At 33.5% G+C, this 288358-nt stretch overlaps 3 protein-coding genes across 13 annotated transcripts in view; all 3 read right to left on the reverse strand.

The window, feature by feature from the left end:
- The window catches only part of LOC126882032 (uncharacterized), a 24524-nt gene extending 21862 nt beyond the window's left edge, over positions 1 to 2662 (reverse strand). Inside the window, exon 1 of the mRNA XM_050646807.1 lies at positions 2493 to 2662. Coding sequence (XP_050502764.1) covers positions 2493 to 2567 — 75 coding nt within the window. The 5' untranslated portion in view covers positions 2568 to 2662. The remainder of the gene's footprint in view (positions 1 to 2492) is intronic.
- A 19849-nt stretch (positions 2663 to 22511) lies between these two features.
- LOC126882035 (trehalase-like) lies at positions 22512 to 144756 on the reverse strand. 10 transcript variants are annotated; one of them, XM_050646820.1, is made up of 9 exons: positions 144590 to 144607; positions 80493 to 80553; positions 80361 to 80421; positions 79963 to 80157; positions 51584 to 51890; positions 41406 to 41699; positions 26853 to 27172; positions 26226 to 26586; positions 22512 to 22936 (listed from the first exon to the last, which is right to left on the reverse strand). In XM_050646820.1, the coding sequence occupies exons 5-9, from the start codon at positions 51855 to 51857 to the stop codon at positions 22542 to 22544; spliced, it is 1644 nt and encodes a 547-aa protein (XP_050502777.1). In that variant the 5' UTR covers positions 51858 to 51890; positions 79963 to 80157; positions 80361 to 80421; positions 80493 to 80553; positions 144590 to 144607; the 3' UTR covers positions 22512 to 22541. The 10 variants fall into 10 exon arrangements, with proteins under 10 accessions (XP_050502777.1, XP_050502773.1, XP_050502772.1 ...); XM_050646816.1 differs by having other exon boundaries at positions 79999 to 80157; positions 80361 to 80553; positions 144590 to 144642; XM_050646815.1 differs by having other exon boundaries at positions 80361 to 80553; positions 144590 to 144642.
- A 32231-nt stretch (positions 144757 to 176987) lies between these two features.
- On the reverse strand, positions 176988 to 256905 carry LOC126882034 (trehalase-like). Of its 2 annotated transcripts, none has more exons than XM_050646810.1 (4): positions 256672 to 256905; positions 211101 to 211716; positions 208700 to 208997; positions 176988 to 177884 (listed from the first exon to the last, which is right to left on the reverse strand). In XM_050646810.1, the coding sequence occupies exons 2-4, from the start codon at positions 211709 to 211711 to the stop codon at positions 177123 to 177125; spliced, it is 1671 nt and encodes a 556-aa protein (XP_050502767.1). In that variant the 5' UTR covers positions 211712 to 211716; positions 256672 to 256905; the 3' UTR covers positions 176988 to 177122. The 2 variants fall into 2 exon arrangements, with proteins under 2 accessions (XP_050502767.1, XP_050502768.1); XM_050646811.1 differs by lacking the exon at positions 256672 to 256905 and adding an exon at positions 230127 to 230218.
- Between the last annotated feature and the right edge of the window lie 31453 nt (positions 256906 to 288358).

Consider the following 288358-nt stretch of genomic DNA (forward strand, 5'->3'; position numbering starts at 1 on the left):
CAGAGATCTTGTGCAATTACTACTGAAAATTTATTTATAAACTAAAGCCACATCTCGATAAAAGGTGTCTTATGGGGAAAATACTAAGAGGCCAAAAAGTTTTAAGAACACTATATTTAACTAACGGTACCGTAATAATAGTTTAATTGGAACGTACATAAACATCTTAAGTGTTGGATGAGTCCTTTTCACCGTGTTTGAGTGGATGTGGTCCATTTTGCGCGGGGGGTGTGTGTGGCATATACATTTGGCGCGCCCTATACACAAACTGCGTAGCTTGCGCATCTCACCATTGACACACTCCTAAGTTAAAATACTCAAACTTTGACTGGAAGGTCGATAAACATTCCTGACGGAGGGCAGCAGCGACCGCCAGTATAAAGTTAAGGTGATACAGTAGCGATCAACAGGTAGCAAAAACGCGTTCCAAGATTGCGGCTGTAATTTTGAATATTTTTTCGAGATATTTGCCACACGTATTTGTAATATAATAAAGAATGGCGGTACAGAGCCCATTTTGAAAAATATATTAAAATGTGGAAATTACTCTGTAATTAAATACAATATGAAAAAAACGAGCCTGTACCGCCATTAAGAAGAACAAAAAAATACACTTTCTTCAAATAAACTTTTTTATCCGATGCCTAGATTTTGTGTCATTTTGGAACTACTAAAATTTTTTATTTCATTAGTAAGATTGGCGATCAGTAAGCTCAAATATAATAAAGCATCAGGTCCAGATATGGTAACAGTAGATATATGCTCAAAGCCCACTGAAGAAACTGGCGTAAAATTACTTCATCTACTCTGTAACCAAATATGGCATTCTAAACAATGGCCTGAAGACTAGACAAAATCTACAATAACGACAATTCATAAAAAGGCAGCTTCCATAAACGCGACCATTATAGAACTTTTCTCTTATATCACATGCCAGTAAAATAATGCTACATATAATCAATGAGAGACTAAAAAACATTCCTTCAAAGATAAATTCCACAAGAGCAAACTGGATTTACCAAAGGTAGAGGTACGCGAGAACACCTGTTGAATATAAGACAGATAATCGAAGGATCTAGGGAATTTAATATTCCACTGTACATACATATATGCCTTATAGATTATCGTAAGGCGTTGGACAGGGTCAAGTGGAGATACTTATGGCGAATACTAAGGAAGTAGGCGTACCACAACACCTATTTCGCTTATAACTGAACTATACGAACACACTACTGGATCAGTTAAAGTGCCTGACACACTTTCAAACGAATTTGATCCAGTACTGGGTGTCAGACAGGGATGTATACTATCTCCACAATTATTCAATATATATGGGGAGCATATTATGAGAAGAGCACTTGAAGGATGGAAAAAAGGCATCTCAATAAATGGTCATAAAATAAACAAACTACGTTTCGCAGATGACGCAAATAGTCAAGCAGAGCTGATTGATCTTATACGATTGGTTGAAAACGAAAGTCAAATATTTGATCTGAAGTTAAACATATAAAAAAAGATCATGATAGTAGATAGACTACATAACAATCATCCACACATAACCACAATTGATCGGTTTGAGGTTGTGAGCTGATACTTTTATCTGGGATCATTAATCACAAACGCAGGGTCACTACAGGAATAACTAAAACGTAGATGTGATCTAGCAAAAGTTGCCACAGCAAAAATGACCACAATATGGAAGGACTGTAAAATTTCAAGAGCGTTAAAGATGAGGTTACTCATCTCCTTAATATTTCCAATACTGACCTACGGATGTGAATCTTGGACCCTTAGAAAATAGGAAAGAAGAGAGATAGACGCCACTGAAATTTTCTGTTGGAAACTAATGCTACGAATTCCTTGGACCGACCATAGGACAAATAATTCAATTTTAAGAGAGCTAAAAGTTAGCCAACGACTCTCCAGTAAAGTCCATCTCCAACAATTAAAATACTTTGGACATGTTATGAGAGCAAACACAGAAAAATGGAAAGACTCATAATACACGGAAAGGTGGAAGGCCGAAGATCACGAGGAAGATCCCCAACAAGATGGATCGATCAAATTACAGGAATACGCAAAAGATTTATGCATGAGTTAAAAGTTATGACAATACACGGCATCACGTCGACCACTACACTCCCTCCGGGGGGGTCAGGATTGAAGAGAGAGATATACGGTACTGAATGTTAGGCATTCAAAAAGAAACAACAATAAATTATTAGGCGAGAGGAGTCGGTGGATTAAAGCTAAAGAAGATATATGATGACAAATGGTTAGACAGGATATAATATGTGGTAATATTCGTATCTATGCATCAAAATGAAAACATATGGAGAAGAATATAAAGTTTGATTAATTTGTATTAAGAGCGATATCCGAAGTGAAAATCGAAGCCTTAAAATAAACTTATTCTAAAGTAAAATTATGGCTTAATACCAGTAAAAATAGTAAATTGTATAAAGATAATGATTTACTAAAAATATCCTTACCACAAAATTGGCTGCACAGTTTCCATCAGACAATTTGTAAAAACAAATAATTAGGAAAAACATAGGTAAAATCATTTTAAACAATGACTAAGATTATTTAGTAACGATTCATTGTATTAAATTGTTATCCTTGATTACACGAATAGGCGTTGCTAAATATGTAATAAAACGCAAAAAAACTGAATAAATTACCTTCTTTTAAACAATAAAAATAATTAAAAATTATAATTAAACTCAGAATTATTTTCAGTAATTCGTAACAATTTTAAGAATTGACAATTTGTCATAATACAAGAGCGATGTTATTGTTCTAGAATAATAAAAATATTAAGTAGTTTTATAATCATATATCAATATTTTATGATCCTATAGGGTGATTGATTAGTGTGATAAAGCTCAGTAGATCCTCTGCAATAACATAAGTGGCAGAACAAAGTTATGTTTTTTAATGGAACACCCTGTATATAATTTTATTTTATTTATTACATATAGGGTATTTACACATTTATAATAAATTTGCTATGAAAATCCTAACAAGTTCAACTCCCTGTATAATATCTCAATCAATACCATATCTACCTCAATTTTTATTTAATAATATATAGTCCAGAAAGCCACTGCGCATCCGCTAGGAAAAATATTCTAATTCGGATTTTTTGCACAATCTTACTCAAAAAGGACTCCTTTTAACAAATTTGCATGTTGCCAGGACCAAAAGGTGGTCAAAAATTTTTTAAACGTTTTTTTTTTGTTTTTTTCGTAAAATTAATTTTTTTGCATGAAAAAAGTTTTTTTAGGTTTTTTGGATCATTCCAAATAGAAAAGGTCTTTAGTAACTTTTCTCTAAAAATGATAGTTTTCGACATATAAGCGATTAAAAATTGAAAAATTGCGAAATCGGCCATTTTTAACCCTCAAAAACTATGTGAAAAACTGAAAATTTGAATGTTACCAAGGTAGGTAGATATTCTTTAAACATCGATTGATGAAATCCCTAAGAGTTTTTTGCAATACAATATTCAAAACTCCTTTGCTTTTTAATTGCTAATCAAGCGTGCGCGACCCTATTTTCCACCGACAGTATGGTGCAAATGAAAGTAATAAATTCGTTATTTCGTAAACCGGCGACTTTAAGGTAAAATCCCGAAACAGGTCGATTTTTATTTTTAAGTTATGATATTGTGGCATATATGGAATACTAGTGACGTCATCCATCTGGAAGTGATGACGTAATCGATGATTTTTTTAAATGAGAATAGGGGTCGTGTGCTAGTTCATTTGAAAGGTTCTTCAATTCTCTATTCAGTAATATAAACATTTACATAATTATTTGTACAGGGTGTCCAAAAATGTTTTATTAAATTAAATTATTTGACAAAAAAGCAGTAGAAGGACACCTTGTATAAATAATTATGTTAATGTTTACATTACTGAATAGAGAATTGAAAAACCTTTCAAATGAGCTACCACACGACCCTTATTCTCATTTAAAAAAATCATCGATTACGTCATCACGCCCAGACGGATGACGTCACTAGTATACCGTATATGCCGCAATATCAAAACTTAAAAACAAATATCGACCTGTTTCGGGATTTTTCCTTAAAGTCGCCGGTTTACGAAATAAAACGAATTTATTCCTTTCATTTGCACCATACTGTCGGTGGAAAATTGTGTCGCGCACGCTTGATTAGCAATGAAAAAAAAAAAAGAAGTTTTGAATATTGTTTTGCAAAAAACTCTTCGGGATTTCATCAATCGATGTTTAAAGAATATCTATCTACCTTGGCAACATTCAAATTTTCAGTTTTTCACATAGTTTTTGAAGGTTAAAAATGGCCGATTTCGCAATTTTTCAATTTTTAATCGCTTATATGTCAAAAACTATCGTTTTTAGAGAAAAGTCACTAAAGACCTTTTCTTTTTGTAATGATCCAAAAAACTCTAAAAAACCTTTTTCCATGCACAAAAAATAATTTTAGGAAAAAACAAAAAAAAACGTTTAAAAAATTTTTGACCACCTTTTGGTCCTGGCAACATGCAAATTTGTTAAAAGGAGTCCTTTTTGAGTAAGATTGTACAAAAAATCCGAATTAGAATATTTTTCCTAGCGGATGCGCAGTGGCTTTCTGGACTAATAGGTATGTCTAAATTTATTAGTTTGTATTTATTAGATGTCTAAATTTTCACAAATTTTAAGTAAACCATTAAAAAAAAAAGACAAAATGCAGAGTGAAAGATAAAGTGAATAGAGCAAATAGAGCCGCAGGTTGCCTGAATGAAACAATCAGTCCTGTGATGGATGACCGAAATTATCTTTAACGTTTGAGTTAAAGCATTGCAATGGTTAAAGTTAAGATAACTCTCAGGAATAACTATGCACATAACTACTTATTTACGAAAATTCGGTGTGACGTATCCGTCACCGTTATGGGATAGTTACTTTTTAAACGTTAAACGAGAAATAACATTTGAGTAACAAAGTTTGAAGTAACAAAGAGAACCTTATGTAGAAATAGTACAAGTTGGAGTGAGTGCGAGAGATTGATCGGAACATGACAGAGTATGGGAAGATCACCATAAAAGAAGATGCCAAAGATGATCCTAAACGGGGCTCAATCACGAAAAGAAGGAAATGAAGACCCAGACAAAGATGGTTTTATAGCGTACAGGAAGACCTCAGAAATGAGGGAATTATTGGTTGGGAAGAAAGAGTAACAAACAGGGACGAATGGAGGAGAATAGTAAGTCAATCTAGTAGGCAATGAGCATGATTGGACAAGAAGCCACCTCTCTTTTGATGCAAGTTTTGTAATTATAGTCTTATATTAATTATATTTTTGCCCCTAGGCCTTCAAGGCCTGTTGAGCTTTTTAACACGTTAACGGACAACAACGTCTATAGACGTCTAACTTCCATTAATGTAGCTTATACGTTTGACGCAGTGTCCGTCAACGTGTTAAATAAATAAGTTCGCCTATCTCCAGATAGTATTATTTGTATATCCTATTGAGGTGTCGTAACTATAATTCTATCTTCTTCTTTTTCTTCCTCTTTATAGGCAATTCTGCTTGTTCATTGGCGGATTGATACCTCTATGGAAGGTTGTCACTCCATCTTTTGCGCGGTCGGCCGATACTTCTTCTACCGATTGGTGATGTATCTCGTGCTATTTTGACCACACGTGTCTCCCCAATTCTGGTTATGTGGTTGTTCCATTCTTTTTTTCTGTTTAGTGTCCATTCGTTTATACACTGTAAGTTACATTGTCTTCTAATATCTTCGCTCCTCTTTCGATCTCTCAGTGTATTTCCTGTAATTCTTCTCAGTACTCTCATCTCTGCCGTTTCCAGTAGTCTTTGTGTTGTGGCTGTATCGGGTCTTGTTTCTGATGCATATGTCATTATTGGCCTTACACTGGCTTTATAAATTCTTGACTTCATCTCAGTGTTAATATGTCGGTTTCGCCATATATGTAGTGTTATTAATTAAGGCATCCTGCCAATCTATTTGCTTTTATAATTCTATCGAAGGTAGAAATCATCGTTTTCTTCATGTTTCAGTTGGCGTGTGGACTGAAATAATCAATATATTGCAACATTGTAGGATTTACTTTCGCATGTCGTTGACTAGATACATGCAACTACATCTTACTTGTTTTGATAAAGTTAATTCTGACATCTGATTTTTTAAGAACATTCTAAAATACTAGACGTTCAATTAAAACATATCTTTGATCTATAAAAAATTATCGGTAAGCATATTTATAAATAGAAGGCTTGTGCTGGCAAATAAAGCCTATTTCGCGATGGGCCACATATTCAAATCGCGAGACGTACACCGGAAAACAAAACTCCGGGTATATAAAACAATAATCAGGCAGGCCCATAGTAAGTTATGGCTACGAAACATGGATGGTGACACAGAAATCTGCCAATGCATTAGATGTGTTTGAAAGAAAAGTATTACGTAGGATACTGGGCCCAATAAGTGGAAATAACAACTGGCGAATTAGGTATAATAGAGAAATATACGAGCAATATAGCGAACCAACTCTAGCACAACACACTAAACTGCAGAGATTACGGTGGGCAGGGCACGTGGTCCGCATCCATGAGAATAGAATCCCCAGAAAATTGCTGAATGCAAGAATGCAGGGAAGAAGACCTGTTGGAAGACCTAAAAAGAGATGGGAAGACGAAGTCGATGAGGATGCCAGGAACTTCCTGGGAAAGCGTTCATGGAAAAGAACAGCGGTAAATCGAAATGATTGGAGAAGCTTATTGAAGGAGGCCAAGGCTCGATTTGGGCTGTAGTGCCATTGGATGGATGGATATTTACAAATACTACTATATTTAAGGACAGATTCCATTGTTCCACCAAACGATGCACACCCTGTTTAAAGAATTTTTGTGGCTGTATGTCGAAGAATTCTTTAACGACAGTTTTAGTGGCCAAAGACAGTGCAAGTTTAACCTAACTTCGGGCCCTGGGCGCTGGAGGTTTAGGGGCCCCCTTCATTAATAACTATAAAGGTTTATTGTAAAATCCAAAAAATATTTTTTTAACAAGCAAGAAGCAAGTAAAAAAAATCCAAAAAATACATTTAAAAACATAAATAAAAAATAGGTTCCACAAAACAACACATGACAAGCAAAAAAAACATATTCTAAAAAATACATTAATACAAAAATTAGATCACTTTTTTTCTTGACTTGGCATTCGCAAACTGCCATATAATATTATTACAATTCGGTTTCTCCAGTTCTTCATTCTCTATATACAATAGTGATAATGTGTCTAGATTTTCTTGACCCAAATTTGACCATAAATATGTTTTTATTCTGTTTAAACCGAAAAAGACCGCTCGCCTGACGCATTAGAAATTGGTATCGTCAAATAAATTTGCAGTAAAGTTAAATTATTGGGAAAAGTTGCTTTTACATCCTGGAAGAATCAAATTTTTCGTAATCTGTATGATGTTTATTCAAATTTTGGCATATCGTTAGAAAATGGGTAATTTCATTATGCAAGTTCCCTTTGGTTTCATTAACATCGTTTTTATGTTTCTCGCATAAAGTATTAATTGACGTCTTGACTTCTTCTTTATCTCTAGATTAAAAAAGCATCTAAAAGCTGATGTTACATCCTTGTAGTATTCAATTCGCGATTCTGAAAACAGCGACTAATATTCTAGACTATAGATTTTCTGCGACAACGATTTTTTTATCGCTGCGACTACAAATCGCAAGTGGAGTGCTAGCCTTAGAAGCAACTGTATAATGCCAAGTTGCAGTTTTTGTATTCGCTTTACTTTTGAATGTTTGAAAGAGTGTGTACCTATTGTTTGGGTATTAGCATTTTCGAGAATAATCTATTCTTTATCTATAAATTAGATTTATGTATATCTATTTTTGTCTTTCGTTTAACTATTTTAAAAGGACTTATTTTGTTCTCATTTTAAAAGAACTTATTTTAAAGCCGAAAAGTGAGATACATTATTAGATATTATTCCCCAAAATTCAAAATGAAATTATTAGAAACAGTTTTTACCCAATACCTGGGTAGTTTTTAATCAATGACGTGGCGAAATCTGACAACTTTCTGTAGTTTTTGGAAAACGGCCCCGTCACAAACACTGACACGGCGCCCCTGTGGGGCTAGGCTACGGCTAAGGCCGATGCCACATTATGCGTTTTGACCGGATGCGGTGAAAACGCATCCGTTTCCAACGCAACCGGACCGACCTGTCACACTATGCGTTTAGTCTGGTGCAGTTTGTAAGCGCGTACCGATGACTCAAAACGCATCCGTTTCCAACGCAACCGGACCGATCTGTCACACTATGCGTTTTCACCGGATGCGTCGGAAACGCATACGGTTAAAACGCATAATCTGACATCGGCCTAAGTGTATGGGCGTGAAAAGATGTAACAATAGATCAAAGACATTTGCAGTGTATTGGCGTATCTGCGTATGAGATTTTTTTGGAGAATATGTAAATAATTTAGCGACTTTATTTTTTCTTATAATTAAAAGGAACGGGTCCCTGGGCGCCCGCCCCAAGCACCCAGTGAATAAACCGGCACTGGCCAAAGATGTGAAAATCGTAGAGCGATAAATCCGAACTCTAACTTTAATACTCTAATATTCCTTATTTCTTTCGTTGTAGATTTTTCACTTCTTCGGCGACATAAAGCAGAGCATTGTCGTGCAGAAGAATGACAAGCTTTTCTGGACGTTTTGGTCATATTTCTTGATAAATCTTGTTTTAAGTTTCCTATAAAGGTTTCGGTGCACTTTTTATACACTCTGGGTCCCGAAAACTCCATGAGCAAGGGTCATTCATGGTTAAAAAATCATGTTAACATCACCTTGCCCGCAGGGCCGGATTTACCACTAGGCCGACAAGGCACTGGCCTAGAGCGCCAAATTTGTTAGGGCGCGGAACGGGCGGATTTTGTTCGCATTGCCTAGCTCCGAGTACACTCTGGCACAGTTTACCACACATTAAAAGTTTAAAAAATATAAGAGCGATGATTTAACATACCACTTTTAAACATAACCGTGAGAATATATTATTTACTAATTCTGTTACTATCTTTACGTTGTACCTGTAGACTGTGTCACAGCGCAGGTAAGATGAATCCCGCTCGCTTTGCTATTTTTCGCCTATTATCTGTCTCATATTAGCCATCGCCCCTCCAACCCCTCCTGTTTATCGACATGTCACTGCCTACAGCTCAGGAAATCTGTTTAAAACTGATCGGGCAGTCTTGGTATTTATCTGTATCGTGTGTGTCAGTCGTGCTATAGCATCCGAGGTCGAGTTGTGTTTATTTCTCGAGTTTCTGTTGTTGCATTCTGAGAATAAGGGCGCTGTTATTTCTTTGATTTCGTTGTACAGTAAGAATTACATTTAGAAGACAAATATTAAATGAAGCTAAGGAAGCAAAATATGTTGTGACTGTTGTAGAGTAGACTCCACTCCAGGTATATCTCATATTAACCAGTTAACGTTGGTACTAAGGTATATAACTAGGGATGGCCTACCCGTAGAACGATTTGGAAACAGTCGATCTTTGGAACAGAAATAACGTGGATTACGACAACATTATTAATGACTGTTGCAAAAGTAGAAGAAAGCCCATAGTCTGATCTCTTACTTGATTTATAGCTACTATAGTTTAAGTAACAAACATTTTAAGGTAGCCATATTATTTATGTGTTTTTTAAAAAAACTGTAAGCACTCTCTGTGTATTATTTTAAGTCATATGATCACTATGAACTATTATTATCTATTAAAACCTTAGAAAACATTAATTACGGTAATTTTGTATTTGTTCTTTTCAACCCTTCTCTTTTATAACCGTATAATAGTGTTAATAGTATAAAAGAACACTAGGGTATAAGTTGTATAAGTAATCAACAGCGAAAGCCAAAAGTTGGTAATGGGGGGGGGGGATCAAGGCGTGGGGGGCTTGAAATATTAATGCCTAGTCGGGTTCAACGTAAATCCGGCCCTGCTTTCCCGCAGAAGGTTGAAATTGGTATGACCGCACGCTGATTATATTTGGACGGATTGTTAACAACACTCGCCATTTTGAAGTCACTAGGTATACTTAAAATAGTAGTCAAACACAAATGATAGGAACTGATCAGTGTAACGTGTACAAACATTAACTAGCATTTCAGAATGTCAGTTGAGTGATTACAATTATTGTTTCCAAAACGGTACCAACTGACCAAAGATATGTTTCAATTGAACAATCTTATAACTCATCGCAAGATATATTCATCATCATTCTCTTTGCCTTATCCCTATGCGGGGTCGGCTTCCCTAATTGCATTTCTCCACGAAAATTCTATCTTGGGTCATATCAATGTTAATCCCCTTTACCAACATGTCCTGCCTTATCGTCTCCCCCCATGTCTTCTTTGGTCTTCCTCTCCTACTCCTTCCAGGAATCTGCACTTCAGCTATTCTTCGTATTGGGTAATTAACGTCTCGACGTTGAACATGACCAAACCATCTTAACCTATGCTCTCTCATTTTAGCATCAATTGATGACACACCTAGACTTCCCCTAATATACTCATTTCTAATTTTATCCTTCTTTGTCACTCCACTCATCCATCTAAGCATTCTCATTTCCGCCACATGCATTCGTTGTTCCTCTTTCTTTTTCACTGTCCAACATTCAGTTCCGTACATCATAGCCGGTCTTACAGCTGTTTTATAGAATTTTCCCTTCAGCTTCATTGGAATTTTTCTGTCACACAACACACCACTCGCTTCTTTCCACTTCATCCATCCAGCCCTAATTCTACTTCATACATCTCCATCTATTTCTCCATTACTCTGTAATACCGATCCTAGGTACTTAAAACTATTGCTTTTCACAATCATTTCACCATCCAAAAATACCATTTTATTTGTAGTAGCTCCATCTTTAAATGAACATTCCAAATACTCTGTTTTTGTCCTACTAAGTTTTAAACCTTTTTCCTTCAGAGATTGTCTCCACTGTTCCAGTTGTTGTTCCAAGTCTCTTTCACTATTTCCTACTAACACGACATCATCAGCATACATTAAGCAGCATGAAATGTTACCCTGTAGTTTCGCTGTTATCTGGTCCAAAACTAATGAAAATAAATAAGGACTAAGCACAGAGCCTTGGTGCAATCCTACTTTCACATGAAATTTATCAGTCTCTCCCACACCTGTCCTAACACTAGTAGTTACTCCCTCATACATATATCTCACAATCTTTACATATTCACCAGGGACTCCTTTCTTATTGAGGGCCCACCACAGAATCTCTCGAGGAACTCTATCATATGCTTTGTCAAGATCAATGAATACCATATGAGCGTTTGTTTCTTTACTCCTGTATTTTTCCATCAACTGCCTTATAATGAAAATTGCATCTGTTGTTGATCTACCCTGCATAAAGCCAAATTTATTCTCGGATATTTCGGTCTCTTCACGTATCCGTCTATCAATTACTCTTTCCCATATTTTCATGGTGTGGCTAATCAGTTTTATAGCCCTGTAGTTTGTACATTGTTGTATATCTCCCTTGTTTTTGTAAACAGGTACCAGTATACTGCTTCTCCATTAATCTGGCATTTATCCAACTTCTATAATTCTATTAAATAGACCTGCTAGCTGTAGTATTATTGGGATAATATTTATTTAGTACTTTATTACAATTATATTTCAAAGCAACAATCCTTATCCTTAACCTAACTTCTACTGTCAATCCTGACATCCTCTCATTCTCTCGCCAGAGGTTCTGTCTCAAGTACCGACTACGTTTCTGAAGGAAACGTATAAGTGGTTGCATATTGAGCTGACTCTACATTCTCCTCTTTTTACATGAGGTAAGCTACAGAGCTCTCTATGAGAATTCCAGGACCCCAGCAAATATAGAATGAATACTAACATAACATAACATAATATACATAACTTAACAACTATAGTCGGACAAGTAAATCGGCTTTTTAATGTTCCTTTTAGGCCTCAATAACATATCAGGTTCCTGTACAGGTAAGTGTCCACTTTGGACATCACTTTTATTTGGTGAAGCATCGACTCCACAACTCTGACTCCCATGTATAGTCTCTAAAGTATCAGAGGAATTATTTATATTCTCATTCTCCTTTTCTTTGTGGGTCAAGAAGCCTGGAGTTGCTAAGTCGCTGCCGTCAACAAATTTCTTAGGAACTAATTGGTTACTGGTATCAGGAGTATGGTAAGGTGCCTGGACCAAATGCCATCTGTTACGTCTGAATTGACCACTATTAGTTTGAACAACATAAGAGCGTGGTTCTTCACAAATTTCAATTACCTATCCATATTGCCTAATATCAATAACCCAGACAGAATCGACCACATCTAAAGGTTGCATATCCTTGGCTCGGTGTCTGCTATTATAATTATCTGCTTGTTTTTCCTTATTTTCCCTTCCTCTTAACGACACTCCCCCCTTAACAACCGAATGTTCCAAATTTAATGACAACTGTGGTAGATTAGTTCTTAATTTTCTAGAGAAAAACAGCTCTGCTGGTGAAAGTCCACACCTTAAAGGTGTAGCCCTATAGGCTAAGAGCGCTAAAAATATATCTTCACTATTCTTTTTGATTAGTTCTTTAGCAGTCTTAACTGCCCGTTCAACTAATCTATTGCTCTGTGCAAAGTATGGGCTACTAGTTACATGAAAAAAATTATAATTTGAAGCAAATTTCTTAAATAATGTTAAAAATTGTGGTCCAAACCTTTCAAGTGATTTATAATAATAATTTCAGTCATGGAACTGAGCTCAAATATTTCAAAATATCTGGAGTAGTAGTCCACGACAATCAAGAACCATTTATCCAGTTTAAAAAGATCTAGCGCTATCTTTTCCCAAGGTCGTGTACATGGTTCTTCTTTGTAAAAAGTTTCTTTTATATTTTCACGAGTTTCCACACAATTGGGACAATTTCTAATCATATTTTCTATTTGAGAAGACAGCCCGATCCACCACACTGTAGATTTGGCCCTGTCCCTGCATTTGACTACCCCCAGATGACCTGTGTGAATATATTCTAGACATTTAAGTTGTAAAGCTGCTGGTATAATAATTCGAGAACTTTTTAATAACAAATTTTCACAAAATGAAATATCATATCTGAATTGAAAATATGGCAAAACATACACGGGAATTTTAGACTTTTCTGGCCATAAAGTCAACGTATATTGTTTTATTATTTGTAAAACAGGGTCAAGTGTTCCTCAATTATTTGCTTTATAAACCGATCTTTTATGGGTAAATTGCGAATTACAGATTTAACATACCCCTCGACTTCAATGCCTGTCAGCTCATCATTACTAGGTACAGAATTTTTTATGGGACTTCGACTTAGTGCGTCTGACACAACCAACTGTTTTCCTGGGATGTAAACTACTTTATAATTGTAACGCATTAATCTCATCCGAAACCGCTGCAACCTAGGAGTTAATTTATCCACATTTTTCGTCTGTAAAATTTTAACAAGGGGTTTTGAGTCTGTTTCAAAAATCAAATCTTTGACCCCTGTTATATAATCAGCAAACTTTTCAGCTGCCCACGTAATTGCCAGGGCTTCTTTTTCTATCTGTGCATATTGACCCTCTACTTGACTTAATAATCGAGATGAAAATGCCACTATTTCGCGAGACTTTTCTAGATTTTCCTGCATCAGACAAGTTCCTATACCAAAACAAGTAGAGTCTGAATTTACAACAATAGTTTTGTTCGCATCAAAATATGATAAATTTGGGGAACTTTCTAAACATTTTTTTAGAGTATTTAGAGCTTGAATTTGAGCAGGTCCCCATAAGAATACTGAGTCCGTTTTTAGAAGAGATGTTAAAGGTTCTAAAATTTCAGATTTGTTTTTAATATATTTACCAGCAAAATTAATCATACCTAATAATCTTAAAAGTTCTGTTTTATTTTCTGGTTCTGTAAATTCTCTAATTGCCCTGACCCGTTCCGGATCTATTTTTACCCCAGAAGTAGTGATGACATGCCCCAAGTACTTAACAGACTTAGCAGCAATGACACATTTGTTTTTATTAAGGGTTATACCTTCATTGTGTAATTTTATTAGAACTTGGTTTAAAATTTCGTCATGTTCTTTGACTGAACTAACATGGATTAAAATATCATTCATATAAAAGACTACCCCTTTCATACCTGAAAGAATCTTAGAAAACCTAAGTGCAAAATATTCTGGAGAACATGAAATTCCAAAGGGAAGACGTGTAAAAAAGTATCGCCCAAATGGTGTGATGAATGTAGTTAGCAATTGGCTTTCTGGTTTCAGTTTAATTTGGAAGTAACCACTAGTTGTGTCGAGCTTAGAAAATATTATTGAATTTTTCAGTTAAGCCAAAGTATGCTCTATTTTTGTAAGTGGGAAATAAGCTCTTAATACACTTTGGTTGAGCTTTGTGTAATCTCCGCACAACCTAACAGAGTCACCTTTTGGTACACAAACAATAGGACTTACCCACCTGGTATGTTCTTCAATTGGTTTTATTATACCCAACTGAAGTAGACGGTCTAACTCAACTTTTAACTTGGGCATGAGTGGTAATGGAACTACTCATGGTACTGATTGGGCAAATGGCTGAACATTAGATTTTAGCTCAAGTTTCATTTCTGTTTTAAATTCCCCAATATCATCAAATATTCCTTGAAATGACTCAGCTATTGTTTCTAATGAGTACTTGCTAGCACTGTAGCTCTCTGATTCTGCCCCAAATGTATTTATACTTTTAGATACTAAATTATTACTATAACGTGAACTATTTTTATTAATATTGAGCATTTTTAATTTTATAATTCCTGGTCGACCAAGAATAGGCACCTTTAGATTTTTTACAACATATAAAGATTCTGAACACATATTGTCATTATAAGTCAAATTAACATCAATTTTACCCTCAATTTCTAGTTTTTTATTATCAGGGCCCCCTATGGACTCCTGGCAAACATACATTTTATTTTTGTAAAAATCAGACAACATATTTCTAGAAACACAGCTTACATCAGCACCTGTATCAACAAGAAAAGGCATAACATATTTATTGTCAACTAAAACTTTTGCAAACCACTGATCTTTATCATTAGTGTAAATGTGTCTTAGATGAAAATCAAAGTTATTTACCTGTAAGTTTTCGATTTCATTTTCTATTCCTACCTCACTTTCAGCACAGTTTTGACCTTCAACTACTCTAAAGACCGCGTCCCACCATCAAATAATTTGATCAAACTGGTTTGAGCAAACTGAAAGTGACAGTTAGTGACGTCACATCCTCAGTGTTCATTGTGGATAATAATGAAAAATTTTAATTTTAAATAAAGTACAAACAAGTTAGACAACTCAATACAAAAAATTTGATCAAACTAGACTGATAGTGAGAGCACAGATTTTTAGAATTTCAAAAAAAAACTGCAATTGTGACGTCACTTTGACGTACTTCCTCAAGTACGTCAAGTTTGCTCAAACTGTTTGATCAAATTATTTGATGGTGAGACGCGGCCTTTACATTCCTGCCGGATCTACACCTAGCTTGCCAATGTCCTTTCTTTCCACATAATCGACAACGACTATCTTTTGCTGGACATCTTTCTCTCCTGTTGCAGCTTGGTACACTACAGTATGTACATTTGTAGTTTTTGTTGGATTTCCCCTGTGTGTTCTGTTGTCCATATTTATTTGGTTCTGCTTGTGACTGTGACCAGTAGTTACCTCTGTGTGCATTGACCGTAGCTACTTCTTGTACTCATTCTTGCCTAAGAATCTTGTTTTGAGAATTCTGTAGCTCGGCTTGACGTACTGTTAATACAGCTTCCCCTAATGTTAGGTTCTTTTGGAGTTGTAACCTCTCACTTACTTTTACATCTAAAACTCCTACTACTATGCGGTCTCTTATTAACTCATCTTTTGGAGCCCCATAACTACAATGCTCTGCAAGGCTATGAAGTGCAGTGATATATGCATCCACCGACTCCCCTGGCTGTTGACTACGTGTGTTGAACTTGAATCGTTCAAATATTACGTTCTTTTGGGGTATAAAATGAGCATCAAATTTCTCGATAATAATACTATATACTTGCTGTGCGGGTGTTAGATTAAATTGAGTTATAATTTCCTCCGCTTCTGTCCCCATTAGATACACTAGCATATCAATTTTTTCAGCTTCTGGTTTGTTTATAAAACCGCTAACGGACATATATCTTTGTAACCTCTTTTTCCACTGATTCCATGATCCTGGAAGGGAGAAATTAAACTCAGAAGGAGCTGATACTGTTGCCATGTTGGCAAGCACGTGGCTCTCTGCTTGATTCTCTGCCATTCCTGGATTTATTTAACTCTATTTCTGCTCTTCGAAGAAGGTTCTACTTGCCAAATATTCCTCGGAGTATTTGCAAGTTCGCTGCCACCATGTAGTATTATTGGGATAATCTTTATTTAGCACTTTATTACAATTATATTTCAAAGCAACAATCCTTATCCTTAACCTAACTTCTACTGTCAATCCCTTAGACAAGGAAAGAGAGAGGACGAGTAATCCTATAACCAAAAGTGAAGCCAAACCGACACCAGAGATTTTGATCATCGACGTATCTTTGGGGTATTGTTATGCATTGAGTATTTAAAATAAAAACATGAAATGTATTTAAAATGAAGAATTTGTGTACGGTAAATGTTTTATTAAGTTGCTCATATTACGTACATATGTTTCAATACATACATATGTTTTTATTACGAATTTTAGATGATGATTTACTTTATTTTTTATGAAATTTTAACCTTCAACGAACACCCACCACTGGCAACCCATTGTTATTTTTGACGTGACCGCCATGTTTTTGGTGACAAACAAACCAAAAACTGGCTTCACTTTTGGAACGTGTGTGTTAATAATGGGTGCGTTCGGACGACCATAGCGGCTGGCGGTCAGCAGAAATCGGCTGAGTGGTTGTATCCAGCCGTGATAGGGAAAGCTTAGTAAATCTCTCAGCGGCTGGCTTCCAGCGGTGACGTCTGACAGCTACTGCTGACTCAGCTGTCCAGCCGCTGTGGTCGTCCGAACGCACCCAATGAGTGTTACCCGTCCTCTCTTTTTTCCTTGTCTAAGGTCAATCCTGCCTGACATCCTCTCATTCTCTCGCCAGAGGTTCTGTCTCAAGTACCGACTACGTTTCTGAAGGAAACGTATAAGTGGTTGCATATTGAGCTGACTCTACACTAGCCACCTTGTTCCTGTCTCTCCCAATGCTCTCCATACTTCCCCAGGAATATCATCTAATCCTACCGCTTTTCCTTTCTTTATTTTTTGAAGCGCTTGAGCCACTTCCTCGTTGGTTATTTTGGTGACCATTGCTGCTACTGTCTCCGTTGACTCTACAGGCTGTCTGTCAAATTCTTCATTTAATAAGCTGTCAAAGTACTTTCTCCATCTCTTTTTGACATCCCTTTCGTGAACTAGTATTTTATTATTTTCATCTCGGATACATCTAATCTGATTAAAATCTTTTGCTTTCTTTGCTCTCTGTTTGGCTATTTTATATAGGTATCTTCGTTTCGCCTTCCCTGGTATCAAGTTGATCGTATAGGTTTGAATACGCTTCTGCTTTGGCTTTTGCTACTGCTACTTTCGCTTCCTTTTTCGCCACCATATAGTTTGGAAGATCTGTGTCGGATCTGGTTTCTTGCCACTTTTTATATAATTTTCTCTTCTCTTATTTTTCCTTGTACTTCGTTTGACCACCATTAAGTCTCTTTATCCTCAAACTTTTTTCCTGACGTTTTCCCAAGTATTTCAATAGCAGTCTCTCTAATACTACTGGCCATTTTTCTCCAAATTGTATTAGGGCTTCCTTTCATGTTCCAACATATGAAGACTACAGGGGAAAAACGCTGCAAGTTAATTTTTTTCGATTTTTTGATGAATACATTTTTCGATATTTGGATACACGTAGTACAATCCACAAATATCAAACAAAATAAAAGTGCAATAAGTCAAACGTTACAAACGAATAAAATAATGCTGTACAATGGAAGAGCGCTGCAAGTCAAGGTTAAACTAGGCAACAATGCTATAAGTCAGATTTAGGTGCTCAATGCGCCTGTCCGTAGGGACAATTTACAAGGGAAAATCGGAAAATCACAGTCACAGTCAGTGTTCAGCATTCATACAAGTTGTTTATTTTAGTATCATTATTATCATAATCACAGTTTGTTTTTTAACGTTTAGTAAGTTTGAACTATTGTTTATCAATATGGAAAGCGAGGACAGTGAAATTGAAGATGCTTTACGGTCAAAAACTACAAGAAAACGAAAAAGTTTTGGGCGAATACGTGATGTAGCTCTGATAGATTTGACTCTATTTTAGTGACTTTTCCTATAAGAGTTCACTCCTACATGGAGACGGATAAAGATTTTGGTATCGTTAACCAAAAAAGTACAGCAGAAACCCCAGAAGATTGGGAAGCAGTGTTACGATTGGCTCGTCAAAAACCTGCGCCTTATAAAGTAGAAGTGGTTGATAACTATTTGGTGCGTAGCTGGGACACTTTTCTTGCACCTATATGTATGCTACAAAAGCACCTTTTAAAACTAGACCAATAAGAAAATTAAGCATTTCAAAGCAACATCCCAGACTAATTTATTTCAGAGACACCTACAATGGAACAATGGTTTCTGCTGTCATTAACAAAAAAGTGACTGGTAGGGAACCACCGTATACTGGAAAAGAATTCGTTTTTTCTTCTCGATCCTATATACCGAGTCACTGCCCATTCCAATGGCAAAATACAAAGATCTCCAAGTTTTAAAAAAAATTTGTTCAGAAAAAGGAAATTTCCCATTAAAAGTAGTTGATTGTAAAAATGCCCCAAGGAAATAGCTTCAGAACAACATTCAGAAAAAGGAAGAATGTATTTTGATCAGCTAAAAAAAATTTATTTTTTATCTTAAGAATTTACAATGTTGATTCACTTAACAGATAATATTAATGTTTTTAGGTTTAGTTAAGTTAAACAAGTGTAGTTCTGTTTATTTTTTTCTTTCGTTGAATTAAAGTTATATTTTGTCAATTACAGCGTTTTTGCCTTTTTCCTCCAGACCTTTGGTTGTTTTTTTTTTTAATTTCTCTTGTTACCTACTGTACATGACAATTTCATACTCTGTATGTCCTAGTAGTTTTATAATATCATACTCTGTATATATGAGTTATCAAATACTCAATGCAACAGTGTTTTAGCATGTTTATTTATGAATTATGAAGTTTTGAATCTAAAAATCGCGTTTTCCAAAAATTTAAAAAATTGACTTGCACCGTTTTCCCCTGTAGTCTTCATATTTTTTCTACTATTCTTCTCCTGAATAGACCTTCTTTCTCATCTTTCAGCAGCCACCACTTGATTTTTTGTGGTCCTCTCCGATATTTTTGTTTAGTTTCGCTTTTTACTTCGATGTCCAGAACAAGCAGCTTATGTTGTTGGCTTACTGTCTCACTAACTACACTCAGATGCAAAAAAAACGCAACGAAGAAAATTTTGGTCAAATTCAAAGTATTTCAGTTTTTTTATTTTTAGCTCTATTTTGATGATTTTTTCAGCACACTATGTAAAAATTTATAAATTTTAATTTGGTATAGTGAGTTTTATAATAAAATTTTGTATTTGACTTATTATACGGGGTTAATCGAAAGGTGGTTTTTTGTCCTAACTTTGAAACATCCTGTGGAATAATTCCGTTGGCGGATTTTCGTAAAACCTTATTTTTCGGTTGCAAACATGTCTTTTTAAGTATTATGTTTTTTAATTCAAGTAAAAATATGGATCGGTTTATTTTTAGGAGCGAAATGACTTGCCACCCACAATTTACGGCTTTTCCTATTATTACCATTATCTTTTGTATTAATTTGTAATACGACGATGGCGACTTTGGTGACTGATATCGAAGGAATGTCATATCGACATCCCAGAAGCACTGTATTTAAATATTGATTAAAAACAACGACATGAACTTGGTTTTAATGAACAGTGATAGCAATAGCAAAACATAAAAAAGACAACTTAAATGTAACTTAACCTAAGTACGCAGATAACAAAGAGAAACTACTAAAAAATCACTTAATACTTTGTATTGCCTCCCCTAGCCTCTATAACTGCCTGTAAACGTCGGCTCATGCTTTCTATGAGCTTGCGAATATCATCTTGGTGAATGTTTTGTCACTCTTTTTCTAGAGCCAAGCGAAGTTCGTTAATTGAGGCTGGTGCGACCTCGCGACCTCTAATATTTCTACCAAGCATGTCCCAAACGTTCTCTATTGGGTTCAGATCTGGCGAACCCCTTTGGCCAGTTCATTTTATTCATACCAACTTCTTCTAAATATTGCGTGACACACATTGCAGAGTGGAGTCGCGCATCATCTTGCATTAATAGAAAATCATCGCCGATATATTGAGAAAAGGGTACTGATTCGCTAAAATTTCCTCAATATACCCGTGTGCAGCTTTACGCTTGTTTGTTCCGGTTCGTATAAAACGTTCCACTACCCTTTGGATGGTTAGAGCGATGAGTTTGTTGTACTCTAGCCACATATTCATAATTTAGCCCATCTTCAACCAGAGCAACGGCTTTCGCAGAATCTTCGACACTAAGAACCATGATCAATCGTAGGTAAACAAAATGTAAGTGTCAATATAACATAATGATAACAGTCACCAAAGCCACCTCGTCGTATTTCAAAGTAACTCCAAAATAAACATAACTAAAAAAGTCCTAAATTGTGGGTGGCAAATTCATTTGGCTCTAAAAAATGAACCAAGGAATATTTTGACATGAAACAAAAAACACAATGCTTAGGAGACATGGTTGCAACCGAAAAATATGGTTTTACAAAAATTCGCAAACGCAATTATTCTACAGGATGTTTCAAAATTAGGATAAAAAACCACCTTTCGATTAACCCCGTATACTAAGTCAAATACAAAATTTTATTAAAAAACTCACTATACCAAATTAAAATCTATAAATTTTTACACAGTGTGCTAAAAAAATCATCAAAATAGGGCTAAAAATAAAAAACTGCAATACTTTGAATTTGACCAAAATTTTTTCCGTTGCGTTTCTTTTGCATCTGAGTGTATTACCTTGCAGTCCTTGCATTCACGTATGTCTTCTTTCCTTATCATCAAGGACCGGATTAAATGCAATCTGCATTTTTTGCATATTTTTGCATTTTTTTTTGATAAATTAGAAAATGTTGCATTTTTTCAAACATTTTAAACATTTTGCATTTTTTCTTGATAAATTCAGAAAAGTTGCATTAACTCGATATTTTAAATCTCAAAGGTTCACTATCACTTCCAATTAAAAAACTATCAGTCGTAAATTCAATAACTGTGTATAATCCATTTCTTAAGAAAAATGTTTAAATCAGGTAATATTCTTATTCTATTATCTATTTTTGGGACTAATAAGGGTCGTTTAAACACAGCGATAAATCAAACAACTTATCAAGGTCAATCGAGTTGTTGCAACTTATCATTGTGTGTAAACGGTGCATCGCACAACTTATCAAAGTTGGAGTTGGGTTGAAGGTGGTATCGCATTGAATCGCAGCGTCTAAACAGCGTTTCAACTTGTCATCACAACTAGTTGCTGTGACTTATCGTTGTGTTTAAACGACGCTTAAGCCGACTAATCCCTAATATAACTTGGTCGGTAGGACAACAATTAGTTGACTGACATAGGTTGTAAAAACCTGTTTGCTCTTTGTAGGGGGATAAGCAGGTACAGAAATTTAGATTTTAATATTTGTTCATAAAAGCTGAAGTTCATTTCGTGTTTTGATTCGCAGTGCGTTGTTGCGTATTATTTTTGACATATAGTTTAAATTGAGTAACGAATAATTTTTTCGCCAAAATTCCGAAAGTGACAAGTATTAAACATTTGTGGATAAAGGCGCATCCAGAGCTTTCATGGGACGGAGGTAATTTATTTTGCTCAGCGTGCACAAGAATTGTAAGTACCTACCTATTACCTACCATTATACTAATTTAAATATTTATAATGCCTAATAGTCCAAAATATTATTAATGTTGCATTTTAATATTGCGTTTTTCATAAAGGCTCTTGCATATTTTTCACAAATCAATTGCATTAAAATGCGCATTTTTTTACATTTTTTTGGTGCATTTTTTCCGGTCCTTGCTTATCATGAAGTAGTCTATTTAGGATTGATATTGTCCACTTTTGTAGGTAATAAGTCGAGTTTCTCTCTTTTTAAAGAATGTGTTAACAATCGCCATATCCAATGCTGTTGCTAATTCAAGCATGTCATCTCCAGCTTCATTTCTAGTTCCAAAGCCTAATCCCCCATGTATTGTTTCATATCCTGTCTTGGTTTGGCCCACATGTGCCCACATCGCAAGATATATTATGAAGAAATAAAAAGCAAATACGTTGTGTATCATTTATCGTTACAAAAATACTATTTTTTATAAAAGGTATCAATAAGTGAAAGCGCTACTCCATTGGTCCATCCGAATCCAGTTTGCGGATTATATTCCCCGCCGCCGCCGCTTGCCCCCGGTGTAGTGGAGTCATATTTCTCGTACATCGATTGAGTTTTATCATATCCCAGTATACACGATTCTACATAATTCTTCGCCAACTGCTCTGCCATATCTAAAGCTATGGAATTGTTAGTGTTCTTAAGCCCTAAGATGACGATCTCTTGTAAAGGAGGCCAAGCATTCGGCAAGTCCCATTGCTCACCGCTGTCAAGCAGTGATGACGGAATACCACCTTTGAAATCGTCAATGTTATTATTCTTTAAGTACTGTACGACCTTTTCTCCAGTTTTAGGATTTTTATCGAAGACTCCTACAAATATATAAAATGGCAATAAAAAAATTGTATTAAATTGAAACTGTTAATAGTAAAAAATGTAATAGAAATATAAATACAGTGATTAGCGCGGTAATAACGGGCAGAATAACGCAAAAGATGGAAAATATATTAAGTTGTGAGATAAAAAGAAATTAAACTAGTGGAGGTGGGAAATTTAGTGATAAAAACCTATAAATTTACATTTTATTTATTGTTTTCCATCTTTGGACGTATCAGAGGAGTATTCCAACTAAAACTGTCACTGTCACAGTGGCAGTTGCCAAACTCGTCCGATACGTCTAAAGGTTGGAAACAATAAATATAATATAAATTTATAGGTTTTTATCGCTAAATTTCCCACCTCCAATAGTTTAATTTCTTTTTATCTCGCAACTTATATGGTTCTTGCGGGACCTTTCTTTTAATGGTACATTTCTTTCTAATAAGTATACTAGAAATCGACAAAAAAATTGTATGTTGTAACGACTGGCCTCCCTAGGTACACACTCAGATCGCCGGCAGGGTACCAAACGCGCATCGAAATCCACGCAGTCATACTAAGTTCCACCTCTAGCGATGGATGCCAGGAGATGGGCCGCCCAAAAGTGTATTTAATAGAGAGCGGAGCAACAGAAAATCAGTTCCACCCAGCGTACTGTCGTGAGAGGAACTCACCGGGCCATCAGCCGGTGGCCACCCAGTTCCCAATGAACCGAGTTATGAACAACCTCTGTGTTGCGACGTATTGAGTTTGAGCCTGCCACGGAGTGGTCCTGAATTGAAGGATTGTTTCGTTGGTGGTCGCACAGTGAGCGATCGCCCATCTCCAGTCGGGGATCGAGTCGTTACATGGGTATATATGTGTATGTGGTTGTTGATATTTTGATTCCGTGATTGCGAGACTGTGTGATTATTCCGTATTGAGGAATAACGTGGTTACGAGTCTGTGCGTAATTATTAACATGTTGATTCCGTATTGTAGAATAGCGTGATTGCTTATTGTATTATACTAACATTGTTATTGTATTTTTGATAGCAGTAAAAGCAGTTGTGTTTTTCTTTTACAGCTTTCCGCGAAGGGAACTTTCTTCGGAGCGGAACCAAGAGCAGAATATTGTTTGATTTTATCATTTTTGTTTTGAATCGAAAGAACAAGAATATATTTATTTATTTTAATTGAACCTGAGTTTTACTGAGTCTGTTGTCCGAAAAGAACTACCCGTTACAATGTCCGTGATTATTTGTCAAAGAAAAGTAACAGAATTTATCATTCACATATACCCCGACATTCAGAAAACATATTTACGTAGGGGAGAGTAGTACATAGTGAAACAAAAAAAAAGCTATTGAGTTCAAAAAATTTATTTTTGAATTAAAAGGAAAATTTCCAAAGCAGTATGTTACACTAACTCTTTCTTAACATTTCAAGAACGAAATTCGCATAATGAAAAAAAAATATCACTTTAAGAAAAAATACCGAAAATTGTTTCACTTTGTACCAGAATCGGTACATGGTGAAACATATTATATCTAGTGTCTTAAGAAAATGTTTTGACCACGTAAAGCTCTTATCGAACATCTAACGATCCAAAGTCAATATTATTAAATTTGTAATAACCGGATTATTGCATATTTTGAGCACATATCGTTGTTAAGTTACAAAACTAATATATCTCTCGGCTGCTCCACGTAGAGAATAATTTTCCTCTAATACCAACTTTGGGGCAGCAGCCATTACATGTGCAGACGTATTCCCTATTTTAATAGGCGTTTGCTTTCTAACCATCTGAAATACCAAAATATCAAATTGTTGGTAATAATTTATAATATTGCGGTAGACAATGAAACACGTATCACTGTGTACCACATAACACTGTTTCAGCGTGTACCAATAACCTAACCACACAATAAAGTTTAAAACTTTGCTATGCGAGTCGTCATCTTACAAATTGTGTTTTAGGTCATATTATTACATAGGTAAAATGCCATTTTAATAATAGGAATGCTTGAAATTGGCTGTTAATAAATAAAAAATACATGCCAACTACTCTTATTAAGTTAATACATTCCTTTACAAAACATAAAATCAAATTACTATTAGCAAAACTTATTCCAAGCACATGAACGCTCACAACAACATTCGACTCCACTGGGCAACTGCAGATTTCACAAATGCGCTTTACGAGGGCGCCAAATCTAAAAATAAATTTCGATGTTTCACTGTGAACCATGTATCACTGTGTACCACTTTCCCCTACAGCTCTTTAATTGGTTAGAATTCCTCAATCGTATGTCAGTCCCCAGCCAATCGTATGGGGTTCTGTGTGTCAATTATAGATTAACAGTCTATAGAACTAAGTGATGACACACTGTATACATAGTATACATACAAATAGTAAAGCTACGAAAGTATACTCTCCCATAGCTTATCGAAACAATATGATAGAAAGAGAGTGAACGAACTACAAACAATTATTGTATAAAATGTAATAACGTGGAAAATTGCAGAAAAAATCAGTTGTTCATATAGTTTACAATAAATAGTGTATGTATCAAAGAATAGGTATAATGTTTCTGTACCTATGTCAGTTATCTATTTTCTATGATATTAACATTCTTTAGAGATTCCCCAAGTGCATTCACTAATATGAAACAAATATTATGTAGTAGAGACCTCAGCCTAAATCTTAGAAAGCGAGTACTAAAATGTTATGTATTTTCTGTTCTTTTGTATGGTGTGGAGACATGGACTCTGAATAAACAATGTCTCAATAGATTAGAAGCATTTGAAATGTGGACATATCGAATAATGCTGAGAATCTCCTGGACAGACAGAATAACCAATGAGGAAGTACTAACAAGAATACAGAACAACAGGGAGATACTGGATTCCATCAAAATAAGAAAACTTTAATACTTGGGTCATATAACACGTGGTGACAGATATGAACTCAAATTAATTATGCAGGGAAACGTTCAAGGAAGGCGCAGCATAGGTAACATGAGAAAAATGTCCTGGCTAAGAAATCTCAGAGAATGGTTTGGATGCAGCTCAACTGAACTCTTTCGGGCTGTAGTGTCAAAAGTAAGAATAGCAATGATGATTGCCAACCTTCGTCGCGGAGATGGCACGTAAAGAAGAAGAAGAAGGAGATTCTACACAGTTCAAAAATTATTAAGCACACACTTCGTCATTATTTGTTCACTTCTGATTAAACGAGTATATGTTTTAGACATGTATCTATAATGGATGAAATATTTAAACAATTCAAATAAATCGTACCTGTCCATAAAGGAGTTAAGTTACTAGGATAAAAGCTTTTCCTAGATTGTCCAGATTTTATATCGAAATCATACCAAACACCGTCTTCCTCGGAATAAAGAAATTTTTGTATAGCCCTCTCTAGCTTGTCAGCTCTGCCGTTCCATTCTTGAGTTTTGTCAACATTGCCTAGTATTGAATAAAATCTAGATAGTTCTTTAAAGGCTTTACATAGAAAGGCGTTCAAATCAACAGGTATTACTCTGAAAGTGTCAATATCTGGCAAGTCCGATCCGGAAGTTCCGTCTTCTTTTAAGATCCAACGTGAGGAAAAGTCCCAACCACTTTCGGCTCCACCTTTTAGGTTCTTATAACACTGTTCCTAAAACATTTAGAATCATTATTTGTTAATGTATTGAACTCATCCCATAAATCAATTATTAATCACAACTTGACCAGATCAACCCAAGAAGGAACGTAAATATTTGGACTAATATATTTACTGGAAAATCACACACTGAAACAGCACTTGGTTTCATCAATCATCCAAATATGGCATCTCAAAAAAGAGAAAACAAATAGATATGAAGACAAAGAAACAACAGTGTAGAAGTAATCCAATTTATTAATAGTAGTAGTAATAGTTACCTTATCTTTGTCTTTAAAGGACTGGCAAGTGATAGTATCTTCATAGTAAGATTCAGGTCTCGGTGTGCCGCTAGGACCCGCATACCTCGCCATCTTGTGCCCATGAACAGATACCATACGATTTGTTAAAAACCACGTCAATTCCTTTTCGAGAATATTCACATTTGTTGCTAACCATTCTTTGTTGTTAGTAGCATCTATGTAAAGACCCACCATCAGAGACAATAAGGGTGGTTGAGATCGGTTTAAGTAATATACCCGGCTGCCATTCGGTATAAACCCATATCTGTCAACTAGGGAGAGAAAGTTTTCCAAGATACCTAAAAAAGTACAAAGAAACATTTTACCTAAGTATTGTTGTTGAAGAGAATAATCTAAAATTTATGAAATTAATTCCATATACCTAGTCCACAAAACTACTTGTCCACAGTACATCGTCCTTTTTCAAAAATGATTACAAAAGTCTTAAATATGGTTTTAATTGCTTCGTTTTAAAAGATTATGCATTAGAATAAAATATGCAAGTCAATAGAAGAAGAGTGGGGTCATACCCACCTTAAAGAAAGGAAAAGATCCGAGCCTGACTGATAGCTACCGGCCAATATCCCTCACAAGCTCCTTATGCAAAGTAGCCGAAAAAATGGTTCTGGACAGACTGAACCGAGCCATAACCCATCTTGCACTGATTGACGACGCCAGGAACACCATGGACCATGTAGTCGATTTCGCTCAAAAAGTCAAGGATGCTTTCCACCGTAAGATGTGAACAGTGGCAGTGCTAGTAGACCTCAAAGCTGCATACGACACAGTATGGAGAGGTTTGCTATTACACAAGAAAGCGAAGTCTGGAATTGACGGCAAACTATTCAATTGGATAAAATATTTTCTCGGGGAAAGGTATCAGAGAGTCAGATTTCACAACCATTGTTCCAAATTCAGACTGCAAAGACAAGAGCTGCCACAAGGAGCTGTCAATTGTTTAACTTAATGATAAACGAAGTGCTCGCAATGATCAGAAAGACACCTGGTGTGGAAGCCCTCCTGTATGCCGATGACCTCCTAATATGGGCATCAAGTAGCAGTCTGAAAGCGCTCGAGGGAGTAATGAAGCAGGCTCTGAAAAATCTAGAAAAATGGGCGGATAAAAACTGCCTAACTGTCAGTACAACCAAAACCGTATATCAAGTACTTACCCTTTCAACAAAACAGACTGCTGTCAAGCTGAGATACAAAGGAGTCGATCTGGAAAGACAGGATGTAACAAAATACCTGGGGTGTACATAGATAAGAAAATGACGTGGAAACCTCAAATCGACGACACTGCAGAGAAAGCCACAAAGAGATGTCGACTGCTCAAACGTCTCACAGCAACAAAGTGAGGCGCCACGCAAGATGTCTTGGTAGCAACATACAATACCTATGTCCGGCCGATATTAGAATATGGGAGTGAAGCTACAATAACTGCGAGTACAAACACCACCTCCAAGCTTAAAGTCGCCCAGAACACTGCCCTTCGCGTCATCACCGGTGCTCCAAAATCAACACCGATTACATCAAAGAAAGCCCAGACCAGTACTGAACCAATACAATGCCGCAGAGAGCAACACGCGTTAACATTCTGGGAAAGGCAAAGACGAATACTTCCACAAAAATGGGACGAATATAGACAAGCAGCCTCACGTCTTAAAACACAAACCACTCCGCTTACAGCAGCAAATCAAATCATGGAAAAATACCACATTGACCTGTCGGAAGAGCCGGCCCTTCCCAGCGCAAATTACACTGGCCTGATGTCTACCAAACACAGAATTACGTCTTGAAAACCATAACGACCCGAAGCACTTATCGTCAGACATTGTCCTAAGGAAAGCCGTGTTAGAGACTATACACACCAAGTACCCAGCGCATGAGTGGCTTCACATCTATTGCGATTGCGATGGCTCCTCGATGCCAGACTCGGGAAGAACAGGAGCAGGATATGTCTCAACGTTCTCCAAAGGCTCCATAGCTGTGGGTGCCCCTCTCACCAACTACGACGGAGAAATTGCTGCTATACACGAAGCTCCTAAAAATCTTGAGAATTTCGAACACCCCCAAAAAGTTGCCTTCTTCATAGACTGCCAAGTCGCAATCCTCGCCCTGTCGACAAATCGATATACCGACTGTGCCAAAACAATATCTTGCCACGCCCAGCTATCGAACTTGCTGGAAAATAGGTGGCTGATTACTTTACAATGGATCCCTAGTCATGTCGGTGTTGAAGAGAATGAAGCGGCGGATGAACTTGCAAAAGAAGGCACTACTCTTCCACAGCCCCCCCGCTTCCAATCGTACACATCAGCAAAGTCCACCATTAGAAGAAGAATCAAAGCGAAGATAAAAGAGCAGCAAATACAAGCCGGTGTTGGAAAATCTTGGGCCCACCTAATAGTCACCAATCCCTCGCAACTTGCCGAGACCCATTAGTGTAGCCGTGTTCAGAACAACTACGGGGCATGACTAACTGGCCTCCCATCTACATCGCATCGGCGCACATACGGGTATTTGAGCGATCTGGACGGACAAAACTTTTTTACTAACTAAACTATTTTCTAAATAGGTAGAAAAAAGCAAAACTTTTTTAATATCTTGCAAATAATCAAAATAAAATGCAAATATCAATTTTTGCGTTTATTGCCCTTATTATCCATTTGAAATAAGTAAAACCTTTTGTAGACAGCAATTATAAATCTTTTAAGCTTTATACAATGCTTTAATACTTAATTATACATTATAAAAATAAACTTTCAATATAATGAATTTTTACAAAATTTTATCAGCTGAACAGAAAAAAATTCTAGATAAATATTTCTAAAATAATATTGTTATTCAAATTAACTTTTTATGCACCAATTTTAGATAGATTTAAAAAACTAACTAGAAGAAGACCTTGGTTCTTCGTCTGATGAATATCCTGTCATCATCATCGTATCTGATGACGATTCATCGTCAGATACGGTGTCAACTTCAGCGGAAAGTAACAAAGCTATTGTTTCCTTCATGAAGGGTTTGGTTGTTTTTCTTCTAATTGGTCTCATTCCTGTAATTATTGGATCGGAACTAAGAAGTAGCCTGTTTAGAATATCCATATTGCAGGCTTCTCTACTGAATTTTCGCGCAAAATTCTGACGATACATTCGAATATATTTATTTCGTGCTTCCGCAGCTTCTTCCGACAACTGACCAATCGGTAACAGAGCTTTTTCTATTACTTCCGATCCATGCATTAGAATTTTATGTAAAGTTGGTGTCATTGGATGCCATGGGTAGAGTTTAACATACAGCTCTGCAGTTTCCTTAGCATAAATAGAAAATTTTTCTGAATTGATCTTATGTCCACTTGATAATACTTCTAAAATCACTTTTAGGCGGAATATAAAATTCACATCAATACCGGTAATTTCAGCAGATAATTCATGATCTGCAAAAAACCTTCGACTGGTGTTGCCATCATTTGTGTTTCCGAAATTCTGTTTTGGAACGTCTACAATCAGGCCCATCTTGATCCTGAATTCTTCCTGTATATCATGCTTCTTCTGTTTTACTGCTGCTTTGTCATTATCAGCTCTTAGTTGCCACTTTTTTACAGGTAGTTTATACGCGAGATGCAGAACAGATTCTAGAAAACGAATTCTAGCATGTAGAATGGACAATCCAAACTCAAGTGTCTCCGATTTAACCGTTCCCTTTTTTTCTAAACAATTAAAATCCTTGGATGTCAAACCACATATATAACATTTCATTGTAGATGTAGTGTTAGTGGCAGCGTTACACACCTTTCCATCTATCATGGTTAGCATCATAGAGTGCTTTACCGAATAAGTTTTTTCTTCCAACTTTACTTCAGTATTTTTCAAATTCTTTGCGGCATTTTTGACGTAGCTTATTTCTTCATTTGTTACATCTTTGGTTTCTTTGACAAATCGTAGTCTGATTGGGCGACAATAACGTGGTGAGGAAGGTGTTGGATTCTGCCATAGAATTTTATTATTAGTGGAGCAAATAAGCTGCAAAGGCACCAAAGAACTCTGAAATAAATTCGTATCGGAATTGGAATCGCATTCAAATTTTTGTTTATATTGAGCTTGTTGTGCTCCATCACAGCCCCACTTACATATTAACAGTAATGCGCCTCTTTCTTCTTCTTTCAGCAGCGTCGATAACAATATTTCTTCCACATACGTTAATAATCTTGTACTTGTATGGTCTATTAAACTCTGCAGGTTTATTTCGGCACTTGTTTCTGTTACTCGGTAAGATTCTTTGTCTGGGTAACACTCTTGTTTTGATTTCTGTAGTATGCTGTAGGAAGGATAAAATTTTTTATTAGTACTCCGTATTACTTCGTATTGTCTTCTAGACAAGTCAGCTTCCACAAACATAGACAAGGCTTGTACTGGAGACAATTGAGAAGTCGAAGGTTTTTCTTTTGTTAGGTTATATGCCTTTTTGTATTCTGTAGCACGTTTTGGTGTCGTATTAATTTCTTTTAACACTAATGCGGCATCTCTTTTTCCCTTTTCCCCTAGTTTTGATTGTGTAGCGAAAATGAGCACTTCTAACTCGGTGCTTTCGCGTAAATTTTTTGTTTTTCTTCTTTTACTTCTTTCACTTAAATCAGAAAAAGATCTAAGCGGTCGTCCTGTTGCCGTTGTAGCTTGCGGTAAAACAAGAAACGTCCCCTCTAGCCATGTTTTATTGTTTTTCATAAAACTATCTTGTATATAGTGAGCGTCAGTCCATCTTCTTTTTACTTCTGACTTAAAACGTGACAAATCGTGTTTAATTTTCTTCAGATCTTCGTTCGAAAGTGGGCCTAATTTTAGAACGTATTTTTCCAAATACTCTAATTTTTCATTAATATTGGTTAAATTTTCTTGCATCGTAACCTCAAACAAGTGTTTTCGAGCTATAACTCGAACTCCTGAGGGCCCTATAACAAAAAAATGAGAAAATGTAACAAAATATAAGACATTAAAAATGTTTATAGTTATGCTATAGTCATCTTCATTGTGCTATAGCGTCAAATATTGGAAAAAACTGGAACCAATTTTAGATATGTTGTTAAGACTAAAACACGGGCTATTCGAAAATGCTAAAATTAATGCCGGGAAATGTCGGGAAATATAACAAACTTACTGAAATATAAAAATTTGATTTAAAAAAAATGACTAGAAAACAACACTTATTGTAAAATGTATACAAAATAGATTCCAAACCTTTTATTACTTAAAAAATATAGAAAGCATACAAAATTACCTGCTTCATCACAATCCATAGCTTTCGCTTTAATCTGTTTGCACACTACTCGAAAAATAATTGTCAAATACGCGGTTACGCAGCGAACAACACAAACTATCACACATGCACTCAAATGAACGATCAAGTTTAGACTGGCGCCAGGCGGTCAAATTCAAAATAAGGTAGAATAAACTATATTACACGATTAATTGAACATTTAGCTACCTGAGAATATCTTTTTTTTTTTCCTGTGTTGAATTCTAGAAAATGGACTTTTGGCCGCTCAGAAGTGTACAATACCCCTATGTGCGGCGTCCGCGAAAATTACAGCTGTCCACTATGACTCGAGTCTAGATCCCGAGCCGAGGATTAGCGGCGTGTAATTTGTGTTGCCTATATAAACTTGAATCGCGAATGTTTATTATTCAAAAAATTACAACTGTACAAATCAATGACATTTTTGTGCATTTTTTTGGCATGAAAGTTTAAACTTGGCTTATGTCTAAATTTATAGACGTTGCCTTTAAGCACTTTTAAAGGGGCAATTGCATCCAATTTGTCGGGATGCGAACTTTTTACATGTCTTTTTAAATCATGTTTACGTTTATACACGTTTCCGCATTCCAAGCACTTATTAATTATTTCCACACCGAACATTTTCGTTGTCAAGAAAATGAAATACCTACTCAAAAGCAAACACAAACACAGAACTGTGAACAGTAGAAATGATTGAATCGGAAAATTGATCTAACAGCTTCACTGTTCAATTGATAATTATACAAAGAGTCTACATTCTACCACATCCAATACTATTTTAATATTAAATATCATGCAACCGCAGTAAATATCGGTTTTTGCCTGAAAGGAGGAAGACCTAACCCTTCGGTCCAAACCTAACTTACGGGTATTAGAGTGAGAGAACCGCAGGGCAGGAGGTATTTGACCGCTGCGCGCAATCACAACCCACCCTTTTTATTATCACTAAACGGTCTTTTCAGCGTTTTAAATAACACTCAAGGCCCATTTCGTTGATTCAAGTTTATATAAGCAACCCAAATTACACGCCGCTAATCCTCGGCTCGGGATTTAGACAGAATATCCACTATGCAATCAGCCCCAGATGGATGCTGCTCACCTCCCAGTGTGCCCAGCCCTGATAACAGACCCACCCGAGGAGGATGAAGATCGCTTACGAGAAACGGCTCGTCTATACTGGTCAGCGCACTACCAAATGGCTAACATGCCAAGGGTGGGCGTTGGCTAGTAAGTAAGAATAAAATGAATTATTTTTGTCGGACAAAAAAGAGTCGGACACCCGCAAGATGTCACTCTAGCGCGGTACAGTTTTGTTATTACAAAACTCTTAATTTTCAATTGAAAGTATTGATATAATTAATTACTAAAGATTGTCGATCTCTTGTCCGACAAATTTACAGCCTCGTTTCTTTAGTCGGATAACGCACATATGTTAATATTGAAGTCATGTCAGTGAATTCGTCTCCTGCTCTAACTTTGGTTACGTTGTTGTTATTTAGGTTATGGTCATGCTGGTCGGTGTTTTATTTTCTATTAATATATTAAGAATGTCTCCCAGGCGAACCCTGCCAAACGCCTTTGTCAGATCAATGAAGCAAATATACGCTGACATACCGAACTCTATAGCTCAGCGGTTTCCAACCTTTCTTAGCTTGAGGCACACTAACTTAAAAACTGGTTCAGCCACGGAACACTTGGGTAAATAATATCTATAATGATAGTGAGTAAAATCAAATTTCGCGGCACACCTACAGGGACTTCAGGGCACACCAGTGTGCCGCGGCACACTGGTTGGGAACCTCTGCATAGCTTTATCTTTTATTTGTTTTATTATAAATATTGCGTCTGTTATAGACCGCCCCTTTGTAAAACCTTGTTGTTCTTCGGCAAGTTAACAGCAGACGATCAGTTACTCCCTCGAATTACCGACCCTATCGATGTTGCATAGTTTTAATTATGCAGATCAAGTTCCTTTTAAAAACATTTCTTATTATCTAAATTTAAATCGATCCTACTTTTTTTTATTAAGCGCAACAGGCCTTGTAGGCCTATGGCTAAAATGTTTACATTTCTGATTACATAAATAATATAATAAATAACTTAATATAACTTACATAACTTATAAATTTTATTTAATTACACTTCAGTCTTTTTATACACTCCTTCACCACCTCTCTCCATCTCCTTCCGTCCAATGCTAGTTCTTTCCATCTCTCAATGTTACTTTTCTTCAAGTCTTCATACACACTGTCTTTCCATCTTTTCCTTGGCCTGCCTTTCCTCCTCTTTTGTATTGGTCATCGTGAAAGTACCATTTTTGGCATTCGTTTACTTCCCATTCTCTTGATGTGCCCCAAGTATCGTATTCTCTGTGCTTTGATCGTCGTCGTGATCGTTGGCTCTTGATATAGTTCTTTCAATTCTTTATTGGTTCTTCTTCTCCACTGACCTTCTATTTTCACACCTCCATATATTGCTCTTTGCATTTTTCTCTCCCATCTTTCTAAAAGGTCTGTTTCTGACTTTTTGAGCACCCATGTTTCGCATGCGTATGTTACTGTAGGTCTGATAACAGTCTTATAAATTCTTATTTTTGTTCTTCTTGATACGTACTTGGATTTCAATAATGTGCGTAATGCTCCATATTTTTTATTTCCTTTGGCTATTCTTGCCTTTATCTCCCCTTCTTCATGACCATTTTCATCTATTTTGGCTCCCAGGTAAATAATTTCTTTGTCTCTTTTGAACGAGTATGTTTTTTCTCCATCTATTTGTACTATGATGTTATTCTCTTTTTCTTTTTGGATCTCTCCCATATACTTTGTCTTCTCTTCATTTATTTTAAGTCCGAATTTTTTGGCTTCTGTTATTATGTTTTTCATTAACTTTGTAGTTCTTTTTTGCTTGTTGCTAATAGCGTCAAATCATCTGCAAATGCTATGCATTGGTGGCCGTTTTTAAATATCGTTTCTTGCATGTTTATTCTGCTTTTCCTGATTATTCCTTCCAATGTTAGATTGAATGCCGTTGTTGATAGTGGGTCTCCTTGTCGTAATCCTTCCTTGGTTTCAAACTTTTTGGATGTATACCCTTTCCAAGCATTTCGTTTGTTGTGTTTTCCATCGTCATCTTTACCATCCTGACAATTTTACTTGGTATCCCCAATTCTTTCATCAGTTCGTACATCTGCTATCTGTTTACTGTGTCGTAAGCTTGCTTAAAGTCTATGAACAAAGCATATAGTACTGTTTTATGTTCGTAACAGGTAGTCTGTATTTCTTTTAAGGCAAATATTTGGTCAGTCGTTGATCTGTTGTTTCTAAAACCTGCCTGGTATTCTCCCAGTATTTTTTCCGAATATTGACTTTGCCTTTTTCTTATACTTTGTGCCAAGATTTTGTAAACTATTTCTAATAGTGCGATGCCTCTGTAGTTTTCGCATAGCATTCTATCACCTTTTTTATGTATAGGGCATATCCTTGCTATGGTCCACTCTTCTGGCATTTTTTCTACTTCCCATATTCTTTTTATCAGGTCATATATCTCTTTCTGTAGTCTTTTCCCTGTTATTCTGTTATTCCTGGGCTTTTGTTATTTTTCAAGCTCCTTATTTCGTTCTTTATTTCTTGTTCTGTGGGTATTTCTATTTCTATCTGATCATCTTTAATTTCATGGTTTGTTTCATTTTGTACTTCGCTTTTATTTAGCAGTTCTGTGAAATAGTTTTGCCATCCTACTTTAACCCTATGTAAAAACAGTCTGGCAAGGTCGCCCAGATGTCTGGTGCAGATTATTTCCTTATCGCAAATTGTGGTTTAGCTGATAATAATTTAATTAGGTTTTCCACTAATCTTAGTTTATTTAATAGAGTTGAATGTTGTTTGTTGACACAATTGTTTATTTTATATATCTCTCCTGCGGAAGAATTTTAATCCTTAAGTTACATTTTTTGAGCTTTTATTAGCTAAAGACAAGGCTTTATCAAAATGAAAAGCTTATTTTGTAACAGTAGCATTAATATTAGCCTTGAGATAGGTATCGTTTTCTGTATTGCTATGTATGGTCAATACTTTTGTATGGAACGGGGGTCTGGACAGTCAACATAATGCTGATGAATAAGTTAGAAGCCTTTGAACTCTGGCTTTATAGAAGAATCTTGAAAATACCTTGGATAATTACTAGTTTCGATGGGAAATAAGCCACAATTTTACTAAAAAAATTATTTTATTAACGTTTCGACGTCCATTTTTGGAAATTTGGAATCTCTAACGCGAGAATTTTATTGTCACCGTTGCATGTGGTTGTCTTTTTAAAGACAGATCACATGTTATGATTTTTTTGTGACGGATATTCTTGAGTTGGGGTTGATTTCATGTAATCGAATGAACTATCTTTCAGTAACGTCGTCCCAGGAACGCAACTCATAAATATTGGCAATATCATTTTAAAGTCTTCTACTTTAAAATGTATAATATTATGTCTGAATTGCCGATATAAATGAGTCAGATTAAATAAATTATTATAAGAATTTTTTACTAAGCAACAACATTTTTGTTTAATTCATTAATATTTTTTGTATTTTGACAACGGCATCCGATTTGGACGTCGAAACGTTAATAAAATCATTTTTTTAGTAAAATTGATAATTGAAATACCTTGGATAACCCACACCACCAACGAAAATGTTCTGAGGAGAATAGGTACAGATAGGGGGCTGCTAAAAATCATCAAAGTTAGCTACCTGGGACACATAATGAGAAACGAAAAGTACTGCCTCGCGCAACTGATCATCCAGGGTAAGCTTTAAGGACAACAGGGTCCCGGTAGGAGCCAGATTTCATGGCTTAGAAATATCAGAGACTGAACCGGCCTTGATTCAACATCTTTGCTTAGAGCCGCATTGGACAGAGACAGAATTTCCAGTGTAGTCGCTAACCTCCACTAAATGAGACAGCACCACAAGAAGAAGAACAGTTAAAAATTAAAAAAGACCTTTTTAATTTTTCAACAATTTTTTGCCAACAACACATTGACTTCCAATAAAGTACAAGGATATTAAAGGACTTTTTATCGAACCCGGAGCTAAGGGTACGTTTTCATTACCTTAACGTAAAAGTGAGTGCTTTTTGATATATTAATACAGGCACTTATTATTCCTACAAAAATTTTACAGCCTTAAACATTACCACTAGTAGGTCTCTGGCTTCAAGTCAATACTGTAAATCTGTTTACATGTCTAAAATAAACAAACACATCCATTCACCATGCTAAAATATTATGTTCATAGATGAAATGAAAAAAAAGTTGCCATTATCAAAAATAGTATATTAAGTATGGAGAACGGTAAGGGTTTTATACCGATCGAAGACAATTGTTTGGAGGAGGAGCGGCGCGACGACTCCAATTATTGTCTGAGATCGGTTACCCTTAACGTTCGACATGCTTATAACGTTTTTTGCACGATTGATACCATTATAAATTATAAAATTAAACATTTTCGTCATATTGACTAGTTTCATTCATTTTATCAAGATAGATACTTTGGTTGTTAGGTAGTAACTAGGGTGCATAACAACAATGGAGAATTGAGGTTTTATTTAGTTGTCAATAATTTTAAGTACAATTTTGATTATTATAAATTAAAATATGAGCGAAAGTGAATTTGAAGAAATTGAACGGGCTTGGGAAGATAGTCCTGTCGCCAGGGGGGGTACAACGGCCTCCTGTATTCAGATGGACTTACCCAAGTTTTTTTTATGTATTTTGACCCGTAGAACACGAATTTTTTGGGTAACAGTTGATCCGGATGTCGATAAGATTGTTATAAACAAAGAAGTTGAGGAATTACATAACAGCGATTTCTCGCAAAACAAAACATGTTTTTGTATTTTTTGGGCCATTCTAACCAAAAAGTGTTCCTATAAATTTTTTCGTAGGATGCATAGTTTTTGCGATAAACGCGGTGGAACTTTCAAAAAATCGAAAAATTGCAATTTTTGTACCCGAATAACTTTTGATTAAAAAATAAAATAGCAATTCTGCTTACCGCATTTGAAAGTTCAAGTCAAAGTATATCGGTTTTAGTTATTTGCATTGCTAAAAAGTTATTATTTTATTGTTAAACAAAAGTATAAACACCTAGTGCTGGAGTGATGTTTTCAATGATTTCTCATTTAAAATCGAACGAGTAAGTAGAGTAGGTACAAGTGCAAGCGAGGCTATTTCTACGTAGCATGCATGTAAACGCATGTATTAGGCACGGGAAACACTATGTGTTTATAGCTTTTTTTAGCAATAAACACATAAATTTTTAGCAATGTATATATTCGAAACCGATAGAATTTGACTTGAACTTTCAAATACGGTAAGCAGAATTGCTATTTTATTTTTTAATCAAAAGTTATTCGGGTTCAAAAATTGCAATTTTTCGATTTTTTGAAAGTTCAACCGCGTTTATCTCGAAAACTATGCATCCTACGAAATAACTTGTAGGAACATTTTTTGGTTAGAATGGCCCAAAAAATACAAAAACATGTTTTGTTTTGCGAGAAATCGCTGTTATGTAATTCCTCAACTTCTTTGTTTATAACAATCTTATCGACATCCGGATCAACTGTTACCCAAAAAATTCGTGTTCTACGGGTCAAAATACATAAAAAAAACTTGGGTAAGTCCATCTGAATACAGGAGGCCGTTGTACCCCCCCTGGCGACAGGACTAAGAAGGGTGTTCCGCAATTATTCCCGAAAAATCCAAAATCCGTTATCTAAATACCTACCAAAGTTTTAAAAAATGGTGCGAAGGCAAGAATTTAAGAATCGAAGAAAAGACTCCATTGGCATATTTCGTTCAAAGACATATGCAGTGGAAAGCTCCTGGAAGCCTCTGGGTAGAATATTCAATGATTAAATCCACCGCTTTTCTTTATGATGGCATTGATATTTCCAAGTTTTCAACTTTGATCTCGTATTTGAAGAGAAAAAATGTTGGATACTACTAATGTATGCGATTCTGCATGAGTTTCTGTTAGAAGTGAAACCACAGCCCAAACAAGTGGGATTTCATTAAATAATTTAACAAATTGTACCATAAGTTTCAATATTAGTAAATAATTCGTTAGTTTTCTTTATTATTTCAAAAAATTAATTAAAATTAAGAGATTTTTTAACTCCACGGTTAGTGAATTACTTACCGTCGAGTTGGAGTACTTACCGTCGAGTTGGATTACTTACCGTCGAGTTGCTAGTAAATGTCACCTACTGACGTAAAATCTGTCACGGTAAACAGTCAAAAATGATCAATCGTGCAAAAATAGTATATTATTCAACGAGCATGTAATAGCCATTACATGCGAGTAGAATACTATACTTTTTCTACGACCTTTTTTTTATTTTAATTAGTAAAAAATTTAATTATCAACTACTCGAGATTTAAATTATAATAATTTACAAAAATACCTAAATGCTATTTACCCCTAGTACGTGGCTGAATAATCGGTTTCCTACTATTACTAAATTCTTATTTATTGTAAAAATACAACTAGAAATAGTCAATATAAGTTCTATTCGTTTCCAAAAAATTATAAGCTTAAATTTGTACCTACTGTCAATGAATCTAATAAACAGAAAATGGCTGTTGTCGGTGGACGTATTTCATATAATACAGGGTGTCCCGGAAAATAGTGCGTTCCTCTAAGGTATAGGTAGAAGGCACCATGTAGAACAAAAAATTCTTATATAATTTTTTTCTAAATGCAACCGTTTGACCAAAAAATTAAAATGTATTTTGGTAGGCAAATTTAAATCTGACAACTATGTGCGGTACGCAAATTTAAGCATAGACAGTCCCATGTAAATAAATAGATAGAAGATAGATAGTAAACAGATAGTTTTAAAGAATCCTGTTTAGTGTCAATGCCGAAAATGTTTTCGAATAGTGAGTGTATTACCTATTATGTTATTACCTATGAATGGTGTTTGTGAAAGGTTACTTGAAACGTCTATTCGGTATAATAATTATTTTCAGGTAAGTAGGTACAACTTAGTTATTTCAGTTCACAAGTAAACAAATTACTGAGACATTATCTGGTGTATTTAAGTTCCACTGTAAACTATTAAAACTATGTAATTCATTTAAAGCCCTCAGCAATACTCAGCATTCAACCCATTTAAACCTTACTAAATACATAATACTAGTTCAGTTAAAAGATGTGTTTTATGTTAAAAGATGTGTAATTCGTTTAAAATTATGCAATAGGCATTTCAATACATTTCAAAAGAAAATAATTTTAGTAAACAAATAGTAAATACATAAGTATTACCTACTATTAGGTTGGATTATTTTAAATACATACTGTTAATCATAATCACAAACGAGTTCTTATTATGTTATTATTCCGTAGTGCGTACGATGTTGCCAGTTTATTAAAATTTCCAAACATTAAAATACAGGTATATGAAAAACAATGTTAACTTTTTTTGGAAATGGTTAACTTTAGAAAAAAATGGTATAGGACTTTTTTGTTCCAAATTGTGTATTCTCTCCATACCTTAAAGGAACGCACTATTTTCCGGGACACCCTGTATATAGTTATAATGTATATTTACATTTAACTATATATAATATAATAATATAACTATACATAATATGTTATAACATATTTAACACAATATAACTTGAAAAACAAACACAATATTAGTTATAAATTCCAATTAACATAAACAAAAACCGCTAATGTCACTGTCACTAAATTAAATGATAAACGTCAAAATTTTTAGTAAACCAGATATAAACGTAAAAAATATACTGACATTGTTACAGTTAAAATTCCTTTATATATTTTTCGAAGTTAATTATTGGTATAAATAACAATAATTATTGTATTAAATAAACAAGTTTAAGTAATTTTATTTGCAGTTTATATACGATTAATATTAAAAGTGGCATGCGCCACTTGAATCTAACTTCAGCCCGTGAGTAATGACCCGTGAGGAACTTCAGCCCGTGAGTAATGAAATATTACTCACGGGTACAGTAATGGGTGCTATTATCTATGAAAAAATAGCGAATAATGAGCATGTTATTAAACGGTCGTAGAAAAAGTTTATTATGAAATACTAGCATTATTTTGTACGAACTTATAGGCCACTTCACGACGTTTTTCACATTAGGCCCGAGGCGCTCCTTATAAATTAATAATGAAATTAATAATTATAAAAATAAAACAAATATTATTACCTTTAACAGTTTCTGTCATTTCACTAAGCAATAAACCTTTAATAATCCAGTACGTGTCCCAATAATAAATTTCTTTAAACCTTCCTCCAGGAATAATAAATCCGTGTGGAAGATAAATTAAGGAATGCTGATCTTGGTGTTTGCTCACGGACTCATCTACTTTTCTAGCTAGATTTGGCCATATGTTTACAAGTATTTTTGCAAATTCTAAAACTATGGGATCTTTTATTCCATCGAGGAAACTGGGGTTATCGTTAAAATCTGGAGGTGTCCATTCTACTAATTCTTTGTTATCTATAAAATAATTAATCTGTCAGTTAATTTGAACACAAAAATGGATATATTAATGTTAATTTTAATAAAATCCCTACCCCTACGGAACGAGAAAAAAAATTATAAAAGGTATTTTTATACAGTGATGAGCGCGCTAATAACCGGCAGAATAACGCAAAAGATGGAAAACATAATACCTACATTGCGAAGTAAAGAGAGATGAAACTAGTAGAGGTGGAAATTATCGGTATCCGCTGTGAGCTGGTAGGTAGAGGGGTGGGTAGAGGGGATATTTAAAAGTTCGTGAGCGCCAGTAGTGACAAGTAAGTGAACGTTTACTAGAAATTTTACATAAATGTCAAAGTGATTAATTTAAAACATTGAAATTAAAAACATTAATAGGAAAAAATATTAGTTGGCCAAAGCTGTGGCATATATTTTTACCTTAAATATACTTACGTTTTAAATATTAAAATTTGGTTTTTTTACATTTAAATATAATTAATTTATTAATCTAAGCGCCATCTACACGATAATTGTCAAAGTATCAGAAGTAGGAAAGAAGGAAACTAATATTCGCCAGTCAATAAGTCAAAATAATAAGCAAAATCATGAAAAAAAAAATTAATAATAAAGAAAAAAAAAATCTAATTACTTCTTTACATTGTAAATATTACACAATAATAATTAAATAATAAGAGGAAATAATAATAGAGACTAATAAGTTTCGAAACCGGTAGGGGTGCTTGCAGCACTCTCTGATTGGACTAGAATATGGTTCGGCTGTGTTTTTTCGTTTTGCAACGAAATTGAAAATGGTTATTCATTTTTTATTTACATTTACTCTGTGTGGAGTATGAAGGGAACCATTCTCGTTGGAACTTTACCGCGCTGAGCAGATGGGACGTGAATTGTAAATTGTAGAATTCCCTCATCTTCCTTAGTCTCAGCATCCGTATGGCTTGCAAATTGTAGAAGCCTCGGAGGTGTAACCAGAAAAGGTTCCCATTGTTTTCATTCTGGTGGGATGTAGAATAGCATTATGTTGTTTTATATGCCATTAGAGTGAAAACTTAGTCTTTTTGCTAGCAGTTGCCGCTAGGGCATCTATGCCATTTCGTTCGTTGCAATCCGGGACTGCACGCTGTGGTCTGTTTTGGTTGGATCGGGGAGAACAGCATATGTGCCTCCTGATGAGAGACTAATAAGTTTCGAAACCGGTAGGGGTGCTTGCAGCACTCTCTGATTGGACTAGAATATGGTTCGGCTGTGTTTTTTCGTTTTGCAACGAAATTGAAAATGGTTATTCATTTTTTATAATTAAATAATAAATTTGAAAAAATTATTTGCTATTATTCGCAATAATTTTGGCGATACCAGCGAAGCTCATAAATATACGCTTCATATGCTTTTTCTCATGAGGATCTTTCAGTGCGTCACAGTTTTTCGATTTCTTTCTAACGCATTAAATTGCATGTGACATAAAAAAACGCACGTCGGTGATTACATTTCGTCGGTGACATTTATAACATTTATTCTCGTTGTCAATAGATGGCGCTATAATCGAAAAAAAATTATTTACCAATTATATAATATATCTACGAATATAATCTGTACAATTTATAAGACTATATACAAATCAAAGAAAATACCATTTTATAAGTGCAATAAACAATTGATTTGATTTTATGCCAAATAGCAAATAAAATGTGACAACTGTCAGATTTAACTAAAATGGCATGTCACTAAAATGTATATTATCACGGACTTACCTTTTTTTCTATCATTTGTGACACACTGAAAAATGCTCATGAAAAGAAGCATACCAGCGAATAAACATATACAGTGATGAGCGCGCTAATAAGCGGCAAAATAGCGCAAAAGATGGAAAACGTATTAAGTTGTGAGACAAAAAGAAATGAAACTAGTCGAGTCGCGAAATTTAGCGATATTAACCTATAAATTTACGTTATATTGATTTTTTCCCACCTTTAGACGTATCGCACGAGTTTGGTAACTACCACGGTAACTACCACTGTCACAGTGACAGTTTTAGCTGACATACTCCTCTGATATGTGTAAAGGTGGGAAACAATCAATATAATGTAAATTTATAGGTTAATATCGCTCAATTTCGCAACTCGACTAGTTTCATTTCTTTTTATCTCACAACTTAATACGTTTTCCATCTTTTGCGCTATTTTGCCGGTTATTAGTGCGCTCATCACTGTATATTAACATTGCATTACATAGTTTCCCACCTTTAGACTTCTGTGACGGGAGTATTTTATAAAATTCTACTGTCACAGTGACAGTCATCATATTCCTTCGATGCGTCTAAAGGTGGGAAACTATGTAATGTAATGTTAATTTATGCGTTTATATCGATAATTTCCACCTCTACTAGTTTCATCTCTCTTTACTTCGCAATGTATTATGTTTTCCATCTTTTGTCTTATTCTGCCGGTTATTAGCGCGCTCATCACTGTATATTATAAAAAAGACCCTTTTTTTTTTAATATCTAAGCCTACTTATTATTTAAATTTATAGGGTGTTATAATATATTAATGGATACATTTTTCAATTTTGTGTGATATTTTTACAATTTTTAATTTTATTATCTAAGCCTATTTAAAATTTAAATTTACAGGACGTTACATATTCGTAAAGACATTGTAACGTCTGCTTATTTTTTGGAAAAAGAATTTCGTTTAAATTGACAGGTAAAGGACAATTTAGATCAATTAACTTTTCATACAATACTTTAATATTTTGTCTGTACTGTCCACACTCCAATATGAGGTGCTGTAGATCTCCCATTCCACCACAGGCACAGGCGCAATATGGGTTATCACTGATACCTATGCTGTGTTTGTATGCTGGGGTTAGTGCGTGATTTGACCTCATTCTGTTTATTGTTTTTATCAATAGTCTATTTGATTCTTGTTTAAACCATCTCTCATTGGGAATTAGGTCTAAAATTTATTCCCGTTGTACTTTGGTTATACATATACACGTTGCCAATTTTGTTTGCAATGGTTTTTACTGATATTATCTATATCGGTTACTGGTAGAAGTATGTTGTTTATGTTTCGTTTGGTTAAAGCTGCAGATTTAGCTAATTTGTCGACTTCTTCATTTCCAAATATTCCAGAATGTCCTCTAACCCAATAAATAATAATTGAACTGCCCGAGGAAGTAATATAATATAGACTCTTAATTTCTATCTCAATGTGGTTTAGATTTTTTGTCGATTGGATAGAAGTGAGTTTGTCCACAATACTTCTACAATCGGTGAAAATGATATAATTGTCCATACCAACAGAGGCTATATATTTTAACGCAAGTAATAAAGCTGATAATTCGGCAGTATATATTGAAGCTTCATTAGGCAATCGGCATGATTCTTTGTATTCAGAATTCCAGTGATATATTGCACTTCCGGTTTTATTTTGAATTTTGGAGCCGTCAGTAAAAATATATTGAAATATATGAAAAAGACCCTTTGGGGTTACATCGCAGAACGTCTTCGGACTCATAATTATTTCACCATTTTCTTTACTGATATACAAATACAGGCTTTGAGCAACCAAAATATTTGGGTGAAACCCTTTAAAAGTTGTTATAAAGTTACATTTCTGTATAATATATCTGATGTTTAAACTTTTCTTTGATTTTACATATGTATGTGAGGTTCTAATCTCAGGACCATACACCCACAGTGTAGGGAAGTACTACGTTCTCTGATGTAAAATCAAGGAAAAGTTTAAACATCACATAAATATATCATTTTATACAAAAATGTAACTTTATAACCACTATAACATTTAAAGGGATTTCATCCAGATATTTTGGTGGCTCAAAGCTTGTTTACCTGTAAGGAGCACTGATGATGGAATTATTATTCCGAAAACGTGGAGGAGGAAACGTAGGAGGAAACTAACTAAGGAAAATACTTATATATAGTTCAAACCAAACCTTTCTTTCACTGCGTCATTAATTTTGACTTCATATAGAAATTTAAGAATGTCTCAAATCATTGCATGACATTTTACTTAAATATTAAATCTCAAGTACGCAAGCCAATAAAAAGAGAAAGAAGAAGATATTTATATAAATATAAATATTTATATACATATTTACCTGAATATTAATTTAAAATATTTTAATGAAAAAATAAATAAATATTTTTTTTATCATTTTATTATGTGCAAATTCACAATCTAGCCTAATGACAACACATAGTATTTAGCAAATAGTAGCAAACAGTTTTGAATCGTTGCATGCCTTGGGCACCATCCATCGATGGTTCTCCAAAAATAAATATAAAATAAAATATTCTCACTATTGCAAGATAGGAGGAATATTTATAATCAATGAAGATAGTGAGAATAAATTGAAAATAATGCGGCATTTTTTCGAAAACCTGTTGCCTAGCGATAAGACACGAGAGTCCGCAGGATTCGAGTGACTATTTAGACCGGACCGTATCGTCGCCCCCGCTAGCGAAATTATTCTGATTCGATTTTTTTGCACAAACTAACTCAAAAAGAGGTCCTTATAACATATCCACAGAGTGCCGGGCGGTGCCGTGGTCGAAAAATTGTTAAAACATTTTTTTAAACAAATTCACAAAAATAATTTTTTTATTTCGAACAATATCTTTTCAGATGATTTGGGTCATTCTGAGCAAAAGAGGTCTCTTGCCATTTTTCTCTAAAATTGATTGTTGTCGAGTTATATGCGATTAAAAATTTGAAAAATGCGACAATTGCCATTTTAAGGTCTTAATAACTCGATTAAAAATTATTATTATGAAATTCAAAAAGTGAGCAAATCAAGCTTCAATCCCCTTCTTCAAGGTCCTGAAGAGATTTTTGTCATTTTTTTTATTGCAAAGCTGCTATTTTTAATTATTATTAACAATAGCGCTATAGTCCAACTGTATCGTCGCCTTCGTTAGCGAGACTATTTCGATTAGATTTTTTTGCACAAACTTACTCAAAAAGAGGTCCTTATAACACATCCACAGGGTGCCGGGCGGTGTCGTGGTCGAAAAATTGTTTGAACAATTTTTTTAAAACAAATTCACAAAAATAATTTTTTCATTGCGAAATATTTCTTTTAGACAATTTGGATTATTCTGAGCAAAAAACGTCTCTTTTGATTTTTCTCTAAAATTGATTGTTGTCGAGTTATATGGTCATTTTCGCATTTTTCAAACTTTAAATCGCGTATAACTCGACAACAATCAATTTGAGAGAAAAATCACAAGAGACCTTTTTTGCTTAGAATGTCCCAAATTATCTTAAAACAATTGTTCGAAGTGAAATAATTATTTTTGTGAATTTGTTTAAAAAAATGTTTAACCAATTTTTCGACCACGGCACCGCCCGGCACCCTGTGGATATATTATAAGAACCTCTTTTTGAGTAAGTTTGTGCAAAAAAATCGAATCACAATAATTTCACTAACGGGGCGACGATACATCCTGGACTAGAGCGCTAATTGTTAATAATTAAAAATAACAGCTTTGTAATAAAATAATGACGAAAATCTCTTCAGGACCTTGAAGAAGGGGTTTGAAACTTGATCTGGTTACTTTTTGAATTTTATAATAATAATTTTTAATCGAGTTATTAAGCCAAGAAAATGGCCATTTTCGCATTTTTCAAATTTTTAATCGCATATAACTCGACAACAATCAATTTTAGAGAAAAATACAAGAGCTTTTTTTGCTCAGAAGGACCCAAATTATCTAAAAAAAAATTGTTCGAAATGAAAAAATGATTTTCGTGAATTTGTTTAAACAATTTTTTGACCACGGCACCGCCCGGCACCCTGTGGATATGTTACAAGGACCTCTTTTTGAGTAAGTTTGTGCAAAAAAATCGAATCGCAATAATTTCGCTAGCGGGGCGACGATACTGCCCGGTCTAATTGGCAAACTGGAGCATTATTATATTATTTTTATTCTTACTATCGTGGGATATTCAAAAATTATTTTTTAATACTCAGTACTTATAAAGTGTTTTATAATAAAAAATTCAAGTCTTTGTAAATAAACATTCCGTGACATTTATCACAATTAATTAATGTCAAAGTGAACACAATGAGAAGGTTTAGCAAATATTCAGACGAAATACAGTTTTATTCATAAAATAACCTTACCGAATTACAATTGAGCCTTTAAAATTACAGATTAGTATTGCCCTCGTGACAATTTGACATTAGATGTAGAACTAAAAGTTTATTTTGGTTAATTTTCTTAAATGTGACAGTTTTCAAATCTAGAAAACTCGTTGTCATTAAACAGAAACAAAATACTAAAATTTATTCTCAGTGTAATAATGTAAGTAGATTATTCCCAGTGTAATAATAATCTGAGTGAACAGAATTAAACACGTGATGAAAAATCTTACTACAAGATTGGAAATTAAAATCATTAAAAAATAATCACTATAATATCGAAATATACGGGTCTAGGACATTTCGCCGTCGCCGTTTCGCCGTCGCCATTTCGCCGTCGCCGTTTCGCCGTCGAGCCATTTCGCCGTCGCCGTTTCGCCGTCGAGCCACTTCGCCGTCGAGCCATTTCGCAGTCGCCATTTCGTTGTTAGAATTCGTACTTATAATTTCGGGATGATCATTACTTGTATATAAGTTTTGAATGGTTTTCGAACGATTATATACTATCACTTTTGCATAATTAAGTTTTTTATTTTTGATACAGTAAAAACAATTGAAATTGAAATCCCTTTTCTCAATATTGTTTATTTCCGGGAATCTGATAATAGTCATATTTATCTATTTAATGATTTGTTTTTGGTTTTACTAGCAACATCAGCATTTTATTTACACTGATATTTAGTATAAAAAAAGTTAGTATGTTATCACGTTCTTGCGACATTTAGTATAAAAAAGTTAGTATGTTATCACGTTCTTGTAAACTTAACCAATGCCCGGATGGCGACGGCGAAACGGCCCACGGCGAACTGGCTCGACGGCGAAACGGCCGACGGCGAAGTGGCTCGACGGCGAAACGGCGACGGCGAAATGGCGACGGCGAAACGGCGACGGCGAAACGTCCCAGTCCGAAATATACTAACCTAGAATGACAATTGTGTTACAATATACAACGTTAAAAGTAGATGTTACTATATAGTTGTACATATTATATGTAATGACAGTTTAGAAGTTGTAATGTAATGTCAAGAAGATAAGAAAATATAATGTCAGTTATGTTCAAGTAAAATGTTTTCCTATTGTCCTGTAATTGAGTGAATTATAATCGTTGTTGGTCATTTAGTCAGCTCACCTAACTCAATTTATAACAGGTTACGGGCCCAGCTCACGTGGGAACTGAACAGGTGAAAAAATATGGCGATCAGCAATAATGATTATAAAATTCAAGTCGACAAACTTGAGGCTTCTGAAGACTGGGCAAAATGGAAATGGCACGTTTCGATGTTATTACGAGTGTATGCACTTGAAGACATTGTGAAAGGTATGCGTAAGTGTCCCGAGGTTACTGAAAATTCAACTTCATTGGAAGTAGAGAAGCATCAACAATGGTTAAAAGACGATGCAAAAGCGGTAAGTTTGTTAGCAGGTACGCTAGGAAAAACTGTTGCCGAGCTCGTGTTGACATGTACTCACGCTAGTGAAATATGGGACAAATTACGTGCGCGATTTGAACGTAGTAGTACGCAACGGTTAAACATGTTAATTGAAGCCTTCTTTAGAGCCCAGCATGATAAAAAAGAAGACATTAGTACACATGTTGCGAAGTTGCAGAAACTGTTTGTAGATTTGAATGATGAATTGCAGAAGCATGATGAAAATGTTTTATCCGAAAGAATGTTAAATGGCCGGATCTTATCAACTTTGGGTAAGGACTTTGATAATTTCAAAGATTTGTGGGACACGATACCATTAAAGAATCAAACTTTGAACTTATTGATTGAGAAATTGTCTGCCAATGAATTACGTGACCAAAGTACCACAGAATCTTTTGCGTTTGTTGCACGCAATAGCCCGACAGAAAAATACAAACAGAGCCAAAGTACAACTACTACGAAGTCAAAGAGAAATGTACATCGTGCAAAAGAGAAATTTCCATGTCACAAATGCAAGAAATTACGCCACTGGGCGAGAGAGCGTCTATTAAAAAAATCTGCTGAGAATTTAGATGAGAATAAAAGTAATGATACTGCTTTTTTGTCCGTTTTTTAAGTGCCTCATCTAACAATTGTGTTGAAAACCCAAACTGAACCCGAAAAGATATCACTTGGTAAGAAGGGTGTATGTATGTTAGCCGAAGGACAAGGAACGGTGAAAATTCTGAAAGATGCTGAATTGAAGAATGTTTTTTATGTTCCTGAAGCAAGCGCTCATTTGTTTTCTGTGAAAGCTGCTGGGCAAAGGGGGTTCATTACAGTACTCGACGAAAAAGGTGTAAATCTACATGATAAAAATACTCTTGAATGTGTAATGACTGGGTCCTTCAGTAATGGGCTGTATGCACTTGATATACGTGTTATGAAACCGACCAATCCCATTCAAACGAACTTAGTAGAGTCAACAGATATGTTACAAGTGTATCATGAAAGATTTGGTCATCAGCATAAGCAACACGTAAAGAAGGTCTTGAAGAAAATGAATATAGACATTGATGGGTGCAAAGAAAGCTTTTGCGATGGATGTGCAATTGGAAAAATGCATAGATTGCCATTTAAAACTAGGATCAATCGGCCACAAGTCACTGGTGAGCAGATCCATGCAGATGTGAATGGACCCATGTCTATAGAATCACTAGGAAGAGCACGTTATGACGTATGTTTTAAAGATGACTTTAGTAAGTATCTGAAAGTTTTCTTTATGAAACACAAAAGTGAAGTATGTACCTTCTTAGAAAAATTTTTAAATGAAGCAAACACAAATGGCCATGTAGTAAAGCAACTGAGATGTGATGGAGGGAGAGAGTTTGACAACAGAAAGGTATCTGAACTTCTTGCGAGTAGAGGTATAGAGCATTGTATCACTCCACCCTAAACACCTCAGCAGAATGGTGTTGCTGAAAGGGAAAACCGTACCATTGTAAAGTGTGCTCGTTCCATGTTAAACCCATGCAAGTTGTCCAAAGAATTGTGGACAGAAGCATGCAATACTGCAGTGTATCTGCTGAATCGCACAGGAAAGTCATCAATTGAGAATAAAAGTCCCTATGAATTGTGGTATGGAAAGCCAGTTGGGAGTTTGAAACATTTAATATTTGGCACTGAATGTTATGTTCACGTAAACAAACATTTTCGCAGTAAATTTGATGACAAGGCGATACATGGTTATTTAGTTGGTTACGTGAATGACAGGGATGGTTTTAGAATATGGATTCCATCTGAAAGAAGAATCGGATCGAGCCACGACGTACGATTTAAACTTGAGGTTATATGCAATTTGCGAATTTTTGAAGTTAAAGCCGAATCAGTGAACCAGAATCAGTCGGAATGTTTTAGTGTACATGAAAACTCCGAAGAAGTGAAAACTGGTATGATTGAAATTTTACAATCTGAGAAGTAAAATGTTTTCCTATTGTCCTGTGATTGAGTGAATTATAATCGTTGTTGCATTTAGTCAGTTCACCTAACTCAATTTATAACAAATTGTAGTTTTACCCCTTGACATTGTGTAAGTATGCATCTACCCGTTAACGAATACATAATTTCCTGAGTTCTATGTATAATAATCACGGACATGCGTTTTTTTTTTGTCACTTGCAACTTAATGCGTTACAGAGAATTCGATAAACTATGACGCACTGAAAGGAGGGTTTGGTATGAACTTTATGAGGAAGCTAAGTAAGGAAAACACATGTTTACTGTCGCTTAAAGAAATCATAGCTTACCCTTAAAATTATCTTCCACAAACTTAATAACTTCATCTTTAGTCGGATTATCGTTATATTTTGCCATAAACTTTTTGAAATTTCCTAAAGTTTCATCCGGGGATTGTCGTTGGCTCAAATCCACGAACGTCTTTGAGTCACTGAAGATCCTTGCGGATTGCACTGTGTCCAACAGCTCCCCTTGACAATAAATTAAACTATCACATGATTGTACGGTCTCAGCGCTGATATAGCTGAATAATACTGCCGAAGCGTACACAATGTAGCACTTCATATCGACTAGAAATTGTCAAAAGACGTATATGAACTGAAAAAAAAAAGATGAAAATAATATCGATTTAAAAAAATTGTTTATACACTCATCGGTACAAAAAACGGGCACCCCAAAAAATGGGTAATTTTTAATGTCTTGTATTTCCTAAACCTGATGTCCGATTTAAGCAATTTTTTAATATGTTATAGCCTTATTCTTTAACAATATCGCTGTAATAATATTGTTGCTAGACAGGTACATTGTCATTGTATACAGGGTGTACGAATCAAACTGTGTTTTTTTCTCAAACTTTGGAACACCCTGTGGAATGTTCTAGCTTTTATAAAACACTGAAATTAAAACCCAACTATAGCGTCAGGTTTTCTTAACATTCTGTTTTTTTATTTATTCGCCTATGTTGGATAATAAAAAAGTTAGGCACTTTAACAACTACCCCTGTTTTTCGTGAATACAGGGTGTTTTTAAATAAGTACGGCAAACTTTAAGGGGTAATTCTGCATGATAAAATAATGACAGTTTGCTTTATATACGTATGCCCGCAAATGCTTCGTTTCCGAGATAGGGGGTGTTGAAATTGTTCTTACAAACTGAAGATTTATTTATTGCTCTAAAACGGTTTGTGATATGCAAATGAAATTTGGTATATTTTAAGAGGTAGTTATTTCCCATTTTTTGGCATAAAATTAAGAATTTTATATTCACCATTGGCGTGCATACGGGTACCCCGTTAAAATAGCCCCGTCAAAAAAGCTCCGACAAAATAGCCCCGACATAATATCCCGCACACAAAATAGCTCCGACAAAATAGCCTGCAGACAAAATAGCCGCGGAATAATAACCCGCCGACAAAATAGCCCCGAAAAAAAAGCTCCCTTCAGAATTCATCATGAAATAATTCCTTAAAAATACATTTTTCGGAAATGGTAATTATCCTCTATTCAGATGTTTATCTTAACCACATTAAATAAAAATTGTCTTTTCAGAGAACTCGAGTCCTGCCTTTCCTGCCTCTTGGAAGTTTGAACATTTAAGTTAAGCGAAAATCAATGTTAACTTATGATATAAACATTTTTTTCTGTTTTCGGGCAACAGTAAAATGCATTTTAAATTAAATAAATTAAATACATTCTTCCTTTTTGTCAAATAATTTAAATTAAAAAAAGTTTTTGGACACCTTGTATAAATAATTATGTAATTGTTTATAAGAGGCTGTTTTAGCCGGGGCTATTTTAGCCAGGGCTGTTTTGACCGGGGCTATTTTGTGTGCGATCTATTTTGTCGGGGCTATTTTGTTTGCGGGCTATTTTGTCGAGGCTATTTTGTGTTGGGGCTATTTTGACGGGGCTTTTTTGACGGGGCTGTTTTGACCGGGCTATTTTGACGGGTCACGGTGCATACGGGTATAAACATTTTAGATATATCCCGTATGCACGCCAATGGTGAATATAAAATTCCTAATTGTATGCCAAAAAATGCGAAGTAACTACCTCTTAAAATATACCAAATTTCATTTGCATATCACAAACTGTTTTAGAGCAATAAATAAATCGTCCGTTTGTAAAAACAATTTCAACACCCCCTATCTCGCAAACGAAGCATTTGCGGGCATACGTTTATAAAGCAAACTGTCATTATTTTATCATGCAGAATTACCCCTTAAAGTTTGCCGTACTTATTTAAAAACACCCTGTATTGACGAAAAACAGGGGTAGTTGTTAAAGTTCCTAACTTTTTCATTATCCAACATAAGCGAATGAATCAAAAAACAGAATGTTAAGAAAACCTGAGGCTATAGTTGGGTTTTAATTTCAGTATTTTATAAAAGCTAGAACATTCCACAGGGTGTTCCAAAATTTGAGAAAAAAACACAGTTTGATTCGTACACCCTGTATACAATGACAATGTACCTGTCTAGCAAAAATATTATTACAGCGATATTGTTAAAGAATAAGGCTATAACATATTAAAAAAATTACTTAAATCGGACATCAGGTTTAGGAAATATGTACAAGACATTACAAAAGACCCATTTTTTGGGGTGCCCGTTTTTTGTGCCGGTGAGTGTATGTACCCATCTTCAGACACAGTAAAATTATAGATTGTGTTTATAGAAATTGTAATAATTTTTAACTAATTATTGACATTGCTTTACCCTGAAATTCACCCTTAAAATATGATAAGGCGTTATTGCTAAGGCAACCCATATTCAAAATTCGAGGCTTATGTTCCCTAGAGAAGTTTTACTTGAGCAATTTTTCTTATTATCACATATTTGTGCAATATTAAAAAAAGAACGGTACTTATAACACATCCATTCTCGACCAAAGCGTAACGCAAACTGTCTTGTGGCGTTTTGCTAATGTTGAGAGAGCCAAAGGGACCGTTCAAGTATTACGTAACGCAGATTGGGGGAGGGGGTCAAAAATCTTCAAAAATTGCGTTACGCAATAGCTAAACTCGCATAAGAGTGCGTTACGTAGGGGGGGGTTAAAAATCTTCAAAAATCGCGTTACGTAATACTTGAACGCTCCCAAAACCGGAAATGGTAATAACGACAGAAGCGCACCATGCAGATTCTAAGATAACTAAATTATATGATATGACATTATTCCACGATGCAGGCAACGCCTAAGAGAACGTGTTAGGATAAAAAGCAGAGTTTCCATTTTTTTAGGGTTATGGCACTATTAAGTCGGGGTGCGATATTCAGAATAAGCCAAATAAAAACGGGACATACGCAGTCAATACAGTGTATCGGAACTATATTTTGAAATAGTCGACCAATATAAAAGTTCGACACACATAAATCATAGCAAAATTAAGATCGGCATCTCTTAAAATATCGTGCAACTACCTGTCTCCTTTTACGAGCGGGAAAAGCCGAGAGTAGCCGGTCGCGTGTCGCGTATTGTGGCTTACTCGTAAAAGGGGACAGGTAGTTGAACGATATTTTAATACATGCCGATCTTAACGTCTTAATGTTTTATGTGTGTCGAACTTTTATATTGGTCGACTATTTCAAACTGTAGTTCCGACACATTATATTAACTGCGTATGGACCCTTTTCTATTTGGCTTATAATGTAGGTATATATATTTATTTATATTTATTTATTTAATTATATATATTTATAATTTTATTTATTTATATAAACAATTCCTCTTATAATGTAAAATGCGACTGAATAGACGGCATTCAAATGTGACATAGATTAAAACACTGGCTTGTATGAATAAAAATGAGCATGTAGTTTATACTCCAAATATTGGAGTACATTCTCCACATGGTAAGTGAGAACAGTTTAAACAGAACTTATGTACAGTTTGTTGTGAGAATATACTCATTTTTAATATGAATAAAAATGAACATTTTCTCACTGTACATAAGAGTACACTGCAAACTGTACATAAGAGTATCTACTCAAGCCGAGTATCTACAGTGGAACCCCGATAAGTCGGCCCCCGATAACCCGGAAGTTCGGCTAACCCGGACCGATTTTCACCAGACAAACATTTCAACAATAAAAATGTACTATCCGTTGGAAGATAATTCGGAAGGAATTTCCCAGATTATTTTGTGCTTGATATCGACCCAGTGTCTTAATCTGGGGAATTCCATCCGAATTATCTTGCAAGGGATAGTATGTAATATAATATTTGAGAGATAATAGGTTTGTTCTAGCAAACAGTCAAACTAGTCAGAAGCCGTCAGCAAACAGTTGGTCAGTGAGAGAACATAATACAGTCACCAGTGCTATCCCGTCTACTCGCGCTGGTCCACTATTCGCTGATGGTTTCAAACCGTTCGAAACTGATGCTAGAACAAACCTATTGTGAATTTGTGTAATTTGAACTATGTATATGATAGTAAAAATGACTCGTGGCACACGGCGGCGGCAGAGCGACGGTCATTGTCTCGGTTTTATCGGAAACAACAGGGAACCGTTATTCCTTTATTTATCTCAAACTGTCTTAACTTTGTTTAAAAAGACTAAAAATTTAAAAAATTCTTTTTTAAACAATGGTCTTAGTTTTCACTGTTCATAACATCGTTCCGATTGTGACTGTATTGTGTGTAGTACAGCCTTGTATGGTTTGCTTAAGTTTGTGTTTGCGTGTTTTTAATAATTTAGATGTGTACTTCATGTTATTTCAATTATAACGGAGTTTATCTGTAAGTACATATACCGTATTTTATTAATTTTTACCATATTCTCCGGCTAACTCGGATTTTAGATAACCCAGATCGGCCGCGGTCCCGATTAATCCGAGTTATCGAGGTTCCACTGTACTGATTTTTATTTCTTACTACGTGGAGAATGTATTCCAACATTGAGTATAAACTACATGCTCATTTTTATTCATACGCGCCATTGTCTCCAAATTAGAGAACTGAGAAAATTCGTACCATCCAATGCTTTGTTTAATCAGTTCAATTCTGGCAAGAAACAATGAAATTACATATTGACGATCGTTTCTCTTTTAGAAGACTCACAGTTCTGTGGAGTGAGAAGCACACTTTAGAGCGAGTGAGACGCTAAGTTAGACACGTACTAGGAAGCTAGTGAAAAGCGTATGCCATGCGTCGAGAACAATAATTGTTTTCGATCACTTGCAGGTTTTCATCGACCCCTGGAGGTCGATATCGACCACTCTTTGGGAATAACTGGTGTAGATCGACGCCTTCCAAGTAAAAGAGAGGCGCCATTCCATTAGTGCGTTGCGTTGCGACAATAATAATAATATCGTACGGCATTTTTGCCGGGGAGATCCTTTCGGATTGTTCCGGCGCCAATTTCATCTTTAACCCTGTTTCAAGTTACTAGTGTCGATGTACACTAGCCCCGGGGACCGACAGCTTAACGTACTCTCCGAGGCACGGTGAACAGCTTCAAGTTACTAGTGTCGATGTACACTAGCCCCGGGGACCGACAGCTTAACGTACTCTCCGAGGCACGGTGAACAGCTTGTATCATTTTTAGAAATAAAAATGGATTTTATGTGCCGGGGCTCGAACCCGTGCGCTCTGGCTTATGACACCAGTATCATGCCGCTGCGTCACGGCTGTTCACATTGCGTTGCGACGTCGCAACGGAACAACGCATCGGGACGTGACCCCATTAGTGCGTTGCGCTGCGCTGCGTCGCGTTGATCAGTTGCGATATTTCAACGGATCGACGAACAAGGGTGTTCTTCGATGGCAGTGTCATCGCAAGGCAGGTGTGGCATACAATGCGTTGTTCCGTTGCGAGGTCGCAACGCAACGCACTAATGGGACCTCGCCCCTGCGTTGTTCCGTTACGACGTCGCAACACAACGCACTAATGGGCCTTCGTCCTAAGAATTGCATCGAGATATTACAAAAGGTTTTGTTACCCTCATTACTTGCTTTTCAGTCATAGCACCATCTAGTCAAAGAAATATAAGTAATCTCGTCAAAACAACTATCGTACGATCACGATCCTTATTTTCAGTCTTTTATTGTTAGAAACATAATTTACTACAAATAACATAAACATTTTTTTTTTTGTAGAGAACTCTTATTTCAACCTTGTATGATTGTAATTGTGTATCAAAAATAATAGTAGGATACAAGTAGCTGGTTATAACTCAAAATGTAATATTGATATTTCGAAAAGTATCTTGCTCATGAAAGAAAAAAGTTGGCAATTATCAAGTAAACAAAATTGGAATTAGTTATTTGCAAAAATGTCTCATTCTTTTTGGCAGTTTACCACAGTTTTATCGGTTAAGATAAAAAAGTAATGGATTACGACAAGACTCACCGTTTGGCTCAAAATCGCAAGAACCATATACGAGTACATATTTGCGACCTTTAATTTTGATGTATGAATAACTTTTTTTGTAGATGTGAGACTGATTGGACTTTTTTCACATTTCATTTTTAATGATGTCCCGAACATTCGTTACAATTTTTAGCTGTAGTGAATTTTTGTGAACTTGAATATCTATGTTGACCTGTCTACAAGTTACAGAAGTTACTTTTTTTTTCTTTTTTTAGCGTCGACATCCGACATCCGAATGCTATTATTTTGGTCACAACATAGACATGGACAAACAAGTTCAGATAAAAATCTGCTGTGTATAAAAAAACATGTATGTAAGTTTACGCAATTTGATTGCATATGTATGGGTCCTTTGGAGACCCGTTAAGTATGTATCGGAATTCATTTAAACACACATTAGGTGGTCTGATAACAAGGAACGACAAATAAATTAAATTACAACCAAGATAAGATTATTGTGACTAATGAGATAATTAATTTTTAAATGGAGCGCCTATAGTTATTAATTCTACATTAGAGTACGGCAATGATGACATTCTAAAAAATTGGTAAAAACTAAAAAATCCGAAATAGTTAATAATTTTTGTGCCTTAATCACAAACATACCTGGTATTATATTTCATCACTCAGTGATTTTTGTAATGATTTTTCCCGTACTGTTATCTTTACTATTTTTAAATACTTCTGAGAACCTTGGAAAAAGTGAATACAGTAATTATCTGGTAATTATCTTACTTTCACAATTGCATTATGTTTTACAACTCGTAATCATCCCGATTAATCAGTAAATGTGATTATGTGTTGAGCTTTTTTAAAATGTTAATTGTTAAAGCAAAAAGTAGATATCAACTTATCAACCTTTATTAGATTACAAGTACCGGAATGGGACGTTTCGATGCCGCCGGTTCATCGCCGGCCGTTTCGATGCCGCCGGTTCATCGCCAGTCCATTTCATCGCCGTCATATCTCGCATTTCCTAGAATTCCTAATTAATACTAAAAATAACTAATAATTGTAACTGTCGAAAATTCGGAAATATATCAAATAGGGATTAATTGACTGGCGATGAATCGGCCGGCATCGGCATCGAACTGGCGGCATCGAAACGGCGGCGATGAAACGTCCTAGACCCACAATTACCTACACTTGAACTTGATTATTCTTGACTGCAAGACAAGATAAAAACCTCCCCAAATTTTTGGGGGGTGTAAACGTGTTTCTCCCATTTTTAAATGTTCTAAAGGACTCAGTTACTTACATCAAATTATATGTAACCTGTAAAAGACTTTGATTTGATCTACATATTTTGAAGTCTATAAAATTGGGAAATCCTAAAATACCAGTATTTCGGGTTTTTGAAGGTAGCGCACTTCATGAAAAAATCTGGAAAAATTATAAATGTTTTTTGATAAAATACACAACACAAAAAAATTAGACCTACAGCCATCTCCAAAAAAAGTTAAACGCCTTTTTCTAAAATTTTGGAGATCATGTACACTCAACGGGTTTATAAAAAATAGACGTTAGCTATTATTTTTAGTCTGATTTTTGAATCACATAGAACGTAAAAAAGATGAAAAAATTGAATTCTGGGAGTGAGAGCATTTTGCCTATCTTTACGGGGGTACCCTTTATATTTACCAAAAACCAAATATGTGAAAAAAGTGGAGATGTTAAATCTTTTAAATCTGTTAATCCCATCTTGCTGAAAACTAGTAAATTGGCCCCCATATCAAACAAAATGTAGGAAGTTATTCCATGGATAACAATTAAATAGACTATTTCACTAGACTATTTTTAACTATTAAACGTCATAGCAACGCGAAGTTTCCTACTGATAAAACTCCTTCCTGCCCGTGATTTCTCAGCGAGAAAATGATGACAGATCCGTCACGAAGGTGTCTGGTAATTCTGTGGGTAATTCTATTGTTGTCAGATTGACAAACGTCATTCCAGTTGGATTCCAGTCACCACCAAAAGTTGATCGAAAATCTCAGAACAACAAACGAAGCTGGACCGTCGAGTTTCCAAATTCTACAGGTCAATAATACACAAAATCATGCTTTTGTAGAAAAGAATGGGCAAACTACTATAGCTTATTTATAGCTATAATATATCGTCGGCTTACTGCCAAAACCAACCAACTCCATTTTAAAAGTTTTGGGAAATCTTCCTTTTAAACTTTAATTTGAAAATCAACTCAATTTAAAAAAATTATTTAATAACTGAAAAATATTTTTGTCATATTTTTCAATTATTAAATCATTATTTAAATTTAGACGATTTTTCATTTCAAATTAAAGTTTAAAAGGTAGATTTCTCAAAACTTTTAAAAATGGAGTTGATTGGTTTTGGCAGTAAGCCGACGATATATAGCTATAATATTTAATATTTAATATTTAATATTTAATATTTAATATTTAATATTTAATATTTAATATTTAATATTTAATATTTAATATTTAATATTTAATATTTAATATTTAATATTTAATATTTAATATTTAATATTTAATATTTAATATTTAATATTTAATATTTAATATTTAATATTTAATATTTAATATTTAATATTTAATATTTAATATTTAATATTTAATATTTAATATTTAATATTTAATATTTAATATTTAATATTTAATATTTAATATTTAATATTTAATATTTAATATTTAATATTTAATATTTAATATTTAATATTTAATATTTAATATTTAATATTTAATATTTAATATTTAATATTTAATATTTAATATTTAATATTTAATATTTAATATTTAATATTTAATATTTAATATTTAATATTTAATATTTAATATTTAATATTTAATATTTAATATTTAATATTTAGTATTTAATATTTAATATTTAATATTTGATATTTAATATTTAATATTTTATATTTAATATTTAATATTTAATATCTAATATTTTTTAAGGATAGCTATGACACGATTTTGATAGGCACCCATGCAAGAAATATTTGTCTGTGTATGAAATTTAATACAAAAAATGTTTCATCCGGAAAGCAGATGAGTGCAGGTCGACCTATATTCGGATTTTAGACTCTATAAGAAACGTTTTATAGGCAAAATATTTTTTTTCATCATTAAGTTTATTAAAAAAGAACAAAGTAAAATCAGCTGTACGTAGTGTTGGAAAATTCTCGAGAATGAAAAATCGGAGAATATTCTCGAGAATATTCTCGATATGGAGAATTTTCTGAGAATGAACCCCATGACGCACTTAAGAATATTGTTGAAGATGAAAAATAGGAATTTAAAAATCATGATCTTATATACAAAATTATGAGACGAAACAACAGTGTTCTTTGTATATAAAAAAATACAAAAACAACAGAAAACACAAAATTTCTTTGACAAAAAAAAAATGAAATTTTCTTCTTAACAGCAAATAATCGATGTGGTATGATAAAAGATGAGACCTCACATTCAGAATCTATTTCTATTATTAGCTCATCCTAGTCACCTACAATCTGCATTTCAATGTACTGATGAGTTGTGGGATTTTGTTTTTCACGAGTGGCCAGCTCAGTAATTGATTGGTCTACGTCTAACAATTTTAAATTGTGAGCAATAAAAGTTACCTTACGAGCCCGTTCAGCAGTGAGCCGGTTTCTTTTAGAGGAGTGGATAAAAAACCATAAGTATTGAAACTTCTTTCAGTCGCACTGGATGAAGACATGATTGATATATCAATTACTACTTTAGTTAATTTTGTTCCGAAACATGTACCTTTTTACCATATGATTAAGTCTAGTTTTTCAATTGATTTTACAACGTATGGTTTTCCAAAAAATCCCTCCTTAGACCAGTGACGGATCCAGGGAGGGGCGATGGGGGCGATCGGCCCCCCTCTGAAACCAAGTGATTGAATTTTTTTAAATTATATATAAAGATTATAAAAACATTCATTTATTTTTATAGAAATTTAGCCAATCGGCCCCCCCCTCTTAACGATTCTGGATCCGCCACTGCCTTGGACCGATAAAGTGCTAAATCTGCCATTATTTCAGCCGACTCATTACCATATTTTAAAGTTGCTAAATTATCTACAAACTCAGTTTCCTCAACTTGTTCTCTGCTTAAATGAAAACCATTCTCAATATTTGCACGTTAATATTGCATCAAAACAAAAAATATTGACACTGTAAACACCCTTGCTAGTGGTTCATGGGATTGGCAAAAACAATATACCTACATATTTTTTAAATTATAATAATTTGACCCGTATCTATAGACCAGGGCGCATCTGTAAAAATATTAGTAGATTTGGACGTTGAGAGGTGACTCAAATTTTTTTGCAGAAATTGCTTGAAAATAAATCAAATAATAATATTTGAGTTATCCTCCCTCTCAAAAAGGTCCGGAACATTGTTTAAATAATCAAAATGTCAAAAAATTAAAGGAAAAATTCGATTTTTTTCTTGGTTTTTTGATTATAACTTTAAAAGTATTCATTTCCGAGAAAAGTTGTACTGAGATAAAAGTTGCGTAATTAAATTTCCTACAATATAGAATTGGTTAAAAATTAAGAAATAGTCACCCTTGTTGGAAAATAGCAAAAATTGTGAAAAAAACATACAAAAACAAGTATTCGCATTTTACGTTTTTGAACCATTTATGCTACACTTAGGACCTTCATATTTCACCCTGAAAAATTTTATGATACAGTAAAACAATATTGTAAATTTCATTAAGATCGGTTCGATAGATTTTGCAAAATAAATTTTGCAATCCAGCTTTCGTAAAAAAAATTCATTTTTTCAAAATGTTACAGGACTGAAAATAAAGCAGATAGCAAGTTAAAAAATTTTTTTGCATATAGAAGTGTACTGTACCTGTCATTTGCAATTTCGCAAAATTAAAATCGCTTAACACCACGGCGTCAGGAATTTTTTTAAATAAACATTAATTATTGGTGCTACGCGCAGGACAGCGGATAGATTGCTCTGATTGGGCATTCCAATGACCTTTGATAATATTTGATAAATTTTAATTTTTATGACATTTCGATATAAATAAATAAATTTGTTTATTGCAAAATAAAAATACATACTCTATCCTTTGAAATAACACTTTTATTAGCAAAAACTTTCTTTGTTCATATATTTTAATTTAAATAATTAACGTTTATTATTTTTAAACATATGCAATTGTTTAAACAATATTTCACAAACAATAATAAAATTAGTTTGATTTTTGTGGAATTAAAAAATTAAAATACAACAAAATATAGAGTAAGAAAATAATATATTAGATAAAGATTGGAAGACATTTTGGTGGAAATCAACCTGTGTGAATCGAACACCGCTGTCCTGCGCGTAGCACCAAAAATTATTGTTTATTTCAAAAATTTTCTGACGCCGTGGTAATTAATCGATTTTAATTTTGATAATTGCAAATGAAAGGTACAGTACACTTCTATAAGCAAAAAAAAATTCAACTTGCTATCTGCTTTATTTTCAGTCCTGTAACATTTTGAATAAATTAATTTTTTTTGCGAAAGCTGTATTGCAAAATTTATTTTGCAAAATCTATTGAACCGATCTTAATGAAATTTACAGTATTGTTTTACTGTATCATAAAGTTTTTCTGGGTGAAATATGAAGGTCCTAAGTGTAGCATAAATGGTTGAAAAACGTAAAATGCGACTACTTGTTTTTGTATGGTTTTTTCGCAATTATTGCTATTTTGCAACTAGGGTGATTTTTTTTAATTTTTAACCAATTTTATATTGTAGTAAATTTAATTACGCAACTTTTATGTTAGTACAACTTTCTCGGAAATGAATACTGTTAAAGTTATAATCAAAAAACGAAGAAAAAAATCGAATTTTTCCTTCAATTCTTGACATTTTGATTATTTAAACAATGTTCCGGACCTTTTTGAGAGGGAGGATAACTCAAATATTATTATTTGATTTATTTTCAAGCAATTTCTGCAAAAAAAATTTGAGTCACCTCTCAACGTCCATCTCAAAACAGATCCGCCCTGGACTACTAGTTTTTATTTTTGTTTCGGTTTTTGAAAATAAAGAAAATTTTTGCCGAGAATATTCTCGAGAGAATTTTCTGTCCGAGAATATTCTCGAGAATATTCTCTTGAAAATATTCTCTTCGAACATCACTAGCTGTACGTCTTCACGGATTTTTCATCAGTTATTCGGGTTATTCCTCATATAAATTTTGGAACCTTCAAATACTAATCTGTATAAGATTTTTACATGAAATCAATGTTTCATTTTTCACAGGACTGGTGTAAAATAGTGGTTTAATTTGATTTTCAATTATTTGGTTACCTGCATTGTCGCATTCTTGCCAAACAACTTTGACCTTGAAAGGACGCTAAAATATCACATGCAATCTGTTTTCAATGCAATTATTACGTGGGATACGTGACGCATTGCACGTGAGAACGCGAGAAGTAACATTGTATTTATTTTATTTTCTTTGGGGTTTTACGCTGCCTTCACTTATAATTTACTTTTTGCATCTGAATTTATGTTATACAGTGCGTCCATAAAGTAACGCATAAACTAATTATTTCGTAAACCGGCGACTTAAAGGAAAAATCCCGAAACAGATAAATTTTTATTTTTAAATTACAATTTTTTGGCGTATACATCATACTAGTGACGTCATCCATCTGGGCGTGATGACGTAATCGATAATTTTTTTTAATGAGAATAGGGGTCATGTAATAGCTCATTTGAAAGGGTATTTAATTCTCTATTCCCTAATATAAACAGTAATATAATTTTTATACAGGTCCAAAATTTTTTTTTTAAATAAATTAATTGACACAAAAAGATGAATGTACGTAATTTGTTTAATTCTAAATACATTTTACTGCTGTCAGAAAACATAAAAATATTTTATTTAAAAAATAAACGTCGATTGCCATGTGGGTAGCAGCTTTAATATTGAATTTAAGCGAAAAGCAATATTTTTGTCAAATAAACATGTTTTTCCTATTTTCTGACAACAGTAAAACGTATTTTAAATTAAATAAATTACATACATTCTTCTTTTTGTCTCAATTAATTTAATTAAAAAAAGTTTTTGAACACCCTGTATAAATAATTATGTTAATGTTTATATTGGTGAATACATAATTGAATACCCTTTCAAATGAGCTATCACATGCAGGGACGTATTTATGGGGGGGTTTAGGGGGTTCAAACCCCCTCCTTGCAGTCCATGCAAAACTATTACTTTTAATCCAATACCATTACATGTATAAAAAATAAAAATAAATTAATGAGTCAGCGCACGGATGCTGTCGGTCCGCAGTAGCAGCGTAGATACAGATAAACTAATACCTATTAGAATTAGAATGCTATTAGTAGTTATATCACCGTACACCTATTCCAAATAGTAGGTTCACTCTTTTGATCTCGGCTCTCGCCGAAAGATTTTTTGCCGGTAGTCATAAATTATATTGAACGCTCCGCAAATACACTGAACGGTGCCTGAACGATAGAAATTTTGAGAGGACTGACTGGTGAGAATTTGGTAGGTACGGGGCGTGAGACGACGGGGGCAGGTAAACCGGCGCTAAATCGAGAGTGACCCAACTTATTCTATCACTGAACGGTGGTTATATATGAGTCGCAGTCTAGTGCTGTCTAGTGCCAGTCTTGTTTGTCCGCCGGCCGGTGCATATGTGGATTTGTGTATTGTTTTCTTTATTTTGTTGCTATTGTACAAGTACAAATTCAGTAAACTGTTGTATTTGTGGTGTTTGTGTAAGTATCTACAGTGTCGTTACGTATATATAGATAATATAATAACTATTATTTGGATATTGCTTAATATTAATGTTTTAGTGAAAGAAGTATGAAACGAACTTTACAGCAGTCGCTTTTGGGATTTTTTCCAAACAAGGGGAAAACTAATGATGAACTGAACCCTCAAAACGATAAAATCCTAACTACGCCGAGTATGGATATTAGTACAGATGGGGATGCTCCAACTCCCTCCACCTCAGATAGAAACAGAGAAACAAGCCATGGTAAGTTACTTTAATTTTAATCTCTCACCATTTTAAAGCATTTTTTTAGCTGGTCTGGATTCTGGTATGGACTACGATTTTGGTAAATATTTATCAAATAATCCAAAAAATGACGAAGAAAAATTAACAGTTTTAAAAGAAACTTGGACCTCTCCAGAGACTTTTAAGTTCCCCGTCTGTGGTAAAAGAAAACTTTGTTTTCAACGTCATTGGACCCAAAAGAATCCATGGTTAGTATATTCAAATATGTTACAAGGATCATTATGCAAAATGTGCGTTTTATTTGGACAGACCGAAGGTGGTCGCGGTGATCAAAAACTTGGAAGTTTTGTCACAAAACCATTTAATAACTGGAAAAAAGCTCTGGAAAAAATGGAACATCATCGAAATACAAATTATCATAAATATGCTGTTTAACGGGCAAGAAATTTTGTAAGCGTTATGGAAGGTCAAACTCGTGATATTACAGAGTCGTTTAATGAAGAAAATAAAAAAATTGCCCGAGAAAATAGAGAGAGGCTATGTGCCATAGTGGACACAATCTTATTTTGCGAACGGCAGGAATTGCTTTGAGAGGAAATCAAGACTCTGGTGAAATCGGTATTATAGATCCTCTACATAATGACGGTAATTTTCGTGCACTACTTCGTTTTCGTGCGCAAGCTAGTGATGAAGTACTTAAAAATCACCTTATTTCTCAAAGCAATCATTCTCGGGCTATGTACAAATCCGTCATTCAAAATGAAATTATTGATTTGTGTGGAAATGCTATTCAGGAGCAAATAATAAATAGAGTGAAACAATCAGGTTTCTTTGCTGTACTTGCCGACGAAACTCAAGACATTTCGCGTCACCAACAACTCTCACTTTGCCTTCGGTATGTAGACTGCTCTTCTGGAAAGGCACTTATTCGAGAGGATTTCATTGAATTTATCCACGTTGATGAAGTAACAGGATCAGCTCTAGCTACGATAATCATCGATAAACTTTAGTCGTTTGGATTAGATTTGGAGAATTTAGTTGGCCAGGGCTATGATGGTGCGGCTGTGATGAGCGGACGATTTAAAGGAGTAAGAACAATAATCATGGACAAATATCCTCGAGCACTATTCGTACACTGTGTGGCGCACACATTAAACTTAGTTTTGGGTCATTCATGCGAGATCCCTGCAATACGAAACTGCATCGGAACTATTAAAAGTATAATTAACTTCTTTCGGCAATCTGCACTCCGGGATGGACTTTTAAAAAGAACTGCGGACGAGATTGGAGCACCTCATTCAACGCTTATCTCGCATTGTGAGACACGCTGGACAGAAAAACATACAGCCGTCGAAAGATTTGCTGAGATGTTTCCTGTAGTAAATTCCGTGCTTCAAGAGCTTCAAGAATCTGGAAGGGAAATTGCAACCCAAGCTTACCAGTTACAAGTCGCAATGGAAAACAGTCAATTTATAGTTTCACTAACTATTTTAAGGAAGGTTTTCTCCTATACGTCAAGCTTAAACCTAACCCTACAAAAAGTCAATGTAGATTTAACCGACTCTTGCAGTTACGTAAAAACAATAAAAACCACTTTACAGAACCTTCGTAACGAACGTGAATTCTCAAATCTTTTTGAGGAAGCAAAAAAATTAATTTCAGCAGATATAACTGTTCCAAGAGTACGTAGGAGACAATTAAACCGCAATAATATACCAGGGGACACTGCTGAAGTTTACTATCGGCGAAATATATTTTATCCATTTATAGAACATGTAGTAACCGAGCTTGATGCTCGCTTTAAACCTCACGAAGAAGCAATTTCAGGAATTCAGTTGCTTCTACCAGATCGCACCCAAAATACTGAGAGAGCAAAGAAATGTATAGCAGGAATCGGAGAAATATTTCTCAGGGAAGTTGAAATAAAACATTTAATAAGTGAGTATGAGCTTTGGCACAACCACTGGTGCAATCAAGAACAGCCGTCTACTGCACTAGAAGCTATGGACCGATGTGATGAAATTTTTTTTCCAACGCGTTCAACGGTTAGGAAACTTCTTCAAATTTTAGCAACACTTCCAGTATCTACTGCCACACCTGAACGTACTTTTTCATCACTTAAACGGTTAAAAACTTATCTTAGAAATAGAATGGGAGACGAGAGGCTTACAGGATTAGCTCTCATGAGTATTCATCGGAATGTGACAATAGGTCTAAATTCCTCAGAAATTGTAAATAAGTTAGCTGAAAGAAGGAAGAGAATGAATTTAATTTTGTAAAACGGTATTTTAAGTTTTAATAAATTTTTTAGAAATTTGTTTTTATTATTTTTTTCAAAGGTATTTCAAAACCAAGCCCCGGTTTTACTTAATTTGAAAATTAGGATCCCCCCCATTAAAAAACTATAAATACGTCCCTGATCACATGACATACATATTCTTATTTAAAAAAATCATCGATTACGTCATGAAGCTCAGATGGAAAACACAAATATTCTCATTTGAAAGCTGTATAATTATTTAAACAATCTTTATTTAAACAAATTATAAATTTTTGTTATAATAAATAAATTAATTTATTATAACAAGACAAAAGCAACTTTGACATTTAATAATGCGTTAAACGTATACCGATTTTGAACTTGGAGATTACATTTTCTCCAACCTAATTTTTGATTGGAATTTTGCTATTTTTGGCAATTTTCACTAGTAATATCGATAGTTTTTATTATAATATTGAGTATTTTAAAGATATGAAAATTGGTGTGGAGAAAGAGGACCGAAATAAAAAGATGATGGTTTAAAAATTATGATCCTATTGTTTACATCTTTGCCGTAAATGCTGGTCAACTTTGACAGGTTGTATCTCAGGAACCACTCATCACAATTAAAATTATTAATTAATTTATTTTAGCGACCGTAAGTTTTTAATTAACAATTCAATTGATGCTAAACTGTTCATTCAATTTGCATCGGCTTCTGGAATTATCTATACGAAAAGAGCATTTATGTTACCAACTTATTTAATTATTGATAAACAATTACTTATCTAAAATTTTAGTTGAAAATTAAAGATTTTGTTGGAAAAACCCGCATTTTCCGAGGAAAATTTTCGTCGAAGTAAATCGGGAAAGACACGTGTCTATGCAGAATTTAATTACGGTGAATTTTTATTTGAGTGTTTTTGGTGTAAAGTTATAATCTTTGGAGTTATATACCAAAAATTGAAAAAACACGATTTTTGGGCGCCATTTTGTTTATAAAAAAAGTAGCACACTATCTGTGGACTTTGCATACCTATATTATTAATAACAATCATAAGATTCGATTTCAGCAATAAAATTGCTGGTAAATAATTTTTCTCAAAAATGGCCTATTCTCCGATAATCTGCCCAGACGCGTACGCCCGTACTCACTAAGCATAAATGAACAAATACTCGCTTTTTATTTTTACAACAAATACTAGATTTGTTGTAAAAGGTATATTTTAAAATACCCTAAATAAGGGTAACATTAAAACAAACCGTATTCGGATTAATCAATCCATCATCAGTGTTTCTAAAAGCCAAATAAAGAATTGCATGCCTGAGCCTCCAAAATGTTTTGGTGGCTCAGGCAAAAACTAGTTGGCCATTGAAATCCAATATGAGAGGTTTTAATTCTCCAAAAAAATTCCAACCACGTGGGAAGAATCCTGTCTTACTCTGGGTAATATCCAGGTATATCTGCAACATCCTTAAACTATTATATTAACATGTAACATAACACAATTGTTCACATTTAATGAGTTTTTACCCAAAACATTTTGGTGACTCAGGCATGCAATTTTTTTGACTTTTGGAAACACTGATGATGGATTTCTTAATCCGAAAACGTTTTGTTTTAATCTGACCCTTATTTAGGGTATTTTAAGATATACCTTTTACAACAAATCTAGTATTTTTAAAAAATAAGTGTAAAATAAAAAATATCTCGACATGTTACTAAATGTCTAAAGAAAATCTTAACTAAATTTCAGATGGATCGGTTAAGTAGATTTTGAGTTACAATGTCCACCGCCTTTGAAAAAAGCAGTTTTGAGAAAAACGTGTTTAAACTTTTGACAACTTTTCTTTTCAATTTCTTCTTTGTCTGCCAAACCGTAAACTGTAAACTGATGCACACTGGAATATGTTTTTAAATCGCTGAGTAATTTACAAAAGAGATGGGGAACAGTTGAATTTTTTTACTGAGCTCAAGCGTACTGGCGCGAAGCTGCTGCAAAGCGAGTTGAAGCTAGGGATATTCAACATACTGTATTGTGTATTTCCGGTAATTTTGCTCGTATTAATATCTAAAAGAAGATTATTACGATTCTTGAAGTAATATACTTTCATTTAAAATAACAAAAAAATCGAAAATGTCGAAATTTTTTAACTATTACCTCGCCCCACCCCCCTTTAATTATTACCCTAATAATTCATCATTAGTTTAATACTTGTTATCCTATTAGTCTAGTAAAATACGATTACACTACATGTAAATCAAAATGTAAATTCGTACAGGTTGGAACAAATTTTATATCAAAGTTTAGGTGAGTACAAAAGATATTTTCAAGAAAGTATCCAAATCATATAAGGGGATCATTGTTTAAATAATTAAAAAGGGGTCATTTTTGCACGATATTTACTTTTTTAACTGCTGAGGTAATTTACATTTTAATGAAGGTCTTTAGGATTTTTTTCTACAAAGCTGAAGGATAAATCTTTTACCTAAGGCTTAGTAAATTAAATTTGATTTCCTATTTATTTAAATAATTATATATAAAATTTACAAATCAAATTTACAAAACAAGCCCTATAAATTATTTTATTTAATAGGAGAAATTGCGCTATATTACCAGTATTAAGCAAAAAAAAATTGGTTAAAAAATATTTAATATTTTATGAGATATTTCATTTGTTTATCGAATGTTACTATATTTCGAATTGCAAAAACGCGGTTGTTACCAAAAGAATATAAAACTATGTAAAACCTCGTTACTTTTATTTTTATGTATATTTTCGATAAATGTATTGATAAATTCAAATTTTAATTTAACTCCCCTCTAAAATGACATTTGAAAATTGTTCTAATTTGTTTATAAATTGTTTTTTAATAACGTCACGGGGATTAAACATTTTGAAATGCTGTTCCGATAATCGGGTTCCTGGGAATTTTTCACTAATTAACAAATTTTTGTTGTCGTTTTTTCTTCTTTTTTTCCCTTATAGTAAAAGATATAGTTTTGCTTATAGAGGGGGTTTCATTAAAAATGTCCAATCTCTGAGTTGTCGATTCTAGACCTCAAAATATTAAGATTTAACCAAAATCAGCCAGTATTTTAAAACTATTCGACATATCCTTTTCATACTTGGTAGAAAGTGTAGGTACTATACACCCTATGAAATTATGTTAAATACAGAGGCGTACAACAGGCGGACAGGGGAAAGCAAATGGTCGACCCTTCCCAAATTCTACGTCACTGGCGAAATTGCCATTTTAGCGCAATTTCTAGATTCTCCCATACTCTCAATGTAAATAACTTACTTTTAACTCGTAACGATAAAGTCATTAGTTTTCGAGATATTTGCAGTTAAACATGTAACGGCACAGTTATTTTATTTTGATTAAGGTTTTGTGCCGCTTAATTTTTAATTTCAAATATCTCGAAGGCTAATGATTTTATCGTTAAGACTGAAGAGTATATTCTTCATTCTTAACGATAAAATCATTAGTTTTTGAGATATTTGAAACTAAAAATTACTATATGTAACTCAATAAGGAGCCATATTTTATTGAAGTGATTTTGGTTAAATCTTAAAATTTTGAGGTCTAGAATCGACAACTCAGAGATTGGACATTCTTAATGAGCAAAATTCGATAAGGAAAACTATATTTTTTACTGTAAGAAAAAAAAAAAGAAGAATAAAAAACGACAAAAAAAATTTGTTAATTAGTGAAAAATTCCCAGGACCCGATTATTGGAACAGCATTTCAAAATGTTTAATCCCCGCGACGTTATTAAAAAAACAAATTATAAACAAATTAGAACAATTTTCAAATGTCATTTTAGAGGGGAGTTAAATTGAAATTTGAATTTATCAATACATTTATCGAAATCATACATATAGATAAAAGTAATGAGATTTTAAGCAGGTTTATATTCTTTTGGTAACAACCGCGTTTTTGCAATTGAAAATATAGTAACAATTGATAAACAAATTAAATATCTCATAAATTATTAAATATTTTTTAACCATTTTTTTTTTTGCTTAATACTGGTAACCTAGCGCAACTTCTATTAAATAAAATAAATTTAGAGTGCTTATTTAAAACGCAAAAAATATTTTTTTGCAAAGGACATCGCACACATCTTATGGAAAATATAATGTCACTCAAATTCAATAAAATTTATACGAATAGATTCGTTTTAAATTAACGGCCAAATCTTATCATTGCGCCAACTCTTAATTATGATTAATTACGGCGCAAATTGCAATTAAAGTTTATCGAAATCACATTTTTTGAGTCAGTAAAAGTGTCAGTTACCATCATTATTGCTCTGGGTGCTATTCAAAAGAGCTTAAACCCCCCGCTGGGCCTAAGCGAATTAGTGAAACTAATCCTCTGATTTATGGAGTACCGACAATTTGGGTGTTTTAAAATATTTTTTCTCTCTCTAACTTATGTACGTATCCATTTGATTTCAGATTTATTTATATCAATTTCTGCTCTTATTATTGAAAATATAGAGTTGGCGCAATGATAAGATTTGACCGTTAATTTAAAACGAATCTATTCGTATAAATTTTATTGATTTTGAGTGACATTATATTTTCCATATTATTTTTAAATTTTATATATTATTATTTAAATAAATAGGGTTCAAATTTAATTTATTAAGTCTTAGCTGAAAGATTTGTCCACCTTTGTAGAAAAAAATCCCTAAAGACCTTGATTAAAATGTAAATTACCTCAGCAATTAAAAAAGTAAATATTGTGCAAAAATTACCCCTTTTTAATTATTTTAACAATCATCCCCTCATATGATTTGGATACTTTTTTGAAAATATCTTTTGTATTCATCTAAACTTTGATATAAAATTTATTCCAACCTGTACGGAATTACATTTTGATTTGTTTTTATTTTATTAGGCTATATTCCCGACGATGACAAATACAGACACAAAAATTATAGATAGGTAATACAGTTGAGTCCGCGAATACTGAATATTTAAGTGACAGTAAGTGACTTACTGTTGCGTTTAGTAAATTTCAATTTCCGACTTATCATCGACTTATTTCGTATGCTTTAAATCAGCGGTTCTCAATCTGTGGTACATGTACCACTGGTGGTACATTTAATTTTTTGAGGTGGTACACAAAACGCAAAAACAGATAAAATCAGCACCACTATTATAGTTAATTAGATCACCTAGTTAGATATGTATTTCAGTTAGGTGGTACCAAAAATAATAAAAAGTATTTGGTGGTGCATGACACAAAAGGATTGAGAACCGCTGCTTTAAATGATGAGGCACGGGTAAAGATTCGCGTACTCAACTGTAAATATCGATACATTTTTGGCAAAGTAACGTAAGTGACATTTTTGGCGAAAATCATGTTTTTACATTAAACTAAATTTATTATTGTTTAGAAAATCGATATATTTACTAAAAACACCAATATATTTTTTTACACTTCATTTGCGCTGATACATACGTAACGGAAGATGTAGCAACTAACTTCAGACTGTCGGTGTGCGCGTACTTCATACTGTCGTTTGTATAAAAAATATCACTCTCAACATTTTTCACACTCGCGCCTAAACAAGTATAACTTCAAAACATATAGGTTTTCTTTATACAGTCTTATAATAACCATAAAAAAATATACAGGGTGTTTCATTAACAATTGTCCATATCGTAACTGGAGAAATCTTAGCACAAAATACGAAGATTTAACCTAAAACACTTAAATAAAATATTCTTCCTTACCGAGATACACAGTGTTTTATTACAAATGTTCTAAAATGATTTTAGCTCATGGTTAAAGCACCTTTTAATATTTTTTGTTCAAACTTGACACACAGTTTACACATGCTAGGGTACTTTAACTAGTCTTAAAATATAGTTTTCCGCTGTTACCAGAGGCCAGCTGTAGGAATATATACTTCCTTTTCGCTCCTTACAATCTACGCCACTGTCGTAAAAATCATTTCAGCATGTTTTTTGCTTCTTCGTTACTTTTTACGTAAATATCATCCGTTGTCTCAATGCGATAGAGTAAGTAGTTTTCAAGTTATTTGCGTTTTAGGTACTAGTACACTTTAGAAGACCAAAAATAATAATTTTTTTCTCAGAACCTTTATTAAAAATTAACATGTCGGTTCGCTAAACTCAGACGCAACTGGCTAGATATTTTAGTCGATATTTTTTTTGTTTTTTGCCAATTTTGCAAAAATTGGCAAAATTACTAACTATTTAGTGATTATTAACTATTTAGTAATTATTTTTTGCCAATTTTACTATAATTGGCAAAATTACCGACTAAAACATCTAGAAAGTTGCGTCTGAGTTTAGCGAACAGACTTATAAAACTTTTTACATATTAATATCTAACTCTTAGAAAGTACAAAAAATATATCTTTTTTCATTTATGCACGTACGCTAATATTGTAGAGGGCGCAAAAGTCGAGGCCTCGAAAAATGATGGCGGACAGTTAATCTCAGGATTGGGATATTTGAAACAAAAAAATCGTACTGCATGTGAAAGAGGAAGGTTTATTACGTGACAATTTACCACAAATTGACCAAAAAATAAAAAATAAATATTTTTAGTCATGAAAGACGAAGAAAAACGGGAAATTTTTTCACAAAATTTTTTCAAATTTCCGTAAAATCTTTTTTTTTGCGGAATTTTTCACTAAAGGTGGTAAATTGTCACGGAAGAAACCTTCCTTTTTCAAATGCCGTACGATTTTTTGCTTGCGAGATCCCAATCCTGAGATTAACTGTCCGCCATCGGAACTACTTTTTTTTTGAGGCCTCAACTTTGGCACCCTCTACAATATTAGTGTACGTACATAAATGAAAAGAAAGATATTTTTTGTATTCTCTAAGAGTTACATATTAATATGTAAAAAGTTTTATGTTCATTTTTAAGAAATGTCCTGAGAAAAAAATCTTGAAAAAATGCTTATTTTTGGTCTTCTGAAGTGTACTAGTACCTTATGTAATGGATTCAATAAGATTATGTATTTTAAACACATACTATAATCTTATTGAATGTAGTTTAAAGTACATAATAGTCTTATGGAATCCAAAATGAAGTATATATCCCTACAGCACGCCTCTGGTAACAGCGGAAAACTATCTTTTAAGACTAGTTAAAGTACCCTAGCGTGTGTAAACTGTGTGTCAAGTTTGAACAAAAAATATTAAAAGGTGCTTGAACAATGGTAAAATCATTTTAGAATATTTGTAATCAAATACTCTGTATCTCGGTAAGGAGGAATATTTTATTTAACTGTTTTGGGTTAAATCTTCGTATGTTGTGCTTAGGTTTCTCCAGTTCAGGGGCGGCCCGTCGGGGTAGGCAAGGTAGGCGCCGCCTACCCTCTTCAAATGTAGTACAATAATATAAATTATTAATATAAATTACTTATTTCAAAATTGTAATTTATAAATTTTGACACAATATCTACAATAAAATAGCAAAAATTATCCAAATTATTTTTAAAAATATCCAAAAAATTTTCTACGTAGTTATAATTATTGTACGCTCCTTGTAGTATCAGTAGTAGTGTATAGATTCTATATTCTCCTTGGTCAGGCACTCGGGAACGTAGCCTGAAATAGAACGACGCCAACACCGAATTGACGTGCGATCTCTCTCTGTTTACGCGAGCAGGCCTGCTGCAGGTCTGCTCGTAACGACCGTATTCTACGATTTTGAACGGGCGGATAGGCACAGAGTCTTATAGCCGGACCTACAAAATTTTATCAGTTGCTTCTCTTGTGTCTTGTGAAACTGTTTTAAAATAATTGTTTTTTGATTTTGGCTGTTATTAGTAGGTTAAGTATTGAATAAAACTAGGTAGGACAATTTAAATTTGTTTATGAAAACTGAATAATGTGTTATTAGATTATATAGATAATTAAAAATTTAAAGCGAGGTTAATTGTTAAACTTATCAATTTATTCAAATAGTAAATTATTATTTGATACATAAATAAAATAAGTAATATTTGACGTTGTTGAAACGTAGGTGTGTTAGTTTTATTGGTGGAAAAACTTTAGTCATCGAATATGAATATTTTAAACGATGTAATATGCAGTTTGATCGAGATGCCTTTTTCAAGGCGCCAAAATCAAGAAAGATTAGTAATTATTTCAATGGGCCGGCCTTTACAAAATTTAACAATTTTATCCACAGATAAGACAAAAGACAATCAACCATTTTCGAGATCGTTTAAAACAATATGGTATGAAAATCATAAATGGCTAAGCGGAAGTTATTTTAAAAATTCACTTTTCTGTTGGCCTTGTCTGTTGCTCTCAAATTTGAAGCAAAATGTTTGGGTGAGTCAGGGATAATCAGATTTGAAAAATTTATCAGCTAGTGTAAAAAAACATGAATCTTCGAAAGAACATTTAAACAATTGCTTAGATTTAAAACGGTTAGAAAAAAATAAACAAACTACTGACAGTGCTTTCGCTGGACATATTTCTCTATCTAATAAGATATATAATGAAGAAGTTGAAAAAGATTGAAGAAGTTGAAGAAATTGATGTTACAATTCTTTTAGCAAAACAAGAACTTACATTTCGCGGTCGTGATGAGAGCCATAATTCTTCAAACATGGGTAATTTTAAAGAAATTTTTAATTTAGTAGTTAAACGCGATCAGGAAATCCAGGATCATGTTAAAAAATAGAAGGGGTGTTCACGGGTTTGTCAAAAACAATACAAAATGATTTAATAGATTGTCTTGCCGATTACGTAAAAAATGAAATTTCAACAGAAATTAATGAAAGTCAATTTTTTTCTATACTAGCTGACGATACTACTGATATAACCGAAAAATCACAGTGTACTTTAACAATCCGTTTTGTTAACAAAGTTGGTCAGGTAACAGAAAGATTTTTAGGGTTTTTTGATGTTAGCGATAATAGATCTGCAGACGCTCTATATAGTTTAATTTCAAACGTGCTTGAGCCATATGATTACAAAAATAAATTAATTGCTCAATTTTACGATGGTGCAAGTGTAATGGCTGGCTCTTTAAACGGATTACAATCAAAAATTAAAGTAGATGCTCCAAAAGCAATTTTTACACATTGTTGCGCTCATAGATTACATTTAGTATTGCAAGACGGCTCAAAATGTATTACAAACTGTATGATATTTTTTGTCGCCTACCCGAAGTATATGTGTAGCCTACCCGCATACTGAGGTCACGAGCCGCCACTGCTCCAGTTATGATATGGACAATTGTTAATGAAACACCCTGTATAGATAAGATATAAAAATATTTTTTACTAAAATTTTCCAGTGTTACCTGTAGTAAGCAACAAGTTTTGCCTTTACATCAGCATTGCACATCGATATGCGACACTGAAGTCAAATATTAACAATACAATATTATACAATGTTAGGTGACCGAATGAACATTTTCTGTTATACAAGAATACTAAAAAACTAAAAACAATACTTACAACAGATATAACGATATTCCAGCTACTAATGTCTCTGGACTCGGGACTACGTAACTAAATTTTCAGGTATTACTTTCATGATCTGATGTTATTTATGGTAGAGTAGTAGCCACTGATACTCCACTGCAGTTTGTTTATTAATTTACTCTCGATACGTTTTCGCGAATGCGAATACGTTCGATTATGTTTTTTCGCGACGATTTATAACATGGTCAACAGACCACGTGGAGTCTTGGAGGCCGGCGGCGGCCAAAGTAAGTAAAAGTTATTAGTTTGGAACGCACGCAAATGTGCCCAACTACCGAATCGACAGCCGTGCCCCCCGATCTAGCACGATATCCGCCGAGTGGAAAATATAGAGGATAGAGGTGGGCACTATCGAATTGAAAGGAAAATGAACTCCGGATTCGTTAAAAAATAAAAGAGCATAAATTAGGTATTATCTGATATTTTTATTTTAATATAAGAAAGGCCCAAATAACAACAAATACTGTTGTTCTTCTCAAACTATCTCTTTGATAGCTCTTGGTTTTATTTCGCATGCTATTTTAGCGGCTCAGATGTTTGTAATATGATTTTTATGAGGTCTGGAAATTTCCGAGAAAGTATTTATATACGAAAAAAAAATGTACCGAGTATAACGTTCCAATTTATATGGCGTTTGTGGATTTTCAAAACGCATTCGAATCCTTCCACTGGCGGATCTAGAATCTAGACAATTGCCTTGGGAAGACATAAATAATAACTTTTATGCATTACGTTCTCTTAATTTCCCTAAATAGCGGGTTTGAATTTGTCTGTCTATATAAAATGTTTATGTTTTAACAATTGGCGGGTGTATGGGGAAAGGGATACATGTCAAAAAAGTATAATTTTGGGAAAACGGGTTTTTGTGATTTTTGTGGCGTAAATGCAATACTATTTAATTTTTCAATAAAATGTGTATTAGCTTCTGTGTATGACTTAATTCTGACGCAAGAACACGTTTTATATAGTAAATATGGATTTGGTATATCGAATATTTAAAAAAAAAATAGAATGAATGCGTCTTTTCACAAACATTTTTTATTAAAGCCTAGGTACAAACAAAACATATCTACTTATTATGCTTTTTCTCATGAGGATCTTTCAGTGCGTCACAGTTTTTCGATTTCTTTCTAACGCATTAAATTGTATGTGACAGAAAAAAACGCACGTCGGTGATTACATTTCGTCGGTGACATTTATAACATTTATTCTAGTTGTCAATAGATGGCCCCATAATCGAAAATAAAATAATTTGCGAATTATATAATATATTCTACGAATATAATCTGAACAATTTATAAGACTAAGGGCCGGTTGTTCGAACGCTAATCAACAATGATCACTATCAAATATTTAATTACTGTCACCAAAACTGTCAATGTCAACTTTTATTGGGTTGCTGAAAACATAATTGATTATAATTATGAGATTAGTTAATCAATTAACATAACAATTATTAACATAATTGATTAAGTAATTTCATAATTGTAATCAATTATGTTTTCAGCAACCCAAACAAAGTTGACATTGACAGTTGGTGACAGTAATTAAATATTTGATAATGATCATTGTTGATTAGCGTTCGAACAACCGGCCCTATACAAATCAAAGAAAATACCATTTTATAAATGCAATATACACAATTGATTTGTTTTTTTGCCAAATTGCAAATAAAATGTGACAACTGTCAGATTTAACTAAAATGTCATGTCACTAAAATGTATATTATCACGGACTTACCTTTTTTTCTATCATTTGTGACGCACTGAAAAATGCCCATGAAAAGAAGCATACTATTCTCCTTTTCATGTACATTTTTCAGTGCGTCACAAATTATAGAAAAAAAGGTAAGTCCGTGATAATACACATTTATGACATTTATTCTAACGTGACATTTTAGTTAAATCTGACAGTTGTCAAATTTTATTTTCAATTTGGAATAAAACCAAATCAATTGTGTCTATTGCATTTATAAAATGGTATTTTCTTTCATTTGTATAGTCTTATAAATTGTACAGATTATATTGATAATAGTATTATTTTATTTAATAAATAATTCTTTTTTGATTATGGCGCCATCTATCGACAACTAGAATAATCACCAAACTAGAATAATAGGGCTTTTCATTCACAGTCAATTGTTTCGAGCTCCTGTCAAAGGTCGTATAATCCGTGTATATTAATATTATACACAGATTATACAACATATGACAGAAGCTCGAAACAAATGACAATCGATGAAAAGCCCTATTACCAAAGTATTCACAGACGTGCCTTTTTTTCTGTCACATACAATTTAATGCGTTAGAGAGAAATCGAAAAACTGTGACACACTGAAAGATGATCATGAGAAAAAGAATAGTAATTTATTATTGTTAATTATCTTGTCATTAGCTGTTGTCATTAAATTATTGTTTAAAATTATGTTATATTTATGTTGACTTATATCTATTAACCCAAACGCAATTCAGAAAAAAATTGGAACGCTTTTGATCATATGTGAAGATATACATACCTCTATTCACAGAAAATTTCATTTATTTTGACGTACCTATAGGTAAGTATACATAAGCCCATATTACTTTAAAAATCTCATTTTGTTTTCACCCAATTTTGAAAAAATGTGAAAACTTTGAATTATCCACGTCCGTCTGTCCGTCTGTCTGTCTGTCGGTCTGTCTGTCTGTGATCACAACTCCTCCGTCAACAGCTAAAATGACAAATGAGGTGTCAAATGAAAGCTTATAATCCAAGGATGGTATTAAAGGTGAGAAATTTTGCATAGGCTATCTGACCGTCGGTCTGCCCGACCGCGAATATAACTCCCCCGTCCTTATACCAGCTAGAATGGCAAATGAGGTGTCAAATGAAAGCTTATAATCCAAGGATGGTACTAAAGGTGAGAAATTTTACCTAGGCTGTGTGTCCGTCGGTCTGTCCTACCGCGAATATAATTCCTCCGTCCTTATACCAGCTAGAATTACAATTGAGGTGTCAAATGAAAGCTTATAATCCAAGGATGGTACTAAAGGTGAGAAATTTTACCTAGGCTGTCTGTCCGTCGGTCTGTCCGACCGCAAATATAACTCCTTCGTCTTTATCCCAGCTAGAATGACAAATGAGGTGTCAAATGAAAGCTTATAATCCAAAGATGATAATAAACGTTAAACATTTTACCTGCGCTGTCTGTCCGTCTGACCGCGAATATAACTCCTTCGTCATTTTACCAAAGGTGAGAAATTTGACCTAGGCTGTCTGTCCGTCCGACCGCGAATATAAGTCCTCCACTATACCAGCCAGAATGACAAATTGAGGTGTCGAAAGAAAGCTTAGAATTCAAGGATGGTACTAAATATGAGAAACTTGACCTAGGACTTCCGGTTTTAGAAATGCGACCAAAAGTACTGTTTTAAAGTCACCGGAATAGTACAAGTGATATATTATTCGACGCGACTTCGAAGAGAACAAATATATACTTCCGGTTTCACGACTGTTTGTCCATCTGTCTTTCTCCTCTGTTATTAATAAAGATAGAATGAGACATGAGGTGTCGAATGAAAGCTTATAACCCAAGGATGGTATTAAAGATGAGAAGTTTGACATCGGACTTTCGGTTTTAGAGTTGCAACCGTAAGTACTGTTTTAAAGTCACCGATATAGTATAAGCGATATATCATTCGACGTGCCTTAGCAAGATGAGAACAAATGTAAAATTTTGGTTTTTATATCATTTCCAGTTAAAAAGTTCTAACCAGAATACCAGAAGTGCCGTTATAGTCGCAGAAATATCACATGTAACACATCAATCGAAACGTATTGAAAAGTTGAGTTTGAATCTTTAGTTTCGATTTTGAAGTCATTTCTGTTTAAACAATGATGACCCAAAGTTTAGTAAAAATGACTCAAAATTAGTAAAATCGTTTATCCATCCACTTTCGATTACTTTGGGTGAAATCCTAGGACTTATGAAGTCCAATTACTTGTTTAGTCAGTTATATCTTTTTACACATATCAAATCGCAAGTAAATTTGTGTAGAATGGAATGACATATTTCTTTTCCTCTAGGTGTAATATCCATTTTGAATGTATGGTGTACTTAGCTCATTTTGCGCATTTTTCGACATATTATATCCCTTTCCCCATACACCCGCCAATTTTTTCTTTAATTTTGGACCTTGTTGCCTTATACATCCAGGATCTTCTACAAGAATTAAATACAGCACAAATAGTACAGGGAGCTATAAACAGTCATTATAAAGGGATTATCAGGAAAGTATATTTGTGTGAAAGCTTCTTGCAGATTTTCTTCAGTAGCCACTATTAAATCCTTGTATAAAATGTATTAATGTCGAATAATTTGATAAATAATCATTCCATTGTTAGCATTATAGTCATACAATGATGAGCGCGCTAATAACCGGCAAAATAACGCAAAAGATGGAAAACATAATAAGTTGTGAGATAAAAAGAAATGAAACTAGTGAAAGTGGGAAATTTAGCGATAAGAACCAATAAATTTATATTCTATTTATCGTTTCCAACCTTTAGACGTATCAGAGGAGTATGTCAACTAAAACTGTCACTGTCACAGTGGCAGTTGCCAAACTCGTCCAATACGTCTAAAGGTGGGAAACAATAAATAGAATATAAATTTATAGGGTTTTATCGCTAAATTTGGCACCTCTACTAGTTCATTTCTTTTTATCTCACAACTTAATATGTTTTTCATTCTTAACGTTATTTTCCGGATATTACTGTATATACAGAGTCACAGAGATTGTCATAGATACACCCTCTGAAGATCTCTAATGAGAGTGAAACTAGTAAGGTCGTTTATGACGTTCTCTGAACGAACTGAAATATAGGACGTCTCTTGATTTTCAAGAGTGAATTCTTCTTTTGTTAATGTTTACCCATGTATTTTTGAATAAACACATCAGAGTGACGAAGTGTTATACGTCTTCAATTTGATAACATGTACACGCCATGAGAATTTTGTTCACTGCTCCAGTATTTTGCTTTTTGGACCACTGCAGTAAGTAATTGTTCATATTCTTTGTAATTGACGTCTCACGTCTCATACTTTGTTGAAATCAAGTTTAACTCTCCCCCGATAGCGAGTTCCAAAATTGCTTTTGGTAGGGGAGCCCAAGCGGGGATTTTTGCAGTTACTCGAGCGCGTCAGATTATCATATGGGGAGAAACCTGGTACCCTGCAGATGTACCTCTACCATATATTGGCTCTTAACACAGGGGAGTTCGTTAAGGGGGGCCCGAAAAAAAAATCTATCCTTAAAAAAATTCGAAATTGTCAGATTAAGATAAGGTAAGTTAAGTACATGCAAAATGGTAGGGGAGCAAAGTATGCTAAATGTGCAGTCACTCGAGCGCTTTGGAGACCCATTGGGTTGTGAAGAGTAGGTCCTAGAACCAAAAAAAGTTAAGTAACATTTTCCATTTTAGTGGGCGCTTGTCATTTTTTAATTTAGTTTTCCATTTCCAACAATCGTTTTTTCCGATTATAACGCCATCTATGCATAATTCGAAAAAATGTTTCGAATAAAAGTTACTTATTTTTTCGTAAGTAATCCAAATTCGATAGATTTTTAAAAAATATTGAGCACATATTTTTTAGTTTTTCGATCTGTCATTCATTTCGCGAAATATTCGCTTTTTTCTTGTGAAACTTTGGGACTCGCTCATTTTCTTACGCCCGGCTCAAATTGTCAGATTTTTAAAATATACACTCTTTTGCATGTACTTAACTTACCTTATTAAATTAAAAAATGGCAAGCGCCGACTAAAATGGGAAACGTTACTTAACTTTTTTTGGTTTTAGGACCTACTCTTCACAACCCAATAGGTCCCCAAAGCGCTCGAGTGACTGCATATTTAGCATACTTTGCTCCCCTAATATTGGAAAAGTTTCCAATATTTACAGGCATTATTACAAATGCGTTGTCCATTTAATTGAGAATAATGTATGGATAAATAATTTTTTGTAAATGAGTATAAGAATATAGAAATCTTTATGGCAGTCTATGCAAAAATCATGTGCTACTTTGAAAGGAATTATATTAATGATTGATCTTGCATAGTAATTTTTTACACGGAGTTCCATAAAGATCGAAATGCTACAGCAATTTAAATATTATAGGTTAATAAAAATTACAGTTTGAACCAACTCATCAGAGGCGGCTTTACCTATAGTGCAGGGTGTGCAGTGCACACGGGCGCCGGGAGGTTAGGGGCGCCTAACATCAAAGAGCGGGTCCTTTACTTTGTTTCAACATAAAATATGAATTTTTTTTTAAATAGGAGGCGGAAGATGAATCAGTAACTTACGCGAAAATATATTTTAAAGTAAACTTCTACTATTACGTATAAGATACCGCAACTACTAAATTTGACAAACGCTTCGAACTTTTAAAGCAAAATAATGACACTTTTTCGTTCCTTCAAAAATTAAAGCACTGCAGTAAGCGGAGCGCCGCATACTGCAAACTTTTTATCGGCCGATAGTTTAGTCGGGATGGCCTGTTAGTGCGCATACCGAGCCAACTAAACAGTCAGGTTGGTGAAGAGGGCGCACGCTATTAACAGCCGACCGACTATTCTCGAACGATTTAGTACTAAAGTTCTTATTTGACTGTTGAAGTTAGTAGTCGCACAATGAAAAAATTTTCCAGAAATGTTATTATCGCTCTCATATAATGGAGGAGGAAATCCAAGAAGAGATTCCGAGAGTATTGAGCGCATCCAATTTACAGTGAAAGAAATAAGACGACGCGACGGTTAAAAGTAACAGACGTAATCCAGAATATTGTCATGTTAAAATGGAACTGGCAGGACACATAAGAAGAATGGAAAATAACTATTGGACGAAGCAAATTCTTAAATGGCGACCAACGACTAGCAAAATAAGTAGAGGCAGACCTCAAACAAGATGGACTGATGACATCAAGTGAATGGCTGGTCACGAATGAATGCAAAAAACAAAAAACTAAAATGAATGGATACACCTAAGGAAGGCTTTCTTCTGGCAATGGATAGAATAGCTGTTGATAATGGTGATGATGCATTCTCAGTGACAGATTATTTAGTGAAAAATTCTACACAATGTATTCTAAATGACTTGATTACCCAAAAAAGTTTTTCGCCTTTTATCGGATGATCTTAGTCACCGTCAATGAACTAGTCATGCTTATTGGGCCATGCAGGTTTCTACAATTAACGATTGTGAATTAGACGATGCCATTTTCTCGCAAAATGTTACAAAAATATTCGGATTGGATACCAAACTAGGAGAGAATTGAACTATCGACCGATAAACAATCGTCGTGTGTGCGCAAGTCCTAGTTAGCTCACACTGATTAAACTGTCGGCCGATATTTGGTCGACAAATTAGTTTGAAGGCAAACTATCTGCCGATAAAAAGTCTGCAATCTGTCTCTCTTTTGGGTAGGTTGTTCTGACGCCGTGAATACCTATTGGGTCCCGACATTCCTATTCGACTATTCCATTTTGACTGCGCATCTACCAAAGGGCGCCAAAGCATCGACTGCACACGGGCGCTACATGGGCTAGAGCCGCCTCTGCAACTCATGTAATTTAACAAATTCACCATGGAACAAGAAAACAACTCATTTTCGTTTTTGAATATGCTAATCACAAAAGAAGAGACAAAATGTGCAACCAAAGTCTACAGAAAACCAACCCACACCAACAGCTATTTAAATTACCATTCTAACCAACAATCAACGTAAGCATCAAAAAAGGAATTTTCAAATCCCTATATGATAAAGCCCGAAGCTCCTGCTGAAAAAAACCTGCTAGCAAAGGTTTTGACTAAAAATGACTACCCATTGTCCTTCGTAAACAAGGAACTTCACAACATTAAAGAAAGGAAACAACAAAACACCACAAGCAATCTAGAAACATGTACAAAAAGGAACTTAAAAAGATAACAATACCAAATACCATATTATGTAAAGTGCTTATCAGAAAAATTTAAAAGGATAGGGAAAAAGTACATTACAATAACATTCAAAACAATCAATATACTGACATAATATCCTTTTTTAAATCAAACGCAACAACTACTCACAAGAAAAATGAAAAACTATGTAGGTACATCTATAAAATACCATGTGAATGCAACAACTAGTGTTGCCCAAAATCGGTCTTGGTCTTGCAGTCTTGGTCTTGTTCTTGCGTTTTAGCAAGACCAAGACCAAGACCAAGACCGCCTTATTTTAGCAAGACCAAGAACAAGACTGACCGCGCAAGACTTGAGCAAGAACAAGACCAAGCCTGCGAGACTCTTGCGTCTTGCAGTTTGAGTGTCGTTTTATGGAATAATACAGGGTGTAACAAAAATACAGGTCATAAATTTAATCACATATTTTGGGATCAAAAATAGTTCGATTGAACCTAACTTACCTTAGTACAAATGTGCACATAAAAAAAGTTACAGCCCTTTGAATTTACAAAATGAAAATCGATTTTTTCCAATATATCGAAAACTATTGGAGATTTTTTATTGAAAATGAACATGTGGCATTCTTAAGGCAGTAGTATCTTAAGAAAAAATTATAGTGAAATTTAGACACCCCATAAAAATTTTATGGGGTTTTGGTTCCTTTAAAGCCCCCCAAACTGTTGTGTACGTTTCAATTTGATTATAATTGTAGTACCATTAGTTAAACACAATGCTTTAAAAACTTCTTTGCCTCTTGGTACTTTTTCGAAAAGTCAGTATTTGTCGAAATATTTTGCATATTATTTGTCAAATCCACCACATATTTGTATATGGCCACATAATGTTATGTACATCTGTGATATGGCTAAGTACGATTATGGAGACTTGATAATAATAGGAAAATTTATTTATGATTTACATATTTAGGTATATTTTAAACCATATTAAAAAAGAAGTCACATCTCGATAAAATGTGCCTTATCGAAAAAATACACAGAAGCAAAAAAGTTTTAAAAACAATCTGTTTAACTAATGGTATCGCAGTAATAGTTTAATTGAAACGTACACAACCATTTGGGAGGTTTAAAGGAACAAAACCCCCATAAAATTTCTACGGGAACATACATATTAGAAAAGAAGCCGCAACTCGATAAAAACTGCCTTGTCGAAAAAATACTAAGAACCAAAAAAGTTTTAAAAACATTGAATTTAACTAATAGTATCACAATAATAATTTAATTGGAACGTACACAAAAGTTTGGGTGGGTTTAAGGGAATAAAACCCCCATAACATTTTTATGGGGTGCACAAATTTCACTATAATTTTTCTTTAAGATATTCCTGCCATAAAAATGCCACATGTCCATTTTCAATAAAAAATCTAGTTTTCGATATATTGGAAAAAATCGATTTTCATTTTGTAACTTTAAAGGGCTGTAACTTTTTTTATATGCATATTTGTACTAAGGTAAGTTAGGTTCATTAGAACTATTTTTGGTCCTAGAATAGGTGATTTAATTTATGACCTGTATTTTTGTTACACCCTGTATATTAGTTCGGGTATATGCTTAGAGACTATGAGATACAAAAAAATATGTAACAAAAATTTGGAAAAATGGATTTATCCGCATTATGAACAATACGATGAACATACATACCGAATTAAAAATATGAACACTTATTTATTGGATACGTACTCAGAGGTCATACTAAATTATTATACAATGTAAAAATAAAATATTTCATTCTTTCCTAATATCAGACGACGCCTTCGCTCCGAAATTAATTACAATTGAGCAATTGTCTAGATTTTGAGAATAGCAACCTTTCATAAAATAATCTTCTTGTGTTGTGTGTATAACAATATCGCATTGAAACTTTTAAAGAAGTATGTCGCCTATAAGGTGATAAAAATATAATACGAATACCATATTCACTGTTACAGACAACCAATCAATTGTTTTTCCTTATCCATATCGTAAAGACTAAACGTCCTACTTTTTGCAGGGTGTGCAATTAGATATTAGATCAATCGGCCAAACAAAATTTTTTGCTGAAAAAGCAGTAGATAAGATGATGCCTGACTACCATGTATAGTCCATTCGCGCACGGTAAAATGCTACAAAACCTTCAAATTTCAAAAAAAGAGATATTTATTATTATATAAAAAGAGATATTGGCCGATGTGTGATTTTGCCATTGTTTTTTTATTGTTAATGAAGAACTTATGAGAGGATGGGTGATCCCTAAGCATTAAAATCTAAAAAACAATGTTTTTTAAAATGAAATAAACAAATTACTTATCGACAACTGATAAATAAAGTTTAAACTTCAGTTTAGGCACTTCGAGATTTCGAAAATAATATTTTTTTCCGCCTACCTCTACCGAAAGTATACTTTTCCGGACCTGATTGTAGGGAGCAAAGTTGTACTTTTCCTCCCTAGGGAGGAAAAGTAAAAGTAACGTCATGGTATTTTATTCATGAAATATAACTTATTGACGCCCTTTATAATATCTATTTTCTATTACGTAAGTATCTATACATTTTAACATTTATTTATAAAACACTCTGTATTTTGCAGAATGGTAAAAAACAGTAAATTGTTATTTTGATTTAACAATGTTTACATTAATAATTTGACTTATATTTGACAGTTGATAGTTATATTGTACCTACTTGTTAGATTTAGTTCTAATAAATTTTATTGGTTAGTTACATAAAATAAATTAAGTAAAAATGAAAAAATGACTTGTTATTTGAGGAAGGTGGAAAAACCATATGTATAACATGGGAGTAAAGTGCCTTTTCCTCCCTTGAATGATTACTACCCTCCGCTACGCGTCGGGCAGTAAACTTCATTCTCGGGAGGAAAAGTAGCACTTTCCTCCCTTGTTATACAAATAGCTATTACTTGTGTTTTTGAGCCTTGAACATCGTCATTTTTCGATTTTTTTCAGTTTTAAATTGTTTATAACTCGGAAACGAATAACTTTAGACAAAAACTACAAAAGACCTTTTTTGTTCCATATGATTCAAAGAACCTAAAATAAGTCTGCCAGGGCTGAAACAATTGATTTTTATAATTTGTTTAATTATTTTTTTTTAAATAAATATAGAAATAACTCAGAAGTTACGGCATTTCGGTATAGGAAATATTACATGAAAATTAATTAGTAGTTATTATGGTTCAAAATGCAAAAATATACAGGGTGTTCTATTCGAAATACTAAAGTTCATTATATTTTCAAAAAAACGCAAGATCTGGTAACAATCTGTAATTACCACTATAATATCGGCCGCATTAGAAGACCTTTACTCACCAAATTCTATAAAAATCGTTTAAGTCGTTTCCGAGATATTTGAGGCATTCCATACATAAAACTCACTCTGTATAAATGTTATATAATTAAACTGCGTGTATTACTTTGTATTAATTCTTGTTAAAAAAAAGTCAATCTTAAAATTTTCACCTAATAGCAAACAAAAATTTTCAACTAATAATAGTGTCAAAGCTATTGCGTACTGTGCTGTAATTTAATTTGCATTTTTTTTATTTTTTATTTGAATAATTGGCAAATTGTAGAACTCTTTTATTCCATTTCATTTCATATACCTAATGTGAGAGTCCATCAATCCCTTTCTAGACAGATAATGTTCTTTAAAATACAGTCTAGATAAGTTTATGTCATTTGTTTGATTTTTTGTGTTTTCACCATGTTTTAGCACATGTCAGGTTATTAAATATGCAAACGTTTATTAAGAAACAGACTAACTCCCCAGAAGATAGCCCAGTTAGTTAGAGTATAGGCAGGGATAGTTTAGATCGTGGGTTCAAACCCACCTAATGTGAGTTGTTTATTAATAAATAGCAATATGCTAGTGGGTAACTGCGAGACTTGCAAGACTCTTGCTGCAAGACCAAGACCAAGACCAAGACTGGGAGTGCAATACCAAGACCAATACCAAGACCAGGTGTACTGGTGCAAGACCAAGACCAAGACTGTCCAAGTCTCGTCTCGGTCTTGCATTTGGGCAACACTAGCAACAACACAAAAAACTCATAAAACTGTCAAAAATCGATATGTAAAAAGTTAAAGACCACCCTCAAATTATTTTTAACAACACGCATGCTGTTGTCTGCAAGATCGAGGCCAAGTAGGCAGTGGTGTCATGGTGCGGGAACGCCGTTCCGGCACTGGTTAAGAAAAGAAAAAAATATATAGAGAATTTAGGTTTTGTAAACAAAAATTAGCAGTGCGTTCCGCCACTGCGTTCCGGCACTGCTAATTTTACCATGACACCACTGCAAGTAGGTTAATTTTGAAAAGACATAACCTAATAGCCACATTTTGGCAGCATTTTTTTTAAATAATCTTTTTTGAGAACGATTTCCGAAGTGAAACTCGAAACGTCAAACCTGTAAAAATGTAATTTTCATTAAAATCAATAACTGTGGCTTAACCCCTTAGGAAATTAGACATGCAACAAGAAAGTAGTTTCAGAACTATAGCTAGTATTTAAAATAATTTATAAAAAATAACAATTATAAGCTTCAAAACTAAAACTGTTTATTTCAATTTTTTCATATCTACTACCTATGTATAAACTTGATTTATACAAACTGGAAAGTGAATCAAATAAACCGTTACCTGGAGAGATGTTCATGAATACCTCAAATTCATTTATAAAAATCGCATCTCTAAACTGGTCTGATCCAACAAAATGACAAGGGGTAGGTCAGGCCACGTGCCTACGGCCAGAGCCGAATGGAGGGAGAACAATAATAGGTAAGCAGACAAAAGAAAGTAGAGCAATAAGCAGTACTGTAATCAACTATTATAAAAATGGGAAATAAACCACAATTTAACTAAAAAAATGATTTTATTAACGTTTCGACGTCCAAATCGGATGTCGTTTTCCAAATACAAAATATTAATAAATGAAACAAAAATGTTGTTGCTTAATAAAAAATTCTTCTAATAATTTATTTTGTTCTGAAGCTATTTCCTTGTGGCATTTTTATGATTAACTATTTAGATGGGAAATAAGCCACAAATAAATTGAAAAAATAATTTTATTAACGTTTCGACGCCCAAATCGGATGCCGTTGTCCAAGTACAAAATACTACTAAATTAAACAAAATTGTTGTTGCTAAGTAAAAAAATTCTTCTAATAATTTATTTAATCTGACTCATTTATATTGGCAATTCAGACGGGCTTTTATACATTTTAAAGTAGAAGACTTTAAAATGATATCGCCAATATTTATGAGTTGCGTTCCTGGGATGACTTTAGATACTAAAAAATAGTTCATTCGATTCCATGAAATCAGTCCCAACTCAAGAATATCCGTCACAAAAAAATCATAGCATGTGATCTGTCTTTAAAACGACAACAAATAAATGCAACGATGACGGTAAAATTCTCGCGTTAGAGATTTCATAGTACGTCACGCACGAGGGAAAACCAGGAAAAAACCTCGTGATACTATCCCGACATCGTAAGTATTTGGTCTTACATTTAATTTACTTTCAAAAACTAATACCAAATTCTGGCTTTAATATGTTTAAATTATAAATAATATTAATAATACATAGATATACAATAAGTAATACTAAAATATAAAATATGTACTAACTCGATATGTTATTGACTTACTAATCGTGGTATTTTCTTTCTATTGACTTCCTCTTTCAGTATGGGTAACCACATCCTACTGCATTCTACCGAAGAATTTGCGACACAATTGGTTTCATTTACCATCATTAGAGCCGCTTCTTTTTATAATTTTAAACATATTAAAGTCAGAATTTGGTATTAGTCTTTGAAAGTAAATTAAATGTAAGACCAAATACTTACGATGTCGGGATAGTATCACGAGGTTTTTTCCTGGTTTTCCCTCGTGACTTACTATGAAATCTCTAACGCGAGAATTTTACTTTCATCGTTGCATTTGGTTGTCTTTTTAAAGAGAGATCGCATGCTATGATTTTTTTGTGACGGATATTCCTGAGTTGGGATTGATTTCATGTAATCGAATGAACTATCTTTTAGTAAAGTCGTCCCAGGAACGCAACTCATAAATATTGGCGATATCATTTTAAAGTCTTCTACTTTAAAATGTATAATATACGTCTGAATTGCCAATATAAATGAGTCAGATTAAATAAATTATTAGAAGAACTTTTTTACTTAGCAACAACAATTTTGTTTAATTTAGTAGTATTTTGTATTTTGACAACGGCACCCGATTTGGGCGTCGAAATGTTAATAAAATTATTTTTTCAATTTATTTGTGGCTTATTTCCCATCTAAATAGTTAATAATAATTTATTTAATCTGACTCATTTATATCGGCAATTCAGACATAAGTAGAAGACTTTAAAATGACATTGCCAATATTTATGAGTTTCGTTCCTGGGACGACTTTACTGAAAGATAGTTCAATCCATTACATGAAATCAACCCCAACTCAAGAATAACCGATTTGGACGTCGAAACGTTAATAAAATCATTTTTTTAGTTAAATTATGGCATATTTAGAATAGTTGATTACAAAAATACCACAAGGAAATAGCTTCAAAACAACGTTCAGCAGTACTGTACTGAATAAATTGAAGCGAATTATTTATAACAACATTAATTATTATAATTACCTATTTTATTTATAACAACTTGATTTTGATAATTTTCGATTTTTTGTATACGCTAGATGTCCCATGAAATTCCTATTGAACTAAACACTTCTATAACGAGGCATATTTGGTTATAACGAGGAAAAATGAAATCGAAGAATATGTTTCTTTAGGTACCTGTTTTTAGCGAAGTAATGGCTATAAATAAATACCCCAACTGCCTGTATATAGAAATGCCCAACATCTGTGTTATTATCGAGGCCAGTGGTGTAATAAACTCCACCGCCTGCAATAAACTTCTTTCTGTTTATCTATCGACCGATATTGAATACATATTGCAAATTTACAAAAAAATTATGGTACATTTACGATGGTACGAAGTCTCATTGTTCAGGTCGACCATCGAAACCTAATAAACTACGTAACAGGTATCAAAACATTTTCATATTATTGTTGTCTGATATAACGAGATCCGCTTATAACGAGGTATAATCAACTATTTTTAATGGGAAATAAGCCACAATTTTACCAAAAAATGATTTTATTAACGTTTCTCAGTATTTTGTATTTTGACAACGAAACCCGATTTGGGCTTCGAAACGTTAATAAAATTATTTTTTTGGTAAAATTGTGGCTTATTTCCCATTAAAAATAGTTTATAAAAATGCCACAAGGAAATAGCTTTATAACGAGGTAATTAATGCGCCATTTCAGTTCTCGTTATACAGCGTGTCTACTTAAGTTGGAAACATATGGGAAACTTTTTAATTATTAATTTTAGGAAAAAAAGTTATTCTTTATAAAAAGTCCTGCATGTCCCAAAACCTAATACTCAATCATCAGATATCAAATTTTTTCAATATTATACGAGGTATGTCAAAAAATATGAATTTCGGTCAAGGGTAAAGTACCTTTATTTCTCTCAATATCGAAAATTCTTATGATAAAAAGTTATTTGGAATTAAAAACTAAGCTCAAATATGCAATTACATGCTTCTAATAAAAAAAATTTTCTCAAATTTATGGATATCCAACATCGTTTTTAATTATTACAAATATGATAACTCTTTTATTATTCATTTTACGAAAAAAAGTTATTCTTCATAAAAAGATCTGCATGGTCTAAAATCTAAGACACAACCATGATATATCAACTTTTATTAATTTTATACGAGGTGTGTCAAAAAATATGAAATTCGCTCAAGATTATAGTACCTTTATTATTTCACAATACTTCAATTAGAAGGATGTAATTGCATATTGAAACATAGTTTTTAATTCTATACAACTTTTTTTAATAACCATTTTCAATATTGTGAAAAATAAAGGTATGTACTTTACTCTTAAGTGAAATTCATATTTTTTGACATACCTCGTATAAAATTAATAAAATGTGATATCTGATAGTTGCATCTTTGGTCTTAGGACATACAGAGCTTTTTATAAAGAATACCTTTCTTTCGTAAAAGTAATAATAAAAGAGTTATCGTATGTGTAATAACTAAAAACGAAGTTAGTATCAATAAATTTGAGAAAAATTTGTAAAATATTTTTTTTCCAATTAGAAGCATGTAATTGCATATATGATCTTAGTTTTTATTTCCAAACAACTTTTCATAATAAGAATATTCGATATTGAGAGAAATAAAGGTACTTTACTCTTGAACGAAGTTCATATTTTTTGACATACCTCGTATAATATTGACAAAATTTGATATCTGATGATTGAATCTTAGGTTTTAGAGCATGCAGAACTTTTTATAAAGAATAACTTTTTTTCGTATAATGAATAACAAAAAAGTTTCCCATATGTTACCAACTTAAGTCGACACGCTGTAGAGGGAGTCTACTGTACTTTTTATGTGGGATGTGAAACAGCCAAATGCCAAATGAGTTCCAATAATATTGAATATTAAAAAAAAACGGGAGAACCGTCAATTTTATTTTTTATAATAATTACATCATATTGTGTAAGAATGTGGTCCCTAATTTGGCAGGTTACAATACCTAAATTTTTCAGCACCGAGCACCGGGACAGCACATAATATTATTTATAGTACAGTCCTAAAGTAAATCTATAAAGGGTGATATGGACGGAACAATTTGCGAAGTAGTGCCTTCCAGAAGAGGTTTGGCAATAAATAAAAATAATATAAAATACCTAATATTATGATCAAGAAAAATAGAGTTCTTCTTCTTCTTCTTCTTATAATAGGCCTCTTGGCCTGTTCTTACTGATTTTGAGCTTGTATTTGTAGCTGTGATGTTGACTGCCAACTATCTCGCCACCTTTTAAAGGGCCTTCTTATTGGTCTCTTGCCTGTTGGGTTAGAATCCCTGGCTATATGGACTATTCTCTCGCTGTCCATTGATTCCACTCTCGTCGTCTCTGTCTTCCCCACCGTACTATATCTTTTATGTTACAGAGATCTCTTATTATTCTGTCGTTCGGTATTCTGTCGTTCGTTATTCTGTCTCTCAGTGTTTTCCCAGTTATTGACCTCAGCGTTCTCATTTCTGATATTCTCAGTATTCTCTTGGTTTCTGCTGTGTCACATCTTGTTTCTATCGCGTACGTCATGATCGGTCTTACACATGATTTGTATGTGCGTACTTTCCCTTCCAGCCTCATATCTTTGTTTCTCCAGATGACATCCCTCAGACATCCTGACACGTAATTGGCTTTATTATTTGCTTGCTTTCGGACGCTCTCTTTAACATCTCCATAACTACATATTTCGATTCCCAGATATTGGAATCTCGAGACTTGTTCAATTAGTTCGTTGTTAATTACTAATTTGCATCTTATGGGTTCCCTTGACACCAGGGATTTTGTCTTGGCTGTTGATATTTTCATGTTGTAGTTCTTCGCTACTGTATTGAAAGTTTGTGCCATTCGCTGTAGGTTATCCTCGTTATCGGAGATTAAGATTGCGTCGTCAGCATAACAGAGGATTTTTATTCGTTTTTCCGCCATCTTTTTATCCTTTTCTAGTACCTTTAATGTTTTGTATGATTTTGTCCATGACTAAATTAAAAAGCAATGGGCTCAAGCTATCCCCTTGTCTGATTCCCGAGTTGATTTCTACTTCCGATGTTAGTTAATTCTCGACTTTTATTCTGGTTTTGTTCTTCGTATTAATGTCTTTAATTATCCTTATCATCTTGTTGGGCTGATTTTTCTCCTTTAGTAATCTTAGCACATCTTCCAATCTTACACAATCGAAGGCCTTAGTCAGATATATAAAGCACATAAATGCAGGTTTATTATATTCCAGTGCTTTCTCAGTAATTTGTCTGGCTGTGAATATGGCGTCTATTGTAGACCTATTTTTCGGAAAACCTTGTTGTTCCTCACTAATTGTGTATTCTTCATTTATTTTATTGGCAAGTATTTTTGTTAAGAGTTTAAGAGTTGTGCTCAGCAAGGTGATGGTACGGTAGTTGCTAGGGTCTTTGCTGTTTCCTCTCTTGTGTATAGGTATTGTTATACTCGTCCTCCACCGGTCTGGTACACGCTGGCTACATATTATTTCTTGAAAGAGGATCTCTATGTTTTCGATTAAGGTTTCTCCTCCGTACTTCAGGAGTTCATTTGGTATCCCATCGGGTCCTGGTGCTTTTCTGTTTTTTAATTTACGTATGTTATTCCTTATTTCTTCTTTTGCGATTTCTAGTTCTGTGTCTATGTTGGATTCGTCTTCATTTCCTGTTTCTTCCTCTTCTTCAGGTACTATAATATCTTCCTTATATAGTTCTTCTATATAGGCGGTCCACTGTTCTGCTTCTATTTTATTTAAACTTCTATATTCGTTAATGGGTTTTTTCCTATTTTTTAGTATTTTCCAAACTTTTCTTTGCGCCCCATACAAATCGTGTTCCATTTCTTTGGTAAAGCGTGTCCAATATTCACTTTTTATATTTCTTATCTTAGAATTGATGTAATTTCTTGTGTCTCTGTATTGTTGGTAATTGTTTGGTATTTTGTTAGTGCAGTATTGTAGGTATGCTTTCCTCTTCTCATACACTAGATCTCTTATTTCAGTATTGAACCAGGGCTTTGATATTTTTGTTGCATTCAGGTTAATTTTTCTGACCCCTATGCTTTCCTTTGCGGCTTTTAATATATTATATTCTATTTTTGCCCATGTCTTATTTACTCCTTCACCTGTTGTTACTGGGTTTATCTCAAATCTTTGTTCTAAACGTCTTTTATACAGCCATTTTGTGTTTTGGTTCTCTAGAGACTCAATGTTGAGTTTTTCGAAGTACTTGGTTTTTTCTTGTTTTGTGGTATTTTGAGCAAAAATTTTCCAAGCACCATTTTATGGTCTGATCCGATATTGGGCGATGTTAATGCTCTTACGTCTAGTATTTGTTTAGGTATGATTTCTCTATTTGTAATTATATAGTCTATTGTTGATTGTTGGTCTTGCGTGTTTTGCCACGTGTATTTGTGTTGGGGTTTGTGTGGAAAAAACGTGTTGTTTATTCTCAACAAATTTTGGGTACAGAATTCAACAAGGTATTCTCCATTTCGGTTCAATGTATCTTCGTTAAATCGTTGTTTGATATTATCTGTGCTGTCGTTTCCTATTCTTACATTGAGATCTCCAAGAATAATTATTTTTTCGTTCTTCTGTATCTTATCGATTACATCCTGTAGTTTATTATAGAAGTCTTCGCTCTCCCCCTCGGGTTTACTTATATCTGGTGCGTAGACTGATATGATGTGGAGTTTAGTGTTTTCCATATTCAAAGTCGTCATCAGGATTCTATGGTTGATAATATTCGATGTTTTCTATGCTCTTTTCAAATTTCGTGTGGATTATAAGGCCCACTCCGGAGCTAGCATAGTCCCCCTTGTCTTTTCCGCTGTATATGAGTAGGAAATCTTGGTATTTTGAAGTTCCCTTTCCTTCTGGTTTCGGAGAGCGCGCATAAATCTGTTTTGTGGGTGTTCATTTCTATTAGTATCTCTTGGTCTCTCTTTGTCCATGACTTAATGTTCCAGCATGCTATTCTTAATTCTTTATCCTTTTCCGTAGTCCTATTCTTTGCTAGAGTCGTCTTAAAAAAATGTTGCTGTCCGGTATCCAAGCCTTGGTGATCAGTTCTATGAGCATTTTCGTTTTTACCGTGGTAGGTCGCTAGCCTCACCCTCGAACCCTCCTCCTTTAATAGAGTTAATACGAGAAATTTAAATATTGAGGAGTATAAGTTTGAAGAGGTAGAACACGTTTTGACGATGTCTTGGGGTCTGAGTTAATGGAACTAATTATTATAGAAGCATAGTAATTAATGAAAGAATCTTGGCAGGAAAAGAACGTACTGGAAAAACAACAACTTCCTCAAGTATAAGAATTTTACTTAAAATACTAAACCGAAAATTTACAGAGCAGGAATTAAACCAGTAATCACATATATGTTGCTGAAGTAATGTGTTTGACACAGAAAGATGAAGAAATGTTGAGGATCCTAGAGAGAAAAATCATTCGGAGAATAGCAGGTCCATTAAACTTAGGTAATAATGAACTGATGAACTACGAAGTAAAAGAAATTTCGAAACTTTTCGAACTTTTAACGAAGTAAAAAAAATTGAAAGGAGAAGATATCGTCAGATTTATCAAGGCACAGAGACTCAGATCGATGGAACATATAGAAAAGAGAAATCCAGAAGCAGTTAACAAGAAAATCACCAAATGGAGACTAGTAAAAGACAGACCACGAGGAAGACCGAAAACGAGATGGGAGAACCAGATAATAACGAACTTAACAATTTTTTTAAAGCACTCATGGGAGTGCCGAGTGCCGACAGAAGTGAAAACTTCTTACAGTATATAAATTACGAGCTCAATGCTTTTTCCCATCCAAAAAGAAGTGCTATAGCTATATTATACACGCGTTGCGTATGTTCTATGTTACTTACAGTCGGAAAAATTAAAGATTACCCATGAGCGATCACATCAATCACTTATTTTGTATTTACTGTCTTTTCCTATAACAGACGTTTGTTATTTATAGACAAAGACAGCAAATACAAAATAAGTAATTGATGTGATCGTTCATGGGTAATCTTTCATTTTTCCGCATACACATAAAACATATACAGTAAAACCTGTCAGTAACGGCCACTAAAAATGAAAGAACTGTTGGCCGATATAGAAAGGTGGCCGCTATTGCCAGTTTTTGTAGTCTACATATAATTGATTTAGGAAATTTTTAAACTGGCCGTTAGGACAGGTGGCCGATGTTGGCAGGTAGCCGTTAACACAGGTTTTACTGTACACTTACGTACAAAATTTAGTTCGGCAAAGTGATGACAGTCAGGCCCGCAGGCAAGGGGGGTCAGGGAGGATCTGCCGACGCCTCTGGATAATTACAGCTTAAGATAAAACAAGCTTATTGATACATTTGGTCAAGATCGAAGGAGATTACAGTTTTTATTTACCGATTAATCTTTTTTTGTATTATATATGATTATTAAAATATAAATTTTTCTTTTTCTTTCATTAATTTCTAGAATAGAAAAGCGATTTAAAGATTTTGACCCTGCCTAAAGTTTTTTCTGGCGGTGGCCTGATGACGGTCGCATACTCAATACTTTTTCCCATCTAAAAAGTGCACAACGTCCCTAAAGAAGTTTTCACCTCAAAAATTTATTTCGACGAAGCAATGACGGTCGCTAATTTAATATTTTTTCCCCATTTAAAAAGTGCGCAACGACCCTAAAGAAGTTTTCACTTCAAAAATTTATTTCATCGAAGCAATGACGGCCGCGATGACGGTCGCTAATTCAATACTTCTTCCCCATCCAAAAACTGCACAACGTTCTTAAAGAAGTTTTCATTTCAAAAATTTATTTCGCCAAAGCGATGGCGGTCGCCAATTCAACACTTTTTCCCCATCTAAAAAGTTTATAACGCCCCTAAAAGAGTTTTCGCTTCAAAAATTTATTTCGTCGAAGCAAAGACGGTCACGATGACGGTCGCTAATTCAATACTTTTTCCCCATCTAAAAAGTGCACAACGTCCCTAAAGAAGTTTTCACTTAAAAAATTTATTTCGTCGAAGCAATGACGCTCGGGATGGCGGTCGCTAATTCAATACTTTTTCCCCATCTAAAAAGGGCACAACGTTTCTACAGAAGTTTTCACTTCAAAAATTTATTTTGTCGAAGCAATGACGGTCGCTAATTTAATACTTTTTCCCCATCTAAAAAGTGCACAACGTCCCTAAAAAAAACTTTTCACTTCAAAAATTTATTTCGCCAAGGCGATGACGATGGCTAATTCAATAATTTTTCCCCATCTAAAAAGTGCAAAACGTCGAAGCGATGACGGTAGCGAGGACGGTCGCAAAAGCAATCCTTTTTCCCCATCCCAAAATAGATTTTACATTTATTTTAAATTTAAATACTTCTCACAATTTATATATACATAGACATACACATAATAAATATACGTACAAAATTTATTTCACCGAAGAGATGACGGTCGCGAAATAAATCCTTTTTCCCCCATCCAAAAATAGGTTTTAAATTTATTTTAAATTTAAATACTTCTACGTAATTTATATATATGTACATACACATAATATGGATACGTACAAAATTTATTTCGCCGAAGAAATGACGGTCGGAAATAAATCCCTTTTCCCCATCCCAAAATAGGTTTTACATTCATTTTTTTAAATACTTCTACACAATTTATATATAAATACACATAATATACCTATATATAATATATTTACAAAATTTATTTCGCCGAAGCGATGACGGTCGCGATGATGGTCGCGAAATCAATCCTTTTTTCCCATCCTAAAATATATTTTACATTTATTTTAAATTTAAATACCTCTACACAATTTATATACAGGGTGTCCTAGACTAATTTACCCACGCTATATCTCTTAAACGAATAGAGATTTTCGAATGGGACAAAAGGTGATATATTCTACTTGTAATGCACTTTAATATGGCGTAAAGAAATCATCCCCTAAATAATCATCCCTTAGTTACAACCCCTAACTTTAATTTTTTTAATAGCACCCTCTATATTTTTTTATAGTTTTGGATGTGGTCTTTTATCGTCTATTCAATACATTTTTTGAAAATAAAATCGATTCGTAAATAACCTAGAAACTATCAGTTTATTTTTGTTAAATTGTGTGTCCCAGACTAATTTATCCAGGCTATATTTCTTAAACGATTAGAGATTTTCGAATGACACAAAAACTGATCTATTCCATTTGTAATACACTTTCATATGGCGTAGAAAAAATTCATCACCTAAATATTCATCCCTAACTTACAGGGTGCTATTTAAAAAAAAAATAAAGTTAGGGGTTGTAACTAAGGGATGAATATTTAGGCGATGAATTTTTTCTACGCCATATGAAAGTGTATTACAAATGGAATAGATCAGTTTTTGTCATATTCGAAAATCTCTATTCGTTTAAGAAATATAGCCTGGATAAATTAGTCTGGGACACATAATTAACAAAACTAAACTGATATTTTCTTGGTTATTTACGAACCGATTTTATTTTCAAAAAATGTGTTGAATAGATCATAGAAGACCACATCCAAAACTACAAAAAATATACAGGGTGCTATTAAAAAAATTAAAGTTAGGGATTGTAACTAAGGGATGAATATTTAGGGGATGATTTTTTTACGCCATATTAAAGTGTATTACAAGTAGAATAGAACACTTTTTGTCCCATTCGAAAATCTCTATTCGTTTAAGAGATATAGCGTGGATAAGTTAGTCTGGGACACCCTGTACAGTGATGAGCGCGCTAATAACCGGCAAAATAACTCAAAAGATGGAAAACGTATTAAGTTGTGAAATAAAAAGAAATGAAACTAGTCGAGCTGCGAAATTTAGCGATATTAACGTATAAATTTACATTATATTGATTGTTTCCCACCTTTAGACTTATCGCACGAGTTTGGCAACTACCACTGTCACAGTGACAGTTTTAGTTGGCATAGGTACTCCTCTGATACGTGTAAAGTTGGGAAACAATCAATATAATGTAAATTTATAGGTTAATATGGCTAAATGTCCCAGCTCGACTAGTTTCATTGCTTTTTGAAGTTATACTTCTTTAGGCGCGATTAGGAGTGAATTTTTATTATTCTGCGCGCATGCGCACACAGACAGTATGGAGTTGCTAAATCTTTCAAGTTATGTATAAATATATCAGTGCAAAAAGAAGGTGTGAAAAAAATATATTAGTGTTTTTAGTAAATATATTTATTATAATTTTTGTGTCTTTGGATTTTTCTTCCTCGGGAGTAAGATAAGTATTATTATTAAAACATTTATATTTATTATACTTCACTTCTTCGTCTCTTTGTTACCATGAATTGTCATTATGTCTGAGACAACACAGAGGGCTCGTAGCCTTATTGATATAGCATTCGGCTAGGGATCGAGAGGTCTTTGGTTCAAATCCGGACCATTCCTATTCTTATTTTTTATTTTTGGAAAGTGGTAAGCATTGAAATTAGTTTAATATTTAAATAAAATAAAAATAAACTGTTTAAAGTATATTTATTTCATTGAAATCATATAATAGAAGTATAACTTCTTACGTGCGTACAAAGTACACACACATTCTTTTTTATCTCACAACTTAATAGGTTTTCCATCTTTTGTGCTATTTTGCCGAGGTCCATGTCACCAGCCCCCCCTTTTTCGATTTGAGGGTCAAAAAAAAGCTCATTCGTTTGTATTGCGTTAGTACTGGATTGTATCACCCTTCATTCGTTTGTACTGCCCCCACCCTTTTAAATCTGCCTGGAGGGGCTGGTGACATGCCATCCCCCCCTTTTTCGATTTGAGGGTCAAAAAAAAGCTCATTCGTTTGTATTGCGTTAGTACTGGATTGTATCACCCTTCATTCGTTTGTACTGCCCCCACCCTTTTAAATCTTCCTGGAGGGGCTGGTGACATGCCATCCCCCCTTTTTCGATCTGGGGGTCCGGGATGGGTATGTTCGTTTGTACTGCGTTTGTATCGGATTGTATCGCCCTTATTTTGTTTGTACTGCCCCCACCCGTCTAGATTGGCCTGGGGGGGGGGCAGTGACATGCTACCCTCTACTCTGCACTTTTTGCCTTCTGAATGTCGAAAATAGGCTATTTCGTTTGTACTGCGTTAGTACTGGATTGTATCACCCTTCATTCGTTTGTACTGCCTCCACCCTTTTAAATCTGCCTGGAGGGGCTGGTGCGGGGGGTCCGGGATGGGTATGTTCGTTTGTACTACGTTAGTATCGGATTGTATCGCCCTTATTTTGTTTGTACCGCCCCCACCCGTCTAGATTGGCCTGGGGGGCCAGTGACATGCTACCCCTCTACTATGCAATATTTGCCATCTGAATGTCAAAAATAGGCTATTTCGTTTGTACTGCGTTTTTACTGGATTGTACCGCCCTTATTTTGTTTGTACTACCCCTACCCTTCTACATTTAAAACAGAGAAGGATTAGTGCTAGGAGTAAGGACACAAAATCAGCCAACCCTTGCACATAGTAACACCAGTAGCAATAAGGGATGAAAGGGGAAAGTTAGTGTAGTCTTTAAGGGTTTTCACCTTCTATTTTGTTAAACCTCCATCGATTTGCATGAAAATTGGTGAGTAGTTAGAGCATACCCCATGAAATAAAAATGATTTTGTGCCAACTTGCACTTTTACCCTGGGGTGGATACCACCCATTCTCGGGGGTGAAAACTATTTTATTAAAAAAAACCAACAAATCCATAGAGGGACAAATTATAAGTAAAATTTGTTATATCATGTTATTAAAATAAATCAATACTTTTTGAGTTATTAAAGATCAAAGATTTGTCTGTTTAAGAGCACATGCGTGAAGTTACGGATGATAAAAAGAACATATATTAATTAATTGTATGTTACTAAAATATTATTTTTATATTATTTCGATTATAAATTTATCAAAAGTGTATTCGAATATTCAAATGTACCCATTATTAATTGGACACACCCAGTTTCTGGACATATTCAGTTTATATTGATAGAAAAAATTCAATTAAATATCGAAATAATATAAAAAGAATATTTTTCTAATATACAATAATTAATTAATATGTTCTATTTATCATCCCTAACTTCACGCATATATGCTCTTAAATAGACAAGTCTTTGATCTTTAATAACTCAAAAAGTATTGATTTATTTTAATACCATGATAAAACAAATTTTACTTAAAATTTGTCCCTCTATCGATTTGTGGGGTTATTTTTAATAAAATTGTTTTCACCCGCCGGAAGGGGTGGTATTCACCACCAGGGTAAAAGTGCAAGTTGGCACCAAATCAGTTTTATTTCTTGAGGTATGCTCTAACTAGTCACCAATTTTCATGCAAATATATGGAGATTTAACAAAAAAGGAGGTGAAAACCTTTAATGACTGCACTAACTTTCCCCTTTCATCCCTTATTGCTACGTCCTGTATCCACTGAGGTGTCAGTCTGAAAGGGGTCATAATTATCAATATACAATAGACACATTTCACATGCCAAACCCCATATTACTTATGACGATGATTTTTCGGCTCTAGCTCTCCGTCTAGTATTTCATTTGTAAAATAGTGTCAAAAACTTGCTTATACATTTGACGCACTGTCCGTCAACGTGTTAATTGACTCTACACTACAGATTCAGTGCCAAAACGAGACATTTTTATAGAAAAATATTTGCAAGTATATTAAATGCCAAAGCCAAACTGACCTATTAAATAAACAATGACATTGCAATTTTCGATTTCTACTATGGAATTATCGCTGTATACTGTATAGACCAGGCGGATCTGTTTTGAGGTGGATGTGAGAGGTGGCATTCCGATTTTTGCAGATAAAATTAGGTGACAACTTCAGTAATTATAATTGACTTATGCTCCTTCTCAAATATGTTTGGAACATTATTAAAAAAATTTAAATATTTAAAAACTTCGAAAAACATCGATTTTTTTCAACTTTCATTTCTTGAAAAACGATTCATTTTGGAACAAAGTCATTGGTAAATAAAATAAAGATAATTGAATTTTGTATGATAACGATACGACTGGTATAAAATATAAAATATCTTAAATGATTATCCTTTCTGCAAAATAGCAATAAATACAAAATAAGAGGGCAAAATAAGCCTCTTCTTATTCAATGTTTTTCAACCACTTTGGTTGCACTTAAAACCTTCGTATTTTACTTAGAAAATTCTTACTACATACTCAATCCGTCCACCAAATTTCATTAAAATCGACATAATAGATTTTGCATAATATTTTTGCAATCTAAATTTTTTTAGAAAAAGTTCAAATTTTTTAAAAACTTTCTGAACAAAACGTAGACCTGTTAGATGTTTGCTAATTTTTTTACATATCGAGAGGTACTTTACCAATCCAATACACTTTACAAAATTAAAATCGGATTATTTAAGCGGCCTCAGCACTGTTTTAAGGATATAAACAATTTTTTTGCTTATAAACAAATATAGTGAGGCCGTTTGAGTTGGAATAAATTCATTTTCTCGAGAATGGGCAACTCTGGAGATAAATCCCTAAACATGTCGATTTTTATATTTAAATTATAATTTTTGGGATATCTATCATACTAGTAACGTCATTCATCTTGGTGTGATGACGTAATGGATGATTTTTTTAAATGAAAATATGGGTCGTGTGCTAGCTTATTTGAAAGATTATTCAATTCTCTATTTATTACATAATTTATTACATTATTTTTACATAATTATTTATACAGGGTGCCCAATTTTTTTTTTAATTAATTGAGACAAACAGAAGAAAGTATTTAATTTAGTTAGTTCGAGATACATTTTACTGTTGTCCTAAAACAGAAAAAAAAATGTTTATTTGATAAATAACAGAAAAATGAATTTATTCGTATTTATTAACTCAAACGTCCTCAGTGTATTTGTTTATAAGCCAAAAAATTGTGTATAACTTTAAAACATTGCTGAGGCCGATTAAATAAACCAACTTAAGTTCTGTAAAGTGTATTAGATAGGTAGGGCGTATATTTATATGTAAAAAAATTAGCAAACTTCTAAATAATGGTCTACTTTTTGTACAGAAAGTTTATAAAAAATTTTAACTTTTTTTAAAAAATTTAGATTGCAAAATTATTATGCAAAATCTATTAAGTGTATTTTATAGCCGTATCTCATAAAAAATTCAATTATCTTTACTTTATTTCCCTACGACTTTGTTCCAAAATGAATCGTTTAAAAACGATTGAAAAGTTGAAAGAAATCGATGTTTTTCGAAATTTTTAAATATTTGAATGTTTTTATTAATGTTCCGGACATATTTGAGAAGGAGCATAAGCCAATTATAATTACTGAAGTTGTCACCTAATTTTATCTGCAAAAATCGGAATGCCACCTCTCACATCCACTTCAAAACAGGCGATCCTGGTCTATACAGCGATAATTCCATAGTAAAAAAATCGAAAATTGCACTGTCATTGTTTATTTAATAGGTAAGTTTGGCATTTCATATATTTGCAAATATTTTTCTATAAAAATGTCTCGTTTTGGCACTGAATCTGTAGAGTCAATTAACACGTTGACGGACAGTGCGTCAAATGTATAAGCAAGTTTTGACACTATATTTATTTTGCAAATGGAATACGGAAATTCTGAATCTCATTGCAGTCATAAATGAACAATACAAACCTCTCTAGAAAACAAATTACCATAACATAGCAACGGCAATTATTGTTATCTGGTCTCTGGCATTAGATGGTAGGAAAGACATTGATTGTGGGAATTTTTCATTTAATGTTCCAAATACTTTTAATAATTTTCGATTCCAATGAATTCTGCCGTATGTATGTTTCAGTTAATCAGTTATCCAGAGAGGTTGAAATTGTACTACGAAGAGTGCATTTCGGAATGTGCCGCATGAGATCTTTGATTTTCATATCGATAGCGTGTAAAACTGTAAAATTTATTGAGGGGATGGATAAATTTCTTCCTAGTAGGAAAAGTTCCTCTGATTTCTGATCGAAAATGGTGTTCAAAATATCGCCAACAAATACATGTACCATTTTTCAAATCGGTAGCGTAGAACTGCTCCGAGATCCATCTGAGGGTGTAACTTTCCATTCCCCATGGAGAGTGGCTTGCAAGCCTGTTTTTCAGTTTCAAAATGTAATTCGTTACATTTTTGACGAATTTACCAAATTTTACACCCGCGGTGTTACTATAATAGTTTTGGCTAATTTTGTGTCCTTACTCCTAGCATTAATCCTCCCCTGTTTTAAATGTAGAAGGGTAGCATGTCACTGGCCCCCAGGCCAATCTAGACGGGTGGGGGCGGTACAAACAAAATAAGGGCGATACAATCCGATACTAACGCAGTACAAACGAACATACCCATCCCGGACCACCATATCGAGAAAGGGGGTTGGCATGTCACCAACCCCTCCAGGCAGATTTAAAAGGGTGGAGGCAGTACAAACGAATGAAGGGTGATACAATCCAGTACTAACGCAGTACAAACGAAATAGCCTATTTTCGACATTCAGAAGGCAAAAAGTGCAGAGTAGAGGGTAGCATGTCGCTGGCCCCCCCAGGCCAATCTAGACGGGTGGGGGCGGTACAAACAAAATAAGGGCGATACAATCCGATACTAACGCAGTACAAACGAACATACCCATCCCGGACCCCGAGATCGAAAAAGGGATCCCCCTCCAGTCAGATTTAAAAGTGTGGGGCAGTACAAACGGATGAAGGGTGATACAATCCAGTACTAACGCAGTACAAACGAAATAGCCTACTTTCGACGTCAGATGGCAAAAAGTGGAGATTAGAGGGGTAGCATGTCACTGCCCCCCCCCCGGCCAATCTAGACGGGTGAGGGCGGTACAAACAAAATAAGGGCGATACAATCCGATACTAACGCAGTACAAATGAACATACCAATCCCGGACCTTCAGATCGAAAAAGGGGGGGATGGCATGTCACCAGCCCCTCCAGGCAGATTTAAAAGGGTGGGGGCAGTACAAACGAATGAAGGGTGATACAATCCAGTACTAACGCAATACAAACGAATGAGCTTTTTTTTGACCCTCAAATCGAAAAAGGGGGGGATGGCATGTCACCAGCCCCTCCAGGCAGATTTAAAAGGGTGGAGGCAGTACAAAAGAATGAAGGGTGATACAATCCAGTACTAACGCAGTACAAACGAAATAGCCTATTTTCGACATTCAGAAGGCAAAAAGTGCAGAGTAGAGGGTAGCATGTCACTGGCCCCCCCAGGCCAATCTAGACGGGTGGGGGCAGTACAAACAAAATAAGGACGATACAATCCGATACTAACGCAGTACAAACGAACATACCCAACCCGGACCTTCAGATCGAAAAAGGGGGGGATGGCATGTCACCAGCCCCTCCAGGCAGATTTAAAAGGGTGGGGGCAGTACAAACGAATGAAGGGTGATACAATCCAGTACTAACGCAATACAAACGAATGAGCTTTTTTTTGACCCTCAAATCGAAAAAGGGGGGGATAGCATGTCACCAGCCCCTCCAGGCAGATTTAAAAGGGTGGGGGCAGTACAAACGAATGAAGGGTGATACAATCCAGTACTAACGCAATACAAACGAATGAGCTTTTTTTTGACCCTCAAATTGAAAAAGGGGGGGCTGGTGACATGGACCTATTTTGCCGGTTATTAGCGCGCTCATCACTGTATACATACACATAATATATGATGAGATGACGGTCGCGATTTCAATGCTTTTTACCCTATCCAAAAATCGCACAACGTCCCTAAAGAAGTTTTCACTTCAAAAATGGGAGATGGGAGAAGATAAGAAAAGAAAGGACAACCATAAGCAATAACAAGAACGAATAGAGAAATATTGTAGAAGAGCCAAGTCACACAACCATTTTTGTAAAACCAAAATATTAATGCGAACTGATTCCCCGCGACAAATGAATCGGAAGAGCCCAAAAGAGGACAGCAATCTCTCCTCAAGGAGTGAAGATGCCATAATGATCTCATGTAACGATATTATATTGATATCTAGTTAAAAAACAAATAATATTTTAAATGTTTAAAGAAATAAGTACACCACAGTTATAGTTTCGTTTTGATACAAGTAAAGATATTAATATCATTTTAAAATAATTGAATAGAATTTAAAGGGCATAAGCGCAAAATTTCGCGCCAATGTATTTTAAATGTATACTAGTAATATGAGTAATGAGAAAACTAATAAGTATTTTTGAAAAATTTAAATGCAGAATGAAAAATTGCATTATTACAGAGTGCCGAAAGTCTCTGAAAACTTCTATAAGTAATGTTTATTTTTATAAGTTACAGGGATGAAAAAAAAAGGGAAAATTTAGTGTGATTTTTTATTTCAAATATCTCTTTCAAAAAAAAACTTTTTGGTTATTCTAGAGGACTTCCGACCCTCGGTAATAATGTAATCTTTCATTCTGCGTTTAAATTTTTCAAAAATACTTATTAGTTTTCTCAGGATTCGAAAAAAAAATAAATGCATTTAAAATAGATTGGCGCGAAATCTTGTGGCTACGCCCTTAAATTAAATAAATGATTAATATTGTTATCACAAATTACATAGGTACTTCCAATTGAATTTAATATCATTTGAATGACTTAATTTATTAATTTCAAATATATTAACTAATGGATTTTTAATGTTTTCATTTATTTTTTTTACACGATCCTCCATAATATTACGAAGATACTGAATAGATAGTGAAGATAATGAATATACTGATTTAAAGATATTTTATATTATCACGAACAGAAAAATCACTGAAAAGTTAAAATAATTTTATAGATGAAAGCATTAATCACCCGATCATCGTTGATTGATGAAACTTCTAAATATGTATGTATTTGCATAATCTTCTCGCCGTATGATCCACAAAATCTTGCAATCTTGCAATTAATCATACATTTCATCAAGACTCGTTTTGCTAATTACATATTTATAGAGTAGAGATAAACAGTTGTGTGAGCCTGCTGAATTACATATTATTGGGACATACATACACACACACAAACTTATATGGAATCATCTGATATTTCTTACTATTTCGTGCGAATTTAAAAAAACAAACACACGAAGTCAAACAATATTTATTTTAAAGCAATTTAATAACAAATACATAACAATTAAATAAAACAATAAAGTATTTAACAAACAAATTTAAAGTCAATAGCATACAAAAGTCGATAAAACAACGGATAATTAATCCGTTTGCATTAATGTAGTACCAAAGACCCTCGAAACTCCAGGAGCCCCTTTCATTGACCTTGGAAATCAGGTGCTTCGGGAGTCGATTCTTGTGGCATATTCATTTATAGCGACCTCAAAAAAACCTCCAGTAATTCATTTGCATTAATTAAATGCCAAAAACCATCGAAATTCTAGAAGATCACGTCCCTTGCAAAGGCCCTGGCCACCACGTCATCCAGAGGGCAATTCTGATGGCATATTCGTGTTTAGCGATCCCAAAAACCCATGAGTAATCTGTTTATGTTTATATCAATTGAATGCCGAAAACCCTCGAAACTCTAGAAGATGACGTCCGTTGAAGGTCAAGGTCAAAGTAAAGGTCCCCATTAGATAGCCAGGAAAAAATCATAGACCACTAGTACTTTTCCTTGATTCGAACTTCTACATGTTGCCAAATAACCAGTAACTAACGGAATTGGAATACCCCGTAAATCTTATAATTTTCCGAGTTTGGGCCTCTATATCTTGAAAATCCTTCATACGATTGAGTTGTGCCCATGAGAACTTTTTATCAGAATGCTTCAAAGAGTATTTTCCCAAAGTATGAACAAAATCCACTGGGACCTATTTTCCATAAGGTTTGTGCGGGGTCCTTTCAATGTAAAACGAACAGTGTTTAAATTTTTTATTTATTTTCTTTTTGTATTTTGTGGTAGTCAGTGTTATCACCTATAGTCCTTATTCAAGCTTCAGTTTGCGTGGGCACGCTCCTAATCAAATTATCAACATTTTGTTGTGGTAGATTGCTCCATCCTTTAAGAGCAGCTTGTACTAGCCGTGCGATGTTTTGTGGATTATCCCGGCGAGCTCTAATTTTTCTTTTAAGCATATCTCACAAATATCCTATATAGAATTAAGCTCAGGTGAGCAAGCAGGCCACTCCAAACAAGTGATACCTTCTACTTCAATGATGTCTGTAGTCACTCTAATGGTATGTAGAGGTCCATTATCATGCAATAAAATTAAAATTTTCTCCTGTTGCACCTCTCCAGAGCCTGACTACAGGTTATCAGCATACCTGTGAGCAGTTAAAGTTGATTGAATGAAAATTAAAGGAGTTTTTTTACGGATCACAATTCCTCTCCAGAACATTACACTTCCCCTTGTATATTTGTGAACAGATCTGACATTTTCGTTCTTGCTTGTCTTCCTCGACCTCTAAGTACACGATTTCATGGGTCATCTGATTTTACACAAATCCTGACTTTTTTTGAAAATAGCACATTTTGTCAATTCCCAATGTTCCAGTTTTGGTGGTGAAGACACCAATTTAGACGATCAATGTTGTGCTGCCTGGATAACTCGGGAACCCATAACTGTCTCCTGCTGTATACTTCTTGGTACGAACTCTTCTTCTTATCGTTTCAACTGAAACAGTTACACATGTAGCTTCCAAAAGCTGCCTTTGGAGCTGCAGGTGAGAAATGGTTGGGTGTCTTCCAGCTGATTGGACAATTTAAACGATCTTGGAGAGCCGTTATTACTTTTGGCGACTTTCCCTTGCTTTATGTTTGAGCTTTGCTAGTTCCTGTTACCTAGCATAGGTTTTGGACAGAACGCCCTGTATTACGCCTAGCTCTACAGCTATGTCCCTCTGAGAACATTACTTTCTCCACCAGACCAATAATGTTTCCTCGTTGTAAGTTCTATATCCCCATATCAAGCATAGTTTTGTTTTTGGACGCAAAAGTTAGTTTATTTATTTTCGTTCAATTTGAAACTCAAGCAAATAACCTATACCGTTACCGAGCTGTACTATCCGATTGTCTTATATATATTTTTTATTTTTAATAAAAACCTTTATTCTTCGCAACAATAACAACTTTTTTCAAAAGAAATAAATATTACTTTGAAATACATGGTGATTCCATATAAGTTCGGGTGTGTGTAGATAGGTAGATTGGCTTCATCAAATATTGTTAAAGTTTCTTCTGGTGAATGCATTTTTGCCTTAGTTCTTTGATTACTGGCAGCGACAGCTTTACGAATTCTAGTTGCCTTGGTTAGAGACTTTGTTGTCTCATGAATAATTATTACTTTTGCTACGTCTTTATTTGCAATAGCCCGTTGACTCATTAATTTGATTCACAAATTATATTGTTCGTCATCCTTATAAATAATTATATTAATGTTTATATTGCCGAATAGAGAATTGAATAACCTTTTAAATGAGCTAGCAGACATCATTCTTATTTAAAAAATAATCTAGTCATAATGCCCAGACGAATAATGTCACTAGTATGATGCCAAAAAATCATAATTTAAAAGTAAAAATAGCGCTGTCTCGGAATTTGTCCTCAAAATAGTCCCTTATAAAAAAAGAATGTATTCCATAATTGTGCCCCTCACTGTATACATAGCCTATATTGCCTATTGGCCGATTAAAAATAAAGAAGAACAAGGAATGTATGTATGTTGTAGAAATGGAGAATGGGTCAATGTATACGTGGAGATACAAAAAGGATAATACAATTAAAAAAGAGTATAATATGAGGGGTAATCTAGATATGTTACCAAAGTTAACAACAAAAGGAAAAAGGAAAGAGCGCAGACTAAGACAGTTAGGGCATGTTCAACGGCAGAATGAGAATAACCCAATACAAAGAATCAGTATGTCAAATGTGTGAAAGAAGTAGAAATAAAAGAAGACATTAGCAAGCTAGAGAAAATGATGAAAATAGCAAAATAGATAGATTTATTTTTAAATACTTTTAAAAGAATACTGTTAATATTTTTGAAGTTATACTTCTTTAGGCGCGATTGAGATTGAGGGTGAATTTATATTAATCTGCGCGCATGCGCACACCGACAGTATGGTATTAGTCGTTATACGGGCTCTGATTGGGTGTTGAAATGATCTGTCAATAATAAATAATTGTTCAATATTGTAAACAAATGTATAATATATTAGTTTTATTGTTGTGAGGACAGAAACAAAAAAGTTTATAATTGTAGTGACTTTTAGGTAGTTTTTAAAGCAACAGGTACGTAATAATTGTAAATGTATCATAGGTACCTACCTATTTGAACCACAAGAATCTACAGGTCGAGCAAGTCTCGTAAATTTTACGATTGCGAGCCACGCTTCACGCAACCGTGTTTGCGTACTTGTGTTTCGAGTTGCGTGGTCGTGCGGAGTTATATTTACCAAATTTAAATGCCGTTCCAACATGCTGTCAAAATTAAATCAATATGGCTACTGGGTGTAAAAGATAAATTTTATTCTATCTGTTCTTAATGAGTTTTAGATAATTTTAGTTGTATTTCTTTGTAATTTTGTGTTGTACAAAGATTAATTTAACATTTTCTCTGGAAGTATTAATTTAGAAAGATAATATGCTTCATTGGTGTTGTGTTTTGAAGTGTGAAATGCAAAGTAATTGTGATAAAGTCAAGATAAAGTTCACTTTTAAACTGAACTAAATAAGGTATCTGAGAGACAACAATGGTTAAATGCAATACAATGTACAGGTTTTACTAGCGAAATGAAAATTTTCCTGTCCTGTCTGCTGTAATCATTTTATATCTGGTAAGTTACAATTACAACAGTAATGATTTTTGAAGATGTTAACATTTTAATCTTATAGGAAAACCAGCCGACTTAATCGATAATAACAATCTCCAGATTGGGTTCCTTCAATAAATATGGGCTATAAACACAATGAAATAAGTTCCCCAAAATCTAAAATGGAGTGGTATCAAAGGAGAATTAAAGGAAAAAATATTCATATTGAAATTATTTATAAGGCACTGGACTGTCTTAAATTCTACAATAATACTAGGTGGGTAAATGATTTTAGACATTTTTCATTAAGAGTAGATTAAGATTAAGTAGATTTTCATTCAGTAGATTTAAGACTTGTTTACACGGGTAGAGTAATGATGCAAGTACTTGATAGAGTAGAGTAACTCTACCTGTAAAAATGCTCAGCACAGTAGAATAGCTGGTAGAGTGTATAGTTGGAGTTAAAGTAGAGTGACTAGCAACCTATGGCAAAGTAACTACTCTATGACCACCACTACTGCCAAAATGTCTACTCGGCTGCACACTCTACCCATGGAACACGCTCAATTATGGCAGAATAGAGTAGGTAGGAGAGTACATGGGGGCGCTGTCATTCTGGCTGGAATTGTGTAAATAGTGAAAATGAAGTTCACCGAAGATGAAACTTTAAAACTTGTAGAGCTATAATACGGCGAATACCAGTGTTTATGGAATTTAGGTAGTGTATACTACAGAAATAAAAGTTTGCAGCAAGCTGCGGAGGATGAAATCGTCGAAAGAATGGTAAAGGGGGCTTTGGAGTAAACGAGCTTAAGCAAAAAATTAAGAATTTAAGGTGCACTTATAATCAAGAGTGTTTAAAAATACAAAAATCGGTTTCACTATACTAGCATCAGTACTATACTTGTACTCTCCTCATGTGAATGGTATCAAGCCATTTTTGGTAGAGTACTACCGCTACTCTACTCTCCTCAAAACTCTACCCATGTAAACAAGTCTTTAGAAACGGTGGAAAATGAGGTAGCTAGTAGAGTAGTAGTAGAGTAAAATATACTGGTTTAGCAAATTACAATGTTTTAAGGTAATACAGTAGCGATAAACAGGTAGCCAAAACGTGTTCCAAGATTGTCACTGTAATTTTGAATATTTTTTCGAGGCATTTGGCACACGTATTCTTAAAAAAATAAAGAATGGCGGTACAGAGCCCAATTTGAAAAATATATTAATATGTGGAAATTACTCTGTAATTATACAATATTTAAAAAACGAGCCTGTACCGCCATTAAGAAGAACAAAAAAATACACTTTCTTCAAATAAACTTTTTTATCCGATGCCTAGATTTTGTGTAATTTTGGAACTACTAATGAAATAAAAAATTTTAGTAGTTCCAAAATAACACAAAATCGGATAAAAAAGTTGTATTTGAAGAAAGTGTATTTTTTTGTTCTTCTTAATGGCGGTACAAGCTCGTTTTTTTTATATTGTATTTAATTACAGAGTAATTTCCACATATTAATATATTTTTCAAATTGGGCTCTGTACCGCCATTCTTTATTATATTACGAATATGTGTGCCAAATATCTCGAAAAAATATTCAAAATTACAGCCGCAATCTTGGAACACATTTTCGCTACCTGTTGATCCATACTGTTTCCTCTTAAGATAGTTTTAATAGTTATTTATGATATAAGTATTAAAAGTACAATTTTAAGACGCGCATGTGAAAGTTAACTTGAAAAAATAATTTTATTAATGTTTTGACTTCCACATCAGATGTCATTGTCAAAATACAAAATATTCATTATTATTAGGTTTGTTCTAGCAAACAGTCAAACTAGTCAAAAACCACATCAGCAAACAGTTGGTCAGTAAAAGAACATAATACAGTCACCAGTGCGATCCCCTCTACTCGCGCTGGTCCACTATTCGCTGATGGTTTCAAACTGATGCTAGAACAAACCTATTATTATTATGCATATCATTATCTGTAAATAATATTTCTTCTGATTGTTAATTGTAAAGGATAGAAAAATTACCATTTATTTTATTTTTTTTAGAATCAGCTGAGAGAAGTGGTCTACAAAAAACCAGGAAGGAAACGGAATATGTGGCTACGAAAGGCAAAAGAAAGGTTTACAAAGCAAATGTGACACATTTTTTTGAAATATTTAGGAATATCAGTAAATTGCATTAAAAAAATGTATGAAAAGATTTTGTTCAATAAAAATGTTTATATTTATCAAGGATGTATTATTTGGTATGGCCACATATCGTCATTGATGTAATAATACATCCTATCTGTTTTTTCATGAGTTTTGTAAGAGAGACTAAAAACTTGTCTTAGGGTCACCTCCTGTTTTCATATATTTTTTGACTTGTAGTAAATTAAACTATCTATGAACTACAAAACAAGTCAAAACTTACATATGAACACAGGAGGTGACCTTAAAACATGTTTTTCCATCTCTCATACAAAACTCATGAAAAAACAGATAGGAGGTATTGTCACATCAGCAAGGATGTACAGTGATGAGTGCCCTAATAACCGGCAAAATATGGGCAACATATTTAGTTGTGAGATAAAAAGAAATGAAACTAGTCGAGCTTGGAAATTTAGCGAAATTAACCTTTAAATTTATGTTATATTGATCCCACCTTTACACATATCAGAGGAGTATGTCAACTAAAACTGTCACTGTGACTGGTAGTTTCCAAACTCGTCTGATACGTCTGAAGGTGGTACACAATCAATACAATCTAAATGTAATATCGCTAAATTTCCCAGCTCGACTAGTTTCATGTCTTTTTATCTCACTACTTAATACATGCCTTTTGTGCTATTTTGCCGGTTATTAGAGAGGTCATCACTGTATTTCTGGTATATCCAGGGAATGTCTACAAAATATATTTTGAATGTCCAGAGAACATTCGTGGACATTCATGGAATGTTCCAATAAGACATTCAGGTAATGTTTAAAATGCTGACACAGTATTTTCCTGGGATGTTCAGGGAACATGTTTTCGGGGATATTCCAGGAATTTTTCAATGTCTGTGTACCTTCTATGGACCTATATGGAATATTTTGGTGTTATTACCGCCGCACTCCACTTGCGATTTGTAATCAGTAGAGACTGGAAAATATGCACTAAAAAATGTCTAAAATATGCATGCAATATGCATTTTAAAACAAGCTGAATATGCACAATTAACATGCAAATATGCATTTATATATGCACTTATTTTTATATGAATAATTTTATGGTTTACGTTAAATACATAAATAAATAAAAAATAATAAAAATAAATAAATAGGTTTGAATTTAAACCAAATTGTATTATTATTTCTTAATATATTTTTTTAACTTCAGGTTTTGTGACAAATAAAACGGCAAAATATTTTATTTTGACCACAAGATAAATAAGAGTACAATAAAATAAATGTACATATTTTTATTGTTACAATATTGATTCATATTTTCTAAACTAATATTATAAAAAGAGTACAATAAAACAAATTTACATATTTTTATTGTTACAATAAATAATCATATATTGATTCATATTTTCTAAACTAATATTATGTCTTCTATCTGTTAATATTTGTTTATAGGCAGAAAAAGATCTCTCAACGTCACAAGATGTAATTGGGGCATATTTAAACTTTGCTATTAGAGACGGATCCATATTAATATTTTCATCGAAGTTTCCAAAATTGATTATATTATTTATTGAACGCAATAAAGTGAAACCCTCATTTTTGTTTAAAACGTCATCAAGTTTATCTTTAATTTTTACTCCAATTTCCCCATTCAGATTTGTTATTTTCTGTTTAACCGAATCAACAATAGACATACTATTGTGAAGACATAAATTTTGAGCCTCTAATTTTGTAATTGAACTTTCAATGATATCGAAATTCGATTTTATATACAACAATTGATTTTTAATAGACTTTTCTTTAAAAATATTTTGACAGTTATCAATAGCGGTACAAGTCGGATCAAAACTTGAAATAACGCTTTTGATGTCGTCGTAGTGTTCAGATAAAAATATAGCACTTTTAAGCCAAGTTCCCCATCTGGTTAATACTGGTTCTGGTGGTAAAGGAATATCGGGAAGCATCTCCCTATATACCTGTACACGTAGTGGTGCTTTCAGAAATACTTTTTTTACATTATTTATTAAGGTGTTTACATTGGGAAATTCAATTCTAACTTTCTCTGCAACTCTGTTTAGGCCGTGCGCCAAACATGTACAGTGAATTAAATTAGGGAAAAAGATTTTAAGATTGGATGCAGCTTTCATCATATATGAGGCGGCATCACTAAGCATTAATAATATTTTTTCAAATGGTACTTGATCAGGTAAAAAAAAATTTGTTAGGGATTCGTTAACAAATCTAGCTATTGTAGCATAGTTTGTTTTTTCCAAACATTTTACACTAATTAAGTATGAGTTTTTAAAATCGCCAGAGTCGTTAAGAACTCCAACAATTAGATTCGCAATTTGTCGACCCTTTGTATCCGTTGTTTCGTCGACGGAAATCCAAAGATATTCGGCTTTTAACTGATTTTTAATACTCGTCATCACATCTTTGTAACATGCACTGACATATTTTTTCCGAAGAGTTGAAGAACTTGGTATTTGAGCTGGTTTATCTTTAATCTTGCAATAAGTTTTTAAAAAGTTTTGACACGATTTATGTTCTAACTTGTGCAGAGGGATATTGCAGTTCAAAAAAAAATGGCATAAATCCTTTGCAAAGGTTTCTTGCCCAACTGACGTATTCTGAATCTGCAAACTGTTCTGTAGAATCTGCTGGCGAGGTTTATTATCATTTTTTGATAGCTTAGTTTGGTGAAGTGAAGTTTTTATGTGTTGAACTACTTGGAATTTCTTTTGACATGGAATCTGGAATATAATGATAATGATGTTTTAGATGTTTTCGTAAATAGATACCTACATTAAAATGATCAAACTTTTTAAACCTCCCCCAATTTTTTTTTATTTCTCAAAGTGAAATTGAAATCGTCAAACAATAAAGTACAGTCAGTGTACCGTAGTATACAGGGTGGGCCACTCTCAACACCTCGCTCTGTATAAGCCAAACCGTTGCGAACTTTAAAAAACAGTTTTTGAAGAAATGGGACGGTTTGTCATTTTAGAATAGACAGACACATAGATGTGCAAAGAAGTTTGATAAGTTTAAAAATCTATTGAAGTGGAGAACTTACCTTTTTATCACAAATGGTGCAAAACATACTTTCACTGTCGATAACTTTTAGATGATTGTTACTTCCAATCCAACTTCTGAGAAGACTTGATTTTTCCCTTGCTACTTTAGGCATTTTCACAATAATAATAAAATGATTTTTTTACACAGTATAGTCAATAACTTGCAATCACAAAAGTTGAATAATCGGCGATTGATTTAAGACTAACCATTCATAAAATAAAATAATCTATCCTACCCTTAAAATGCTTAAAATTTCGTTTTGGTTGGTTTTCCCAGAATAATTCATAGTTGGCCGACACCAGCAGAAAGTACAGGTAATATTTGTAATGTTATTCAAAATATAATCGGTATTTACTTAGGTAATTTGTAAATTCTGAGAAGTCTATAAATCTTAAATATCCGGATAATGATACCTGCAGCTATAAATAACGCCCATTATGTTTATGGGTACAACAACAAAGGAGCTTAACAGCAAAATATTTACTTTCACATTTTATTTTAATGGATGTTGATGTTACTAATATATACCTTATTTTTAAATGGGGTAGAGTAAATTCCCATCAAAATATGCATTTATATGCTCTTAAATCTCCAAATATGCAAGGCATATGCATTTATGAAAAACATGAGAAATATGCAGCATATATATGCATATGCATTTTGCATATAATCCAGTCTTTAGTAATCAGGAAGATTGAACACATTGTTTCAAATACAAGTCAATCCATTTGTGACTAAATAATCATGGATTGACTTCTATTTGAAAGAATGTGTTCAATCTTCACAACTACAAATCGCAAGTAGAGTCCGGCGCTTAGGGCTACTTCCTCTTCGGTATTATGTATTATACTACAGAAATCAGGAACTTTCCTTCTAAATATATGTATGCATCTTGGTCATCAAACATATTCTTCCAAACATTTTTTTAAGGGGTTACATAGGTCTTGTGGGTAAAAAAAGTGACTTTTTAAAAAAATTATATCTCGAAAACTAAAATTTATTTTTATTTATAATTGGAACATGTAAAAGTATAGTACATAAGGTATTCTCAAAAAAAGTTTCCAGTCCTCAAAAAACAAGTCCAGTCTCATCTGAAATCAAAAAGTTTGTTGTAGTTTATACCTCTGGCTAGAATATGAACGAAGGAATTAAAAAAAATGAAATTTGAAGATTTTACATAAGTTTAAACACATTTTTGACCCCAATTTTTCTCATTTTTAAAGTAGTTTTTTTTTATAAAACAAAAATGACCTCATCTAATAAAAAATCCTTTGTTCATTCACTAGCCAGAGGTATAAACTACAAGAAACTTTGATTTCAGATGAGACTGGACTTGTTATGCTGCTCACCACAAAAAAGGGCTGTTGTCGAAAAATTGCAGTCAACTCTACAAAAATGAATATTTTTGGCTGAAATTTTTTGAAAGTACTATACTTTTACATGTTTCAATTATAAATAAAAATAATTTTTAGTTTCCAAGATATAATTTTTTTAAAAAGTCACTTTTTTTACCTGCAAGACAACAACTTAACAAATTGTTGATTTCAAATTGTAACAGTTGTTTTGCAAAGTATGCTGCCCTCTTGTATTTTCTGTGTTATCTTCAAAAAACACAAAACAAAAAAAAATAAAACAAAGGTTTAACCACCTTCACACCACAGAATCAAGCAATCAAGTTACACAAATTTTCAAACACGTCACCTGACACAGCGTCTCAAGTACGATTGCGCGAATTGGTAAATATAACTCCGCACGACCACGCAACTCGAAACACAAGTACGCAAACACGGTTGCGTGAAGCGTGGCTCACAATCGTGAAATTTACGAGACTTGCTCGACCTGTAGATTCTTGTATTTGAACCTACCAAAATACATAGTACATATGTAATACTTTTATTTACATAATTTGATTACCATCAAAATTTATATCAATATTCACCTAATAAATTGTTTTCTTACTCTATGTTTTGTTGTATTTTTTCAATTTTAAATCATTTCAATTCAAAATCAAAATAATTTGATTTAATTCAAAAATGTCAAAAGTTTAATCCGTTTCGTTAGTCGATCTTCGCACATAACGACACATTGTCTCCGTGGCGAAGCGTTTAAGGCGAATAAACCCCAATACAACGCCAATACCAACCGCGCTGATAAACTGGTTCGAATCCCAATGGAAACTTTTATTTTTTTATTTTTTTATACATTTTATGATTGTAAGTATATTTATTATATATTTTTATTTTCAGAAAATACGTATTTAGTTAAAAAAATTTCCGACAATATTAATGTTCAGAAATCATTTGTGGAATTTTTAATGTGTTTGTGTGTGTTTTATTCTTTTATTATTTTAATTTTTGGCACTGTTTTAATAAAAATGTTTGAGAAGTAGTAAGTATAAATTAGTTTAATATGTATTTAAACAAAATATATATAAATTATAATATTTAAATAAAATATAAATAAAAAGTATATTAATTTCGTTTAAATCATATAATAGAAGTATAACTTCTTACGTGCGTACAAAGTACACACACATTATTTTTTTATTTATTTGTAAAGCCTTCGTGGAAGTATATTAGCAAGGAATAATTAGCTAGGAAAGAAGACATTAGCAAGCTAGAGAAAATGATGAAAATAGCAAAATAGATAGATTTAATTTTTAAATAGTTTTAAAAGAATACTGTTAATATTTTTTTTATTTGTAAAGCCTTCGTGGAAGTATATTACCAATCATGGAAAAATAGACCTCGAAGTAATAACTACGAGTACAACAAACTGTACTACGCACTAGCGCTAGTTCTGAGAAAAAAAAAACGAAATGTCCCAAGAAACAAAAATGAAAATATACAGGGTATTCCAAAAGTAGTGGAACGGTAGAATATTTCGCGAACTAAACATCGGATCGAAAAACTCAAATACACGTTTTCAATAATTTTTAAAAATCTATCCAATGACATTAAATACGATCCCCTACTACACCCCTTGGAGGTGGGGTGGGGGACAACTTTAAAATCTTAAATAGAAACCCCCAGTTTTCATTATAGATTTGGATTCATTATGTAAAAGTATGCAACTTTTACTCGAAACATTTTTTCGTGTTATGGATAGATGGCCTATAAACGGAAAAAACCATTTATCGTGATACCATAGGTAAATTACCTATAGAAACGGTCTAATATCTCGAGAAATACACTTCCAAATGAAAAACTAGAAAATACGTTTTTAATATTTTTTAAAAACCTATCGAACAACACTAAATATGACCCTCCACTCCACCCCCTAGAGGTGGGGTGGGGGGTAACGTTAAAATCTTAAATAGCAACCTCCATTGTTTATTACAGATTTGGATTCGTCATGAAAAACCAAGCAACATTGATTCGAAATATTTTTTAGAATTGTTGATAGATGGCGCTATAACTGGAAAAAGATGATTTATTAGCGCCATCTATCAACAATTCTAAAAAATGTTTCGAGTAAATGTTGCTCAATTTTTTATGATGAATACAAATCTGCAATAAAAAATGTAGGTTGCTATTGAATATTTTAAAGTTACCTCCACCCCACCTCTTGGGGGTGGGGTGGAGGGTCATGTTTAGCATTATTCGATAGGTGCTTAAAAAATATTAAATACATATGTTTTGGTTTTTCATGTTACGTTGGTGCTACGTTGGTAGATTGCCATGATAATCTTGCAGGGTTGGAATGTCGAGTTGAAACACTGACTCTAACTTTATAACTTTATTTACGGTTTACAACATCAATGAACATAAGGTTACTAAGATGTTGTTTCGCGGGGTGTTCCTTTAGGACACCCTTCTCGCAGGACGGCTCACTAGCATAGTAACGATCTTGCTAATAACAATACTATAATCATTTATGATAATCCCTCTGTGGGCTATTTAGATCTCTTTATAATTTGGACTTATAATAAATAATGATAATTTATTTTAATTTATTATTAAATATTAATAATATTTAATAATATATAAATATATTTATATATATTAATATAATAATAATAATATGAATATAATAATAAAATATAAAATATATATAAATAAAATATAAAATATTATATAAATAAAATATAATAATAATAATATTTAATTTATTATTAAATATTAATTATTAAAGTTATTTTAATAAATAACTTTATAATTTGGACTTCTAATAATAAGTAAACTCTCCGTGAGCCTCTACAAGGTTACATAAACAAAACTGCGTTAATCAACCTTCGTTTTGTTTGCATATTTAGAAACAATATCTTTTTGTAACAACCTAAATTACTTAAAATTATATACATTTTTTGATACATATTATATTATACAGTAAGGGGTTTTTCCCTTACTGTACATTCATTTGGAAGTGTATTTCTGGAGATATTAGACCATTTCTATAATTTACCTATGGTATCACGATAAATTGTTTTTTCCAGTTATAGCGCCATCTATTAGCATAATTTGAAAAAATGTGTCGAATAAAAGCTGCTTATTTTTACATAAGGAATCCAAATCTGAAATAAAAACTGGGGTTTCCATTTAAGATTTCAAAGTTACCCCCCATCCCGCCTCTCGGGGTGGAGTGGGAGGTCGGGTTTGGTGTCATTCGATAGATTTTTGAAAATTATTGAAAAAGTATTTTTCAGCTTTTCGATACCATGTTTATTTCGAGAAATATTCGACCGTTCCGCTACTTTTGGGACACCCTATATAATAGAATTGTAATAGATACCGATAATACTGTGATCATCATCAACAGCTATTCCATCCATCGTCGGATTTAAGCCTCTCTTAGGTGTGTCCATTCATGTCTGTTTGCTGTTTTTTGCATCCATTCGTGGCCAGCCATTCGGTTGACGTCATCAGTCTATCTTGTTTGAGGTCTGCCTCTACTTCTTTTGCTTGCCCTTATATCGCCTTGGTCGCCTTTCGAGAATTCGCTTCGTTAAACGGTTGTCTTCCATTATTCCGGTGTGTCCTGCCAGTTCCATTTTAACATAGCAATCTTCTGGATTTTCATTGGATTTGCGATCGCTGAGCTTAATGTTGAGCCTTTCCATAGCTCTCTGCGTCACTTGAACTTTGTTGACTACGCTGTTGTTACGTTCTTCTTCTTACTCTCTTTCTTGGCTTGCACACTTGTGCATCTGCCAGTACATTTGATTATATTGCAGCTCGTCTTGCTCTAAGCAATGCTGCAACACTGAAATGAAAACCTACAAATTTTGCCTTGATTTACCAACTAACCAGGGGAATATTGGGGGACGTACGTGCGGGTCGAAGTATTTTAAATTCATAAATTCATTTTGTTAATATTTAAATGAATAAGCACTGCCTCTAGTTGTTCATGAGTAAGATGTTGCAATATATTTTGAACATTGGAATTCTTTGGTACTCCTAATTTTGTAAGTTCGGTTCTCAGATTAAACTGCTTGGATACTCTTATTGGACACTGTAGAAGAATATGATCTAGATCCACAATGTTTCCGCATTCACAGTAAGGATGTTCTTTTACTTTTAATCTATATAGGTGTGAGCTTGTGCAACAATGTCCTGTTCTCATTCTTATTATATTTGTCAAATGCCTTCTATCTATGTATGGGAATTTGTGAAACCAGGGTTTTTCTGGAAATGTTACTTGTATTTCTGAATACCATTTTCCTTTAATTTGTACTTTTGACTTCCAATAATGATCTTCTTCTTCTTGTAGTTTCATGGCCTCCACCTCTTAGGTACTTGGCCAGTCCTCGTATTTAGACTAACTGGAAGGGAATCCTCTTTTCAAAGGGTCTTGATTTTTCCATATTCCCTTCTTTAAATTTATTGTGATATGATTTTCAAATAACTATTTTTATTTTATATTTTAATTTGAAATATTGTTAAAAATTGATTGATCTTTCTTAAGGTTTGGTCATTAATATTATGTAGGAGATTTTGTATTGAAATGGGGGTTGGACTTCCTATATTAACAAGTTCCTGATACAGGTCAAATTGATTTGTTTTGTTAATTGGGCATTCAAGTAACATATGAGTTATACTTCCTATTTGTCCACATTCACAAAAAGGAGTATCACTAGAATTAATTTTAAATAAATGGTCTGGTGTGTGACAATGGCCCGTTCGCATTCTAATAATTGATGTCAAGTGCCTTCGATCCACAAATGTGAATTTGTGGAACCAAGGGTTTATAGAAAAATCACTTTGGCATTGTTGATACCATTTCCCTTTAGTTTTAAACTGCTTTGTCCATTCAACTTTAAACTCATTTACAATTTTTTGTTTAATGAAAGGCAAAAAGTCAAATTTATCTATTTTAATGTCTACAGGAACATTTAAAGTCTTGCCTATATTTGCCAATTTATCAGCCTCTGTATTCCCCTTTACTCCAGTATGGCCTGGAATCCAAGCTAAGATTATATTAAATCCTGCTTCCATTGACTCAATAATAAGTCTTTTAGTTAGGTTTACAATATGGTTGTTTGTCCCCCAGGTGGTGTTATGTAATTTTCGGATAGCACTTTTAGCATCTGAAAAAATTATTGCTTCTTTAATATCTTTTTCAATTCAAACAGATACTGCCTTGTTAATTGCAATAATTTCTGCAGTGCATATTTGAGTGTGCTCATGTAATCTGGATTCATAGTTATAATTGATTGAAGGTATGTGTACCCCAAAACCTACTGTCCTCGACTCGGGATCTAAAGAACCATCTGTAAATACCCATGTATAATTTCCATATGAAGCTGAAAATTCATTAAGAAATTCCTGATGAGTATAGCTTTCCATTTTTTTGTGGGTTGAGAAAATTGTCTGAAATGTTCCCGTAAGATAATTCAGTTCGATCTGAAAGCAGGATTTAATGTTCTCTTTATATAGATTAATGAGGTATTTGTCAAAATTATTTTTAATTTCAATCAAATATGGTGGCTTTTGTGATTTCCAAAATCCTATTTTATAATTCACTTTGGTTCCCAACTCTGACAGGATTTCGTTCAATGGATTTTTCAGATCAGCTAGGATTTTCAGATAGAACTTAGCGCACAGTATTTTTCTTCTTGCATCTAATGAAATTTCTCCACTTTCTGCTAACAAAGCATTAGTGGGGGTAGATCTCATACAGCCCGTGATGATTCGTAAAGCTTTAAACTGAATTTTATCTAATATTAAGAGTGGGGACTTACTACAGGGTTTTAATATTGCACATGAATAATCCAAATGGGGTCTTACGATTCCTTTATAAATTAATGAGAGTGTATGGGGGTTTGCTCCCCACCAGGTTCCACATATTGCCCTCATTATATTCAAACCTTTTTGAGCTTGTGTTTCGATACGTTTAATATTTTCAATCCAGTTAAGTCGATTATTGAATATTGTCCCTAAATATTTAATTGATTCTCTAATAGGAATTATCTCTCCCTCTATTTTTAACGGAATATTATTGGTGATGTTTTTCTTTTTGTTAAAGATTACTGCAAAGGATTTACCATGGGACAAGGGTAGTTTATTTTCTGTTAACCATTGAGCTTTGTGAGTAAGCTATATTTTAGTTAATCTTATAAGATTATTTATATCTTCACCAACTGTTATGAGGGCTAGATCATCTGCATATTGAATTAGCCTGAAATTAGATGGAATAATGTCATGTAGCGCTTTGGTATATATGTTGAATAGTAGTGGGCTCAGGGGCGATCCCTGAGCCAGCCCTTTATCAGTGATGTTGGGTCCAATTATTTGGTATTCCCTATCTCGGATATAAATATTTCTGTTATTTAAGAATTCAAAAATTAGGTTATTATATGTATATGGTATTTTTAAATCCGCCATTTTTCTATATAAAAGGTAGATATCTATATTATCTTAAGCAGCTTTTAGATCAAGGAAGACCGTTAAAACCGCTTTTCTTTCAGTAAAAGCATTAAGTACTATGTGGGAAAGCGCTACATGCGCATTACTACATCCACTTTCTTTGCGAAAGCCCAGCTGGTAGCTGGGTAAAACACTATTATGCTCTACGAACCATTCTATTCTATTTTTAATTATGTTTTCTAGAATTTTACCTTCACATGACGTTAAGGCGATTGGTCGGTAACTTTCTGGACTGTTTGGACATTTAGTAGGTTTTAGGAAAGGTAATATTAGTGTTTGTTTCCACTGCCATGGTATCTTACTTGTTTTTAATATATTATTGAAAATTTTTATCAAATGGGATTCTGCTATTGTGGGTATGTTTTTTAACATCGAATAAGATAACTTATCCATACCAGTGGCCTTATCTTTTTTTGAGTATATTATATTAGTGTACTCAGTGTAGGTTATTTGCTCAACAGTTTCATTGCTAGGGCTCAGAAGTTTAAACCAGGGATCTACATTGCATGAAGTTAAATTATTTAGAATTTTTATCGAGGTTTCGTTATTGGGAAAAGTCACATGGCTATTAGAAAAATGAGTTTTAAATTTTTTAATTGTGTTCCAAATTTTTTTAACTGGAGTTTCCCTCGTAAGTGATCCACAAAATCGTCTAAAACTAGATTTTTTTTAATTTGTAATTGTTTTCTAACGAAAGCTTTAATTCTATTACAGTTTATGTAATTTTCCACGGTTTAGTTATCTACATAGGTTTTGATTGCTTTTCGTCTATTTTTTATTAACTCATCGCATTCGTTGTCCCACCATGGTGCTCCCTTAGTTTTATCTCTAACTGTTATGTAAGGGATATTATCTTCTGCACTAGAATTGACAATATTATGCCATTCATTATAATCCACATCATGTCGATCAGACAGCTTAGTTTCTATAGTGCCCATGTATTTTGGCCAATTTGCTTTTTTGAAATTTCTTCTGGTACCTAATATGCTGCCTCCATTTGAGGATTGTGTTTGGTTAATTTCACATATAGTTGGGAAATGGTCACTTTGTCCACTATCTGAGTGTACCTACCAATGACACTTAGATGCTAAATCTTGAGTTACTATGGTAAGATCAACTGCTGATGGATTCTGCCCTGGTTGTACCATTCTGGTGGATGTACCATCATTCATTATAACTAATTATTCTTCATCAACGAATTCCATTATTATTTTCCCATTATGGTTGTTACCAGCACATCCCCATACCTGATCATGTGCATTTAAGTCTCCCATGATTATATAAGGTTTGTGAAAACCTTTTTTAATATTATTCCATGTTGATTGTTTTATTTGCTGACCTGAAGGGTTGTAGATATTAATTATATTTAGGTCAAATTTTGGTAAGTTTATACCTATCACCTGCATATTTGATGTTCTGTCAGAGTTGCTCACTCGTATACTAGTGTGTTCAAAACTATCTTTAATTAGGATCATAATGCCACCATATCCATCATATCTATCTTCCCTGTATATGAAATAGTTTTTATATTAAATATATACGTGTTATTTGTCCATGTTTCATTTAATAAGATTACATCTGGTTTACGTTCTTTAATGAAGATTTTAAAATTATCATAATTTGGTTTAATACTTCTAATGTTCCACTGCATGAGAGTGAGACAGCCTTGCATTTGAAATTTTTTATTTTTATTTTGATCCATAAAATGATGGGGGTGATGAGTTAATATCTAAATAGCCTGTGTCAAACGTAGGTGAGCCTATGCTTTTAAAATTACAAATTTGTGCAATAAAATTGAGAACATGTTCTCTGTCTGAATTATTTAATTTACTAGCCATATTCATAATATCTTGAAGGGACTGAGAGCTTTCTCTGAAAACGTTTTCAGAGGTTTGATTATTGGTTTTATTAAAATTTGGTGAATTTGGGGTACTATATGCCATGGAGGAAGTGGATGGCAACCTACCATTGGGGTTTAATATATTCTCGTTGTGTAGATCTTTATCGTATGTCCCATTATCTTGTGCTCGCCTTTTATTTCCTTTAAGTGTGACACTATAAGTGCTGGATTTTTGTTGATTACTGACGTGTGTCGTTCGTCTAGAGTTTAATGGGATACTTTGTGGTTCAAGGTTTTTAGTGCCTTGAAAGTCAGGGAAATCACTCGGATGGTTAATGAAATTATTGTTTTTTGTTTTTGGAATTTTTTCAGAAGCCTCAAAAAAAGATAGATTTTCTAAAGACATCATCTCTCTAATTTTTTTTTGTCTCGTAAATTCGGGACATTGATGGCTTGTGCTATTATGCTCAATACTATTACAGTGAACACATTTCATAACACACGTTTCATTTGGTTCATGTATTTTAGTACAGTTAATGCATTTACTATTTTTTGTTTTGCACAGATTTTTGGTGTGCCCGTAATTTAAGCAGTTATAACACTGTATCACTGGCATTATATATGGCAAGACCCTATGTTCTATACCGCAGATCAATACTCCCCTCGGTAAAGTAGTCCCTGTAAAGGTATAACAAACAGTTCCAGTTGGGAGAAGTGTAACCACCTCCTCACTTTGGCTACCCTGTTGAGATATATCATCCATTTTTTGCTTAATTCTTCTATTAAAACGTTTGACATGAGTAATTTTACAATTTTTTGTATTGGGTTCTGAGTATTTCAACAGGGTATCCTCTGTGAAGTCTCTATTGATAAATTTCACAATACCTTTACAGGTTACATTCTTATTAGGGATGAACAAGTCATATCCTTTATCTTTTAACGTATTCGAGTCCAAAAAATCATTTGCCGCTTTTCTGTTTTTAAATTCCACACTAATTTTATTTATCCCCTTTTTATGAGTTTTAAAGATTTCATTTAATTTTAGATCATAGATTTCTCTAGCTATGGCCAAATAGTTATATTTCCCGATATTCAAATTTTCATTATTGGATTCTATATAGACTTCAAACGGACCTTTATCATAAATATCATATCTAGATGGGATGTTATTTAAATTTATACTTTCTTTTTTATCAGTCACAATTATTTGTTTTTTGTTATTTCTTAAATTATTATTATTACTTAGATTACCTATATAACTCGTATTTTGTAGTCATTGGAACATCAAAGTTATCATTTTTTTCGACTAAATTTAAATCTGGGGGCTTATCACCCCCAGACGTATTCCCCATTTTTAAAACTAGTTTGCTTTATTTATTTAATTTTTTTTTTAATTATTCTATTAAAGTGTTTTAATTTAGGCTATTAAAATTATAATTTATAAAGGATTTTATTAAAATACCTGACTTTCAAAAGCCGACAGCAATTCAAATTCTGACACCAGTACCTTGTCAAAAAATCAATCAAATTTTAAATTCCAAATTATTAGCTATTTTTATCCAAATTTTCTCAGAATTAACTTCGGAATATAGTTCTTGCAGCTACGTGACAAAAATTATTGCAGTATTACTTTTTCTGTCTCAACTAAACGGCTTTTTCAGAGAACTCTGATATAAGTATATCATTCAACTTTGACAGTTTTTTCAAATATCCGACTTCCAATAATGATTGTGTTCATTTTTTATATTATCTGTTGTTACGTGCCCAAGTTTCAGTTCCATATGTCAGAATTGACAATACGTACTGATCAAAGGTTTTGGCCTTTAATGTATTAGGTAAGTTTGATTTAAATACTTTTTGTAATCTATTAACTGCTGCATAATGATACTATATACGAGTGAAAATTAGATCATGCATAAAAAGCATAATAGTAGGATAAATGCAATGGTGTAAAGAAGGGGAGAAAGAAAGAAAGTAAAGCCTTCGTATTGCTAGTCTATACTTACCTTTCTCACTGGCATCCTCTGTCCCACAGTCCTTCTGTCTTATACCTACTCATGCACTTACAATTTACAACTAAACTCATTTTTTCGTTTGGTAAACTGACTGCATATTTTTTATTTTATGAACAACCTTATTAAATTACAAACAGCAACTAGTCAGCTGGTAAATATTTGTGTAAAATAGTTGGTAGCAGATAATTGGTATGTATAAATGAGCTTCTATGATAAAAACATAATAATTAAACTGTTTAAAAACAAATTGCAATGTTTAAGATAATTGGCATTGGTGAAAAAATAATCAATTATAACTAATTAGAGAGACGTTTTTAAAACATTGCTATTTAACGTAATGTTTGTCCAATTATTAAAGTTGTCTAGACACTTGGTCTAGGACATTGGTCTTGGACATTGGTCTGATGTGTATTTAATCATCGGATATGGAATATTTGTATGGACAAAAATATTTCTCTTACGGTTACTCTATTATATTATTATGATTGTAAGACTAACTTTTTTCTTCTTACTTTCTATGAGCAATTACATTTGTTCTTCATCAGTGAGCATCAGTCAGGACACAGAAACTAAAAAAATTGAATTCTGGGAGTGAGAACATTTTGTCTATCGGAGGGTATATACCCTTTAGTTTATTTATCCGGTCCATAACTGTACACGGTTCCCGGGAAGGGGGCTTATCGTGGGAGGTCTTGTCACTGGGAATTTTCCGGTGTCAACTTATTTCATAATGATTCTTTAGTCAAAATTCACTGAGAGCGAAATCGCAGCCCGTTCTTTTTTTAACTAAGCGCGAAATGCATTTTTTCTGCACAAAGCGCTACGATTCCGTAAGTATTTTACATCGTTTGAAATTCATATTGTATTTCCAATATTTTTTTCTTTCAAAAACTATCAGAAGTAGTTTTGGGGGCATTAATACATTAGTCTGAATTTTTTCAGATTTTTCTGACTACTCTAAGATTGCTTTTTGAGGCTTTGAAAATTATTTTTTCACTTTTTAACAGTTTTAAACGCTTTTGAGATAGTGCTCTTTTTCCGGGTGTGAGTATATAAATATACTTATTTAATTTAATAATATTATTACTATATATATATATATATATATACACAAAATAAAAGCTTAAATTAGGCGCCAATTTGAAAAATAAACTAATATACACTAACGGACACAAATTTTGCATATTTTGAAATTAACGTGTAAAATAAAAAAATTTGTGCTGCCCTCCAGTGTCATAGAAATAGGATTTCTCTTCAGAAACCGATGTTTTAATGTTTCATATAAATGGTATAATCGGATTTAAATTTAATGTGGGCTATATGGTGGCCAGTATAATTTTTAAATTGAATCTCATCAAGGTAAGTATTCACTATTCTACCGACATTAAGACCTGCGTCATGGTACACGAATTTGTTATCCAATATGGCTGGTAAATGGCAAAACATGATTTTCTAAAATGTTTTTAATGTATATATCAGCTGTCATTCACCCAATCACCTCCACAAGTTCAGTATCTCCTTACCAAGAAATACCACTCCATAGCACTATGCCGCCACCACCAAAATTAACCCTCTGTATGTGGTTTCATCTGGCATACCGTTCACCATATGGAAGCAATATTTACAAGACTTCGTCTACAGAAGAGTTGGCGAACAGTATGTCAGTTGTAACCTCATACAGAACGTTAGTTTTGCTGGTGGCGGCATAGAGCTACGGAGCGGTATTACTTTGAAAGGACATACCGAACACGTGAAGGTGATTAGGCGAATGCCAACTGATATGTACATTGAAAACATTTTAGAAAATCATGTTTTGCCATTTGAAAGCCATATTGGATATGACATATTGGTGCTAATGCACTTCTTCTTGTCGTTAGCATAGTGAATACTTATCTTGATGAGATTCAATTTAAAAATTATATTGGCCAGTATATAGCCCAGATCAGATTTAAATCCGATTATAGTATTTAAGTGATACTTAAAAAAATGGCATTCGGAAAATAAATCATATTCTTATGATACAGGGGGGTTAAGGATAGCAGCACAAAAAATTTCATTCCACATGCATATGCAATATTTTTGTCCGAGAGTATATAAGTTAAATACGTATTTTTGCACTATAGATGTTACAGGTAGAAATTCGATAATATACATAATTATAATATTATATAATTTATTTATTATATAAATAAATATGCAGATATATGTTGATCGCTAAATATTAACAATTATTAGAGATATTAGATGTATAATAAATTGGCAAAGTGTTACAACATTTTTTGTACTGAAAAAGAAAACATTTTTTTTTAAATAATAATATTATTATAACATTATAATGCCATTTTAAATATGCGTTCCATTATACCTTTGTACGGCACTAATTTTTTGTCGAATTCGGCATGGTTATTGAATTTCTACCTGTAACACCTGTAATGCAAAAATACATACCTCTCTTATATTATGTAGTTAATTTTTTAAATTGGCGCCTAATTTAAGCTTGTATTTTGTCTTTACATATACTAATAATATCATTAAATTGAAAAAAGTATATTTATATACTCACACCCGGAAAAAGAGCGCTATCTCAAAAGCGTTTAAAACTGTTAAAAAAGTGAAAAAATCATTTTCAAAGCCTCAAAAGGTAGTCTTAGAGTAGTCAGAAAAATCTGAAAAAATTCAGGCTAATGTATTAATGTCACCAAAACTACTTCTGATAGTTTTTGAAAGAAACAAACATTGGTAATACAACATGAATTTCAAACGATGTAAAATGCTTACAGAAGAGTAGAGCTTTGTGCAGAAAAAATGCATTTCGCGCTTAGTTAAAAAAAGAACGTGCTGCGATTTCGCTCCCAGTGAATTTTGACTAAAGAATCATTATGAAATAAGTTGACGCCGGAAAATTCCCAGTGACAAGACCTCCCACGATAACCCCCCTTCCCGGGAACCGTGTGTATATTTAAAGTTATATACCTAACATAATTAGCAAATTTTCCCTACTAATATACAGTGCGCTGGAATAAGTGTTACCCCCATATTAACTCATTTATTTTTAGCACATAAGCAAAACGCTCGGACAGGTCGATTTTTAAAATAATCATAGTATATTATAGCATCAATGTTTCGCACTTTACGCCATCCCTCTTCAGATGACAGTCATAAATTTGATTTTTTTTAAATGGGAAAGTACATCATGTGACATCCCATTTAAAAGCTTTTGAAGTACTGATTACAAAAATGTATAATACTTGGGCAAAATTTCGGTCAAATGCTTTTTAAATGCATTTATTTTTTTTTCGAATCCCGAGCAAACTAATTATTTTGAAAACTTTAAACGCAGAATGAAAGATTACATTATTACCGAAGGGCCGAAAGTCCCTTAGAATAAACAAAAAGTTTCTTTTGAATGATATGTTTTGTAACGATTAGTTATTACCATCGTTACTAAAATATTTATTCCAATAGTAACTAGGTATGCAACCAACTTTACAGACAATTGTATTGAAAGTTGCAGTTGATCGACTACAAAATTGGTAACTTTTGGGGAATTCAGAACCTAGAAGTTGGTTTGTGTGTCGATACGGCTTCCGGCTGACGTGATTGTCATTGAAGAAGGGGCTATTCGTCACTTCAATCTCGGCTGTTGTTGAAAGCAGACCCATCAGCCATCACGCCAGTGGCCATTACAGAGAATATAAAATTTTAGTTGAAATGTTTGAATAGAATATACGTTTACGTGGGAAGAAGTTGTTTTGTTCTTGGTTTTGAAAAGAAGAGTTTTTTTTTTGTTTTCCAACACCTTTTTGAAGAGTAATGGCCACTGGTGGAGATCAAGATTAAGTCAATCCTTTTTTTTTGGGATATGGAATAAATAGAGGATAATTTTGAGTTCCTTTGGCATTGGATGGATTTTATTTTTTGTTTTTTTTTGGAGATAGACAGTTTTCCCGGTGCTAGGAAGTACCTCCTTGTCGCACACATCGTCGTACCTTCTGGTTGGTGAGAAGTACTCCCCCTAAGGTAGAGGAAACCTGGAATATACCAGCGCATCAACTTAACCGGAGTTTGGAGAAGCCACAGGCCTACTGTTTGTAGAAACGACAGGTTTTATTATTAAAATTTACATTTTCAATTCTTTTTCATAACATATTTCAACTTTAACATTTTTAATAACATATATAATCTTAATAATCATATAAATTCATTTTTCTAAAATCAATTAACGTAATCATAATCAATATTTTTCTTTTCCACAACTTTTATATGTCATTTTCATTATTGTATTAGCATTTTATTTTATTTAAAATAGTCCGGAGACCATAACCTATCTGGTAAGATACTGTGCACACTATCTCGGGTTATTATCACAATATATCAGTATTGTCCGGTGTGTCATTCCGATCAGATGTGGGATTGTCAACCAATATTGTAATCCTCCTTAATAATAAGTTTTGTACACCCATATTTAGATCCATTAACTGTCTTAGAATAATAAATTCAATATATTTGCTTTCCTTTACTGTAATATCTGTGTAATAGACAGGAGCGTACTAGCTTAGTACGTCAGGTGGTTAGCTAGTTTGTATAAAATTGTATATAGGGGTTATAGGTATTTTTTTTTCATTAAATTTGTTGGTTGTACATATATGTTTTATTATCCTACCATTTTAATAGTATTAGTTAGGTACAGCAATATAGGTCACGTGGAGAAGAAAATATTCAATTCTTCCCTGGCGCTCAACACTACTTCTGAATATCTTCTTGATCAATAGTTCTTTTCTTGTCATTACTCCTTGTATTAAGTTATTTTCTTTATCATTCAAGGATTTCAGTAGGTACCGTCTTACTAGGGCGTGCAAATACGGCCGGATCCTTCCCTGAGCCCTACGGTTTAGTCTCTTCAATTTCCAGCTAGCCTATTTCTGTAAAACTTTAGTCATTTATTAAGCTACCCCATTCAAACAGGAAAATCATACGTCGCAATTGGCGCTCGCCAACGTGGAGCCCGATTTTCAGTAAGACAGTACCTTTCTTTATTTTGTTGCTCATTGTAAATTTTTCTAGTAAGTATCTTTCTGGTTCATTGTTGTATATTTTGTAAATATATAGAGATAAATTTTTGATTCCTTTTGTACGTTATTTGGAAAATACATTAGTGCACTTGTATTGCTGTATTGGTACTATTTTAATTTATTTAAAATAATAATTGTAAATCGTGAATAGGATAATATTTGAATAGGTATATTGGTTGACATTTCGGTCTGGTCGGTTTGGTGATACCTGGATATTTATTTTTGAAAAATTTTGAATTATTTATTTTTTTTGATATCTAGGTACATTACTACTTTTGATTTAGGTGCAGCCACAATATACTACAGTTAGCTAAATTTTTGCTTACCATACCTATATATAATTTATAAAGTTTTCATTTTTTTTTATACATTTTCGTTTAAACATTTACTTAAATTATTTTAAATATCTACCCCAAATATATATCTCGGTTATATTTGGTTTGTCGGTTTGTTAGGTCGTTAGTTTAGCAGCTCTTCGGTTGAGCAGCTCGCTTAGTAGATTGTCGGTTAATTGGGTCGTTAGTTTGTTGGGGTGGGTTCGGTTTGTCGTTGTTGGGTTGGGTTTATTGTTACTAATTCTTTCCCTATCACCATGTGTACCTTTCAGCCAGAACATTTGTTAGTTAAGGAGTTAGATTATGAGCTGAGGATAAGGGAAATAGAGGTTGAAGAAGCCACTAAATGTGATAGAAAACGCAGTCTATTGCGTGGTGCTCTTAAACAGGAGCAAGGAAATAGGAGTTTCCGTCAGATTTCAGCTGCAGCTATTCCTTTCCTGGAACAACAACAGGGAATAAATGAGACATTAGAGGATCTTACGCAAAAGATAAATAATTTTAGAGGGACTGTCCATGATAGCATGTATTCTAGATACATTTCACGTCTTGCTCATATCTCTGGTCGTGTCCACTTATTATGTTGCTCAGATGAGGAGCAACAACTTTACAAACGCTCTATGTCCATTAGGATTCTCAGTTTAGAAGATGAACTTGATTCTCGCGTAAATTCTTTAGCCACCTCCACTCCTGTTTCTTCGGTTCAAGCCTCTAATTCCTTGTTACATCCCAAGCCTGTGCAGGTACATAAGTGGGGAGTTTCGTTTTCTGGTGAAGGTCATTATGACCAAGTAATTTCATTTTTAGATAGGGTAGAATGTCTTCGTGTTTCGAGAGGTGTGAGTGAGGAAGATCTTTTTTCAGCTTCTGCAGAATTATTTACTGGCCATGCTTTTACGTGGTTTATGAACAACCGTGGTAGCTTTACCACTTGGACTGATTTGGCTCAGAAACTGAAATCTGACTTTCTACCGTATTCTTTCCAGACTGATCTCTTAGACGAGATCAAGAACCACAAGCAGAAACCTGGAGAATCAGTGACCATGTTTATCAATACTATGTTAGGCATGTGTAGTCGATTAGACACTCCTTTAACGGATAGTTCGAAAATCAAAATAATTCTAAAATGTTTGCTACCTTTTTACCATGCCCAATTAGCACTGGTTGATATAGCCAGTATAGAAGACCTCACAGAAAAATGTAAACGCTTAGAGGAAACTCTATCTTGGTCTCTTAATTCCCCTACCACTTCGCAATTCAATTCTGGTCCTGTTGGTTTTAATTCTCAACCCTCAAGAAATCGTTCTTGGCAATCTAGACCCCATACACCGAATGTGTCTGTGACTACTTCTTCTTTTTCTTGCTGGAATTGTCGGGAAGCTAATCACGCATTTCGTGATTGTACCAGACCCCAAACGCGGATTTTTTGCCACGGTTGTGGTAGAGACAACACATTAAAACGTAACTGTTTTAAGTGTTCGGGAAACGAGCATGTAGAGGCTCGTACCCTGAGCGTTCCTCAAACAGCAGCACCATCAGGGAACATGACCGCAGCTGTAGACGAAGCTTCAGGTCCAATACCCGCCAGCAGCTCGAACACCTCTCAGGAAGGAAGAAACACTTCCAACCGGAGACCAGCACGCAAACCGAAATCCGGGAAAAAGTAATTGTTAGTAACACTTCAGTTGACTCGTACGGTTCGCTTGATCGTAGATTATCCCCTCCAGTCTTAAACTGGAATTTTAGTAATAAGCATAATCGAGACAAGGAAACCGTTCCAAATTCTATACCAGGTTGTACGTTTGTAAATAATAATAATATGTCTATGTTAATACCAGATAATTTTGAAAATAAATCAGATATTTTGGATTTTGATATAAATTCGTTATTAGTTAGGAAACATAATGATAACCGACCTTATCTTGAAATTGAAATTTTAGGACAATCTTGTTTAGCTCTATTAGATAGTGGCTCTAACATTTCTTTAATAGGTTCGTATTCGCTGAAATTGTTAGAAAATACTGATATTAATGTTATGCCTATTTCTTCTCTGCAAGTCTCTACTGCGGATGGTGCAATCCAGTCAATTACAGGTAAATTTGACACAGAAATCGTAGTTGCCAATATTCGGAAAATGATTACATTGTATGTTATCCCTTCAGTTAAAAATTCTATAATTCTTGGCATGGATTTCTTAAATGCATTTAATAGTACATTAAACTGTTCAGATTTTTCGTTATTTATATCTTCCTTTAATGTCGCAACTGTAAGTGCCATTCGTGAGTTCTCTAGTTTGTCTAGCTTAGAACAAACCCAGTTAGAGAATATTATCTCTAAATTTTCTTCTATCTCTTCCAAAGATAAATTAGGCCGTACACATTTAATATCTCATACTATCGAAGTGAACACTTCAACTCCGTTTAGACAATATCAATATCCCATACCTCAGGCATGGCAAGCAGATTTAGGTAAAGAAATTGATTCGATGCTCTCTCTAAACATTATCGAACAGTCAAATTCTTCGTATTGTTCGCCGTTATGGATGACGAAGAAGAAGGATGGATCATTCCGAGTATGCTTCGATGGTCGCAAACTTAATAGTATCACTACTAATCGAGATGCTTATCCCATCCCTCGGATAGATATAATTCTGAGCAAACTTCAGAATGCCAAATATATCTCTTCGATCGATTTATCCAAAGCCTTCTTACAAATTCCGTTAAGCGAAGAGAGTAAGAAGTATACTGCTTTCGCTGTCAGTGGTAAAGGGTTATTTCAATTTGTCACAATGCCTTTCGGTCTAGTTTCAGCTCCGCAAACAATGTGTCGTTTAATGGACTTGGTTATTGGTCCCCAACTCGAACCATTCGTATTCTATTATTTAGATGACATCATAGTTGTTACTCCTGATTTTTCGTCACATATTGAAATATTGGAGAAATTATTTTCACGCCTTAAAGAGGCTAATCTCACTGTTAATTTAGAGAAATGTAATTTTTGTCGTCCTAATTTGAAATTTCTAGGATATGTTGTTGATCATCAAGGTTTGAGAACAGACCCTGATAAAGTAACCGCTATTAAGGACTTCCCCATTCCTAAAACTACTACACAATTACGTAGGATCTTGGACATGTGTGGTTACTATCGTCGATTTGTGCCTTCTTATTCTACTTTATTATCACCCCTTACTGACCTCCTTAAGAATAGGAAAAAGGGCCAGACTATCACCTGGACTCCTGAAGCCGATGATGCTTTTCATCGCATTAAAGAAGCTCTTACCAATGCTCCTGTCATGACTTCACCTGATTTCAGTGAACACTTCTATCTCATGACAGATTGTTCAAATACCGCTTCAGGTGGTGTACTCTTTCAGATGAAAGATGGTTCTGAACACCCCATAGCCTATACTAGTAAGAAGCTTAATAAGGCTCAGAAAAATTACTCCACTACAGAGCGTGAACTCCTTGCTATTATTCATGGCTTGGAGGCTTTCCGTTACTATTTAGAAGGTCGTAAGTGCACCCTTATTACTGACCACAGTTCATTATTGTGGATGCATTCTATGCGTAACCCCTCCCAACGTTTGTCTCGATGGATTTGTAAGTTGTCAGCCTTTGATTATAATATCGTCCATCGTAAAGCAAATGGTGTTGTAGTAGCTGATGCTTTGTCTCGAACATTTGATGTCAATCTTCTTGACTTATCCACTTTAGTTCCGGATGCATGGTATCAGAAAATGGTGGAAAAGGTTACCCAAGAACCTGATCAGTATCCTGATTTTAAGGTAGAAAATAATATCCTTTATAAGCATGTTGTTAGTTCAGTAGAAGCTTTGTCTAATATGTCTGATTGGAAAATTGTCGTCCCAACAGCAAACAGGGATGAAATTCTTCGTACTTTTCATGATAATGTGACATCTGGTCATTTCGGTTCCTATAAAACATTTAGTAGGATAGCAGAATTATATTATTGGCCTGGCATGCGCAACTATATTAAGAAATATATATCTAGATGCAAAGTTTGTGCTACTTGCAAGCCAAGTACTATGCCACAAGCTGGATTAATGGGTACTTTTAGGAACATTGACTTCCCATGGCAGATGATATCCATGGATCTGATTGGACCATATCCTCGTAGTTACAATGGCTATACCTATTGTTTAGTAGTTGTGGACTACTTTACTAAATTTCCACTAGTTTTTCCTCTTCGTAATGCCACTGTCCCTGCCATTGTGAAATATTTGGAGGAGCAGGTCTTTTTGTTGTTTGGTGTTCCCCAAATTGTTTCTTGTGACAATGGTCCTCAATTTGTGTCTAAGGCTTTTAAAGACCTTCTAACTAAATACAAAGTTCAGAAGATCTTTTATAATGCTGCATACCATCCACAAGCTAATCATAGTGAGCGAGTGAATCGCAGTATTGTAACAGCCCTTAGATCGTACACTTATCCAGACCACAGAGCTTGGGACCAGTATATTCACTCAATAGCTCAAGCCATAAGAACTTCGGTCCATGAAGTTACTCAATGTTCTCCAGCTTATTTGAATTTTGGTAGAAATATTGCTTTGTCTGGTGATTATTTTGGTTTAATTTCAGACAATTCCACAAATCTCCCTCCGATCTCTGAGAAGCTTCATCGTTTAGATGATCTTCAGACTTTGCCTCCAATATTTGCAGACATCAGAAAGAAGTTAAAATCTTCTTACCTTAAGTCACAGAGTCAATATAATTTGAGGAAAAGAGATTTGCGATTCTTTGTTGGTGATCGGGTATTGAAACGCAATTTTGTTAAGTCTAGTAAAGGTGATGCTATTTCTGCCAAATTTTGTCAGAAGTACGTCCCATGTGTTGTCAGTAAAGTAATCTCTCCTCTCATATATGAATTGAAAGATAGTTCGTCCAACAGGAAACTTGGTCGATTTCATATAAAGGACTTACTACCAGATAATACTGTCAACGACTTAGAATCTTCATCATCAGAAGAAGAAGATTAACTTAACATTATTGATTAAGTTAATTCCTCTTTCTAAATTTCAGAAATACTCGATTGGTTAATGAATAGGTAAATGATTGGATTTTGATTTTAGTCACCGGATAGGCCACTATGTTTTATCCATTATAATAATATTTTTAGCTTTCCATATTCTATGTATCTTAGATGTCATTAGTTTTAGCATTGAGATTTGGCTTAATTTGGCTTGTTATTGAACTGGTATGGAACTGTAACACCTTGTATGTGATTATGCTTATATATGGCATCACTTGTAGATTAGTGTATCTCATAATAGGTTTAGTTTATGTTTATCTGGTGTTGTGTTTAATTTTGTAGGTTCTACTGGAAAGTTATTCCAATGCTTGGTATGATTCCTTGGTACATTAGCTTATTTTGGTCTAAAGAAGTCATCCTGATATTTGTTGTGGTAAATGCAATTTGAGTATACAGTGTGATTCCAAAGTTATACTTCATTGGTCAAAAATTTAATTAAGTAGTTGAGATAAAATTTATGATAAAGATTATGAAACCATGTTGTTATTTATCGTATTGAACATTTCTTAGGAAAATGGTTTGCCTAGCTTGGCTATGCAAATACGTGGGTTCGAAACTTGTATTACTTATCAACTGTGCACATGATAGGAAGCAGATTTCATGGGTCACCGTTGCCTAGCCCTAGGTCATACCCTAATCAGTTCAGATGCTGAATCTTTATGAAAGAATGTTTAATCATCATTTTAATCATGCACTAGGCATTCTTATTCGATTTTCAGTGTATGATCATTCTATAGAGACTTAGTCTTAAACTTGTCTGTCTATTGTACACTTATTATTCTTAGTTTTGCTATTTGATTGTTCTGATAATAATGTGACTTCTTGGATATCAGTCCTATGGAAATATATAGCTTTTGGATGCACCAAGGGATTATTGTGTTTGAGCATCATCTTTCCAAGAAACTCATCTTTTTGGTTCATATATGTACCTTAGGGTCAGGATCAATATCCTGTTCTCTGTGAGTAACTAGGGAACATTTTCTTAATCTGCAGTTTCTTTAGAAATTGATTTACTTGTTCTCTAGTATTTCCATAATTGGATTTATTTATAAGAGTTATTAATATGTGACTTCTTGAATTCTTTCATGAGAGATGACTTCGAAATATTGGTTAGCTTCTTCTGGCCATTCTTATCAATCTGTTGTAGCTATAGCTATAGTTAGAGAATCCCAGAGTAAGCTAACTTCTGTTAGGTCAACTATTCGATTAGTTACCCTTAGATAGGTCTCCCATTGAATCTGATACAAATCTGATGATCGGTTGAGTTAGGGTCATGGGAAAAAATATGTAATCATCATTAGTACATTTAGTACTAGGTGTAGCGTTGCTCAATTAAATCTGCCTGATTGTTCCACCTTGGATATGCTTCAATATAAATCTGTTGTCCAATGTCGGATCAATTTAGGATAAAAGGCTTGCTACAATAATTTCCTTTCTTGTCAATAACTCTTATATTTATTTTGATATACTATGGTCTATGTTGGCTTATTGCGAATTGGCTACGAAATCTACTAATTGTTCACTTTGGATATCCTCTATTTAAATCTGTTGTCCATTGATAGAACGATTTTGTATTACTCGTCCCATTCGACATTTTTTTTTTGATTAGGATTTATCTGAATTATGTAATTTAGAAAAGGGTTATAATAAACCTTAAATATGTATGTTGGTACCATATGTGATATATTGGTCATTAGGACAACTCCATTTACATGACTCATAATTTGCGGTTAGGTATAATCGATCGAGTCAAATGTAAGTGTGTATAAGTTAGTCGTTGTATAGGTTATGTTTTGTTTTGCAGTTATGAATATGGTTATTATGGTGTTCTTGTTGACTATAATTTGGGGTTTTATAAAAATCTACTGAATCAACTTGAACACAATTTGGTCTTTATGATGTATGCCACCGAGAACTTGTCCTACGAGTTCTGTGTCACCAATATAGGTTATTTTAGAGTAGAGTAGTATTCTTAGATTCGTAGTATATTTTAGATATTTGGTTATTCACGCCTGTGTTGGATCCCACAGCGTGTGATTTTTTTTTATGGATACTTGTATTGAGTATTTATATATGTATAAAAAAAATTGTTCATTAGATCAATTTTTTTTTCTCCGAGTAACGGGGGAATGTAACGATTAGTTATTACCATCGTTACTAAAATATTTATTCCAATAGTAACTAGGTATGCAACCAACTTTACAGACAATTGTATTGAAAGTTGCAGTTGATCGACTACAAAATTGGTAACTTTTGGGGAATTCAGAACCTAGAAGTTGGTTTGTGTGTCGATACGGCTTCCGGCTGACGTGATTGTCATTGAAGAAGGGGCTATTCGTCACTTCAATCTCGGCTGTTGTTGAAAGCAGACCCATCAGCCATCACGCCAGTGGCCATTACAGAGAATATAAAATTTTAGTTGAAATGTTTGAATAGAATATACGTTTACGTGGGAAGAAGTTGTTTTGTTCTTGGTTTTGAAAAGAAGAGTTTTTTTTTTGTTTTCCAACACCTTTTTGAAGAGTAATGGCCACTGGTGGAGATCAAGATTAAGTCAATCCTTTTTTTTTGGGATATGGAATAAATAGAGGATAATTTTGAGTTCCTTTGGCATTGGATGGATTTTATTTTTTGTTTTTTTTTGGAGATAGACAGTTTTCCCGGTGCTAGGAAGTACCTCCTTGTCGCACACATCGTCGTACCTTCTGGTTGGTGAGAAGTACTCCCCCTAAGGTAGAGGAAACCTGGAATATACCAGCGCATCAACTTAACCGGAGTTTGGAGAAGCCACAGGCCTACTGTTTGTAGAAACGACAGGTTTTATTATTAAAATTTACATTTTCAATTCTTTTTCATAACATATTTCAACTTTAACATTTTTAATAACATATATAATCTTAATAATCATATAAATTCATTTTTCTAAAATCAATTAACGTAATCATAATCAATATTTTTCTTTTCCACAACTTTTATATGTCATTTTCATTATTGTATTAGCATTTTATTTTATTTAAAATAGTCCGGAGACCATAACCTATCTGGTAAGATACTGTGCACACTATCTCGGGTTATTATCACAATATATCAGTATTGTCCGGTGTGTCATTCCGATCAGATGTGGGATTGTCAACCAATATTGTAATCCTCCTTAATAATAAGTTTTGTACACCCATATTTAGATCCATTAACTGTCTTAGTATAATGAATTCAATATATTTGCTTTTCTTTACTGTAATATCTGTGTAATAGACAGGAGCGTACTAGCTTAGTACGTCAGGTGGTTAGCTAGTTTGTATAAAATTGTATATAGGGGTTATAGGTATTTTTTTTTCATTAAATTTGTTGGTTGTACATATATGTTTTATTATCCTACCATTTTAATAGTATTAGTTAGGTACAGCAATATAGGTCACGTGGAGAAGAAAATATTCAATTCTTCCCTGGCGCTCAATACTACTTCTGAATATCTTCTTGATCAATAGTTCTTTTCTTGTCATTACTCCTTATATTAAGTTATTTTCTTTATCATTCAAGGATTTCAGTAGGTACCGTCTTACTAGGGCGTGCAAATACGGCCGGATCCTTCCCTGAGCCCTACGGTTTAGTCTCTTCAATTTCCAGCTAGCCTATTTTGAGGAAACTTCCATAAATAAGTAATTACCCTTTAAAGCTATATCTATTCTGCCACAACAGAACCCCGGTTTTTGTTACAGTTTGAAATTAAAAATCATACTAAATTTTCTCTTCGTTTTCACCCCTGTAACTTATTAAATTAAACATTATAGAAGTTTTTAAGGACTTTTTGTCCTCGGCAATAATGTAATCTTTCATTCTGCGTTTAAATTTTTCAAAAATTCTTATTAGTTTTCTCAGGATTAAAAAAATGGATTCATTTAAGAAGCATTGGACGGAAATTTTGCGCAAGTATTACACATTTTTGTAATACGTATTTTAAAAGCTTTTAAATGAGGTGTCACATGATGTACTTTCCCATTCAAAAAAATCAAAGTTATGACTGTCACCTGAAGGGGGATCGCGTAAAGTTCGAAACATTGATGGTATTATATACTACAATTATTTTAAAAATCGACCACTACGAGCGTTTTGCTTATGTGCTAAAAAGAAATAAGTTAATATGGGGGGGGGGGGGTAACACTAACACTTATTCCAGCGCACTGTACGAGTACATTTTGTTGCATCCATCTATTTTTAATACTAATTTATAAATATTATTATAATCTTAATACCAATATAATATAAAAACGACTACTTACATAATTTCATAAATGTTTTCACAGAAGTTGTTAATTTTACTATGACTTGTTCACAACATTACGACGCCAGGTATTGTTTAGGTACTTTGTTTATCTATATCAACACTTTACATGAGTAGTTAATTGTTTATTCCACAATCCGTTTAATGAAGCCGTGATTGATAAGTATCGTGAATTATTCAGTAAAAGATTAATTGCACATACACAATATCTATTTAATTGTCAAATGAAATAGAATTAACCCAGATTTAGCCATCGGCTCTCACTCCCTCTACAAAGGCAAGGGAAAAATTCTCTGAAATTGAGCTCTGGTGGGACTCTTTCCATGATACATGAAATATACATGAAATACATCAAAAAGATACAAATGGACATCTGAAGAATTAAAAAATAGTGAATTTAATAAAAAAATAATGCATGCATTAAATCAAGTTAACATACAGCATATAAACTCCAATGATATTGATGATTTGAATAACCTTATAACCGAAACAGTGAACAAAAGCATTCTGCAACTGAAAAAACCAAAAACAACACACAATGAATTAGACAAAGAAATATTACAACAAATAGAAAAAAGAAAGATCTTAAATAAATCTAACAGAAAGGGAACCGAAGAATATAGAGAACTTAATAGGCAGATTAGAAAAGGAAACAGAAAACAAAAAAGAAAAGAAGAAGAAAAATTAATAACAACATCTATTGAAAAAAATAAGAGTATTAAATGCCTCAGACCGACACTAGGACGACGTCAGATAATATCATTAATGGGAAAAGACGAAAATGAAATCACAACTAGAGAAAACGTACTGAAACGAATAGAAGAATTTTACACGGAACTCTACAGAACACATCAACAAGACGATGAAATGAGACCAGCACGGAAAATAATAAAAAATGTTGGATCGGAAATAATGCCAAAAGTAACAATTTCAGAGGTAACTACAGCATTAGAAAACATGGAGATAAATAGAACGAGGTAAGGAACCCATTGCAATTGTAACTAAGCTTAAGTATAGACAGTTGTTTACACCAGGGCAAAGTCCCTAAGAGCTGGAACAACTCTAAAGTAATCTTATTACACAAGAAAGGTGATAATAGAAAGTTGGAAAACTACCCAACATAACTACCCGACTAACAAGGAAATTAGATGAATACCAAACTTATGAACAGGCAGGTTTTAGAAAAGGCTACTCAACTGCCGATCACCGATTAGCCACAAAAATACTATAAGAAAAATGTAACGAATACAAGTTTCCAGTTTTTATAGTATTTGTAGACTACGAAAAAGCATTCGACACCATAGAACACACGGCCGTAATAAACGCAATGCAAAATTGTAGAATAGACAGCAGATATATTAACTTAATAAAAGAAACTATGAACCAAGCTACAGCTACATACTACCTAAATGAAAATGAATACACGAACCCTGTACCATTAAACAGGGGAGTCAAACAGGGAGACACTCTATCACCCAAACTGTTCACCCTTGTTGGCCACGCAGCGTGCCACCCCTGGAGATTTTGCTTAGTTACGTCATGATCTACTTATTCCCAAACTTTGGTGCACTATATCGATCATGAGCGTCACAAAAAAAATAATAAAAACCGCGACTTTGACCCCTTATAACTACCCTCGTCCCCCACTATGGTTTCCGGTTCTGGGAATTTTACTTAGTTATGTCATGGTCCACTTATTTCCAAATTTTGGTGCACTATCTCAATCACGAACGTCGCAAAAAAACCCTTATATTTTTTATATTCAACCTTACCCCCACCCCTTTGTCGGCCACGCAGCGTTCCGCCCCTAGAGATTTTACTTAGTTACGTCATGACCTACTTATTCCCAAATTTTGATGCACTATCTCGCTCATCATGAGCGTTACAAAAAAAATAAAAATCGCCACTTTGACCCCTTATAACTACCCTGCCAGGTCCCCCACTCTGGTTTCCGGCCGTTGGGGAAAGTGATATACACAACTAATTCAACATATCCCCGTATAGTTTTTCAATATTACTTATCACGCACAAAATCCGCTTCTATCTCTCCGACTATTTGTGGTGATGTCGTGGTGAGGTCCGAAAATGTATTTTTCGTTCAAAACGTTTAAGCTTTTCTTAGTTTCCTTTGGTCATGGTTCACGTTTCGAATCCATGTTAGTACAGCTTTCTACATGGTATTTTAATTAAGGTCGTTCAGACCATCAGACCTAGCTTTTTTATGTTTCTAGGAGGTTCTTCGGAATGACACCAGTAGTAGAAATAATAATGGGTATTGTCTGGGTATTTTGCATTCTCCATTGTCTTCGTATTTGAATTTCCAGATCTCTGTACTTGGCGATCTATTCAGTGTATTTAATATGTACGTGGATTATTGTCGTTAGGTATCGCCAAATCAATTAGTGTTGTTTGTGTCGTTAATTTATTAATAGTATGAGATCTGATCTATTATGTGCCATTGTTTGGTCTGCGAGCAAAGTGTAGTCCCAGTATAGCTTGTAGTTGTCATTCCCAAGAATGTTATCAGAAAGGTAATAATAATATGGGAGATGGCCCGCTTGGAGAAGTCCCAGTTTGATAGCCATGTCTTGATGAAGGATCTTTCCTATTGAGTTGTGCCTTCCCTTGTAATCAATTGCAGCAAATGTCTGGCACCCCCAGGTAAGATATTGGATGGTTTCTTGGACTTGACATCCATATCGACATTTGTCGTTTTAAGACCTGAGGGTCCTTGATAATTATATTGCAGGTAATTTTTGGTTGGTATAACCTGATCCTGAATGGCAAGTAATGAACCCTCTGTTTCAGGAAACATCTTTCCTGATGTCAGCCAATTGTTCGAGGCTGTATTGTCGACATAGTCTTGGGTAACTTCTTCTCGCCCGTGCAGAGGTTTACCCATCCAGGTGCGTATTTTTTTGCTTAGAAAGGTGGTTTACGCGCATTTCTGGTTCCCTCAGTTTAAGCGGTGTTGTGCCATCTACTGCGCAAATCGCGCGATGTAGAGTAGATGTCTCGACCTGCATCTGAAAATGAGTTATTAAATTAGCAATCTCTTTATATAATTGCTCGCAAAATGTCGTTTGTTCTACTGCACTAAGACGATGATGTTTTTGTGTCTTTGTGAGGTGTGTTTGTACTTTTCGCTAATGATTTTCTATATCCGATTTTGTCCACTTAATAATGTGTTTAATGCCTTAAACAAATTTCTACTGTTAAGGTGTGAACGAAGCAGCTGTTTTACCCTTCGTATAAACTCCGTAATTATCTCAGTTTTCATTTGCTGATGGTCAATTTTTCGTACTTGCTTTATTCCTAGAATTTTATACATATCGTTTTCACCCATGGCCTGGATATTCTGGCCATTTTGTATATCGAAACCTTCGGGCTGTACCTTTCATCTGCACAGGAAAGACGGCACTTGTCTAGACCGAATTGCATACAAATATCGTTAGAGAAGGATTCTACAGTTTTTATCATCTGATCTAGGTGGTCTAGAGTGGAAGCCATTAATTTCAAATCATCCATATAGAACAGATGATCAAGCTTCGCCACTACAGTATTGTTATTTTTGATGCTATGAATTAACTATTGACAGTATTATTACTTTATCGTACTACATTATGTAGTATAGTATAATAGATAAAGTTATAGGATCGTGCAAAAAATTTTTTTTCAGATTTCACTTTTTATCGACGTTTTGAGTCCCCTTGAGTCTAAAAAGCAAATAAAAAAAAACATGTCGGAAGTATGTACGTACGTATGTCGCCACCGCCCAGCAAAAACTACCGGACCGATTTCGATGAAATTCGGTATGAGTAAGTTTAATAAAATTTTGTCGAGAAACTAGCCTTTAAAAAAAACCTCTCAAAGGGGGGCCGAAATAAGGGGTTATTTAGGGCCCATTTTTGCAAATTTTGACCGAAACGAATGAAATTTAACTGAAAGTTAGCTCATCGATAGGTAAATAGAAATACGGAATTTTACATTTCGAAATTCAAAATGGCGGCCAAGATGGCCGACCGCCCACCCGACATATTTCCCTACCTATCTAAAAACTTGTTTAAGATAAGTTTAATTTGAAGAAGTCGTTATATAGCCTAAAGATGGGGCTATAAGAAGAATATTATCGTTTTTCAGAAAAAGTTATGGGTTGCCTATATTTAAGGGGTCAAAATTTGACATAATTTTGAACTAGATTTTCTCAAAAATAGTTCCAAGGAATTTGTTAATTTTTTTTATATAGTTTTGATATCCTATAGATATATTGAATGGCATTAGTCAGATTTCTTAATTCCCCATAGGAGGGGAATTATGAATTTTTTATAAAAAAATATTCGAGTGCCTGTAACTTCCTTTGTAATAAAAACTAAAATTTGAAATTTTGCAGACATATATGGTACTTTATTATCTATTATCACAATAAATTTTACCCAAAATATGGCTTCCGGTTGAACCGGAAATGAAAAAAAAATCTTAATTTTTTTAGATAGTATAGTTTTACATATTTTAAAAGAATGCAAAATTAGTTTTCCAATGAAATAAAACTTGTTGCTGTAGGTCAAAACTCGAAAAGTTACAGTAAATAGAAATTTTGCTATAATCTTGTGTGTGTCCTCTCTCACGCGATCATAGCAGAGCATTATTATAGGGCAGTCAATGAGGGTATTTGGCTCCGAATTCCAACCTACTACATCGATGTACTTGATATTTTCACAGTGAGTAGGAAATAGCTCAAGAAATAAAATCTACCCTATATACTATAGCGCTTTTTATCTTGGGGCGGTTCCCACCCCTTCAAGGGGGTGGAAAATCTGTTGGTCAAAATAAGCACGAAAGTTGCTAGAGAACCTATTTCTAAGCAAAAGCTGCTCTATACTTTTTTTTGAGAACTCAATACTTTTTTAGTTATGCGTAGTTGAAAATTGGCCATTTTCATTGAAAAATGACACCTTTTCGGACGGTTTTTTTGTGAATACCTTAAAAACTATGTATCGAACTAAAAACACTATATAAAACATTTTTTAAGGCTGTATGACACTAGGCATTTTCTTGTATCATTTCTAATATCGTTTCTGATATCGTTTCTTGTATACATTTTCCTGTATCATTTCTTGTACGTACATTTGTACCCTGTATGACACTATGCAAGTTCTTGTATCGAAAATTTTATGAAATTCGGCACGTGATTGGTCGATATTTTGTTTGTCACCCCGTGTCACGTTATGGTAGTACTGCATCTACAGCTGATTTTAAGGATTTTATAAAATTTATAAACTTTTAATTAACATTTTAATGTTAACCAGAATTTTACGTTGACTGTTTGAGGTTGATTATTTGTGTTTTTATTTTGTTTTGAATTTGTGCTAAAATATTTGCATTAGAATTATCTTCAATTTGATCCAAATTAGGAGCTATTGTATTTTGTAAAAAATTATGCACCATGAAACCTAAATTTATAGTTTGAACTTTACTAGGAGCTAAATATATGGTTATTAGTAGAACAGTAGTCCATACCAAACGGTATATTAAGTATCAATATAAGATTTATAAATAATACCTACAAAAACACAAATAAACTCATCAATACATGATCCCATTTTCATTTCAGCCGCCATTACGAGTAAGTAATTATGACATTTTAGATGTTTTACCAGCAGGTTTTACGTTTTTGCTCTTTGCGCAGAAATTGGCGCAGTTCTTGTACAAGAATCTGTGTCTGACTCAAATTCTTGTATCGTTTCTGATATCGTTTCTTGTATCTGTGTATGACACTATGCATTTTTTTGACATATCAGAAACGATATTAGAAATGATACAAGAAAATATATAGTGTCATACAGCCTTTAGATTATAAATAACAAAGAGATTCGTTCCTTCGTAAATGTTTTATTTATAATACAAAAAGAGATATGGTAGGTGAGGAGAGTTTGTTTTTTGGTGTATGCTCAAATTGGTGTATTCAACTTGAAATAACAGAGGAACGGTAGGTTTTAGGTGTATAATGCTACCAACGCCTTTTGTAGTATTTGAAAAGGCCTTTAAAACGAGCACCGTTAAATGTCGGTTACATTCAAACTAAGCGAGATATGGTGCAAAAAAAATATATGACTAATGTACTTTAAGGAAAAATGAGAAGTACATACATTTAACGCCTCATCCACCAGAATTTAAATGCATTATTTTTCTTCTGCAATACCATTTAATATAGTGTTATTTCCACTTTCAAAAAGTTGAACGGGTTTAAAATGAATGGTTTTTGTAAAAAAATGTGATCAAATTATAGAATGCATTTTTAAATTTTCTTAAATATCTTACTTTTTCTCCATGTAAGTCGAAAATAAAAATGTTCCACTCCCGAGAAGTGGTGGGAACCGCCCCCATGGTAAAAGCGCCATAGTATATAGGATAGACATTGAATTAGGAGATTGGGCTACTCCCAAAATTTTATTAAAATCCATGCAGTAGGATAGAATTCGGAGGTAATATCTTGTTCTTAATCTCGCGCATTGACTGGCGTAATAGAAATAGAATCAAATGCAAATATTGTAAACTATTAATTTCTCAGAAAAATGAACTAATTTGAAATGAAAGTATGACTATAATATTCTATTCATTTATGCAATAATCTATACATCTATAGTGTGTCTCCGAAATATGGCATCGAACATTTTCTCAAATGCAGGAATTAAAGATACCTAGAACCGTTGATTGAGGCTACACTATTCAGAATTATCCTGTGGATCAACTTTACAGTTGATCCTGCTTCCAAGATACTTAAAGGCCCTGTGCAGTATTTTGTGGCCTAATTTTAGTACTGATTGTTTGGTATTAATTTTACCAATGACCGTTTATATCATTTTCTTTGTGTTAATGGTTAAAAACATATAGGTATTATATATTCTTATGAAACTAACTTCAAGTACCCAGAGCCTATTTTACTTCAAATCAAGCCCGAGGCACAATAATAACTTTTTTAAATTAATTAATTATTTAATAGAAATATAGTTGCACCAGAAACTTAAATTTTTATTAACAATAAATAACATTTATATTTAAACAATTAAACATTGTTTAAATAGAGTGTGTCGCATTTAAGATGAAGGCAGCTCTATATTTTGGCTTCGGATATCAAAATAAATACAGATTTGAAGACCTTGGAACTCTAAGCCAGGCCGCACATCAAAGAAACATGAAACGTAAATTACGTTTCATGGAAATAAACCACTGCTAAACAAATATACGTCCGGCCATTTATGAGACTTAACTCTCCGAAAATAAAAATGTGTCATTAGCATGAATCACACTCGTTTCATTGATAGGCGGACTTTGAGATTTGTTTAGCAGTGTTTTCTTTTCATGAAACATGTTTTTCGTTTCATGTTTCATGTTTTTCGTTTCATGTTTCTTTGGTGTGCGGCTTGCCTAAGGGGACATGCCACCAAACAATACTTTGGAGAAAACATCATTTTAAACTTATTTTCAAATCCTGAAATCCAATTTTTACATTTTTCTCGGAAGTAAGGCTCATAATCGTTTGGAAATATGTTACTAAAGACACAATAAAAGTAACACAAATGTTTATTTAACAGTTTTTGAGCTTTTGGACATTTTTTAAAAAAAAATATGAGGCTTATCCCCTTTTGTATAAAAAATTATATTCTAAAAATGAACATAAAATTCAGCAATAAAATAATTCAGTTGTCAATATTTTCAATAGCTTAAAAGGGGTCCAAATGTTCAGTGGCTTCCAGTGGTTCATTATTCTCAGTATCTGATAGAATCTGTTTGCAAGCACCAATTTCTGTCTACACTGTTTTGTGCAACCGCAAGGTGCACCTAATTTTTTTGGTTCTATTTTCTTCCCTTTTGTATTTATATATTCGTAACCTATATTTCTTTTAGTCTTGCGCTTAATTTTTTATGTCGTTAGCTATCCTTGTGTCTCTATCTAGAAGGCGCCTTCTTTTCTGGAGTTGGCAAGCCACCTGAAGAAATCTATGGGGTATAAACATATTCATTTTCCTACAATAAAGTAAGTATTTTACTAAAAAGGGATAAGCCACCAAAAACCTTTAGAACAATCTTAATATTTTTAGGTTGAAGAAATATAACATAAGGGGACAAGCCACACTTTTAATAAACATACCGTTCCTAAGTTTATGTTTTAGGAATCGCTGCTACTTGCGCATACTGGATAGTCTTTGACATCTTCGCTTTCATTTAAAAACGGATCTTGGTCACTGTGTTCAGAATCAAATTCAGAAACGTCTATTTTCCATTTACATGCACGGGAATGTTCCGCCGCCATGTTGATTACTACTGTGGCTTGTCTCCTTCTGTTGCAATATAAAGTTATGGTGACATAACGGGACTTACTACAGCGGCGCCATCTATGAGAAATCAGCTGAAATTTTCTGTTTGGGACATTAATATGGCCTTAAAGTGTGCGATTTCTACTTTAACTCATTTTTGACGAAATTGTGGCTTGTCCCCTTCTGGTCCCAAGGTCTTCATTTGAGGTTTTGCACAGTCATACAGGTTGAAGGTTCACATTTTTTAAGTTATTCAACTGAAATTTAAATTCTAATCGCGGCCTACTACTGCGAATCCACAAACAGGGTAAATTTTCTATATTTTGCTTCTCGTTAGGGATATCGGAAAAAGTTATTTGAAAAAGTAGTTCCAAATCTTATTCTAACCCCACATATCAAATTGCATGACAAAATTCGCACTTTTAGCTTTTTCAATATTTGTAATCAGGACCCTAAAATTCTGTTCCGAGATGCATCTTGGGCCAGCCAATTTTAAGTTTTTGGATCCTGACTACAAATAATGAAAAAACTAAAAGTGCGAATTTTGCTATCAAATTTGGTATGTGGGGTTAGAATAACATTTGAAATATATTTTTCAAATAACTTTTTCCGATATCTCTAACTCGAAGCAAAATATCGGAAATTTACTCTGTTTATGGAGCCGCAGTAGGCTGCGTTTAAAATTTAAAGTTCAGCTATCTTAAAAAATGTGAACATTCAAGCTGTAGGACTGTGCAAAACTTCAAACCTGTATTTATTTTGACAGCCAAAATATAGGGCTGTCTTTATCTTAAATGCGATACACAGTTAATACATGTCATTTCCTTTTGTAAATAATTTGGTCGTTTTTTTTTTTTTTTTTTTCTTTTTTTCTTTTTTTCTTTTTTGGCATGGGCTGTCGCCACTCAGCCAGTCACAATAAGTATATTTTAAAAACTAAAAACATTTCAAAAATATAAAACAACACAAAAATAAGAAAGATAAAGAAACGTTACCGTAAAGGTGGTTGTTAATATTGTAATTATTGTATTCAGGAGTTAAGGTAGGAATAAGACAGGGTCACTTGCTTCTTCTCGTCTAGGGACCCTTCAAGACATTTCGTTTAGACATAACTAGACTAGGTCGCGGATAGGAGGTAAATACATATGGGATAAAACAAAGGTAAACAATCATGTGTGGATAATGCTTAAAGGTTGATTTTACTTTTACAAATAAATTCCATTAAACGGTCATATATTTTTTTCTTATTTAGAGAAAGTAGGTAACATAAATTATGAGGTGGAAATATATTATATTTTAATAAATTTTCAATTAGTTTATTAGTTTGTTGAGTATACTTTGAGCACTCAAAAAATATATGATTTAAGTCTCCCTCTTTTTGACAGTCTAGACATAGATTTGAAGATAAAATGTTAATTTTCGCCAAATGAAAAGGATAACAGGCGTGCCCAAATTTTATTCTAATAATGGAAGTTATATATCTGCGGGAAACCGAATAACTTTAAACCAGTACTCAGTAGGCACTTTAGGTTGAATCATCGCATATTGTGAGGAACTATGTTTACTAGATTCGTTCCATGTTCGTCTCCATTGTTCGTTAACTTCATTTTTAACAATTGCACATATACCTGGATTAGAAGGTTTATGTCCGGTTAACGATCCATGTGTGATGGCTTTTTTTGCTAATAAATCAACATGTTCATTACAGGTGATACCTATGTGTGCTTTAACCCATAGGAAATGCACTTCTCTTCGTTTTTTATAGATTTCATAAAGTATTTTTTTAATTTGGAAGATATAGTTGTTTAAATTATGACTTGGAAATATTATTGTCTGAATAGCTGTCAGTACGGAAAGTGAGTCAGAAACAATTACTGTAGACTTATTTTCTGTATTCATAAAATATAATAAAGCTTGATAAATTGCAATTGCTTCAGCGCTGAATATTGAGAAAGCATTATTTATTTTATACATTTTTTCTGTATTGTTTGATGGGACATAAAAGGCACATCCAGTGCCAAACGTTGACTTCGACGCATCTGTGTAGATAATTATAGACTCCGAAAAAACGTCCAAGATACTTCTTAAGATGTTATGACTGATAGCTGCATTTTCATGATAACTTGGCTTAATTACTTTTAGCAAATGTAATAAAGAAGGAAAATCTTCAAAGTCTAAGATTTCGTCTGGATTAGAAGTAACATCAAAGTTTGACATACTGCGAAAAGCTTCACAAAGTGGAGGTGAATTCTTGTGTGTCCAATATTTATTCGTCAAATCAGCTTCATTCAATTTGCTTATTTTTATATGAAGGGAAGGATCTTTATGTTGTAATTTCATAATAAATTTTTTACTTAGATATTCTCTTCTATATTTCAGTGGCATCTCTAAAGCTTCGACATGTAACGCATTAATTGGAGTTGATTTCATAGCACCTAAACAAATCCTCAGAACTGTATTTTGTGTTACGTCGATTCTGCTTAGGACCCGATCAGATGCAGAGCCATAGAGTACACAACCATAATCTATGATTGATCGTATATAAGCTTTGTAGAAAAGTAATGATGTTTCAACATCTGCTCCCCACCACGTTTTTGAAATTGCTTTTAAAAAATTTATTCCTTGGTTACATTTGTTTAGCATAAACTCAATATGTGATTTCCATGTTAGTTTTCGGTCAAGTATCATCCCCAAATATTTGATAGAAGTTTGAAAACTATACCCATGATTGCTTAATTGTAATTTATCAATATTTGGTAAGTTGTGTCGTGTGAAAATGCAAACACTAGATTTGTTTGTGGAAATTTCAAATCCATTTTGTTGGAACCAATTGTTTGACAAGTTGTGCATTTTACCTAATGTTTGTATACAATTATCAAATTTTTTTGAAAAAGAGTATACAAGGAAATCGTCAGCATATTGTATAATCTTCAAAGTGCAGTTTTCAATTTGGCTATTATGTAGATCAGCAGTGTACAAATTAAACAACAAAGGGCTCAATACTGATCCTTGGGGCAGCCCCAAGTTATTGTATCGTGGACCTATGAGACTACTGTTATGTGCTCTGAGATATATCTTTCTACATGAGTAAAAATTATATATTGTTCCTGCTAGTTGAGCTGGTATTTGGAAATTTTTGACTAATTTTTCAACTAAAATATCTAGACAGACTCTATCATATGCACCCTCTATGTCCATACATATTGCAGGTAAATAATTGTTGTCTGTAAATGTATCTTGTATATCTACCACTAATGTTGAAAGGGCGTCTAAAGTACTTCTTCCTTTTCTGTACCCAAATTGAAGGTTGGGAAGTAATTTCTTTTTTTCTAACCACCATTCCAATCTCTGTTTTATCATTCGTTCGACTGTTTTAAGAAGGCATGACATAAGAGATATAGGTCTATATGATTGTGCCACGTTGCGATTTTTACCTGGTTTCAGTATTGGTATTATAATGACATCTTGAAATTGAGGAACTAAACTCCCATTTTTGACCATCTCATTGAATATTTCCAGCAGCAAGAGTTTAGCTATTTTTGGAAGGTGTTGTATCATGGGATATTTAATATTATCCAAACCTGGACTTGTGTTATTCCGATTTTTGAGAGCATATTCTAATTCTGTAATGTTGAACGGTTCTAGCAAAAAATGGTTTTGTTCATTTGAAGCATAGCTGTAGCTTTTTAGTAATTGGACTGATGGAGGAGCAACTTGATCAAAAATTTCATCGACTAATGTATCATTAAGACATGTTGGATTAGTAATTGGTTTTCTATTGATCTTTCTAGCTTGATTCCATAATGTTGAGGAAGGAGTGTTTTTGTTTAAGTTTGAGACAAAGTTTTTCCAACTTTCTTTAGCTATTTCCTTTAATTTTTTTTTTTTACTTTTAGCCATGCTCTCTTGGCATTTTAAGTAATTTTCAAAGTTACGGTTTTGCTTATAATTTGAAAGTGCTTCTTTTCTTTCCTTGATAATGTTATCACAATTTGTATTCCACCACGGCGGAGAATTTCTGATTTTGTTTTTATAAGCTTTATATTGTGGAATTGATAGTTGAGCTGCATAATTTATACAATCAATTAAAAAATTATATTTGTCCGACGTATTTTCCATTTGGTAATAGTTATTGAAAAATTGCTCTGCTGAAATTTCGTACATGGACCAATTAGCCTTTCTTGTATTCCATTTACTTTTAGGAATAATTTCTTCAGGTAAATGAATGTCGGTAATTTCCATATAGATCATAAAATGATTCGATCCCAAGGTGTCTATATGTATAGACCAATTAATTTTATTGACTAGATCAGCTGTAACGAAAGTAACATCAATAGCTGATTTATTTTGATCTGATTTAGTTAAAATGGTAGGTTCTCCATTATTAATTACTGTAAGATTTAAGTCATCTGCAGTTTTAATAAGTTGTATTCCAGTTGCATCATTATAATTAGATCCCCAAATCGTATGATGTGCATTGAAATCTCCACCTATAACTACTGAACCAATGACCTGTGAAAATATATTTGCCCAATCAGATACTGTACTTTTACATTTAGGAGGTTTGTATATAGATAATATATTGAGTTCAATATTTTTAAAGTTTGTTTTGATGCCACAAACTTCAATATCAGAATTAAAGTTATAATTTAGTTTTAGTTCACTGAAGGTTACTGTGTTACGGATAAGAATCGCAACGCCACCAAACCGGTCTTCCTTCCTATCTCTTCTTATTAGGTTATAACCATTAAAACTGTAATGGGAATCTTTTTTAAACCATGTTTCGCTAATTAGCAAAATATCAATTTTTTTATTGTTTACGTATTGCATTAAACTGTTTTTGTTTGACATAATAGATCTAGCATTCCATTGACCAATTTTTAAAATATTTTGTACAGCCATTAGAAGCTATTATTGTTTACAGTATTTGAAACCTGTTCTAATTCATTAATTATAGTCTTATCGTCTAACGTTTTTATATCTTCAATTGAACGAATATGTTCTAAGAGGTTCATTATAAAATTTGTTATAGTTTTTGTCAACTGATTTTTATTTTCAACTTTGTTATAATTGGGTTTATGTGGATTAGCCGGTAAAGGCTGGGCAGGTCCAAATGTAAAGGGAAAGATAGGTTTATGAATAGGAGATTGTATGATAGGAGAATTTGGTTTCCTTTTCTTTCCTACAGATGCATGTGAATTATTCATGTTCAATTGAGGAGATATTAGAGAGCGCGCTTTATTGGTTTGTGGGCCTAGCTGAGTGGAGACAGAATTTCTATTAATTTTTGGAAGCGAAGGAAATTCTTGTTCATTATTTTCAAGCAAAGAAAAATAATTTTGATTCATAACACCAGAAAATGATTGTTCACACAAATGTTTTGCCTCTAAAAAAGTAGTCTTTTGTTCGATCATTATACTTTTAATCTTTTTTTGTTTTTCATAAAAGGGACACCTTTTTGATATCGTAACATGCTCATTACTTTTACAATGTATACAATACATAGCTTTATCGCAAGTATGGTTAGTAGTTTTAGTTTGCCCACATTGAATACAACATTCCTGGGAACTTTTACACTGCTTTGACACGTGACCAAATTTCAAACATCGATAGCATTGAACGACCCTACCAATAAATTGTTCTACCGGAAAATAGACTCTATTAAAACCTATATAGTTGGGTAAAATATTACCCTCAAAGGTGACAACTATAGTTTTTTTATCTACGTATTCAATTTTTTCTTCTTTTTGGATTCTACGCTTTGTCCTATAAATATTTAAAACTTTGGAGGTAGATTCAATGTTTTCCATAAGATAATTAATGTCAAATTGGGTGTCTACATTCCTTACAAGCCCTTTAACCTCCAACAAGTGATTTGGAATGTAAGCTCTTAAATTTTGAGCGTCTAATAATTTATTTTTAACAAGATTATTAGCTTCTAAACGTGATGACAGCAAAACTTTTATACGATTACGGCCAATGCTTTTTATCTCTTTAATATGTGTAAGTTTCAGGGTCTTAAATAGTAGGTGACCTATCGACATAGGATGCAATCTGGACAGACCACTTTCATTCCCAATTTTTTCAATATAAACCCAAATATTATCTAAATTGTACTTATCTGAAACCAAGTTGAAATATTTGATATCCTTTTATTTTTCTATCGGCAAAGTAGCACTAGGTTGAAAACTATTATTTTCCATTACACTATCTATGTCTTTCGTCTGAGAGGACGTCCCTAATGAACTTTGTTCCCCCATAATGGGGGAACCAATTTAATTTGTTTATTTAAAAATTCACTGGACTATAAAATTTTATTTTTAACGAGTATTAAATTTTTAACGAGTTTTTAATAATTCAACAAAAATTGATAAATCCGGTTCTCACTGTAAATGATAGCCTGCGATCGATTCGAAGGTACGAATAAGACTGAATTTGGTCGTTGAAGCATAAAAGGATAAACCGTTCTTGGACAAAAATTTAATGGCTGCTATTATTTTGTTACAATTTTTCCTGCTGTACTACTTCTCTTGACTAACGTACCAATTGATAAAATATGTATGTTCAGAAGTTCGCTTACGTTGAATAACTGTTCTATTAATATTTTTCCAGTGATTATACAGACGAAAGTTAGAAAAACAATAATTTTCGTGGAAATCAGTTTATAAACGTAACAATAAACACCGCTACATTTAGGACTGTACGCACGTACACTAACCACTCGCGAAGAATTTTTCCCCATTAGCCTTCATTTTATAAAAAAAATGCACTTTGCAAATGTCTGGTTTTATTATTATCCAGTTGTGTAACACATTCACTAATTTTATCAATATGTATATTGATTCGGTCGATTATTTATAAGATATTGTTAAGAATCCAAATTTAAATGTTTTGGCCAATTCCCTATAGCGTCAGGAAAAGAGTAAGGGCTATTTATAAACTCAACGTCAACGTCGAACGGCAACAACACCGTTAACGTCAAAAGATGGTCTTATGGGAAACTCATGCTTCCATTTATAAACTTCGTTCGCCGTTGACGTTGACGGTGGGAAGATTCATCTTTTTTGGCACGATCACAGGACATGAACAATAAGCGGTAGCGTAGCGTCATAAAAAATAAAAACTGACAAGGTTTGTCAAAACAAACTAAATTTGTTTATGTTTGTAAATACAGAAAACATTCTCAGGTTTTAAAATACCTATAATATTTAATATGATATTGAAGTACAGTCAATTATATTTATGGTAAGAAATAATTTAAAAAAGATTTGTCCTATATTTTATTAATTTCTATTATTTCAGCGAATATAGATATTTATTGAAAACATTAGGGCATAGAGCTTATGCAAAATTGCCAGTTCCTTTATAGTCTATATCATAAAGTCCATTAAGATTACAAAAATGCAAGGAAACAAAGATGCACCATGAGAGGAAATTACCAAAAGAAACAGTTAGTGGTAGTAAGAATACAAAAAACGTTTTGGTAAAATTTCAATTTTTTCATTGATTTTAGTGGATGTGATCCGTGATCCTGATCGTTTTAGAAAAGGAAAAATGAGTTTTATGCTAGAATTGAGGCATCAGAAAGTAACTGACCTTCCTGCAATCAACCGACACTTTTTTACTGAGCACAGTGAGCACCCTGGATATAAGGACCGTTTTACAACATTCTTCCAAGTTTAGTGTCAGTCTATATATTTGTGGTTTATTAATTCTTATAATTGTTTTATAAGGGACATTTAAGGCTACAAAGGAAATTTAAAAAATGTAGGCAGCAGAACATCTTCCACCGTCTCTTATGCACCTATTGAAATTATATTTGAGGACGAACCTATACCAGACACATCACAAGATGTGCACACATTTAACTCCAGAAAAACCTAGTCTGTTAGTCATTTTCTTTTATGTTCAGTACTTAAAAGTGAGTTTTCATTTCTTACAGTATCAATTAGGGCATTACACTCAAATTTAATCACTGCTTCATAAAAAAATGGTAAGTAGTCTTGTTCCTCAAGCAGAAAAAACTATCTTAAATAATACATTTTCTCAATATGTTCGTGCATGCTTGAAGGCATTGAATCCTGAAGGTGCTGCTGAGGGAGCGTTTAAGTATTACATAACGCGATTTTAGACCCACCCTATGTAAAGCACTGTAATGGGTGTTTAACTATTACGTAACCCAATTTTTGAAGATTTTTGACCCCCCGCATAATACTTGATACGTAATACTTGAACGGCCCTTGAGGCAAGGAAGCAGATATGTTCGCGTTTTTTCTTACATTGTTATTAATTTAGTTTGTTGTTTTAATGTTTTATAGATTACTTAGTTTGTTTATTGATAATAAATAAAACAATTCATTGTACTGCTGTCTTTTTATTTCTTTACTTATGTAATAATAAAAGATCACAACAGGAAAGTTTACAAAATGATTGAAAATATTATTTTAACCAATAATTTTTTTTTAATATTTATAAATAATATATGAAGGGTATAGACAAAGAATGGCAATAGTCCATTTGGATTAATTTCGAACAAATTGAAAATTAAGATTTAACTTATAAAGTCAAAGTAATTATTATTCTTTAAATTTGACTATAATAAGTTTTTTTTTTTTTTTATTTAATGGCATAGACATTAGTCATACAGCCAGTTGCAATAAACAAAATACAATCCTAATCCTAATACAAAATTAAACAGAAAAAATATAGTAACACAATAAATAATACAATACAATAATAATACAATAAAAACAATAATGGAACTCTGATAAAGTGATAAAATATTTATGACAAAAAAAGAAGATGCAAATCTGAACTTAAATCATAAAAAATCTCATGCCCGCGTACAAATCTTATAGGACCGTGCGTGTATCTGACAAGTAAAGACTGGATTATATGCAAAATGCATATGCATATATATGCTGCATATTTCTCATGTTTTTCATAAATGCATATGCCTTGCATATTTGGAGATTTAAGAGCATATAAATGCATATTTTGATGGGAATTTACTCTACCCCATTTAAAAATAAGGTATATATTAGTAACATCAACATCCATTAAAATAAAATGTGAAAGTAAATATTTTGCTGTTAAGCTCCTTTGTTGTTGTACCCATAAACATAATGGGCGTTATTTATAGCTGCAGGTATCATTATCCGGATATTTAAGATTTATAGACTTCTCAGAATTTACAAATTACCTAAGTAAATACCGATTATATTTTGAATAACATTACAAATATTACCTGTACTTTCTGCTGGTGTCGGCCAACTATGAATTATTCTGGGAAAACCAACCAAAACGAAATTTTAAGCATTTTAAGGGTAGGATAGATTATTTTATTTTATGAATGGTTAGTCTTAAATCAATCGCCGATTATTCAACTTTTGTGATTGCAAGTTATTGACTATACTGTGTAAAAAAATCATTTTATTATTATTGTGAAAATGCCTAAAGTAGCAAGGGAAAAATCAAGTCTTCTCAGAAGTTGGATTGGAAGTAACAATCATCTAAAAGTTATCGACAGTGAAAGTATGTTTTGCACCATTTGTGATAAAAAGGTAAGTTCTCCACTTCAATAGATTTTTAAACTTATCAAACTTCTTTGCACATCTATGTGTCTGTCTATTCTAAAATGACAAACCGTCCCATTTCTTCAAAAACTGTTTTTTAAAGTTCGCAACGGTTTGGCTTATACAGAGCGAGGTGTTGAGAGTGGCCCACCCTGTATACTACGGTACACTGACTGTACTTTATTGTTTGACGATTTCAATTTCACTTTGAGAAATAAAAAAAAATTGGGGGAGGTTTAAAAAGTTTGATCATTTTAATGTAGGTATCTATTTACGAAAACATCTAAAACATCATTATCATTATATTCCAGATTCCATGTCAAAAGAAATTCCAAGTAGTTCAACACATAAAAACTTCACTTCACCAAACTAAGCTATCAAAAAATGATAATAAACCTCGCCAGCAGATTCTACAGAACAGTTTGCAGATTCAGAATACGTCAGTTGGGCAAGAAACCTTTGCAAAGGATTTATGCCATTTTTTTTTGAACTGCAATATCCCTCTGCACAAGTTAGAACATAAATCGTGTCAAAACTTTTTAAAAACTTATTGCAAGATTAAAGATAAACCAGCTCAAATACCAAGTTCTTCAACTCTTCGGAAAAAATATGTCAGTGCATGTTACAAAGATGTGATGACGAGTATTAAAAATCAGTTAAAAGCCGAATATCTTTGGATTTCCGTCGACGAAACAACGGATACAAAGGGTCGACAAATTGCGAATCTAATTGTTGGAGTTCTTAACGACTCTGGCGATTTTAAAAACTCATACTTAATTAGTGTAAAATGTTTGGAAAAAACAAACTATGCTACAATAGCTAGATTTGTTAACGAATCCCTAACAAATTTTTTTTTACCTGATCAAGTACCATTTGAAAAAATATTATTAATGCTTAGTGATGCCGCCTCATATATGATGAAAGCTGCATCCAATCTTAAAATCTTTTTCCCTAATTTAATTCACTGTACATGTTTGGCGCACGGCCTAAACAGAGTTGCAGAGAAAGTTAGAATTGAATTTCCCAATGTAAACACCTTAATAAATAATGTAAAAAAAGTATTTCTGAAAGCACCACTACGTGTACAGGTATATAGGGAGATGCTTCCCGATATTCCTTTACCACCAGAACCAGTATTAACCAGATGGGGAACTTGGCTTAAAAGTGCTATATTTTTATCTGAACACTACGACGACATCAAAAGCGTTATTTCAAGTTTTGATCCGACTTGTACCGCTATTGATAACTGTCAAAATATTTTTAAAGAAAAGTCTATTAAAAATCAATTGTTGTATATAAAATCGAATTTCGATATCATTGAAAGTTCAATTACAAAATTAGAGGCTCAAAATTTATGTCTTCACAATAGTATGTCTATTGTTGATTCGGTTAAACAGAAAATAACAAATCTGAATGGGGAAATTGGAGTAAAAATTAAAGATAAACTTGATGACGTTTTAAACAAAAATGAGGGTTTCACTTTATTGCGTTCAATAAATAATATAATCAATTTTGGAAACTTCGATGAAAATATTAATATGGATCCGTCTCTAATAGCAAAGTTTAAATATGCCCCAATTACATCTTGTGACGTTGAGAGATCTTTTTCTGCCTATAAACAAATATTAACAGATAGAAGACATAATATTAGTTTAGAAAATATGAATCAATATATGATTATTTATTGTAACAATAAAAATATGTAAATTTGTTTTATTGTACTCTTTTTATAATATTAGTTTAGAAAATATGAATCAATATTGTAACAATAAAAATATGTACATTTATTTTATTGTACTCTTATTTATCTTGTGGTCAAAATAAAATATTTTGCCGTTTTATTTGTCACAAAACCTGAAGTTAAAAAAATATATTAAGAAATAATAATACAATTTGGTTTAAATTCAAACCTATTTATTTATTTTTATTATTTTTTATTTATTTATGTATTTAACGTAAACCATAAAATTATTCATATAAAAATAAGTGCATATATAAATGCATATTTGCATGTTAATTGTGCATATTCAGCTTGTTTTAAAATGCATATTGCATGCATATTTTAGACATTTTTTAGTGCATATTTTCCAGTCTCTACTGACAAGAAATCTATAATGATATTGTATATTTGTTGTGAGCATGTAGCCAGCAAAGACTGTATATTGAATGGTGCATGCATATCAAGTTTAATTAAATTTTTATAGAGAGAGTTTGAATGCTGTTGAAACTTAGTACATTCAAAAAAGATATGATCAAGATCACCCTGCTTTCCGCAATGTTTGCAATTATTGTCTTCAATCACATTTATTTTATATAAATGACTTGGATAGCAAGCATGCCCAAAACGTAATCGATTTATAGTTGTTATATATTTACGTGGAGCTTTAAAACTCTTAAACCATGTACTTTGTGGAATCACTGGTTGTAAAGTGGTGTATCTTGTGGGGTTTGTTAAGCAGTAAAGATTCCATTGATCTTTCCATATCGATAGTTGGTTTCTTTTAAAAATAGTAATAACATCTGATACACATAAAGAATATGACAATAAAGTGCCTGATGTTATACTGGATTTGGCTAAGTAGTCTACATACTCATTATCTTTGAGTCCAATATGTGCCTTAACCCAAATAAATTTTATATTGAAGCCAGAGTCTTCTAACTGCTTTAACATATCCTTTATTAAAAATATGTAAGGATTACTAAATGTTTTGGGCAAAAAAGTATTTTTGATATTCTGTAAAACTGATAGACAGTCTGAAAGAATTAACGTTTTTTTAGTATAAGAGTTTTTAATATATTTCAACGCTTCGAGTATGGCCAATGATTCCGCAGAGAAAATTGAAAACTCATTGGGAAGTTTGTACTTGAATTCAAAACCTCCCGAGGGTAAAAAATACGCACAGCCAGACCCTTCTCCTGATTTAGATGCATCTGTGTATATAACTGTTGCATCACTGTAGCAGTTCAAAATAGATTTCAGGATATTGTTGCTGATTATGTTGTTTTCGTTGTATGTGGGTATTATTACATCAGTTTTATGGAAGAGAGCAAAGTAGTCTAAGTTTTTGTCTACTGTGTTTAATTCCTTTGAAAAAATAGGATTGTTCTGTAATGCAGTACATAAAGGCGGAGATGGTTTTTTAATCCAATACTTGTGAGTAAGATCTGATTCGTTAAGATGACATATACTGGAAAATAATTCGAAATTTGTAGTGTGTGCTTTAAGTACCCATTTTTCGCTTAGTAAATTTCTTCTAATCTGTAAAGGAGGCTCAGAAGCTTCAACATGTATTGGTTGTATAGGAGTAGATCTCATAGCACCTAAACAGATTCTCAAGGCAGAGTTTTGGAAAACGTCAATTTTTCTTAAAAGGTTTTTGGAAGCAGAACCGTAGAGGGTAGCACCATAATCTATAATGGATCGTATATAAGCTCTATAAAACAATAAAGATGTTTCAACATCGCAGCCCCACCACACTCTAGTTGTCATTCTAAGGAAATTAATACCTTTGCTACATCTATCCAGCATATATTGTATGTGTGGTTTCCAAGTTAGTTTTTTGTCCAGAATGAGTCCCAGATATTTGACATTATTTTTAAATGTAAAAGATTGATCACTAAGTAATACATCTTGGTTTATAGGAAGATTGTGTCTTGTAAAGACAGATACTGCTGATTTTTTAATTGATAAATTTAAGCCGTTCTCTAAGAACCATGGAAACAGGGAACTACAAACTGTACTTAGGTTTTGCATACCGTTTTCATATTTCTTGCTTTCCATATAGACACAAAAATCGTCTGCATATTGTATGATTTTGAATGGGATGTTGTTTATTTGCATCTTATGTATGTCAGAGGTGTACAGATTAAATAAAATTGGTGATAATACTGAGCCTTGTGGTATACCGTAATAATTATGTCGAGGTCCTATTAGTTTATTATTATGATCTCTGATGTAAATTACCCTATCTGTATAGAAACCGATTATTGTGTTAACGAAAGCAATTGGCATATGAAAAAAATTTACCATTTTATGTTTTAAGGTTGATAAACAAACTGAGTCATATGCTCCTTCAATATCTAAGAATAGTGCTGCTAAGTAGTTATTTTTAGTTAAGTTATTCTGTACATCTACAACAAGTGTTGTTAAAGCGTCTAGAGTTCCAAAACCTCTTTTGTAACCAAACTGGTTTACTGGAAGTAAATTCTCTTTTTGTAACCACCAATCTAATCTAAATTTTATAAGCCTTTCTAAAGTTTTAAAAATACAAGACAGTAAGGATATTGGTCTATATGAACTTACGATGTTTGGGTCTTTTCCGGGTTTAAGGATAGGAACAACTAAGATGTCTTTGAAAGAATCGATAACTATATTTTTTTGGATGATATCATTGAAGACATTTAAAAGAAGTTTTTTAGCAACATCTGGTAGGTTTGTTAACATGGGGTATTTTATATGATCGATACCAGGAGAAGTATTTATGCGGTTTTTAAGGGCAAAATCTAATTCAGTTTCAGTAAATGGTTTTAACAGGAAGTGATTATTTGAATGATGACTTTGTGTAGATCGTGTAGGTGAATTTTGAGCAAAAGGAGGACATACTTTATTAAAAAAGTCGTCTAATAGATTATCATTGAAGGGTTTTATACTAATAGATGCTTTTCGATTCATTTTGTTGGCCTGTGACCATATCTCCTTAGAGGAGGTATTTTTGCTTAAATTAGAACACCATTTAATCCAACTAGCTTTGGCTTTTTGTTTCAACTGCTTTTTAGTATGAGCAGTAACTTTCTGACAATTTAGATAATTATCAAGGCTTGGTGAACGTTTATACAATGCTAATGCTTCTTTTCTGTCATTGATTATCAGATCGCATTCTGGGTCCCACCATGGTGGAGGCGATCGATTTTTAGATTTAAAAATTTTGTATTGAGGAATAGATCTAATTGCAGCATCATTAATGCAATCTAATAGAAAACTATAATTTTGATAAGTATTGAAAGAGCTATTGTAGTTGGAAAACATGTTTTCAATTAAGGATGTATACAGGGACCAATTGGCTTTCTTGATATTCCATTTGCTTTTTGGATAAATTATTTCTTGTGAGGTGTTGGTTATTGAAAAATTCATAGATATAGCAAAATGATTCGAGCCTAAGGTGTCAGATAAAACTGACCAAGTAAATTTACTGGCTATATTAGCTGTGCAGAGTGAAATGTCAATCATAGATTTTTGAGTACCATATCTAGGAAGATATGTAGGTTCTCCATTATTCAAAATTACAAGATCTAGGTCTTCGATACTGCTAACAATTTGGTTACCAACTGGATCATTACGCAGTGAGCCCCATAGTGAGTGATGAGCATTCATATCTCCGCCAATTAAAAAAGGTGATTTGATTTGTGAGAAGATATTTATCCAATCGTTTTTGGATGTACTAATATTTGGAGGTCTATATATAGATAAAAAAACTTAATTCTATTGTGTTACATTTAACGATAGCACCGCAAACTAAAATTCCCTCATTAAAATTGTTTCTAATATTTATTTCACGAAATGGTATAGTTGTTTTAATTAAAATTGCAACACCTGCATACCCGTCATATCTATCTTGGCGAATTACATTATAACCTTTAAATGTATAATTTTGATTTGGTTTGAACCAGGTTTCACTTAATAATACAATATCAATATTTTCAGTTATTAAAAAATGAATTAAACTATTTTTATTCGAAACAACGGATCTACCGTTCTATTGCAAAATTTTTAATGATTTAAGTTCTGGGAACATGTTATTTATGAGTGATATCCTCTAAAATCGTTTTTATACCATGGTAAATACTATCTTGACTCATAGTTTTTATATCATCTACAGTTTGAATATTTGTAATCAAATTAAAAATATAATTGGAAATGAGAGTTTCCAATACTCGTTGATCTGATTTGTTTTGACAAATTGGGGGTTTTAAATTAGCAGGAAGGGGTTTGGAGGGCCCAAAATTAAAAGGGAACATGGGTGAATTGTTTTGTGTTTGGTTTGGTGATATTTTTCGTTTTTTAGCTATACTATAGTGGCTTGAGGAGGGTTGGGATTGGGATGTATTATTTGAAATGTTTTGATTTTTATGTGTGGTAGTAGAAGGGGATGATTTTTTTGAAGATGTTGGGAGGGGAGGAAAACTGTCTTCGATATTGTCTAGTGTGGAATATCTATTCTGAATAAACAATCCCGAGAAGGACGATTCACAGTAATTTTTTGCCTCAATAAAGGAAATTTTTTGCTCTATCATCACGTTCTTTATCTTCTTTTGATGTTCGTATTTTGGACACTTCTTGGATATGGAAACATGATCTTTACTATCACAATGTATGCATTGAACATCATTATCTTGACATGTATGATCTTCATTTTTTATTTTTCCACATTTTATGCAATGTGCTTGTGGACTGCGACACTGCTTGGAAATATGTCCAAATCTTAAGCAATTGTAACACTGTGTTACTTTGCCAATGTAGGTTTCAACAGGAAAAAATACACTATTTATTGAAATGTAGCTAGGAAGAATATTTCCTTCGAAGGTGACTATCATTGTCCTTTTGGGTACATAGTTAGTTTTTCCATCGGTGTCAACTTTTCTGTAAGTTCTTTTAAAGGCTATTATGGGGGAGGGAGATTTACTATTATCTAACAAATACTTTTCATCGTATTGAGTATCAATATCTCTTATTAGGCCTCTTATTTCTAGTAAGTGGTTAGGGACATATGCTACTAAGTTTTGGTCTTTTAATTTTATATTTTTAACTAAATTATTTGCATCTACGATTGACCTTAACAAAACTTTAATTCTGTTTTTTCCAATGGCTTTTATTTCAATAATATTAGGAATGTTCAATTTTTTATGCAAAATGTCCGCAACAGTAAGTGGATGTAAACGGCCAATATCCTGACTGTTTGATTTTTCTATATATACATAAACATTATCAAAATTGTACTTATCTGATGCAACGTTGAACAATTTTTTCTCTACAACTTTTTGCGGAGGTGGAATTTGTTGTGTCGGCACTTTAATAACATCTCTGGTTTTAGTTGTAATTTTCGCAGTAGAATCATCCAAATTTTCTATTAAACTTGATTCAATAATATCCATTTCACTATTCTCACTAGCACCTGAAAAGTTTTCACCTAATGGTGTCCCTGGGGAAAAAGCTTCCCCCATTGGGGGTCGCTTATAGCACTGTTTATCGCACTCAATCAATATCAGGTTTTAAATCACACCAAGTGTCCTTTTTTCTACTAATTAACTCGCTAAATAGTTAATTTTATTAAGAGCAGATTTTAATGGGCACTGTCAGCTTGACGTTTTTTGTGTTATAATAAGTTAATAAATATTAAATTTAAATTTTCTCCAAATAAATTCAAATGAACTATTGCCATTCTTCTGTACCATTCATATAGGTATATATCAACAATTAAATACTGAAACCTCATAAGTTACAATCTACAACTTTTCAGTAGAGTGAAAAACTTCTCTGTTTAGTACAGGCTTTTTCTTTCTCATTATTTATTATTTAATACTTTGAAAAAAAAATACCAAAACATACTTTTTAACAGAAGAGATGAAAACATGTACTAAACAACGAAGTTATTTCACTATTCTGAAAAGTTGTAGATTTTGAGGTTTCAGTATTTAACTGTTGATATAATAGACTCTAGTTTTTTATTGAGGTTACAGTCATTTATTTGTAAGGGGCAGGATCATAGAGGTATATAATATTAACATAGAGTGAGCCTACCTTCCGCGCTTCCTGACGACAAGATCTCATGGACTGGTTTGTGGTATCTCTTTCTAACACATTGTATCGAGAAACTAAGATGACATTAAGTGTGAGTATAGGTACGGAAGGGGAGGACAACTGTCGCAGCTTTACTATGCGTAAGAGTGAAACAACACTAATCCAAATAAAAAAGATGGTGTCGTCACTTCGCTCTGAATGACACTCTCTCTATGCTAATATATAACTCTATGGGCAGGATAAGAGAAACTCTTTGTTACTATCGAGTATAACTATAAATATAGAATAGGAAAATTATGTAAAGTAAATAAAAAGTAGCCAAAAATATACTGTGCAAATTTCAGAGCAATCCACGTAGCCTTACTAATGTAGCAAATTACCAAAAAAGCAATTTAACTCAAGAAAGGATCACTACTGGAGCAATGTTACCATTTGTGATAACAATGTCAGAAGACGTTGCTTCTCAGGGTGACTACTAACCCAGCCCTACCTGAGGAACAGAAAGCCAAAACGTTATGATATAAAGGAACTCACATTTTATCACAATTTTCTCTTACAAAAGGCATATACATTATATTATTAATATTGAAAGTAGCAATAAGAAACTACCTAAAATTTATTTGATATATTTATTTTTAAAATATTCTGTGTACAGCATTGCCAGAAGAAGAAAAATATATAATGTATGATTATATTATGATGTAATGTATAAATGATTCTGTTGATCCATGGTCTATTAATTCTCCATATATCCATTTGGTTGATCTGAACAGTACATACCATACATATTTTTAATTTCATGCATACAAAAATTATGTACACTACTAACTTCATCACAATATTGTTGATATTTATTTTAAAAATATTCTCTGTAGGTACCTATATGATTCTTGTCAGATAAACAAATTCACATAAACTATCTCTAACAGAATATAGGACCCTTTTTGCAACAATCTTCCAACTATTTCTAATAAACTTAAAAAATTTCTAATAATTTTTTTTCCATTTGGTTAAGCTGAACAGGAACAGTACATGTTTTCATATTCATTTGCAGTTATCAACATTCTACATTCAATTAACACTTCCACTCCACTTCCAAGTTTCTAAAACCATTTCAAATTCAAAAAAATAAAAAATGTAAGGTTAGAGAGAAATAAGAAATGTGACATGACATTACAAGGACATTACGCCTAACTGCTACGGCACCGTCACCTTCAACGAAAAGTTTATAAATGCACCCCATAACGTCGACCGTCAAGGTCACCGTCGAACGGCAACGTTAGAGGAACTGGTCCGAATATGGGCTATGTCAGAGGTTCTAAATCTGTGGTACATGTACCACTGGTGGTACATATCATTATTGGCGGTGGTACACAAAACACAGAAAAAATTAAAATAGTAGTACTTAGTAAGTATTGATAATACAATTTAAAAATATAGGTGGTACCAAAAATAATAAAAATAACTGTAGGTGGTACATCACTCAAAAAGGTTGAGAACCGCTGGGCTATGTATTTAATATGAGCCCCCACAATATCTATGAAACAAGTAGAGCTATCTGTTAGAAAATGCCCAAATATACTAGAAGGCCCCTCTTTTGTCATATATTTACAGATTCCTCGACCAGTACATACAGTAGGAAAAATGAAAGAATACCCATGAACGAACATATAAAACACGTTGTATTTTCTTGTCACCGTGTCACACAAAAAATTGGCCAGCGCAAGTACATGTAATAATTATTGTTACATGTACTTGCACTGGACAATTTTCTTTGTGACACAATGACAGGAAAATACAGCGTGTTTTATATGTTCGTTCATGGGTATTCTTTCATTTTTCCTACTGTATATTGTTGTTATACAGTGTAGACCGTTTGATTTTGACTTTTGAAAATATTTTATTGGGTAAGTTTATGTTACGTGATATTTGTGTTTATTAACTTTATTTAGGAATTGATATATTATGCTTGTGTGACAGAAAAAAGGAGGAAAGAGGTTTAAATGTAGATTATGAACAATAAATAGTTACAAAATCATAAGCTTACATTCTTCTTGGACGTACATATTTTGAAATATGGGCCCCTTGTGTGACGTAAATATGGGCTAGGGGCCCATATTCGGACCGCCTGCATAGATCTAGCAGAACTGATGGAAAAAGCATTTCTAAAATCCCAGACCGCAGAGATAACTAAGAATGGGTTTAAAGTAACAAGAATAGGGCCAATAAATATAACCATTTTTTCTGAGAAACTTGATTCTGAGAAAACATGTAACTCGACTGAAACTTATTTGAAAGGATTGACAAGTGACTTTGCAAAACGATTTCTTCAGAAAATATAACAGTTCGTTCAGAAGATCAATGACCAGGTCATTCTATAGACCCAGATCGACCATTAAGGAATACAACATGCGTTTTTTCACCTGTCCCATCAGTTACGAAGCGAGCGTCTTTGAAGAAGGAAAACTTCTGTCTCAAGTTATAACTTCATCTCCGTACAAATCAAGCCTTGAATTATCAATTGAGAATATAAGAAAATCAAAAGAAGGGAAGGGAAAGAGAAAAGTATTTTCAATTGAATCAAAATAAAATGAAAAGATAAAGGAAGGAAAGGGGAAGCGAAGAGTTTCTGCGCTAAAGTCGAAATAAAATATACAGAAACCCAAGAGAAAAACCAAAACCAAATTCAGTTCGAATGAAGAAGAGAAAGAGGAATGTTTGCCCGTTGATGAAGACCTTGACATAGCACAGATAGAACAGTATTCTCCTGAAAGCAATGGCGCCACATGTCTATTTTGTGAAAAACAGAGGAGTAACATGGGTTCAATTTTTAATGTCCAATCTCTGGGCAGATGAACAGTGTGCTCGAGCTAAAAATACTCTTACGTTTGCGATTTTTGTAGATAATTTTATTTTATTTTTTCAGAGATATGTTTATTATTCCTTAAACATAAATTGTTGGCTAAGTTAATTCATATTTTTGTTGTCAAAAGAGAATTTTGCTAGTTTTTGAATGGGGCCCATATTTCAGACAGCCTGGCCTGCTTAGAAAAATATGCCCCACTTCATATTATTACCTATAAAATAAATAAACTTTATAATAAAAAATACATAGTTAGCAGTTTTTTTGCTAATGTCTTGTAGCATGTATAAATGCCGTTTAGAAATTATTATAAAAATATATAAGCAAGTTTCCATAAAAAAGCAAATAGGGGGCCCATATTCGGACCAGTTCCTCTAACGTCAACGTCGAGTTTATAAATAGCCCTATTGACATTGTCGTTTTCTATAAGAGATGACGGAGATGTACTTGTGACAGGTGAAGTCGCTTGAAAATCAACATTGGAGTCATCATTTATCATTTCATGTTCGTAAAATGAAATAATTTTGAAAATTCATTTTGTTATTGCAATAAAAATTTTTTTTGGTGATCTTTCCGGGCCCCATTTAAATGCGGGCCCGAGGCAGGTGCCTCACGGGCCTAGTGGTAAAATAGGCCCTGCAAGTACCCTTCTGATTTACTTGATCTGACATTTTCTGATGTGTAAACTTGGAGTGCTCTAAAAAAGGCGTACTTATATTCTATGTTAATTTTCTTTTTTTTGTTGCCTTACTGTTTATTTTAATCTGTATTGTAGGTATCTGTATAAGAACACAATAGCAAAAGTTAAAATAGGAAATAAGGTGTCTAATGGTTTTCAGGTAACAAAAAGGGCTGAAGCAAGGTTGTTTATCTCCCATATTGTTCAACATGTATATATCGATGAAGCACTCAGGCACTGGAAAAAGAAGTGTAAAGGGATGGGGCTATCTATAGAGGATGAAATGTTATATACGTTGCAGTATGCAGATGACCAGGTAGTTGTTGCCCAAGACAAATAAGACCTGGAGTATATGACTAGAAAACTAATGGAAGAGTACAAAAAATGGGGCCTCGAAGTAAATTTACAAAAAACACGATATCTTTACATAGGAGGAGAAAATACTGCAAATGACCTTGACTTTGAAGATGGGAAAATTAAGAAATGTCACCAATGTATATAGTTGGGGGTAAAACTATCAAAGACAGGGAGAAGAGATGAAGCCATAAAAGACATAATAATCAAAGGGAAACAAATTATAGGTGCATTGAATTCAGTTAGTGATGAGCAAAACAAGAACAAGACCAAGACCAGGCTAGTCTTGGTCTTGGTCTTGTTCTTGCAAGCTTGGTCTTGGTCTTGGTCTTGCAGCTAAAAGGCAGTCTTGGTCTTGGTCTTGGTCTAGCACTAGCCGGTCTTGTTCTTGGTCTTGGTCTTGCTGCAAGAGTCTTGCTGGTCTTGCTTTTTTGGTAGTAATAATTTGAACCAAACAATTTCGAATAAAATGTACATTGAAATAAATAAAGATGTGAAGAATGAAACTATATTTTTTGCTTTACAATTTTAACAGAATGTAGAATGTAGTTTCAAACGGATACCAATTTTAACATTATACATTCACCTAATGACCTAATTATTTCTCTCTATATAAAGAGATTAGAGTATATTTTTATAATGGTAATGTTTATCAGTAGTAAAAACCTGCATTTACAACCCTTGTTGCAATTGCCGGCCTTTGGTTGTGTCACGTTGTGTTTTGCATGCTGTCGATACCTGCCGCCTGCCTTCAGACCACGTCTTGAGTCTGGATTATTGTTTATTGCCCCTGTATTTTAATAAAATGTTAAAGAAAAAGAGCTTCTTAAAGGTGCCACAAATGATCGGGGACCTTCAATTCACGGATTTTACGAAAAGGGATAAACGGTTTATAGTTGTTAACAGCTAATGATCTGCTCCTTTCACTCGAACACTGTAGTATTTATCCTACGAGGGTCAAATTTAAGAACATAAATTAAATTTTTTTAAGAGAACACAAAAATCAAATATTATTTACTCTATTTAATCATTATTTAATAAAATTAGCTTTTTTTATAAACTAACTAAAACATACTTTTTAGTAAATACGTACATATTTACCATGTCTATTTATAGACCTAATAATATAACATAATAACTAAACCTAATGGGGAGTTATAAACGCTTAATTCTGTAATTTGTTATCTTGCAGTTCTTTAACATTGCTCTCGTAACACGAGTTATTCTCACTTTTTATTTTCACACATTTTTGGATTGAATACCCATTATTTAAAAACTTGAAAATATTCGGATGTGGGTAGTAAAAACTAGAATTTAAAACACACTGAAATGATGCGCATGCATTTCAAGTGCGGCACATACTATTATTTGTACTACTGGCCCTTTCTGGGGAAAACCTAGTTTCTTCCAAATAGTTTTCAACTATGAAATCAGTAAAATTCTTTACACGTTTGTCATCCGGGATTTTCACAAATAATTCAACTTCCAACTTTCGTTGATTGTAAAACATTAATCCAAAAAATAATTTTAAAAATTTCCCAGTATCGGAATTTTTGTCATTATATTCAGAAACTGAACCTAAGCTTTGGATTTTGCGATACCAAGCTTGACACATTACAATCGACAACCAGTTATTTTTTATTCAGGCCAAAATGCTTTCACAGCATTGTGAATCCCTTTTCAAAATCTATTATGATATTTTTTGTATTCATTTTAAATTTAACGACCTACATTTTTCCTCGATTATGCGAAAAGAATTGAAATAAGTGTCAGTATTTTTATTAGACAAAAAAGCGAAAACTACTGGTACATAAAAACCGTTTTTAATTGCTTTTTTTTTAATGGATTACCATATCTATAATTACATTTTTTTGTCTTACAAGTAATTTCAATTGTCCTTGAACTGTCGCTGTTTGAAAACTTGCCTTCTGGACACTTTGAAGGTTGAGAAAATGCAAACCGTTTGACTTAATCAAAACGACTTAAAAATATAACCAAAATATTATGTATTTTAAAAATTCGATATTGTTTAATGTTTCTTACAATGTCAGTATATATTATTGAACTAAAAAAATAAAGTTAAATAATAAAAACCAATTTTTCTCAAAAAAGTGCAAGAGTCTTGCAGGTTGGTCTTGTTCTTGCGTGGTCTTGCAAGGTTCGGTCTTGGTCTTGGTCTTGTTCTTGCAAGCTTGGTCTTGGTCTTGGTCTTGCAACCAAAAGGCGGTCTTGGTCTTGGTCTTGGTCTTGGTCTTGCTGCAAGACCAAGACCAAGACCGCAAGACCAAGACCAGTCTCGCTCATCACTAAATTCAGTACTATGGCAAAAAAATATAAGACTGGAAACGAAAAAAAGAATATATAATACCATATTCAAACCAGTAATCGTCTATGGCTCAGAAGTGTGGCAGTTATTACAAAAACTTAAAGGTAACTTATTGGCAGTTGAAATGGATTTTTGGAGGAGAGCAGCGGGAAAGTCTAGATTAGCACATGTGAGAAATGAGGACATAAAGAGACAAACGAAAGTACAAAGATCAATTATAGAAGACATCGAAAAACAACAACTAATATGGAACGGGCATGTTAGACGTATGAGGGAAGAAAGACTACCCAAAAATATATATATCACCAGAGAAAAGAAAAAAAAGGACGACCACTAACAACATGGATGCAAGGAATCTCAAAAGCAATGTCAGCATGAAATCTATCTGAAGAAGACTGTCAGAATAGACAGGCTTGACGAACGGGAACCCAAAGGCGTATTACGCAGAGAACGGGATTATATAGGTACTGTTTATTTTACAAAATACTGTTTAACACATGTGAAGTATCATTTAATAAATAGACATAAAAATAGATTAGAACTTTATACAACATTAATAAATATTTTCAAATATAAATTACCCAATAACAGCTAATTCTTTGGCCACCTAATATCATTTCTTTACTAGCGAATATAATCCCTCTGTATTAATGAAAATGCCACCCCATTAGTCCATCCAAAACCAGACTGTACTGTATACTCTCCACCACCTCCATACTGACCTACACTAATAGCATCGTACTTTTCGAACATCTCGTTGGTGGTATTCATACCTGCCATGAATGCACGTAAAATCCTATTGGAGAATAAATTTGCAAGAATTTTAGCTTTCTTGTTTTTTGTTTCATCTAGACCTAGGACAAACATCTCTTGCAGTGGCGGCCAAGCGTTTGGCAAATCCCACTGCTGACCGCTTTGAATTAACGAAGTCGGTACTCCCCCCAAAAAGTTGCTCACTTTGTTTCTATTTAAGTAGTCTGCTGCGCGTGACCCGTAATAGTCAGCACGTGCAGGAGCAAAACATTTGGCCCACAAAGGAGCTAAGCTGCTGGGATAAAATCCTGCTCTGTATCTACCAACTTTTGCATCTACATCATACCAAATACCATCGTGTTTGTGGTAGAAAATTTTGTCGATTGCAATTCTCCATTTATCAACCTTTAGCTTGTATTCTGTGGATTTGGCTTTGTTACCAACTAGCGTATAGAACTTAGAAAGTTGATCAAACGCTCCGCATATAAAAGCGTTTAGATCCACTGGAAGTATATCACTTGTATGAATATCAGTCAGATTAACTCCTATGCCTCCTGAGCTGTTCCTTATCCATCTTGTAGAAAAGTCCCATCCTGATTCAGCTGCACTTCTAATGTTCTTATAGCAATCAACCTAAAACAATATAACTATGAATACTGTGTGCAATAAAATTATTAAAGAAATGATTTATTGAGATAATCTATAGATCAGGCTAATCATTAAGAATACGAAACTACATGCATACTTTTCTAAAAAAAAAAAAACAACCACATGAATAATTGTAATTCTACAAAAAGTTTTTAGTCCGTTCTTTAACGGTAAAATATTGCAAACCTCTAAATTTTAAAGAACCGCTTGGATTGACATGAAATTTGGCATACACATAGCTAACAAGTCAAAGAAAAAAAGTGATATTGTGCCGATATGTACTTTTGCCCTGGGGGTGATTTTCACCCCCTCTTGGGGGTGAAAAAATATTCGTCCAAAGAAAGTCAGGAAATGGATAAACTGGCTAATTATAAGTAAATTTTGTTCTATAGAGTTTTTTCACTAAGTCAATACTTTTCGAGTTATTTGGCAGTGAATATGTTCATTTTTTCAACAAAATAACCAAGCTTTTAGACAGTTTCTCGCAAATAACTCAAATAGTAAGTATTTTGTCGAAAAAACATTCATAGTAAAAATAAAGGCTGTAAAAATTTTAAAAAAATGGTGTATATATCACGTCTCTACACCTAGTAGAAGCAGAGTTATAGCTAATGAAAAATAGGTTCATATTCGTCAAATTCCAGATGGAATACTTTAACGTGAAATATCCAAAAATGGAGCACATTTCGGGGAAAACTCATTACAACTTATTTAAAGTGTTTAAAAAAAGCTTTTTGTTTTATAAAAAAAATTTCTAGCATCAAAATTAAACAAGTTACGCTCAAATTAAAGTTAGTCCCTTTTGGTTTTGGTAAAAAAATCCTGAAAATCACCCCCTAATTAGTATCTTAAATGAACATAATCGTTACGACTTCACAAGTTTCTTGACTCGTGTATATATTGTTTATACGATTTATAAGTTTCATCGGTTCAAAGTTCTTATTATTGAAAGGGCTGTAGTTAAAAGGGGTTGAACGAGTGACTGATCACGAATGTATGCAAATTTAGAAACACCAAATCTTAATCAATTTTTGTCTAACAGAAAAACAAAAAAATACATGATATTCAGAAAAGCAAATCTGACTTTTGTTGTTTTTCAAGATTTTTGGTATCTCTAACAATTTTTAAGTTATTTTGAAAAAAAGCATATTTTTCAAAATTTAAATTTTTAAAAATTTTACTTTGAAATCAAATTTTTTAAAAAATAAGCACTTTGAATCGATGAAACTTACAGATCATATAAACACAACATAAGTAAAATAATTTGTGGAGCGGTAACGATTAATTTAATTTAAGTTGCTAATTAGGGGGTGGTCTTCCCGATTTTTTTTTTGCAAAAACAAAAGGGACCAGCTTTATTTTGAGCGTAACTTGCTTAAATTTAATGCTAGAAACTTTTTGTAAAAAGGGAAATAAAGATTTTTTTAAACACTTTAAAAAAGTTAAAATACGTTTTTCCCAAAAATTGCTTAATTTTTTGGATATTTCACGTCGAAATATTCTATTTGAAATTTGGTGAATATGAATCTATTTTTCATTGGCTATAACTCTGGTTCTACGAGATCCAGATACCTAACGCGTACACAATTTTTTAAACTTTTTTATAGGCTATATTTTTGCTAAGAACGCTTTTTTCGACAAAATACTTACGTTTCGAGTTATTTGCGAAAAACCGTCTAAAAATTTGGTTATTTTGTTGAAAAATGAACATATTCACTTGCAAATAACTCGAAAAGTGTTGACTTGGCGAAAAAGCTCTATAGAACAAAAGTTACTTAAAATTAGTCAGTTGACCCATTTCCGGACTTATTTTGGACATATATTTTTTCACCCCCAAGAGGGGGCGAAAGTCACCCCCAGGGCAAAAGCACACATCGGCACAATATCACTTTTTTTCTTTGACATGTAAGCTATACGTATGCCAAATTTCATGTCAATCCAAGCGGTTCTTTAATATTTATAGCAAAACCGTGAAAGAATGGACTATTTACAATCTTTAAACCATCAAGTACAACTAGGGACCGCAGAGGTTCGGATACAACCAGCGTCTCTTTGTAAAGACAATGAAGTCAACAAGTAACAAGATATTTACTCAACATACACATTACACATCATAAGAAAATGCATTTCCAAAGTGCATCTCGAAGAGATGGAAAATGAGAAATTTAGAACTCCGGAAATATTGACGTAAATGAGTTCAATTTTTATACTTGGGAGTTTTGGAGGTCACTGAATACCAATTTCATAACGACGATGGTCTCCGAGGTACCTGGTGTGGTGCCCATGATGGAACTCGTCGCCTGGGACGATCGAATAATTCGCGGGACGATCGAATAATTCGCGAAATGAAGATTGCCGTGAAAAACTGAAAAATACATGTTCAATATTTTTTTAAAATCTATCGAATGACACTAAACACGAAACCCCCACCCCACCTCCTGGACTTTAAAATCTTAAATGGAAACCCCCATTTATTATTGCAGATTTGGATTGCTTACATAAAAATAAGCAACTTTTATTCGAAGACATTTTTTCGAATTGTGGATAGATGGCGCTATAATCGGAAAAAACGATTTATCGTGATACCATAAGCCATAGGTAAATTATAGAAACGGTCTAATATCTCGAGAAATACACTTCCAAATAAAAAACCAAAAAATACGTGTTTAATATTTTTCAAAAACGTGACCCGTCAAAATAGCCCGGTCAAAACAGCCCCGTCAAAAAAGCCCCGTCAAAATAGCCCGAACACAAAATAGCCTCGACAAAATAGCCCCGACAAAATAGATCGCACACAAAATAGCCCCGGTCAAAACAGCCCCGGCTAAAATAGCCCCGGCTAAAACAGCCACTTATAACCAATTACATAATTATTTATACAAGGTGTCCAAAAACTTTTTTTAATTTAAATTATTTGACAAAAAGGAAGAATGTATTTAATTTATTTAATTTAAAATGCATTTTACTGTTGCCCGAAAAACAGAAAAAAATGTTTATATTATAAATAAACATTGATTTTTGCTTAACTTAAATGTTCCAACTTCCAAGAGGCAGGGAAGACAGGACTCGAGTTCTCTGAAAAGACCATTTTTATTTAATGTGGTTAAGATAAACATCTGAATAGGGGATAATTACCACTTCCGAAAAAATGTATTTTTAAGGAATTATTTCATGATGAATTCTGAAGGGAGCCTTTTTGTTGGGGCTATTTTGTCGGGGCTATTTTGTCGGCGGGCTATTATTCCGCGGCTATTTTGTCTGCAGGCTATTTTGTCGGAGCTATTTTGTGTGCGGGATATTATATCGGGGCTATTTTGTCGGAGCTTTTTTGACGGGGCTATTTTGACGGTGTACCTTTCAAAAACCTATCGAATAACATCACACACGACCCTCCATTTCTTCCCCTGGAGGTGGGGTGGGGGTAACATTAAAATCAAATAGGAATCCCCATGTTTTATTGCAGATTTGGATTCCTCATGAAAAAATAAGTAACACTTATTCGAAACATTTTTTAGAATTGAAAAAGACTGTTTGACTTGTACACACTTCTATATAAATCTAAACGGGAACTGGTGTATGTTTTCAAAAGACTGATAGTGTGTAAATAAATTTATTAAATCAGCTAAGTACTTTCAGCATATTAATGCCATCATCAGAGCTATCGTCTTATAGGTGTAAAAACCTCAAAAGAAGAGAAAACTTCGAACAAACACATTCTATAGAATATTTTATTTTAAACTATAGAATGTGTTTGTTCGAAGTTTTCTCTTCTTTTGAGGTTTTTACACCTATAAGACGATAGCTCTGATGATGGCATTAATATGCTGAAAGTACTTAGCTGATTTAATAAATTTATTTACACACTATCAGTCTTTTGAAAACATACACCAGTTCCCGTTTAGATTTTTTAGAATTGTTGATAGATGGCGCAAATAGATAGTGTTTTTCAGATTATAGCGCCATCTATCCATATTTCGAAAAATGTCTCGAATAAAAGTTACTTATTTTTACGTAAGGAATGCCAATCTCCAATAAAAAAATGGGGGCTCCTATTTAAGATTTTAAAGTTACCCCCCACTCGACTTCCGGGGGGTGGAGTGAAGAGCAGTGTTTGATTTTATTCGATATTTTCTTGAAAAATATTAAATATTTATTTTTTGATTTTTTATTTGGAAGTGTATTTCTCGAGATATTAGACCGTTTATATAATTTACCTATGGTATCACGATAAATCGTTGTTTCCGATTATAGCGCTATCTATTCACAATTCTAAAAAATTTCTTGAATACAAGTTGCTTACTTTTACGTAAGCAATCCAAATCTGCAGTAACGAATAGGAGTCTCCATTTAAGATTTTAAAGTTACCCCCACCCTACCTCCAGGGGGTGGAGTGGGAGGGTCGTGTTTAGTGTCATTCGATAGTTTTGAAAAATATTGAACACGTATTTTTCAGTTTTTCTTTCCAATCTTCATTTTGTGAATTATTCGATTGTCCCGCGATTTATTCGATCGTTCCAGGCGACGAGTTCCACCCTGGGCACCAGGTACCTCGAAGGCTATCGCCGTCATGCAATTCGTATTCAGTGACCAGCGAAACTCCCAACTGTACAAATTGAACTCATTTCCGTCAATATTTCTTGAGTTCTAAATTTTTCATTTTCCATCTCTTCGAGATGCATTTTTTTATGCACAAAATTTTTTGCCGGAGATCAATTTAGTTCACAAAATTGCCTGACACTCTCTCGAATCGAATGCAAAAAGTTGCATGACGATTCATCTTACTGCACAAAATTCCTTGGTTTAATGCTCCATTGCCTCGTCTATAACCAGTTTTCGACTGGCTGAATATCTATGCCACTTAAAAAAAATACAAGTAAGAATATTTTGACAATGATAAATAGTTTATATCTCGTTGAAAACATATACCCAAATATTTAGAATATGCCTTTCGAGAAGTCTACCGCTATATGTACAGTGGTTGTGAAGATATAGGCGCGAGGCGCGTAGAAATCTTTGTTTAAAACTAAAACTAGTCTTTAGCAAGATAGAAACCACTTATCCTTGTCAAAACATTCTTAATTGTACTTGAAGGTTTAAAGATTAAAAAACATTTTGTAGAATTTAAATTCTTTTAGTAGTTTGTTAGATACAAATCCCAAAATTGTAGGCATTTTTTCAACAAAAAATGCAAACAAATCAAGAAGGATGCATTTTTCGAGGAAAATATACTAAAAGCGAAAAGTGTTTATTTCGACGAGTTACGTTTAAATAATTAATTTCGAAACAATTCGGCGAGATTTTTTATACACAATAAGTTTTATGAGAAACAAAGAAATACACAATAAGTTAATTGTTAATAAGAACTTCCGTCCCACTGGAACAATAAAAAAAATAAATTTGAACTTAAAAAATACATAGAGTCAAATATAATGAAGATTTGGTACAGTAGAAATGCAAAAAATCGTCTGTTTATGCTCTGCTTTGGGGGTAAACCGCTTACCTATTTATTTTTTTTTTCTATTTATAGGAGATACAAGGTACATACTTAAGCCATACACTAAATGAAAAAATGAAACAAGGTACATTGAGATCAAAAATTGGAGGTAATAACGGTTGTTCAGAAGTGGATAGAAGCCATACAGTTCATTTAGATATACTACGTCGGTCAATACATCCCGGGCCTAACCATGAGATCTTCTTTATGTACCATGTTGGTTACCATCATCGCTATCTTAATTTTATACCATCCTTAATAGCATACTTGTGTCAACACCATGTTATAAGAGCAAACACAGAAAACATGGAAGGACTCATTTTACAAGGAAAGGTGGAAGGCCGAAGATCCCGAGGAAGATCCCAAACAAGATGGATCACCAAATTACAGGATATGCAAAAGACCTATGCATGAGTTAAAAGAAATGACCAAAGACAGAGATCTTTGGAGACGGACAATACACGACATTACGTCGACCATTACACTCCCTCCGGGGGGTCTGGATTGAAGAGAGAGATCAACATCGTACCAATATCGCAATTACAATATTACCTAGGAAAGGAAAAAAATATAGGAAATATTGCAATACGAATTGCAATATTTCCTGTTAGAAAACAATATTGACATAATGCTAATATCAGAGACACATTTAACAAGCAACCACAACCTTAAATTTTATGGATATATAATGTATAATGCACCACACCCTGATGCTGAAAGGCATGCTAGAGCAGGTGCAGCCGTTATTATTCGAAAAGGGATTAAACACTATCACCTTGGTAACATAAAAGAGCCACACCTGCAGGCAGCAAGTATTATCATAGAAGATTGGCTTGGACAAGTAGCAATACCTGCAGCATATCTTACACCAAACTATCCACCGAATAAAGAATCATTTACTAATTATTTTAATTCACTAGGTAATATATTTCTTGCCGGTGCTAACTATAATGCAAAACATGTGAGTTGGGGCTCTCGACTTTTCCACCAGGTAGAGGTAGTATATAATCCTCTTTCAAGTGATACAGGAACTACATCTCAAACACTTATCTAGTTACACACCTAATTACTGGCCCACTGACCCTAGTAGACTTCCGGACTGTCTTGACTTCTTTGTAAGCAAAGGTTTTGGAGAAGGGTATTTAAATATTGTACCAAATTATGAAATTGCTTCAGACCAACCCCCGTAATAGCGACGCTAAATTCAAGATTTGTTGAGAAGGAACGTCCAGCAAAACTGCACAATCATAAGACCGACTGGAATGAGTTCAGGGAAGAAATACATCAAAAAATAAACCTTAATATTTCTCTCAAAACAAAAGATGAACTTGAATTGGCAGTATACGAATTTACTACACTTCTCCAAGAAGCTGCTTGGAATGCCACTCCAGAATGTAAAGATACACAGAATAAAAAACAATCCTATTAATATAAGAAATTAAATTAAAGAGAAGAGGAAACTTATAAAGATATGGCAAAACACAAGGCAGCATCAAGACAAAATGAACTACAATAGAGCCGCAAGACAGCTGAAAAATACAATACTACAGCACAAAAACTCCTACATCGAAAGTTATCTTCAAAATTTAACACCAACAGCAGATACCGATTATTCACTTTGGAAGGTCACCAGGAAATTAAAACAACCCAGTAAACACATACCAGCATTAAGAAATCCAGATGGCTCATGGTCGAGAACAGATCAAGGAAAAGCAGAGGCATTTGGAAAATATCTTGAAGAAGTTTTTCAACCTCTACCCTCTGTCAGTGCTGAAGAAGATGAGGCTATCTATGAAAGTCTAGCAACAATCCAACAGCCAAGTGAGCAAATTAAACCAGTAACAAAAAGAGATGTAAAAATACTATAATATAGATTAAAAACCAAAAAAGCTCCTGGCTATGACCTTATAACAGGGATTATCTTAAAAGAGTTACCAGATAAAGGTGTAGTTATGATAACACAACTATTCAACGCCGCAATAAGGCTCAAAATTGTACCAACGCAATGGAAAATTGCTGATATAATAATGATCCATAAACATGGTAAACCACCTCACGAACATACCTCTTATCGTCCTATTAGTCTCTTACCGGTACTAGCTAAACTATTTGAGAAGCTATTAGCGGTCAGACTAATGAAGATATTAACTGATAATAATATTTTTCCGGATCACCAGTTTGGTTTCAGAGAGAAGCATTCAACAATAGAACAAGTTCATAGAGTCGTTGATATAGTAAATAAAACTTTTGAAGAAAAAAAGTACTGTTCTGCACTTTTTCTTGACGTCAGTCAGGCTTTTAATAAAGTCTGGCATGGAGGATTGCTCTTCAAAATAAAAATAAACGTTCCTGATTCAATGTTTACCATACTAAAATCATATTTAGAAGAAAGGTACTACCGTGTCAAGCATGAAGCAGATACATCAAAAATCTACCCTATACGATCTGGAGTCCCTCAAGGTAGTGTTCTGGGTCCTATATTAAATCTAATATTTACACACGACATACCAACAAACGAAAATGTAACGACTACAACATTCGCAGATGACACAGCTATGTTAGTCACAGATGAAAATCCCGCAACAGCTCCCGAATCTCTTCAAATGCATATTAGGAACATTGAAAAGTGGACAAAGAAATGGCGAATAAAGATCAATGAATTAAAATCACAACATATATTTACAAAATGTCGTAAAATATCGCCTAATATAGAAATAAATAACAAAGCAATTCCACAAGCCGAAAGCGTTAAATACCTTGGTATGCACCTGGACAAAACTTTGACATGGAGAACACATATAAGGAAAAAACGCCAACAGTTAAATTTAAAATTTCGTGAACATTATGTCTATACATAACAAACTGTTGGTATACAATACAATACTCAAACCGGTCTGGACCTATGGGATCCAGCTATGGGGTACAGCAGCAAAATCCAACATATCCATAATGGAAAGATTACAATCCAAACTGTTACGCTCTATAGCAGACGCCCCATGGTTCGTGTCAAACAAAGACATTTATTGTGATCTAGAAGTACCTACGATCAGTGAAGTGATAGTTCAGTGCAGTGTTCGGTACATAAAACGCCATCCAAATGCCCTGGCAATAAACTTGCTTGATAATAGTCAACAAACTCACAGACTAAAACGTAAAAATCCACTGGACCTTATTTATAAATAAGTTTTAAACCTCACCGTAATTGTGTTTATATTTTAGATAATATCTTAATATATCTTACATATATTATATGTATTGTTTGTAAGTGTAAGATGTATATTTGTATGTAGCATATTATCGGAATGTCATGTTTGTTCCATACTAACCTGGAACTTAGAGAGGACTGACCTCTCTAACGTCAATTTTTTTTTTACTTCAAACCCCAAAGACGCTTATTGTTAGAATTTTTATAACTAACAGATTGCTGAATAAACATTTCAAAAAAAAATATCGCAAGTTCTCATCTATTAATTAGGTCTTTCTTCGACCTGGAGTGCGTTTGGCTGCTATTGTCCCTTGCATAATATTTTGTAGCAATCTAGGTATATTTGGCACTGGCGAAGCGTCCATGTAACCACTGTTACCATTGGTAACAGTTAAAAATCTTGCAAATAAATATGTATTTTATGACGATGAATAATTCCATTTATTATTTTATTTTATTTTTACCAATAGAAATATATTATTATATTATGTGTTAATAGTACCTAATTCAGTAAATAGCCAGACACACGAAAATATTGGCGATTTTGTGTGACTCAGTTGCATGTGGTTGCACTTTATTAATATTCTGTTACCAGTCTGATTTGTGGTGACAATGAATGGTTATCTCGCTGTCGCTCGGGCGGCTCGGGACCGGCTAGTAATAGCTTTGATCGCGCAGTACGTCCTGGGTATACCCAGAGGGAGAACGCCTGCGCATTACAAAATTGGGCGTTCGCGGAGTCCAAATCTTTCCATCTGAACACCCTCCGGATTTTTAATTCGGTGTTCGCGCAGTACAGAAAAAAGATCCTGAACATGCCCGGGGTACGCTCTCGACGTTCGAGGATTTTGTTTCGGATTTTAAGTTCGCACAGGCGCACAAAATATTTGGGAAGAATTTCTTGACATTCTGTTCTTACTCCTTCCAATTCTTAACCTAAAATATTGTTTTGTTCAACAACTTGTAGATGTAGATTCTGGTTTTTAAAGTTTTGAAATTATGTAAAGTGTTGTGTCATTTAAATATTCTTCAAACAAATTTTAATATTTTTTATATTAAAGCTTTTTTAGTTGTTTTTGTCAATGTTTTCCATTTCGTATGTTTATAAATAAGTAGGTGCCTTTTCAAGTATTATTTTCATTCGATATTCGATAATTCTCTATTACGGTAGTATGTATTACAATAAATTGTACTCTGTTTTTACTTAATTTCTTCTATCTAAATGAGCTTATAAGTAAGTACCTACATATTCTTGTGGTTTATTTTTCAGTTTAATTTATGAGTTAAATTAGTCTCTTATTGAATATAATGAAACATAAACAATACATCAAACTTATTCTGAAACTATTTCTTGTGTCTTGTTATATTTCATTATTTTTGTGGTGTAATAAACCACAACACAATGCCACAACCCATTAAATTCAATACATAGATATCAAAATTGGAAATGATTGTTTTACTAAATTATTCCTTCCTTCAGATAATGTTCAACCCTCATGAAGTTAAAGGTAATTTTTATATCTACATATCAACAATCTTTTACTCTCTACAAAAATGTAAGCTGGATTTCAGAGTGGAAATAACCACATTATATTGTGGAAATAATAAAGAAAGAAGAAAGACTCTAATCAAATTTCTACCTTCTAAGAAAGGCATTGAATTATTGAATAGAAAGTTAATCCTTTGCCTGTTGCCTTTATTCTCTTTTCTTTTTCTCTTTGTTGACATACAAATTTGTTGCATTTGCATTTTTTATGACATTTATTTCGAAATAAGAAGGAGACAACAAAAAGCTTCCTTCTCTAACCTTAATGTATGCAACCCGTCATTACATTGCGAATCCGAAAATTGTTCGCGGAGCGAAAAATCCTGAGCATGTCCAGGATAAGTTTACGTTGACGCCTGCGCATTGGAAACTAATCCCGAACTTACTCTGGGTATGCTCGATTTGTACTGCGCGAACACTACTAATGAAAATTTTGAAGGAGCGATGAGCGTAAGCGCGCTGTGTATATCAGTAGGGCTGTTACCAGATTTAAATTTGCTAACAGTACCTATAATAAAAAGTGTGCGTGCAGTTCACCATGGATGAGTGTCGCTGCGTAATCGATCAACTACTTGAAAAGTAATTCTGTTTAGAAAAGTTAACATTAATTGCCAAAAAAGATCAAAAATTTTGCTAACATCTAGAAACATCAACTGTTTTTTCGAGAGTTTCAAGTGATATACACAATGATATTATTGGAGCTATATGTATATACATTTAGCCATATCTTCATTTTTTTAAATAAGATTTTTTGCATCTGGTTTTGGTAACACTTTAGAAAAAGTTACGCGTCGCCACTGATATTTGGGACCTCATTACCTGTCCGAAATACTTCAGCTTTCTCTTCTGGATGCTTTTTATAATCTCAGTAGTAGGTCTGGGTCCCGCGTATGAAAAAAAAGTTGATTAATAGCAAGCTGAAAATTTGATAATAGCTTAAGGGTGTCTAGTCGGATAAACTTTGATATATGGGAACACTGGAATAGGGGCAGTTTTAATTGTGGAACAGGTTAAAAATTTGGAACGGTCAGACCACGAAAACGGCACATTTATTTTGTCCGACAGAACAGACTTAAACTCTCCGAACAGAGATTAAACTCTCATGCAAAAATCAGACTGTTATTTATCACCTGTCATAATTCCTGTCATTTGACATATTCTACATGTTCCACTCATTAAAACGCCCATTTGGTGATAAATAGCAGTCTGATTTTTGCATGAGAGTTTAATCTCTGTTCGGAGAGTTTAAGTCTGTTCTGTCGGACAAAATAAATGTGCCGTTTTCGTGGTCTGATCGTTCCAAATTTTTAACCTGTTCCACGATTAAAACTGCCCCTGTTCCAGTGTTCCCATATATCAAAGTTTGTCAGACTAGACACCCTTAAGCTATTAACAAATTTTCAGCTTGCTATTAATCAACTTTTTTTTCATACGCGGGATCCAGACCTATAGCCTTGCTGGGACGTTCTAGTATTGTAGAGTTTCGAATCTTCTCCACCCAAAAAACTTTTAAAATTCTTCTATAGTACCATATTTCGAAAACCCCAAGGCGATCGATTTTATTCACAGTCTAGAACTCGACCCCATTAAGGGGATGGGTACGTATTTTCGGCTGCAATGCTATTCAAATGGGGATTCATTTTTTTCGAATCCTGAGAAAACTAATAAGTATTTTTGAAAAATTTAAACGCAGAATGAAAGATTACGTTCTTACCGAGGGCCGAAAGTCCCTGAAAACCTCTATAATGTTTATATTAATAAATTACAAGGGTGAAAAACTAAGAGAAAATGTAGTGTGATTTTTAATTTCAAATATCTCATTCAAAAGAAACTTTTTATTTATTCTAATGGACTTTCGGCCCTCGATAATAATTTAGTCTTTCATTCTGCGTTTAAATTTTTTAAAAATATTTATTAGTTTTTTCAGGATTTGAAAAAATGGACACCATGTCCGTGGTGATATTTTCCAAATCGAACATTCGCTACCTTTGTCATACAACGCACTGAGTCAAACAGAATATGATGACAAGACAGTGACAGTTTTAAATATTTGACATGGCATCGGGAATATTTTGAGTTGTTGATTAAATAATATTTATAGTGTATTTGATAAATAATTGATTTAAGACGTGAACTTAATAAAAAGTTATTTATTGTTTATTATTTATGGAAGATCCAAGCAGAGAATACATCAGGATATATTCTGTGATCCAAGTATTTTTTTGTTAAAGATGTTCGAAATTGTAAGCGTTCCATATTAACAATATATTATTAAAAAATAACACTTTTTCTCTTTTCTCGATTGAGTATTAGTTTTTGTTGTACATATAAATTATTACAATCACTGAATACATAGTTAGTGAAAAAATTATCACATTTATTAACTGAATTAATAATTTGCAATTATAAAATAAATTGGGGAATTCTACAGATGGGACGTGAATTGCAAATTGTAGAATTCCCTCATCTTCCTTAGTCTCAGCATCCGTATGGCTTGCAAATTGTAGAAGCCTCGGAGGTGTAACCAGAGAAGGTTCCCATTGTTTTCATTCCGGTGGGGTGTAGAATAGCATTATGTTGTTTTATATGCCATTAGAGTGAAAACTTAGTCTTTTTGCTAGCAGTTGCCGCTAGGGCATCTATGCCATTTCGTTCGTTGCAATCCGGGACTGCACGCTGGGGTTTGTTTTGGTTGGATCGGGGAGAGCAGCATATGTGCCTCCTGATGAGAGACTAATAAGTTTCGAAACCGGTAGGGGTGCTTGCAGCACTCTCTGATTGGACTGGAATATGGTTCGGCTGTGTTTTCGTTTTGCAACGAAATTGAAAATGGTTATTCATTTTTTATTTACATTTACTCTGTCTGGAGTATGAAGGGAGCCATTCTCGTTGGAACTTTGCCGCGCTGAGCAGATGGGACGTGAATTGCAAATTGTAGAATTCCCTCATCTTCCTTAGTCTCAGCATCCGTATGGCTTGCAAATTGTAGAAGCCTCGGAGGTGTAACCAGAGAAGGTTCCCATTGTTTTCATTCCGGTGGGGTGTAGAATAGCATTATGTTGTTTTATATGCCATTAGAGTGAAAACTTAGTCTTTTTAAATTATTACAATTTAATTAACCTTAAGACGGCGACTCCAATGAATTTTCCATTTGACATGTCCGTAGTCCTAACCTTCAAACGCATACTGTCAAAGTGTTCATGTCATTTGGATCATTATTTTTCGAGTTACCCTTCTTGAAGTGACAGTACCTTTGTGATTTTTATAAAAATGGATTCAAAGCAATAGGGAACTTGCACATTTTTTTATTACATAATAATGTTCAGTTTTGTTCAAAAATGAGATTTCCAAAATTTCACGCTTCAAAAACTCATAATAACTAATAAAGAAATACAAATTTAAAATCTTCTGTGATAGTCAAATAGTTCAAACGATCCGTGATGTCACATAGTTTAACTATTTAGTTATATTTCTTCACCTTCTTTAACTTGTTGGCTTCCACGTACTTGGGTATTTGGTCAGCTCATCGTTGCGGAATAAGGGAAAAATATTTATATTCTAATGACATTTATCGTATTTCATTGTAATAATATATACCATATACAAACTATGCTCAACGCTCCGGATGGCCAAATGACGCAGTTATTCCCGAAAATAACGAAAAAATACTGAAAGTTAATATAGGACACCGCAAAGTGAAGGTGCAAGAGATATCTGACACTCTAAAGTTATCAAAAGGCAGCATTTTGACTGTTATAAATAAACATTTAGGTATGAGAGAACTGTTTTGCAAATGGGTGCCGCGTTTTCTCACACCAGAACAAAATCAACAACTAGTTGATGAATCTCGGCGCTGTTTGGGCATATTTAATTGGAATAAGTCGGAGTTTTTGCGTCGGTATATCAAAGTCGATGAAACACGGATCCATCACTTCACTCCGGAATCAAGTCGGCAGTCATATGAGTGGACAGCACCCGGAGAAAGCTGTCCAAAGTGACCAAAGACGCAACAAACCGCCAGCAAGGTCAGGGCCGCTTTATCCATTAGACAATATAGGCAGTTGCCTATAGCGGCAAAAATACTGTACAAAAAAATATTTGTATATAAAAATTAAAATCGAATATCAAGTATGTACATCCATCAATGAAATAGAAGTGGGCATTCATTTCTAAATAGAAGAAAACAAATTGCATTCATAACAAAAATAAAACTAACATAGCATTCTCTTATCTTAACACTATTCATTCAAAAAGGACGGAAGTCATAAATTTAGTGAATAATTGATGGATTCGACCGTTACTTGATGGAAGTTCATTTTATCTAACAATAAAACACTGAAAACGTTTGTTTTCTATACTTCCACAAAATTTATTATAACTAAGTGACTACAGCTGTTTCGGCGGAGTGCCTTTCTCAAGTGATATAGTTTACAATGTGTTTGCCTTTTTAAGTCTTCAACTGAAGAGGTTGAGGAGTGGGGAGCTGTTTGTCTCGAGTTGGTCATTCAGAATTATATCTGTATTTTTCAGTTTATTAATTTCCATAGATTCTAAAAAAGATAGCTTAAGGCCTTTATTTTGAATATGTAGAATTTGAAACTCTTCATTGAAAGAATGATTATGATCTAGAAGGTGAAGTGCGTATGTAGAAGTGTCTGTTTTTCTATTGTTGAATGCCCTTTTGTGTTCTGCTATCCGTTTGTCAAAAGTTCTGCCAGTTTGACCGATGTACGTTTTCGGACAGTCACCACAAGTTAGTTTGTACACACCACTCTGTAGTTGCTTTCTCTTTCGGCTTTTATTGTTCTTAATATATTTGCTTAAGTTGTTGTTAGTTCTGAAAGCTGGTGTTATTCCTTTCTTTTTTATGTATCTGGCTATCTTTGTTGTTATCTTGCCAGTATATGTGAGAGAGCAGAAGGTACTGGGTTCTTTCTGTGGTGGTGGATACACTAATTTCAGGGCTTTCTTATGGAGTTTTTGGTTTAAAATTTTGTTAACTGTTTGTTCGTTATAGCCGTTGTTTACTGCTATTTGTTTAATGATGTTTAGTTCTATCTCGAAGTTATTTTTTGTCATGGGAATTTCTGTCAGTCTATGTATCATGCTATGGTAGGCTGCTAATTTGTGTTGTGTAGGATGGGATGATGAATTGTGTATAGTTGTGTCAGTATGGGTAGGTTTATGATATACGGAGAACTCATGTTTGTTGTGTAGTCTGGAAATCGTTACATCTAGAAAGTTTATGGAGTTATTCTGTTCTGTTTCTATTGTAAACTCAATATTATTATGAAGTGAATTAATATATGATAGAAATTGGTCAAGTTGTCTGTTAGTTCCTGTAAAGCATACTAGTATATCATCCACGTATCTCCACCAATATAAGAACTGTTTAAATACGGGATGTTTAGAAATTGTTGTTTCAAGTTGGTTCATAAATATATCTGATAGCAATGGGCTTAGAGGATTACCCATAATAAGTCCTGCACTGTTGTTTGTGTATATTTAACAACAATTTCTAAACATCCCGTATTTAAACAGTTCTTATATTGGTGGAGATACGTGGATGATATACTAGTATGCTTTACAGGAACTAACAGACAACTTGACCAATTTCTATCATATATTAATTCACTTCATAATAATATTGAGTTTACAATAGAAACAGAACAGAATAACTCCATAAACTTTCTAGATGTAACGATTTCCAGACTACACAACAAACATGAGTTCTCCGTATATCATAAACCTACCCATACTGACACAACTATACACAATTCATCATCCCATCCTACACAACACAAATTAGCAGCCTACCATAGCATGATACATAGACTGACAGAAATTCCCATGACAAAAAATAACTTCGAGATAGAACTAAACATCATTAAACAAATAGCAGTAAACAACGGCTATAACGAACAAACAGTTAACAAAATTTTAAACCAAAAACTCCATAAGAAAGCCCTGAAATTAGTGTATCCACCACCACAGAAAGAACCCACCCTAATAGCACACGACGTCCAATGGACGTCCAAAATAGGTCCATTTTTGGTCCTAACGTCCATGGACTATAAATGGACGTCCTTTGGACGTCCCATGTTGGACGTCCTTCGGAAGGAATAAATATGGACGTCCTTTGGACGTCCGACGTTGGACGTCCTTCGGACGGAATAAAAATGGACGTCCTTTGGACGTCCGACGTTGGACGTCCTTCGGAAGGAATAAATATGGACGTCCTTTGGACGTCCGACGTTGGACGTCCTTCGGACGGAATAAAAATGGACGTCCTTTGGACGTCCGGCGTTGGACGTCCTTCGGAAGGAATAAATATGGACGTCCGACGTTGGACGTCCTTCGGAAGGAATAAATATGGACGTCCTTTGGACGTCCGACGTTGGACATTCTTCGGACGGAATAAAAATGGACGTCCGACGTTGGACGTCCTTCGGATGGAACAAATATGGACGTATATATACTGGACGAAATACGGACAATTCCCTAATAGCACACGACGTCATTTGGACGTCCAAAATAGGTCCATTTTTGGTCCTAACGTCCATGGACTATAAACGGACGTCCCATGTTGGACGTCCTTCGGAAGGAATAAATATGGACGTCCTTCGGACGGAATAAATATGGACGTCCTTTGGACGTCCGACTTTGGACGTCCATACTGGACGAAATACGGACGTTTTATGAACGCTTATATTGGACACATTATACCAATTACGAGATCAAATAGCAAAATAATTCAATAAAATATTAACTTGCGTTAACTTTACGTTAATGAAATACAGTCAAACCTGTCACTAACGGCCACTAAAATGAAAGAACTATTGGCCGATATAGAAAAGTGGTCGTTATTGCCAGTTTTTGTAGCCTAGATATACAGTACAACCTGTGTTACTGGCCACCTGTACTAACGGCCAGTTTAAAAATTCCCCAAACCAATTATATCTAGACTACAAAAACTGGCAATACCGGTCACCTTTCTATATCGGCCAATAGCTTTTTCATTTTTAGCGGCCGTTACTGACAGGTTTTACTGTAATTAGTGTGGGGAATTTTTAAACTGGCCGTTAGTACAGGTGGCCGGTGTTGGCAGGGGGCCGGTAACACAAGTTTTACTGTAGTTTAAATCGATTAGATCGAAAGATTAAATCTTAATTCAAAATTGTATATTAAATTATTACAATTATAAAACTATATAGTTTAATATCCAAAACATGTTTTGATTTCATGTAATGTAATGAAAATCTTATTTGTAAATTATTGGTTACAATGTTTAACAACAGGAAATATTCAAGAATAAATAAAATAAAAGTTTCCCCTAACAACAAAACATTCCAGGAATTCTACTATCAAAGTTCTATTCCGTGAACATCTGATTAAATTATGGCTGGAAAGTTACCACAAGATATTCTATGAAAAGAGTACAATGTCCTCCTGGAGGGGTAAAATTTTCCATACTCTAAAGAGAGGCCATTTACTATTCAATTTGCGTTCATTTTCAAATTTGCCGCGCGAGTATCTATGTAGCGTCGCGTGGTCATTGGTCATCAAGTCATCAATTATTTCATTTTCATCATAAGATAACCTAAAAATTTAGTAAAAATTTTGATTGGAAAAAAATGCATCGATAAGGGGGTGAAAAATGGAAATTAGTGGCTTTTTTTGCTGTACTCAACTGTACTGTTTAATATGCTAGTTTTGGCTATGGCTGGATCTCTTAAACAATTATGTAAGTATTATAAAATCCGTTTTCAATTTTCTTTATGAAACGAATTATTTATGCATGTATTACCTGTAAATATTTTGATTTTTAATTGTAAAGAATAGAAAAATTACCGTTCATTTTAATTTTTTTTAGAATCAGCTGAAAGTGGTCTACAAAAAACCAGATATAACCAAAATAAAGATATAAAAAGTGTATTGGCTAATTGGAAGAAACAACATTGTCCATGCATAATAAGTTATTACTTTATAAACAAATATTAATACCTAGGAATGGAACCTGGATATAATCATCAAGAAGATAGCAGGAATCCCGACAAACAACTTAAATAAGTACAAGAATATTGAGGAAATCCTCCTCGATACTACTGGGCAAACTAGAAGATTGAAGAGGACAAAGCCTTTTGAACTAGTTTGAGTGATAGGTGATAGTGAAAAGCAGAGCATAGTGCGTGATGTGGCTGTGTATGTTAGAATAGTGCACGATCTTGTTAGATTAGATAAGAGACGCTATCGGGTAAGCTCTTCATTTTAAGAAACATTAGTAATTTAGGTTAAATTAAAATTGCTCATTGGTCAGTTATGACCAGATTGCTTTTTTTATGTTTGGCAAAAAGGGCGTAAGTCAGAATTGCACATTGCTAATGTTTTGATGATTTCTGGACCAGCAAAAAACTGTTGTAGACGTAAACTGTATGTACCAATAAAAAGAGCCGATTTTTCTGGTCCAGAAATCATCAAAACATTATCGATGTGCATTTCTGACTTAAGCCCTTTTTCCCAAACATCAGAGAATTGTAATGTACAAATTCTCCTATCTGATTTTTCATGAATTTTGTAGGAGACGAAAAACCATTTTTAGGATCATCTCCTGCTTTCACATGTAAATTTTGACATGTCTTGTAGTAAATAGATAGTTGAATTTACTACAAAACATGTCAAAAAATATATGAAAACAGGAGGTAACCATAAAAAAGTTTTTAGTCTCTCTTACAAAACTCATGAAAAAACAAATCGGAGGTATGTCACATCAGTGACTATATCCAGGGAATGTCTAAAAAATATACTTTGATGTCCCAAGAACCAAATATAACCTTTATATATATACAGGGTGTAACAAAAATACAGGTCATAAATTTAATCACATATCCTGGGACCAAAAATAGTTTGATTGGACCTAACTTACCTTAGTACAAATGTGCACAAAAGAAAAGTTACAGCCCTTTGAAGTTATATATTAATAGCACCAAGGGCCTTAGAGGCCCATGGCTTGAAAAGTTTGTTTTTTCTTCATTTTCACGTTTCTTTATGTACTGAGATCTTCTCGGGCTTGATATGTGATTTTTCTCCATTCCTTCCTCTTATTCATTTTTCTTTTCTGACCCTGTAACACCATTCTTTCCAAATCTTTTTCGACCTCTTGCTTCCATCTATTTTCCGGTCTTCCTCTTCTCTTTCTTGAAGCTATAGTGTAGTTTAGTACCCTTTTCGGAGTCCTCGTTTTTGGCATCCTTTCAATGTGACCTCGTGATCTAAGTCTCTGTGCCTTTATCACTCATTTGAAGTTACAAAATGAAAAGTGATTTTTTCCAATGTATCGAAAACAATGTGCTTTTGTGCACGTTTCAATTTAATTATTATTGTAGTACCTACCATTTAAACAACGTTTTAAAAACTTTTTTGCCTCTTATTGCTTTTTCGAAAAGTCAATTTTTATCGAAATATTGTGAATATTTGTCAAATCCACCACATATTTGTATATGGTTAAGTACGATTATGGAGACTTGGTAATAATATGCAAACTTATTTATGCTTTACATTTTTAGGTATATTTTGAACCATATTAAAAAAGAAGCCAGACTCGATAAAACGTGCCTTATCGAAAAAATACAAAGAGGCAAAAAAGTTTTGAAAACACTCTGTTTAACTAATGGTACCTCAGTAATAGTTTAATTGGAACATACAACATTTGGGGGGTTTAAAGGAACAAAACCCCCATAAAATTTTTACGTGGACATATTAAAAAAGAAGTCGCAACTCGATAAAAACTGCCTTATCTGAAAAATACTAAGAAACAGAAATATTGAATTTAACTAATGGTACCACAATAATAAAATTGAATTGGAACATACACAAAAGTTTGGGAGGATTTAAGGGATCAAAACCCCCATAAAATTTTTATGGGGTGCACAAATTTCACCATAATTTTTCTTTAAGATATTCCTGCCATAATAATGCCACATGTCACATGTCCATTTTCAATAAAAAATCGCTAATAGTTTTCGATATAATCGAAAAAATCCATTTTCATTTTGTAATTTCAAAGGGCTGTAACTTTTTATGTGCATATTTGTACAAGGTAAGTTAGGTTCATTTGAACTATTTTTGGTCCCAGAATAATGTGATTTAATTTATGACCTGTATTTTTGTTACACCCTGTATATACAGCCCATTACGCACCACCTTAAAAATTGGGCATTTTTGATGTCTCGAATTTCCTAAACCTGTTGTTGCATCTAGGTGATTTTTTTTATAATATTCTAGCCTAGGCCCTAGAATATGTTACCTCCTTATGCTTGTCATGCACAGGGAGCTATACTGTAATATATATTATATCACATTACTATAGAGAGCGATATGATATAATATACATATATTACAGCATGACAAGCTTAAGGAGGTAACCTATAGCCTAGGCTATAATATTATAAAAACATCACTTAGATGGGACAACAGGTTTAGGAAATACGAGACATCAAATATACCCCATATTTAAGGTGGTGCGTTAATTTCTTGGAGAAGTGTATTGTAATTTAATGTAAATACTGTAATATCCAATAATTGTAATTTGATATAAGATGAAATATAAGTTCCTTAAAAAATATATTTTTTATTTCCCACAATACATTCTCCACAGGTCTAAATATCGTCGCTAGACGTCCACCGAATGACCTTCCAGGACGTTAGATGGATGTTCAGCAGCAAGACATTGGACCAAACTGGGACATCCTATGAATGCCCAAATGACGTCCACCGAACGTCCCCTCCGACGTTAGGTGGACCTCCATTGGACGTTTAACAACTTGGCCTTTGGACCAAAATTGGACGTCCTGTTAAGGTCCAATTCACGTCCCCTAGGACGTCCGATTAAGGTCCAATTCACGTCCCCTAGGACGTCCGATTAAGGTCCAATTTACGTCCGATTAAGGTACAATTTACGTCCGCTTAAGGTCCCATTTACGTCCGATTAAAGTCCAATTTACGTCCGATTAAGGTCCAATTTACGTCCGATTAAGGTCCAATTTACGTCCGATTAAGGTCCAATTTACGTCCGATTAAGGTCAAATTTACGTCCTATTAAGGTCCATTTATGTCCGATTAAGGTCCAATTTACGTCCGATTAAGGTCCAATTTACGTCCGATTAAGGTCCAATTTACGTCCCCTAGGACGTCCGATTAAGGTCCAATTTATGTCCGATTAAGGTCCAATTTACGTCCGATTAAGGTCCAATTTACGTCCGATTAAGGTCCAATTTACGTCCCCTAGGACGTCCGATTAAGGTCCAATTTGCGTCCGATTAAGTTCCAATATACGTCCCCTCGGACCTTAGATGGACGTCCAATGGACGTTCGGTAGCGCGACATTTGGACCAAAATAGGACGTATAAAGGACGTTCCTCGGACGAAAACGGACGTCCAAAGGACGTCCCTAAAGTCCGTGAAGGACGTCCAATGGACGTCCATTGGACGTCCTTGTGCTATTAGGGCCAGTACCTTCTGCTCTCTCACATAAACTGGCAAGATAACAACAAAGATAGCCAGATACATAAAAAAGAAAGGAATAACACCAGCTTTCAGAACTAACAACAACTTAAGCAAATATATTAAGAACAATAAAAGCCGAAAGAGAAAGCAACTACAGAGTGGTGTGTACAAACTAACTTGTGGTGACTGTCCGAAAACGTACATCGGTCAAACTGGCAGAACTTTTGACAAACGGATAGCAGAACACAAAAGGGCATTCAACAATAGAAAAACAGACACTTCTACATACGCACTTCACCTTCTAGATCATAATCATTCTTTCAATGAAGAGTTTCAAATTCTACATATTCAAAATAAAGGCCTTAAGCTATCTTTTTTAGAATCTATGGAAATTAATAAACTGAAAAATACAGATATAATTCTGAATGACCAACTCGAGACAAACAGCTCCCCACTCCTCAACCTCTTCAGTTGAAGACTTAAAAAGGCAAACACATTGTAAACTATATCACTTGAGAAAGGCACTCCGCCGAAACAGCTGTAGTCACTTAGTTATAATAAATTTTGTGGAAGTATAGAAAACAAACGTTTTCAGTGTTTTATTGTTAGATAAATTTAGTGATTATTGGGCCGCCGGTAGGACGGCAAAGGCGGTGGTCCATTGAACATTTCAATATTGCACATTTTGTAGAAACTAAAGACTTGACTTGTCTACAGTAGGACATCGAGTTAGAGTTGGGATTTTCAAACTGTATTATTACAAGTAGATAAGGTTCGTGTCATCGCACAGATATACTCCAGGGAAATAAGCAAGAAATATATCATGGTCGGAACACTGAAATATCGAGGAAGCTGACTACTTTTTTAGTTATTGTTGACCTATAGGATGAAAACCTACATGTTTCCTGCCTAAAGTTCGCGTTCGTTTTTAATTATTAACAATTTAGTTCAATAAACGCGATTTTTTCCACTTTATGCACTCAATTAAAAAGCTAAATAGTTGACATAAAATTACAAAATTCATTTTTTTAGAACATTGAAAAACCTTCAAAATGACGCTCAGAAGTCGCTTGAAAGTCAAAAAGTTAATTTGTTGTTTCGTAAACTGCAACATAACTGAAAATCGTTATTTATTAATAACTTTTATAAAACTAACTTAGAACTGTAGTGTTTCACTCAAAGTATGGTATTGGGGTACATAACAAACCCTTAAAAGTTGAGACCGATCCATTAATTAGTTTAAAAGTTATTCTATTTGTTTATCCCAGAGACCTTTGTTTTGCAATAACAAATGACAGAAAATAATGAAGATAAGACAATATATTCCTACAGAGTCAGTTGGAAGATGTGTTTACTAAAGCATTAATTAATGAAAAATTTTGTAAATTTGTGAAAATGTTAAATTTAGTTTGAGATTTTTATTTCACCACAAAGCATTTTACGGGTTTGAGGAAGGCTTTGAAATGTTGTGTTGGCCGTAGTGAGTGACAAGTTCCTGTCTTTTGTAAGAACTGTCATGTCATATAGTATAGTAATATTGTCAAAAATAATGCATGGCGCCTTTTTATAATACTAATATGTAACATTACGCCTGATGTAAAATAAAGAATATTTTTAACACATTTCCAAACATTATTTGAAGAACCTCCTTCTTGAAGAACCTTCTTTTTTAAATAAAACTTCTGCTTGAATTTTTCGCAAAAATGGTACATGTTTTAAGGGCAAATACTAGAGAATTGCCTAGGGCGTCAATTGACCTAAACGCGGCCCTGCTATGTCCTCTGTATTTTGTGACTCGCAAGGAATTATTTTGATTGATTATTTGAAACATGGAGAATTAATCAATAGCGAGTACTGTCGCAAATCGATGAAAACGATGACAAAACAGGGTTGCCAGATGATTTTTTTTAATTCTCTAAAATTTTTGCTAAAATTTCCCTAGATTTCCCTAACAACTTGACTACCATTTTTACCCTGGAATTCCCTATACATTGTCAATAGGTCTATTCGCGGAGCACATCCTGCGCATGCGCATTACAAAACTGGGCGTTGCATAGGTCGAATTTTTCCCTGTGAACAGCAAATGCGTAAGCATGCTCCCTCTGGGCAAGTTCGGGATGTGCTCTGCGAATAGACCCAGTATTTTTGTATCTTCAAGCAAACCCCGAAATTGGGCAATCCTGGCATTGTACGGAAAATATTGTACACTTCAGCATTGTACTTCCAAACTGTCCAATAATCGAAATGGTCAAAATTAAAAATGATCGAAACGCTCATCGATTCGAATCGATTGTTATTGACAAGCGACACAGCAAATCAAATATCGAATATCTAATATTTTTATATTTTCTATTTATTTATTAGAGTTGTTCTTTTTTGACTCAACAATGTCATAAAATGTTGTGTCCATCTAAATTATAAATAATAATAGTCCAACTACAACAAAATAGATACAATAAAAAGATCAAAATTAATGGTAGCTCTGAAAGAAATGGGAATACGAAATAAATTAAGAAGATTAATACAAATAGGCAAAAATGCACGAATCGGGCTCTCAATTACTTCCACGCCTACCGTATTGGCTCCGTGCGTCTCCCCTCTACTTACAGTCACGTGACACGCTGTCAGATTTTGTCAGGACGTTTTAACATTGAGTCTTATGGGATTATTTTGTTAAACTTGAATATTTTATTTTGTAGTGATAATAACCGAATACAATTGTTAGAATTCATTAGTTATTAATTTATAATGTAATTTGCAGTGCAAGAAAATATTTTCTTTTTCGTTAATAAATATTTATTGACATAAACTGCGATAGTGAGGTTATGTATACAAAATCAAACTTATAATCAATATTGGAAAGTGAAGAATTTATATCACATTAAGTGCGTTTTTATTTTCTGTTTATATTAATACATAATATCACTAGTGTGACACGGCATTTTTTTAAATGTCTCATTGGAACATACACAAAGCGTCCTGATAAAATTTCAAAAAACCGCCACCATGAGCAGGTCGGTCGATTTTGCTTTGACACTTTGTTAACGCTCGGAACGTATAGTCCAGCATAGGGATTACGTACACTCGATACGCATCGTATCCGCCATGTTTTCCCGTAAGGCGCTATGGGAAAACATGGCGGATACGATGCGTATCGAGTGTACGTAATCCGGGCCCTGATCTATCCCCAGCGATGAATACCACCTTTTTCCGATCTTAAAAAGATTCTCCGTGGCAAGAGATATCGCCCCGATGAGAAAGTAATCGCCGAAACTGAAGCCTATATTGAAGGCCAAGATAAATCGTTTTACAAGGGCGACATCGAAAAATGAGTAAAGCGTTGGAGTGATTGTATCGCCGATAAAGGATATTATTTGGATGAATTAAGAAATCATTTTTATTGTTCTAAAGGAGTGGAAGAGAAGCTATGGGCGTATGAGCATTTACATTGGAAACTACATAGGTATTGTCTCTTCAATATTCATTTCGCCGATCATCAGGCTGTACAGGATTTATTATATTAGCATCCAAAAATATTAAGAACAATTCATATCGATTTAATTTTTAAAAGTTTTACACAAACATTATTGTTTATAGTAGAATAATTAGGTGACATTGATGTCACAATGTTTCGAGAAAAGACCTAGTGAGCTATTTTGATATTATTAATATTTCATGGTCGATTTGGTGTCAGCAATCATAATAAAAATAATCACTAGTTTATTTATAGATACGGAGAAAGTATTAGGGATCATTCATCATTCTTCTTTATTCATTATTCAGACATCAAGTAGTTAGAATGTAGACTTTGTCCACCAACTCGTTACTGGTATATTTAGTGTTGATAAATAAATATACATATATCTGGTAATAGTGTTCGAGTTAATCAACCCCATCATAGGGGGTAAACTACCCCTACCACCATAAGGCTGTACTCGCTCAAGAAACATCCGACTTGAAATTTATGTTAACTCGTCTATATGCAGTATACAATAAATGGGGTTTAAACCTTACGAACGTTACGAACCAAGGACCATGGAATATGGAGATTTGGATGAAGAGGACGTCCAGGAGAGGAATAGATGGCGGTTGTTTTACTAGTTAGGCCCGTGACTTATTGACCTACGTGTTAATTAAAAAAATCCTATAAGCAGTAAGAGTAGTAGCTGCTCAATTATATGATTCTCACATGTTGATTTGGAAAATAATCAAATACCCGATTAATTTTTGAAGTTATACTTCTTTAGGCACGAGGGTGAATTTTGACATTACCTGGCACATGCGCACACCGACAGTATGGTATTAGTCGCTATACCTTTTAAGTTATGTAGCGCAAATAAGATGTGCGTGAAAAGAATATATTATTAGTGTTTTTAGTAAATATATTTATTATAATTTTTATGTCTGTGGATTTGTCTTCCTCCTTATAAGTATTATTGAAAATGTTTATTTTCAATTAATATATCTGTCACCGTGATTGTAATTATGTCCGAGAAATGATCGACTGAATACAAAAGCGGTGGTAGCTGATCGATAGAGTATTCGCCTAGGGATCTAGAGGTCCCCTGTTCGAATCCTGACAGACATATATACAGGGTGAGTCACCACTAACGGGACGGAAGATTACAGCTAAACGATAAAAGATTTAAAAAAAATTTAAATTGATTAGTTTGTAAGTTGATAAAAGCTACATTTTAAAATTATTTTGAAATATACAGGATGCCCCAATAAATGCCGGCGTATCAAAGTTATATTTTTTCTTATGGAACATCCTGTATTTGATTGCATTTTTTAATTTTCCGCAAAAAATAAGGTATAGTTACATAAGGCTTCCCTATACCTATGTACAGAGTGTTCTGAGTTATGTTGACTTTTCTTAAAATGTAAAGTTTTAAAAGAAGGCTTATTCTCAAGTTATTTAAGAAATTATAAAAACATTACTTTTACATCTAAATAGTTGGATATTAGTTTAATGTATTCTATGATTAATTATTATACATTTGTCTACAGGGTGTTCAAAATTTACAGTTTCATTATAGGAGTATTCAATGTGTCATATGATGCTTATTTTAAATGGAACACCATGTATATTAATAAATAATTATACTAACCAAATTTACCTCTTTCGAATGGTATATGAATGTCCTATACCTAGGTGTCATAGTTTTTGCGTAATTTACAATTATTTAAATTATTAATCTGTAAATCGATTTTAAAACAAAAGATTAATGTCATTGTATGACATTGTCGGTTTATGACAGTACGGTCTGGTAATTAGCAAAACTATAAACATCCGTGTATGATATTCATTTTTTTTTACTTAAAAATGGCTTTGGAAGAGCCAATTACATTCAAATTTAATTGTTCCTAAAAATGAATAATCACATTATCTATGAAAGAGTAGACATGCTACTTTGCATTGGGGAATATTTTTAAAATTTTCTCTTAGCTTCTAAAGTTTACGCTTAAAAGTATCCTAATAGAGGACACCCAAAAAAGGACGTTTTTGAGAAATTTCTCGATAGATTCCGTGCTGCTGGTAATTTTGCATAGGTAGGAAAAGTTAAATAAAGTAAACCATTTATTTTTGATGACGTCAACGAACTTGATGTCCTGCTTTCTGTTACGGAAAACCCAAATACTAGTACCTACGTGAAAAATGTCGAGTCAATTGGAGAGCAGTCTAACAAGTGTATGTAGAATACATAAGAAAAACCACTATCATCCGTATAAAACTCAACTACACCAGCATTAGACAGAACAGGAACGTTTAACTTTTCGTTTATAGACTTTAGAATTTGGAGAAGATCCTGATTTTTTTTAAGAATGTATTATGTACAGAGGAATCTACCTACTTTTAATAATAATCGTCTAGTTAATAGACATAGCTTTCATTTTATTATGATACAGTAAACAAACATTTTAATGTTGATCGCCAACACCGATGAAGTGTTAATGTTTGGGGCAGTATTCTGAGCCAGTACGTTATCGACCCATATTTTTTTGACGAAAATCTGAATGGAGCAACTTTTTTAAATTTCTTAAAACAAGTTTTTTGAATCCTTCTTAAAACCTTCCACTTAGCGTGCGAACAAACATGTGGCTCCAAGTGGACGGAGCTCCTGCTTATTTTTGACGTGATGTTAAGAACAACCTCAACATAAAATTTAGAAATAAATGGATAGATTGATTCGGTCCATATATTTGGCCACCTAGGTCACCAGGATTGACCAAGATGAATTTTTTTAAATAAGGTTATATTAAAAATATTGTAAATGCTGCACTTCCTAACCCAGAAACCTGTGTTTAGTACAATCTTTGATTAATATACATGGTGTTCTAATAAAATACCCATCATATTATGCTACATTGAATAATCTAATAATGAAACTGTAAATTTTGAACACCCTGTAAATAAATGTGTAATAATTAATCATGGAATGCATTAATTATAAGATAATTACCAGACCGTATTGTCATGAAATGACAATGTCATGCAATGACATTAATTAACTTCATCTTTTGTTTTAAAATCGATTTACAGAGTAAGAATTTAAATAATTGTAAATTACGCAAAAACTATGAGACCTAGGTATAGGACATCCATATATCATTCGAAAGAGGTAAATTTGTTAAGTATTATTATTCATTAATATACATGGTGTTCCATTTAAAATACGCATCATATGACACAATGAATACCCCACTAATGAAACTATAAATTTTGAACACCCTGTAGACAAATGTGTAATAATTAATCATGGAATACATTCAACCAATATCCAACTATTTAGATGTAAAAGTAATGTTTTTATAATTTCTTAAATAACTTGAGAATAAGCCTTCTTTTAAAACTTTACATTTTAAGAAAAGTCGACATAACTCAGAACACTCTGTACATAGGTATAGGGAAGCCTTATGAAACTATACCTCATTTTTTGCGGAAAATTAAAAAATGCAATAAAATACAGGGTGTTCCATAAGAAAAAATATAACTTTGATACGCCGCCATTTATTGGGACAGCCTGTATATTTCAAAATAATTTTAAAATGTAGCGTTTATCAACTTACAAACTATTCAATTTAAATTTTTTTCAAATCTTTTACCGTTTCGCTGTAATATTCCGTCCCGTTAGTGGTGACTCACCCTGTATATATAATATATATATATATATATATATATATATATATATATATATATATATATATTCAAAGTGATTATTTCGACCAAAAACAATAAATAAATCTGTAGGAAATATCAGGTATGTGGTCTATAATAAAAAATCTTTATTTTATATATATATATATATATATATATATATATATATATATATATATATATATATATATATATATATATGATTGTTAATATGTAATGACTGTTGGAATGTAATAAAAATTTTATTGGGGAATGCAGTCAATAAATATTTGGGCTATTCAGTGAAACACTTTGAACTTATTAGTCGAGCTTTCGAAAATTTTATTTTCTTTATCAAGACTATCTACAAATAAAAATGTTTAAATTTAGATAAAACTCAAAACAAAACTTAACTTACTGCTCGTGGTTACAAATTAATAATTATACAACTTATATAAAAACATGAAAATTTCTTAAAAGTAATATGTAAACGTAAAAATTTTGATAGTATGTCAATTAGACATCACTCAAAAAAATGTCGTTGGACTACTATAATAATTCGATAGGTTGGGAAAGAAATTAATGACATAATTTGTTGTAATTTATGATAGAAGAAATAAAAAAAAAATTTTATTTTAGGTAGAATTATTAGTAATATTTCAACAAATTTTAATAAGACAAAATGTTATTATAAATGATACTTAATTTATCAATGTCAGATCTCTTATTAATGCAATTTGATTTTTTTATCCAAACCATTTCTTTAAATTCTCTTTTGCGTAAATTAATTTCCCTTTCTAAAATTGTGGTTTCTTGAAACATGAAAACATGATCATCATTAATCACATGTTCTGCCAAGGCACAAGATGGGACATTTCTCTTAATATCACTTTTGTGTGAAGTTAATCTAAGGGATAAATTCCTTGAGGTTTGACCAACGTAACATTTAAATATTACGTATCACTTGTGGTAAATGTTACGTTGGTCAAACCTCAAGGAATTTATCCCTTAGATTAACTTCACACAAAAGTGATATTAAGAGAAATGTCCCATCTTGTGCCTTGGCAGAACATGTGATTAATGATGATCATGTTTTCATGTTTCAAGAAACCACAATTTTAGAAAGGGAAATTAATTTACGCAAAAGAGAATTTAAAGAAATGGTTTGGATAAAAAAATCAAATTGCATTAATAAGAGATCTGACATTGATAAATTAAGTATCATTTATAATAACATTTTGTCTTATTAAAATTTGTTGAAATATTACTAATAATTCTACCTAAAATAAAATTTTTTTTTTATTTCTTCTATCATAAATTACAACAAATTATGTCATTAATTTCTTTCCCAACCTATCGAATTATTATAGTAGTCCAACGACATTTTTTTGAGTGATGTCTAATTGACATACTATCAAAATTTTTACGTTTACATATTACTTTTAAGAAATTTTCATGTTTTTATATAAGTTGTATAATTATTAATTTGTAACCACGAGCAGTAAGTTAAGTTTTGTTTTGAGTTTTATCTAAATTTAAACATTTTTATTTGTAGATAGTCTTGATAAAGAAAATAAAATTTTCGAAAGCTCGACTAATAAGTTCAAAGTGTTTCACTGAATAGCCCAAATATTTATTGACTGCATTCCCCAATAAAAAAAAAAAAAAAATTTTTATTATATATATATATATATATATATATATTCTTTTTTTTATTTTTTGTATTCTATTTGTTCGTTCTAAAATTAGTTTAATATTTAAATACAATACAAAAACTGTTTAAAGTAGATAGGTATATTGTTTTCGTTGAAATCATATTATGAAGTTAGATTATATTATAATAGAAGTATAACTTCTTGCGTGCGTACAAAGTACACACACATTCTATTTTTAATATACAGAAACAATAACATACCTTAGAATTATTGTCAAACTTTTCACAAGTATGAAGATCTTCTACATACGATTCAGGCCTAGGAAATCCACTTTTAACTGAGTAACGTAATAGTGTGTGTATAATAGAATCCTTACGAACCCTCACTGCTCTGTTTTCCAACCACCAATTTACTTCTCGGTCAAGCATATCTATATTTTTTTTAATGAATGTTATATTTTTCGTAGCGTCATAATAGAGCCCAGCTATTAACGATAAAAGAGGAGGTTGGGATCTATTCAGGTAATAGACTCTGCTTCCATTTGGAACAAAACCATATCTATAACAAAGATAAACTTAATATTAACAGAAGAAAGATATTAATAAAGATCAAAATACAGTTGAGTCCTGGGCCCGTAGCACGCCAAATAGAATTCTATTTTGCTGACGTCATAAAATAAAATTTCATAATGGGAGAATCGGCGGTTGCTAGGCAACGTGACGTCACTAAAATAGAATTCCAGGTGCGGAGTCACGCCAAATATAATTCTATTGTAGTGACGTCACGTTGCCTAGCCACCGTCGATTTTCCCATTATGAAATTCTATTTTGTGACGTCAGCAAAATAGAATTATATTTTAGTGACGTCACGTTGCCTAGCAACCGTCGATTCTCCCATTATGAAATTCTATTTTGTGACGTCAGCAAAATAGAATTCTATTTTAGTGACGTCACGTTGCCTAGCAACCGTCGATTCTCCCATTGAGAAATTCGATTTTGTGACGTCAGCAAAATAGAATTCTATTTGGTGTGCTCTGGGCCCAGGATTCTTTACTCGTGCGTCATCATTTAAAGCACACTTACGAATAAGTCAGAAATTTACTCCACGCAACAGCAAGTCACAGAAAGTGGCTACTACTCCGATAACGGGATATATTATAAAATTTGACGTTATCAAATAAATAGAATGTCAAATGTAAGTTTTGCTTTAAAATTTTGGTGCAGAATTACAGCTACATTTGAACTAGCTTAATAAATTCTTTTAATATCATTAGTGATTATTAATTAACCATTTATAAAAAAATATAATTAATATTTTCTTTTGTAAATGGTGTATTTTAAGAAGTATGGAAAGGTAAGTTGGCAACACTTTTAACTAGCGGCCGTTTTGACAGCTGCCAAATAATTTAAGTATAGACCATTCCAACATGCTGTCAATATTAAATCAATCTGACAGCGGGGAGGCAAACATAAAAAATGTGATTCTGTAATTTCTTAATGTGTTTTAGATCATTTTAGAGTTGCGTTTATTTGTAATTTTGTTTTGTAAAAGGATTAATTTAACATTTTTACTGGAAGAATCGATAATATGCTTCATTTCTGAGATGTGTTTTGAAGTGTGATGCGAAGTAATCGTGATAAAGTTCAGTTTTATCGGTTACCATGTTATCATGTACAGCTGGTTCCCAAAAAAACTGATAGGACTCTTAGTAAAATTTGATTATTTTGAGCAGTGTATTTGATTGGTCTGATATTATATTATATTTATTATGACAGAAAAATAATAAAATAAACAAACAAACAACAAACAACAAACAACTGATTACATATGTTAATTCATATATTAAAGTAATATAAATATTAACATCATATATTAAAAGGATTCTCTTCTAATCCCTCAAAAAGCGTACGATCTTCATGAGCGGTAGATTTTTTTGGTCTTCCAGAACCTTGCTTTCTTTCGAGAGTTTCTTGTTCTCTCCATATTTTATTAAGATTAAAAAATGTTGTTCTGCTTACGTTAAAGTGGTTCGCTTCAGAAGATAGTGACCAACCATCTTCTAATTTCGTTACAATTCTTGCTTTTAGTTCTTTGCTAGCATGTGGAACCATTTTTTGAGGTTGAACAAAATAAGTTATCTGACAAATTTTAAGATTTGGTAGTGACAGTGACAGTATGTAAATAATAAGTATTTATCCTTCAAAATACACTGCTCAATTTTCTACAAAATACGCTTTAAGAGTCGTATCAGTTTTTTTGGAACCAGCTGTACATGTAGTTGGTGTCTTGTTACATTTTAAGCATGAAACCAACTAAACTAAATAAGTTATTATATGAGAGACAAAAACAATGGCTAAATATAATCTAATAAAGCTATAAAATGTCCTATAAAAATTCTAATTACCTAACTTCTGTACCTACTAGCACTAGCAGCATCTGTATTGTCTACCAACAACTTTCGAAAATATTCACTCATCTTTATTTATTCACTGCTTAAAACTAAATACAGTCGTTCAAGTACTTCTACAACTAAAAACTACATAAAATCAACAACAAAATGTTCGCAAAATACAACTAAAAAACTGTTTATTATAGGGGTAAAAAATTTAAATAGATAAATAGTTTTATTAGGAATTTAATAAAATGAATTAAATACTTTACTTTCTAACTAGCGAGATAAGGTTCTCCAGCATTCCTCTAGCAGTCTCTTTCATTCCACATATCAGTAACCCCTTAACTATCCAGTAAGAATCCCAGTAATAAATTTCTTTGAATCTTCCACCAGGTATAATAAAACCATTCGGCAACGAAATCAACGAATGCTGCGCCGGATGTTTAGAAACAGTGCTATTAACTTTCCTAGCCAGTAATGGCCAAATATTATTCAGTTTCTTGGCAAAACTTTTCACTCCAGTATCGTTGATTTTAGTTAAGAAACTTGGATTGTCTTTGTAGTCTGGAGGAGTCCATTTTACCAACTCACCTTCGGAAGAAAAACAATCTTTTATAAAACGGGTTATGTTGATCTTTGTAGGACGATTTTTAGTGCTAACCATTAATTTGTTAAACCTGTCAAGAGTAACGTTCTCCGGATACTTCTGTACCAGGTCTACAAATGTCTTGGAATCGTTAAATACTCCAGATTTTTGGACTACATCTAATAAGTTTCCTTTGCAGTACACGTTACTTGTACATAAGTCTGTAAGTACTATAGAAAAAGCTTGTTGACTCACAAAAAATATGATCGTTGCTATTGTAACTAATCTCTTCATTTTATCTGAAAAAGAATAGAATCTACATTAATTTTTTAATATTTATCTGAAAACAACAAATTATATTTTCCTAGTCTTTAAACTGACAAAAAACATATTGACAATGTCAAAATTAAAATCTTAATACAATAAACAGTTAATTTATAGATAATACCAAACTATAAGTACATAACTTTAATTTTTCCATATTATTATTATTATTTTCTATTATAGTGCTGCGGGGAGTTATCAAAAAGTTAACACGTATAAAAAATATGATCAGGTAGAATTAGAAGAAGACAACGCAAGTCTCATCACAATGTCATTATTTCATTGACACTCTTTTCTTTAGGACGTATATGTATCCGCCAAATTATGTATAATTTGAACCATCGCATCGCTAGATTTGAAAACATGGAGATGTTGAAGAGACGTTGAAGAGGAAGTACGACAAAAAAGCTTAAAAGCAAGTAGGAAGAACAAACACCTAAGACAAGACACAAAAGCAAGAATCTATAAAGCAGCAATTAGACCTATATTGACATACACGGCGGAGACAAGACCTGACACATCTAAAACGAGACGACCACTATAAACAACAGAGATGAAAATATTCCGACGAATATCAAGGAAAAGTCTGTTTAATAGGGAGAGAAGCGAAAACATAAGAAGATCATGCAATGTAGAAGACATAAATGGATTTTTTTTTGTAAGCATTTATTAACAATCAGAATTACATATTCTATGAGTTAATTTGATAACAAGTACAATAACTTATATCAATGTAGTATTGTACACTAAAATGGCGTTATGAGGTACATCATCCAGCGGTTTCACCTCAGTTTCAGCGAAGATCTATGGGCCATAATCTTCGCAATCTTCTGTTGTTTAGTGGCTGCAGTAATGGTAATATTAATTGGTTGGGGTGGCCTTCCAATTTCTCGTGGTGTCTGTTGGCTCTTTCTTGAATTACTGTTCTGACTAACGGGATGTTTAGGTCTGTATGAAGGGTTTGGTTGGAAATGTACCACGGGGCATTTGCGATGTTGCGTAGAATTTTTGATTGAGTTCTTTAGATAATTTTTGTGTTTGATTTGCTGGCACAACTCCATAGTTCTATACCGTGCGTCCATATAGGTTTGATGACTGTTTTATAAATCAGCAGTTTGTTCTCAATTGAGAGTCGAGATTTTCTACCTATAAGCCAATTAATTTCTTTCACTCTCAACTCAATTTGTTTCTTCTTCTTTAAAATGTGTTGTTTCCAGTTTAATTCAGAATCAAGATGAAGCCCTAGGTATTTGACGATATTCTGTTGTGGTATGTTGACTTGATTAAGGCTTTCCTTAGTGTGAAAGTTATATGTGTTGACTTAGTTCCATTAGCTTTTATCTTCCATTTCTTTAACCACTGTCCAATTTGGTCTAGGTGTTCTTGAAGTTTTAATACTGCAGCTCTTGGATCCTCTTCAGTTGCAAATATTGCTGTGTCATCAGCGAAAATTCCAATGGTGGTTTGTGGAGAGGTTGGTAAATCGGATGTCTACAGTACATAAAGAAGTGGACCCAATATACTACCTTGTGGGACTCCTGATTGAATTTTGTTACGGTTTGATAGTTCATCCTTCACTTTAGTTTCAAATTCTCTGTGATTTAGATATGATTTTAATAAGTCAAAGTATTTGTTGGGTAGGGATTTTTTGATTTTATAAAGTAATCCTGGGTGCCATACCTTATCAAATGCTTGGCTGATGTCCAGAAAGGCTGCTGTGCAATACTGTTTATTGTCCAAAGCTCTATTAATTACATTTGATATGCGATGGCATTGTTGCACTGTAGAATGACCTTGCCGGAATCCAAATTGGTGTTCTGCGATCCAGTTTTGGAATTCTAGGTCGCTCATAATTCTTTTAAGTAACAGCTTTTCAAGAAGTTTTGACATTATTGGCAGTAGACTTATTGGGTGGTATGATGAAACATCCGTTAAAGCTTTACCAGGTTTCGGTATCATAATTACTTGGGCAATTTTTAGTGATATAGGCCAATAATTAAGTCTTAAGATTGCATTTAATATGTACAATAACTTCATTATACCTTTTTTAGGAAGTTGTTTTAGCATTGTTGCTGTTATGAGATCAGTGCCTGGTGCCTTCTTTTCATTTAAATGATTAATTTCATCTTTGATCTCCTTCGGTGTAATTAAAGTTAGTCGCTCTCGTTGATTAATTGGTAAGGCTAGTTCCAGCTCTACTTCTTGTACTTGGTCATTGTCGTGTGGCTTGAAGACTTCAGTTAGATGTTCAGCGAATAAATCAGCTTTTTCTTTGTTGCTTTTTGCCCATGGTTCTGGTGGTATTGAGTTTTTCCGAATTGGAGGTGAAGTATTTATTGGTTTATTTTTGATTGGTATCCAGATAGTTATATTGACGCGAAAGGTTTGATACATAGTTTTCAAATGAGTTGTTTCTCATCTGTTCTAGAGCTGTTTTTAAGTTTCTAGTTTTGTTATTATAAATTGTCCTGTCGTCTGGTCTGTGAGTTCTTTACCAAATTGATCTGGCTTTTCGTTTTAAATGGATGGGTGACAAAACGGAAACAGGAGTGGAACGACATTTTAGTAGAATGCAGAGGATAGGATAGTACGAATAGCATGAGATAAGTCACCAAATAGAAGAAGAAGTATTGACAGACCAAGATGGTGCGATAACTTAAACAATTTAGGAGGCTAATATTCAAGAAGAAACAGGTTTTAAAGCCTACATACAAGAAGGAAGAAGAAGAAGAAGAAGCATCACTAGATTTGAAAACATGAGCCGCTCAGAGGAAAAGTAGTATACCTTCATATAACTTAACTGTTGGTAAATAAAGATTTTTTCATAACTTAAAACTCTCATTAATACTTACTAAGCCAGTTGTGACAGATTCTTGACAATTTTTTGTTGAAATATATCTGGTATGCCGAATTGGAATGATTGAAGTTGATTGTTTCTTTGTAATTAGAAGAATAACATTTCACCAACAAACGTTTTTAAGTTATACCACTTTTCCTCTGAGCGGCTCATATATATAGCGTAACCATAACTTCACCCGACTGAACATGATTACGGTGATACAGTAGCGATCAACAGGTAGGAAAAACGCGTTCCAAGATTGCGGCTGTAATTTTGAATATTTTTTCGAGATATTTGGCACACGTATTTTTTTTAATTTATTCAAAAATATTCGTATTCGTAAGTATTCGTAATATAATAAAGAATGGCGGTACAGAGCCCAATTTGAAAAATATATTAATATGTGGAAATTACTCTATAATTAAATACAATATTAAAAAAACGATCCTGTACCGCCATTAAGAAGAACAAAAAAATACACTTTATTCAAATAAACTTTTTTATCCGATGCCTAGATTTTGTGTCATTTTGGAACTACTAATGAAATAAAAAATTTTAGTAGTTCCAAAATGACACAAAATCTAGGCATCGGATAAAAAAGTTTATTTGAAGAAAGTGTATTTTTTTGTTCTTCTTAATGACGGTACAGACTGGTTTTTTTAATATTGGATTTTATTACAGAGTAATTTCCACATATTAATATATTTTTCAAATTGGACTCTGTACCGCCATTCTTTATTATATTACGAATACGTGTGCCAAATATATCGAAAAAATATTCTAAATTACAGCCGCAATCTTGGAACGCGTTTTCGCTACCTGTTGATCGCTACTGTTTCCTCTTAAGACAGTATTTTTTGAGAGACCAGATAGTAGAAGATCAGTAGGCCGTCCCAGAAAAATATGGAAGGATGATGTTGAAGCCGATTTATCTAGGATTGGGGTATAGACGAGGACATTTAGCACAAAATAAATCGATTTTTAAATAAAGCACCTAGAGACTTGCAGTTTTTTGCATTATGTTCAGGATGACGTCAGGAAGAAAGTCTACTATTCAAAAATAAGTGCAAATGCATAATTGCACTTTAAAGTGCATAAAATGCACCCAAAAGTGCATCAACATGGTAAAATCAGTATAATAAGGTCAAAATTTTGTTATTTGGAGAGTTTTTTGGATCACTGAACACGAATACGCCATCAGAACCGACCTCCGGATCACTTGGTGCCCAAGGTCACGGCAAAGGACGTCATCTTCTGGGGTTTCGAGGGTTTTCGGCATTAAATTATTGCAAATGGATTTCTGGAGGGTTTTTAAGGTCACTAAACAGGAATATGCCATAATAACCGACCCCCTGTGCACCTGGAGCCCAAGGTCACTGCAAGGGACATCCTCTTCTGGAGTTTTGAAGGAATTCGGGATTAAATTGATAAAAATGGATTATTCGGGGGTTTTTGAGGTCATTATGCCATCAGACCAGACCACCTGATCACCTGATGCCCAAAGTTATTGCAAGGGACGTCATCTTCTGGAGTTTTGAGGGCTTTCGGTATTAAATTGATGCAAACGGATTACTTGCGGGTTTTTGGGGTCGCTAAACACGAATATGCCATCAGAATTGAATTTCGGAGTACCTGGTGCCCAGGATAGCTACTAAGGCACGTCCACGTCATCTTCTGGAGTTTCAAGGGTTTTCGGCATTAACTTGATGCAAATGAATTACTGGAGGGTTTTTGTGGTCGCTTAAACACGAATATGCCATCAGAATGTCTCCGGAGTACCTGGTGCCCAGGGTCGCTACAAGGGACGTCATCTTCTGAAGTTTTGAGAGATTTCGGCATTAAATTAATGACAATGGATTACTCGGTGGTTTTTGAGGTCGGTAAACACGAACATGCCATCAAAACATACCATTGTAGCACCTGGTACTCTCGGGTTTTTGGGGCTGCTAAACACACACCTGGGTACCTGGGCCTAGACAAGTTATCTTCTGGAATTTCGAGGGTTTTTGGCATTAAATAGATTCAAACGGATTACTCATGGCTTTTTGGGGTTGCTGAAGATGAATACGCCCTCAGCACAAATACCGGAGCACCTGTTGCCTAAGGTATATCATCTTATGGAGTTTAGAGAAATTTCGGTATTAAATTGATGTAAATAAATTGCTCATGTGTTTTTGGGTTTGCTGAATACGACTCTACTATGTTGATCTATTTAATTTTTTCAGTTATTTATAAAAATATAAACTCAATTTATACCTGACAATGTTTTTCCTTTATTTATTTCAAGATCGATTTACTATATTCTATTTTGATTGTGTTATTATGCGTTGACGTTATTAGTAATTACCGTAATCACTAGATTCTCCAGAATCCTTCATTTAAGTCATATTCGTGTTCAACAACCCCAAAAGTAATCCATTTTTCATCAATTTAGTACCTACCGATAACTCTCGAAACTGCAAAAGATAATGTGTTTTAGGCACCAGGTGCTTCGGCGTCTGTTTTGATGGAGATTTCGTGTTCAGAAACCTCAAAAACCCATGAGTAATTCGTTTGCATTAATTTAATGCCGAAAATCCCCGAAATTCCAAAAGATAGCCTGCCTAGCCACCATGTGCTCCGTGGGTTGGGTCTAATGGCCTATTGAGTAATGACCTGTTCAGTAACCCCAAAAACTCAAGAGTAATCCGTTTTCATTAATTTATTACCGAAAACTATCGAAACTTCAGAAGATAACTTGTCTTAGGCACTAGGTGCTCCGGTGTCTGTTCTGATGGCGTATGTATGTTCCACAGCCCCAAAAACCCATGAGTAATCCATTTGCATCAATTAAGTACCGACAACTCTCGAAACTCCAAAAGATGACGTTCCATAGACACCAAGTGCTCTTGTGTCAGTTCTGATGACGCAATCGCGTTCAACATCCCCAAAATCCCATAAGTAAGTAATCCGTTTGCATCAATTTAATGCCGAAAACTCTCGAAACTTCAGTAGATGACCTGCCTTAGGCACCAGGTACTCTGTGAGTCAGATCTGATGGCGTATTCGCTTTCAACCCCAAAAATCTAAAAGTAATCCGTTTGCATTAATTTGGTGCCGAAGACTCTCGAAACTCCAGAAGTTGACGCCCGTTGCAATAACTCTGTGAACCAAGTTCTCCAGGTGTCGGTTTTGATGGTATATTCGTATTTAGCAACCTCAAGAACCCTCCAGTAACCCATTTGCATCAATTTAATGCCGAAAACCCTCAAAACTACTCCCGAAGATGACGTCCCTTGCAGTGACCCTGGTCACCAGGTGCTTCTTGGGTTTGTTCTAATGGCATATTCGTATTTAGCGACCTCAAAACCCCCCGAGTAATACATTTACATCCATTTTACGCCGAAGACCCTCAAAACTTCAGAAGATGACGTGCATTAGTAGTGATCCTGGGCACCAGGCACTTCGGAGTTCAATTCTGATGGGACACTCGTATTTAGCTACCCCAAAATCCCGTAAGTAATCCGTTTGCACCAATTTAATACCGAAAGCCCTCGAAACTCTAAAAGATGACGTCTCTTGCAGTGACCTTGTGCACCAGGTGATCCCGACGTCTGTTCTTATGGCAAAGTCGTGTCTAATGACCTCAAAATCCCCCGTGTAGTCCAGTTGCATCAATTTAGTGCCGAAATCCCTCGAAATTCTAGAAGATGACGTACCTTAGTAGCGACCCTGGGCATCAGGTACTCCGGAGGTCAATTCTGATGGCATATTCATGTTTAGCGACCCCAAAAACCCGTGAGTAATCCGTTTGCATTAATTTAATGCCGAAAACCATCGAAATTCCAAAAGATGACCTCTCTTGCAGTGACCTTGGGCTTAGTATACTGATTTTGACTTTATTTTTATATCTATGCACTTTTGGATGCATTTTATGCACTTTAAAGTGCAATTATGCATTTCCACCCATTTTTGAATAGTAGACGTTTTTCCAGACGCCATCCTGAATATAATGCAAAAAACTGCAAGTCTCTAGGTGCTGTTTTTAAAATCGATTTATTCGAAGGTTTTTAGTGCTAAATGCCCTGGTCTAGTAGAACAATAGGAAATGGACACACATGATCGTAGAAAATGAAGGGCTACAGTGAATGCAGTGAAGAGTCACCCCGAGTTGTAAAACCAGTCAAGAAGAAGAAGATCATGAAGGCCATTTGCAACAGACACTTAATTTAATATCACATTAAGAACATGATTAGTAAACTTCATTTAATAAACTTTAAACATTGAAGTAAAAACTCCTATTGGAATTGGCGTTCATATTTAATAGCCACAGAACCAACCAGTAGTTGGATTTAAATTAAAGTTTACATTTTAAAAAGTATACAATTAGCCGACTATAAGCCTTTGAAAATAGATAGATTTTTGGGATCACAAAAAATTCCCTACTTGAAATAGCAGACAGATTACATGTAGGTACAGTGGACCGCTGATGCCAACCAATTAAGCAACAGCTACCTGAGGAGAGAAATGCCAAACGTTTTTCTCCTCAAATAGCTGTAGCTTCCTCTGTGGATGTGTTAGTTGTTGCTCTGAGTCCTCAGAGTCTTCTAACATTATTGCGACACACTGGTGACATTGCTCCTGTCAGGCCCGGCCCTAGGGATTTTGCCGCCCTGGGCAAGATCGGCGACCGCCGCCTCCAACCCCCTGGGTATACCCAAAAACTCAAAAATTTCACCATGGTTCTTAATTTGCTGAAATCTATCACTTAACGGTTGTGTCTATAATTTTTAAATCGAAGTCAACTTTATATCGTATCTCTGGATCTAGGTCCATACTTTCATCTTCAGCCTCATGGCCAAATTGTCTTTTCACTTTCCTCTTTCTGGCTATTACTGTGCCTCCTTTTCGGGTTCTCAATTTCTAACTTTGATGAGCTCTTTTGCCTCTGTCAAATAGCCCTGGAATTTTAAATCACTTCTGAGAGACTTAAAATGGATTTCCGATTTTTCTAATAAACTGATAGCTTGATACGCTCCCATATCAATACTCTGCATACGCGGCTACGTTGATGTGAAATAAAATGTCATGCCATATTCCCACACAGCAAAGAAAAGTAAAATCACGGATTTGATTTGCCAAACAGCTTGACTCATGAGCAACCATTTTATCGTTGTTTTTATTCACAGTGATTTCTACAAGAGCATCGTAAATTTCTTCAATTTGGTATCTAATGGGAGTAATTGCATCAATTATTCTACTTTCCCATCTAGTTTCGGACAAAGGTTTCAATGGTAGGCTAGAAATATGATTTTTCAGCATAGTCCAACGATGAAAGATGCTGAGAAAAAGTTGTAAATTTTTGTCACTAAGGAAAAGAAAGAAACTGCAAACTGTGAGGCATTAGCAGCATCGTTCACGACTAAGTTAAGTGAATGGGTAGAACATGGGACAAAAAATGATCTACGATTCATTTTCAAAATTCTGTTTTGAACTCCCAAGTTCTTCTCTTCAATGTTTGCTCCATTATCATACATGTGTCCTCTCATACCTTCCAAAGGTATTCCCAGTTCATTCTGGGAGTCTGTAACTCTCAAGCCAGTGGTTTTTTACTACAGGCACAAATCCAAGAAAATGTTTTTCAATTTTAACACTATGTTAAAACAAGAACCTAACTCGACAAAATGTACATCAATAGTTATCTGTTCCACCCCAGCAATATCAGATATACAATTTAAAATTATGTTATAATACTTTGCTGATTTCAAAAAGTTTAAAATTTTATTTTTGATTTGGTCATGGAGGAACTGAATAATTTCGTTTTGAATACGTTTTCCCAAGTAGTGATGCTGCTTGTTACTCTCATTAGTTATTCTCCTAATGTGCTCTTGTAAAACAGAATCAAAATTTTTAAAGAGCTCAAAAAGCTTAAAAAATTACCATTGTTTTGATGAAAATGTTTATCAGAATTGCCCCTCAATGCTACTGTTGTGCTAAGAACTGTATTGTTGATATAAGTCGTTGTATTGCATTTTTTCGATGACCAGTTTCTGAATTTACAACTTTTTGTGTTTCTTCATCTATGATTTTCCCTGATTCTAGTCTAATTGCTAGTTCTACCCACTGTCGCTATGACTGTAGATGAGCTGGAGACTTAGCGTGGCTGCACAAAGTTTCAGCCATATGTTTCTAATTATTATATCCATTTTCAGTAAAGTTAATTTTAAGTGAATTTCAGTGAATATAGTTTAGTTCTAATCCTACTATTCTTACGAGATGAAGAAGAAGGCGGTGTTGTCGATTTTCCGTCGAATGAACTTTCATTGTTATTGTTATTGTTTCACTTACTTAATTCTCGTTTTTACAGTTGCATTTTTGCCGCTCTTGTTCATAATATTGATTTTTTATAATATTAAAAACATAAGTTATTATTTCTTCAATTTCAAAAATTGGCTGTCCTAAAATTTGCCGCCCCTGAATGTGCCGCCCTGGGCGATCGCCCAGTTCGCCCACCCCTGGGGCCGGGCCTGGCTCCTGTGATCCTTTTCGAAGTTATCGTGTTCGTTTTCTTACTTGGCTGCACTGTACTGATGACGACCAAATAATTAGAAATACGTGTTTACGTGCTTTCTATCATTTTCTATGCATCCGTATACCTGTCTACTCTTATTTTTTGTGTTGCGAGATGTGCCATTACATTTTACTTTTATATATCATATCAATATATTAATATAGCCTCACTAAACCTCTATACAAAATATGAAAATTGTAAAAAAAATATCTTCTTCTTCTTTCTTCTTCTTTCTCATAATCCTTAGTGCCCTTCAGGGCGTCGGATGTCGGGTTCCGCCTTTTATCCTCTTCTTCCAATTGCTTCTATTGGTGGCCAGGTTCTTCATATCCCTCATACTGATGTGTCTCCTTTCACCTATATCTTGGATCTGGTCCATCCATGTCTTCCTCGGCCTTCCCTTTTTTCTTTTGTTTCCCATTTTGGCTTCATGTACCTTCTTTGTAAGTCTATTTTGCTCCATTCGTTGTATGTGTCCAAACCAGCTTAATTGTTTGTTTTCGATCTTCCTAATTATCGGTTCTTGTTCCAACTCTCTTCTTATATCTTCATTTCTGAATCTGTCAAACTTCGTAACTCCGGCTATTTTCCCATGTATTTCATCTCCGTCGCGTTTATCATTGATTCATGTTTCTTTTGGACAATCCATGTTTCCGCCCCATATGTCATTATCGGATTAAAAAAGGAGCAAAAATCGGAGCAAAAAAAATATTAAAACAATAATTTTATTTTCCTATACAAATACATAGTTCGTACCTGTCAAATGATTCAGAGGAAGTTAGCTTACATAGACTACGGAATTTTCAAATATCCGTACTATTAGGCGACAGGCACACCCCTAATTTGAGGCTTAGAAATAGAAAAGTGACCATGATAGATGAATGGCAAATTTTGGTCACTCTTCATGTTCTCGAGGTTGCTGCATCCAAATATGAAGTTTATTTTCATCTAGAATTGGAGAAACATGTTCAAAAATCCAATTTTATGCAAAAATGCGAAAAATCAATTTTGATGATTTTTCATATTGACCTCGCTGTATCTTTGGTCGCGGTAAATATTTTCTTTTGAAAATTTTACTGTGTCATCTTTGAAGTATTTAGATAACAAAGTGCTTTGTCAAAAAAATGTTGAAACAAATTATAAGAGGAGTTGTTAATTTTTAAACATTTTGTCGTCAGATTTCGTTAGTTTCATGTTTACTTAAAGAAGTTGAGTGACAAAATTTTTAGTTTATAACTTTAACCAACACAGCTACATATATGCTATAAAATATAATGCATGAAGAAGTTTTGTGGAAAATTTTAAGTGTAAATATCAAATAGGAAAAAAGTTATGTGATTTTATAGACGCTTATTTCTCGAGATACTGACCACGGTGTGGTGAACAGCTAATTTTGGTCTTAATTTATGTTTTTGATGGTGCTGAAAACGAAAATGAGGTTTATTTTGAATTTTAACTAGGGGAACATTGTCAAAATCGCAAATTTACCTTAAATATAAAAAAATTAAATCACGTTTGTCTTAAAATTAAAAGTTGCGCCATTTTTTTTTTCTATAAAACATTTTATTCTTTTTACCATATATTTTAACACAAACTTGATTAAAAAGCTAAATTTCAAATTTTGTCACTCAACTTTTGCGATTAAACTTTGTAATTCATTAATCTGCACCTTTTACTTTAAACAATTCATAACTTTTATTACAATAAGACAGAAAGATTGAAACAGGTACCATTGTCTTCAGAAAGGTAAGAAATATATAGTACACAAATTTCAGAAAAAAATATTTAAATGGAACAGAGTTGTAGCAAGTTAAACGCAGAAAAGTGTGATTTTATTGTTTTTTATTTTTAGGGCAGTATTACGATTTTGCCAATGTTCCCCCACGTAAAATTCAAAATAAACCTCATTTTCTTATTCAGCACCATCAAAAACTTACAGTATGACATGACCAAAATTAGCCATTCACCACACCGTGGTCATCACACCACACAGTATCTCGAGAAATAAGCTTTTTTGGGGTGCCGTTCGTCTATAAGATCACATAACTTTTTTCATGTTACATATTTTGACTTAATATTTTCCAGAAAACTTCTTCATGAATTATATTTTATTGCTGTGCTAGCTAAAATTATAAACTAAAAAGTTTGTCACTCAACTTTTTTAAGTAAACATGAAACTAACGAAATCTGACAACAAAATGTATAAAAATTAACAACTGCTCTTTTAATTTGTTTAAACATTTTGGACAAAGCCCGTTTCAAAAGGAAATATTTACAGCGACCAAAGATACAGCGAGGTAAAGTTGAAAAATCATCAAAATTTATTTTTCGCATTTTTGCCTAAAATTTGATTTCTGAACATGTTCCACCAACTCTAGATAAAAATAAATTTCATATTCAGATTTAGCGACCTGGAAACATGAATCATCAAAATTGGTCAATCACCTTAAAGTTGATTTTCGTGGTCGGCATAACGTAATTTTAGGGGTTTGGTCTGTCATTTACTCTTTTTTAATTTTAATTTATTATCATGACATAGTTTTTTATGTCGCTTGATATATATTTATAAGAAAATTTATGAACTCACCGTTAATATTTGACAGCAAATAAATATCTGATTTATTTCCTTTGCGACTCTCTCATAGAGTCACAAAAACAGACATAAAGAGAACAATAGTTCGACACTGAAGCATTTGCCGAAAGAGCTTGTATTTTTTTACAATTGAATCAACAACAAAGAATTGTGTAAGTTACTTTGATAAAAGCTGTGAACATTGGGTCTGTGAAATTTACTTATTATTCCTATCTTATTACCCTTGATTTGCAGTTATAATTTGCGTTTACTTCTCTTTTTCCTTTTTCCTTCTTGTGTGTAGGCTTTAAAGCCTGTTTCTTCATCAATATTAGCCTCCTAAATTGTTTAAATTATCGCACCATCTTTTTCTTGGTCTGCCAATACTTATTCGTTCATTTGGTCACTTATCTCGTGCTATTTGTACTATCATATCCTCTACTGCCTCTACTAATGTGTTCGTTCCACTCCTGTTTCCATTTTGTCACTCATCTATTTATGTCTGCTACATTGCACGATCTTCTTCTGTTTTCGCTTCTCTCCCTATCCAACAGACATTTCCCTGATATTCGTTGAAGTATTTTCATCTCTGTTGTTTCTAGTCGTCTCATTTTAAATGTATCAGGTATTGTCTACGCCGTGTATGTCAAAATAGGTCTAATTGCTGCTTTATAAATTCTTGCTGACTGTCAAACTAACGTCAGAACGTGTATGTATCGATCTGTAAATTGGTGCCGAAATTTGTAATTATTACTGTAAATACTAGTTATAAAAATTAGTTTTCCCTCAAATAGTGACTAATAACAATTGTGTTACGTGTTAATCATCAAGAACAAGCTGTAACTTCCGTCAGTAAGAGATGTGTTACTTAATAATCTTCCAACTTAAACACATACAGTGTCAAACTGTCAATAGTTTTTCACTGTTGCTATCCCGTCCCAACGGACGCCAACGGTTAGGCAACCAATATTGCAGTGATGTATCCAAGGTTATCACTTATTTCCAGACATCCAAAGCGTTAATATAAACAAATTCAAGTTACTTTTGACTACATGAGTAACAATTTAAATCAATGTTCCCCCACTGTTAGTAACACCATGTCTGGATCCAATTCTTCCAGTAATCTTACTAGTTCATATGCAACTGCTACTATGACTAAAGAGTTCAATAAAGAGTAAATTCAAGTTACTTTTGACTACATGAGTAACAATTTAAATAAATGTTCCCCCATTGTTAGCAACACCATGTCTGGATTCAATTCTTCCAGTAATCTTACTAGTTCATATGCAACTGCTACTATGACTAAACAACGTCCGAAGTATCCCAAGAAGACCGAAGCAATTTTATAATTAGTTGTACGTCTCTATAATATCCAATGATTGTATATCCAATTTTTTTTTCTTCATAATTTTTACCTAATGTTATTTAAGATTTAGAAATTAACTGTTATAATATTTAGTTTTAAGTCCTTATTGTAATTAATTATTGTATAACCAATATTGTTTGTGTCAATGGCCATTGCTGCTGAGACACATAAATTTAAATAAAAAAAAAATTCTTGCTTTTGTGTCTTGTCTTAGGTGTTTGTTCTTCCAGATTTTGTCATTAAGAGATCCCGCCGCTTTACTTGCTTTGAAGCTTTGTTGTCGTACTTCCTCTTCAACATCTCCGTAACTGGTTATATGTATTCCCAGATATCTTTACTTTATTTACTTTACTTTATTTACCTAATTTCTTGTTTAGTGATAAACAATGGCAAGTGCCTTAACTTTGGTTAGGTAACTACAATAAATTGTAGACATTGTCAATTGCCATGATGACTACAATCTATGGAGCAAACTACAAACTACAAAAATATGGAGATACAATCGTTTCTATTTCCAAACTTAAACTTTTATAAAATAGAGAATTAGATTAACAAGGAAGTTTTACGAATACCAGGGATGGATAGAAAACGCTAGAGAAATATACATTTACGAAAATTTTACTATCATAAGCTGTACCTATTTATTGGATGAAAAATTGAGCGAGTTGTCTCAACATAAACGACAAAATGGCAAACAAAATTCAAGTAGTCTAGTCGCAACACAAGGGGTCCCGTGGAGAATTCTATCTCGCCGTGATTTGATGGTGGTTTTATAGGTTTTTTGGGTCACTGAATTCAATGGAAGTATTATGGAAGATCAAATATGGCCCGTTTAATTGCTATTAACATATGGTAAAATTAGGTATTTTTCAGGTATTATCAGAAGCCCTGTAAAGTAAATGATAGTGTTAAGGTCTTTTCTGGTGTATTTTTGATCGCTTAATCGAATGCGACTAGTCGCGATTACTCAAAATATTTTCTTATTTTGTTAATAACAAAATAATTGTTTATTCGCCGAAAAGCTTGAAATAATGCTCTATCTACAGCAAATTTGTAGTCTTTTTCATAGTATTTTTATACGCTAAGGCTAAATCGATTACTACTAGTTGTGATAGCTTAAACCACGTTTCGACTTTGTTATTAATAAATTATTGCAAAAATAACTGTTTATAGTACGTTTACTCACGGTTTTTGCTCTATATTTTAAAAAACTACTTGGATTGACATGAAATTTGGCATAGATACACATAGCTAACATGTAAAATAAAAATAGTGGTATTGTGTTAATGTGTGCTTTTACCCTGGGGGTGAGTTTCACCCCTTTTCGGGGGTGAAAAAAGATACCTTTAAAATAAGTCTGGAAATGGATAAACTGATTGATTCTAAGCAACTTTTGTTTCATAGAGTTTTTTCACTAAGTCAACACTTTTCGAGTTATTTGCATGTGAATATGTTCATTTTTCAAAAAAACAACTAAGTTTTTAGACGGTTTCTCGCAAATAACTCAAAAAGTAAGTATTTTTTCAAAAATTTTCTAAACAAAAATATAGACTATAAAAAAGTGAAAAAAACAATGGTGTATGTGTGAGGTCTGCAGACCCAGTAGAAGCGGAGTTGTAGCTAATGAACAACAGGTTCATATTGGTTAAATTCCAAATCGAATATTTCAGTATAAAATAACCAAAAAATGAAGCTCTTTTTAAAGAAAACTCATTAAAACTTTTTTAAAGTTTTTAAAAAACTGTATTTTTGTTTTTTAAAGAAGTATCTAGTATCAAAAATAAGCAGATTACGCTCAAAATTAAGTTTGTCAGTTTTTTTGGTAAAAAGCAAAATCGAGAAAATCACCCCTTAATTAGCATCTTAAATGAAATTTATCGTTACAGCTTCACAAGTTGATTTACTTACGATGAATTTTTGTTAAAAAATACTTATTTTTTGAGTTATTTGCCAAAAACCGTCTAAAAACCTGTTTTTTTTTTGTTGAAAAATGAACATATTCCCTCGCAAATAACTCGAAAAGTATTGACTTAGTGAAAAAACTCTGTAGAGCAAAAGTTGCTTAGAACTAATCAGTTTATTTACTTCCGGACCTATTTTAAAGGTATCTTTTTTCACAAGTGGTGGAAAAGTGGTGAAACACACCCCCAGAGTAAAAGAACACATCGGCACAATATCGCTATTTTTGTTTGACATGTTAGCTACGTGTATGAATTTCATGTCAATCCAAGTAGTTTTTTAAAATTTAGAGCAAAAACCGTGAGTAAACGTACTATAAACAGTTATTTTTGCAATAATTTATTAATAACAAATTCGAAACGTGGTTTAAGCTATTACGAGTGGCAATCGATTTAGCGTATAAAAATACTATGAAAAAGACTACAAACTTGCTGTAGATAGTGCATTATTTCAAGCTTTTCGGCGAATAAACAATTATTTTGTTATTAACAAAATAAGAATATATTTTCAGTAATCGCGACTAGTCGCATTCGATTCAGCGACCAAAAATACACCAGAGAAAAACAACTTATCTAACACTATCAATTTCTTTACAGGGCTTCTGATAATACCCGATAAATACCTAATTTTACCATAATTTGTTAATATAGTCGATTCGATAATCTAAGACACAACTGCACTCAAAAAAATTTAGTTCGTAATATTGATTAACAGTGATTATTGAATAGTATTTCGTTGTAACAACAATTTAATTTGTTGTTTCAACGAACTTTTGGACATTGACGAATGTATTTGGTTATTGTCACAATAATTGAATAATAATTGTGAAAATAACTAGAGTACATTAATCAATAACACTCAAGCTTTATTCAGCCAATAACTTAGTTTCGTATATTTAATAAATAATGTTAATTGTGGCAGCAACTCACTTTCTTGATTTCGTACATGACAAGCAATTACCTTGGTTTATCGTTACAACGTACAGATTTCATTAAAACAATGTACAAATGTTGTTAATATAGAGTAATATATGATTATTGTAAAGATGTAAACCGATTGTTGAGACAACAAATGCATTAATTAATCTACTACTGCGTTGAATACCCACAATCACTGCGATCATTGTGACAATAATCGTAGTTGTTGAGACAATAAATGTTTTGCTTGACCATTTGAAATGTAACGGCTTTTTCTTATCGTGATACCCCTAGCTTCTCTGTGTTTAAAAAAGAATTCTTTGTTAAACAATGCTGTTACCTCTACCGAAATGCCGGATATTTAGTTTCCAAGTGTAGTCCGTAGTAGAAGGAAGTTTTCGTGTGTCTCTTGTCGTGAAATATTTTGAATATTTAAACGCAGAATAAAATATTACAGTATTATCGAGGGTCTGAAGTCCCTGAGAACTTCTATAATGATTATTTTAATAAGTCACAGGGGTAAAAAAGAGAAAATTTAGTATGATTTTTAATTTCAAATATACCATTCAAAAGAAACTTTTTGTTTATTCTAAGGGACTTTCTGCCCTCGGTAATAATGTTCTTTTATTCTGCGTTCAAATTTTTCAAAAATACTTATTAGTTTTCTCAGGATTCCAAAAAAATTAATGCGTTTAAAAAGAATTCGATCGAAATTTTGCACCTGCGCTCTCAAAAAGGATTAAAGTGTTATACATTTTTGGAATCACTATTTCAAACGCTTTTAAATGAGCTGTTACATGACGTACTTTCCCATTAAAAAAAATCAAAGTTACGCCTGTTACCTGAAGAGGGATCGTGTAAAGTTCGAAACATTGATGTTATAATATATTTTGATTATTTTAAAAATCGACCTGTCCAAGCGATTTGCTTACGTGCTAAAAATAAATACGTTAATAAAAAATACATAGGTGCTATTACGTGCTAAAAATAAATAAGTTAATAAGGGGGTGGGGGGAGTATAACACTTATTCCAGTGCACTGTATAAGTGAAATCATATAAGAAATCACACAGTGTAAAGTCCATTAGGTTAAGGACAAAAAAGGGGGATTTAAAAAATTATTATTAATCAATTAATATCATACATCGGGCTAATGCATTCAGTAATTATTGATATAAAATACGTTCATAGTAGGAATGAACGAAACTGATTGTAAGAATGAATAGAATTGCTTGTAAGAAAAACCGTATTTATTATGGGAATGAACGGAATTAATTGTAACAATAAACGGAAATAATTGTAGAAATAAACGAAATACGTTAGGAGAAATAACACTGTTATTGACACAACGAATAGTCTTCGTCGGTCAATTAACGACGTTGTTGTTTCAATAAATAGTGTTGGTTGGCTCAGTGAACAGAGTTCGTAATATCAATAAACTGATATTATGGTATACATAATGAATGTTCATCCATTCAATAAACGTAATACATTGGCTCAACTAACGAAAATAATGAATTGATGAACATCGCTTTGTTGTTACAATAAAACCAAGAATTGGACAAATTTTAAGTATTGCGTTTGTTGTCTGAATTAACATTTTTATTGATATTACGTACCTTTTTCGTTGAGTGTGTCTACACTACAATCACAATAAAGATGCACTAGAAATAAACAAGCACGAGGAGCACTCCCAAATCCTAATTTGGGAGTACTCCTCGAACATTCAACGTGTCTTGGTTTGTTTATTTCTATATTATGTAGTGCATTTTTATTGTGATTGTAGTGTAGACAGTTATGTTTCAGATTAGCGAATCGACTATAACAATTAAACGGGTAATATTTGGGCTTCCAGACCACTTCCATTGGATTCAGCGACCCAAAAACCACCACCACCATATAATACCACCATCAAATCACGGCGAGCTAGATTTTCCCACGGGACCCCTCGACTAGACTAAAGTAAAAAAACATTCTTTTGTCCCAAAACATCTACGAGAGTATCGTAAACGCATCTTAAAATCAAGATCCGTGACAATTTTATATTAAGGGAAAAATCATGCACCGGAATGAGACATGAACGAGATATAGCACGCAAAGCAGATAATATGCAACCGATTTAGTAGTATTATATAGGTACAGTAAAAAAAATAACGGGGTTTTAAAACAAATTTTATACTTACTTTACGAAATTAACACATGAACCAAACAATTGTCGAAGTTTGTTTCTTATTTTAAAGTAAAAATAATTTTAATAAATATGGTAATGATTACTTTGGCCTTGCCATGTCATAACTTATTTTTGTAGATAATATTTATACAATGTTTTTTAATACATTCGCATATTTTTTCTAGTTTATAATAATTTTACCTAATATGACCTAATTTCTAACGCAACACAAACAAATAAGACTGAAGAAATAGAAGAAATTAGAAGAGTTAACACAACAAATTATAGGAGAATATCAATGCGGTTTTCGGAAAAGCTCACAGATCATATTTTTACACTCAGCTAAACCAAGAGAATGTGCTGAGTACAATATTCATATCTACTCTTTCTTTATTTCTAACTCAAATGCTAAATAATGCAAGTCCTCAGTCCTCAAATAAGCTAGCTAGCTCAAATGTGCGTGACAGACTCATATGTACAGGTAAAAATATAAAATAGAACATCACCAAGTATAATATCAGGACATAAAAGGAGTCACTTTATCACCGTTGCTATTCAATTGGGCCTTAGAATAATGCAAAATGCAATAAGTAAAATATCATCTGAGCTGACAGTTTTATTTGCGAATCGAGGATCAAAACTATATTTTGACCTTTACTGATGATCTAGATGCAGTCGCTTATTCTACAAAAAGTGAGATAGGTGTTTTCCCAACTCGAGAAGGAAATATTTAGTCTGGGTCTTAGGGTCTGGGAATAAATGAAGAGAAAACAAAGTACACGCTAGTTAGCAAAAATCCAAGATCAAGAGTTACGCAGAATATATTAATGACCACAACTTCGAAGTAGTAAAAGAGTTTAAATATCTGGGAGCGGTAATCACAGATGGCAACCACATAGAAAAAGATATCTCAGTAAGGATAGTGGGGGGAATATAGCATTGTACTCCGTGTCATAAATTATTAGATCTAAGCTGCTATAAAGTCAATATAGATCAAGACTGTACTGTACATGTCAATTATTCGCCCAATTGTTACTTATGGAAGTGAAACATGGACTCTACATCAGAGGAAAATAAATAAACTTCTGGTATTTGAAAGGAATGATCTCAGAATGACATTTGGCCCTCAAAGAGATGAATTGACAGGAGAGAGGAGAAGGCGCCGCAATGCTGAATTGGTATACAGTCGAACCCGCTTATTGGAATAGCCTTCGTGCCAATCAAAAGTATTCCTATAATCGGGATATTCTAATAACCGATCATTGGTTGCTATTAGAAACGTTTCGGGACCTCAAATTTCTATTCCTTAAACCGGGATATTCCTTTAAGAGGTATTCTAATAAGCGGGTTTGACTGTAGTAGTGAATGATTCATCAGATTAATAAATGCTAACCGGATAAGATGAGCAGGTCATCTGGGAAGATCAGTGGAAGACAGAGTGTTTAAGGCAGTGCTTTTTGAGAGACCAGACGGTATAATATCAGTAGACCTTCTCAGAAAAAGATGTAAGGATGGTGTTAAAGCCGATTTATCTATGATTGGGGTACAAAAATGGGAAATGGAAGCGCAAGATCGTAGAAGAAGAAGGGCCGTAGTGGATGCGGTGAAGATTCACCGCTAGTTGTAAAGTCAGTCAAGAAGAAGAATATGATTCAGTAAATCGACAAAAATTACTGCATTTATTAAAAGATTCTAAAATACGATAACACCTTAGTCAATAACAAAAAAAGCAATCAAAGTACAAACTTACAGTACCTCAAATAAGATTAGGTAATCTTCGAGATCAGCGAGGATTCAGTCAATTCCCTAGAATTAGAACAAGTTCAGAATTTCACTTACCTGTAAACTAATACACGTGAGAGCAGAAAAAAGTACTGTGCACTGGATGCAAGAATCCAAAAAGGAAATGGTGTAAGAGTTTGACACCAAATCCTTGCATCAAAAAATGTGTCGAGATTTCTCAAAATACGTATTAATTCAGTCAAATTTTGTTTTGACTAGGACAGTTTTGGGGTAGTTCTGATTTCTTTAATCATAATGTATTTTGGGCTGCTGAATCCGAATATGAGGTTTGCGGACAACATTTCGTGACGGAACATTGAGTAAATCACGAAAAAATCTAGAAATCTCTGTTTTTCTCGTTTTTTGCTTAAATTTCGAAAACTATTACCTTTTAGTAAATGGTCTGTCAACAGAAATTAAAGTACTTATAATTCTTTACAAATATCACTATTTACTTTTTTTCTCAGACGAACCTTTCGGTCTACAGTGCAAGTTGAAAATTGCCAATTTTTAACGGTCTCTGCAAAACCCACTTTTTACATTTCAAAACTATATTTTTTATTAGAATCCTCTCATTTGTCCAATATCAAACATTCATTATTCATATCCGATATTGAACACTATATTTTTGTCACCCCGTACATCAAACGAACCAATTTGTTTTCATATTTAAACATGTGCGGAATATTTCATTTGTTTAATTGTTGCAATTTATAAACAATATTTTGGCAATGGACATTAAATTAGCTGACTAAGTACAAACCTTTGTTCTCTTGTGTGACCCAATTCATGTTGCCAACAAGAGATAATACATTTTAGAATCATTCTCAAGAATCACTTCAACCAGGCCAGAGGTGCCTTTAACTTTACTCACTAGAATCAAGATGTAGTATCAAATAGAGTCTTCAACTAAATCTCGTACAAGCCACAATCAGTACTCAACGTTCTTCCGGGGTAACTACCCTAGTGTCGGTGTTCTAAATAAATTATATAATTGCTATTGGTGTTTCCATTATCTGAAGAGCCTACTCCACTGAGCCTCGAGTATTTGACACATTTGATAAATTTACATCCTCCATCCTGTGGAGGATGCTGATATCCTAATTACCACATCAGCTCTTGAGATGGCACCGTCAAATGAACCTGTGACAGTGGTGGGGGAAGATATCGACCTTCTGGTCATTTTGATAGGCTTGTGTAGTCCTAACACAAAAATGTATTTTTTCTGAAACCAGGAAAAGGACAGGTTTCGCAAAGCTTCTACAACTCTCATCTGGCTGCTGAAGAAATCCTAACTGACTTCTGCATTGTTTAATCAGGGGAAACTGAAATTTCTTAAAGTCCTGCAGAAAAACAGACTTGCAACCAACCATTGAGGCTTTTAAAGACCCTAATGCACATCAGGATGAGGTTGCCAAAGCAGGAAACATGTTTCTCTTGGCTCTATATAGAAGAAAAAAGAGACCAGTCTGAACGATTTGAGATACAGACAATACGTATCATCATCATACAAAAATAAGACCAACATTTCCTCATTACCCCTACCGAATCTGCTGCACGAGAACTTTCACTTAGAGTTTACCTTCAGGTGCAGCAATGGTTATCTTTATATCAAGTGGGTGGGGTTGGAAAAAAACTACTAGTGGTCTCGTGCCAGTGCCAATCACTTCGGACCCTTTACCATAGTCCCTACTACGGTTTTCTTGAAAATGTAAAAAGGCAGCCATCGCAATTCTGGATGCAGGAAGGCGGGCCTGCATTGTTCTCAAATTTGCACATGATGCAACGGACTCTGTGACAACGCTGAGCCCCCGGAAGATAGCTCTGATATAGACGTAGAAGAGACTGAAGAAAGAGACAGAGGTATGTAGAATCTCACAAGTTATTTCGTAATAATTAATATCTCCTTGATTTATTATGATCCCACGTCAGTATCTCATTACCTCTTTTATTTTCCAGGAGAACGACCCCTGATGTTGACGATGGAGCAATCAGACCCTGAGCCGGAATATGATGCCATCGAAGAACCTCAGCATAATGCGGAAGGTATGATTAATCCCACAATCTATTTTGCAATCGTCATCTCTCCTTTAGAACTGATACCATCTATTTTATTTTCCAGAACAAGCAGAATATACAGGGTGTAACAAAAATACAGGTCATAAATTTAATCGCATATTCTGGGACCAAAAATAGTTCGATTGAACCTAACTTACCTTAGTACAAATGTGCACGGAAAAAAGTTACAGCCCTTTGAAGTTACAAAATGAAAATCGAATTTTTCCAATATATAGAAAACTATTAGAGATTTTTTATTGAAAATGGACATGTGGTATTCTTATGGCAGTAGTATTTTAAGAAAAAATTATAATGAAATTTGAACACCCCATAAAAATTTTATGGGGGTTTGGTTCCTTTAAACCCCCCAAACTTTTGTGTACGTTCCAATTAAAATATTATTGTAGCGCCATTAGTTAAACACAAGTTTTTAAAAACTTTTTTGTCTCTTAGTACTTTTTCCAAAAGTCAGTTTTTATCAAGATAGTTCAATATTTGTCAAATCCACCACATATTTGTATATGGTAAAGTACGATTATGGAGACTTGGTAATAATATGAAATTTTATTTATTTTAAATTTTTAAGTATATTTTGAACCATATTAAAAAAGAAGCCACATCTCGATAAAAGATGCTTTATCAAAAAAATACAAAGAGGCAAAAAAGTTTTAAAAACACTGTGTTTAACTAATGGTACTGCAGCAATAGTTGAATTGGAACGTACACAAACATTTGGGGGGTTTAATGGAACAAAACCCTCATAAAATTTTTATGTAAACATATTAAAAAAGAAGCCGCAACTCGATAAAAACTGCCTTATCGAAAAAATACTAAGAGGCAAAAAAGTTTTAAAAATATTAAATTTAACTAATGGCACCACAATAATAATATATTTGAAACGTACACAAAAGTTTGGGGGGGGGGGTTTAAGGGAACAAAACCCCCATAAAATTTTTATTGGGTGCACAAATTTCACTATAATTTTTCTTTAAGTAATTTTTCTCTAATAGTTTTCGATATATTCAAAAAAATCGATTTTCATTTTGTAACTTGAAAGAGCTGTAACTTCTTTTGTGTGCATATTTGTACTAAGGTAAGTTAGGTTTATTCAAACTATTTTTGGTACCAGAATATGTGGTTTAATTTATGACCTGTATTTTTGTTACACCCTGTATATTGGGACCTATCGCCACCGGAGAACCACAGCCAGAACCTTCTAAAAGACAGCTGCTTATATAATTTTATATTATACAACAATTTGTATTTTAATTTATAATATTATAGTTATTTATGATTTAAGGCTATGGGTACATAATTCGCAAATATTTTACGGCTATCCCTAATTTTCTCTCTTTACACGGCAAATTACGTGTAGTAAAATTCTCACTGGTATGGAAACTGCAGATATAAACATTAGGTTGACAGTGACATTGTCATTAGAAAGGTAGAGATGGCTATTTCGGTTTTTGTTCAGTTTTTGAATGTTCTTGGATAACCTTTACTTGCATAAATGAGAGGATTATTTTTTCACTAATTATGTATTCAGTGGTTACCATTATATAGTCGAAAAAGAAAAAAGTTGTAAAGTTATTTTAATAATGTCCTGTTACCATGGAAAGCTTAGATAAGGTTTGAACATGTGAAGAACTGTGTTGTATAAATGTAGTATTACTCAATTAATTTATAAAGACTTTATTTATTTCTTTATTTGCGCAAATTAAAATATGGGACGTTGTTACAAGAAATGTGTTACTGAAAAGCGAAAAAATAGACGGTTAGCTCAATTGAAAAAAGTACTTTTTTACATAAATCAAATTAATTACTTTTGTATTTTTCAAATTAATTTTAAATTTATAGTGAAAATATGATCTACAAAATCTATCGGTAAACCAATAATTTTCGCATTAAATTTTATTCTCGTTTAAAGGAGTAAACAGTAAACTATATGTTGGACTGTTGGAAATTTTTGCCGATTGTAGATATGTTTGTGGTCATATCAAATGATCACATTAAATGATTTATTATTATGATGATCACTACAAAGCGTAGCGCCAGCCGTGTCTGCATTACACCAATCGTGATGGAATTAGTTTTCCATGTGCTTGTGATTTGTGAATTCACATTTTTACGTACCAAATTATTAGAATTGTACATGAGTAAAAATGAGTGACTCAGATCCGTAGCGACAAAAGAGTTACGCGAGGATAAAAATGAACAATTGTTATTTGTTAATCTTCTTCACAATTATTAAATTTTATTTGATAAAAGAATGACCCCAAAAATTAAGAATCTTCTTCTTAGGTTGTAAATTTTTCTATGACACACATTCATAAATGCTGCTATATTGTAACAAAAAAATACCTACGCCGAACACGTCCACCCACCAACTTCACTTAAACTGAAGCAAAATACTACTAAACAGGCACATACTTCAAAAGCGTAGTACATTCTTCTATGTAGGCTGGTAAATAGTAGCAAATACTACGGAGAAAAACAAATGCTTTTTAAGTGTAGTAAAATCTTCAAAAATGTAGTACGTACTTGAAGCATTAGCATTTACTACATTTTATGCCACCATGGGCACTTTACTTTATAGCTAAACTCGTACCTATTTACGGTTATCGGAACAAACTCTTATAAAATAAAAACTTTTATTTGAACTTTAATGTCTTGAAATACTTGGATTTTCCATAAATAATATATAAACAATAAATAACTTTTTATTAATTGTACGCCTTAAATCAATTATTATTTTTCAAAAACACTATCAATACTATTTAATAAACAACTCTTTGATTGATTTTATTATCATCGTAAAAGCGTTAAAAGCAATAGCAGAATGAACTGCTATATCAAAATAGCGGGTCGGACACATCTCTACTTGTCACTGTCTTGAGTCTTGTCATAACATTATATTCGAATGAGTGCATTGTATGACAAAGATAGCGAATGTTCGATTTCCACGGATATGGTGTCCATTTTTTTCGAATCCTGAAAAAACTAATAAATATTTTAAAAAAATTTAAACACAAAATGAAAGACTAAATTATTATCGAGAGCCGAAAGTCCCTTAGAATATATAAGAAGTTTCTTTCGAATGAGATATTTGAAATTAAAAATCACACTACATTTTCTCTTAGTTTTTTACCCCTGTAACTTATTAAAATAAACATTATAGAAGTTCTCAGGGACTTTCGGCCCTCGCTAATACCGTAATCTTTCATTCTGCGTTTAAATTTTTCAAAAATACTTATTAGTTTTCTAAGGATTCGAAAAAAATGAATCCCCATTTGAATAGCATTGCAGCCGAAAATACGTACCGATCCTCTTGTGATTAGCCTGATCTATAATAGTTATTTATGATATAAGTGTTAAAAGTACACGTTTAAGGCACGCATGTGAAAGTTTGCAGAATGAGCGATAGCGAGTTCTGCAATTCACATGAGTGCCTTAAGAATGTACTTTTTAACACGCATATTATCATGCAATATTTTTTCTACAAACAAACGTAATTTAAGGACAATATCTACAAAAACTTTTACTTGAACTTGACTGACATTCCACTTTTATATTTTTTTGACATTACATCAAAATTGCCTATACGGTCAATACGAACTGCAGTGCCTTAAATTTTTTAAAGCACTAGTGCCTCAAAGTAGCATTTTTACCGCTCGTATGGAGTGCTAAATTAGTTATTTATGAAACAGTTCGTGAAGTATGCTTTTTGCGAACGTGATATTTAGAGCACGAGCGACAGCGGAGCGAGTGTTATACATCGCGTAAGTTTACAAATGAATTTAATGAATTTTTGGGTCGCTTACGACGAATATGACATCGGAATTGCTCTACAGAGTACATGTTACCCAGGGTACCTACTGTTTACCTCGTTTTCTGGAGTTTTTGACAAATTCATTAAAAAAAAATTAGTTAAAATTCATTACGTAGGGGTTTTTGGGGTCTTTGACGACGAATATGACATCGGAAGTGATCTTCAGTATACCTGATGCCCAGGGTACCTACTGTTTATCTCGTAACTAATGATGTTTGACTAATTTTTTAATGAATTTGCCGAAAACTTCAGAAAACGAGGTAAACAGTAGGTACCCTGGGTACCAGGTACTCCATAGATCACTTCCGATGTCATATTCGTCGTCAGCGACCCAAAACCCCCCCGAGTAATGATTTTTGGCTAATTTTTTAATGAATTTGCCGAAAACTCCATAAAAAAGTAGGTACCCTGGGCACCAGGTATTCAGGAGATCGCTTCCGATGTCATATTCGTCGTTAGAGACCCCAAAAATCTCCGAGTAATCATTTTTGACTAATGTTTTAATACATTTTTTGCCGAAAATTCCACAAGAGAGCTAAACAGTAGGTACCCTGGGCACCAAGTACTCCGAAAATCACTTCCGATGTCATATTCGTCGTTAGCGGCCCCAAAAACTCCCCGAGTAATGATTTTTGACAAATTTTTTAATGAATTTTAATGACGAGGTAAACAGCAAGTACCCTTGGTAACACTTTCATGGAGATCACTTTTGACGTCATATTCGTTTTCAGTGACCCCAAAACCCCCGAGTAACAAAATTGAACTCATTTCCGCCGATAATTGACGAGTTCTGAATATTTTTTATTGTCTGTTTGAGATGCAATTTAAGAATGCATTTTTTGTATGCAGTTTTTCAATATTATATCATGGCTCCGGTTCACAAAGTTTCCTGGCGCATTCACGAATCGAATGCAAAAAGAATTATTAAGATCCGTCTTGTCCTTTTTTTCGGAGGATCAGTGCTTTATTGCTTCGACTATAAATATCTCTTATTAATAAACGATTTTTTTTTTCAAAAAAAAAGTTATTGTTTTCTTTTCCTCAAAGGTAGTTTTTAACATTTATTATATTTCATAATATGTGGTCCAAGATTGAAAGTTTCTGCAAATTGAAAGAAATACAAGGTTAATTGTACCCGTGAGTGTATATGCGCAATGGAAAAACGGAGAATTTCCTGCAATTATTTTGATGAGTCATGTCTTTAAAATCTTGCACAAATACATACGTTCGCTAAAACAAGTGTAAAGGTAATATGTATCAGAAAAAGTACTTTGGGTTTTTCAGTGGCAGTTAACGTATAAATATATTTGAAAGGATAAAATTGGTAAAAAGTGATTTCAAAAAGCTGGTCAGAATTCAAAGATGATGACGTATATGTTCCCTTTCTATACCTACTACTCGTATGCTAATATTGGGGGTATACTGGGGACGCACTGTGGTTCCAAATTCCGAAAAGGTGGTCATGAACTTTTAAAAGCGTACATTGTTCATACACTTCGGAACTACTTTTATACATAATGGTTTTTGGGATCGCTGATTACGAATCTGACGTTATTTTTTTTTTGGAAAAAAAAAATGGTGGATCCAAAATGACGGAAAGAAAGAAAATATCAATCAAAACGCAAAATTTTTTGTAAAATTTGGTAGTTTAAGGTCGCTGATTACAAATGTAACATTATTTTTTTTAAAAGCAAAATGACGGATCCTATGTTGCCGAAAGAAATTCGAAAATTTTATTGTAAACGCATAATTTTTTGAAATTTTACAAGGGACTTTTGAAATTGCTAATTACCAATACATTTTCGTTTTGAAGTACAATATTTTTTTTTTGCTTAGACTTACCGTCATACTGCCAGACACATAAGGAATACAAGTTATCAAGTTATACAAACAGGTTTAAAACAAAGATAACAACTAAAAGGTATTAAGTAACACTAAGCTTAACAGCTAAAACAACTAACTACCAAAGGTATTAATTAAAAATGTTTAAGGGAATTATAATGATAATTTGCTGTCTTTTAAAAAGTTAATTAAAGAGTTGTATATGTTACAGTTCAAGTTGATTATCCAGTTGGAGTTGACTCCAACTAGTTCGAGTCAACTCTAACGGCTGGTTTCAGTAAAAGTTGATTATAAATATAAAATGAAGATTTTTATTCAACATTTACTAGTAAAAGTAGACTCCAACTAGGAAAAGTATACTCTTCCCAATGCCATTTAGTAAAAGTTGATTCTGATTCATACAAACAGCCGATTCTAGAAATTAAATGTTACTGAAAATGTTCAAATTAGTCTAGGCTGTATCGTCGCCCCCGTTAGGTAAATTACTCCGATTCGAATTTTTTGCACAAACTTACTCAAAAAGAGGTCCTTATAACAAATCTACTGGGTGCCAGGGTGCCACCTTGATCGATAAATTGTTTAAACAATTTTTTTAGACAAATTCACAAAAATAATTTTTTCACTTCAAACAATATTTTTTTAGATCATTTGGGTCATTCTGAGCAAAAAAATATATTTTGTGATTTTTCTCTAAAATTGATTGTTGTCGAGTTATACGCGATTTAAAATTTGAAAAATGCGGAAATAGCCATTTTCAAGGCTTAATAACTCGGTTAAAATCCATTATTATGAAAGTCAGAAAGTGACCAAACCAAAGTTTATAGCCCCCTCTACAAGATCCAGCAGAAATGTTTGTCACTATTTTATTACTAAGCTTTATCTTTAATTATTAACAATGAGCGCTAAGTGCGTATTAGGCGGCCCTCAATGGTGTGTGCTAAAGAGATGCACCATTCCGGCCGTCCAATGGTGCATCTCACTCGCACTCACATTGACGGCCGCCTCAATACACGCTTAGCGCTCATTGTTGATAATTAAAAATAATATCTTATTAATGAAATAATGACAAAAATTTCTTCAGGATCTTATAGAGGTAGCTTTAATCTTTGATTTTTTTAGTTTCTGACTTTCATAATATATAATATCGTATGGCATTTTTGCCTTTCGGACAGTTCCGGCGCCAATTACATCTTTAACCCTGTTTCAAGTAACTAGTGTCGATGTACACTAGCCCAGGGGGACCGACGGCTTAACGTGCTCTCCGAGGCACGTTGAGACGGCTCGTGTCATTATTGGAAATGAAAATGGTTTATCTTTGGCAGGGCTCGAACCCACGTACACTGGCGTATGAGGCCAGCAATTATGCCGTTACTCCACGGCCGCTCGTTCGACTTTCACAATAATTATCTTTAACCGAGTTATTAAACCTTAAAAATGGTTATTTTGGCGTTTTTCAAAATTTAAGTCGCTAATAACTCGACAACAGTCAATTTTAGAGAAAAATGGCCCAAAGGATCTAAAAAAAAATTGTACGAAGTGAAAAAATTATTTTAGCGAATTTGTTTACAATCATTGTTTATCGCCAAACGTCACTAAAATCATCCATTATTGTACTCACTTGCCTTCATTTTCGGCAGTAAAGTAACACTTTGTTGTATTGAAAGAAGAATGTTACTTTACCTGCCGCGATTATTAATCAAATTAACCGAGATTGAATGTAAGTGGTCAATGGCAGCAATCGATTATTTATTTGAGTGAAATTAAAATTTATTTACTTTAATTATTAAAAATATTGTACAAAATTTATCTTATTATTAATAAAATTTATGTCAAAAAGTAAAATTCTGTAGTGTTTCGCAATTATATTCATACAAAATAAATCAAAACTTTACAGATTTAGTAATTAGGTAGGTATACAATATGCAAAAGTCATCTGTCATTACTGTCATACGAATTTTAACGACTCCCTACAAGATACTGAAGAAATTTTTGTTATTATTTTATTACTAAGCGGATATTTTTAATTATTAACAATGAGTGCTAGGAGCGTATTGACGCAGCTATCAATGTGAGTGCGAGTGAGATGCACCATTGCACCATTTTGGCATTTAAAAATTCAAACTTCTGTCAAACCACAAAACTGTCAAAACTTTTTTTGTAATTTATTGCTCACATGTCATCACCATGACAAGGCGAAAGTTCTTCTTCTTGTGGTGCTTTCTCCTTTAGTGGAGGTTAGCGACTACACTGGCAAATCTGTCTCTGTCCAATGCGGCTCTAAACAAAGATGTTGAATCAAGGCTGGTCCAGTCTCTGATATTTGTAAGCCATGAAATCTGGCGCCTACCGGGACCCCGTTTTCCTTCAATCTTACCCTGGATGATCAGTTGCGTGAGGCGGTACTTTTTGTTTCTCATTATGTGTCCCAGGTAGCTAACTTTTCTGACTTTAATGATTTTTAGCAGTTCCCTATCTGTACCTATTCTTCTCAGAACATATTCGTTGGTGCTGTGAGTTGTCCAAGGTATTTTCAAGTCTGTTCTATTGGGACCGTGCAAGTTCGGCAAAGCGACCCCTATTTCTACGCTCTATACTAAAATTCGCACTTTTAATTAGATTGGCCAATTATATTAGTCCTGGTTACTGGATAATTGTCAAGGCCATAGTCCAAAAAAATAATAAGAAGAAAAAATAAGATTCAGGTTATGTTATGAAAACGTCAACAATTGTATGTAGTAAATAAAATTAGTTATTAAAATGCAGTACTGCAAGCAAAATAAAATTAATTAAATTTACCTTTATATAATAATTGCATATCATATCAATATTGTGGAGCAATATATAATTTTTCTGCTTCATTGACAGAAGGTATGAAATATACGTCAATTTGACAATTTCAATTGACAATATGAATTATTTAGGATAGTTGCAATATTTCTCCGCGACTCGCGCAGGGTCGTTTCTCGTTTCCCCTTCCACGTACTTGCACACCGCGAATAAAGCCAGAGTTCAAAGGCGTCAAACTTGTTCATCAGTGTTGTGTTGTGTCCAGGCCTCCGTTCCATACAAAAGTATTGACCACACATAGCAATGCAGAAAACGACATCTAAGGCTGATATTAATGCTACTGTTACAAAATAAGCTTTTCATTTTGATAAACCGCTGTCGGGCTACCGCTATTCTCGCTCTTGACTTCTTGTTTATAATCAAGTTGATTGTTGAACCAGTAACCAAGATATTTGTACTGGCTTACGTATTCAAGCTGTTGGTGTTTCACATATTTATTGGAAGAGGTAAATTTTTGTTCCTTGATATTCTTATAACTTTGGTTTTCGCAGTAATGATCTTCATCCCCATTTTTTCACAACTCTAAGTAACCCTATCCAACAGTATCTGCAGACTATGGTCCGATTCAGTCATTAATACTGTGTCATCTGCATACCGGATGTTATTTACTCTCTGTCCGTTTATCCTGATTCCTTCTGAAGAGTGCGATAAAGAGTTCGCAAATATTACCTCAGAGTAGACATTAGAAGTATGGATGATAGCACACAACCCTGTCTAACACCTCGTTGTATTTCAATTGGCCTTGACGTATTACCATTGGTCTTTATGATTGCTGTCTGATTCCAATAAATAGCCTCTATAATTTTAGAATCTCTTTTGTCGACTCCGATGTCGTTCAATCTTTCTATCAAGGTCTTGTGCTTCACCCTGTCGAACGCTTTCTCAAAATCTATGAAACAGATAAAAAGGTCTGCTTGCTGATCTTTGTATCTTTGTGCCAGAGTTTGAAGACAGAATATTGCTTCTCGTGTCCCCATACCTTTCCTGAAGCCAAATTGTTCTTGACCGGTGACCTCATCACAGTTTTTATAATATATTCTGTTCTGTATGATATGCAAGAAAAGCTTCAGAATGTTATTTAATAGAGTTATAAGGCGAAAGTCCTGGCATAATTTGGCATTCTTCTTTTTAGGCAGTGGTATGAAGACGGATTCAAGCAATATTTTAGGGATAGTCCCTGTATTGTAAACATTATTAAATAGTCCAAGAAGAAGGTCTAAGTTTTCCTCGTTGATTAAATTCAATAGCTCAGCTGGTATTTCATCTTTTCCTACAGATTTGTTGTTTTTTAGTTGACGTCCATTAAATCCAATATTTCCTCTGTCATCCATCTTTGCTTCCGTGGTCGCTGTTTTGTGAGTATTTCAGTTGCCGTTGCAAGGGCGTGACTGATTTCCTTCCGAAGGCGAAAGTTAAGGATGTTTAATTATACGAAAGTGTGCTAAAAAACAGTGCGAAAAAGTAAAACCGATTTAAAATACATTGTTATTTCAGACACACTTTAAACCCTTCATGTACTGCTATCTATATTTACAATTTTCACACAATAAAACCTTTACATCAGCGGTTCTCAATCTTTTTGAGTCAGGTACCATCTAAAGTTTCTTTTATTATATTTCTATATTTTTAGATTGTATAATCAAGATTTGCTATGTACTACTATTTTAAGTTTTTGCGTGTTTTGTGTACCACCGCAAATAATGATATGTACCACCAGTGATACATGTACCACAGATTGAGAACCGCTGCTTTACATAATATGAGATAGAGTAGATAAAAATTATTTTTGTGAATTTGGTTAACAAAAATTGGTTAAACAATTTTTCGACCGCGGTACCGCGTGACACCCTGTGTATTTGTTAAAAGGATTGTTATACGGATGTATTTCTTTGAGTAAGTTTGTGCAAAAAATCGAATCAGAATAATTTACCTAACGGGGGCGACGTTACAGGCAATACTAATAAGTAGTTGAAACGGTCAAAACAAAGAAACGCACACTCATCAAAAATGCACTTGAGATTCTCGTATAATCAACATTTACTGAATCGATCCAGGAAGAGTCAACTCCAACTAGTAAAAGTTGATTTAAATTTTTAAAATCAACTTTTACTGCTCGTTTCAGTTGGAGTTGACTCCAACTAGTTGGAGTCAACTCTAACTGAGAATCAACTTGAACTGTAACATATACATCTACAGAAACAAGTGATAATAAATATAATATATTCCAAGGAGTTGCTACTTTACATTTTAATAAATCGTTTATTAATTTAGATGAGTAAATTGTATTTTTAGAACAACAAAAAAATATATGATCTAAATCACTTTCCTCTTCACAATGCTCACATTTATCATTATCCAAAACCTGTATTTTAAATAAATGCTTTGGATAACATGCGTGCCCGAATCGTACTCTAATAATAGAAGTTATGTACTTTCTAGAAGCTCTACAAGACTTGTACCAAGGAAATTTGGGAATATCGGGCTGAATTAACGAGTATCTATTTTGATTCACAAAAGAGTATTCCTTCCACTGGTAGCTCCACTCCCGATGCAGTGTTGACTTGAAAGAGATTATACTATACTATCAGTCAGTGTTATTGTATGTAGAATACTGGTATCGGATGAAACGCTTTCTTTGGCTAATAAGTCGACATACTCATTATGTTCAAATCCTGCGTGTGCTTTAATCCAGATAAAATGTACATTGATTCCTTTGGTTAAAAGATTTTGTTTAATATGTTTAATTTTATAAATGTATGGGCAGTCTTGGATGTTTGGGGGTCCATATTTACCAAGAGATTTCAATACTGCTAAGGAGTCGGACAAAATCATAATATGGGCGAAATCAAATTCAGCTACATATAGAAAAGCTTCATATATTGCAATAGTCTCTGCTGTATAAATTGAAGTCTCCGGTTTCAGTTTGAATTTCTTTTCTATATGTCCCGATGGTATAAAAAAGGCTGCACATGGATTCGCTCCCGGGTTCAGGTAGGAAGACCTAACCCTTCGGTCATAACTTAACTTTCGGGTATGAGTTTCGGAGCCAACTCGTGTACAATAAAAGTGGTTTTATAGGGGTTGGGAGCGAATCCATGTGCGCCGATAAAAAAGGCGCATCCAGTTCCATCTGCAGATTTAGACGCATCTGTATATAGAGCTATTGACTCATTGTAATTGTTAGTTATGGATAAAAGAATATTTTTATTTAAATATATGTTTTCAATATAATTTGGTACAATAATATCTGTAGGAGAAAAGAAAGAAGAGTACGCGTAGTTTTTGAAGTACAATATTTAGAACCTATTACCTGGATACAACCGCCCATACGTAAGCAACAATCGCCAGAATCATGTAATATTCGTCATTTCATACTTTTGTATTCAAACAACTGCCGGCAACGCAAAGGCAGTTAAAGGCAGCTAAACCAAATATGATTCTGTATCTTCTAACTGTACATTTTGAGATTAGTAAACATTAATCCCAGAATTATGCAGAGTTATGTACTTTTGAATGAATTTTTACGAAATTTTGATTATTTCAAGTATATTTTTACTGTTTATTCATTAACAAATTTTATGCATTTATTGTTATCAAATCTTTAAACAACTTTTATCTTACATTGGTATTACGTACTTAAAAAAGAAGAATCTGTTATACAGGTTTACAGCAATAAAATTGATAAAGTACTAAACCTTTTTCTGCAGCCGTTCCGAAAATAAAACTTTCGGTATCATTTATTAAATCGAAAGTACCATTTTACACAACTCATACCGAAAGTAGCTATTTTCGGGACTAATTTTTTCACTTTCGGGACGCTTTTTTCACTTTCGTTCGGGACGATTTTGGGTAGCTAGGTAACGGCTTTGACAATATCATCAACTTTGTATTTTATTATGACAACATAATTTTATTAAAATTCACATGGCTTCATAGTAAAAGTACTGACACGTCTAACACTAATTTCAATACTGTCACTTCTGTTAATATTCCTAACAATATCAATGTAAATAATTGTTATAATTATTGTGTTATTAATATTCATAAGTAGATTTTTCTAATGTTGAATTCACGAGAGTAACTTTAAAGTGTTTAATAAAAGTTCATAAGTAAAGTTTATCCATATATTCTTAAAATTTTTTTGAAAGGTTGGAATTTTTAGTTCCTCCGGCTACTAATCTTTATTTCAGCTTCATTTTGATAGACAAGGCGGAAACGGCGGGTTCGTTGGGAAAAATATTCCCATGAGATATTTTTGCATAATCACATTCGTGAGACATCCCAGAATAAGGTTCAAGAAGTCGCCCACGTGAAAAGTGGGCCAATTTTTTTTTAACAATTTTTTTTAATCAAATTGCAAAAATCAATATTTCTGGCCCGGACTATTTTTTGTTTAGGTTTCTTGGACCATTCTGGACAAAAAAGCCCTTTTATAATTTTTCTCTAAAGTTGATCTTTTTCGAGTTATAAGCAATTTAAAATTTGAAAAACGCGAAAATGACCATTTTTAAGACTTAATAACTCGGTTAAAAATTATTATTATGAAAGTCAGAAAGTGACTAAATCAAAGTTTAAAGTCGCCGCTACATGATCCTGAAGAAATCTGTGTCATTAATTTACTACTAAGCTGTTATTTTTAATTAAAAACAATGAGCGGTTAGATCGTATTGACGCCGCTGTAAATGTGAGTGCGAGTGAGATGCACAATTGGACTGCTGGAATGGCTTCTCTCTCGCACTCAGAATTTACAGCGGCCGCATACGTGCATGGCGCTTATTATTATTACTTAAAAATAACAGCTTAGTAATAAAATAATGGCAAAAATTTCTTCAGGATCTTGTAGGGGGGGCTTTAAACTTTGATTTAGTCATATATTGACTTTCATAATAATAACTTTTAACCGAGATATTAAGCCTTGAAAATCGCCATTTTTCGTTTTGTTCAATTTTAAATTGCTTATAAGTCGAAAACGATCAACTTTAGAGAAAAATTATAAGAGACCTTTTTTGTCCAGAATGGTCCAAAAAATTAAAGAAAAAATTGTTCGGGTCAAAAATATTGATTATTGCAATTTGATTAAAAAAAAATTGTTAAAAAAAAATTGGCCCACTTTTCACGTGGGCGACTTCTTGAACCTTATTCTGGGATATCTCACGAATGAGATTATGCAAAAAAATCTCATGGGAATATTTTTCCCTTTGAACCCGCCGTTTTCGCCTTGTCTATGAACACTCATAGACAATGGTGCCTAGGTATAATTTTATTCCTACTTTGTATCTAATCGTCCTCCTAGAACATATAACTAGAATAACTGTGTTTATTATTTAAATTCGTGTAAAACTGTTAGCTTTTAAAATATGAAAAAATGATTCGTCTAAGCTTAGAAGTTGTTCTATTTGTTTATACTTTAAAATAACAGTAATTTTCTTGATAATTTTGATACATAAAAGACATTTTTTAAGGTTGAAATATTCAACGTACAGGTTGAATAGAGGTTTTAAAATATTTTAAAAAATCTTCGTCTAAGCTGAGAAGTTATTCTAGTTGTTTATACTTTAAAATAACAGTAACTTTACAAAACGATTTTTGATGCATAATAGTTATTTATCTAATCTATGTCATATTATGTGTAAGTTTTTAGTTTGTGAAAACTGTCATTATATATAGCAGTGCGTGAAGTGTTTAAAGTGTGAGTGAAGTAACAATGTATTTTAAATGGGACTTACTTTTTCGCACTGTTTTAACACACTTTCATATAATCAAATATCCTTAAATTTCGCGTTGTCATGGTGATGACATAATGAGCAATAAATTACGACAAAATTTTGGACAGTTTTGTCGTTTGAAAGAAGTTAGAATTTTTAAATGTCAAAGTTCTAAAAATTGTAGAATAGAAATGAATTCCAGTGACGAAGAGTTTTAGTTTTCTTTATTTGTTTATGTAGTGTAGGAAACAAAGGTTGAACCTTACAAAATGGACACAAGTCCGGTTTTTTTTTTCTGGTATATCAAGGGGTGCTTATTATCAGACTAACTTTTTCTGAAAAAATTTCGCCCCGGAACCCCCCTTTTCACCCCTTTAAAGGGGGTAATTTGTGGTTTTTGCGGAACGTAGCCCTTCCTGTTCCCTTTACAAAAAATTTCATTTATAGAAATATGAAGAGGACTATATTTTCTACGATTTATTTTCCGACAGCATCTGTCTATCATCCACCGTTTAGCAGGGGTGGCGCCCCAAAGGTGACAAGTTTTTAAAAAAGATGTTTTAAAAAAAATATATATTTTTCCCTAACTGTAACGGAAATTAAGAAGAAGTCCTGCGGCAATTATTCACAAATAATTCATTGATTTTTTGGTATAGGTTTCACTTAAGGGTAAGTGCCTTTTTTTAATTACAGGGTGTTACATTTTAAAAAACTCCTTTTTATACCATCTGAACCGTTTATGCTAGAGTAAAAAGACTTTCAGCAATTACCCATGTACTGGTGCTATTTACAAATTTGTATAATGCACCACCATTTTTTCCCCGTAAGCACCCAAAAAAAAGAAGAATTAATAAATAAAGTGATTTTCTTGGAATCCTTCACACATAATGCCCTTTATTAATATGCTTCATATATCATTTTGTGCACGTTATTATTACCCATGCATAGACACCAAAAGTGATTTCCTAGTGCAACCCCTGTAGCAAAAAAAAATAAATAAAATGGGGGTTGAATTTTGTTTTTTGTTTTTTTGCATTTTGATCCATATGGGCATATGCTTCATCAATAGTGCCTTTTAAAAATATATATGGTTATTGCAACATTCCTGCGGAAACCACCCCTATCCTTGAAAATATACTGCAGAAACTACTCCTATCGCTTGGCGAGCATGTTTTTACGATTTATCATTACCTATGCATTATTTTTAAACAAAACTTATACAAGGTTAAAGACCTCTATTTACTCTAAAAATTAGGTTCTATTCATTTTTTTTCCTATAAGCAACCGTTACGGCACAGTGGCGCCGTAAACCTCATATATACTTTGGCGGGCTCAAGTTTTTGTTTTTTTTTTCATCATCTGTTCGTTTTATTGATAAAGTACTTATGTAAAATAAAACAACACACTGTAACCTACAAATTATGACTAATGCACATTTTACAATCTTTGCTCCCCAAAGCCAGAGTGGTGGCCCAAAATCAATTTTTGCCTATTTTCGCCACCTACACGCATTTTATTGCATTAATGCTACCTTAATAGCACAATATTCACCCTTAAGGGGTAGCTAAGCAGTGGCGGATCCAGGGAGGGGTGATGGGGGCGATCACCCCCCCTCTCAAACCAAGTGATATTATATTTAAAGATTATAAAAATATTCATTTATTTTTATAGAAATACTTATATTATATTATTATTTTTATAAGAATGGCGTACTTTTTATGCTTTAGCGACAGTGGCGGATCCAGCATCGTTAAGAGGGGGTGACAATTGGCTAAATTTTTATAAAAATAAATGAAAATTTTTTAATCTTTAAATATAATATCACTTGGTTTGAGAAGGGGGGGGGGTGATCGCCCCATCAGCCCACCCTGGATCCGCCACTGCTTAGCGACCACTTAAGGATAAATATTGTGCTATTAAGGTAGCATTAATGCAATAAAATGCGTGTAGGTGGCGAATATATGCAAAAATTGATTTTGGGCCATCACTGTGGCTATGGGGCGCAAAGATTGTAAAATGTGCATAGGTCAAAATTTGTAGGTTACACTATGTTGTTTTATTTTACATAAGTACTTTAACAGTAAAACGAACAGATGACGAAAAAAAAACAAAAATTGGAGCCCGCCAAAGCATATATGAGGTTTACGGCGCCACTGTGCCGTAACGGTTGCTTATACGAAAAAATTAATAAGACCTAATTTTTAGAGTAAATAGTGGTCTTTAACCTTGTATAAGTTTTGTTTAAAAATAATGCATAGGTAATGAGAAAATCGTAAACACATCCTCGCCAAGGGATAGGGTAGTTTCTGCAGTATATTTTCAAGGATAGGGGTGGCTTCCGCAGGGATGTTGCAATAACCATATATATATTTTTGAAAAGTACTATTGATGAAGCATATGCCCAAATGGACCAAAAAGCAAAAAACAAAAAAAAATTTCAACCCCCATTTTATTTATTTTTTTTTTGGCTACAGAGGTCGCACTAGGAAATCGCTTTTGGTGTCCATGCATGGGTAATAATAACGTGCAGAAAATTATCTATGACGCATATTAATAAAGGGCATTGTGTGTGAAGGATTCCAAGAAAATCACTTTATTTATTAATTCTTCTTTTTTTTTGGGTGGTTCCGGAGAATTCCGGCATTATACAAATTTGTAAATAGCACCAGTACATGGGTAATCGCTGAAAGTGTTTTTACTCTAGCATAAACGGTTCAGATGGTATAAAAAGCGGTTTTTTAAAATGTAACACCCTGTAATTAAAAATAGGGCAATTACCCTAAGTGAAACCTATACCAAAAAATCAGTCACTTATTTGTGAATAATTGCCGCAAGATTTCTTTTTAATTTCCGTTACAGTTATGGAAAAATATATTTTCTTTAAAAACATCTTTTTTAAAAACTTGTCAAATTTGGGGCGCCACGTCCGCTAAACGGTGGATGATAGACATATGCTGTCGGGAAATAAATTGTAGAAAATATAGTCCTCTTCATATTTCTATAAAAATTTTTTTTTGTAAAAGGTACAGGAAGGGCTACGTTCCGCAAAAACCACAAATTACCCCCTTTAAAGGGGTGAAAAGGGGGGTTCCGGGGCGAATTTTTTTCAGAAAAAGTTAGTCTTATAATAAGCACCCCTTGATATAACAGAAAAAAAAATAAAACCGGACTTGTGTCCATTTTGCAAGGTTGAACCTCTGTTTCCTACACTATATGGTAGAGTAGATAAAATATTGTATGAAACTGTGCGTGAAGTACTTTTTGCGAACTTACGCGATGTATAGCACTCGCTCCGCTGTCGCTCGTGCTCTAAATATCGCGTGCGCTCGCAAAAAGCATACTTCACGAACGGTTTCATAAATAACTATTATCTACTCTATGTCATATTATTTTATTTTATTTTTAGTTTGTGAAAACTGTCATTATAGATAGCAGCGCGTGAAGGATTTAAAGTGTGCGTGAAGTAACAATGTATTTTAAATGGGATTTACTTTTTCGCACTGTTTTTAACTTTCGCGTTGTCATGGTGACAATCCTTACTTTTGCGTTGTCATGGTGATATCAATATGAGCAATGAATTAAAACAAAAGTTTTGACAGTTTTGTGGTTTGAAAGTAGTTAGAATTTTTAAATGTCAAAGTTCTAAAAATTGTAGAATAGAAATGAATTCCAGTGATAAAGAGTTACAGCTTTTTTATTTGTTTATCGTAGATAAAACATTGTATGAAACTGTGCGTGAAGTACTTTTTACGAACTTACGCGATTTATACCACTCGCTCCGCTGTCGCTCGTGCTCTAAATATCGCATGCGTTCGCAAAAAGCATACTTCACGAACTGTTTCATATTCAGAATATGAAACAGTTCGTGAAGTATGCTTTTTGCGAACGCATGCGATATTTAGAGCACGAGCGACAGCGGAGGGAGTGCTATAAATCGCGTAAGTTCGCAAAAAGTACTTCACGCACAGTTTCATACAATGTTTTATCTACGATTAACAAATAAAAAAGCTGTAACTCTTCGTCACTGGAATTCATTTCTATTCTACAATTTTTAGAACTTTGACATTTAAAAATTCTAACTACTTTCAAACCACAAAACTGTCAAAACTTTTGTTTTAATTCATTGCTCATATTGACATCACCATGACAACGCAAAATTAAGGATTGTCAACATGACAACGCGAAAGTTAAAAACAGTGCGAAAAAGTAAATCCCATTTAAAATACATTGTTACTTCACGCACACTTTAAATCCTTCACGCACTGCTATCTATAATGACAGTTTTCACAAACTAAAAACTTATACATAATAATATGACATAGAGTAGATAATAGTTATTTATGAAACAGTTCGTGAAGTATCCTTTTTGCGAATGCACGCGATATTTAGAGCACGAGCGACAGCGGAGCGAGTGCTATACATCGCGTAAGTTCGCAAAAAGTACTTCACGCACAGTTTTATACAATATTTTATCTACTCTACCATAAACAAATAAAGAAAACTAAAACTCTTCGTCACTGGAATTAATTTCTATTCTACAATTTTTAGAACTTCGATATTTAAAAATTCGAACTATGTACTTTCAAACCACAAAACTGTCAAAACTTTTGTTTTAATTCATTGCTCATATTGACATCACCATGACAACGCAAAAGTAAGGATTGTCACCATGACAACGCGAAAGTTAATAACAGTGCGAAAAAGTAAATCCCATTTAAAATACATTGTTACTTCACGCACACTTTAAATCCTTCACGCACTGCTATCTATAATGACAGTTTTCACAAACTAAAAACTTATACAGAATAATATGACATAGAGTAGATAATAGTTATTTATGAAACAGTTCGTGAAGTACTACTTTCGCAAAAAGTACTTCACGCACAGTTTCATACAATATTTTATCTACTCAACCATAAACAAATAAAGAACACTAAAACTCTTCGTCACTGGAATTCATTTCTATTCTACAATTTTTAGAACTTCGACATTTAAAAATTCTAACTACAGTAGAGCGTCGATAATCCGAACCCTGGTAATCCAAACGTTCGCTAATCCGAACGCAAAAAATATAAAATTAAAAAATATGATCGCGGACCGAATTTTTGGATTTAATATGACAATATGGGCAAAATATGACCGCGGATTTTTGTTTTGTTTATGCAGAAATACCTACAATATATGTGTTTATTATGCAGGTGTTTTATTCCTTGTAACTAAAACGTATGTACATATGTACTATGTTTATAAGCTTTGTGTGTATTTTGAACATATGTTCAATAATCCGAACAATTTGATAATCCGAACTACCCCTGAACCAATTAGTTCGGATTATCGACGCTCTACTGTACTTTCAAACCACAAAACTGTCAAAACTTTTGTTTTAATTCATTGCTCATATTGACATCACCATGACAACGCAAAAGTAAGGATTGTCACCATGACAACGCGAAAGTTAAAAACAGTGCGAAAAAGTAAATTCCATTTAAAATACATTGTTACTACACGCACACTTTAAATCCTTCACGCGCTGCTATCTATAATGACAGTTTTCACAAACTAAAAACTTATACATAATGTGACATAGAGTAGATAATAGTTATTTATGAAACAGTTCGTGAAGTATGAAGCATTTTGCGAACGCACGCGATTTTTAGAGCACGAGCGACAACGGACGAGTGCTATACATCGCGTAAGTTCGCAAAAAGTACTTCACGCACAGTTTTATACAATATTTTATCTACGATAAACAAATAAAAAAACTGTAACTCTTCGTCACTGGAATTCATTTCTATTCTACAATTTTTAGAACTTTGACATTTAAAAATCCTAACTACTTTCAAACCACAAAACTGTCAAAAATTTTGTTGTAAGTCATTGCTCATATTGTCATCACCATGACAAAGCGAAAGTTAAGGATATTTGATTATATGAAAGTGTTCCAAAAAACCCATTGAAAGTGTGCGAAAAAGTAAATCCCAATTAAAATACATTGTTACTTCACGCACACTTTAAACCCTTCACGTACTGCTATCTATAATGACAGTTTTTACAAACTAAAAACTTATACATAATATGACATAGAGTAGATAAAAGAAATTGTTTAAGCTTTTTTGATACAGATTGGTAGTTTAACCGTTGATTGATAAGTATAGATAAATACATGTACAGTTGAGTCCGCGAGTATTTACCCGTGCGTCATTAATACCTGGCGAGATAAAACACATACTTTTTATTTAGCATCATTCTCTTCCACGTATGAAATTAATGACAAACCAGCTGCCGTTTGTTATTAAGTAAAAAGACATGTTATTTTTATGAACCATCTAGACTCAGTGCATTGAAAAGAGATAGGTACAAAAAAAAGACGATTCGGTATGTTTTCATATTTTAAGCACAATTTGTTTGACGTTTCTGCTTTGTTTACTTTTGTGGCTGTCAGTCAGTTGAATTTTTTGCGGTTTTTGTCTAATTTTTGCATTTTGAAGTTTTTTATAGTATGCAAACAGTTATTTTCACAACTAATTTTATATTGGAGTTACAAATTTTGTAAATAATAATTTTATGTTATTTTACGATAAATTTTGACAACGTACAAAGCTAACCTCATTGTTGACACAGTTGAATGCTTGTGTTTAAGGTTCCGCCAAAGTGAATAAAATAACAAAAAGAAAATATGTTATTGAATTCTTTTATAAATTGTTTATTTATTTATTAATCAATGATAAAAAAATAATTTATTAAGCTACTTCAAATGTAGCTGTAATTATGCACCAAAATTTTAAAGCAAAACTTAAATTTGACTTTCTATTTATTTGATAACGTCAAATTTTATCCTATAACCCGTGACCGGAATAATATCCACTTGCCGTTGCATTTAGTAAATTTCCGACTTATTTCGTATGCTTTAAATGATTACGCACGGGTAAAGACTCGCGGACTCAACTGTATATTTGTCAATCAACGGTGCAACTCGTAGGGCCGGTTGTTTGAAGGCTAATCAACAAGGATCATTATCAAATATTTAATTACTGTCACCAACTGTCAATGTCAACTTTGTATGGGTTGCTGAAAACATAATTGATTACAATTATGAAATTGCTTAATCAATTATGTTAATAATTGTTATGTTAATTGATTAACTAATCTCATAATTATAATCAATTATGTTTTCAGCAACCCAATAAAAGTTGACATTGACAGTTTTGGTGACAGTAATTAAATATTTGATAGTGATAATTGTTGATTAGCGTTCGATCAACTGGCCCTTAGGGCCGGTTGTTCGAACGCTAATCAAAAATGATCATTATCAAATATTTAATTACTGTCACAACTGTCAATGTCAACTTTGATTGGGTTGCTGAAAACATAATTATTGATTACAATTATGAAATTAGTTAATCAATTATGTTAATAATTGTTATGTTAATTGATTAACTAATCTCATAATTATAATCAATTATGTTTTCAGCAACCCAACCAAAATTGACATTGACAGTTGTGACAGTAAGTAAATATTTGATAGTGATCATTGTTGATTAGCGTTCGAACAACCGGCCCTTAAGCTCTCATTTAGCATGCAAAGAGTTACCGTATCTTCATTATTTTATGACTAATGTTATTGCAAAAAAAGGTTTTTGAAAAAAACCAATAGCATAATTTTTAAACTAATTGATGGATTGACATCTGAAATTTGGGTTATTTTTAGGGATTACAGTACCCATTGCCCATTATTTTGCGCGTAATACAAAATATCTACATAGGTTGATTTTTACAATACAAATTTTATTTAATTCAAAATTCATTTTACTGCTGTCAAAAAACAGAAAAAATGTTTATTTTATAAATAAACATTGATTTTCGCTTAAATTCAATGTTCAAACTGCCAAGAGGCAGACAGGTGACAGTTTGAACATTGAATTAAGGGGAAAGCCGCAAAATGTCGCCTGTAAAAATTTTCAATGTGTTTTAAATATATTAATTTTTTTCGAAACCTGAGAAAACTAAGTATTTTTGAAAAAATTTGCGCCTTTCCCCTTAAAGCGAGTGGCAATGTTTATTTGTCAAATAAACTTTTTTTCTGTTTTCTGACAGCAGTAAAATGTATTTGTAATTAAATAAATTACATACATTCTCTTTGTGTCAATTAATTTAATTCAAACATTTCTTTGGACATCATTTATAACTAATGATGTTATATTTATATTACTGAATACACAATTGAATAACCATTTAAATCAGCTAGCACACGGCTCTCATAAAAAAAATCATCGAGTACGTCGTCACGCCCAGACGGATGACATTACTAGTAACCTATTTATATTGTCAAAAAATCATAATTTAAAAACAAAATTGACCTCTTTCAGGATTTTTCCTTAGAGTTGCCGGCTTACAAACTAACGAATTTATTTCATACTTTTCCGATAACATAAAAATACAAACAAATTTTAATCTTATGTAAACAATAAATTTTATTTACTTCAAATAGCACTTACCTCGTTCACTTTTGGGAATCTACAGGTTGAATGTTCTCTCTGCCTTCGAATTTAAACTCTTTTATATTGATCACCGATATCTAACTGGAAAATCCGAACTACAGTATTGCAGAAAATAATACATTAGTCTGTATAATATTCATAAAATTGAAAATTGTTCTTTATTTTTTACTTAACAAACCTAAAAATGGAGATATAGACTAAAAATAAATCGATTTTTAAATACAGCACCTATCGACTCATAACTTTTTGCATTGTGTTCGGGATGTTCGGGAGAAAAAAGTCTACAATAGAAAAATGGGTGGAAATGCATAATGGCATTATTCGCGGTGTGCAAGTACTTAGAGGGGATACGAGAAACGATCGTGCGAAAATAGCGGAGAAATATTGTAACTTTCTTAAATAATTCATTGTCAATTGAAATTGTCAAATTGACGTATATTTCATATCTACTGTCAATGAAGAAGAAAAATTATATATTGCTCCACAATATTGATATGATATGCAATTATTATATAAAGGTAAATTTAATTCATTGTATTTTGCTTGCAGTACTGCATTTTAATAACTAATTTTATTTACTACATACAATTCTTTACGTTTTAATAACATAACCTGAATCTTATTTTTTTTTTCTTATTATTTTTTTGGACTATGGCTTTGGCAATTATCCAGTAACCAGGACTAATATAATTGGTCAATATAATTAAAAGTGCGAATAGTGTTGCTGAGCGTAGAAACCAGGTGTCGCTTTGCCGAACTTGCACGGTCCAAATATAAAATGCATACAAAAGTGCAGAAACATATCAAGATCAGTATATTAAAGGCCAGATTTTGTTAATCGGGATTTTTGGGGTTCCTGAACATGAACACACCGTCAGACCCCCAGAGCACTAACACTGGACCCCCTGAGGCCCAGGGTTACTGCTAAGGCGCGTGATCTGGAGTTTCGAGGGTTTTTGGCATTAAATAAGCAAACAGATCACTCGAGAGTTTTTGGGGTAGCTGAACAAGAAAACGTCATCAAAATCGACCCCCGGAGCGTCTAGTACGTCATCTTCTGGAATTTCGAGGGTTTTAGGCACTAAATTGATGCAAACAAATTACTCGGGAGTTTTTTAGGCTTTCTGAACATGAATATGATATTAGAACTGACCCTCAGTCAAGGGCGTCGCCAGCCAGAATGATAGGGGAAGGCAAGATGAGACAAACATTGGAAATTAGAAAACAAATAATTATGTAACTATATATTCTAACCCATATACGCTAAGTACATATTTTATAGAAAAGCTGTTAATTTTAAAACAATTAAAAAAATGAAAATTAATAAAAATAATCTTCTCGGATTCTTTCCAAATCCGTGAACTACTTTATTAATAAAACCCTTCGAAGTATAACTTTTGGTGCACGCTCATCATTGCAAGGCCATTGAGCCGACTTTCTGCCATAGTGCTTCTCCACCAGGTTAGTGCTTCTTTTTATGCTTCTGTAAGACCGTTCAACAGTACACGTCGCACATAGGTTGATTTTAAATAATTAGCCGGCCAAAAGTCAAATTTCAAAAGTGACGTAAAAAATTCAAAACTCATCCTAGAGACACATTATGGTTTGTCTTAACAAAAACTTACTATCCCCGCTCCAGAACTATTCACCGCGCACGTGTGCACGTGCGAATGTGCGCGCATGTAGCTGTTAGTGAATTTTTGTTCTCTTAGCTTAGTAGTCAACTTTATAAAAATTGTGACATTTTGTAATATTCACCTTCTTTTTCAAAGTGATTGTGATGGAATCGAATAATTTAGTTAAGAATGAAAATTTCTTGAAATATTTATAGAAAGTTTATTGTTATTTTATATTATTTTTAGAAAGTAAAAAACAAGCCATTTTATAGTGACATTTCTGTTTAATTTTTATGTTTATAAGACATTTAGCAGTGGCGGCTCGTGATTTTTACAATAGGGGAGGCTATACCTAACTGTAAAATATCTAGACAAATTTGCACTAGCAAAAAAATGCGCCAAAAAATGTAATATAAGGCCCCATCTCTTGACCATTTTTTATTTACATTTCATAATATCATCCTAATTCATAATTTCATGATATAATCATTTTAAAAATAGTTAGACTAATAGTAAAAGTTTAATACCAAAGTTTGTGTCGTTTATTTGTTAACAATTCCATCTATTTGTAAATAGATACCTATGCATATCAAAATAAATACAGATTTGAAGTTTTGCAGTCCATACATAATGAAGCTTCAAATTTTTTAAGATACTCAACTGAATTTTTTTAATTCTAAACGCGGCCTACTGCGAATTCAAAAACACGATAAATTACCGATATTTTGCTTTGAGTTAGAGATATCGGAAAAAGTTATTTGAGCAAGTTGTTCCAAATATTATTATAACCCCACATACCAAATTTCATAACAAAATTCGCACTTTTAGATTTTTCATTATTTTTAGTCAGGACCCTAAAATTCGTTGTCCCGAGACGCACCCAACCACCCAACGGAGCTGAGAAGCTACACTGCCTCCCTTGGTATATCTCCGGGCAGCGTGTGATGGCGCCGTAGATGCCACTGTTAGGAGACCGGGTCTCCTTAAACGCCTGCTGCGCTGCACGGAGCATTAGCAACGGAGAAAGCTGGGCTTCTCGGCTCCGTTCGTGCATCTCGGGATAACCCAGGGGCTGCCTACAATAATATGTAATAAAACTGAGACGCGATCATGCGTTCTAATGCTAATGCTCCGTACGTATGGATAATTAGTGATAATATGGAGTTTACACGTTGTATAATAGTGAGAGTAATTGTTGTTTTCGCGATTCATGATAAACAAAACAGTATAGAGTGTGTAAAAAATTGATGGGGAGGCTGAGCCTCCCTTGCCTCCTCTGACGAGCCGCCACTGACATTTAGTTATATTATCGCCTCCAATCGAGCAATACTATTTATTTTATAGCATACTGCATATATTTGGCTAATTAATACTGCGGATACCCGAAATACAGGGGTTTTAATTTTGCTATATATGATGACGTCACAAAAATAAAAGTACCTACTTATTTGTTTTAATTATAATAAGTTACTATTTTTTTTGTTTTAGCTACATCTGGTGACTGCTCTGGCCTAAACATAGTGCTTCATAAATATCTTTGCGACCAAATAGAGCTACAAGATTTTCCTAATCTACAGGACAAATTAAAATATTTGGAAATTCACTTATTGAACTGTTATATCTGATAATTTAATCATTTTAAAACAAAGATTTCGAGATTTTAAAACGGCGATGATAGAGAAATGGTTAAAGCCTCACGAAAATATGCTGTATAGTAAATAAAGATGGGTTAGATGGAACATTTAAAACTGATAGAAAACAAATAAATTGAGCCAAGTCGACTTTCTAAATTATTTGAGCACTCCAGGACTCCAGTGAAAGGATAAAAAGAAGAAAAACAGAAGAAATACGTTCTTTGCTTGATGGTGAAGTTATCGTTCATGCAGCACAGACATTACAGGCTCGTGGAAAAAGGAATGCTTCAAAAATACCAAAAGAGATCTCAGAGATCCCAGCTAGTGCAAGAAAATGTAGAGATGCCTACAGGAAATTAAACTTCTTTTAACTTCTGACCCACTATTAACAATTTTAAGCAGCAAAAAACGTGTACAGAAAAGGATCAAACCAAGCTCATTTAGTTCTGAAACATTTCGAATGCTGTTATCTACCGGGTGATCCCAAATACTGAGTCCGATATGTCAGATACCGACTGAGGTATAAGTAAAAACCTGCATATTTTGTAATAATTTTAAATTTTGATTTTTTCTATGAAAAATACAAGTCAATTTTTAAAAAACAATATTTTTCTTTGATTTGTACCAGTTTTAGTAGAAATATGCTGTAAAATCATTTTGGCCGCGTAAATCCATTAAATTGACGTATGTGCGTCGTGCAAGGTAAGGCAATCAAAATTTGTAGAGCCATCCTCGTTTCGGGGAAAAATTCGGGGAAAAAATGTCTCTTTTAGAACACCTACAACGCTTAGTGCCGTCGCGCGTTGGTCGACTCAAATTTGGAGAAAAAAAAACCGTAAAATTTGGAGAAAAGATCGCAAGCTTCTTAGGCCAGGGTAATAAGACAAAAATATACCCTGTTCGTGCCACTTCAACAGCCAGTACTGAAGCGTTTTTTAGACAGGTAATACCTATAGGAACAAATTGTAACTATGGGCCATTCCACGAACATACGCCTGTTTTGGATTACTTCGACAACGAATATTTTACTGTGCAACATAAGAAGTACGAAAGTAAATGGCGCTAATAATTATTCCAATAAACAACAATGTAATTTGCAATTTACTTTCGTTCTTCTTATTTTGCACAGTAAAATATTCGTTGTCGAAGTAATCCAAAACAGGCGTATGTTCGATGTTCGTGGAATAGGGTATATTTCCTGCTAGGATCTGGCGGCCATTTTTATTTATATACAACTTAGGGCCAATTTCTCATATCGAGTTCAACTCCAGTTTAACCTGAACTTCTAGTAAACGTCAGTTTAAAGTTAAAATCGTCTTTCTCAATTCCCGTTCAACCGATGGCAGTTTAAACTTGAACGATGCTTGAACGGTGGAATTCGGCCGTTCAAAGATTTCAGAACTCAGTTCAGATGATTTCATGGACTACGCATGCGTTGTATTAACACGAAACGCTGTCATAATATAAATATATCCTATTTTATTATATTAAGCCTAACGATAAACGATAACATTATTTGTGTTTTTATAATATTTATTTAGAATTATTAAAATGACTATTTGACTATAAATACTTAAATTTAACTTTATTCAAAAACAGCATAAAAAAGGTAGTTCAAAATGGCGACAGTTTTTACCTTTTGCCATCTATTGGCATTTCTCGAAAGCTGTAGAACGAGCACTGACATGAACGCGCAATGAGAAATGCATTCCAAACAGAACCGGAGATCACCCGTGAACCCGATTCAACTGAACCATAGATTAACGCAGGTATGAGAAATCGACCCTTAGTGTCCAAAACGGCCTTTTTTCCTTTTTCTTTCAAATCAGTGGAAAACAGTGAAACTTATGATTTTATTAACATAAACAGCTTCGAGAGCATGGAAAAATCTTTAAAATGGCATATTACAAAGTTTGATATACTCATTTATTGTTAACGTAATTGCGAAAAAAGTCGAAATTGCAAAAAAAATTCATTTTACAATAACTATTGTAAAAATTAGTGTACAGCTGTGGTACAGCTTTGAAATTTTTGTCAAATGAGGGTTCTTTGGTGATTAATATGTGATAAAAAATTCAAAGCGATTCATTTAGTTGCTTAAATTTTATTAAAATTGTTTACCCCAGAGAGCTTTTTTTGCAATAACATAAGTCAGGAAAAAATGATTTTAGAACCATTCTACAGGTGTCATTCTAAAACTATACTTTCAAATTGGTTTAAAAAAGTGAATATAAAATGCATTTATTAGTAATAAATAATTATGCAAAAGTATCGTCAATTTTTCCTTATAAGCTTGTTGAATAACTTTTTTCAAAAAAATCTTTTCAAAAAAATTTTTTACCCTGTTTTAGCTGCACAACTACCAACTAATGTTATTTATATAATAATTGATATAAAATTGTAATAAATATATATATATATATATATAATTTATTATATAAAAAAATTAAAAATTTTATAAGGAAAGATTGACGATACTTTTGCATAATTATTTATTACTAATAAATGCAGTTTCTATTTACTCTTTTTAAACCAAGTTGAAAACATAGCTCATACTCTTTCATTTAACACCTGTGGAATGGTTCTAACATCATTTTTTTCTGACTTATGTTATTGCAAAAAACATGCTCCCTGGGATAAACAATTTGAATAAAATATAAACAATTAAATGAATCGCTTTGAAATTTTTGTCACATATTAAGCACCAAATAGCCCTCATTTGACAAAAATTTCAAAGCTGTACACTAATTATTTACAATAGTTATTACAAAATTAAATTTTTCTACGAGCGTGCAAAAATGTCTACTTTCGCGCACGCATTTTAGTTTAGAAAGTTTCACTTTTCCGCACGCGGTTTTTACTTTTCCGCACGCATGTTAATTTAGATATGTTAATATGGCCTTAAAGTAATTATAATACATGCAATAAAGTAATATTTAGATATTATTTACTAATTTATTTCAAATATATCTTATTGTGTTTTATTTTATGAAATTAACGCGACAATTCGATGAAATTTATTTTGACATAATATTCGAAAGTCAAATCGGTAGACATTAACAGTCGTTTTGAATCATCGTCATGGAAACCAAGATCGTCGTCATGCTAACTAATTATATTGAAAGTTTGGTTTTGACAACCTTGTCAAAGAATTAATTTGTGTATGTATTTTCATATTAATTAAATTAATTGATTAAGATTTGGTAATTTTTTAAAGACTCTTAGAAAAAATATTGTTCCTAACTCTTGCAGAAAGTCTCTTTTCCGCACTCGACTGCTTGCCGAACTCCCGCTTCGCGTCGTTCGGCAAACTGCAGTCGCGTTCGGAAAAGAATGACTTTCTGCACTTGTTAGGAAAATAACTATTTTTGCAATTTCGACCTTTTTTCCCAATTATATAAACGTTACGTAAGTATAACAAACTTTGTAATAAAAAAACCATAAGTTTAACTGTTTTCCATTGATTAAAAAAAAGAAAAAATGCCGTTTTTGACATTAAATTGTTTACAAATAAAAATGGCCGCCAGATCCTACGCAGGAAATAGTTACAATTTGCTCTTATAGGTATTACAGGGTCATTTCTTCAGCAAAACGGATTTCAAGAGAACTAATTATGAAGTCCAAATATGGGACTACTAAAAACCTCCGCCAAAATTCTGATGGGCTTTCTGCTGGGTGATTTCTTCTATGCAACTCTCTCCCAACAATAGGGGTAATGACTTCATATCCTCTTCTATTCCAATTTTGTCTGCAAGATGACCTCTTCCGAACTATCACGGTTTTTGTTTTATTAAATGCAATAAGCGTTTAATATACTGGGATGCCTTAACCGCATCCAAAGTTACATACTGAAGTGCTTTTACAACTGGTTCCATCATAGCTGAATATTTGGTTATCAAACTAAGAGCCAGAATGAACGTAACTTTAGAAGCTGCCGCATGGAGCTGATAAGCATTTTTCTAGTCGCACTATTTCCCTTTTGTGACAAGGTTTCCAAGACCTCCATTATGACAGAAAAAATTTCTTTGAAAATTCTGATACTTTTGTGTTTTTCGCTCCAGCTTGTTTCGCAAAGCTTGGAAATATTAGGTATCAACTTTCTTCTCTAAACGGATTCTCGAAAAAAATGTATGACATCCTTGATGGTTTCTATGGTATTTCGGATTTCAGGCAAAATATTTAGATCATTGATCACTAGATTTAATTTGTGCGACAAGCAATGAAATAACAAAGCTTTGGTATATTTTTTAAACAGAAGGTCTTGCACGCCACCTTCTTTCCCAGACATCGTGGAACAACCATCAAATCCTAAACCAACGCATTTCGCGGGATCAAGATCTTCTTTTAGCAGAAACGCATCTATTGCTTTTGCAATTGCCTTTGTATCCAAAGCCTTCAGCTCAACAAATCCGAGGAACACTTCGTCGACTTCGTTATATTTATCATCAAAATATCGCAACCCAATGGATAGTTGTTCAGTACCCAAGATGTAGTTAATTATTCTTTTTATTTTTTAATGTGGCGAATTTCTAGGGGTGGAGGCAACAGCCCCTCCCTGCCAATGCCTGGCGACGCCAATGCCCTCAGTGCACCTGATACCCAAGGTGACTGCTATGTTCATCCTGGGCAACAGGTGCTCCGGGGGTCAGTTCTGATAGTGTATTCGTGTTCAGCAACCTCAAAGACCGCCGAGTAATCTAGTAACATTAATTATTGTAAAAAACCCTAGACACTCCCGAAGATGACGTACCTTAGGAGTGACCAGGGCATCAGGTTGCCCGAAGGTTGGTTCTGATAGCGTATTCGTGTTCAGCAACCACAAAAATTTCCTACTAATCTATCTATTTGCATCAATTTACGGATGTCATTTTGACTATTCTATTATGGGGTATTCCCATACCTCAAAACTTACGTCGTAGCTCTCGTAATAGCTGAAAAGAAATGATCAAACAAGTAATTTTATTACACTCAAACTCACTTCACCAGTCACTACCTTACAAAGGAAAAATCACAGTTCGTTCCCCTTCCTTGAAAAAAAAAATCCCTTTCTTGTAAATAAACCATCACACACATCACACCAATTTTTAATACATATTACTATTTTAAAACATTATTTTAATATGAATTTTAAACATTTTTCCAGTTGTTTGGAAGCCACAAATAATAGATAAATATCAAACAGAATATTTATAATAAAATTAAACTTCGGCAACGGAAACTCACATTCGATAAGCACCAATAATTATAATTAATATGTATGTGACCCGATAATTCAGGTGTTATATTTGGAGGACGAAGTGCGTATCATATTGAATATTACCAATACCCCAGGCTGTGGGTGAAAAAACGTGTTATAATTCAGGAATTTTTGAAACCTATCAGGCGTTGTAAAGGACGATGCCACGAATAACTTCTACTAAAATGTATCCAAAAATTTTAGGAGTTTTTTATTTATGACGTTTTTCATTTGTTAAATTTGCAATTGTTAAGGATTTTTAATTTTGCAGCTTAGGATATTCATTTTAGAGAAAAACTTTTAAATAGAAAGTTGTAGTAAATTAAAAACCTACAATTTAAGCTATGGCAAGTTTAATTTCGTTAATTTGTTGTTGCAAAACAGCTTGCGAAGGTTCAAAATGGCCGTTTTTTGCCACTGCATTATTTATTGTAAAAGTAACTCTTTTTTTTATTTTTTTAAGGATTCAAAATGAAGATTTTTCAATTCCAAACGGAAAAAATTTTGAAAAGCCCGATTGGTTAACTTGTTGCTTAGATATTATAAATTGTTTATTCCGAGAGGTCAAATTTTGAAGGCTATAACTTTTTAAAAAAAAATCATAGAGAGTTAATCCTAGACCGACTCTCTCTCTCTAAAGACTTATAATTTCATATGCTGATATAAACAAATGCGTAAAACATTTCTCAACATTTAATTCGGATTTGAAAATAGGGGGCAAATTTCGTTATAAACATTTAGAACTGAAGCGGCCCCTATACATCCTATGAGTTTCTATCTTGCAGATTAATATTGCTAAAGATAAAACAAAAATTTAAAACAAAATAAAAATTTTCTATCGCCTAAATACATGATTTTTCTTTCTTGAAAAATGAACGTATTTACTCGCAAATAATTCGAAAACTATTAACTTAGTGAAAAAATGCTATAGAGCAAAAGTTGCTTAGAATTAGGATTTTATCCATTTCCAGACTTATTTTGACCGTATATTTTTTCACCCCCCATGAGGGGTGAAATTCACCCCAGGGCAAAAGCACACATCGCTTCACGCTATCACTTTTCTTCTTTAACATGTTATCTATGTGTATGCCAAATTTCATGTCAATCCAAGCGGTTCTTCACAATCCAAGCGGTTCTTCATGATAATCACAATTGACAGTGTTGAGCTGCCCCCCTCCCACTTGCAAAAATTAAAAAACAAATAGCCCTGATTTATGAGCTATTTATGAGCTTTCATATTCCGCAAACTAAAAATTTTGAGCTCGTTCCACTGAGAAGGAATTTAATACTTTAGTGGGGGGGCTGAGGCAGCCCCCCACTACTTAAAAATAGGAATATTGAATCGGTTTTTGCAGCAGAATTACGAGCTATTTATGAGCTCTTGAAATTATATAGTTTCGATTTTTGAGCTCATTCCCTTCACCCACAAACAACCCTTTAATTGATTTAACTTAAGAGAAAAATGCTGAGAAAACTTAAAATATATCGTATTGCGGATATAATTCCTATAGCTTATATACTCTAAGAATAAACTATTAAATCACGTGCATTTCGATTATTGAGCTACAACCCCTTCGCAAGAAAACCACCCTATCTTCCCGGCTTAAGAGAAAGTTGTACTTAAATGCATTAAATTAATTATTTGGCGACTACATATCATTTAATAATTTATAAGCTTCCAAATTACGCGCATTTAGATCAGTAAATTGCAATTTATTTTGTATAGTGCAGTCACTGAAGGTAAAAATCAACGATTACCTTCAATTTCGGTGAACCTTCATCGATTTTCACGAAAATTGGTCATTGGTTAGAGGATACCTCAAGAAACAAAGGTGACATGGTACCACCTTGCGCCTTTACCCTGAGGGTGGATACCGCCCCTTCTCGGGGGTGAAAATTATTTTATAAAAAATAACTGCACAAATCTATAAAAGAACTAATTATAATCAAAATTTATTATATAAAGTTATTAAAATAAGTCAATACTTTTTAAGTTATTAAAGATCAAAAATTTTAATTATTCTTGAAAAAATGCATGTTTTGAAGCGGTTTTTCGTAAATCACTGAAAACCTGTCAGTTTTTACAAAAAAGTTAATAGTAGTTTAACTCGTATAGCTTATATTCTAAGAATAAACTCTTAAATCACGCGCCTTTCGATTATTGAGCTACAACCCCTTCGCAAGAAAACCATCCCATATTCCCGGCTTAAGAGAGAGTTGTAATTAAAATAATTTAAATTATTTATTTGGCGACTAGATATCGTTTAATAATTTATGAGCTCGCAAAATATACGCATCTCAATTATTGAATTGCCAGTTTCTTTCTATAGTGCAGTCACTGAAGGTAAAAATCAACTATGACCTTCAATTTCGGTAAATCTCCATTCATTTTCACGAAAATTGGTGAGCGGATTTTGATGCTATCAACTTTTTCTAGAGCTCATTTTTGATAGGTATTTCTAAGTACTTTGACAAGTATTTAGTACCTGAGTGTTATAAAATGCATCTCTTTCCCGTTATTTAAGCTTGAATCCTTAGATTTGAACAGTCGCAGAAAAAAATATACATTTAATTACCAATAAATTACTTTAAATTAACATTAAAGGGTTTTTCAAGTAAGCAATTTATTATATTTTTTATTAGCTTCAATTTTAGTGATGAAAACTTTTTTGAAAAAACTTACAGTTGTTGAGTTATTTATGAAAAATCGCTTTAAAGCATGCATTTTCTTTCACAAAAATTAAAATATTTGATCTTTAATAACTCAAAAAGTATTGATTTATTAATAACATTAATATAACAAATTTTGCTTACAATTTGTCCCTCTCTCGATTTGTGGGGTTATTTTTAATAAATAATTTTCACCCCCGAGAAGGGGTGACATATACCCCAGGCTAAAACCGCAAGTTGTTATTGTCAATTCGTGAAAATGAATGGAGATTTACCGAAATCGAAGGTCATAGTTGATTTTTACCTTCAGTGACTGCACTATAGAAAGAAAATGGCAATTCAATAATTGAAATGCGTATATTTTGCGAGCTCATAAATTATTAAACGATATGTAGTCGCCAAATAATTAATTTAAATTATTTTAAGTACAACTCTCTCTTAAGCCGGGAATATGGGATGGTTTTCTTGCGAAGGGGTTGTAGCTCTATAATCGAAAGGCGCGTGATTTAAGAGTTTATTCTTAGAATATAAGCTATACGAATTAAACTACTATTACCTTTTTTGTAAAAACTTACAGTTTTTAAGTGATTTACGAAAAACCGCTTCAAAACATGCATTTTTTTTCACGAATAATTAAAATCTTTGATCTCTAATAACTTAAAAAGTATTGACTTATTTTAATAACTTTATATAATAAATTTTGCTTTTAATTTGTCCTTTTATTGATTTGTGCAGTTATTTTTTATAAAATAATTTTCACCCCCGAGAAGGGGCGGTATCCACCCTCAGGGTAAAGGCGCAAGGTGGTACCATGTCACCTTTGTTTCTTGACGTATCCTCTAACCACTGACCAATTTTCGTGAAAATCGATGAAGGTTCACCGAAATTGAAGGTAATCGTTGATTTTTTCCTTCAGTGACTGCACTATACAAAATAAATTGCAATTTACTGATCTAAATGCGCGTAATTTGGAAGCTTATAAATTATTAAATGATATGTAGTCGCCAAATAATTAATTTAATGCATTTTAAGTACAACTTTCTCTTAAGCCGGGAAGATAGGGTGGTTTTCTTGCGAAGGGGTTGTAGCTCAATAATCGAAATGCCACGTGATTTAATAGTTTATTCTTAGAGTATATAAGCTATGGGAATTATATCCGCAATACGATATATTTTAAGTTTTCTCAGCATTTTTCTCTTAAGTTAAATCAATTAAAGGGTTGTTTGTGGGTGAAGGGGATGAGCTCAAAAATCGAAACTATATAATTTCAAGAGCTTATAAATAGCTCGTAATTTTGCCGCAAAAACCGATTCAATATTCCTATTTTTAAGTAGTGGGGGGGGGCTGACTCAGCCCCCCCATTAAAGTATTAAATTCCTGCTCAGTGGAACGAGCTGAGAATTTTTAGTTTGCGGAATATGAAAGCTCATAAATAGCTCATAAATCAGGGCTATTTTTTTTTGATTTTTGCAAGTGGGGGGGGGGGGGGGGGGCAGCTCAACACGGGTTCACAATTGTAAAGAAAAAAAATCTCCACTCCATTTTAAAAATCATTTTTAATAATTAAGTGAAATTTTCTTTTAAAATAATGTTTATTTTAAGATTATATAAATCCTTTTTTAGGCAATGACTGTGAAATAATTTCTTAATTGTCATAAATAAAGTCACTACGATTTAAGAAAACAAAAACAATTATCTCGGCTTCAGTTGATCGTAGAAAATTTTTATTTTGTTTAGAATCTTCGCTTTGTCTTCAGCAACAATAATCAGCAAGTTAGAAGCTCATTGGATGTATAGGGGTCGCTTTAGTTTTAAGTGTTTATAACGAAATTGCCTCCTTATTTTCAAACCCGAATTAAAAGGTTGAGAAATATTTTGCGCATTTGTTTTCATCAGAATATGAAAATATAAGTCTTTAGAAGGAAAGTGGATCTATGATTAACTAACTCCCTACGATTTTTTTTTCAAAAAGTTATAGCCTTCGACATTTGACCTCTCGGGACAAACAATTTATAATATCTAAGAAACAAGTTCAGCAATTGTCATTGAAAGCAGGGCCGTAACTACCATTGGGGCAACCGGGGCAGTGCCCCGGGGCCCCCGGCCAAGGGGTGCCCCGCGGGTGCCCCTTTTTTGACCGTACATAGAATTTAACGAAGAAAATAAAAATAATATGTGTTTTAAAAGCCGATTCCAACGAAATATTTTCAAATGACACAATTTTAAAAAGACCTTACAGGGGCACCCTAGAACTGAACATAAAGTTTTAATTTTTCACTGGAGAAATTAGTATTTTCGAATAAAATGCAATTTGAACAGAACCCTTAGGAAGGGCCCCTGAGGCCTGAGCTGAGCTGGGGTCTTTGAGGCCTGAGCTGGGGCTCCCGAGACCTTAACATAAAAATTTAAATTAATACTTAGGAAATTAGTTATTTCGGCGTAATAAAACCTAAAATGCCATTGGAAGAGGGGCCCGGGCTAAGCTGGGACCCCGAGACCTTTCGTAAAGATATAAATTGTTACTGAGGAAATTAGATATTTTAGTGAAATAAAAACTAAAATGCAACCGAAATAGCGGCGCCCTGTCCCAGATACTCTGTCTTAACCAACTTACCCCAGACCACATCTTGGTACGTGAACGGAACCACAGGGTACCACATATTGAAAAGAAAGGTAAGGGTAAGATGGAATGAGCACATTGGAATCAGCCCTACCAGTACCACAGCATAATAAATCTAACAGCAGTGACGGTATTCGCCTTTGAGAGTGTCACTGCTGAAGGTACCGGATATCGTTTTCTAATATCCTCGTCAAATAGGATTCTGCTCTCATTAGAGCTGTATACAATTACTTCCCGACGGTCTCCTCCTTTTTGACATTTTCCTATCTCCGTCAATTTTTCTTCCACTTTTTCCATATCGAATTTTACCGCAATCTTGAATTTTTCTTCCACCTTTTTAATTTTCTGTATCTCCTCAGCAATCTGATTTACCTCTTCCTGCATTTTCTCTAAATAAACTTTCATATCTTCATATTTTCCACTCGGTTTTGAAGTTTCAAGAAATTTTCTCTTTATTGTTTCATTACATTATCTCATTTTGTTTTACTATCTGTTCATTTTGTTGTTTTTCTGTTAAATTTTTTAAAGCAAGTAAAAAATAAGGTGATTTCAAAATTTTTTTGTGTTGGTCAACTAAAATAGAATCCATTAAAATGCGTTTTCAAAGGGTTAAATATCAAACATTTTTCCGGACCCCGCCTTCGCTGGGGGGGGGGGGCAGATCACCTTTGCCCCGGTGCCCCTAACATCGTAGTTACGGCCCTGATTGAAAGATCTTCATTTTAAATCCTTAAAAAATAAAAAAAGTTATTTTTATAATAAATAATGCAGTGGCAAAAAACGGCCATTCTGGACCTTTCGTAGGATGTTTTGCAAGAAATAATTAATTAACGAAATTAAACTTGCCGTAGCTCAAGTTGTAGGTTTTTTAATTTACTACAACTTTCTATTTAAAAGTTTTTCTCTAAAATGAATATCCTAAGCGGCAAAATTAAAAATCTTTAAAAATTGCAAATTTAACAAATGAAAAACGTCATAAATAAAGAAGCTCCTAAAATTTTTGGTTACATTTTAGTCGAAGTAATTCCTGGCATCGTCCTTTACAACACCTGGTAGGTTTCAAAAATTTGTGAATTATATCCTGAAATCGACCTATTTTTCACCCACAGCTTGGACTATAAAATTAATAAAGGTGTGAAATCAAAGAGCATAGCCTTGAATTAGCCAAAAATAAAACCATTAAATTTATTACAGACATAACTTTGTTATTTTTTATTATCTTGTAAACGGTAGAGAATAAAAATTTTGGTATTTTGCAGTTTACACACCCTGTCAAAAAACGCGTGTTTTTCGCAAATAACGCAAAAAGTATTTTATACAAAAAAAATTTTAGCAAAAATTTATCATAAAAAAAAGAGAAAAAATTGTGTATTCTTAAAGTCTATAGACCCAGCAAAAGTTGTAGTTCATGAAAAACACGTCAATTCGTCAAATTTCAAACCTAATATTTCAACGTAAAATGACCAAAAAATGAAGCACTTTTCGGTTAAAAGTTTTTTTTAAAGTGTTTAAAAGCTTTATTTTTGTTTTTTTTTTATAAAAGTTTCTAGCATCAAAACTAAGCGAGTTACGCTGAAAATAAACGTGAATCCTTTTTTTGTAAAAAAATTTGGTAAAAAAATTAACGCCTTACAAACAATTTACATTATTTATGTATTTTTTGTATGCTCTGTAAGTTTTACCGGTTTAATGTGCTTATTCTTGAAAGGGTTATAGTTGAAAGGGCTTGAACTAATCGCTAATCACAAGTGTATGTAAATTTTAAACAGACATATCTTAACCAGTTTTTGTCTATCAGAAAAACAAAATAAAATTAACGTGTTTATAAAAGCAAAACCTATAATTTTTTACTATTTGAGATTTTTCGTATCGCTAATACCTTTTAAGTTATTTTGAAAAAATATTTTTCCAAAATTTTTAGAAACATTTTTTTACTACAAAATATCAATTTTTTTTTCAAAAATAAGCACTTTGAATCGGTCCAACTTACAGATCGTATAAACAATGCACATCAATATAAAGTAAATAGTAAAACGGTAACGATTAATTTTATTTAGGGTACTAAATAGGAGGAGATTTTTCATGACTCATGATTTTTTTTTTACCAAAAAGGGGCCAACTTTATATTGACCGTAACACGCTTAGTTTTGATGCTAGAAACTTTTATGAAAAAGAAAATAAATATTTCTTAAGCACTATAAAAAAATTTTAATAGGTTTTTCCCGAAAATTGCTTTATTTTTTGGTTATTTCACGTTGAAATATTCGATTCAAAATTTGACGAATAAGAACGTATTTTTCATTAGCTACAACTTTGCTTTTACTGGGTTTATAGACTACGTTAATACACCATTTTTTTCCGTTTTTTATGGGCTACATTTTTGATAAGAATATTTTTTTCGATAACATACTTACTTTTTGAGTTATTTGTGAAAAACCGCCTGTTTTTTGTTGAAAAATAAACATTGTCACTCGCAAATAACTGAAAACGTATTAACTTAGTTAAAAAACTCTGTAGAACAAAAGTTACTTAGAATTACTCAGTTTATCCATTTCCGGACTTATCTTGAACGTATATTTTCACCCCTGAAGGAGTAACTTTCACCTCCCAAGTAAAAGCAACCAACGGCAAAGTTCAACTTTGAACCGGAGGGTGAGTAGAATCTAAAACCAAATTTTCATGCAATTCGTAGTTGGCCCTGAAAATTATACTCCAAAACGGTCATTTACTCATCATCATCATCTCATCATACAAACCACATCAAAGTTTTTGGAAAAGTAATAATAAATTGGCCCTAAGTAATGATAAATTCGTGAGTACGAGTTTTAAAAATACCTAAGCTGTGGCGTAAATCAAGAGTGTTTCACACTTTCAAAATTTTCTAACGGATGATACTTAACCCTTAAACGCCAAAGGGTGGGTAAAAAATGTCCACCTAATGCGTATTCCCTTGTAACATATTTATTACATGTTTAAAAATTTTTCAAAAATTATTTATTGTTAAAAAGACAGCCCTTTATCGAATGTTAATTTGGTTCTACCGATATTTTTGAAAATAAAAGTAACATCTTGAGTTAAATATGGGTGAGTATAAAAGTACACCCTTTTTAAAACTTGTTACTAAAGGTTTCTATATAATTTCTCGTTGGTAGGAACATAATCCATATAATTATCGACGTATAATTACATAATCGACATAACTATCCGCCAATGAGGAGGCTGAAAGAAAGAATGTGGAGAAAATCGACAAATCTGAATTGCTGGCTTTTACTGATATGTTAATTTTGATGTACATTGTAATTTTATTGTAAGGTTTGTAAATTGTTTATATTGATATTTTAGAAGATGCTGTGTTTATTAAGTATAAGATTCTTAAGATTAATCCAGTTCCAACAACTCCCAATAAATATAATAACTATTTTCTAGGTGAACATTTTTTACCCACCCTTGGGCATACATGGAACCTAAAAAAAGTTGGGCGTTTAAGAGTTTTAACAGCCAACAAATATAAGAGGCTAATGCCAGAGCAAGCTGGATTCAGAGCTAAACAGTTTTGCTGCAGCCAAATATTGAATCTTGTAAAGCACAGTTATTAACTATTCGTGAGAATCGTCAATTCTATGTTATATGTATTACAATCGAGAAAGAGCCGCTGGAGAAATGGACTGACTCAAGAAATAGTGATTGCACCCCATCTCTATAATATTTACTTCATATCATGTTCACTCATGCTCATAAATTATATCCGTAATTTTTGAGGTGATTTCGATGGCGACCCACGCCATTCCATGTTTGACCAGCGAAGACACCTATCAAGATTGAAATCTCGTAGAGGTGTCATGAGTACCACGCCTCCGATCGAAACCATCGTTAAACGACGTCGTCTAAAGTTTTGGAGAGAATGTTCTGTTACTGTTTCTTTAACATCAAAAGAAGAGATGACTCTACGCAATTGAAACGGAATCTAAAACGGTGACTGGATATTGGCATTTAAGAAAACATATAATTTAATAAACTAGGTATGGCGAATGAGCCATGATGCAGAAAATGTGAAATGAAAGAAGAGATTGCCATACACCAGCTATTGCAATATGCTAAGTTACGTGAGGAACGAATTCACTTGTCCAAATGAGCTGAGATCCTAGAGAACTAGAAGACATCATAAACCTACCAACAAGGAAACTGTTGGCTTTCATTGGGGCCACAGGAGTTTAATAAAAAAAAACAATGTTTGGTACAAAGGTCTTACGATTAAGTTCTGGAGTCTCACCTGAACTAAGAAGAAAGAAGAAGAAGAAAAAACCCACACTGCTCAAACAGTTTCCCTTCCAGACCCTGAAAATCTAAATGAATACTTTGTTAATGTGAGTAAAAAGATTACATCAACTATTTTGCCACAACAAAATCCCATTTCCTATCTCCCTAATTCAAGACAGGTTTCGAATTCATTATTTATAAAACCAGTCAATAAATCTGAACTGATCCAAACAATCAATACAGGGGCGTCATTTGATAGGGGGCAGGGGGGGCATTTGCCCCCCCCTAACCCTGAAAATTACTGAAATTTACAAGAAATAGATCAATTTTGTATTATGTTTGCATATAAATGTATTGTATATATAATGCTTGCCCCCCCCTATCAAAATTTCAAATGACGCTCCTGAATCAATAGTATCAAAAGCAAATCTTCCTGTAGTACTGATGGTCTATCGATAAAAATTTTTCTAATTTTCCAGAAAATGTGTTAGAAGTCCTCATCTCACTAATTAATGATTCTTTTGAGAAAGGTAAATTTCCAGAGTGCCTGAAGACAGCCATCATTATTTCCCTTCATAAGGGCGTTGAAATATCTAATACCTGCAATTATAGACCTATTGCACTACTACCGGTAATCTCCAAACTTATTGAGAGACTCATAAAAGCCCGACTTATGTCCTTTCTAGTTGAAAACAACATTTTATCACAAAATCAGTTCGGCTTTTTAAATAATAAATTCACCACTGATGCCATGTTTTCTGTACTACATGAGGTTTATCAAGCACTGAACAATAATCTTCACACTGCCACCGTTTTTTGTGACTACACCAAAGCTTTTGATTGTGTAAATCACAACATTTTGATAAAAAAACTAAATTTCTACGGAATTCGAGGTATTTCTTTAGATTGGTTCCAATCTTACTTGGATGATAGGAAACAACTGGTTAGAGCAAATGATACAGACTCTAGTCTCAAAAACATTGTATGTGGGGTACCTCAAGGTTCAGTATTGGGTCCTATACTTTTCCTTATCTTTATTAATGACATCACTAGTTTAAAAATCGATGGAAAAATCTCTCTTTTTGCTGATGATACCAGTATCAATTGGAGCAACTCAAACATTGCAACTCTTCATGCTACTATAACTTCTGATCTACTTACAATAAAAACCTGGTCTGACTCTAATTTACTCTCATTTAACGTAGATAAAACAGTAGCATTGTCTTATAAAGGAGCTCTTCAACCCTTACCTCTTAATAACAGCCAGATCAGTACCGTTGATTCTGTAAAATTTCTTGGTATTTTTTTAGACAGCAACCTTAAATGGTCCCTAAATATCGATTTGTTAAGAAAGAAACTATCTTCAGCTTGCTGTGCTATAAGATCTGTTTCGAATGAACTCAATCTAGAATATTCCAAAATAACATATTTCTTTGTTGGAGTCGCATCTTCGTTATGGTCTTCTTTTTTGGGGTTCTGGTACAGCTGCCCAATTCGATGTTATTTTAAAATTACAAAAAAGAGCAATAAGATATCTGTTTAGCCTCAGAAGAACAACACATTGCAGAAGTTACTTCAAAGATCACGGAATTTTAACCCTTCCACCTTTGTATATTTTAGAAACTGTTTGCTTAATTCGTAAACATCTACATGTCTTTCCACCAAGACCTAACCATGACTACTTCACGAGAAATTCTACGTTTAACGTCTATTTGCCAACCCCGTCCTCGGAGTTAGTAAAGAAATCTATATTATACTCCGCAAAAAACTTTACAACCATCTCCCTCTACAACTTAAATCTGCAGCATCTTTCCTCAAATTCCGTAAACTGACAAAAGCCTACGTATCTGAAAGACTATATTATTCAGTAGAAGATTTTCTTAATCAATAACTGAGAAATTACAGTACCCTTTGCACAAGTAGTATTTTTATTATTTTTTTTATCTATATTTGGGTGTCATATGCAGCAGCTTAACTTTTAAAACTTTTTTTATTAATTACTAAGTAGACTATGCATTTGTAATTTATTTTAAATTTTGCAATTGATTATTTGTGTTCATTCACCTTCATTTGTAGTCAACTTCATTATTGTTATTATTATTGTAAATATTTGACGATTTATGTAATTTTAGTAAATTGGATTGTTATTGTTTTGTTTTCTTGACTTTTATAAGCTTTGTCGATAAAATTGTACAATTTTTCATGACAATAAAGCATATTTCTATTCTATTCTATTCTAAAAACTTTAAAGGCTAAAACAAAACAGAGCAACTTAGAGTCCTGCCAGAGGCACAATTTGGCAATTTGGCACAATACTAAACGGTGATATTTTTTTAAACGGATGGTGTAAGAAATGGTTACTGCAAAGACATTTTTATTCCCATATGAATTTACTTAAAGACCTACGAACGAGTTGAGCTGTTGTTAAATTATATTGTAATAAATAAAAAAGAACATTTTGTAAACAATTAGTTAACCAGTGGTCAAGTTAATCTTCCCCGGTCCTAATAGTGATATCTAAAGCAATGTTGTTCTAGTGGTAAGCTTAGTGACTTGAACCACATATTTTTTGAATGCAAAAAGCATAAACACCTAACCAATCACCTAATTAAAAGAATTATAGACCAGAACGTCCCACTCCCTGTAAATATTCTCTTTATTCTGTCACTAAATAAAAAGAAAATTTTTGACTCTTTGGTATCTTTCTTGGTTATAGGTATTTGTAAAATATGTTTGATAAAATATTAAAAAAATTAAAAAAAAAAAATTAAAAAATAAATAAAAACATGAAAAAAAAAATAAATAAAAAAAAATTTATAATAAAAAAATTAAAGAAAAAAATCACTAAGAGGATTTAAACCTCCGCGGGGTTGAACCGGGTTGACATCCTATGGTAGTGACAAAAAAAAAAACAAAACAAAACAAAAAAAAAACTAAAATAAAATACAAAAAAGAATGCATTTATTTTAATATTAACATTAATATTTTTATTTGTAAAATGTATACATAATAACACTATGTGTTCATGATAAACATTAAGTAGTATAATATATTTATATTTATTAACATAGTATGTAATTAGCTGTAATGAGTAGGTAAATAAGAAGTAAAAAATTGTAATAATATTATAATAACCAAGTTTCACTAATTGGCAATATCTTTAATACATTTACTTTTGATTGAGACTGGCTGAATGACCATAGTCCAAGCCAAAAAAGAAAAAAGAAAAAAATTAAACTTAGTCAAGGTATTTAAATCATAAACATTAAAAAACATTACTTACCTCAATGCAGATATTAGTATAATAATTTAAATATTTGAAACGATATTTTTCTAACAAATGAAGCTTTCGCTCAGTTTTCTCTATATTCAACTATACGAGCTTTTTCACTTTGGTTCTTTACAATTACACTTAATATTTTTTATTTACTGCTACTGCTGGATCTCGATTAACCGTATTAGCAATGAAATTATAATGAACTTTATATTATTGAAGAATTTTGTAGATAGATATTAGAAGACAATTAACAATATTTAGTGAAGTGTAAATTTAAATAAAATATAAATTCAAGGAAGTAGCACAACGACAATGACTACAGCCATCAATAAGATCTTGAACTTAAAATAAACCAACTGTGACAATGATATATTATAAGTAGTAGTAGTGGTAATAATATTTTTTTGTATAATAGTATAAGAATTAGCTTGTGTCCAGACAAGATCTGTTTAGGGGTGGTTAAACTAAGTGAACTTCTTCTTCTTATTGTGCAGTGTAGCAGAGAGTATTTATCGTTTCGAAGTTTGTGACCCAAATCAGATGTTTTTTTTATTTTAATCGTATTCATAAGCTTTTTGCCAATTCCAATTCGTCTTAACACTTCTTCGTTTGAGACTTTTGCAGTCCAAAGAATTTTCAGAATATGCCTATATAGCCACATTTCGAATGCCTCCAATTTTTTTACGGATTGGACTTTCAGAATCCAAACTTCTACCCCAAATAGTAGTTGCGACCAATCATAACATTCTACTAACTTTAATTTGCTAGCCATACTTAATTTCTTATTTGTATTTTATAAATTAGACCTCGATCCCGTGTACCAAAAAAAAGTTGATTAATAGCAAGCTGAAAATTTGTTAATAGCTTAACGGTGTCTATAGTCGGACAAACTTTGATGTACGGGAACACTGGAACAGGGGAAGTTTTAATTGTGGAACAGTTTGAAAATTCGGAACGTCAAATTACGAAAACGTCCCATATATTTTGTCGGACAGAACATCCAATTGATTTGTTACCCTTTCATTAAACTCTCATGCAAAAATTAGACTGCTATTACTAACCAACATGACTCCTATCATTTGACATGTTCTTCGTGTTCCACTCATTAAAATGCCCAGTTGGTGACAAATGCCAGTCTGATTTTTGCATAAGAGTTTAATGAAATGGTAACAAATCAATTAAAAGTTCTGTCCGACAAAATACATGGAACGTTTTCGTAGTCTGACGTTCCAAATTTTTAACATGTTTCACAATTAAAACTTCCCCTGTACCAGTGTTCCCGTACATCAAAGTTTGTCCGACTAGACACCGTTAAGCTATTAACAAATTTTCAGCTTGCTATTAATAAACTTTTTTTGGTACGCGGAATCCAGGTCTAAATCCTTTTCGAGCTTTTTCTATTCTGATCCTTATCTCATCATCTTGAGCGAACTTATGTGCATTTTTTTAAATGTCTCCCAAAGTAGTTTACTAAAATTTTAATAAAACAAAAATAAAAATGTATACCATTTTTATTCAGTTGCAGTTGCAATGCGAAACCAAAGTCCAAAACTGTCTTAATTTTTACTTAGTTCAGAGAGCCCAACCAGCACTTTTATCAACGATTTCACCACTTTTTAATGGTTCTTCAGAGAGTCTCCCCTAAATTGAAATTTTCGACTCTATTGGTCCCCGCTGCCCTCATTGCAACTGACGTGATGGTAGTAGGTGCGTAGCGGCATCTACTAAATAAAAGTCAAAGTTTTTATCCTAAGGAAAATATTTAAAAATATTTTTAAAAGATATTTAATTGAAAATGGTCCAATAAGTTTTCAATTAATTATCTATTAGGATGAACACTTTGACTAAAATTTTAATATTTCATAGTGTTGATCGATCCTCATTAAAGAGAAAAAAAAAACGACTTTATAATTTTTACACTACGCTAACATACAGTGTTACAGTATTAGCATTGATTGATAAATAGGTATACCAGGTATTTATCAATCAACGGTATTAGTTTCATTGTGAATTGAAGAGATAAAACCTGTGAGTGATTATGTTACTTGCACCACGTAGTTATAGTGCAACCTCCATGTCAACCTAGCAAACGTGATGTGAGTACCTACCAAAAACCACCACATATACAGGGTGTTTCATTAATAATTGTCCATATAGTAACTGGAGAAACCTTAGCACAAAATACGAAGATATAACCTAAAACACTTAAATAAAATCCTTACTGAGTTACAGGGTGTTTTATCTAAAAATTTAAAAACTATTTTTGCTCAGCATTTAAAAATTACTTGACGTATCCTTTTCATACTTGGCAGGAAGTATAGGTGCTGTAAAAACTACTAAATTATGTTAAACAAACGTTTCTGGCTATTACCAGAGGCGTACGACGGGGAAAACTGAATTGTTGACCCTTTCCAAATTCTACGCCACTGGCGGAATTGCTATTTTAGTTCAATTTTTGGGTTCTCCAATACTTTCTATGAAAATAATATACTCTTCATTCGTAACGATAAAGTCATTAGTTTTCGAGTTCTTTGAAGTTAAAAATGAAACGACACGGATATTTTGATTAATGTATTGTGTCGCTTCATTTTTAATTTCAAATATCTCGAAAACTAATCATTTTATCGTTAAAAAATAAAGAGTATATTATTTACATAATAAGTATTGAAAAATAAAAAAATTTACCCTAAAATAGCAATTTCGTCAGTGGCGTAGAATTTGGGAAGAGTCAATCAGCCACTATCCCCTGTCGTACGCCTCTGGTAGTAGCTAGAAACGTTTATTTATCTTAATTTAGTAGGGTGTACAGTACCCACACTTTCTGCCAAGTATGAAAAGGATACGCCAGATAGTTTTAAAGTACTGGGTACAAATAATTTTTAAATTTTAATCATATGAATCATATCATAAATTAATCAAAATAACTGCCGTTTCATATTTAACTTCAAATATCTCGAAAACTGATGACTTAATCGTTATCAATGAAGAGTATATTATTTATGTAGAAAGTTTTGGATAATCTAAAAATGGCACTAAAATAGTAATTCCTCCAGTGGTGCAGAATTTGAGAAGGATCAACCATTCACTATCCCCTGTCGTACGCCTCTGGTAGTAGCTAGAAACGTTTGTTTATCATAATTTAGTAGGGTGTATAGTAGTCGCACTTTCTGCCAAGTATGAAAAGGATACGTGGAATAGTTTTAAAATGCTGAGCAAAAATAATTTTTAAATTTTTAGATAAAACACCCTGTAACTCAGTAAGGAACCACATTTTATTTAAGTGTTTTAGGTTAAATCTTCGTATTTTGTGCTAAGGTTTCTCCAGTTACTATATGGACAATTATTAATGAAACACCCTGTATATCAATAACTGGTGATTGTGTCTGTCGCCATGCGATGGGGATCCTATCAATTGCCACCTACAGTCATTATAATCAATTTGCTCTTAATTCCTCCTGTTTTATCGTATCTCCCTCCAACTTTTTCAGTCTCCCTCTATTTATTTCAGATGCCCTGTAATTCTTCCTGACTCCTTCTATTTAGTAGCCCCAGTAAGTTTTCGTGACTCCCTCCTATTTTATCGCACCTCACTCTAATTTTTATTGACTTCCTCTTATTTTATCGTGTCTCCCTCTAATTTTTCCCTACTCTTTCCTATACCCTGCCCAGTTTGTATCTCTAGGATTTCGGTAATTAACTTCTGATGGAAATATATCAAGATCAAATAGTATTATGTCTGTGATACGAATATGAGGATTTGTCAGACACACACCAATTTGTTAATATATCACTTAAGTATCCTGCTTGTGCAGAGTGTTAGATCCAACACTTCATTGCATGCCGTAGTGAGAAAAAAGTTGGTTTGTTTCCTATATTAGATAAACCAAGCCTTCATATAAGATGAATTCAAAATAGACTCACCCCTTGTGTTGGTGTTTGTGCTGCCCCATATGGTGCGGTGTGCGTTTGCATCACATCCTATATGAACTGTAATCCTTTTCTTAGGATATATGCAATTATGTCGTTAATGATGCTTGTGGACATAGAGCCTTATCACCTAGAAAGTAGGCTGAACACATCACCAGTTTCTTCTCTCCTACTTCCGTGGTTATAGTTAGAATAGCTGTAACAATATCATCGGTGCAGAGCGCCGGGATTAGTATACTTCTTCTTCTTATAGTGCCTATCCGTTTCGGATGTTGGCGACCATCATGGCAATCTGCACTTTGCACACTGCTGCTCTGAAAAGATTTGTAGTGGTTGTGTTGAACCACGTTCGTAGATTTCTCAGCCAGGAAATCCTTCGCCTTCCTGGTCCTCGCTTTCCCTCTACTTTTCCCTGCAAGACCAGTTGCAGCAGTCCATATCTCTCACTGTTCCTCATGATGTGACCGAGGTATTCGATTTTGGCTGTTTTTATTTTGATTAACAGCTCTTTTTCTTTTTTCATTCTCAGCAAAACACCCTCATTAGTAATGTGGTCGGTATAAGATATCTTCAGGATTCGACGAAAAAGCCACATCTCAAAAGCCTCAATTTTCTTGCAGGTGGCGTCTGTGAGAGTCCACGACTCAACTCCGTACAACAGTATAGGAAATATATAACATCGTAGTAATCTGACTTTTATGGGTATCGACAAATCATGACATTTGAACAACTTTGCCATTCTTTGAAATGCAGATCTTGCTTTCTCTATCCTACATTTGATTTCCACAGAATGGTCCCAATTTTCATTGACGTTCGTACCAAGGTAGGTGTATGCCCTTACTCTTTCTATTTGTTGACCATTCACACTGATTCGTCCAAATTGCTGTTCATTCTTAGAGATCATCATACATTTGGTTTTCTTAGTGTTTAGTGAAAGTCCGTATCTCTGACTGACTTCCGCGATTCTGCTCATTAACTCCTGTAGGGCTTCAGAACTGTCAGCGAATACCACAGTGTCGTCTGCGTATCTTATGTTATTGATACATTCTCCGTTAATTCTAATTCCGGCTTCAACATCATCCAATGCTTCTTGAAAGATTGCCTCAGAGTAGATGTTAAACAGCAGTGGGGATAGTATACATCCCTGACGGACCCCACGTTTGATTTTGATATCGTCGGATTCTCCTGCCTCTGTCCGGATAGATGATGTTTGATTCCAGTACAGATTGCTGATAATCCTTAAATCACAGGTGTTTATTCCAATATTGGTTAATATCTCCATCAGCTTGTCGTGCTTTACTGTATCGAACGCTTTATGATAATCAATGAAACATGCATAAATATCGCAATTCACGTCTCTACATCGTTGAAATAGCACTTGTATACTAAATAGAGCCTCTCTTGTACCCACTGCATTTCGAAAACCAAACTGTGTTCGGCTGATTTTTTCTTCGCACAGTCTATATATCCTTTGATGTATAATTTTTAGAAATAGCTTTAAAATATGGCTCATTAAGCTGATGGTTCGGAAATCACTGCAGGATACGGACTTTGTTTTCTTTGGTAAAGCAACAAACGGCGACTTCAACCATGCTTTTGGTATTACTCCGCTTAAATATATGTCGTTAAATATTTTGGTTAGGCGTTGAGTACCGTCGGTGTCACATAGTTTTATGAGTTCAGCATATGCATTGTCAGGTCCAGGAGCTTTGCCATCTTTTAGTTGTGATATTGCTCTTTCCACTTCACCTGATGTGATTGGTAAGTGGTCATCACATATGTAGGATGGAGGTTGTTCGGATCTAGTATCATAAAAAAGTTCCTGTATGTATTTTGTCCATATGCAGATTTCTTGATTTCTGTCTGTGATGATATTCCCCTGTTGGTCTCGCAATTTGCTAGCTGTGTTGGATTTCTGAAGACCAGCAGCTTGTTTCACCTTTTTATGCATGTTAAACGTATCATGTTTTTGCTCTAACGACTCTATCTCTTCACACTGTGATTTTAGCCAATTTTCTTTGGCCTTTCTTATTTCAGTTCTTATTTGTCTCTGAATCGTGTTGTACATTATTTTGTTGTTTTTTGATTTTCTTCTTTCTTCCATAAGTTGTTGTATATTGTCGTTCATCCAACTTTTTCTCATCTCTTTCTTTTCTATTAGATGTTCTTCTCTGATGTTGTTAAAGGTTTCACATATATTTTGGAGTGATTCTTCGGCATTATATGTTTGCTCCATATTAATTAGCTTCTCTGAAAGAATCTGTGCGACTGTCTCTTTTGTTTTCTTATCTTTTAGTATTCTCATATCGCACTTTTTGTTGCTGTTCTTTTTTGCAACCTTGAATCTAAACCTAAATTTACCAACAACAGGAACATGATCTGATGATACGTCAGCACCGGGGTAACCCTTAACCGATAGGCATCCATTACGGAATCTCTTGTTCACCATTATGTAGTCAATTTGATTCCGTATTACGTTTCCTGGTTGATCTTGCGGGGAGACCCAGGTGTACAAGCGTCTTGGTGGTAGTTTGAACAATGTGTTTAGTATTGTAAATTCTTCTTCTTCTACAAACAGTTTTAATCTGTCTCCCCTTTCATTTCTCTGTCCTAGACCAAAATCACCTATGAATTCACCGCTTCTCCCTTTACCAATTTTCGCATTGAAGTCACCCATAATGATTGTTATATCTTCTCTTTTAAGTCGTTTAATTGACTTTATCAACAACTCATAGAATTGCTCTAGATCTTCTTCTGGTTTATCGCTCGTGGGGGCATACACTTGTAATATATTTAATTTGACGGGGCTAGTATTCAGTTGGATTATTATTAATCTTTCAGAAATAGGTATAACATTTGTAACATATTGACGTAATTGGGGAGACACGATTATTCCAACCCCATATATATGTTGACCATCGTCATTTCCTGAGTAGTATACCATATGGTTGTCAACAATACAAGCACCACTATTTGGCCACCTCATTTCGCTTATGCCCATTATACCGATTCCGAGTCTGGTCATTTCTTGAATGGTATTATGAATTTTTCCAGCCTGATACATTGTCTTCACATTCCAGGTACATATTTTAATAATCAACTCTGCTGTTCTTAGAGACACTTTTCCAGTTCTGTCACAGGGGTTTCGCTGGGTTACGACCTGGGAGGCCCTGTGGTCTAAAGGTGGATCACCTCCCCTGCCGAATCTTGGCTTCCGTATTCCATGATTAGTAACTATTTCCACTTTAGTTGGATTTGCCATGATAGCTTTTCTAGAGATGTCATCAGGGACCTTTAATGCAGTGGTTTCTCGTTGCCTTCTGCATTCTGATGCCGTTGACCACTTTCTTGGTTCTTCCGCCTTTGAGACCAGTTTCCCAATCTCAGGACAACAGAGTGCCCTTCCATTTACCAGCTCGTCCGCCCGAAGCCGTTGGCCAGTAAATGGTGGATTGCTAATCCCGGCAAACACTCGGACGTCAGAGCCTTGTTAGTTGTCTAGCAGGATGTACCAGATGACCATGATCTAGATCACCATACGAGCAGGTGAGGTTGACATTTGAACAGGAGAGGCTATATCTTACGCATCACTATCCCTTAACATCCCAAGTATACAATCTACTCTATCACTGTGAATTATACACGAGCTTTGGCTTATAACGTTAGGTGTGTAAAAACCTTAACTTGTTTAGTTGATAGGCCAGTAATGCACGAGCCTGATTTCTCTCTTCACTACGAAGAGATGTCCGGTTTTGGTTCTGTGGACTTTCCGTCTTCTGCAGGTCCGACACACACTTGGACAGTATTACCTACGAGTGATCCAGGTCCATCTGAAGAAGGTTGTTCCTCTTTCTGAACCTCTATATGCAGGGTAGTTTCCCCTGTTTCACTGGAGCGAATTGCTACTGTCCTTTCATTCCGTGTTTTTGTCTTCCCTTCTTTGGGTCCGAAAGTTTCTGTCCTACTCCGAAAAAGGGGGACATTTTTAATTTCTGGAGCTTTTCTCGAGATTCAGAATTCATTAATAAAATCCATAGTACCCCTCTGTCTGAAAATTTACTACCCGAGATTGTCCATAGTAGGCTGTTCCGAAAAAACCAAAGTTTAAAAATGTTGATCTGCCCGGCTGTTTTCTGGTGAGCCTATAAACGGTCAATTTCAAATTTCAACCCAAAATGTTAACCCCAACCCTTGTCTCAAGCTCCCCAAAAATTTTTTTTGGGGATTTTCAAAGATTTTTTATTATTTTTCTCTTCTCTTTTTTTATTTCCCCGGCTGTGTTTTCTGGTGATGGGTAGCCTATAAGCTCTCAATTTGAAGTTTCAGCCCAAAATGTTAACCTTAACCCTTATCCCAAGCCCACCAAATTTTTTTTGGGGTTTTTCAAAAAATTTTAATTATTTTGAATCTACATTCTTATAATCTATTATTTTATTTTTTTTACATCCAACGTTTATTGCAATCTGTTTGATCACAAACAATAAGCAATACATATAATTATTGAAAAATAACACAGATGGAAGCCGCCCAGTGGCGAGCACCCAGTAAGACATAACATTATAATTTTAAAATAAGACATAACAATTACTTGGAACATAATACATAGATAAAATTTAGTATAGTGGACAGTTCAGACAATAAAAATATGATTATTAAAATTCTAAGGAACATGAATAAAAATACGAAAGAAGTTTAAAAAATCACTAAAACTAAAACATGATTATTTCACTGCACTATGACACTGCACTCTGTTCTTGCTCTGATGTCCAGATGTACTAGAGGTCCAAAGGGTCAGGTCTTTTTAATCGTCTTTCATGAGAAATGTGGATGGAAATGAGTGGATTTGGATGGCAGGATAGTCTGGTCTTGTATATAGAATTTACAGCAGATATTGCTTCGCTAACTGTTGGTAGCTGTAGGTCGTGGTGCAATCTCTGGTTCGTAACATACCAAGGGGCATTGCAGATCTGGCGCAACACTTTTGATTGGAACCGTTGAAGTTTTTGAATGTTGGTATTACTTGCTGTTCCCCATATTTGTGCTGCATACACTGGTTTTAAAATACATTTATAAATCATAATTTTGTTCTCCAGGCTAAGATTTGATTTCCTACTCATGTACCAATACATTTTCCTGTAGATTAGGCCGAGTTGAAGACGTTTCTTTCAGATGTGGGTGCCCCAATTAAGTTTACTATCTAAATGAATTCCCAGGTATTTTACGGCGGTATTGACTGGTAGTGGAGTGTTATTTATAGAAACCGGAGGCGCGACACCTTTTTTTAAAGTAAATGTTATTTGTGTGGATTTTAAACGGTTGACTTGTACTCGCCACAATTTAAGCCAGCTCTCTAGTTTAGTCAGATGATTTTGCAATACCTCGGATGCTTCTGTTGCTATAGGATTTGAAGCCATTATAACTGTGTCATCCGCATATGTAGCAATTGTTGTATTAATGGTGGTTGGAAGATCCGATGTGTATATTAAGTAGAGTGTTGGTCCTAATATGTCTCTTTGTGGAACTCCAGAACATATTGGAAACAGGTTAGTAATTTCCCCTCTTCTTTTGACTTGAAAACATCTATCTGTCAGATAGGATCTTAATAGTGAACTTACGGGATAAGGAAATATGGATTTAATCTTGGAGATAAGACCTACATGCCATACTTTGTCGAATGCCTGTGAGACATCTAGGAATGCAGGTGTACAGTAATTTTTGTGTTCGAGCGAATTTCTGATAGTTTTTACTACCCTATGAATTTGCTCGATGGATTATTTTAATAAACGTTTTTTAATAAAACAGTAAAAACAAGTAAGCTCAGTTTTAAATTTTATTTTACATATATGTTCAGAAGAAAGCATAGGCAATGATAACAAGTTTAATATGGGGATTACAATATAAATATTACCAATTTTCACGTTTATTGGTCTTTCTCAAGATATCTTGAGTACCTAACTGAAAATTATTCTCGTTAAAAAACACAACACATTGTTCTAACTAATTATACATCTGAATATAAGGGAATGCGCAAAGTTGTTACAAATTGATTTAAATGGAAAATAGTAACTACATGAGTAAAAGTTTTTTTTAAATTAATCAAAGTTGCCTTTCTGAAATCGGTAAAATACTTTCTGTGATTTTCAACTACTTTTAACACATTTTGCTTGCTTTTTTCATCTTTTGTGAGGGGCAATGAACTGTCTGAAATAAAAAAGCAAGCAAAGTGTTTTACAAAAAAGTAGTTGAACATCACAGAAACTGTTTTACTGATTTCAGAAAGGCAACTTTTATTAACCATTAATTATTTGTAACAGCTTTGTACATTCTTTTATATTAAGTTGTATTAATTAGACAAAGGTGTTGTTTTTTTAACTAGAATAATTTTAATAGTTAGCTACTCAAGATATCTTGAGAAAGACCAATAAACGTGAAAAATGGGTAATATTT

Source organism: Diabrotica virgifera, chromosome 3, assembly GCF_917563875.1.
Source record: "Diabrotica virgifera virgifera chromosome 3, PGI_DIABVI_V3a".
Classification (NCBI taxonomy): Eukaryota; Metazoa; Arthropoda; class Insecta; order Coleoptera; family Chrysomelidae; genus Diabrotica; species Diabrotica virgifera.

Coding starts and splice junctions, on each gene's coding strand:
- LOC126882035 (XM_050646814.1), bottom strand. CDS start 51,857: ATGAAGTGCTACATTGTGTACGCTTCGGCAGTATTATTCAGCTATATC. Junction 27,173..41,405: donor AATGACAGAAACTGTTAAAG/GTAATAATATTT, acceptor GTACTTTTTTAG/GTATCTTGGAAAACTTTCTC. Junction 22,937..26,225: donor CTTAACTCCTTTATGGACAG/GTACGATTTATT, acceptor ATATATTTGTAG/GAGTCTTCGATAAAAATCCT.
- LOC126882034 (XM_050646810.1), bottom strand. CDS start 211,711: ATGAAGAGATTAGTTACAATAGCAACGATCATATTTTTTGTGAGTCAA. Junction 208,998..211,100: donor CTTATCTCGCTAGTTAGAAA/GTAAAGTATTTA, acceptor TCTTTGTTATAG/ATATGGTTTTGTTCCAAATG. Junction 177,885..208,699: donor AGTTTGACAATAATTCTAAG/GTATGTTATTGT, acceptor ATATTGTTTTAG/GTTGATTGCTATAAGAACAT.